Here is a 288,358-nt window from a genome sequence, read left to right on the forward strand (position 1 = left end):
TCTGATGACTTTCTTCTCATGCTGAATTCGGGTAACAGTAATAATAGTAATAAATTCTTAAATCTCTCGCTATGTTTTCCCCTAAATCCAACCAAGATGGCTGGTACACACTGTTGTTATTAAAAGGGGATTTAGATGGCAGAGCTTTGGAAACCAACTTAGAAAACTTGAACGGGTTGATGTTTCCATGTGGAACTTGTTCAAGACAAGCAAAAACAGAGTTCATGGGTAAGATATTTCAGGCAATGTGTGTGGACTGAGCTGTGAGGCTGCCACAGTCATGATTCATTGCAGGTTTTAGGGTTTCATTCATATAAGTAATCACTGATCCCAGAGTTTACAGCTGTACCCTCCAGATAAGCTCAGCTGGTCATCAGGAGTTCAATGTGTGGTAATATTAAGAGGAAAGAAATATAAGTATGTCTTCTTCTGGGAGATTATTCCTTGTATATTCATTGAATGGGAATGTGTGTGTTAACGTGCATCCCAGGCTAAAGTACCAAAACCCAATATTTTCCAAGTTTCACAAAAAGATATAATACGTGTATAAATATATAATATATGTAAAGACAAAGATATATAAATAAACAAGTCATACAGTGCACACCATAAACACACCATAAATACACCATATATTTTCTCTTTTTTTTTTGCTTACTGGTTTTATACAATTGACTGAGAACACATGTTCTGACTAAAGGAGAAAAAAACCTCAAGCCCTGTAAGAGGTGACAACTTTCACAAAGCTTCACTTGTCACTTTTAGTGACTAGTTCCCTTTTTGTTTTCTAAACTTAATTACTAGGTCATAACAGGAATACATTTTTTTTGCTTGTCTGAATTTACAATTCCTTTCCACATAGGCTCAAAGTTTAAGATAATCATTAGGTGATACGAAACTTTTCTCTTGTCTGTTGTCAAATACTTTCCAAAATATTTTCCCCCAGCTACTATTGGTGACTGTTCAGTTTCAACCTACCAGAAAAAGATGGTAAACTTAGCCACTGACAGAAACTATAGAAAGTTTTTTCTTCCTAGGGAGCTCTATGCGTTACATCAATCTGTTATCACTCTACTGTTAAAAGGCCACTAAAAGGCCATTGCTTCAGGACAAGACCCAATGAGCACAAACCAAAACACATTAAATTCCATCTGAACACAAGAAAACACACTTTTACTGTGAGGGTGACTGAACATTGGCACAGAGAAGTTGTGGAGTCTCCTTGGAGACATTCCAAATCCTACTGGAAATGGTCCTGAGCAGCCTGCTCTTGGTGACCCTGCCTGAGCTGGAGGATTGGACCAGATGATTTCCAGAGGTGCCTTCCAACCTCAGCTGTTCTCTGACTCTGTGAAAATCTTCAGAGATTCACTGTATCAATGTGTAGCTGGAAAAACTACTTCTTCTGGAGAAATAAAAACCTGATGCTCTCTTCCAATGCTCCTCAAGATATGTCTATCTACAAGTACCTTTTGGACAATCAGAGTCCCACTGTTTATGGCAAAGGCAATGCACAATATGCTTGATGGAATTACTTCAAGTAAAAGGAGTGACAGTACATGCACAGCCAGAAGCCACAGCTTTTCCAACAAAAGTTACTTGCTGAAACACAGCAATTCGATTGCTTAGTATCATGTCAACCTAGCTTTACAGTTTGACATTGGCTGTCGCATCTCAGTGATTTAGAAATGTAAGAATTTTTCTCTTCCCATTTCAAAGTAGTGAATCGAAATCTAAAAACTTTTAACAAACTGAATCCAACCACACCCAAAATTTCAGCTGAAGTACTTGAAAAATTTGATTTGGATAATTTCTAATTTCCCCTATTTTTTTAATCTTACATGAGGTTATATTTTGCAGAAGAAATTAAAAAAAATATCATTTTTCCTTCAGACTTAAAAAAACACATTGAAATGTCACAGTAGGATCATTGTCAACATTCTTTTTTCCCCAAATTGCTTTGAAACAGAGAATGTATTGAAATGTTTCCATGACTACTTCTAATGATTCTGCAATTCCTGAGAAAACCTCAGCCTAAGACATAGCTGCAACATAAATATTCCCAACAATTTCTCCAAACATTTTCTACCATCTGATGTCTTCATTTCATCTGGGGGGGGATGACTTTGTGCTACCAGGAGTATTTTGACTGTAGTAAGCAGAATCCCTATCACAGATTTTACTCTTAAGGGCAGACAATGGCCTTTTCCTCTGCTCCTGAGAAGCTGTTATGGATACCACTCCCTACAAAGTATCTCTATCCCTCGTGGGATGTAATGTTATCAGATTCTTAGGTGCCACCTCAAATATTTGTCAAGTTTGTAGTACAATCTCAGTAGCTCCCTCATCTGGACAATGTGGATGAGGGTGCTCAACTGTCTGTTCAAAGTGCTTCAAGAATTACGGATGAAAAGCACTTGAAAAAAGCAGATACCCTTCTTTCCAGAATTCAAACTACTAAGGCAAGCTTTTCATTCTTTATTTGCAAATTCAATTCTAAAACTTCCTGCATTTATATTACAGAAATCAAATCACACCTATCAGAAACTTCAAAGTTCCATATATTTCATTTTCACCATTAGCCTGGTAAGCAATATTCTGCAGAGTTAGCTCTGATTCCATTCCAAAATGCAAACCTCGTTAGCTACAATGTTTTGATGTGGTTTTATCCTTCATTTGTATTTTGTTTTTTTTTTTCTCTCTTCACTTTACCTCTTTATTGCAAAGCATCTCACTCTCTTCTAATTTATGTATAGTTGTGCCCAGCCTCAAAATGTCATTAAGTTGATAGGTCACACTTTAAATTAAGTTTGTCAAATAAAAGTGTAATTTAGATCCAATAAAACAGTTATTACCACTTTTAATTAGGAAAAGTGGGAGTCAGGTCTGTCTGAGAGACATTCCTAGACATAACCACATAGAGAGCCAGGCTACGTGTTTTTTCATTCAAGTAGAGTCACTGATTATTGCAGTAGTTCTATTCAAATTCAGATGAGGGTGCATTCATCTGTCAGCAGAACAAACCCCAATTAAAGAAAAGAAAGATATTTGGAAATTATAGTTTCAAGTGTTCAGCAGATCTCGAGTTTTAGTTGATTGTAATGGTGCTGTCTCACATTTAATAAATGTGTAGTGTCCCCTTTGAAAGTGGTTACAGATGCATTCTTGCAACATCCAAGATCACGCAGTTGGGATGAAAACTGTATTGATCAGTCTAAAAGCAATGGATTTTTTTTTTCCTCCGGTTGGTTAGTCACACCTGTCAGTCCCTGAGCAACAACATATTATCTGTTCATACCTGCCATTTTAAAAAGTAAAGGCAAACACAGGCACAATCTTTAGTCATTTTTTAAAAGGGAGATACAACCAGAAAAGCAAACTTAAATTCCATGTGGTATGGAACATATAGGATACAAATGGCTATATAAGGATATAACTGGGTATATAGGATATAACACAGGATATAACTGTGGAATTTGCAAAATGCCTGCACTTCCTAAGTCTCTTTCTGCTGAGTGTTACTGCTCCTCTCCATTGTATCAGCAGTAAACACATTGGCTGTTTACCGAGGACTCTAATAAAGATACCTCTGAAATTACAATAATTCATAAAGTGACGCAGTTTTTGTTTGAGAGACTAGTTCTGATCACAAGTGCACAGATTTTAGGTTAGTGCAGCTGTAACGAGTTTGAGAGGGTTACACCAGTGGCAGAGAGGAATCAGGCCTGTGGTATGGACTAATCTGCAGTTTCAGTTGCTCACTAAGATGTTTTTGTTACATTCAATATCTTTTTGACACAAAAATACACATGTGCTCATGGCGGCAAAACAAGGATACTTTCTTTCATCAGAAAACTAAATTGCTAAACAAAGAAGAGAACATCAGTATGAAAATAAACAGTACTCTATCTGAAAGCAAATACATATCTAACATGAAAAAATGTAACATTTACCTAAAACGTACAGAGTTTAACTGTTCCGTTTAAGAATGCTATCTGGAGTTGTCTTTGCGATTCTGAAGGATGCACAACATCCCATCCTTCCATCACACAATATTATATGACATCAAGTGGCTTTTTTGCTTTTGGCTGCACATTTTAGAGACAGAGGGACAGATAGGTGTCTATATACATACATATATACACATATATATATACACACACATCCATGTATGTGTGTGTATATAGACAGAGGGAGAGTGCACTTTCCAAAGTGGTTACATTTTCAAAGGACTGAGTGGTAAATGTCAGTATTTTGAAAATCTAGGGGTGGTTTTTTATATCTTTAGTCACCAGATATTCTTGTTATCTCATATTTTCCATACAGCTGCTTCTTAAAGTATTAGAGTGGCAGGGTTATGTGCTATAGCAGTTCATCTGTAATGGGAAGTGATCGGCTCACCTCTATAATTGCTTTTCTAGAGCTCCAGGCGTAGATTTGCCATGAACCTTTAATCCCCTCTCATACACCACCACTACCTCTTGTCCCCTGCTCTGTTCCTATGGCATAGGTACAATTCATTTTCCCAGCATTGTGTAGCAACATCTGCCCGGCTCCACAAACTTACGTGCTTCATGCAATGAATCAGCAACAAGCAGAATTTCTTCCCAGGAGTCTAGGATAGATTGCTTTTTTCAAAGTTAAACTCCATGCTGTCCTCTTACCTAACATATGCCCTGATATTGGGCAAGTCCCCTTTCATGGAATCACTTTCAGTCCAACGATTTTTTGCATCTGTCCCCGCATTTGTTGAACACAAAACCAAAGATTTGCCTTTTTAGTGCACCCTAATATTCTGTTCTTGGCAATAGCCAAGAATAGAGCCCCAGGGATAAATGTAAGAATAAAGTAAGCATTTAGTGATACTCTTCTAGCCCTCAGCTGTTTGTGGCTTAAAGAGGCTTCCTTCTTGGTTTCATGGATAATATGTACTCCTTACTTTGTATGCATCTTTGTATTCAATAGACCTTTTTTTATTATTTGTTGAACAATTTTTTTGAACTCTTTATGTTTTTAGCATCTGTAGTCTATGTCAGTGGTATGAAATTAAAAAGAGCCAGGAAATATTCCCAAAACTGCAACTAGATCATCTGTTAAGCTGTTATAACAGTCCCTAGCACAGTTTTGGCTTGTACCAATTAGAGCTCTTTCAAATAATTCCCAGGCACAATTTTGGAGTTAGGCACAAGCTAGGAGCATTCCCAATAGGCAGCTTGGATGCAGTTACTCTGTCTTGGAAGCTACAAGAGTTTAGTGCAAATACTAGCTGTTCCTTGCCAGTCAGCCTCAGCACCAGAAAATAACAGTCTATCTATATCTAGCATATCTAATATGAGCATCCTAACATAGCAAAGAGTTCTACAATTTAGTCTTGACTTGTACTAAATGCAACTTTTTCAGACTGTTTCAAATCTACTAACACATAATTGCTTCACTTCACATTCCCTAATTCTTGTTTATTTACCTTGTTCATGTAATTGCTAAGCTACATACCCAGAAGTATAAAATAGCTGCAGTATTAAGAAGTAATCTAATGACCAGATCTGAGGCTAATGTAGCAGAAACCTAAAGCCAGATGAGGTATCTTTACTTAAACGAGGTGATCTACTAAATTATTTTTGTTGGCAAAAATGTATTGAGAAAGTGTTCAGTTGTGTGCGTTTAAGTATATGTATAACATATGAGGATAAACAATGACATTTATTAAAGGACATTGTAATTGCCTGTAAAGCAGAGTGTATCTTTAAAAGCATGCTAGCACATTGCTAGATCTTGTAATTCAGTTAGGAAATATTTAGGACATTTTATTCAAAATACGCTTTCTGAAATTCAGCCTTCAGATATATTAATTTGGAGGACAGCCAGGCTCTCTGATCCTATTAACCACATTTGAAAACCCTCATATGGCTGGAAAAATATAAGATCCATACCACGTTTCAGAATAATAATAAGGGAACTCTGTGAGTAATTCACCATCAAAGAATTATAAAGTCTTCTATCACTGGAGCAGCACTTGTCAGGGACGGGTAGCCTAGTAACTTTGTCCTGATCAGCTCTGAGCATCCCACACTCTGCCACATCTGGGACTTTGATTCACTCAGAAGCTTTGAGCCAAGACCTCTCTGCGGACAGTTATGCGACGTACCCCTAGCATGGGAAATTTGCTCCAACTGCTGAGGAGTCACCAGTTGCCCACCATGCTCAAAATTCACATCTCCACATTGTACAAAATGACTACAAAAAGCCTATCCATAGTTTAGATGAAAATGTTAACAAACCCACACTCTTATCACAGGGCTACAGTCGTCACAGGGCTTTCTTTCTGCTATTCTGCTTTATATGAAAAGAAGGGATGGTATTTTTTAGTCGACATGGATCATAGAATGAAATAATGAGGAATGTTTCTAACTACAATCATCTTTACTTCCCATCACCTCTCAGTTCCACTAGAGTAAGGTCAAAGTTTATACTAGCCTATTCTAAGGCCAGAAAGGGCCAATAGATACTTATCTTCCCATACATTAAAAATAATCACATCACTTCTCTGTTGAGCCCAATAGCATGTATATGGCTGATATGTAGCCTGATTTAAAAGACTGAGATCCAAAAAACATCCAGCCTTTATATGGGGGCATACAGAGAAAGAAAGGATCCAGTAATTCTGTGAGGAATTTGTTACGGCAGCTCATCACCCTTATTGTTCAAACTTTTGAATTTTTTTTAATCTTATTTCTAGTTTGAATATGGCTGACTCTAGACAGGCTTCAGAGTTTAGCCAAGCATTTGTATGACTCCTTCCGTTTGAGTGTGCTGACTTTGCCTCTTGACTGATTGTATTGGATTTGTGTGGCAAGGCTTTGGTAGTGGGGGGGCTACAGGGGTGGCTTCTGTGAGAAGCTGCTAGAACCTTTCCCCATGTCCGACAGAGCCAATGCCAGCCGGCTCTGAGATGGATCCGCCACTGACTAAGGCCGAGCCCATCAGAGACAGTGGTAGTGCCTCTGCGATAACAGATTTAAGAAGAGGGGAAAAAATACTGCCCAACTGCAGGCGGAGAGAGGAGTGAGAATATGTGAGAGCACCAGCCCTGCAGACCCCCAGGTCAGTGCAGCAGGAGGGCAGGAGGTGCTCCAGGCGCCGGAGCAGAGATTCCCCTGCAGCCCATGGGGAAGACCATGGCGAGGCAGGCTGTGTCCCTGCAGCCCAGGGAGGTCCACGGGGGAGCAGATCTCCACCTGCAGCCGGGGGAGAGAGGAGCCCAAGCCGGAGCAGGTTTTCTGGCAGGACTTGTGACCCCGCGGGGGACCCACGCTGGAGCAGGCTGTGCCTGAAGGACTGCAGCCCGGGGAAGGACCCACGCTGGAGCAGTGCATGAAGGACTGCAGCCCGTGGAAGGACTCATGTTGGAGCAGGGGAAGAGTGCGGAGTCCTCCCCCTGAGGAGGAAGGAGCGGCAGTGACAACGTGTGATGAACTGACCCCAACCCCCATTCCCTGTCCCCCTGCGCTGCTGGAGAAGGAGGGAGAGAAAATCAGGAGTGGAGTTGAGCTGGGAAGAAGGGAAGAGTGGAGGGAAGGTGTTTTTAAGATTTGGTTTTATTTCTCATTACCCTACTCGGGTTGATTTGGCAATAAATTAAGTTAATTTTCCCTAAGTCGAGTCTGTTTTGCCCATGATGGTAATTGGTGAGTGATCTCTCCCTGTCCTTCTTTCGACTCACAAGCCTTTCGTTCTATTTTCTCTCCCCTGTCCAGCTGAGGAGGGGAGTGATCGAGTGGCTTTGGCGGGCACCTGGCCTCCAGCCAGGGTCAACGCACGACACCAACACTGGTAAACTGGAATATGAAAGAAAGATCCTGACCCTGTGATTTCAGCAGGATTGAGTGGAAGTAGAAACTGAGCTGTTTAAAATTAAAAAGAAAAAAAGGAGTTCACCCATTCAAGCACAAATATCTTCAATAATTAGCAATAACAGCAAGGGGAATACAATTACAGGCAGACCAAATTGCTTTTTATTTAAATGTTCTCTTTTTAAAATGTATCCCAGTGTGAAAGTCCCTCTTTAAATTAGTGAGAGCATGCATAATCTCAATGTCTCCACTGGGGGTTGTAGGAATATATGTTCTCTCCCTTGCTTAGTTGCGCATTTAGGGGATTAGAACAAAATTATACAGCCCTGGGTACTATATAATGACAGATATCAATAGTAATTTAGCTAATTGAGTGTATTCCAGCTTTATTTTAATTTACTGGTGTTTTTCACTTTATTCTTTGTTATTTAGTTCTGCCTGAGTATTCTATTACAACTATAAGCCTTGACCCTGCATACTCTTGCTCATAGAAATAGACTTGCCATATGAGGAAGGAGTTTTACAAGTAGATCTGTAACCATTAGAGAACACTTAAGAAACTAGGGCAAAGAAATGCCTATCTCAGTTTCTAAAACTTTTTTAATCTACCAAGAAAATAAATCCAAGAAATGTTTCTGTAAAAAAAAGAGAAAGTTTTTTAAAACATAGGCAGTTTCAGTTTTGTTCATCTCATTCAACTTTGTGCTCTGTTTTCCTGTATAATAGAAAATTAAACAACCTGACTGAGAATATCATTGAATTTCCAAATTTGTCAGCATTTGGAGAAACGTACTGCTTATTGAAATTTACTGGTTTTGCCAAGCTCTGATAAAAACAAAGAAATCACCTGCTTAGGGAAACTTTTTCATGGTTTACTGAATATTCTGAACATGCTACAAACTCACCTAAAGGTAACAATAATATCTAATCAAAGCTACCACAGGTTTGTAGGACAAGATGAAGGTTGAGAAAATGAATCATAATCTTTATAGAGAAGGATTAGCTCCTGTAATTCTCATGACTATGAGAAAGACTTTGTCTCTTGCTGTAGCTACCATTACTGTAATGCCCGAGTACTTCACAACTGTTAATGTATTTAACATAATAATATATTATTTTTGTTAGGATAGAGTTCATTTTCATCATAGAAGCTTATATCATGCTATTTTTTGGATTTGTGTTGAAGACAGTGTTGATAACATAGGGATGCTTTAACTATTGTTGAGCAGTGCTTACAGAGCATCAAGGCCTTTTTGGTTTCTCAACCTTCCCTGACAGTGAGCAGGCTGGGGGTGTGCAAGAATTTGGAAGGGGACACAGCCGGGACAGCTGATCCCAACTGACCAAAGGGGTAATAAAAACTGCAGGGAAGAAGGAGGAAACGGGGGATGTTCGGAGTGATGGTGTTTGTCTTCCCAAGTCACCATTACGTGTGATGGAGCCCTGCTCTCCTGGAGATGGATAAACACGTGCCTGCCAATGGGAAGTACCGAATGAATTCTTATTTTGCTTTGCTTGTACGCACAGCTTTGCTTTACTTATTAATCTGTCTTTATTTCAACCCACAAGTATTCATGCTTTTTTCCTTCTGATTCTCTCCCTCATCCTACTGGTGGGGAGTGAGCAAGTGGCTGTGTGGGGCTGAGCCGCACACCAGGGTTAAACCACAACAGAACCCTGTGAATTATCAGCTGTATTTCATAGGTGGGGAACTAGAGCAAACAGAGCAAGCAGGCCTGTTGAACATCACCAAGCAAGTCTATGAACCTGTAGGGAACTGAAGATCTCTCTTGCCACAGGCTAGAAAGCAACCATTCATCCATTCTTCCTGCAATTTCTACTACTTTCATTTGCAAAATACACCCAGAAAAATGGCCCACACTAAAATGAAAGAATTTTCCTTAAGAACTAAGAAGAAGACTGCTGGCGTGGAAGACACTGAACACATCCTTGATGTGATCACCACAGGTCATGTTGGTCTATCAAATGCAGGACCCTGTGGTAGGCCAAAAAAGAGGACAAGAACAGGATTTTTAATCCTGTTACCAGCACTGCAACATTTCTTTATTGGAACTGTATATTCTAAAGTCAAATATGTTGCATGCATAGTTCTGCTAAAAGCCAGACTGGGACTGAGATTTTATGTGTGCTTACAGTTCAAGTTAGACCACTGAAGGCCAAACTCAACATTGCTAATGGACAGAAAAATTAAAATAACTTTATAGGTATGTACTACCTATAAAAAACAATGACTGCAAACTACATTTTTACTACAACTTTTTAGTACAAAGATAAAAACAAATACCTGTCCTGGTTTCCACTGGGATAGAGTTAATTGTCTTCCTGGTAGCTGGTATAGTGCTATGTTTTTGAGTTCGGTATGAGAATAATATTGATAACACACTGATGTTTCCAGAGGTTGCTAAGTAGTGTTTAGACCAAGTCAAGGATTTTTCAGCTTCTCATGCCCAGCCAGCGAGAAAGCTGGAGGGGCACAAGAAATTGGGAGGGGACACAGCCAGGGCAGCTGACACAAACTGGCCAACGGGGTATTCCATACCATGTGATGTCATGCCCAGTATACAAACTGGAGGGAGTGGGGGTGAGGGGATCACTGCTCAGGGACTAGCTGGGCATCAGTTGGCAGGTGGTGAGCAATTGCATTGTGCATCATTTGTACATTCCAATCCTTTTATTAGTGTTATCATTACCATTATTAGTTTCTTCTTTTCTGTTCTATTAAACCGTTCTTTTCTCAAACTATGAGTTTTACTTCTTTTCCTGTTTTTCTCCCCCATCCCACTGGGTGGTGGGAGAAGTGAGTGATCAGCTGTGTGGTGCCTAGTTGATGGCTGGGGTTAAACCATGATGATACCACATGCTAACAACATGCAAAATGGAAATTGTCAGAATGACCACATAGAGTTGGCAATATTAGAAATATAGTTAATTTTGCCCTGGGAGATCCAAGACACAGCTTGGGACTTTATTAAAGTTCTATAAAAATCTTTTAATTACAGCTTTTCTTGGATCTTATCGAACTCCGGAAGATCAGTAGTTCATAACTGACATAGAACAGTTAACATGTCAACAACATGAATGGCCTGACAGCACACTAAATTTCACCCATTTGACGTTGTAGCCATCAAGGGGGAAAAAAAAAAAAAAAGCGGCAAATTTATCCAAAAAGGATAACATTTCTCCTGCCATGGACTATACAGAAGGGGAAAACAGCAGGTGGATGCATGTTGAGAGTCTTTTGTTGCAGAGTGAAAAGTTAGTGTAGTCTTCTAGACCATCGTCCTGTCATACACTGAACAGCCTGACCCTCAAATCCATGGGAACTCTGTGCAGTGCAGGCAGGTAGTTTATCCATCTATAAGCTGTAATAAGTCAGTACAGGATTGTTCCCTACAGTATATTCTCAAGTGCTTTTTCCAGTCTAGTATTAAATTATTCAAGTGATGGGCTCCCAATACTTCCTTGGGGAGATTACTACAGACTAATAGACCTCACAGAAAGTTTTTCTGATGTAAAGTCTGCATTTTTCTTAGCTCATTTTCATTTCGTTATTCCTAGTTATGCTCCCTTGGACGTCTCTAAACAAATTCTATGCCTCCTAGGTGTTTACACAATTAAAATGCTTGTAGACAGATATTGCATCCTCTAGTAGCCATTGTCTGGCCAGTGGTACACACTCTGTTATTTTTTACTATTTCTTCATAATTAATCTTTCCCATCTCTTCCTCAATGTATGTTTCTGTTGAGTCCCTTGACATGATAATTAGTTGTGAATTGGTGTGTTATCAGCAATCTTGAAATCACATTGGACTAAGGACTAACATAAAAAAAACTGGCCAGTATGTCTTCTCATACTCATTTTATCACCCAATAAGAAGGATGATTTGAAAAATTGATGTCCTTTGTGAAAACAGACCAATGGTTGAAAATTAAAGTCCCGGGTTGTCCCAGGGAGTACATGATCTAATGGGTCTCTCTCTTAACATCAGTCTTATGTCATTAAATTTCTGAGATGGACCATATTGACAAGCACGTCCACAAATTATTTAGCCATGACCTGCCACTAGATTTTAGTTGTTCATACTAAATGGGAGCATACAATGTGACTAGAAGGCACCTGAAATATTCCTGAAGGTTATTGTCTGAGGCAGATGCTTGTACTTGACTGGCTTACGTATTCTAGTCTTGTGCACTACTGAATTCCAGCGATTCTTTCCCACTTTTTGAGAGCTTTGTGAGATGAAAATTCAAGCTAAAATTCAAATTCATCATGACCAAAGCAAAACAACAAAAATCTTACAGCTCTGTCTACAGATTTCACAGGTGTACTGTCATTAATAGAAATATTTGGGAAAAATTACATGTGATTTTAATTTTCTTTCAGTGTAAGCTTTTATAAGATATTCAATTAACAACTCCCCAACAGTACCTTCCAGTTTAGTAACTTAGTTGAACATAAGAGGGAGAATTTTATTATTTATTTAAATAATTCAAAACATAAATTATTCCTTTTATTAGCAAGCAATATAGAATTTTTAACGAAATACTGCAATGGGTTTTCACCTATCTTTTTAGAGTTTTCAACATTTTTACTATATTTTAGTTTATACTATTTAGTTATATGCCTTAGTAATATATTGTCAGCACGATAAAGAAAGCACTGAAAATTAAGCATGTGGATGGTTAGGATCAGCCTAGATTTTCTGTATTTCTATTTTGGTTGTAAATTTCAATGAAAAACACGTTTCCAGTGAAAATGGAGGACATTCAAACCACTCAGCTTTAGACCTTCAGATCAGACACTTAAGTTAGTTTAAGTGTGCAGGTTGCCTGCAATAGTTATTGGAGACCTTCTGTTATCTAAGACCTCAGTCATTCTTTGGTGGTATGTGTTGATATGCAATGAATAAAACTTCTAATTTAGGTACTTCTGCTAAATCATTTACAAATAACTGTAACAAATCTGAGCTTCACATCTGGGATTATTTTTTCAGTGGAGAAGGAGTGTACATGGACTGTACGTGGTATACCCTGAAGTCAGTTTGACTCTAAGTATGCATTTAAGCACCTAAGTGCTAAAGCCAGGGGAAGTCAGAAGTCAAGAAAGTTTAGGACTCTGTGACCTTTGTTGGGCCACTCCTGAAGTACACCCTAACTTCTCAACATTTAGTGGGTCAACATCCATGGCAGTGTGTGCTACGTTTTTAATCTACTTCCTGCACTCCTTTGAAGGTAATGAGAGTAGAAAAGGTTGTGGGGCAGACTTAAGTGCTGAGCCACACAGAAAGAAAAAGTATGAGACAAGAAACATCTGATGACTGTCTCTACTGTGGCAGTACTTTTTGGTAGAAGCATTTGTTGCTATCCATTAATTTAAACTTTTCTCTTTCTTCCTTGAAGCATTCACTTCTCTTTCTTCAAGGAAGTCCACACTCTAATTATAGGAATGTGCCAGCTAAACTTTTTTTTTCTGACAAATATACTGGCCACGCTTCTAACTGCACATAGCCAAAATTAAAACACCAACTGCCACTTAAGTGTGCACAAGAAATAGATGATTTGTGTCTAACGTCAATAAAAAAATATTATTTATGCTGTACTTTGGAAATTATGTGGCGGCAGCATCGTAAAGACCTGTGTGCCCCCTCTTATTAAATCTCATCATTTAGCATGTTTTACTTCCTTTTTTTTTTTTTCCAACTTTTTTTCCCTACTCAGGCATGATTGAAAGAGGGGAAAAATGACAAGACGATGCAGCTTGTTATGAAACTTCAACAGTTTGCATTCCCTCCAATTAACTGAAAGGACTATAAGCACTACGCACTGCTTTGTGTACCCACATCCTTCTGTGAGCACCTGCTGGCTGATGGGGGCTTTTCCCACTCAGGTTTTACTGTCAAGGAGAAAACTAGCAATGTTAAAGGGTTGTCTGGGAACTACAGTCTTGTTTTACTTTATTTGTCATTTTTGTCACAACAGTTGAAAACTAAATAAAGTAGCTGTTCTTAAGTAGTTGTTCTTAAACACTTCCATAAAAGACCACGCTAACGGTTTATTTAAACCAGTAGATCATCTCCAATAGTCTCTAGCAGCAGCTGCTTCAGAGGGAAGTGCCAAAAACCTTCCAGTAGTTTATGGGACAGTTTTTCATGGAATTATTTATAACTCACAAAAATATCAGTGTTTTAAATGATTGAAATACAGATCATGTATGTCCCCCCACTTACATAACTTTTAAATAATCTGTACTAATATTCTTCTAAATGTCTTTTCTTTCTTTCTTTCTTTCTTTCTTTCTTTCTTTCTTTCTTTCTTTCTCTTTCTTTCTCTTTCTTTCCTCCTTCCTTCCTTCCTTCTTTCCTTCATTCTTCTGCAACTCTTTGATAATTTGTGCTATCATATGAGGCACGCAGGACCACTGTATGTAGTATCAAAAACTCAGCATATGGCAACAACTAGTGGTACTTAAGGACATTATTCTGTCAGGTGCTGATGACCACATGTCACTCTACTTACCTCAGCCCCACTTTGGAAGCCACATAATCATGTTATAAGTCATCCTTTGGAGACAAGATTTACTGATTCAGCCAGAAGACCACAGTTCAAGGTATTCTTGACTTGCAATTCAGAGCATGAACAAAGGTTCTTGCACTTACCTGCACCCAGAAATGTAGACATACCCTAATTTGATCGTGTATGTATAAGGAAGGTTCACGTCTGATGACTTTTGTAGTAAATAGCAGCAAAACATATAACTCTCTCTGCTCTTACCTACTAGAGCACTAATATTGCCTCCCATCAGGATGATTTGTTTGAATATTTTAACTCAGAGCCTGTATTCATTTTACAAAAAAAGAAAAAAAAGCAGAATTGAAAGAAGAGATGAAGGCATTTCTGGACACCTACTCAGGACACCTGCACTTTGCAGTGCAGATTGTTCTCAGGGAATATTAAAAAAAAAGAAATATCTCCTAACCAACATAACTTACATATTTGACTCTGTTTTTTAAATATTTTTTTTATTAAGAAATACCTTCCTGAACAGAAACCAATGAATAAAACTTGCCAAGTGGAAAGCCCTGTGATAGCCAGAATTCTGCTTGTCTATGTTACAGATTTGACGTAGATGATGAGTGTAGCTAATGTAGACTGGAGCTAGCTGTAGAAGATATGGAGAAGGCAAACCAACAAGAGGAAAGACCTGAGAGCTAAAAACACCAAAGGTCTTGAGAAAGTGCTGTGAGTGAGAATTGAACTGCATCTTTTGTTTTTCTTGTTATACAAATTGACTGCATGAGATGAAGCAGTTTTGCACTTGGAATTGGGAAATATCATGAGAAGGTATAAAAGGCTGTGGGAGTGGGGTAGGTTGACCTGGTCATTCATGGCTGGCCACTGTCAGATTAGGATGCATTACCTCCATTAGGACAACATGGCATGCTCCTCCTTGCAAGTCAACATGGTTAGCTGATGGGCAACGGACAGCCGTTCCCAACATCTGTAACTACACAGCAGCTGGGATGTTATAAGGAGCTGAGGATGAGCTCTCCTGGCCTATTAGCTACACAGATCTTGTCGTGTCCATGTAAGGTTGAAGCAGGCCCTTCGTCATAACCCTAATCTTGACTTCTATTATATAAAGAGAACAGGCCATGCTAGAGGGTCTGGACTGACTTCTGGAAGTGCCTGCCTCTGTCTGTTGTCCACAGACAGAGCATAAAGCAACACTCTTCTGATTTAGTTGCCTTGGTTACATACCTGAAGTACATAGGATGAATATGGGCTTTGTACTGTCCTCAGTCAAGTCCAAGAATGCAGCAACACGAAGTTTTTAAAATGCAATCAGGTATGAGGCTGCAGATAAGTGTTGAAGTGGGGATGTGATTTAACGGTAGTGTTCTGCTCTGTTCATTTAGGAGGAATTTTTCTGCCAAACATTCACCTAAGTTCATCTGGAATGTTGCTTTAATGCTGTGAATGCTATCACATACACCAGTAAATGAAACATTCTCATTAGCCACAAGTTCTGTAGATTCTCACACTCTCATTAATTAGCAAAGAGGTCAATTTGATGGATGAGAAGGAGAAATCCTATTAGGTCTCACCACCCACCATCAGAAAAAAATGAGAACTGAAGATTCAAAGGTACCTCTTTAGCTTAATTGCATTTCACATTTAAATAACATAAAACTGTTGATTAGCAACAGATCCTTTTAAATCACTTGACTCATAACTTTGTATGCTACAACCTCATTCTTGCACAGGTAAGGCCACTTCAGTCATGAATAAAGATTTATAGACTAGGCCAAAGGAAAAGCATAAAGGAGGAGAAAGCTTATGAAACCTCTCCCAGACAGAATCTGAACTCTTCAGCTGCACGTCATAGGCCATATACGTCTGATATTCTGATTTCTATTCATTTGCAGAATAACAGTACTCAGTAGCACCAAACAGTGACATTGTCCAAGGACAGGGGACGAGTCAGTCAAGGAGTCAGGATCTAATTTGTAAAATGATGCAAGCAATCGGAGAGCAAAGAGAGGGAAGGTGAGGGTCATAGGGCCAGGAGCATTAAGTCATAGACTAGCAGTATGTATAGATCCAATTGCAAAGTGACCTTGTGCTTAAGTATATATTGTCTTTGGTCATGATTAATCATAAACATCAAGCCTGTCATGAGGGATTTGAATGATTTTGCATCAGCCTCTGTGGATCAGTCCAGAAAGGCCAATCCTTGCTTCATTATTGTAGCTGTATCTGTATTACAAATAAAAGGGGGGGGAGGGAATATAAAAAATTCAAAAGTTTGAATCAAAAAAATGATCAAAACCCAGTCCTTAGGTATGACTCTAGGAGTTTACATACCCATCAACACGCCAATAAAAACTCCCTTGCCACAGCTGAGGCAGATGTTTGTTAACAGTACCAGTCAGGCACGTGCATATGCTACGATGCCAACTTTTGTGTTCCAATCTTATATATAACAAGCAAACTCAGTAAAAAGCGCAATTCTACTTTACTAGAAACAAAGCTGACAGTTTTGTCCAGACTATCACCTATTCCTCGCCACAGTAACATGTTCTGAATAAGACATGCACATCTTAAAGAAACAGATCTATTTCCACATGATTAATAAAAGCTATAAATCCCATATGCCCATTTATCTTGTGACAGTGAAAAGATAGAGCCCCAATTCAAGATAATATGTGGATCAATAACACACTTAATATCTTAAGTATCAAAGAATTAAAATAATGAAAGTGTTCTAAGTAGTATTGCACAAACCATGCTGTTATCTGTGAGACTTGCTCTAACATCACCACTTCAGGCACTTTGTAATTACCTGAATTGCGACAAAAATCAAATGTCCAAAGAGCACCGGTATATGATAACTTTATGGACTATTCCCCCATGGCAACTGAGATATTACACTTAATGTTAATAAATCCTATGGTGATTTTGCAGAATGACAGGATGGTTGAGGTTAGCAGGGACCTCTGCAGACCATGTAGTCCAACCCTCACCACCTTCAAAGAAGGGTCAGCCAAAGCAGGTTGCCCAGGACTGCGTCTAACAAGGGTTTGAACGTCTCCAAACAGACTATACAACCTCTCTGGGCAACATGTGTCAGTGCTTGAACACTGTCACAGTAAAAAAAGTGTTTTCTTGTGTTCAGAAGGAATTTCATGTGTTTTGATTTATGCTCATTGCTTTTTGTCCTGTCACTGCATACCACTGAGAAAAGCCTGGCTCTGCCTTCTTCATTTCCTCTCATCAGGTATTTATACACATGGATAAGATCCTCCTGAATCTTCTCATCTCCAGGCTGCTCAGTCCCAGCTCTCTCAGCCTTTCCTCAGATGGCAGATGCTTCTGTCCCTGAACCATCTCAGTAGCCTCTCCCTAGACTCTCCACGGTATGTCCTTATCTCTCTTGTACTGGGGAGCCCCAGATTGGACCCATCAATCCAGATGAGTCTCACCAGGGCTGAGTAGAGGGGAAGACTCACCACCCTTGGTCTGCTGGCAACGCTCCTCCTAATGCAGCTGTTGGCCTTCTGGCTACTGGCCACCTTTGCTGCAAGGGCACATCGTTGCCTCATGGTCAACTTGTCCACCAGGATGCCCAAGCCCTTTTCTGCAAAACTGCTCTCCAGACTTTGGGCCCACAGCATATGTTGGTGTATGGAGTTTCCCCCCCAGTTGCAGGACTTTCCACTTCCCTTTGTTGAACTCCATAAGGTTCCCAGTTGTCCATTTCTCCAGCCTGTGGAGATCCCTCTAAATAGCAGCACAACCATATTGTCTATCAACCATTCCTCCAGGCTTTTTGCTCTCTGCAAACTTGCTGGTGGCGTACTTGGGCCCATCATCCAGGTCATTAACGAAGATGTTAAACAGTATCAGAATCAGTATTGACCTCTGGGACACAATGCTGGTGACTGGCCTCCAGCTGGACTTCATGCCAGTGATCTTTGAACCAGGTAGTTCAGCCAGTTTTCAGTTCACATCCCTGGCCATGCCACTGTCCAGAACTGTCTATAATTTTAATAGGTCATGCTAATATTAATATGCATTATAACTTGCTCCAATTTATCAGTACTAAACAGCAAAACAATTTGCCTGATGGCAACCATATAGAATCTGCTCTGACAAAGCAGAGCTGCCCAGATGTCAAAGGTTCAGAGTAAGCCCAGGGGATGAAAGGTATTATTGACTGGCTGTGGCTTCCACCTACCTGAACTCACGCTGTCACCCACAGTCATGGCAACGCATAATTCTGGCTCAGTTACAATCAAGAAGCCAAAATGGGAGGGTGCATTGTAGAAAGAAATCTGACAGCAAGAAAGACCATCTCATGGTTACAGAAAGGGGAATGTTGTGCTGAGATGGGACAGTAACCATATTGCTAAACCAGCACAAATGTATTTGCCATTACTTGTAGCAAGGCAATCTCTGACTTAGCATAGCAGTAGACAAAGCTGGCCAGCAATTTATTGAGCAATAAATTCAACGGGATTAAGAGTCATATGCTCTAAATCTAGACATCTGAGATTTCCAAGACTGAACAGATCACCTAACTCTCCCTGTAAGTATTTGGAGAGGAATAGATACTATCTGGGGTTAATTCATCTCAACCTAAAATAGATGTTTAAGGTAGATGAGGTGAATCAATTTCTGCATATGCTTTTTTTCTCTCAGCGATTATAAAAAGATCTTAGAGTGACTAGGTCAGGCTTAGACGCCCAACTCTTGAATTCCTGAAGGTAGAAATAACGGAGTCCACATTCTGGAAATGCTATGAATGAGGAAGACAGAGGACTTGGAAGTAGTGTGCCTGTAAAAATCCACAGAGAACAAAGGGTTAAAGGGAATGAATGGGTTATTTATGGAGCTGAGTGATCAGGTGTGATGATGGAGTTGGCAGTCACAGAAGACAAAGAGGAGGGGTGAAAGCAGTGACAGGGCAGGACAGTAGATCACACATGGCCATGTAAAGCTGAAATGGGCAGCAGTCTAATGAGGAGATGTCAGAACTCCACGTCACCTCACTAAACCGAGCAGAGGGAGGCAAAGCCAGAGTGAGGAGTTAGGTCAAGATCAAGGAGTCACAGTCATTAAGCATGTGAGGGGGTAAAACCACTTTAAAAGGTACGTATAAAATGTGGTAATGAAATATGCATTAACTTAATCAGGATCATCAGAGACAAATCATTCCCTTTTCATGTATTTAACTGATCCCTGTGAATAAAAAATGATTGAAAAGAAAAATTAAAAAGGTAGACTAAGAACAGCAAAAAGGCATTCATGTTCTAGATAGATTTAAAATTACCCAGTCAGCCTTTGATAACAGTGTTTAAGAAACCTAAAAATGTAACAGTATGGAGGTTACAATGGGTAACACAAAGGTAGGAAGTATTTGTTTCTGGCAAAAATGCCCCAAAGGCATTTAACGGTGTTACAGAGACTTTCCAGGAATTACTATTTAGAAGTGAAAAGGTGAATCTGTTATTCAAGTTTTCTGTGATTCGTAAGAGATTTTATTTACTCAACACAGGCAGCATTCACTCCTTCCTCCACTCCCCAAATCAGCATCCCCATGATGCTGATATTCATGTCTTGTGGGCAGTGGGTTCTTTGTGAATTTGCTCAAACCTCCTTTCTCCTAAGGATTATGCCTATCCATGAAGGAATGTTCAACTCTGAATGGTCTCAGTCTGGCTGCTCCTGGATTTTTGACTGGTTTCTGTATTATTTTAGTCTGCCTTTGGGTCTTAATTTTTCCCTTTCTGCTTCTCTTTCACTCCAAATAAATCATGTGTCAGCTTGACGTTAAGCTTATTCTGGGGACGTTACCCTAGAGTCTTGAAAAGATTCTTGGTTTAGGCTGACTTTTTTTTTTTTTTACCATTTCTTTGGATTGGGATTCAGAGGAGCTGCTCTATCTGTGGGACCACTACTTTAAGGAGGGCAAGAGAATCAAATATAAGGAAGTTATGTGTAAACTGCTTTGCATGAATGTGGAAAAAGGCCAGAGGGGAAAGAGTACTGATACATTTTCCATCATATTATCTATTTTAAAAGTCAGTGGTAGTCTAAAAAGACTACTCACGTTTAAGGTAACACAGTATTTATCACTGTGTTAATCAAGACGTGCTTATTAAATCCAATATTCTGTATCCAACAACAGCCAATACTGTAGACTCCAGAGGAAATGACGAGTGCACTGATTCGTGCCGTACTGCACTTCAAGCAGAGATTTATGTTGTGGTTTTTGAGTGTAATTTTATTATAACTGAAAATTTAAAGTGTTGCATGCATATCCTACTTATTTGCTGAATTCACTACAAACTGTTTATTATTATTTGAGGATTTTTTTCATCATGGGAAGGAATATGCCCCGAAGGGTTGAAGAGAATGAGTATACATATGTAGAACCTAGAAACATTCGATCTCATTAAGCAATGAAAATTGTCAGTGTAGTGCAGGAATGAAAGAATATGACATTGCTAGTCTTATTTACACAGATGATTAGAAAGAGATAAAGTAGCTGACCCAGACAGCTAATAAATACAGCATTAAAAGCACAGCATTTTCTGCCTTATTTTTTTCTGACCTATTTTTCTTTCCCATAATTGTCTTACAGTTATATCCTGAGTTCATATATTGGTTGCATCCATTATTCTGGCTTCAGTATCTCCTAGTTATTTGTTAAATTTAGTAAGAATTTGTTTGATTAGATTTGATTTAGTTCCTCTTGGGAGCCCTGAAGGACTGAGAAACATAAGCAAATCCTACAAGTAGGACCTACACATGTTCTCTATCTCATTAAGGAATGAAAAGTGCTGGGTTAAGGGAAGAAAGGAGAAGAAGGGTTATTCTTATTTACACTGATCTTTCAAAAGCCAGGGCATGATTCTCTACATTGTTAAATTGGTTTCATTCTGGTTTAACTCTTTAAATGTAACTAAACTCAACAAACTTGGGAGTTCATACAAAGCAAAAGACCTGGATACTTCTCAGTATATGAGGTTTGCACCCTTAATGAAATTTAAATTAATGACTGTACAGGATCTCCTCACTTTTTTTCTATAATTTTATTTTTTCACATTAATTAGCCATAATAAGAGAGCCTCACTAATGTATATTTCAGATCTGGATCGTCAAAATATTAAGATCTGGCCTTAAAAAAGCCTGTACCCTAATTTAAGGAACAGAGAGATGAGAGAGATGATTTAGACAGTTAACAAAAAAGGTAGTATTTGGCCCTCTGTCCACTTACTATAGTTAGCCATGCTTCTTGCAAGCAGTAAAGCAGAAATAAATTAATCCAAAACATTAAGCCTTTATTTTTTGCTACCATTTGCAAACTGGAGTGTCTGATTTATTAAAATTTCTATGTACTCTATGTGCAAAGTTGACCACTTCCACATTGTGTGTCATGCCACCCCCTCCAAAGCTGGCAAAGTCTCCTTCTGCCACCTTATTCAAGTTTCTGTTGCATTTTTTAAATGGAGCTTTAATTATATTTGCAAGCCTAGTACTTGCCCTTGAGAAAGACAAATTAAGATGCATTCTTTTCACCATTACAATTATTTCCGTCTTTTTTTTTCCCCCTAACCTTCTTCTACTTACCCATACCCACATGATTAGCTAGATAAACACATTGAGATGTACAGCATGGACATACTCCCTTTAAGACTTTTTCCTCTTTAGAGTGCAAGTATTTCATCTTCCTTGGGGATTTAAAAAAAAAAATTCCTGTATTACATTCATTTTGAAATGTTTGTAAGTCACTTAGATGCATATTCAAATATCGAATTGGTTTCTAATAGGCCTCTACCTCAGTCAATATATTGAGGACCTTCCTTGAGCAAGGACTGTCAAAACTGCAACTCCAGGACATTGGAGATCATAGGGACTTTTCCTTCCATGCACAGGGAGAGAGGTACAGAAGACCATGCTCCATCTTCTGCACAACTGCTGCACCTCTGCTAAAACAGAAAGGCCAGAGATAGCACTTTTTAAAATTTATTTTTATTTCTGATGAAAACTAAGGTTCTCATGTAACCCCTTGATAAAAGCAGCTTTACCTATTGGGAAAGTAATCACCACTTGTTATGAAAGGGGATATAAAAACCCAAAAGTTGGTAATGCTGGGGTTTATATCCTACCCCATCCTTCCCCAGTGTGGGACTTACTGGTTATAATGTTATCAGCTTCTGAATGCATGACAGTCTAGTTTTATTCAATAATACACTGAAGGCTTACAGAAGCATCAAGTGAAATTTTCTTTAAAGGAAACCCAGTCCCTGCAGCCAAGTCTAAATATCACAACCGAATGATAAGGATTTTTGCAGAGGACCAGGGGACAATCACCGCTTAATGCCACCACTTTAGAGATAGGTCAGAGGAGATGAGACTGCAGAAGGTGCTAAGGCAAGCGTCTAATCAAACAAAAAGCCTAACTGTGGTCAATGGAATAATTAATGAACTTAAAATTAGACACCTGTCTCAGTTTGCAGTCAAAAAGATGACAGGACCTTGTCCTTTAGGAACAGCAAAGAGAATAGCTTCCACAATTTCAAAGTACTCCCTGGCGAGGTGTTGGAAAAGCCGTAAAGCCCCATCAGAGCCAGTGTTTGGAATCCTGACTCCTTTCCCACGCCTCAGACCCTCCAAGCCACCGTGGTGATGGTCTGCGCTGTGAGCCCATGGAGAGCTGGAACCCCACAGCAACGCTGCCCAGCAGCCAGGCGTCCCTCACAGCCTGGGGTCAGGGGCAGGATTTGTCCCATAGTTACAGGATGACACTCTTCCAAGGTGATGATGTTTTCTGCTGAGACATATTGAGATACATTGACTTGTGCCTTTTACAGATGCTATGAGGCAGCATGTTTGTTAAGAACAAACAAACAAAAGATAAATAGGGGCACGCTATTAAAAACTACCCGTGTGTCCATGCTGTATGATTATTACAATGTCTGAGATCTAATTTAATGAAGGTTATCTGTGCTTGACTAAGAAAGGAGATCATTAAATCGGTTTTGTTTTGAAAAATGCGCTGCCTCTTTTATTTTTTGATTTGTGTCTATAGGAATTTGCATTCCATTGTCCTTACTACTGTCTGACATGTACCATAATATGATCCTATCCCTTTAGCTTTGTTCCATTTCCTTTCATACTACCTCTTAATTACCCCTTTTGTACCTCTAGTCTGTGGTCTCTGAGCCTCTAATACATGGCTGTGCCAATTCCACCACCCCCAAGGCTTGTCAGGTTAAAGATTAATGAGCAGACTTTACCCAGAGGCTTTAAAAAGGTTAAACATAATTACAAATGGGTATTTTATGCAATGTTGAATATGTGAAAGCTGCTCAAAAAAAAAGAAAAAAGTAAGGGGAAAAAAAGTAATGAAACTTATGGGATTTAAGTCAACCATTGAGATCTTCTGAAAAAAAAAGCAAAATTAGCATAAAAACAAACAAGTTAGGAAGTTCTACCCTTTGTTCCAAAGATGGTGATAAAAACAAAAACACCATATGGTGGAAATTAGACTGCATCTCAAGCTTATAACATCACTGCCTCCTAATTCTCCTTTCGAGTTAACTAAAATGTGTTGCACTAAGATGGAAAGACAAAAAGGTCTAAAATTGTTGGTAAATCTTCAGTTTGCTAAATTCTCATATTTGGCCCTTTGTTAAGGAAAAATAATATTTTTCATGTAGGCAAAACCTTGCCTTTGAGGGCATTGTTACCTTAAAAGATTGTTTAACCTAGCTGCCTGATGAGAGAGCCATGTTGGTAAATTTTCTTAATTTTTTTTTTCTCAACTTACAGAAATACCTTAAAATGCAAACTTAATGTCTGGGACAAGATTTTCATAAGTACAAGCTTAAAGATAGGTTAATGAAACCAAGGTATTCTACTAAGGAAAAAGTCTAACTTTCAGAAGGGCTAAACTCCACCAAATCCCAATTGACTTTCAATTGAAGTTAATGGAAACTACTTTAGAGTCTACCTTCAGGCACTTTACTTGTTTGCTTCCTTGTTTCTAAATCTTTCAGTATAGCTTATAAATGGAGATGTAAAAAAAAACAAACAAAAAAAAAAACACCAAACCACACAATAAAACCCCTCTTTCTTTTATATTGTACTATCAGTATTCAAATAATGGTCTACAACTGTCATAAACGTCCAAGAAATTTGAGTACCTCAGGATTTCCTTCCAACTTCAGATTGTAAGACCACATTTTCAGAGGTGCTTTGTTTCTTTGTTTTCAATTAAGCTCAGTGCTGACTGCGGTTCTATAGAAACACTGAAAATGCTAGTATTATTACTTTTTTCAAATCCTTACTGGGAAAAGGAGAAATCGTGATTCCCCAAGAAGCATTTTGTGCAAAAAGTGGTACCATTTACTAGTGATACCACCCTTCAAGAGTAAGAGAATAACAAAGTGAACATATGAAACTATAGGAGTCCTAGAATTGTCTCTGAAAATGACCTAAGCCCATATGTTTTGACTGTTTATTTGGATTTCTCAGTTAAACATTTGCAATATAGGTGCTCTATTTTCTGCTATTTTCCTTCTTTGTCTGAAAACCTGAGAGCAATATCTGTCTAGCCTAGTCATACATTAGTTCAACTCTTTCAGCAAAAAGTATTTGAACTAACAAAATTTAAAATGTTGCATTTGACCATTAAGAAACTTGGGTTCCTATTTGAAACACAAGCTAAATTGGTGGATTTGATTGCAACCTTGATTATTAAATGTAAAACACACTTTAGCATTATATGGTCAGTGACCACTCCCTAAATGAGTATTAGATACACATTATAAAAACAGTAAAACAATCTTTGGATTAGTAAACAAATAATTATAATTTATAGTTAATTTGTGGCTTTTATGTGGTTTTACAGCTCTTTCTGGCAAATATATAGTTTATGAAATGAGAATGTCAGAATTTGGCATATAGCTCAGATGCTAATTTTTTCCACGAGTGAATTACTGTAATTCAAAACAAACATTACCACTTACAGTTTAAAATTCTCATTTCAGGAATTGTTCTTTCTATTCAGTAATAACACATTTTTATAGCTGATCACAAAACAAATGTAATGTCATTATATTTTTGAGAAGGAAGCAAAGACTGAGAACCAAAAGGCAAGTAAAACCACCCAGGCACTTCCACAGGAGAACAGTGTTCTTCACTACAAAATTTGCCCTAAAAGTGAGACAGGTTTATTTACGATTTTGATCTGAGAGTGTTGAAACCCTGCAGGGCGTGTATGTCCAGGGCTATAAGGTATTTTGCATAAATAACTAGTTTCTAGCTCTCTTGTAGACAAAGTTGAGCTACTATGAAAGCAAGGAATCAATGCTCCGAAGGCAAAAAAAGAGAGACGTTAAGAAAAACTCTGACCCCAGTCTTACAGCCAGACTGCTTAACTCTTAACTCTGAGGAGGATTAATTTTTAACTTTTTTATTTATTGTAGCTTTTTGGCAAAATTATTGCTTAGTGTAAAAGAAAATGTACTTTTGGGAGCCACACACACCACCCTATCTGTAAGAGAGAGTCAAGTTCCCTTGCAGCATAAGCAGAATATCTTGATTTTTTTTATATTGGACTTATAACTAACTTTTTTCAATAAAAATATTTCTTTCTTTTCATAACCATGCATAGGAACTCCTTACAGCATCTGTCTTGCCACTAGCAGGCAAGGACCTCTGTGTCCAGGTTAGAAACGTTCTTTCTTTTAGTGCACCAAATTAAGATTACTCCTACTGTTTTGGAGATGAGGGACAGATGGGCTAAAAAAAAAAGAAAGTGAAAAAGAAACATGGTGTTAGGTAGTGATCCATCCTGCTTTTCTTCCAAGGGCTATTTTGAGATTACAAAGATGTCTCTTGGTTCCCATCAATAAAAGATACAGCATAATTCTTTCTCCCTGGACCTGCAGAGCCGAACCTCAGCCACACAAGTAGATCCACGTTGGCTTCAGTGAAGCAGCTCATATATTTGATACACACATAGACATATATTCATATACAGTTACATAATTATCGATGTGTATAACAATTTGCAGGACAGCCACCTCATGTTTATGTCTGACCTGCTTTAATTTCATTAAGCAGTGCTAAAAATTCTTGTCCTCCTGCCAGGCTGCCACACTCTTAACTCTGTATGAGGCTTCTAGGAGGGAAGATAAACCTATATGCAATCTTTCATATTCATGGGCTCCTTCTATTGTTTAATTTGCTTCCATCCAAGCTAGAAGTAGACTGGTAGATCAGTTAACAATATGAGAACAGAGAGTTTTATATAGATTACAGTTTGCATGAGAGCAAAGCATGGCACAGCCTGGGCACTGGTGCAAGGGAGCAGAGCAGAGACATAAATCACATCCTCATATTGTGGAGAAATCACTCTGCTGCTGCCTTCAGCATGCATGACAGGCAGGTTTGAATGTCCAGCTGTGTTCTCCACTTCAGCTTTTGAATGCCAAGTGTAGAAAGTGGAAAAGTTTTGACTCTTAACCAGCATGCTCACAAATATTTTGAGAAAATGTGGAAAGAACGAGTATAACGCATTCCTTTCTCTAAGGGGACCAATCAAAATTGCTGACAAAGAAATTGCAATTCTTGGCTTCTGTCGCCGTCTTAGGGCATCTCCTTGCGTCACAGTCTACACCTGGGTAGCTACAGATCCATTGCAATGTTACACTCTTACCTCAGTGTGTCTGAGTACTAAAGGTACGATTGCAAGCCAGTAGTAGGGACTGCAAAGGACTCATGAGATACTGGCTGTGCTACGTTTCCTTTAGAGTGTCGTCTTTTGATTTGGTGGTTTATACTGCTAAGTGTGTTCATATCTTGATATCTTGGATATCTCCAATCAAGTGACATAGAAACCAGAAGACAGATTATTTATTTTATTCAATTATAAATCCATTTAACTTACACCAAATTTGCTCCAGTTTTCAGCTGGCTATAGCACAAGAACAGATGGGTCTACTGCTACTGCAAAAAAAGAAAACTGAAACCTCTCTTCATTTGAATCTTATCAAAATCTGTCATTTGGTGACTTGAATTTCATGAATATTGTCTCAATAGTCAACATGTAGAAGTGCCCTCCAGCCTTGGATCTAAGGGTATCACTGCACCTCTATATGCATCCATCGGCAAGTAATTTGGGCTAGACAAATTCATAGACTGAAGGACAGTAAAAGCAATATAATAAGTGCTACTCCTTTTTAACTCCATAGCATGTGTTTTATTCAAGTTGCACTCTAACAAGCCTGATGGTTAATGATACCCTTCATTATTACAAATTAATATCATCTACCACTTCCTTCTAGCTTTTATGTTCTCTTCTCCAAAAAAACCTTTGCTGTTCACTGGAAATATACATATGGAACAAATGATAACTATTCTCTGTGGCAGAAACATGAAGAGAATTTGAGTATATTTGAGGGTAGATTGATTTCCCAAACATAAAATATAAATGGAATACTCCTGTATTTAACAAATGCTGCATTTGTAGCACCAGAAAAAAAGGAAAATATGCATCATGCGACCATTTACTATAGTGATATAGCTGCTGTGTTTAGCCTGAATGATCAGGGTTTGAAAACCTAGACAGCAAAGCTGAAGAAAGTTAATATGCTGGTACCCCTAATAAATATATATGAATTATCCAAGAAATGGAGACCACAAGAACAACAAACCGGGTTAAAGCAAATACCCAACAGTTCATTTCCAACAATGGCCAGCAACAGATGCCAATAGAAAGGAGTAAAATAGGTCAAGCATACAATGATGCTTTCTCAGCCTCCAGCAATCTGTGGTTCTTGGATTTCCTGAGCCAGAAATGTCATTTTGAGGTGGTATTTGGGGCCAGACTATTAAGAGTGGGGGGGAAGCCAAAAGTCTTCAAAATGGAATGTTTGTACTGAGCCCACTAGAAAGCACCTGTACTAGATTTCTAAGATACTACTGTAATTCAGTTTTCTTGTAGATAATTTACTCAAAAAAAGCTATTGGAATCTGTAATATCTAGTGCTGATTGGGTTGCAGAGGTGTTAAAACAATGCAAAATCATTGAATGTTTTCACTAAATTCTGCACGGTAGCTATGAAACTGCCATGATATAGCTGAGAATAGCTCAAGAAAAAGCAAGAAAAAGATAATCCCCTAAAAGTTTGTTACTATTCACAGGTACTGATGTACCTATGTTTGTGGGCTATTAAGAATTAGAAAAAGCAATGAAAAAAATCCTGAAAAGTCATGGATGTCCCAGTTTTAGAATATTGAGAACCACAAAGCATTTAAGAGGGGGAAAAAAAACCCCTATCAAACCCACAACAAAAAAAACCCCAAACCCAAAACTCACGAAGGAGTCAAATAAACATAAAATCGCAAGACAGAGTGCTAGCTACACTGTCATGTAACCCTTTTTCCCAGTTCTTACTTCCCCTCACACTCTATGTCCCCCCCAAAGTTGTATTCTGTGTTACAACTCAGTTATTGCAAATTCACCCAAGGGGCGATGTGATCTCAACCTAGAATCAGCTTCTTGCAGCAGAGACATAATCCCCCACCAAGGGTACCTGGGAAGTTTAATAGAGGAGTGGAGTTTCAGGTTCACTGTACACGCAGGATGAAAAAGAAATCGCAATAACATTAATGCTAATCAGTAGGGCTTAACGGGAAACAGATCTCATTGATAGGAACTATGTCCTGTTGAGATTACAAATATGGCTGACAAAGTTATCTGTAAGTACATACTTTGACCTAGTAGTTAATCACATTCTGATTAATAAATTGGCTCTATTAAGAAAAAATAAATCAATGTGGTATATATTCAATGGATTAAAACTGGCTGATAGCAAAGCAAATTGTTAACTGGTAATCATCATGTAACAGGAATGTTTTTAGTCAGATCCCACCATCATCTATTCTTGGCTCCACGCTAGTCAATATTGTTATCACTGATCTGGAAGAAAATATCATTGCTGGTAAAGTCTGTAGATTACACAAAATCAGTGAAGTGGTAAATTAGGATAAGGACAGGTCAGTTCTACAGAGTAATCAAGTTCACTTAGCAAGATGAGACCATCTGAGCATCAAGCCTTTTAAAACATCCAAATTTAAGGACAAGCATCTGTGAAAATGGAATCTAGGTCAGAGTTGCAGGAAGGGGGAATGGTATTTGAAAAAGTGCCGTTTCTGAAGTGATAAATAGATGTTCCAAACATGAGTTCCCAGTATGATAGAATATGTAAAAAACAAAGCAGTAGTCATCTTCAGATATAAAAAATAATACTGAGGGTAAGCACGAACTGTTTATTCCACTGTATATACCCATTAATAATGTTAATAAAATAGTAACAAAATCTGTGGACTGCAAAAGAGGATGTTTACAAATTGGAAATGTTCAATGAAGACACAAAAGACCCACCTGAGACCTGGGAAATCTAACTTTTTCTAGGAGCTCAGCCCTGGTTCTGTATGTGGGAAAGGTTATGAGTTGGTTTGATCACTGTGTATGTCAGGGCAAGATTTCTGGCTAGCAAACAATGACAAAACATCTTCTGCTGGCTAGGGAAATGAAACTAGACAAATTTGGACTAGTAATAAGTGATTTTTACAATGAAAGCCATCAACTGGTAGAAGAATTTATTTTGTGACATGGTGAAGCCTCTGCTACTTGAAGACCTACATTTTGTAAGAGATATTCTTCAGTCCACCAAAGCCTGTAGATGCAGGAATGAGTACTTACATTCTTTGTTATATGTCATGAAGGACGTGAGGGATCTAAATGTTGTTATAGATGAAAAAAAGAGGAAAAAGATGCGTCAAATGAACCAAGAAAGCAAGCAAAAAGGCAAAAAGGAAAGTAACCTTTCCTGAAACAAGATAAAGATTGCCATGTTAACACTGACAAGGTACATCCAGGATAACCATTTAAACACTTCTAAACTTTTTAAACCTTAGTATTCATCTCTGCAGTGCTAGGCAAAGCGAACAGCAGAGGGATTTTTTTTTTTTGAGCGCATCCTGGCCACAGAAGGAGAGAAGGGGACACATTCGCTGGAAAACGCATTGCTGTAAAGCTTTGGACAAGCTTTGCTGCTATGGAAGGCACAGAGAAAATGAATGTTCAACAATCACCAGTGGCTGATGACCCTCAGCCAGCAGTGCAACTGAAAAGCAACAGTGGCACAGATCAGAGCACAAAGGGAATGAATCACGTGCAAGACTGATTCTGCACAGCACACTACGGTGGGGTTGGATAAACATTTTTTCCCCAGTAAGTACAGCATTTACTCTTTCGCGCACTTTATCCAAAACACGCCGACCTCAGCCAAGCAAGAAGACATGTGCGTGGGTGCTGAAGCGGCACCTTCAACAGGCGGAGGAATGCCCACCCTGTAAAAAAAAAATAAACCAGCTGTTTCTGATGATTGGGACTTCTCAACCGGTGGACAGTCATCGAGCAAACGCAGCACCAACACAAAGAGGCAAGTGAGAGGCTTGTGTAGCTGATGCTTTTCCCAACTTCTGTATTGTTGCGGTGTTTCTGGTTCCAACTTGTGAAAACATGTAAATACTTTCATATGCCACAGACAGATTATATCATTATTTTGCTCTGGGAATGTTATTTTGTTTCCTTTTGGTTTTTAAATCAGACTACCATGCCCAGATATAGGCAATCTAAAGAGCCCTACCGGGGGTTTTTTTTCCATTATTACCTTCAAGACAAGAAGACCATTTTCTGAAAGTTTACTAGTCTCAACTGAAAATGTGGAATTCCACATAACAGTCTACAAGATTATTCCAGTATGGATTATCTATGATGATATTTACTTAACGTACCCAATACAGGTCAAAACTCATAATGAGAAAGCGACCTGACTGCAAATCATATTCCGGGCAGCAGAACATTGCATACTTCAGGCTGCATTGTGGGTTTGCATAAACTTCCCCTGAAAGCCATGTATCGACCAATCAATGTTTTCAGCAGCCGCTAATTAGCACTGTTCCAGGCTGGACTGCATTATTAGTCAGTACTGCAGCACAATTCAGTACAGCTTGTTTGAGCGAAAGAAGTGTGTTCTAAATAGAAGTGCAGATGCTGCCTGGTGAAAATTTTCAAAATATTTGAACATCAGCGTACCCATGCCAAATAAAGCCAGGTGAAGATCTCTGCTGTTTATAGCTGCAATATATAAAGGTCGAGGAGGACCATGAGTCTTAGAGAAACCAGTTTGCTCATAACTGGACAAATACTTCTCAAGGCAGGTGTTTTAGTCAGACAATAAAACTCTCTGAGCGTGACCCCATCTCTCAATGCAATAATACGTTTGAGAACACTGCCCCAACTTCTGCCTCAGTATATCCCAAGGTGACTGGTACATCCTACCTTGCTAGCATACGTAAAGCTTTTTAAACCTCCTAATGACTATTAGTGTCATAATCTGGAGGGCAAGAACTTTCTGCCAGACACTCAGATAAATCTGTCTCTGTTTTCAGGACGGAGAAAAGCCTCTTTCATTAACAGCATCCTCCTGGAGGTTTTCAGCCCAGTAGGATTACGCGCTCAGCACCCAGAAAGGGAGTGACTGTAATCCTGCAGCTCAGCTCACAGGTCTCCCAGCAGAGCAATTGCCAATCCGTGGTTGTCCCTTGGTGCCTGAGTAAATGCACATTAACCCTTTCAAATGGTGAATTTACTCCGCTCTGCTGTGTTCAACTTTTCTTTCAGAGATACATAAAGGCCACCACTGGCAAGAGTCTTTATAGATGAAGATAAAATATCCCTGTTCCATCACATAATTTCTATATGTCACTACTGAGGCTTTCTATGTGGTCTCTCTTTTTAGCAAAAACCTGTCTTGAGTATCTCACTGGTATCTCTGGTAACACAACGTGAAAAACAGTGTTTGCCTCTGTAACGCAATAAAATTGACCTATAGCCCAGTCTGTTTCTGCTAGCTGAATGTTATTTTGCTTTGACATATCCTTGCAGTGTCCTCCTCTTTAATTAATAATGTTGCTGCCATGTATTACAAAAGTCACTCTTTTGCACATACTATTATCTTTCTAAATTAGACATTTTATAAGGCCCTAAAGTTTCAGCCTTAGGAAATACATAGAGTATTTTCAATCAAAAGTCCAATCTATTTACATGCACAAGAGCTGAAAGATTTTTCATGCAAGTGGTCGTACTCTTAGGCTTTTATTATTTCTGCTTGAGCAGAAAGCAATAAATATGTCTTGAGACAAGGGAGAAAGTTAATAAAAAACTGTCCTTTCCTCTTTGTGCTAGACCCTGTTTTAAAACCAACTTGTCTTTCATGAACAAATTAATTGGATTAGCTCTGCTTCAGCCACAAAGGACAACAGTCTGTGTCACAAGAATATTCGTATAATGAACCATCACTGTACTTGTATACTAGGGGACCGATCCTGAAATCTTATTCAAGCAAGTATTATTACTAGCATTAACATTACAATTCAGTTTGTGGGACACAAATAAGAAGAGAGACACATGTTCTAACTATATCTACACAAATTTTAAAAAGTCCCTGCACCAGTGAACTAATGCTTGAAATAAAAAAGACCTGTATGGTGAATGATGCTATAGAAGGGAGATTTACCCTCAACAACCCAGCTAGTCAGAGGGCAGGTCCTCACTGTCAAAAGATATTAAAATGGTGTCCCTGGAGATATTGTCAATGAAAATTTCACTGTCATTTGAGAAGGTGTCAACAAAAGGAATAAAGCTTTTTAAAAAGGAATGTGACTACTTTTCCTAGGTAGGAAGCAGACTGTATTTTTGAAAAATAAATACAAAATTGTATTCAAATACCCATCTATTTATTCTCCTCCCCTTCACCCTGTTTATAAAAACATTTTAAGCTGAGACTACTGCCCAGTCATTTCTTACCCAACATGTTCTTTTGTTGTATACGTAAATGGTTTTACCCATCTTATAATGGTATTTATTCCAAGCTCTATCTTTTTCAGCTTTCATTGATCCTCATTCATGTTTTGTAAAAATAATTTTTGTGTTTTTCTGAGTGTTTGTACAATAGCTCACTTCAGAATGGGTCTCTGGCTGCTACTGCAACAAATAAATGAATAAGAACAAGAACAGTCATATAGCAATCTAACCTATGGAATTGAAATGGCTGTAATTTCTAAAAAAAAAAAGTTGACCCCTTTTAAAATCACAGTGCTCTTTTGTTTCACTGTTGCTGGCTATACTAGGGCAAGTATTGATATTGAAAGGCCTATAAATGCTTACTTTCCAGGGTACTATTATGCTGTGTCCTATAAGGACCATTTGCCACAGAACCTTATTTGATGTTTTGCTTAAATGTTCAATAACCAGAATGCTTAATTAGAAACAATTGGAATTTTTCTTAATTGAAGTCCCAGTAAAGTGGTTAAAAGGGGAATGACTTGTCCCTTAGTGGTCAATGAAAAATGACCTGTGAATTAGACCATACGAAGAAATGTCCTCTTCTAAAGGCAGCCCTCTAGCCATGGCAAACTTTCTGTTGTCTGGGCGGTTGATTCCACGGTTATTATTACTATCAATTACTGCTATTTTACATTCTTCCTTTACAGCAAGGGCTGAAGCTTTTTTTTCTTCAAATAAAACCATAACTTCTCATTCTGGGCGTTGTGCAAACACCCACCAAGAGGTAATGAGGGTCCCAAGGAGCTTCCAGCTGCAGACTGAGGCGGAGTGTTTATCACTGCTCAGCGCATCCTGCAGTTATAGATTTGCAGCTGCTGCTGGATGGGAGGGAGGCTGTTACATTTACACCTGGCATGAATAACTATTCACTGAGGGCACCGTGCAATTCTAGACTTTTGTGTCCAAAGAAACAGCTCCAGAGACGTTTGGGGTTGGGCTTGGAATTTGGGGCATCCTTAAAGAATCTTTCCGTGTGGTAATAAACCGCGGTTTCACATACACTTGCTTGCACAGACTCTTTCGTCCTCCTTCTTTCTTCCTGTATTGTTTGTGAACAAAGTAACGGGCGATGAATTACTGGTATCTGTAATATAACCCTTCCCACTTGCTGAAACTAGATACACCTTTCAGTTATGAGAGGCATAAATCCTTATTAACTATTAACTACTGTTATAGGTAGCATAGTATTATTCAAGCAATAAAAGAGTTTATTTTTTCCCTCGGTTAGTTGTAAATGAGTCTAGAGGGAACCCAGGAGTTCTCAGTTAAGCTCATTTCATACCTGTAGCAATAGCTTTAAAACCTAATCCTGGATATGTTTATACATTTTTAATAGAACCCCAATTTTACATACAATATCCTCCAGTGGCTTCAGCTGCTGCAGCATCCTCCTGAACAGTTTTTCACATAATAGGCTCAGCAGGTTCAACGCTTGATTATCTTTCCTCCAGTTCAATATCTTCTCTTTTCCCTTCGTTATACACCGACAAGGGGACTATACACAGGTTCTCTGCGGAGGATACCTCGTACGTGAACGTGCAAGCAATGTGGAATCGATGTTCTGGCTGAATCCAGTATTCAAGGAATTTAATTGAATTATTGAAATTCAGGGTTGAACCCCGGGGACATTGATCCTGTATTGTCAGCTTCAAATCCGAGGTGCACTGGCTGCTTGATAATGTGTTCATAGGATTTGCAGTAGAAGGGGTGGTGAATCAAAGCCTGTGACAGTATAGCTAACTGACAGAAAACAGAGGAACTGATGCCGAATACATTTAAAAATAAATCAATATAGACTGGCCTGATTGAACAATTCTGGCAAAGCATTGTGCTGGCATGGCTGCTGACTTACCAATTTAAGAATAGGCTCAGGATTCATGGTAGCTGGAAAGCTGGAGAGGCCTGTCGCTGGGGCGATGCATTTAACTTCCAAGACAGAGAATATTTGCTCATCTGTTTTCCTTGCCAGAGGCTAGAAACTATTGTTGCGGCTGCCAAATGAAACAAAGGGGGATTAAAAGAGAAACGAAACAATAAAATAATACTTGCAAAAAGATTAAAAAAAAATAAATTCCAAAGAAATGGCTTTCATTTAGATTGACATGAGTGCAAATGCTTTGCTTATTTTCCTCATATATTAAAAGATTATTGAGAATTTGAGGCTGGGGTCAATAAAAAATATAGGGGGAAAAAAAAAGAGATAAAGGGGTTTAAAAACATTTCTGCAAAATAATGCTCAGCCTTTACCACCTCTCCTGAGTGCTAAGTCATGTCCTTCCTCAACGGGACTGCTGGAAAAAGAAGACAAAGCAGAGACAGCTGCAGGACCGCTCTGCCCCGTTGCGTGTTGTTCCTTCCGTTATTCTCTCTCCCCAGCCCACCTGCTTTGTTCAATTTATCATTGTCTGCTTCCCTGGAAATGGGACCTGAGAACACTTGGCTGAGCCGGATTGCATGGCTGTCACTTTAACTTCTGCGAGAGGAGGGCAGCTTTGTAGCCTTTTTGCAGCATTATTCCCTTTGCTGGGAATAGACGATAGACAGTTCTTTCTTCTAGACCCATGATGTGCTGAAGCCCTTAGCCCTCCTTCCTTCCCCAGCACGGCCAGCGTAAGTCAGCGTGAATATCAACAACGCAAAGCCTTCAGGGTCAAGTTCTCCAAGGGACCTGGTACTTTCTACCCCTGTGGAGTCAAGAGGCTCGATCCAACTAAACCCATAGTGCATGTACTTCTCTGTAATCAGACGACTCGTGGGCATTCATGCCTTGCTGTATGTACAGGACCCTTGACTCCAGCGGGAGCCAAGGTCATCCAGCAGTGCAGTGGATCGTTGCCTTACAAAACTGTGGACCATACATATCTACCTAAGGCCAAGGCTTTGAGGAATAAGGATGAAGCCAATGAGACCAAAGTGGGTGCTTGGCACCTCTCACCTTCTTAAGAGCTCTGTTGAACAGGAGCAGACTGCTGAAATGTGGACTTGGTGAGCATCATTCAGAAGTCCTACAAAATTTGCTACCTAGTTTGCTATGATACTACCGTACCCATTCCTTACAGCTTAATTCAAAAATACAGAATGTACAGCAGAGCAATGGGACACTGGAATTAGTCCCATTACCTCTGGGAGACCCTGGGAAATCTAGACTTTTTCTGCAACAACCTTAAGATAGAAGCAACAGTATTCATTATTTCTGCATTTGATAAATAAATCAAGTATTGCCTATCTGGTAGCCCACCCACTGCTCTTTTTCTTACATTCTTGCTCCACCTACAAACATATTGCCTTGGCATCTGCAGTCTAAATTAGGGGTAATGGCCAACCTCAGATCCGCGTGTACCCACATTCTCAGCATAGAACAGCTGCTGCCGTTCAGGGTTGCAGAAGCTCTTGCATGCTGAATTTCAACTTAACTCCCAAAGCTGTGTGATAATGCATGCTTTTTTCTGCCCTCCACTTGATTTCCACTTCTCACTTAATCAAAGGTGTGTGTGGATGCTGTATAACAAGACAGAGGGAAAATTACTGGAAAGCCAAAAGGAATCCTTAGCTCTGAGGTCTTCATTTGTAAGTCTCAAGCCAAAAGCCAAGTAGTTACCCTCTCTACATTAGAATGTATCATCATGAGAGGCATCTCAGATCAGAGTCCCTCTCTCCACACTCCTGAAACTCCACATCATGCAGATGCCCCTCTCCACCCATGGATCTAGAAGATATCAAAAGTCCACAGTCATTTTATAGCATGCATTGCCCCGTACCTGTTGAGATGCTAGTGTTGTCACTGCTTTTCAAGTAACATTACAAGCAAGAGGATATTTTAAAACCCATTGAGTTCAATATGTATTCCCAAGCAGTTTTCTACATTTTTCATCCTTCTTTGTTTGTTTGTCTGCTTCATTCTACCCCATTCATATTTTACTTCTGCGAATTCCAAATAACAAATTAATTTATTAGAAAAATGACATTCTGTAAGTGCTGACATAACAGAAGACAGAAGAAGCGATGTTGAAAATGTTTCAAAATAAATAATCGGTGCTATGTCAGGGGAGACTACTCTGAGCAGTCCTGGCAAAGCATTTGCTGTGTTGGCATCATTAGTGTTATCCCATTTTTAAAACAGGCAGGAGTTTTGATAGTAAGAATGCAGAAAAGTCGTCACAGGGGTAAAGCATTTCGTTTTCGGGACTCACAAGGCATGTCTGTACTAGTGTGTATGACTCAAAGCGTCCGTTCTCTGGCCATAAAGGGAAGCGGCAAGGCAAAGCTGGCATTCCTGATGCTAACTTCTCTTTCTCCAAATGCAATGCCTCATCCATGCAGCACGTTTGGGTCCACTCCAGATCATGCCTGGGCCCACGTTCACAACCAAGCAATGTGTCAGGGAACATGCTAACTACGAAATTAGGTGCATGAGGCAGAGAAAGGACTTTGTGTCCTTCCCGCAGTTCATGGGGGCCTCTCTTACTCTGACCCAGGCAAAGAAACTGAGAAACCCTCTCCAACACAGGCATTCCTGCAATTCCAAGGAAAAAGAGCTTCAGTTTCAAAGTTATTTGCATTTAAAAAAAAGAAAAAAAACCCCACCAAACTTCAAATAATTCCTCTTTTCTCTTTCCACATAGCTCTCTGGAAGGTGGGAGTTACACTTTTTTTGGTAATAATTTTCATTTAATAACAGCTGTTAATGAACCTCACTCTTTTTTTTCACTAAGGACAACAGCTATAGCTCAGTGAAATCACTGAAAACACTCCTGAGGACCTTAACAAGAAATGGATCCAACCCTCCTGGTCTTTTGCTCCCCCTGCAGCATTTTTCTTTTCATGTTGGTTCCTCTTTCCCTCTTTGGTTATCATCCAATTACCGTCTTCATTAACATAAATCAAATACTAACATATGATCAGTGCATTCAAGTAAAAACAGCAAAATACACACAGATGCTAACAACTGTGAATTCAGAAAAATGAAATAGGTTGAGCTGTAAAAGTTACTTTGCTGAGAACTCAGTCACTTTCGATTTAGAAGAAACTTTGCTTTTGGAGAATGCATTAAAATGTTTCCTGCATACTTAGAATATTCTATGGTCTACATGGAACTCATTAATGTAGTCCACATACAGGAATCCTGGGGGGGTGTCTAATACACCAGAACAGTGCTGTAGATCTTCAGGGGGGGAAAAAGGCAGTCTGAGAAAATGCTTGGGACTGGGGAAGTGTTATAGCAATACGCTGTTTATTTTCACAAATACAATTTCTTTTTTACACTCCAGGAGGGAAAAGAGAAAGAGAAGAAGAAAAAAAATATCTTTGTTTTAAGTTGGTTGGTCTCAAGTGTTGGTAACTGCAAAGGAAAATGAACTCCCTTTCCTTCCTCTGTGCAGCAGCGCAGAGGGAAATTACCCAGGACGGCGAATCATTTCTGTACCGCTTTGCTGAAATGAGAGTGCTGCTGTAGGGGAGTCCATACCAAATATGTGGAATATCCAAAACAAAATTTAAAACGCCCAGGACACGTGCCGTTGCAGCTCCTGGGACTGCAGAGGAATGGCAGTGCTCTCTGCTAACCCTCTGGTATCCACCAGCACCTCATCAGCTCTAGGACTGGGTCTCCAGCACCGTTGGGGGTCAGGGAGAGCTTTAGCGTATCGTGCTGGGAAGCGCTTGTGTCGTCAGCGTTCCTGACTGCTTCAGCTGCACGCTTGGAAGAAAACATCTGGATTTCATCCCACCCAGATCCAGACTCCTGCTGCTCCTCAACACTGTGGGCAAACCTGGACTTACAGCTCAGAAAGGAACAACCCCAAACTCTTCCCACATCCCCAGAGCCGAAAAAATCTTTCCTCTCGAAGAAGTAATAGCAGACCATGAAAGTAGTTTAGTGTCAGGGTTGCTAATGTCAGGGCTGCTCCCCAGGGAAGGGGATCCAGGCCGTTGGGGAATGGCGAGGCAGGAGCAATGTCTTCCCCGGCAAGGACGAAATCCCGCAGTGCCCCGGATGGGTCAGCAAAGCAGGGGCAGGGACAGACCGTCACACTGCCAGCTGGTCTTTGGCCCACGCAACCAGTCCCCAACGGGGCCCTGACAATTAACATTGGTAGCTAGATCAATGTAGACAGATATCTCTATATAGATATACATTCATACGTCTCGCTGAAACACATATGGCAAACTAGAGTGGCTATTTTCCATCGAATAATTTCTTTAGCTTTTTTTTTCCTTTTTATTGCTTAGTCTTTTGCTAGTTTCAGTTTCATTGTTGTACATTGTTTGCCATTTTGTTCAGTTAAACCTTACTTTGATTTCAACAGATTAGGTCTATATGTGTAAGGACAATGTAGGTCTTTTTAAAATCAGGGTCTTGGTCTTTTTTGGCTTCATTTTCCCAGCTCCAACATGAGGTCCCTTGCTTTGGGACACTGCCGCATCACTGACTCCAGCTCTCCTTCATCATAATCAATCACATTATCAAATCCCTTGCACTGAAAACATTATGCATTGAAACCAGTTCAGTTTCTTGCCACCACTACTTCTATTATAAGATTTTTCTAGAACATCTTTTTTTCCAATTTCTATGCCACATTTATATGTCCTATTCATGTCAACATTGTCCCTTAGCTTTAATGGGCCTTCTTTTTCTTTTCCTTCTACTTTTATCATATCTTTATACAAATAGACCAAAAATACTCTTGGGGGTTTTTTTATTTTATTTTGTTATGTTAAACAAATTGGTAAGCTTTGGCCACAAAACAGACTTTCTGTTCTATAGCAGTACTGTTAACTCTTCCTCTCTCCACCTTCCCCATTAGGAGTTTAACTTGTTGAGCTTTTATGACTGGAATTCTAAACTCTATACCAGATAATGTCTCACCAGTGCAACTTATAATTAATACTTAATGCTTTCGTTTTGTAAAAGCCTCACTGGATACATCTGAGAATTGTATTTCCATTTTTTACTGCTACATGCACCTAGGTGGTGCATAATAATTCTTTGACTGACTAATACCCCTAAGTCTTCCTGTTTCAACCAGTGGGCCTTAGGATGATTGCAGAAGTTCTGATTGAAGAAATTCTCATTGCTCCCTATGTTCATTACCTCGCATTTCAAACTAATTAAATCACATACGTTATCCCAGTTCTCAGGCCTATCCATTTCTTCCCATGTGATATTCTGATCATCTTCCATATTGTTAATATCTGCTACATTTGTATTTCTTGAAAAAATTTATTAACACATTCCTATTTTTTGTACTCAAGATATCACTGATATTTTCCACGGCATTGGGTCTGATACCGATTCTTGAGGAATTACAGCCAACAATTCATTTTTATTTTAGCACAAATTTTTGTAGTTCCCACACTGTGATCTTGTGCTAATCCACCTTTTATTTGAAGTATGTAATAATTTGCCATGTGCATTGAATCCAAGTAGATTAAGTGCTAAATTAATCTCTTCAGACAAGCTCAGTTACCAAAGTTCAGCCAGACACAATCCACTTGCTAATTCAAGGGCCGTTGTACCCCCTTTTTTATTCATCTCCATATATTCAAATATCATTCAAAAGTTGTGCTTAACCTTCATATACAACTAATGTAAGATTACCGGGTTTTATTGGGCCATTTTTAATCCTTTTCTTAGACACACCAAGTACAGTTTTGCTCTAGCTGTGCGCTGTAGCTCTACCAAAAGCTCGAGTCACCGCTTCCAGATGCTCCCAGACTTTCTGTGCCTTCCTCCCTTCTGAGGGCTCCTCTCCTCCAAGCCCATGAAGCTCCGTTGTCTCACCAGGCCACCTTGAGCAGCAAGATTTCCCCCAAAAGCAAGCCCAGCAGCTTTTTTTCTTCAAAGAGCGAGCTGTGTGTGAGCAGGTCTTGCTGGTTCAGCCAAGGACCAGGATTTCCAAGCAGGCTCAGCCACCCTTATTGCTCTCGACGGAATCTCCTAGGAAACAGCAAATGGAAGCTGCATTATCTTTTCCCTGGAGCCTCTCCTACCTCCAGTCCTGCAAGCAGGTGCAAACAGGCAGCCCCAAGAATATAGACCCTTGCGTGCACCGTGCTGCCTGAAGAGATGCTGGGAGCGTTTCGTCGGGTGACCCCAGCTAGAGATTTATCCTATAGATGCGGGATTTGCCCCTGGAGGGGGTGATCTAGCCCCGTGCTGGCCGTACACACAGGGGAGAGCAATGCAGAATAACTGACGAAAGAGCAGGTCCCGAGAGTGAAGCTCTGTAGGAGGTAACGCAGTTGTGTGGGAATAGTGTGCGCTGAGCGGAGACGGCGAACTCCAGGGGTTTCCTTCCCGTTTGCAGAGAAATGAAATTCTGCTGAAGCTTTTACTTCGCCGCTTGGGTAAAACTCATCTTTTCCTAAGCAGTTATTGAAAATATGGGACTATTTATTAATGAATATGGCTTTTCAATTCAGGGATGTCATCTTATCATGGATGATAGAATGAAATAAACAGAAAAAAGCATTTTAATCATATTTTGGTAGATTACATCAAATCCAAAACATAATTTACATATACCATAAAAAACTAGATAGAATTGATATGATATTATCAACAGGCAATGCCATTTTTTAATCTTCATTTTAAAAACACTTGCCTTGCTAATAAACATCAATGCAATCGTCACAGGCACAGATCTTTACTCTCTGCCCATGAATAACGACAGGGCCAAAAGGGAATTCTCCAACTCTTTCACTGTCCGTGTGTTCACCCACAATTTCTGAATTTGTTCTAATTGCACCTCTGCTCATTAGGTGGTCCATAATCCAAACACTCCTGATGCCAAACTCACTGGGCTCCTGAGTAAGGCATATCCAGCCCTGTCCCAGGTGAACCTTTATGGACTGGGGCAAGAAGGGTGTTCAGTAAAATGGAGAACATGTGCTAGGAGCTGTAAAAAACATCCATAATGCATAGTCCCTGCCAGAAAATCTTAAAGGCTAAAGCCTTCTTGCTGCAAACAGCTGGACACTTACGTAGCCTAACTGTCAGAGTGTGTCTCTACCCATCCAAGGATCCAGCCCAGTCCATAAAATTATCCATGTGCATAACTGCTGATGGATTTAGAACAGCAGAGGCAAACGACTTATAAATGGATCTCACAGATGGCAAAACTGTTCGAAGAAGATTCCTTTTCTCCACTGGTGTGAAGTTGACTCTGAGGTACATAACTGCTGAGGCCTGAGAGAGGGCCAGAGAGCAGTTAAAAAAAAAAAAAGAAAAGAAAAATGTGGTGGGCATTTGAGCCTGAGCGTGGAGGAGCTGAGCACCGTGGCACTTTGGGCAGCACACAGCACCCACCAGCCAGAGTTTATGCAGTAGGTATAGACTCCCAAGCTGAAAACAGAGAATTTGGAGGTGTTCAAAGTAAGAGTAGTGGCCTTTCTAGGATTGTGCTCCATCTTTTGCATTTAATTTCAGGAGCTGAATGAGTTCCAGAGTGAGTTCTGCTTAAGAAAGGCCATTATGGCATCTTTCAAACCAAGCAATGAATTTTGTTAAGAAATTGAGAACAGTATGTATATAGAGAGAGAGTATATATACATATATAGTATTACCTATTAGAGAATAAGCAATGACTGCTCTTAGTTTTGCAACAGCGTACCACAACCATTTTCCTGAAAATACAGTTACCACACGAAAAAATAACATGAAGATGCACAGAGATTTACAAATGCTTTTGTATCTGATTAGATTTACTATGAATTCCCCAAGGCTTCTCTTTGCTTTCTGGTCTCTTTAGTTTCAAAGATAAACCAATTGAATTGATAATTTAGCAATCCACATGATTTTCTTTTCAGAAGAAGTAACGTCACATGCAGCAAACTGAGGCTTCGTGACATTTTAAAATTATTAATAAATAAAATAAGATTTGGAAAACAGAGAAAGCAATGTCCATGAACTCCTCTTCATTACCATAAAACTTTATGTTAAAAAATAAAAAATAAATTGCAGTGCATAACGCTGGAAATATTTCTGCACTTTCAGTTCAAGTCACAAAATATATATTTCCTCATTTATCCTCACTATCTTAACAAACAAAATCTCAGTAATATGGGGAGAGCATTCATGCATGAGCTGTGCAAACATAGCACAAAATAGAAAGATTTGCAATGTTCCAGGCAAGTATTTTGTCAGCTTCTTCAGTTTGTATGTTGTTTAGAGTGTTAGGTGTTTAGCTTCTGTGATAATAGGCTCTACATTGAAAAAAAACACTAAGACGCTAGCTAGCTTGCTGGGAGATAGGTAGATAAGGCTTCTGTTTATTTAGGTTTTCAAATACTTTTTTACTTTTCAGACCTTTGCTGACTGTTCAGCTAAGAGCAGAATTTATCAGCCTTCCCTATTTCCAGTATGTGTTATGTTAGAGATTTCTTCTGTTGATAACTAGAAGATATTTTAAAGAGAGGTCATATCCTTACACCCTGACAGAAGGGTCAAGAGTTAAAGGACTGAGTATGACTTCTGGAATATTTTTGGCTTGCTATTGTAAGGAGAGAAACCGCATATTTTTAGTCTGGAAATTCTTTTTCTATGGATGTTGGCAATAGCCAAGTAGCCGTAGGACAAAGATTAAAAGTAACCAGAGAGCTCAATGGTATGGTTACTGATACATGTCTCAGTACGCGTAAATATGATTTTTGTTCCTAGACATTGATTATTAAGCAGTAACCTAACCTATAGTAAATATGCTATAAATACAAGACTTATTCATCTTGTAGAGATTATAGCAATGCAACAGGCTGTTATGAGTAGGTGTTGCTTCATGTCAGCACTTTCGGACTGTATCCTCATTGAAAAATGGTGGGTATTTCTGTCAGTAGGATATCTGCCAACCTCAGTAGCCACCCTACTCTCAAATCTAACAGGCAAGATGAGTCTTTCTTGTATCTTCACAGTATTCTTACCGTGAGATAGCTAAATGAGGCCACCCCTTGGCCGTGGATCACCTGATAAAAACTTCAGTGATTTTTGTGCTCAACTTAAATTTTACAGGAACATAACTAAGACATGGCAGGTTATGCCTTCGATCGGTTTGCTTAAGGCAGCTATTAGGGTGGCATACACAGTAACCATGATGTCCTAAGGGCACAAGAAAAGCAGGTTTTGTTTGGAGGCAATATCTTTTATTACCAACTGCTACACTGTAAAAAAAACCCAACCACCAAACAACAGATAGACTCACGAGCCTGAAGTGACCTGAAGAAAGACTATTGTGCCTGGAAAACTGTCTGTTTTGTTGGTCTGATAAAAGATACTCTGTCTTCCGAAAAGCTTTGCATTAGCTATAAATAGTCCGGTTGGTTCAGGAGTCTTTCCAATACAGGTATGGCCATAGAGTGGTGCTGAGTTTCACTTGTACCAAAGGTGCTGCCTTATCTTTTATTTAATGCTACACAGTGCATCTTGCTGCTAGTCTAGGCAAAATGTTTTTGTCTCTCTTCTGGAAATTATTCATATCCAAAACCACAGATCTAACATCCTTCTTCTGATATAAGCTTATGCTAAGCAATGTCTCCACACTTCCCAAAATTGCGTGTGCCTGTATCTTCATGTACCCTTTGATCATGTTGAAAAGATGAATCCATTGTACTTGTTTATTAGCCCCAACAACTGCGTTCAGTACATGGGTGGAAACATCCCCTTCAGCATGTTAATTACAAATTCACACTAGGGGTTCCTTTGTGTTCTGAGAGAATACAGTTCTTTGATTACACAAGACCTAAGTGGCATTTCAGAATATCAGCATTAATAACTCATTCCTACAGATCCACCAGGTAGAATTAAAATTAGGAAGAAGGGTTATAACTTGTCAAACTAGGTTTCTAATTAATGGAGTTACTCGTGTTACAACAACTACTTGCTCCTTCATAGACTGCGCCGGTTTCCTAAATACTGTGGTTCTGATGTCACATGATGAAGATCTCTGGTTTTGAAAATCTACCATTATGAATTTACAGGTGAACATAAGACAATCTATTAAAAATGTTCAAAACCTGTTACAATAAGCACAAAATGCTGGGTTTACTACACAAATACTTTAAATATTTTTCTGCACAATGTTCATAACCATGCATGATTTCAGGTTCTTCTGTAGGTATAATGCAGTAGAAGTAGTACTCGTCTTGTACAGAACGAATAATCATTTCCATAAAAGCACTTTTTTTTTCCTTTGTAATTCTGTCTTATGGGGACAGAAGAGTAAGCTGAAACTTTCAAAGCTCGAGAAGTATGATTGTGTTTTGCTTGGAAACTATTCAAAACAGCACTTCCTTTCATTGTCATTTACCCTATTTTATGAGTGAAGGTGGGAAATATAATCCCTCCGTGGGTGGGATTGATCTTGCCTAAATTAGGCATCTAAAATTTAGTTGTCTAAGTACAGTCTAACTCTCTCATGCTTCCCTTAGAGTTAATGGAGAGTAGTAGATGCCTCCCGGCTGGTACCGAACCTCAGACAGAAATCTAGCAAAGAGCAGATGAATTCCTCTTTGCAGATGTTTGTGCCTCTCTATTAACTATAAAAAGACCTTAGGGTGATGAGCTCAGGCTTTAACTCGCCACCTTCAATATGCATGGCAAACATTCTTTCACAAATCCACGTAATTACTGTCAAATCACTATTTACAACGTGCCTCCCCTGTGAGACCTACAGGGCTTACAGACAATGGACAAGCTGTTAGCGAGCTCAGACTTTTTGTGCGATAATTTGTTTATTTTGTTGTTATCTTATCCCCCCCTTTCTCCCTGGTGGATGCTTTATACACATATGTGTATCTTGCCAATCCAAAGGCAAAATCCTGGCTCTGCTGCAGATGGCAGGGCCAGGATTTCTTGTCCTCCCTTAAATATCATAAAATGTACAGAACAGTTAGGTCCCAGTCTTTAATATAATGCATTAATATCTACATATCATCTCTCATGTCATAGTCCTCTGTGAGAAGTTCAAAAACACAAACCTGGGAAGGACATATAAATAGACTGCTCAGATAAAATATCTGTGACAGTAAGATCAGCTTGTTCTGCTCCTGGGGGAAAAAAAAAACAACAAAACCAACAAAAAACCACAAACCAATGCAAAAACCATACAATGTAAAATGATCCTTTCAATGAAAATTGAGTTTTTATGGTTCCTTATTAGAGACTCCCCTTACAACTAATTATATTAAACTTCTATGTTCCCTGCTTTTTCTCATCAGTAATCTCACAATCTCCAAATCTGTGAAAGTAAATGCTTAGTCAGTGTGTAAATTGAGGACAATTATCATTATGACCACACAGTAATACGAAAATAATTAGACCATTGCTAGCAGCAAAAATATAAATCAAATCAGTTTGTAATAGGAACATTAATAATTTGTTAAAGATACAATCTATTGCACGTGAAGACTGGAAAGCAGCTAAGCCGAGCTGCTTTGTTGAAGACAGTGCTTGTTTTGAAATAAAGAGCACAAAGTTCAGGGTATGTGCATCAGTGATAATTTATGGGTGATTGTGTTCAAGAGAATGTACAACCTATTCCAAATGCGTGAACTCAGTGGAACTGGGAAATCGAATGGCTGAGTGGTATTTATTATGCTACCCTTATCTTTGCCAACATGGAGGGAAAGACTGGGACAGTTCACTTTGCCTCCAGGCATCCAGTAATGAGCCAACCAGTGGTGCATTAGGAAGTAGTGGGCAAGTGGCATTATCATCAGGTGCATTTTTAGTAGCAGAGTCAAGTAGCACTGGGAGCATTATAAGTAGTGCAGTCGAGTGCTAGAGCATTGGTTATTATAGCACAGAATGTACAATGGCAGGAAAGCTTTGGGAAATATAACAAGCAGAGTTAGGACTGAAACATCCACTTTAAATACTGCCAAACTTTGAAGAGCAGCAGCTCTAAACTCAGACTTTCCCTTTGGCACCTAGGGATAACTCTAACGGTCGAAACCTGATTCTCAAATTCGAACTCTCTCAAATCCTAGAAAATCCTGGATACGTTTCTGATGACAAGTAACACAGTCCAGATTGTTTCAGACCACAATAGATAGTGCAGCCGAATGCCACAGCGAACTTGTCAAAAAGGAGCCATTTGACATAATAAGCATAGTAGTCAGCGGGCCAAGGTAACACCAAATACGCAGTCTAGCAATTATGAAAGAATTGTAAGTGATGGGCAATATTACTGAAGTCTTTCCAGATAACGATACCTGAAAAGACTTTTGATGCTGTCAGGAATCACAGTAAGCCTTTAGGCAAAGGGGTCTGTAGGGTGTTGGAAGGCTCTGGATGGGGTGAGGGTCTACTGCCCCACAGTAAATCTGTATGGGTCGGGCAGTCAAGGCTTGTCCTGAAGGAAATGTATACTAGTGTGAAAGTTACAGCACAAGGACTCTCTCCCAGTCCATGCTTTTCTCCTACACTTGCCCAGATTCTTCCCTTCTCCACGTGCTCTCCTCCTGGGACCAACTGATCTAACACACACGGCAGGTCTGCTCCAGCATTTTGCTGGGGTGGGGTAAATTTGGAGATGCAGGAGGTGGGGGAATAACTGTGTCCAACGCTAATCTATCTCCTTCTTTAGAGGGGTGACAAAATGTACTGGGGCGAGGGGACAAACACAGGGTGAGGTGGAACAGAAAAGAGGGGGTCTGGTCTGGTACCCACATGATGGAGCAAAGCAGGGAATAAATCTGGTATCGTGGACTTTGTGACAATTTTGACACATTCAGAGCTGGTAGCTACCTCACATATTTGGACTCAGGATATTTCTGCACTGTCAGTGTATCATCAAGAGAAGCAACAAATGATTGATATGAAATCTGGACTCTGGTCTTCTTCCAGCTCTAGACGAGCAGTGAAATCACAGTGATGCTGGAAACCATTGACGTGTTTTGAATGGGAGGGGTGGCAAAGTCTAAAGGAGAGTTAGGTCTCTGGAAATACTACTAAAGCGCATGTGGGAAGTGTTTTTCTCCATGTCTTCTGACAATAGCAGGTGTCTTGGATGGTGCGTAGCTTATACATACATTAAGACCCTGCAAACAGGAATGAAGACTGAGTGTGCATACATATAGATCCAGAGCGAGTAATTGAGACCTTTGACTCCATTATTTATTAAGACTTTCCCTGTGGTTGGTGATAATAAAAGGCTTTGGTGCTGGTGTTAGTTATGATAGGCAATGAAAACTTGGCTGGCATCTTCAGTTAACCGCATGGGGAGATTTCTTTCATCTGATGCACAAAAGCATATGCCAGCCACACTATCTATGGTCATTGAGCATGGGAATATTTCTCTGCAGATGGCCAAGAGGTGACTCCCATATAAGAAAATCAAAGATGATGAGCAGCTTGGTACTGAAATCTTAGCCATTTAGGTGGGAATTAGAGACCGAAATCTGAAAATGCTACCAAATTGGTGCAATTATGTTGAATCAAATTGGAAAAGCAGCTCATAACACATTAATAGAATTTACTATAATTGCTGAAGGAATACAAGGAATCCAAAGGGTACTTCTTCCTAATACAATAATATTTGAAATCGTTGGAAAATAATTTGTCTTTTAAAGAAAAAGAAAATCTTCACTGGTTTGCAGCTACTGTATTTCCCACTGTTCTTAATGTTCAATTACTTTTAGCTAAGAAAAAGTGGAGGAAAACAAGTATGTCATTGGAGATTGTCTTGGTATTAATGAAAACTCATGTATTAGTATGTATTCTGTTTCAAGCAAACATCTCTCTTATTCTCTGTACTCTCTTTTAAAGAAAACTCATAAGAAGGGAATTCATAAGAAAGTTGTAGTTGAGTATGCTGCCCTTCTTCTGTTTTACTTTTGTGCTGGCTTACATAAACACATTTGCTCTGGAAAGAGGATTTCTGCAAGACTCTTTTAGGGAGGGACCAGTGCTTTTGCAGTGCCTAGACTGATACTAAAATCCAGGCTGTCTGGATCTGTAACCAGTAACAAATTGAGCTGGTCCGGCAACAAACGTAGAAATAAATGCCAAGATAACTTATGTTCTTTTCATATGGAACTATCATTTACGGAGTACGTGTTATTTCTTCTTCAGGTGTAGGTCAGAAGCGATAACGTACTGCAGCTCTTGTAAAAGTGGTACACAGCAGCAGTGTCTGTGTAGATTCATGTCTGAGCTGGGTGAGTGCATCTCCTCATACATCTTACATCAATTTTTATGACATATTGTCTCTCCTGGAATTCTGGACGTTGTTCCTATTATTCAGTTTTCCACATTTGTGCTGCCTGTCTACCTGTTTCTGCTGACACCAATCAATTATGACTACTCCTTTGCTATGCAAAATGGAGATCTTCCTCCTCTGAACATTAAAGGATGTCGCTCAGAACATCAAGTGGTTGCCATTAGAAACTCAGCATTTTCTAAGAAACCCATGTTCAGAATGAAGTATATAGAGAACTATTACCTTGGACACAGAAATAACTGGAGTTTATTGAGAGTTTTCTAAATGCCTGACAGAGAGTTTCTAGAGTGCTGAAGCTTTCCAATTTTCCATTAGGAAAATGAATGTCTGAGACATGAATCACTCCTTAGAAGGGTCTACAGCTTCCACTGATTAAAAAAGGAGTGCAGAGGGACGAGGCTGATAGCGAATTCTGCACGGTAGGTGTTTATACTTGGTCAGACAAGGCTCATCTACAGTGACATGTTTCAATTTGGGTCAATAAAAACATGGTTTGGGTTAATCTGATCCAAAAAAACAAATACATACGTACCTAGATTCAGATTTAAATACAGTGCTTTGGATATGACAAATAAGCGCAGTATTCAATGACAAGTGACTGAACAAACTATTGAAATGTATTTCCTCACATTCCCAGTCATCTTCATATCATATCCACATGTTCTTTTGACATCCCTAACTGCATCCCATACCCCCAGTGTTTTCCCATAGTAACCCTATATTTCTCTTTGAGTTTGTGCTGGTTTTGACTGGCATAGAGTTAATTTTCTTCATAGTAGCTGGTATGGGGCTTTGGATTTGTGCTGAAAACAGTGTTGATAACACAGGGATGTTTTCGTTCCTGCTGAGCAGTGCTTACCCAGAGCCAAGGGTTTTTCTGCTTCTCCCCCCACCCCACCAGCGAGGAGGCTGGGGGGGCACAAGGAGTCAGGAGGGGACACAGCCAGGACAGCTGACCCCAACCGACCCAAGGGATATCCCACACCATACAACATCATGCCTAGTATGTAAAGCTGGGGGAAGAAGAAGGAAAGGGGGACTTTTGGAGTGATGGCGTTTGTCTTCCCAAGTCAGCGTCAGGTGTGATGGAGCCCTGTTGTCCTGGAGATGCTGAACGTCGGCCTGCCCGTGGGAAGTGGGGAATGGATTCCTGGTTTTGCTTTGCTTGTGTGTGCAGGGCTTTTGCTTTACCTCTTAAACTGTCTTTATCTCAGCCCATGAGTTGTTTTCTCACTTTTACCCTTCCAATTCTCTCCCCCATCCCACCGAGGGGGGAGTGAGCGAGCAGCTGCGTGGTGCTTGGTTGCTGGCTGGGGTTAAACCACAACAGAGTTTTACCCACCTTCTCCTTTTCTTTTACCTTTAACTCTCTGCAGAGTTTTGTCCCTATTTGTGGTATGCTCTGACTGAGGAGTTTGGTGATGGGCACCCTCATGGTGAAACAGAGCAGATAACTCTTTGCCTTGCAGCAACATGCTCCCTCTGTGGGTCACTGACATAGGCCTCCTTTCTCTACATAGCTGCCTATGTTCAAGAAACATGTAGGGACTTAATTTTTTTTGTTTGGTTTTCATGCAAAGATCAACATTGCCAAAAAAGTTCAAAAGTTGTTGCTCTGGGGGAAATGACTGAAAGATGAATGGGTAGCCAGACACTGAGCACAGTCACAAAAGATGTGTTGTCTTGAGAAAGAAGGCTGAAAATACTTCAACTTATCCTTAAATGAGGTATTTATCTCTGAGTGATACATACAAAGCTGCATTTGTCTGGGCTCCTGCTGTCCCTCATGAGAGTTTTAGTGTCAATGTCCTATTTCTTTTATTGTCTGGGATCCTCCACTAAGCTGTATCCCCCCAGGAGCGGAGGGAGTGGAGAAGACACCACTCAAAGCACCAGCCAGAAGCCTGTCGGTGCATTGGGAAGTCTAGCCCAGGGGAGGGAATTACACTCTGAATATTAGGCATGCAAATTAACCCTTCTCAGGGGGAAGTCCAGGGACGCTAGCTTATAGTACTCTAGCAAGTGTTTTCTGGTACTCCCATCACTAAAAATAATGTTGAGTTTTCAACTTTGCAATGCACAGTTGCAGTGAAAGAGTTCCCCATGAGAGGAAAGCTCCATTTTTTGACCAGGGCTAGATAATGTGAGAACTTTATGCACACCTCAATGTGCTAGTGTAAGCAGCTGTCTCCTGGAATAGGACATATGTCCTCAGTGAAGATATGCACACTTCATTTGAGATTGTTCACACATTTTTAATATAAGTTTACCCAGGTTTTACTTTCTCTTTAGCAATGTTTTTGAGATTTGTGTCTTTTAATTCCAGAAGACAATCATCCAATTTTATTTTATTTCTTGCTATTACCTGTGTAGTAAAGAAAGATGCTGAAGAATGAATCTGGAGAAGGAGAGGAAAGAACAAGATATCTACTGTACTTATTAATGATAATGTGCAAATAGTAGAGAATGTCTAAGTGTCTGTGTGTATGGATTTTACTTACATGGACCACAGATAGGTGGTAAAAAATCACAGGTAGCCAAAACAAAAATGCCTCTACATTCTCAGAACATAAAACGATTCATAAACTTCAATTATACCCTTAAATTTCAACATCTTGAGGACTTGGTAGGTGTAACTGCTTAGAGAGAAATTTTACTTTAGCAAAATAGAAATATTTACACTTATTTTAATAAATGTCTCTCAAAACCCCATTATAATCCAAGTCAGAGTCTCTTCATTAACTTCAGTGAGATTTGGATCAGTCCATTTGAGCACAAGGGTGAATAAACAGACTTTGTCATTTCTCTTACCACGCAGGGTATGTGCGTTTTTGCTGGGTCTTCCACTGTAAATGCCCTTTTGTGAAACTCTGAGATGTAAATTCAGGGACTAGCACCTTCAGTGCTTTGTTTGATCTCCAATGCCATGACATGATTTAAGAAGAGGCAGTTTCTAAAGTGCACTTGCAGCTGACTCAGACAGGCCTTTATAGTATTGATTGCAGGGAATGTTTGCTTTATGTACTGTTCAGTAAGGTAATCCTAGATATATTGAAAGTGGGATCAGGGATCAGCATAAAATGATGTGACATTGTTTAGAAAAAGGATATACCCCTACCAGATCTTTGTAATTACAATGCAGGGAAGTTTGATGATGCCATTACTGCATTAATTCACTCTCTATAAAAGTTAAAGTTAAAAGCAGCAACAGGATCATCGTTTGTAACAGGAAAAAAACTTACATTCAGTTCGTAAGAGGTTTCTTTAGTGAAGATCACCAAGACTTTTCATTGATTTGTTTAGACAGATGTCTCGAATAGTTTAGAACTATTCCACTGTTCATGCATAATGAGGTCCATAGCATTAATTATGTATGTAATTTCATTAGAAGAAATGGTCTCTTACAGCCATATGCAGCATGTTACATTTACTCGCACTATGAATGATGCCACTTTTTAATCTATCAACACTTGTCACTACCATAGCTGAATACTGCACCATGAGAGCCTCAACTTCCAGCATAAATCTTCTCTCTTTCCATCAAAGTCAGGACTCTTTCATGCCGGCAATACTTCTGACGCACCTATTTGCACTCAAGTTGTTGTAGACAGTATAAATTAACAGCTGCCAATATATGGTGGCTTGCTTTGGTTTTACTCCAAAATTATGTTAAGGGCAAGGACTCTGGGTTAAAAACGAAAGAGCTCAGACAGTCAGAACAGGTGAATTGTCGGAGGCAGGGGATTAACCGTATGTTTATATAGAAGTGATGCCTGCTCTCCCCATTAGAGGTGGAATGGGAAATTCTGAGCGCCTTTATCCAACGTGTGCAGCTGGGTGCCTACGGAACCGAGTGGTACCCGGGCCAGGAGTGGGGTGGGATGGCTACAGCTTCCCAAATTGCACGTCCTCTTGTTGTGAGCCTGCCAGCAGAGACAGCAGTAATAGATAGCATTTCTCTGTTAGAGCTATTAAATAAGCTAATATGGTTGGAGAAGGTACAGTGGATGTGTATAACATTTACAGAGTTGGTTTTAGTATAAGATTATTCAACTCTTCTAGGATTTATAGCTGTTGAACTACAAATATTCCCCACTGTGGACAGAGTTGTGTCAATATACCAATTCATTTGGGAGATTTTAAAATCATTAGGGAAGGTTTGCAATTGATATACCCTCAGGAATCACTGTGTTTTACCACTGTGATTTACAGTTTGAGGTGCTTTTGCATGGGATAATCCAAATGCTGTTTAAAGCTCAATCACTTGAAATTAACTAACCTGTTAATTCCAGACTGATCTATGCCTAACTCCTTCACGCTGCCCAGGGTGGTTTGTCTTCACGATCAAGAAATACAGGTTGAAATCCTATACTCATGGGAACAAAATACTAGTGTGGCTGTTAAAAAACCCAAACAAAACAAAACAACAACAGAAAAGGCCCCCCCCCAAAAGCCTTAATTACAATGCAGTAAGTTGTACTGTGAAACCATGGAGCTATACACAGTAAAATGCAACTACTTTTTGGTGAATGTGGTATCCTTATAAACAAAATTCTAAAGTACAAGTGAAGGAATGTGCATTTTCTGAGTTCAGTTATATCAAAATGATTGATTGTGATACAGTCTGATGTTTGGGGTTTTTTCTGCTTTGTCTCAGTCATTTTTTAACCCCCAGTCTTCCTGTAAAAAAAATCTTTAAGTGATTTTGATTTTACTGTGCAAATTCCAAAAGTTCTTTAAAATCCAGGTTATGATTGCATGCATTTCGATTAAGTAGGTCTACAGGTTAAAGTTTCAGCTTTTGGGAGAGAGTGCAAACCAAGCACAATAGGCTACAACTGGTATTTTATAATGGGGATCTTTGTTCTGCCAGGAGCTCTAGGCTACAGTACTGGTTCCCATGGAAGGTTTGGGGTGGTTTTCAGCTTCTGATGTCATTCATTCCCCATCTGAACATTGCTATGCTGTTCCTGCCAGGGATGGCCTGATGAGCTCCTGGCACGTTGCCAGAAGTGTCCGTGATACAGTATGAAAAATTTAACACATACTCTACATGAAACAGCCGTTGCATTAAAAAAAAAAGCCACCAAAAACCTGAAGAAGATCTGCAACCCAAAACCAACCTCTCCCATGTGTGTACACTAACACCTGGGCCATAGCACTGTGATCTTTTTTTGTGTTTGCTGGCCCGTGGAATCTTGTCATCTTTGGCTTCCCCAGTAACACAGCTTGGTGAGTGAAGACTCAACTCACTTCAGAGCACCTCATACGCTGGAAATGGGAGGTTCGTGTAGGGTGTAGATGCACGTGTGCCAGGCTCAGTCCTCGTGCTCCAGTCACCCCAGTATTTGATAGCTGTGGGGACGTTGGGATTGTGCCAGCAGCTGCGCTTTAGATGCACACAAGCTCTGAGCTCAGCTTTTCCCACGAGTCTCTGAGGAAGAGGAGGAAAAGGCTTTGTTTCAGGATCCTGTCTTGCCGTCTGTACCTGAATGACCTAATCCACCTGCAATACACCCTTCAGAGCAGAAAATAGAGGATGAAATCCTGACAGGAACTAAGCAATGGTGCGAGTGTGATACCCTATTACTTGTTTTGGGAAAGACAGATATGTGTACCGCAGACTGTTCAATCTGGCAGTAAGCCCCAAACCCCCAGGGGAAGACAACCAGCTTATCCGTGCCTCGATCACCCTCTCAATTTGCTATGCAGAAACTCTCTCAGAACTGCCGCCCGACAGCCCCTTCACCGTGTTTCTGTTGCAAGATCCCACCAGGGACTCGGCAACTGTTACAGAAGACCAGAGGTTTGCCTGGATCCTTCCCTTCTCCCACACTACCCTGTGTACTGCCATGCAGTAGGGAGATGCAGAGGTGTCTAGAAATCCCCTGTATCCCAGGAGATAGAGGAGATTCCTTGCATCCAAGGGGTGCTCCACAGGGGACCTGTAGCCCCACTCACAAGGCAGCAATCCCCTTACACATTGGGGAATCTGGCCTTTCCCATCATCTCACTTGCCCAGTTCCTTTCCATGCTCTGAAAATACATTTTTTGTTTAAATGGATAAGCAAACAAGTGTATTTGCCAACCCCTCCTCTCTTCAAATGCATGTTGCTTTGGAAAATGGATTTTATTACAAAGTATAGGGTATAATATTGTGGGATCCTCCGTGTTAATCTATTGGCAGCATATCACTGAAGTGTCCTTAAAATTAAGCTATGCTATGAAATGCCACATGCTGTTTAAGCACTGCCAGCACACTTACCGCTGCCCCCAAAGTAAAGCCAATCTCTGCCCCAAAGCAATTACAGAAAGGGCATTCAAGAATCGATCACTACATGACCGGTATCACTTTGCTGCAATGCCGTAGCGCGCCAAAAGCGGTGCGCGTTGCGCGCAACAGCTCGGGGTTGTAGGGGTTGTGAGTCTCCCACTTTTCTTACTCACCCCTAATATATCTCTAAACCAACTGCAAAGGGAGCTGCAGCTTGAAACTGAGTACCGCATCGCCTCTGACACGCACGCAGAAGGTGTGAACCTTAGGACAGCGGCGCAAAATCACCCAGACCCCTTCTCCCTCCATCCCTTCACCCAACGCCGCCACGTCCAAGACCCATTTATTTCTCTTCTACACCAAGCTCTCCGCCTCTGTTTGCCGGCGGGATTCAAGAACCCAGCTCAAACCCTGAAGGCTCTTCTTGCCTCCATCATTAGTTTTTTCACGCTGGCCGTTTTTCCTGCTTTTTTTCCCCCCCCTCCCCGTATCTCCCGCTGCTGCCGGGGGCGAACCGTGAGCGGGCTGTGCCATCTAGTGGTTTCGGGGCCAAACCGGCGGCCGCTGGCGTTTTGGGGAGGGTGGTGAGTCGTGCGATAAATTTATCTCCTCTCTCATAAATATCAACTGGTTAAACTTTGGCTTCCGTTTTAACACGCAGAAAATTAAAATGTATACCTCCGTCTCGAAAAACGCGGTAATTAAATGTAACCCACAGGTGCTGTTTTAATGATGCCGGTTCTTCAGACTCACGGGCTAAGCAAATACGGTTTTGTTGTTAACTAATTACGTTGTCTTAATTTGCCGATTTAAAAAAACTCAAATGGCCTGAACAAATAAAATCATTATCTTGGGTTCCTTCGCCGTACCTCCTGCCTCGCGCCATCTGATGCCCAGCGCTGCGGGTTTTTGTTGCAGGGAGCAGCAGTCAGGGAGTTCAGCGAGGCTCCAGCAGCCCTCCTGCACCAGACCACGATCTGATTTACGAATCCCCTCCCCAGCAAACCAGGAACGCTCACACAATCCTCACCACCGATGTCTAACAGTGACTTTAAAAAAGGCTTGAACTCGTCTCCTTATGTTACCTTTTCGACGCGTATCTTAATTAACCAGGGAGAAAGCATCACTCGGATGGTGTCTCCTATTGAACGTAGCTGAGCTAATTTCCCCCCTCACTCTAAGCAGGCAGGCAAGGCATCTTCTCTTTCAAGGAAAACACTTCGCATCTGTCAGTGACACTGTGGCCCGTGCGAAACTTTCGTCTAACTTTCTCCTCTCAAAAATGTAAAGTAAGAAAACAAAATCTATGCATCATTTAAAGATGCCCCAGGACAGCTTTGAATTATGCAATCCACAGTTATGTGAGCTGCTGCTCTAAGGGATTCTTTGCCTCTTTCGTGACACTGATCAATCCCCTCTTGGTTTTATTTAAAAGACCCAGTCACTGAAGCATTCAAACCACATTATTCACATCATTCATTCACATGCCCGGAAAACAATGCAAATAAACACGTAAAGAAGAATGAAATATATGCTAACTAGCTAGACTTTTCACAGGTTGGCCCCTCTGATTAGAAATCATTCTGGGAGGAAATAATGGGAGGATTAAAACCAGCTTTCAGCCTATTTTAAGCCAAGTTCAGGTCATTGCCCTTGTCATTCAAAGGGTCGGTTCCTCAGGTGCAATCAAATTGCATAGGTTGAGGCTGTTGTGCAAAAGGTCTGTCGCTCCGTGAAAGCCATTCCCTTGGCCTGTGTTTGAGCAGTCCACGGGCTGTTTTAAATCACGCCAGCCTTTAATATCACACGGTGCCCAAAAAATAAAGAGATCAAGCACCCGTTTAACAGGGCACATCAGCCACCGCACCGTTTTCCTCAGTCGTATCTCTGTTTACCAGGGAGGCCAGCAGCAGGGCTCGGGAGCGGCGTGGAGTGCCTGTATCATTTCTGTGTGATAAAGGCACGCCCAGCCCTCCGGGGGCTAATTACCTGGGTGTGATTTCGAGCGATCGCCAGAGAATCTGCTCCCAACAATGCCTCGTGTCAAGGCCTGACAGGTCAGGCAATTTTCAAACGATCACAGCTGGGATATTTGTACAGGAAGATTTCAGAGCCATATTAAATTACCTGCCCTGAAAATCCTGGTGCTGAATACAGACGTAGGTTATTGATTTTGGAGGACTCCAAACTCAAACTCTACAGCCCACCCTCAGTTAGCCTCCTCCCCCGGGACCAGGCATGGAAAATGATGCTGTCAACCTGCTGCCCACCCCTCCCAGAAGCAGCTTTAGCCCTTCGCCTCCCTCCTCTCCCAGCTGCAATCTGACTTTTCCCTAGCACATCCTGCAAGGTTATTTACCGCTGGTGGAAGGACAGCAGGGAGCAAATCCCACGAGGGGGACTATGTCCTAAAATCCAGATCCCCAGCCAGCAAAATTTTGACCATCCTGAAAAGACAAATGCCCTCTCGCAAACATAACCGAGGGAAATACATGGCAACGTAGCCTAGAGGATGCTGTCCTGGACTGGTCCTCCGTAGACCTGGATTGAAGCCTTGTTCTGCCTCTGGCTTACTTTGTATGCATTTTCTCCACTCTGCACTCAATTTTACAGTAGCTTCTAGCTCAGGCACTTAGGCATCTGAACCGCCAAATGAGGTTTTGAAAGGTGTGTTCGCATTTGCATATATTTTCCAAGAACATGTCTTTATTTATGCCTCTCTCTAGTAGTAAATTTTAATCCTGCTAACAGCAGGAATAAATGTAGTGGGCAGAATAAAGCAGACTCTTGGAGCTTAACTTATTTTTCTTATTCTCTTCAAACAATGTATAGCTTTTCGAGCTTGCCTTTAAAGGACAAAAAAATCTCTACTTTGAAAAAAAGGCTTTTTTTGCTAAGCCATAGACAAACTTATGTGCCTCTGTAGAAAGGCAAAAGGAGATTGAAACAGCCTTAAGACAACCAAAGTATCTTTTATTTCCTATACTATTTAACGATGGTTGCTATTACTTTCAGAATCTAGTATTTTGCAGGTAATAAAAAGAGTGAAAATCAATCAAAACAACAGAGCACACCTCCCAGAGGACAAAAAATCCTCAATATATAACTGACTGCCAGAAAGCAAGTGTTAAAATAACCTGCATCAGGTAGAAGTGCTGCAATAAGAAATGGAGACAAAACACAGAACTATAAAAGAGACAGCTCACATTTTAATTGAAGAATTGAGCAGCGGCTGACAAGTCGGTGTGCTCTGTTTCCATAGGCGCTTCCGAAAGACCGAGCTGCAATGCATAACACCCAGTTCAGGCAGCAACGTTCCTGGGAGGGTTCAGGGACACAAACTGCTTTTATTATTGTTAGTTAGGCATCAGCAATCCACCAAAAGTGAAAATCAGGCTTCCCCCACTGGGCATGCTTGGGAAGCTGACACAGAAATCTTACTGGAAAAGGTGTAGAAAGGAAAAATAAGCAGGAGGTTTTACAGAGTCTTAGTGAGAAATTATTGTCGTCGCTCCTCAAAGAGAACCAGGCTGTAGTTAAGGCCTCAATACTAATGCCATTAAAGTCAGTGGAAGTTCGAGAAATACTGGAATAGCGGAGGGTTTTTTCCCCATTCGGTTTTCCTCCCAGATCCAATTAATACAAAAAGAAATTGACTGATTCACCTATTGTTCAAGTCTCGCTTGCCTTGTCATATCTAAAGCTTGCTCCTAAGGTCTGCAGAGCCATAGAGCATCTATCACACTTCTGAGCACTCCATAAATAAATAGTATGAAGTGTAATGAGAATACTAATGAAACGTGTAGCTTTGTGATTGAAAACTCTCCCTTCTCGAGCTGTATTTTTTAAGGAAAATTAAAAGGATGAATTGTAGCACCTGATGTCAGAAAGCCTCCTGAGTTAACATATTGGTTGCCATGCCACAATATTACAGGAACACTGATATTTTATATGTGGCACAGTCTTGTAATTTGAGAGGTATTCCACTGCCAATTAGAGATCCAACAGCTGCCACTGGCCAGGCAAAATTGCGCTCAGAAAAAGAAAAAAAAAAATATGTGAAAAGGAAAAATGTAGTAGACAGGCAGAGATGTTTTCAACATGTTTCGCAAGGGCACGGAGGGGATCCAGCAGGGCACACGCTGCTGACAGAGGAGGGAAGGCAAAGGGCTAAAAGACCTGCCGAGCCCAAACGCTCCCTTCAAACTGAAAACATGAATTGCCATGTGGCGTACCCAGTAAATGAGGCTCAGAGGATTCAAACATCACATCTAAGGCTCTGCGAAGAACGGTGATGGGTGGAAATAACACCCGTGCTTCGGATTCCTCTTGGTGCCCAGCTGCATGACTGCCTCGTAGCACAGAAAAGGGTTAAACGAAAACCATAGAAGCAAGCGACTTCAGCAGATGTCTGACCTACTGCAGAGATTGCTGTGGAGATCTGCCATGGGAAACTGCACCAGGGCTCAGATGAGGCTAATTGCTCCACGAGGGACAGAAACTAGGAAATACACACACATTTTTTAAAAAAAAAAAAAAAAAAGAATTTTATGGCTTTCTTATATTCTAAATTTGGACAGACCCAAGGGCCAGAGCTTCCCTGGGAAGGAGGAAAGGGAGTCTGCAGAAAGCCCTTTTGCCTTGCATTTGTTTGAACTCTGATTTCAAGAAGCTTTTTGCCTCTCTTTGAATTCAGGCTGCATTAATAAGCACTTTGACTAACATTTAGGCAGGTAGCCAGTAGGGATACTGACATATTTAATGTCCCTTGTTTCTTATGTATTTTTCACTTTTTAAACATAAGCCTATGAAACTAGTCATGTCAAGTATTTCGTGTGGTTACACCTGTAAGGTCTTGTATTATCCCTGCCTCTCCATTTTGTGACGATGCTGTGGGTTTGGGTTATATCAGAGTGGGAAAAAAAAAAATAAATCTCTGGGACAGGGACATCCTTGTTATATATTGCCAGGCTTTTCAGCACAGCGGATCTCTAATCCCAGTGTTACCAGTGTGTTGTTGGGACGCCTTTCGGCACACACGTATTGACAGGTGCTGCTCTTGCCTTCCACCCTGTTGAGTCATAACCACAAAATAGTTACTCAGCTCTAAAGCAGCTGGATGCTGATGGTAACCCATGTTTTCGCAAAGTCTTTTTGGAAGACAGGCTTAAATTATGAGTTTAATAACGTATTATGGCACAGAACTTCTGTTAGTTAAACAACACAGTAGAGGAATTAAATGTATCCTTTTCAATCAGCCCTACAGTGGCAAAAAGCATTTTATATTCAAGTTTTAAACAACCTGCAGAAATTATCAGGGGATTCTATTAGGCTTGGTCAGGAAAAGCTTTTGCACTTGATAAAAAGGTCAGCAAAACCAAACTAAATGGATTTTATTATTATTACAGTTCTTCTTCTAAAACGTTTGGTTTTAAACCCCTCTTGATGCCAAAATTGAAAACAAAAAAACTTTCATTTTCATGAGAACATGAAAAATTTCATTGCCACGCTTTTCTGTGGAAATTTTCACTTTGATAGAAAGGCAGCTTTTGTTTCAATAAATGTGAATGCCTCAACACTGTAGTTTTCTGATAAATTAATCTCTATAACTGAAAAACCCTTCTGTAAGGCTGTTGATGTAATAATTAAAATGTCTTTCCCTTAAATAGTTATGTTCCTCCTGTTATGAACTCTCCCCATATGGACATTCCTTTCTGTAGTGCAAGAGGGTGGCTGAGATAAAGCAGCTTTTTCTGTCATTGTTTTCCATTATTTCCCTTTAAGATTGAATAAGCGTGTTCCTTCCACGCCAGTGCAAAGATTTCCTGTCACCAGGCTCTTGATAGTCTCCATGGAGATCCATACTGTCAGTTTAGTGGTTTCAACCCTAATTTCATGGTTGCTTCATTGCTGAGAATCCCTCCATTCAGTAAAGCTTCTAGGACTGTGACTGCAAGAAGTGAAGAAATGGCAATAAAGTTATCAGTAAAATAATGAGAACTAAACTTGTACTTACTACAATAAGGATATTATCCTGTAAATACATCTGTAAACCATGGTTAAGAAAAGGACATTTCTCAAAAACATAATGCAAAGGAAAGTAAGTAAGAAACTATTTAAATGTCCAAGTGCTTTACTTAAACTATAGCTGTATGAGATTGTATCTCTGTAAAATTACTCACAGGTGTAAATTGTATTCAGGTTGAAGCTTCATATTATTCTTGATCATGTCTCATTCCTTCTTCCATTTAGAAATCTCTTTTTGAGACTCATTTCAATGATGAATCTTTTTATTATAAAAATTAAAGTATTTGCTGTAACATTAATTAATTTTTCCCTGCTGTAATTATTAGAACTGAGCAAATAATTCACAATGAATAATTCATCTGCTGAATGCAACCTCATTTTCTGCTTGCTGAATATCTGCTAGCAAATCCACTTTCTAGTTTATTTGTTAATCAAAATCATCTGGCCACTTTTGGCGAGTATTTGTAACTATGGATTGAGCCTGAACAGTTCCCTGTGAGCCTTTGATATACAGTGCTTGCTACATGATCTGCATTGGTACATTGTAATTGGTCTGGTAAAGCATGTGACTTTATTTAATTTTCCCACTTTAGTGAGTGTTTATATACTCCGGGCATGAGTACATCTGTATGTGAATTTCAGTATTGTTTTTGCAACTTCAGAATTTGTTTTCCTGCCAGTAGAACTCAATTATTCAAATGTCTTTGAGGGAAAAACCCACTAAAGGAAATGTGAATATTTGAATTTATCAAATGCTGAACCGGTATTTTCAACATTTTACTTACACTTGCACTCAGTTTTAAGCAACTATTACGTTATTGAAGGAGGAAAACATGAGTAACAACCTCTGCAGCCATATTTTCTGACCTCTCTAGTTAAAATGCAGTGTTTTCATGTCATGGTGGATATTAGAGAACGCTGAGTTGGGTGTCTGAGAAGTCCTTGTTTGTCACAATAAAAGACATTTTGCAGATGACGGATAGTACATCTGTGAAGATTTTCTGCATAAATTGGAGGAACTGGATACAATTTTGCCAGAAATAAGACCATAGGAAAAATTGTAAGAGGTGACTTCTACATAGAGCAACCTATGCCTGACTGAAAGCCAGTGGGACTGGAAGTCCTATATCTTTAGGTACTTTAAAATCTTCATTCTTATTTTTCAGTTACGGTTTCAAGGTGAAACTCCTTACCTAGACGATGAGGAGTCTCCGGATTAGTGGAAGCCCATCTCTCACATACCTGTAAGATATGCAAAAAATATCACCCCTCCAACAAATGCACCATCCTCAGCCATACCTGGCTGGCCAGAATAGCTGGCTGATAATTAAGGAGACAGAATAATTGCTTCTCCTCCCTACATCCTTTGCTCCTTTGACATGTTTTGGGGTTTTTTTTCTCTTTTTGAAAGACACATTGAAGGAATACTATCTGTGCCCACGGAATGCAGAGCCACCATGTGAAATACCCCAAAGGCCCTTTTTGTCACTGTTGCGCAAAAGGGACAGGATCAGATCCTTATGAAATTAAGTCACGAAAATATTATACCAAGCAAAGCTATAAGCTCTGCTCAAAAAAAGGTAGAAAACATTAGGCTATTGGACAATGTGCAGCAGAGTTCTGCCTCCTTGATTCCACAAGAAAAACTGTTGTTATGCTTGTTAACTGGATTAATGAGTTTTCCTTGATTGGCATAGGGTTCTGGGAAGGCAAGAATTAAAAAGGAAGCTGAAATGAACATTACAGTTGTTTTAATGCAATTGAAACAATTGCCTTCCCATTCTCCCAATAACCTCTGAATATTAGCTTTAATAAAGTAAGGTTCCAAAATTTTAAATAGTGTTGTGTTACATTCTCAGTTTAATAATATAGCTTGGCATATAACTCTACGGAAACAAGGGAGAGAATATAACACCAGCAGGGCTTCTTGTTCATTAAAGAATTGACTTTTTAAACTCTAGAGCAGATAAATTTGGGGTTTCTCAGCAATAAAGCAAAATGGTACATTTTGTGCTTCAAGATTATTATTTCTCTATAATCTTATATCACATAATAGGACATTTTACACAGCTGACTGTTTATTGCCCTTTCTATTTTCTTCTTTTTCTCTTAATTTTTTCTTTTTGCATTACCTTAGAGTTTCTCAGAATCAATGCCCTATAAAACAAACCCTTCCATTGCCTTGCTAGCCTGCTATGCCCTGACCTGGCAAAAATAAAGGTGGCAAAGTTAATGAAGAAAGGACACATGATACAAAGAAACTGTAAGAATGATGGCTCAGTTTTGCCAGGGTGGCAAGATCTTAGGTGGGTGTCCTGACATTCTTATGTAATAAACGAGGCTTAATTAAAATGGGTGGAGTACATCAGTCCAAACCTGGACACCTGTGGTACTGATGTCTACATTTGAGCCGAGAGCAAATGTTTCCTTTACAGTCACTTCCACTGCACAATCCATGTCAACCTATGTTAGATACTAAAACATAAGAAGTCTTCCAGAAATGCTTATTTTTGTACATTTTCTGTGACTAGATCAAATGTAGGCTTCTGCATGGTGGATGTCTAAAATAAGGTGTGATAAAACAAGGTCCAGGTAGGTAAGTGGTTTGTAGTGCCTTCTAGATCTGTAGTCCCGTTCACATTCTCAGGCATAAATTAACCATCACATTTCAGAGGGCTTTTTCTCCTCAGGTTAAGTTGATTGATAGAAACCACTGGTGTTTCTGCCTTCCTCTGAAGCATGGGCCATAATACCAAGATATAGCTGTCCTGATGTCCCTAAAAAGCAAAACACTGAGAAAGGCCTGTGGAATGTTCTACCTATAACCTGGGTCTTTTAATTAATATAAGGGTGCTGGGAGGCACTTTTGGATAACAGGTGTAAGGGTGTGTGAAGTGGGTGTTCTCTGGACCTGGCCTCAATAGCATAATTTCATTATTCGATATGACTGCTAGCGAATAAACTCAGTGACCCATATAGTTTTTCTCAGTCCTCTGGGTGTTGAACATGTGTTCTCCTAAAAATATTTTGCATTCAGTTATTTACTGCAAAATAATTGTTCAAGATGTTGTTATCTGTCATCTTTAAAATCCTTTCCTTATTTTAGATAAATTCACTGGTGTATATACTCAGCATGTGCTTGGTGTGCCTTTAAAAGAAAGTCTGGGATATCACTTGCAGAGGCACCCAGAATGGAAAATGCCTGTCAAACTGTCAAAATTTTGGAGACTTTTCCTTTGACATGAACTTAGAACTTCTATTTTTTCTTTGTTTTTTAGCACTTTACGTCTTCAGAGTTCTTATAAGCATTTTCTGATCACATTTATTATTTCTATTTATAAAATATGACTGCCTCGAAGACTAACAAGACTGAAAGTGGAATATTTTTAATTCACAGAGAGTTATTCATTTATACAGAAAACCTCCTCAAGCTGCACACACTGACAATTTCCTTATATAGCCTCTCCTTCACTCCACTGGCACCTCAAAACCAATCCTAACTCTCAACTTAAATCTGGGAAGGGCTCTGAATTAGCACTGGTCAACATTGCTTTGATGTCTCTTTTCACCAAGAGATGAATTCTGGAGTAGCTGAAGCTTTCTGTGGGTTCAGCTCAGCTTAAACAAACCCTGTTGGTCGGACAAAGCAACGTAACATTTTGTAAACTTTACAAAACCCCTCCAGCAGCCCCACAAGAACTACGTAGTGCGGAGTGGTACTGCCCCTCGTGAAGGCACTTGTAGCTGGAGGGCAGGAGGCTCTTTCCTACTTCTCTTCCACCCTGTGTGCAGCAGAACCTGAACTCAGAGTCTCCTTTATTAGCAAAAAGTACTCTTACCATTAGGCACTCCAATATTTCTAGGAAGGAGCTCTCTTTTCAAAGCTCCTGTAGCCAGCAGAAGCGGTTAAACTATCGCTGAAGCAAGGACTTCAACTGACTTTCATACCTCTAAGCTAAAAATGTCATAACCAGCAAGCTAAAGAACCAGGCTTTCACATTTATTTCCCTGTCTGTCAAAATGAATACTCAATTATTTACAAAAAGTGGAACAGCTTCAGCAAGCGAGACTGAAATGCACCAATAGGCATGCTACAGAGATAGAAAATCTATATTTAAAATCAGAGAGAGGGGGGATTTGAACCTGCATCTCCCACTTCCCCAAAAGCTGTTGCAAACATGGGGATTCAAGGGGCCAGAAAAAGGAGGTAAACAGAAGAACATAGCATGATACATTCACTTTTTTTGAATTAATTTCCCTTGTGAATTCAGTACTTTGCTCCCAAATTTCCTCTGCATTACTAAAGCGGCATAAAATTTATCCAATGTTATGTGGGGTCAAACAAGGTATTTCCTTCAATCCAAAACGATTTTCAGTCTTGATTCTCAGGAGCTGGGAGAGAAACAACCAAACAAATTTTCATTTCAGGTTGACCCAAAATGACTTTTTTTTGTTGTTCCAACCACTGAACCGAAAAAAAATCAGTGATACATACAGCTCTGTTCTGAAGGTCAACAAATGTATGGGCTGCTAGAAAATAAAAAAGAGTGCTTCTAGAAGTAAAGGATCTTTTTACAGATATTGCGTGCTTCAATCCCAGGAAAATATGTGTGGGAATTACAAACTTAAGCAAATCATTTATTCTCAAACTGCCAAGTGAAAGAAATGTAAAAAAGCTGACTTGTAGGATACTTTTAGTCTAAATGATTAAAGATATCACAGAGAACACTAGCACCATGAACTTCTTCCACAACTAAACTCAAAGACAGTGAAGAGTCTGGAGTTCTCATTAAATAATCTTCGTTAGGAAAAGCTATATGATGCTCATGTTCCTAGCCGGTCTCACTGTTAGCCCTAAAGTAAGTTCATCTCAGGGATTCTACCTGGAAGTGGAAGAAGCAAGGCAAGAATGGTAAGTGTATGGAGAATAGATCGCAGCTTCATAGCCAAAGATAAGGGGGGGAAATAAAGTCCCAGCCTCTAGTCTTCACTTCCAGAACATTTGCAGCCCAATAAGCTGATTCCAGAAATAAGTGGCTGAGATCCAACAAGGCATTCAACTTGTTAACTTTCGTAATTTTGCTGACAAAAGTGTCTGGTTTGGGACGATAAATATCCCCTTGCACTCCATTCTTGCAAGTTTTGTGCCCTGGCCCACTAATATTGCTTCCCACAGAAGCTAAATTTCCCTCATGTACTTCTCATTCAAGTCTTAATTTTTGCTGTACACAGCCAGGAGATGCAGCTGTCTCAGGAGGAGATGACTGTGAAGTCAATGGAGCAACAGTATTTACACCATATGGAAATCCAACATGCAGGCTGGAGTATCACACAGAAAGACAAGCTATCCTACCCTAGCAAAATTTACAGGCATAATACAGCCCTGAAGTACCCAAAGGGAAAATATTTAACATATGTCTCAGGAGACTCATCTAATTCCAAATTACTCAAGTTGCTGCTAAAGGCCCATACAGATAAGGAGGCCTGGCTGTCTCTGTTGCAGCCCCTGGCTTCATTAAAATTGTCCAGAAAATGGCAACGCTAATACGTTATCATGCTTGGGAGGCGAGGAGCAGATTAGGAGGATGGGCTGCGGTGGGAGCTCAGTGTAAGGAACCCCATGGTGGCCTCATTCAACATCCCTTATCCTTTTGTGTTGGGGGAGCCCCGTTCAGCGAAATGAAATTGGGAAGTCCCTGGAGAGACTCTGCTCTTCCACCAGCCATCTGCCTTTCAGCGCGAGGCGGTGGTTTTACGAAGCTCAGCAGCCAGGCGGTTAGTGAACTCGAGGTCTTTCGCACGCTTAGCGATCGGTTCCACCTGAGGTTCTCTGAAGTTAACGACAAGCCTGGCCCCTCCAGGTCGTTCTGGCTGTCAGATCAATGATGCTAGTATGCCTGCACCAGCAAAGAGAACTCCGGGACTGAGTCCTAGGGCTGGAGGGACACCACGCGGAGCAGTGTCCAAGTGTTACATGCCACGGATGGACCCACTGTGGAAAAGCTCTGATACGCCCAAACTTGAACAAACTCGGGATTATCTAGAAAGAACCACACTGGGAAGCAACTATAGTGTCTGCAGTGTGTGTGTCCTTCAAACGGAGCTGGGGAGCAGCAGCAGCCCTGGTCCGTGATGAGCAGCTGCAGTTTGGTTGGAAGGACTGACTTCCCTCTGCCCTCATCCACAAGCTGATAAAAATAGCCATTCCACAATTATGGAAGATAGGCTCGAAACGGGCCTGGGAGATAAGTTTCCCACTCTTTGGTTTCATTGCTATACTACACCTGTTTTTTCCGACAGGGATTTGGCCTCTTATTTTTTTTAATTCCCGCAATGGGGATTCCACAGCTGCCCTAGACAGTCTGGTCCAGTGTATCTCTACCCTTAGAGAAAAGATAAAGAGTCTCCTCTTGTGGAACTCACCTGTGTCACCAGCAAAGGGCGGTCCCGGACATGGATACTAGATTATTCCTTTCCTCTTTATAGCAGCTTTGTATAATTTCAGTTAAGATATCCCCTATGCAGAACACACCTTAATCTCACCGAGCCTTTTTGCATAACCTTCCCAGGATGCGGATGCTCTGCCGGTTACACAGGAACATAGAAATACCAAAACCATGATCTACTGGAAGCCCTTCTTTAAAATGCTCCTTTTCCTGGCAGAAAACAATTGATGGTGATTAAGCTGCACATAGGCCAACCCTGCTGCTAATAAGAAAGTGAAGTTTTGTCCTCACGTTCCCCATTTGATTGAAAGGTCTCGGGGGTAAAATCTGTACTTGCACTGTGCTCGTGCCACACGCAGCACACAATTACCTGCCTGCAGCTGGAGCAGCACAAACAACAGTAGTTTGAGGGGATGGTAGCTTAGGAGGCAAGACCAAAAAAAAAAAAATCACAGTTAAGGAGTGATGAGAAGAATTCTCTGTTAGCAACTGGTGGTATCCTATAGTGGTACCATAAGGACATTTATGCCAGAGTAAGGATTACTTTAATTATTTTGGATACATCTGTCCCTACCAGTTCAGTGCTCTACTTTTTCCAGGCAATGAAAAAGATAAGAAGTTATGCAGCAAAGCCATACATTTCCTAAAAAGATAAATTTGAAATATTCAGAATATACCTAGGTGAATGAGTGACTTGTGGCTTGTATTTTGTTAGAATGACTTGAAGTACAGCGTTTCTAAAATTTACTACACCAACTTATAATGAATCAAAGTAATCACATTATTTTTCCTCTTTATAATCTCTTCTCCCTTTTGTGATATATTGCAGAGGCAGAATGGGTGATTTTTATTTATTTATTTATTTATTTTTAATGAACTGACTGGTCTTACAACTAATTTCTTGACAGGTATTTTTTTGTTCCTCCTTCTATTAACTGAGTTAATTATAATAAAAACTAAAATCAAGCCATGTTTCAAAAGATAAAACTTTCCCCCGGTGGGAGTGAGAGCAATTCCCAGCATCCTTCAACAGAACAGTTAATTTTCTATTGCCTTAGTTTTGAAAAGCTTGCAGATCTGCAAATAAGAAAACGTAAACTGCATGCCAATATAGTGCTCTGTCCTGTTTTTTTATTCCTTGATTAGTTTCACTTTAGCCATAAAACAGGAAAGTAAACAAATGAAATCATGAATCTAAAGATCAGTGCGTTATAAAGGAAGCACAGTAATTCAATTCAGTAGACATTACCTGTTCAGCAAATGTCTCATGGATAAACTCATTACCAGAGCGGCTCAGGGACACTCCCAAAGAGCCATTTTCCATTAGAATATGCAGTACCATCAAAACCCTTGTAAAATCCGGTCAGTTTTCCTGGAATTTAATTTTGGAAGTAAAAAAAGGAAGGAAATTGTCGAGAAGGTTGAAGTTCCTTTGACAGTGTATGCCGATCAAAGTGTTTTTTTTTTTTAAATCTACTTTTTAAAAGTCTATCATAATTTGCATATTTTAATAGTGTATTACTATATTTTGTAGTGAAAAAAAGTCAACATCAAAATTAAATGCCTCCATTTTTCTGAAACCAAATTTTTCTAACAACCTGATACAACTTCAAAAAAAATTTCCATCAGAGAATTTTAAAACATTTTGCTTCAATTCTCATACACAATGTAGACAAGTTTTAAAATTTCAGAATCCATCACGTAGTGGAACTTCCATTCAACTTCCATTCATGGCCCTTATGGACATGGTTTCGTGGTGGACTTGGCAGTGTTAGGTTTACGGTTGGACTCGATGACCTTAAGGGTCTTTTTGAGCCTAAAAGTTTCTGTGATTCTATGATTCTAATTCTTCTACTCACTACAGGATATGAACCAAACCCCTCCTTGCACCACCTAACATTTATTTTTGTTCAGGGGAATGGTTTCTGACAGTGTGGGAGTTGTCACATCCACTTCAAGAGAGTGCAGGTCCAGTGAGCAGCTTTAGGAACTGATTTTTGAGGTGCTAAAACAGGCCTGGAAGTCCCAGATTCTGCCACTCTTCTACCATAATTTCGTGTCTTGTTTTATATAAAATTAGGATAACTTCTCATAAGGAATACAACCAGGCTAGGTAAAAACAAAAACACAACACTGCACTTTTAAATTATGTTTTGCGGGGTTTAGGTTGCTCCCAGAGTTGTTGATCTCCTAGGAGCCAACACTGTATAGCAGGTTTAGGACAGTGATTCAGACTTGAGATTTAAAATGATCCAGTGACCAGAATCAGACCATACAGTACAAAGACAAGCTTCTTAGGTTACTTGTGCCCTAATAATAGTTGCCATAAGAGTGTATTAAATAAATGCACATATTCTTTGTCCCATCTTTGCTACTGCCACTCCATTTTGAGGATAACCTAGTCTTTTATGGGTTCTCTCAACAGAGCCCAAGTTACTTTAAGTCTCAATCTTCATTGCTTCTGTCTTCCCAACAGATTTTTCACAACAAGGTCCCCACATTTCACATCTAATTCTTTGGGGAAAATCCACATTGAAAACTTTGAACAAGATTCATGTCTTTTAAAGGCTGTCATGGCACACCAAGCAACTATTATCTGATGTCATATGAAGACAGAATATAGAATAAACATACAAGATGCTGATTTCTGGAGAGAGCTGTTAGTAACCCCTGTAGACTGAGTGATGCAAAGATACTTAATGCTGAGATAAGGAAAGGAAAAATATTTCAAGGAAACAGAGAATTTACTTGAGAATACTTTGAAGACTACTCAGTCAGATGAAGCAATCTAAGTCCTGGAGTGAGGAAATACTTTGCTAATGCAAATGAAAGAAAAAGGCATGAACAGGAAAAGATTATTCTTATAAGACAATAATACAGGAACTTTTTTTTTTTTTTTTTTTGCCTTGAAAACATATGAAAGTCCCCTGCCATGAAGAGAAAGTTTGGACTTGTTTTTTTCCCCCCACATACACAAGAAAGGGTGATTCTGTTTTAAAAATAAATATTTGTTCCTCAGCTGTTCTTTTATATTTTAAAATATGGCAATGTGATTCTTCATCTATATTCATACTTAACAGGAGTGGCTCTGTTCTTTGTTGATGTATAGGGCTGATTATATTCTCCAGCAGATGGGACAGCTGAACACATACCACACAAACTTTGCCAAAGTCTGTAAAACTAATCACTTTAAATCATAGACAGTTTAGGCAATATGTGTATATATTTTTATTTCCAGACAAAGCAGTAAAATTCTTATTCCTCATTCTGTTCATCAGCTTCCTGACAAATCCTGAGTAAATTTCAGATTTGCATCAATATGTTTTCATGTTCAAAAGTTTCCTTTCCTGAATCTTTCTCGTCATAACTTCTCTGGAGTACAAATTGGTTCACATGCATTTCCCACCCTAGTCAGCTTCCCATTATATTGAATCTGACCTTCTCCCTGTATGATCAGATCTGTCTCCAGGTGTGAAGCCCTGAAACAAAGTCTGGATTTAACTGCTGAGGAAAAAAAAAAGTCTCAGATTTTATTTTAGTATAAATCATTGATATCATCCAGGTGGGGTTTTTTCCCTTGAATAAATGATACACCAGTGAGCTGCATCACATGTGTTGTAGGACATCCTCTGCAAGGTAGCTGGGAGTCTCTGTGCATTGAGTTTGAAGTGAGCTACCAAAAATCCTGTGATTTTTTTTCCTTTATCCTTTTAAACCCGCTTTTACACCTTTGGTTTTTGTTCTTGCATAGAGATTCAACGTATATTTCCCCATTCCCATTTCCTCAGGTAGCATTGTCAAACCAGATTTTTCTAACTCTTTTCCTTAGCACGTGCATTGTTTTACCATTTCTCAGTCCCTAATGCTAACAAACTTCCTGTGGAAGATCTGTGATATCTTTCAGACAGGACAGGCAATATGCTTCAGGAATCTTGCCAGCTCTAGGTGACTCATCACATATGGAGGCACCAAATGAAACAGTTTTTTATAAAATTAATCAGAATTTGTAAGCAGTACACAGCAGATTCCCCAAGTCACATTTCACATGCTCTAAACACTAATTACAATCTGCCATTTAAACCTGAAATGCAAAGAAGGTCTGTATTGCAACTTTTATTTTATTTGAAGAAGAGAGATTCTCAAAGGCACAAGGGCTGTGATATGATTGTCTCACTAACATGCAGGAGGTATTAGGTGCTGCCTGGCTGAAAATTGCCTCTGTAAGTGAGGAGTTTTACTGTGTTTCATATTGCACCACAAATTTTTCATGATGTCATTGCAAAGCCATAATTCTGTTCAAGTTCATTCAAAAGGCCCATGAACCTTAGCAAACCTTTTGATAAATATCTGAGTTTTAAGCCAAGTTTTATGTTTCACCATCAACATTACCAACAGTTTTAATACACCTCAGTATGGTGAGTCTGTATGTGGCAGTATATGTAATCCAGGCAACTGCACAAATCATTGCAGCCATTCATTCAGGTCTGTGAGCCATTGTTATTAATGCAATAATTTTGTACTCTTTATTGCAATAATTTGGTACTCTCATCACAAAAGTGTAAGTTTCTTCTGTTTTTCACTCTCATGCATTCATCAACTCTGTTCACACAAAACTTAGATTTTTTTCTTCCCTCTCCTCTTCTTCTCACACCTTCCCTGCCCTGAAAAACATTGGAGATCGTTCTTCCAGCAAAAAGTGATATGGACTGGCTCACCTCCATCTCTGGTCCTGATACGTTTATTAAAAACTCTATTCAGATATTGGTTTTACATCTAGTTTTGGATGCACAACACTGCATACAACCCTGATCTCTAGTCAGAATCGAAGTCATTCTTCCAGCCTCTAACATCCTTCATACCTACATACAGGACATCACTTGTTGCAAGTGTACCTAAGTCTCTAAATTCTCTGATTATTCCTGAGTGATATATATGGTATATATACAAATATAACTTATATACATATATGCTTGTTAAAATAAATAAACTAAAAGAGAAAGCAAAGAGGAAAACCCTGTTAACAGGTTTTAACACTGTTCCTTGTTACGTACACTAAGCTGTGTGAACAGGACTGATGACAAGAGAAAGGCAGGGCTCCCAGTTCCAGCAGATTCTAATTCAAGCCATCAGTGGGTTTCTAACATGCATCATGCCCCACAGCATTAGGCTGTCTGAGCAAAAGCAGAAAAATGCTGCCCCCCCCTCACAGAAGGAACAACCACATGTAAACAACAAAGTCAGTTTACCTTCAAAGTGGAGTTCATAGCCACTTCTGCTGTCAAAAACAGTTCTGAAATCCAATGAAAATCAACACCTATGGTTGAGAAGTTCATATGCTTCGTAAAGAGTACTCTCAGTCTCACTAATACGTCCATAAAACTCCTAAGACTGATAGTCTTCTACCAGCAGAGCTGGTAGTGGCTAAATAAAGACAATAATTTTAAGCCTAAGAAAATTAATATTTCTACTGACAGTATTTTATTTTTAGGAATACTTTCTGTACCACCTTAGACTTACCATGGTTACCAGGTTGCCTGTATCTTTGAAACCTTTTTCTGAATTTCTCAAGCACACCTCTACTGAGGATCAAGAATCTCACCCATGAGATTATACTAACATGGCTGTACAAAAGAGAAGCGGGGAATAAAATCAAGGACTACACCCGTAATCACCCACATTGCTTCACTGTTAGCTTCCTCACCCACTTTGCTTTGGGCTGTTCCAACTAGCTGTCTCCAAGATAAGGGAAGACTTGGGGTATCCCTCACCCCAGGGTGGCACCCCAGGAGACAGCATGGATGAGATTGGACCAGGCTTGGTTTCCTCCATCCGTGTTCCTCTGGAAATGACACACTCCCCACAGTTCTGGCAGAGAGCATGAGAGGTCCTGTATGGATAGTCATCGGCAAAAATGTGGAGGTTCCCGGTTTTCTAGCACTGATCTGATGGCCACTGAGGTACTGAGCCTTGAGATGTGGTCTGTAAATTAAGCGTAACTAAACAAAAAGCAGCAAAAACCAAAAAAGCTCAGCTTTTTTGTACTCAAAAGGTACAGCGTGCTGCGTAGTGAACTCCTAGGTGTGCAGCATGCACCTATTTTGTGCTATAAAACATCATCACTCTGCTGGGCTACACCACAGCCCTTAGATCATCTGAGTTCCTCTGAACTGAAAAAAAAACCCCCAAAAAAACCCACAAAAAAAAACAAACCCGAAAAAACTCACACAACACAGTTTTTATTTCCTAAGGGCAACACATGGGCTGCAGAGGAGACCAAACCCAAGTGCTATGCCATGTGGACAGTCTACTTAGAGGAGATTGAACTTCACCAACGAGGGGATGAGCCAGGCCATGCCTCACTACCTCTGATCCTCTTTTATTTAGCAGTAAGAAGGCAGCTAGGGGATTTCACTGCCTGCTACCACAGCCAATCGCAGCAGATAATCTGATTCGTAAATTCATCATCTTCTGGTTTTAAACCTTTGGACAAGAACAGGGGAGGGAAGGGAGTTTTGATGTCACTAGTCCACTTGGCAGCCATTTGGAAGGATGTTCTGAAAATCATTACTCTGATCAAAAAACACCCATCTAGTTTAGAGCTCAGTTATTCCTGGCCAACTTACATCCACTTGTATTTATGCCAAAACTGTTCCTTAGGTTAAGTAGCTCTTCTTTTTTCCCTGCTGCTTACTCCTCTCTGATCCATTTGTCTGAGCTAAACAAGCTAAATTTTTAAACTTCCTCTTACAGGAGACAGGCTCTTTGTCTCCTTGGTCATCTTAGTAGCCCTTCTCCAAGCCTATTCTACTTTCTATTTATCATCATTTTGAAATATGGTTGTTTAACACAAAATGTGTTCTAAAGCCTTCCATCTGCTGCAATTATATTAATGGCACAGCAGAACCTTGATTTCCAAATCTTACAGTGACTATGCTTCCTTTATTGGTTCATACAGTAAGAATTCAGACGTGACAGATGCCTTAAAAATCTGCATTTCCAGGCTTGCAATATTCTATATTAAAAATATTGTTTATTTTTAGAGATGGGAAGCCATATTCGGTACCATTCCTTTCATTTTATTCTGGGGATGCAATTTAGCAGCCTCAGCGTAGGTACCATTGTGGACCAGTATATACAGCTGTCATCACAGCCTCCCGTAATTCCTGTGCTGTATATGCCATTGCTTTGCTGTTTTATTGGGTTTGTGTGGCAAGGTTTTGGGGCAGGGGGCTACAGCAGTAGCTTCTGTGAGAAGCTACTATGTCCGACAGGTGACATTAGTAGTGCCTCTGGGATAACGTATTTAAGGATGGGAAAAGTTGCTGCAGAATAGAAACTGCAGCCAAGAAAGAAGAGTGAGAAGATGTGAGAGAACCAGCGCTGCAGACCCCCAGGTCAGTGCAGCAGGAGGGCAGGAGGTGTTCCAGGCGCCGGAGCAGAGATTCCCCTGCAGCCCCTGAGGAAGACCCTGGTGAGGCAGGCTGTGTCCCTGCAGCCCAGGGAGGTCCATGGGGGAGCAGATCTCCACCTGCAGCCCGGGGAGAGAGGAGCCCACACTGGAGCAGGTTTTCTGGGAGGACTTGTGACCCTGCGGGGGACCCACGCTGGAGCAGGCTGTGCCTGAAGGACTGCAGCCCGGGGAAGGGACCCACGCTGGAGCAGTTCGTGAAGGACTGCAGCCCGTGGGAAGGACCCACACTGGAGAAGTTCGTGAAGGACTGTCTCCCGTGGGAGGGACCCCACGCTGGAGCAGGGGAGGAGTGTGATGAGTCCTGCCCCTGAGGAGGATGAAGCGGCAGAGACAAGGTGTGATGAACAGACCCCAACCCACATTCCCCATCCCCTGCCCCACTGGTGGGGAGGAGGTGGAGAAAACTGGGAGCGGACTTGAGCCAGGAAGGAGGGAGGGGTTGGGGGAAGGTGTTTTTAAAATTTGGGTTTATTTCTCATTACACCACTCTGATTGGCAATAAAGTAATCTCCCCAAGTCGAGTCTGTTTTGCCCTTGACAGTGATTGTTGAGTGATCTCTCCCTGTCCTTATCTCTACCCACGAGCCTTTCGTTCTATTTTCTCTCCCCTGTCCAGCTGAGGAGGGGAGTGATCGAGTGGCTTTGGTGGGCACCTGGCCTCCAGGCTCAACCCACCCCAGCTGTTATCACAGGTACCCCACAGTATGTCACGTGGCACTGGAAGTTTATGTTTAGGCAGCTGAATCACATCCTAGATACCTCTGCTGTAGACATCCTCATCTGAACGAGTCACCCTAGGTTGCATGCAAACATCTACCTTTGGTGAGATGAATTCCATAATCCAGTATCCAAACAGATGTATCAAAAGTGCAGTTTTGACTTCTGGTGAACTTTTCCATGGATATTTCTTTAAAATATTTTTCTAAGTTTATTTTGAAATAAAATATAATTTAATGGCAATTCACTTTTTTTTTAATTTATTCATATATTTTATGATACAAACAGCAATATGAAATACAGGACATATTTCCAGTCATATTAGTTATGACATGGCAATCTACACTGCTGCTAATGTGTCTTAACATGAATAATATGATAATTAAAATTTTCTAATTTTAGAAATGTTATTATGAACCAATATTACCCAGTGCTGCTGGAAACATCTTCTTTTTCTAGATCAATCTGTGTTGTAATCAAACAACTTCATACTTTTGATCTAGAAGGTTAGATGACTGTTTTTAAATCTGAGGAACAGCTTTTTGCAGTATCCTAGAAAAATGATTCTTGGGCAACACCAAAATTTTGGAAAGACCTTCTTCACTGGTGAGTATATCAGCCCAGATTCATCCTGCTCCACCTTAGGCACCAAACCAAAAGTTTTAACTTGGTCTCTGTGGGGAATTTAATGCATAAATTCTTTCACAGTCCTTTTAGCTGGCTAGGGTGATAGGCAGGAAGGATTGCAGGGGGAAAATAGCTTTCTTTAAAGCTGTATTCTCTATGAAGACAACAAAAAAACCCCAATACCTCTGAAGATCTGCAGAGAAGGATCCCCTAATTATGACAGGCCTGTCTTCCTACAAATCTGGTGTCTCCACCAGATCAGCTTATGAGAGTTGTCAACACCTTTACCATGAATATAAGGAACCAATAGAAAATTTTAATTAATCACGTTCTCTGGTCCAATCTGCCTGTACATCTTTCACCTTAGTGCACTAGCACATCAGAGCAAGAGTCTCTCCTTGCAGCTCACTTTCTCTCACTCTTGCTTTACTGGCAGCACAGGGACTCTGTTTCAAAGGAAGTGTGTTTATCTACTTGTTGAGGCTACTTTCTAGGTGGTTATAAACCTTCCTACAATACAAATGATGTGGATTCAGTCTCCTGGCTAAGGAGATCCTACTTTCCAACTCTTATCTCCATGATGAATGGTCTAACTGCTCAGCAGTTAGGTGAAAATTGGTGGTAACCACTTCTAACTCTCCAGATTTCTCTAGCAAATTACTCTTGTGAGGTAGGTAGAGCTTAGATGCCTGAATATGACTTGAAGAAGAGCTTTGGTGGGAAATAAGTGCCTAACTCCCAAGTATGAACATGCATAGGTCCCTAGAGCTAGGTGCCCAGGGAGGTTCAAGCTAAGTACAGAGTTAACTAATAAATTTTGATGGCCTTAAGCTTAGACAGTCCTGAAAATTTGGATGATTAAATTCATGCCTGGGACTTCGATGAGTTTCAGGAAATTAGGTCCCAAAATGCAGGGATTTCAGCTGATGTTCCTTGTTATTCTGTTCTACCTTAAAGTCACTAGAAAAAGAGGTACCTCCAGAGGATTATTCAGCCAACTTAAGATGTGACTCTGGAGATGGCTGTCACCATTAATTACAGAGGCAATTAAGCTTTTAAGTTAATAATTAAGTTAAACTAGTTAGATACTTTAACTTAGATGAGATGAACACAAACCTGACTGCTTCTATTATTTTCATCCTCCAAGTGTCTGAAGAAGATGCTTGAAATAAGAAATTATGCTTGATGCATACCATGTATATCAAGTACCACCATATATATAAAGAAGCAACTACACTTCACATTTATACTGAAATACTTTGGTCATTATGTGATGTCATAGTAGGACACGTAAGGGGTAATTTATCTCACCTCACTCTGATACCTACAAAAGTTACAATACTTACATTTTATCTAGATTCCCTTTAGAGACAATGGAATGAAGTAGGTGCTTCGTGACACATCTGACTTACTGAAGTTGTCTAGCTTCACTTGAGAGATGTTGCACCCTAGAAGTGCCAATCTCCTCTGCCAGTCCCAAAGGGATTCTAAATGGCTAGCTCTGATTTGCACGTCTGCAACTCAAATGTAGGAGAAATTAATCTCTCCCCAATCCCATCTTGCATACTATAGCATAATATCATGGTTTTCTGTTTGTGTGTTGTGAAATAATAAAAGATACAAAAAGAAAAGCATACTTCTGAAGCTAATTTTAATTTTAAACTGAAATTTTGTAAAATATTGCAATTTGCTTTATAAATGGCTTTATGGAAAACTTTGATTTTAAACAAATCAAACTCAGGGAAATTTGAAAAGCTCAACATGTCATCTGAAGTAGAAATGCTCAGTTCTGAACAACTGGTTTCAGTTAACATGCAAGTGTTTGCATAGCTTGTACTAGGGAGCGATAGAAATACTTGTTCCAGTTTCTTAAAATCAATCAGCTGATGATGTCTAGGTACAAAACACAGTCTTTATGTGTGTTTTGGAATAAAATAGCCCATGTAATTTTATATTTTACACTTAAGGACACTCAGCTGAGAATGCCATGCACACATTACCGTCCATAATTTAATTTTGCATGTAATTTCATGCACACTATGAATCCATCTCAAGCCTACTGTGTGTCTACAGAAATCTCACATTTTTGTAAGCAAATCTCACTTACGCTACACACCTCAAGTCATTGTTAAGCTAACGAATTGAAAGAATGCAGCCCAACAATACAAGTGTTAAATTGATAAATGAATTCCACAGATCTATTTATCCCTTGACTAATGAAGACTTTAAATGCCTTGATAAGTGAAAGAAGGAGTTATGTTCCCAGAAGCATTTTCCTAAAGTAATTTGAGGTTATTCAGCAACCAGCACGATGCACAAAGTCACAGTAAATCCAAGTTTGCATGCTGCACTAGGTTCAGACTTTACAGAACTGGCAGGGAACTGAAAGAAGAAGTTCATCCCCTGCTTCGGTGATTTCTTATGAGGTAGTTTGCCATAAAGCCTGCTGGATTTTTTTTAAAAGGTTTTCAACTAGGAAAAAAGTTAACCTAGCAGGTGACATATATTGGGGAGGGAAATTAAACTGAAAAACATTGTGCTGCGTCCCCCTTTCTGTCCCATTTATTTTCTCTTACAGTGTTAACACAAGGCCCAGATCTTTAGCAGATTGGCTCTATAACGTATTACCTGCCTTGAGACTCCAATGTGAGGGTTACTCCGCTTCCAGCTCCCGCTTTCTGCTTAGCTGGAGTCTAGAGGTATTGTGGAAGGGCACTGCTGGTCACGCTGTCTAGACTGGTGTCCACCAGAATGACCTAGGAGATCCATCAAGGCCATGCTGGGTAGGACCAGCAACACACCTGCCCATACCCTCCCATATCATTTGCAGAATTTCACTATTACCGGTAAGCTTTGGACTTTAAAAGGAAGTCCACTGAGTTGCTACATTAATGTTCACTGCCCACTCCTAGCAAGCCTGATGTACCCAGGCTATATTTCATTTATTGCACATGCACGGTTGCCTTGCAGTCACCACGTGTTTGTCAAGGTGTGTGGAACCGCGTTGCAGACAAAACAAGTCATGAGAAGTCCTTGATGTGGGAGCTAGAGGCAGAAAAACCAACTCGCAGTTTCTGGAAGTTAACAAGTGAGGTGGTTCCACCTCAGAAATGGCCCCACTTCGCAGCCCAATTATCGACTTCCCTGTGGTTGGGAAAAGATTTGAAACGTTCAGAGAACTGGAACTAAATAAATACGATTTTTTTTTTTCATATCTTAATTAGGGAAACTACTTGGATAGGCTAATAATAAATTAAATACGACTTCACCAAGATGTGTTTTGTAATTATGGTGGAAGTTGTGATGCAGTCTGAAGTTATTACCAAACATAATTGCAACATTCAGAAGGCTACATGGTTATGAAGGTTTAAAGCTATAGTGTTGAGCCACTTGAGCAAAATACTGTTCTCTAACATCTTTGCATAGAGAATTGTTAATAGGACTGACCTTTAGCTGAGGGGAAGTGAAAAAGACCAGTAGATTATAAGACTAAAAGGCATGCATGAAAAAATCAGTAATAAAAAAAAAAATTGTAAGAAAAGAACCTTCTTGGAAACCTGTTCAGTGAATAAAAACTAAATCATGGAATTTATTCAAACAAAACATAATATAAATATTTTCTTTTTAAATAACACTAGTCTTGTGGCATGATGATTTGAGAATTGTTATCAGTGTGTGAATTTCCTGTGAAGCCAGTTTAAACTCTTCTCGCAGGTTTAAAAAGACGATGTGCTCAGAGAAGGCAACTACACACTTTCTTCAGCAGCCAAAAACCATTTCCAGGTTCACAGTTTTACAGGTCTGTTTTAAAAGGCTCACAGTCTAGTGTAAGAAAATGTGTGAAAACAGGTAATTGTCGTCTTTCCTTTTTTCCATATTTATATGAAGTCTGTTCTGTCAGGTGCAAAATTCAACTAAAAATTAGCTAAATACAATTGTAAATAAAATCAAAGCTGTAGGAACTTCAATAACACATTTTAAATACTCAAAAACTTAATAACGTGGGAAAAATGACAGTACGTTTCAGTTGGCAGATTCTGCCAATTCATATGCAACACAATGCTTCAATGAAACAAACTTGCCAAGCGTACCTAATCTCTTCTTTAAGATACCTAACAGTGATACTGTCAAGGAAGAAAGTATTTCTTCATCTTTTGGGACAGAAGCATCACCCTTAACGTTGGAAAACCAGGATGCACAAATCTGTGGATTGCACCTCAGGCTTTGATTGGCGGTGTAACCCAGAGCCTGCTCTGAACCCTGAAGTAGGCAAATTAACTCTGCAGCGTTCTAGCAAACACACAAAAAAAATGAACAAGTATTACTTTGGTAGAAACAGGAATCCATGGATGGAAGGAAGAAGGATATATAATTAAAAATCTGTCCATGGGCTAAGTCTTCTGCAGCATCTTGGTCTGACTGGAGGGTGGTGTCAGTCCTTCTTCGCTTGCCTTGGAATACTGAAATTCCAATTTCAATCCTGAAATACTTTCTGTACAAAGAGCAATGGTGTGATCGTACAGATACCTGACATAAAGCTAGTGAAGAAGGCCACGTGTCAGGGGTGAGGAGCAAGGACAGACTTCAATCTCTGCGACTAGCACCGACTCTCTCAGCGCCCCGAGAGCATCACCCCTGACGTCCCTCCTTCCTTCATCGGCACTGGAGAGAGGCAGGAGGCTTTGAAGGCAGAGGAAGGCAAAGCATCTAGCTTGGGATCTTCCTCTACAGGTTTTTCAAAGGCGCTTACTTCATGAGAAGTGCTTCTCTAGACGTCTAAAAATTTTGACTATAGCTCAAAGCCAATGTTAAATGAGCTGGTTTTCCCCCTGGCCTCCCACCCCCATCATTAGCAACCCACAGACATAAACATATGGATAATATCTGTTGTAGATGCTGTCTGCTAAAATCAAGAGAAGACCTTGAGAACTGAAGGAAATATATAGAAAAAAATATACATAAATAATGTATCAGAGAAAGTGGGGATTTAATAAGTAGAAAAAGTCTCAGATAATAAATTTGACTTTTAAACAGGAACAAAAAATGTCACTCTTGCCTGAGCTGGATTTTAATGCAATCTTCAAGGTGTAAGAAGTGTGGAAAATCAATAGCAAATCCCAGTGTCCTTATGCTGAGATATTCAAAATGTTAGCTCTAATGGGAGTCATATAAAAGCAGCCATAAACCAGTGCTGATCAGTTCACACATGTGCTGTAAAGAGATACAGTTCAGAATTTAAATACCTCATATATCTTTTGTAAAAAGCTTTCCCCCCTCCTATAATAATAAGTTTAAACAATATTGCAGCCTTTCTCAAAACTGAGACCACAGATGTGAAGATAGATAATTTTTGAGAAATTATTTTCTCTTCTTGGGTAATTATCATTAATGAAAGAAAAAAAAATTCTTAAATCCTAATAAATCAGAGACAGAATTGACTGACCATGCATCCAAATTGCTGCATTATTCACACTGGAATTACTCCAAAGATTAGCTGTAAATTGCCCTCTAAATTGAATTTATGGTTTCATTTTTCATAACTACTGTGTTGTGACAGATGAGAGGAATCTCTGAGAAAAATGACAGTGATGGACCCAATTTCTTAGTACTCTATCTTCAAGACAGAACTAAACTATCTCTATTTACCGTTAGGTTTTGTACAATCTATTTTGGCAAGCATAAAAACCTGTTATGAAATACAATATATCCTATTTTATACATCAGTCAGTAAAAATATCACAGGAAAACTCAACATTTCATTTGAAAAAGGAGGTCAATCAAATTAAAATAAAGTGAAGTTTCACAGACAGACACTGTACAGATAAAAATACCAATTTACACCTATTTAAAAGCTTGTACTCTATCACCATTGTGCATCTTCTCTCTGTTCCAAAGGATCCTCACTGTCTGTCCAACATGTAGAACAGGAAAGAAAATTAAGATACCACAGTATCCTGAAGTGACCTCACCACACTAGGGTTTGGGATCCTTGTTGGGGGGGTGTTTTGTGCTTTTCTTGTACAGTACTTAGCAGAAATGGAGCTCGACTGTCCAAGTTATTGTGGCAATACGAGCTATAAATAATAATTACAACAATAATCTCCAAGTTCAACAAAGCTTCTGGGCTAGTGCATAAAACCTGAAATACTAGACTGCCAGATATTAAGAGACAAATGTTTTGCCCTGAAATGGCTCTTATGTATAACTTGTATCAAGAAGGAAAAATAAAAACACGGGGTTTTTTTCAGGTTTTCAAACTAGGTTTGTATAGTCCAGGCCTCTTGGGCTAGAAATAATTGAAAGCAAGTTTGAGATTATGCTTAGGTCACAAACACAGTTGATGCCTGAAGCTTTTCAGAGACAAAAAATATGAGAATGTTTATAATGTAGGTTAGATAAAGTCAGTACAAGTGCTACAGATAAGTGCAGTTTAGGTATTTCTAGCACACTAACTGAGAACCTGCATTTTTTTTTCATGTTAGAAAAATATGGTTTAATAACTGCACTAACAACGCAGGGTCAGAATCTTTCACGCTCATTTACATTAGCACTGAACTTCCTTTCCAAGGAATATCACTGTCTCCGGTGCAATCTTCCAAGTTTGAATAGGAATTGGAGAATCTATCCTACATCTCTCAGTGTTTATGGGGCAGGCTATGGTTTCAATGCATTTTAATTATCTTTTGCAGTAGAGACCCATCTAATGGCTCCAGAATCAGCACATGCGTTCCAGCAGATCCACCAGCTCTGAGAATTTCTAGCTCTTTTCCCAGAATTCAACTAATAACAACAGCAATAACAGTAATGTTAATAATAATTGATAGAGCTTTTCATTACTCAGTTCGCCAAGTGCCTGGGTATTTGTCCATTTTACAGACGTCAAAACCTAAGAACAGCAAATGCGTTGCTCGGAGTACTTCAGCCAGCCAGAATCCAGTTCTCCGAAGTCTCAGCCCACCACTATCCACCGTGGTGCTCTACAAACAGGGATGAGTATTTCATCCAGAAACTCAACCTAAACCGTGGGGCTGATGCACTCCATGACGTGTTTCACAGTGTTGGCTCGCTGATTATTGAAATAAATGCATCTGCCAGAGTTTGCTGTGGTTGACTTTGTGCCATGTGGTCATAGTTCTTCATAGGATAGGACAGAAACCTGGTAGGGAGAAGACAGAGGACAGTGCCTGCTCGGGTCTTGTTCAGACGTGCGATCAGGCCATGGTGTGCACCCTGATCCCGGAGCAAGGTAGTGCTCCCACCGCCTGAACGCTCCAAAAGTTCCTCATCAACTCCATATACACAAAAAAGCTTCCATTTGCTTTCCTGATATCATGATAAAAACAATGGCATAAATATGCAGCAGAATAGATCAAGGAAGAAAAATTACCTGCCTTTGATGATAATTATATATAACTGTCAAAAAACTATGCAGTTTTCAAAGCGCTGCACAAAAAGATAAACTAATGAATCAACACAACACCATCCTAGTTATTACAAAGCAAATTAGGTGGAGTGATGTTAACCTTATTTTACATATGAAGAATAGAAAAGGAAGGACCTCATGTTTTAAACTCTGCACAATTAAAGCAGCAGCGCATTTATGATTGTACACACATACTTTCTCTATGAAAAAAAAGAGTCCTAAATTGTTTATTCAAGGTCACAGAGAAAGTTTAAGGCAAAACAAAGAATAGACCAGTGCTCCACCTAATTTTTAGGCCTGTATTTTAAATGAAAGGCTCTCCCACAATATGCACAGTAGAAATTGCTAGTCTCATTCTTTTAAGTTTTTCACGTTGGCAGATATACAATCTATATGCAAATGGATATACACTTATTTTTCTGCAAGCGCATAAGCAATGATTTGAACTGGCCGCAGTTGGTAGCAGCATGAAGTTGGCAATGGAAATTATAGCCGTGAGCATTTCCCATGTCCACTCTGCCCCAGCCTTAAGACCCTGGTTTAGCACAATTAAGCCAATGCGTGCTGAATCCCAGTCAAACACAGCGTACGTACGAGATGGGCTGTCTCCGACTTTTCAATTTGCTTTCATAATAGAGCATTTTTCATGGAAGAAACATGATCAATTTGAAGCAGAGATAAGATTAGGTACTTCTAACAAGCATCTTATTTGACCTGACTGCTGTTTTCTTTGAACTTGCAAACAACACGAGCTCTCCAGAAGAAATTGAAACATTTTTAGCAGTACTTTTTGAAAGGAAGATGTGGTTCTGTTTAAACTGAATTCTTTTATGGGAACATAGTTTACAAAGAAATGAACAGGAAAACTTACAGACCTTTTTCTGACTTTCTCAGTTCATTTCTACTGTATCTAAACAACTGATAGCTTCATTAACCATTTTATTTAGGCATTAACTTTGCATTCATTCCATTTCTTGTAATGTTATTTGAAATATTGGGTATTAAACTGTTGCTATGGCAAGTCATAAGTTTTATTAGTATATGACTGTACACTATATTGTCTGCTGTATTATGTTGCTCTGATTACTACTACCAGTACTACTTTCTAACATTATTTTAAGCTACCTATTTTCATATCTAACATAAAATGATTTAACATTCAAAAATTCAGAATACCTGTTTTTATCACAATTTTATGAGAAATTTACAAATTTAAGCTTTTTTTTTTTAGTTTAGAGCTGAAAACTAGATGAAAGTATCAAAACGTCTAGAAGAACGCAATTGCTTTCTACCATTTTCTAGCCAGCTCCCTTTTGAAGTGTTCCTAAGAGTGCTTTCTCACTTTACAAGTTCAACTGAGTAAGAACATCTGTGCTACATGATGCTGAGGATGATACGCTTTTGCAGATCTGCATCTCCTCATCTCTGAACATTATGCTAGTACACAATACCCTTAGTTAGAAAAAAAAATTATAAAAATAGAATTATATAAATGGAAAAGTAAGCATTGAATGGTAGTCCCATTACAAGTAGGAAAGGGAAAATAGACGTAACTTAACCACAGTATTCACAGCGTCTAGACACTACAGCATTTAAAATGTCTAATTTAGAATTATGCTCAGCTAGTGGCAGACTGCTCTCATGGCTTTCTATTTCTTGAGCTTTGTTCTAATCTTTTTTGTAGTTTCTAGCATTCGGCTTCTCTGTTTTGTTTGGGGGTTGATGCCTTTTTGCTGTATTTGTTCCTGTTCACAACAATACATAGCAAAATATCATGATAGTGGTTCCCAGGGAGACACCACTTGGAGCTATCAATTAAAAATGTAACAAAATCTTAGGAGAAAGCCCATTCTCATCCAATTTTTGAAACTCAGAGGATCTGCACAGTTCAGATGAACCACACAGACATCTCAAGTCATCTCTGGCTGGGTATGTCAAAAAATGAATGTGAATTGCAAAGCTTTTTCAAAAACTTACTCAACCAAGAGGTTCAAATGGTTTGGTGACTTGGCAGATTTCTCCAAAAAAAATGTGTTAACTGTATCTGGCCACTGAAACCAACTGGCTTCTGCAGGTTACATGTCTTCCTTAGAGCAGAGTAGTTTGCTGCAATCACTGCTACTGAGACTGGCTCATTCATATTTATCACCAGAGTTTTGGAGTTCTCCAATTAAACCACCATTATCAGTCAAGGTAGCAACTATTACAATAACAGGATTATTTCCACTGGTTTCAATTGCTAATTTTGAAGTGATTTATTCTTTCAGACCATTTTTCCTTTGCCTCTTCCTTTGGCTTCAAAGTTACATATTTAAAAAAAAAAAAAAATTCATCTCCATTCAGAAGCTTCTCAAAATTGTTTTGTACATCTCCGGATAAGTCCCTGGGTGGAACATAAACAATACATGAAGCCTTGAGTGAGCCATCTTCTCTGGAGGAAATTCACAGTGAGAACAATGTTCTGGGACAATTCTCACAAGAATAAAAGTTACTGACTTTTTATGTGGTTATCATTTTCGAATATCCTGTCTTGCTTCGATATATCACAGCATGGAACTCCACTGTGTAAAATATTATTCTAGTCAGTGTACACACAGTCATTCATTAATTAGGAGCTAGGGATCTTATTCGCCCCAGCAGAACACAATTTAAGAACATTGTTTTGTACTATGGAAATGTGCTAATGAGAACTATAAACCAGCAAATACTCTGATACTCACTGTGTTTTCAATTTTCTTGCATCTATTGTGAACCAAAAAGATATTTCAGTCCATAAGAGCCTGACTTTACTCTTATTAGGCCAAAGAGAGATTAGAGATCGACTTCAGTGAAATCAGATATATTGTCAAATGTGAAAAATACAAAGATCAGCAAACTGCACTTTATTGATGGGAATTCACCACCACAGAATTAAATATACAGCATTTTATGCATAAATATGCACTTTAACTGCATTAGAGTATGTATACTGTAATTAAGAGAGTACATATGTATAGATCACTTTCTTTTTGCCAGGATAACTGACCTCTTAGTCTCACCTTTTCAGTAGTATTTTTTTTCCTCCAAGATGAACTGGAAAAAATGAAGTCTTATTCTATTATGATCCAGCATGTTCTGTTATATTTGTCCTATAATTGAAACTAATGTTCAGTGAGGGTAGCACTCCTAGGTTTTGCTGCATAGTGCTATTCATGGATCAATTAAAGTTAGCAGCAGAATATTTGTCAAAAATGTATCCAGACCAGTAGAAATTATGTGTGGGGCAGAGAAAAAAAATTAATTTTCCATTTTTTGGTGAATTAGTAATCAATTTTTATATCTTCAGTTAAATTAGGAAACTGATTTTTTCCAATATGTGCAGAAGTCTTTTTGACATATAGAAGCATGGCAAAGTAAGACATATTGTAATAATTAGCTGAATTATTCCTGGCATGCCATGAACAATTACAGGATTAATAACTACCCAACCAAATAGTGTTATGTTGGAATAAATTGACCGACAAGGGTTTTCAGTTAGGAAATGAAGCTCAGATGGATCATCAATAAAAACTACTGCGGAGAACAGACTTTTGAGAACTTCAGTGTTTTACATTTACAAAATATGGATGTGATAACTGTGCTTAATGACTGGAAGAAGCTATTTAAAAATTCATTTAGAATATTTTGCCCCTTTTAATTGCCTGGCCAAAGCCACAGTCTTCGACAGACACACTAATGTACCATGCAACCTATATTTAATTTTGTGTTCTGATCAAAATAAAAAACCTGATGGGGCCCTTAATTAACCCCCTGCTTTCTGTACAGAAAGGTGGGGTTTTTTCCTCATTTGCAATTCTGCTCAGCTTACTGCACGTAATGCTGGGTTACTTATGGCATGTGACACCCTGACATACAATACAATGCTGTTTATTAGGAAGAGTGCAATATGCAAACTCAGGCTGAAATTCAGCAAGGTATTTAAGTACATTTCTAATTTAGTGCTTGCAAGAAATGCCATTTGCTACAACATAACTACTGCTTCCAATTAAGCACACAGTTTACTACCCAACTAAATCAGGATGTTAATTCACAATATTGGAGCTTTTCACATCCTCTTTGTAAAAGAGTTAAGAATGAGATCAACAGCACAGGAGGTCAAAACAAATATTAAGGCATGGATACAGGCACAGCATAAGAACTAGAGCAGTAGAGCTATAGTGGAATGCTTGCATAGACTTAAAGCTGGTTTTTAATTGTCTCGGTGAAGCTAGCAACAGGAGGGTTGTGTTGGATGAGTATTAGTCCAACCCTATAGTTTTATAGGCCCTCCCAAAAAAGGACCTTAATGAGTTTTTCTGACCATGGCTTTTTATTTTTTTAGCTTATAAAAGATAACTTTTCAGCTTTTATGTTGTTATTTTCAAAGTAGAGCCTTTCAGAAATGAACAACAGAAAGACTTCCAATAACTTCATTAGCAGGTAATGTTGACCCATCTTATTCTGCCAGTGAGGAGTCTCTGAACCAATTATATTTCTGTGGGCTCAGAGAGCTGACACTCAGGAGGCTCTTGCAATTCCTGGAGCTGGTTACTACAAGTCCTGATAAACACAAAACGCTTGGAGAGGAGAGCGCAACAGGGTCGCAAGACATGATGTTAGGGGGCTGGGCAGAGCCTAAGGACTTGCTGGTCCAGACTTCACGTGGAGGTGGGACCAGGCAGGCAGCAGCACGGACCAAGGACAAAGCAGGCAGTTTGACTGTGGAGTTGGCATGGGAAATATTCACTGATGGCTGATCTCTTAGGGATGATAAAACACCTAGAGAAGGTGGTAGTAGAGCCCCACTCACCTCATGACAGGAGGTCCCAACAAGTAGGGCAGAAAAGTCAATCCACAGGCAAAAGCTGTATTGTAAGGTCAGTATTGTCAATAACTACATGCAAGGACAGCTCACTTAAAAATAAAGAGATATAAAGATGTTGCAAGTGTATTAGATTGTTTGCAAAGGAAAGCTGTGCTGTCATATATTCATTTTTCCTTGAATGTGTCCCATGTCCCTCTCTTCTCTTCTTTTCTTAGGGTTCTGCCTAAAGTTCAGGCAAAAGTTAAGCATCCTCATTAGGCAGATCAGACTGAACATTAAGTGCCTAATCACATGTGTTACTTATGCCTATAAGAGCAAACTGTCAAGCTATGCCATACAGATGAATTTGGATACTTTTCAACTTCATCAAATAAGACTTCATAGACAGCTGCATTGCTTGTTTATTTTTCTTAGCCCACCTGCTATCCCAGCACTATACAAATTTAAAATCTTTATGAGTTTGATTCCTCATGTTTTCTGTGTTCTTTGGAACTATGTGTTGCCAAGATAAATACGCCTTCAAATCTACAATGTGATTTTGCTGCAGTTTAAAGTTTCCTCTCCCCTGTGAGGCTTCTGTACACTCTAGCGTATAATGGGCAACAAATAAGAATCTAGCATCAGGGGAAAAAAAAAAACCAATGTCAATTACCTTACACCTAAAATTTTGCGTGGAGAAGAGGCTAGAAGATCATATGCTTTTTTGGAAGAGATTTTCATGTCTTCCCCATATTGCATCTGCACACTGCTATCAGCGTGCAAATAATAATGAAATACTACGCCATTCTGCTAAGAACCCGTTTACTCCAACAAAGGTCAAGTTCACAATACCCTGCAGACCATATATAAAACTGCTATCAGATTTATTTCCCTTCCAGATCAGTCCAGTGAATTTACATACTTAAACAAACTAGCATCTAAAATTTGCCTCCTCGTCATTGCTTCTTTTATAGTCCTCAAAGGAAATCATTTTAGTTTCACATCTTTATCCTGCATATCCAAGCATATCCTCACCTTGTTGCTGTAGATTTAAAGACCATTATCATGCATGGTTATATACCTGCTAAATTGACTTTAGTCTTTCAATGTGATCTAAATTGTGTTTAATCTGCTCCCTTAATACTAATGGTGCTCTGAGAGGTGAGCACTTCACAAGCTGAGGAACTTTAATTTGATGTCTTTTGTACAGCCCAACTCTTCAAACACATCTTTAAATGGATAAAGGCTCTGTACTTTCTGCATCAATATTGTCAATGCATGTGTAACCTTTAAAGCAATCTCACTGCAAAATTATTATTTCCCCCATAGGAAAGACAGATCACTCATTTAATTAGACATTTCCCCCCTCAGAAGTTTCTTAAGCTGTGACTATATGACACAGCAGTTTTGCAAGATCTACTATAGTCACTGGTGGGTTTTTTAGGGAGGAAGTACTTATGATAGCTCAACTTTTTTTTCCTTTGGGGTGTATTCCTACTCTGACAGATTTGAGAATGCTGTTCCCAGTTGTAATCTGCTTTTCCTGTGAACTCGAAGTGGGTTAATTTTCTTTTTTTCATTATTACTTCTGTCCTCTTCTGTCATTTGTAGTATTTGATGAAGATGAAACATCAAAAGGTCCATGTGTAACGCCTAAAAAATACTTATTTACTTAATGCAAACTACAGACACACTCATGCAAACCATAAAAACTAGAGAATACTGTGATACAAGCTAACTGTGAATCAAGTTATCTTTTGCTCTGTAACTCAACAAGACTATACTAATTTTTTCATATCACCAACTTGTGTCTATTTAATTACTTGTATGACAATAGTACAAGGAGCTCTTAACCAACAAGAGTCTACTGCATACATGTGTACCAGGAGGGACTCTTCTCTTTGAGTCATTTCCAACAGAAGACAAAAAGAAAAGGGGGAAAAAAAACCAAAAACCCACGCACGGAAAAAAATGAAGTGGCTTCCCTAAATGAACACTCTGGGAAAAAGTCAGCATCTGCTATCTTCATCCTTTTACACTCTAAAACCTTTTTTTTTTACGTCTCATGTACTCATTGGTGAGCTTTGTGGTGTCAGAGCAGTCCAATTTGCTTTGCCTAGAAAGAAGAGACTAATCACCACTGAGGTGGTGGTGACTTGGAGATGACTTTGGAGATGTTGGGAAGTTTCAGCGGAAATCTGTATCACTGATAGTGTGGCACCCAGTGAAGCTGAAATCCAGATCTTAAGACTGGAACTCCATCGCCTTAAGCCAGCAAGCCACGGTGCTTTGTGCATCCTGAAACTTGAAGGAAAAACATACTGGGTCCATCCACAGAAAATCTCTGGAAGTAATTTGATTCCTTGTACTATTAGTACAGCTTTTGCCATAAAATATAGCAACCCTTAAATAGCTACTTAAGCTCTTCAAAAGCTCAGTGCCATGATTTTGCTCTGAACTATACGCCAGGCTTTGCCTAAACAAAAGGGAGCTTCCATTGGTCTTTTTTTGCACTCTGAGACTGGAAACTGTCACACAGTGAGAAATAAAGAGTGAACTTAAATTCTCGATACTTTCTGCTGTTGACATATCTGATGAGTATCACCTGCCTTAGCATTCACCACGCTGTCAACAGTTGTTAACCCCAATGGGCAGATTTGTGTTTGTTAACTTATCTTGTCATTGCCAGCCTTGAGGTTATGCACACACAGATGGCTTATAGGCCTCATTTTTCCTTTGTGGTTATTGTAATTGGAGCTAAACAAGAAACTTGTAACATGCAATTTATTTTATGAATTTAATTTTTTTTTCCATTCCTTTTCGTTGACTGTCCAGGAACTGATCTTGAATTTAGCCATCATTTGAATTTAAATGAATAAATTCAGGAAAACATTTTGGCCAGCGATTGGATTGTAAACAAGTCACTGACATCCTTTGCTTTGCCAAATTTGAGCTGTTTGATCAGCAGATGGTTCAGAAATTCCACTCCTACTTGTTTCTTAGGTTAACTTTAGGACTGAGTGCATGGGATTGGGTGCAAATGTTAGAACTGGTAGATGTGAAAATTCACTTTTGTCATAATTTTTCTACATGTCCTTAAACTCTCTCTGCTTTGATCCTTTCCCTACAAAAAACTTTCTATTTCCACTAGTATCATACTGATTTTCTCACCAGTAGGATTATGCTAGGAGCTCTGCAATGTACCTTTATAAGTACAAAAAATAAACAAAAGAACAGCACACAATGACTTTTAAAAAATGGCCAATATGCACAGTATGTATTTGCTTGACTCAATATATAATTCTGAATGGGCTCCGTGGCTTTCAAAAAAAGCGTAAAGTAAACACAGCCTCATTGGGAAACTATCACTATTGCCCACGTCTACTTTGCCTTTCCAACAAAACAATTCCTTTTCTGGCACCAAGAATAGCTTAAATCTAACCCCAGTTTTAGGGTGGGCATGACTAGAGGGAATTCATGCACAACAAATGCTACTTGCAGAACAGTGACAGCTGAGCCTACTATTCCCTTCTTTATTATTGGCAAATTATTTTAGAAGACTGACCCACTTCTGTGTAGAGGAGAGATAGTCAGAAGCCAGACACAAAAAAAAAAAAAAAAAAAAAAAAAAAAAAAAAAACCAAAAAAACCCCACCAAACCCTCCCCCCCCCAAAAAACCCCACACATGGCTTCTAAGGATGTTTACTCCGTGCAATCTCTCCTCCAATACTGAAATGGTTGTCAGAGGGCTTCCAGAGTGGAAAGAGCATAAATTTATCAAATAGGAATCCATTTCAGAAATAGAAAAAAAAGTAACTACCTTCTTGAGCCTTGAAGATCCCAGCTCGGTGCCCTGTGGGAGGGGAGGAAGTCACTGTAAGGAGCTGTCATCCTCTTCACAGAAGGCCTACTTTCAGAGGAAAAAAAAGCAAGCTTCTCTTATCCAAGTGCAGCTAGCAGTAATGGCTCTTGTTATGTGTTAGAACAGCACTCCTTCAGAGTTACAAAATGCTGTTGGCTTTTTTTTTTTTCCTCCTAGATCTTCTGCTAATGTATGATTGCATATGTAGCATAATTGGTAAACTTGACCCAATAAGCTCATAGCTTAGTAAACTTTTTATGATTTGGCATATATATATATATGTGTGTGAGTATGCTTTGGTTTATTTTAGAAAAGCTTTTTTCTTCTCTTGCCACTTTTATTCAGAGTGTTTTATATACCCTGGACTCCCTACCTGCGTGCACATGTCCCTCAGAGTACTACAGAACTATGCAAAGGTTTCTGACATAAAAGTAAACTTTTCCTCCTTCTTCCTAAAGCCACTGCCCCTACAGTTTGGAAGTCTTTCCTTCCTAGAAGTCTCTCCCTTTCACTTTTGTGCATTTTTTCACTGAAGCTCTTTTGTGTGTGTGTTCTCATGCTAGAGGCTGCTGGTGGCAAGCAGCCAGGCTAGACGTAGGTCTCTAGGCTATCACGGGTCATCCTGAGATCAGCGGGCATGCTAACGACCCTTTGTTTAAGACAGACGTCAAAAGAAATTAATTTGTTTTGTGGCTTAAACAACAGAAAACACAAAAAAATACAGCCAGCCCTCTGGGACTACAGGGAAGGGAGCAAACAAGAGGCTGAATGGTTATTTTACTCCTACTGCATTTTAGCTGTGTTCTCCTCCAGTGCTCCAGTCCTTTCCGTTTCATTAAATCACCTGCTAACTAATACCCACTCCCACAACATTCTGTGGGACTAATATAACATTTTGTGTCTCTTGTCATAATGACGGAAAGAGGCATATGCATTTCACCATGGGCAGAGTCCACAGGCTGTACATTCTGTACAGTTTTACTATATATACCAGACTGACCCCAATATACTAGAATCTGGCCCCAATTTTAACATAAAGATAAACAGAATTTATCACTGAAGCCTCAAAGCCCATGACTTTATTTTGTATCCATCTAATAAGCCCAGAGATGTCTAGGACTGATTTTTATATCTGACTATAAATTCCAATTGCTGAACTGTTTCTAATTAGTGGGGGGTTTGCATTAATAAAGTCACATGTATTCTCAGAAAAAAAGAAAAAATATCTTAAACATTTTTAGGCTATAGGATATCAATGCATGTTTAGAACCATGTTTCTCACACGTGCAAGGAGGCATCTCATGGGAATCTTCTCTGTAGCCTTGCTCTGATGGCCCCAATAGCAAGTAGCTCTGCATAAAGTAATTTGAGTTCTAACTAATCGTTAAATTAATTATCTTATATTCACCCAGCTGACATCAGCCTTCAAAACAAAGTTCTGCTTGCAGCTCCAACCAAAGTCTGAGCATAGTAGCAGATGTCGATGCATATTAATACATGAACAGGTGATGCGGCCACTAATTCTAGAAGCCATTTCCAGACACATGAAGGACAAGAAGGGAATCAGGAGCAGGTGATCACCCACTGCAGGAGAAGATCAGGTTCCAGACCATCTAAAGAACCCAAAGGTGCACGAGTCCGTGGGACCTGATGAGATGCATCCATGGGTCCTGAGGGAACTGGCGGATGAAGCAGCTAAGCCACTATCCATCATAGTTGAGAAGTCGTGGCAGGCCAGGGAAGTTCCCACTGACCGGAAAAGGGGAAACATAACCCCCAGTTTTAAAAAGGGGAAAAAAGGAAGACCCAGGGGACTACGGACCAGTCAGTCTCACTTCTGCGCCTAACAAGATCATGCAGCAGATCTTCCTGGAAACTCTGCAAGGGCACATGGAAAATGAGGACGTGATTGGTGACAGACAACATGGTTTCACTAAGGGCAAATCATGCCTGACGAATTTGGTGGCCTTCTACGACGGGGTTACAGCGTTGGTGGATAAGGGAAGAGAAACTGACATCATCTACCTGGTCTTGTGCAAAGCATTTGACACTGTCCCGCATGACATTCTTGTCTCTAAATTGACAGATAGACTACTCACTGGATAAGGAATTGGCTGGATGGTCGCACTCAAAGAGTTGCGGTCAACGGCTCAGTGTTAAAGTGGAGACCAGTGACAAGTGGTGTTCCTCAGAGGTTGGTTTGGGACCAGCGCTGCTTAACACCTTTGTCGGCGACATGGACAGTGGGATTGAGGGCACCCTCAGCAAGTTTGCCAACGACATCAGCTGTGTGGTGCGGTCAACATGCTGGAAGGAAGGGATGTCATCCAGAGGGACCTTGACAGTCTTGAGAGGTGGGTCCGTGCGAACCTCATGAAGTTCAACAAGGCCAAATGCAAGGTCCTGCATGTGGGTCAGGGCAATCCCGAGCACAAATACAGGCTGGGTGATGAGTGGATTGAGAGAAGCCCTGCGAAAAAGGACTTGGGGGTGTTGGTTGACAAGAAGCTCAACATGACCTGGCAATGTGTGTTCGCAGCCCAGAAATCCAACCATATCCTGGACTGTGTCAAAAGAAGTGTGACCAGCAGGTCAAGGAAGGTAATTCTGCCCCTCAACTCTACTCTCATGAGACCCCACCTGCAGTACTGCGTTCAGCTCTGGGGCCCCCAACATAAGAAGGACATGGACCTGTTGGAGCAGGTCCAGAGGAGGGCCACAAAGATGAACAGGGGGCTGGAGCACCTCTTCTATGAAGACAGGCCGAGAGAGTTGGGGTTACTCAGCCTGGAGAAGAGAAGGCTCTGGGGAGACCTTATAAGCAGTCTTCCAGCACCTAAATGGAACCTACAAGAAAGCTGGAGAGGAACTTTTTACAAGGGCATGTAGTGATAGGACAAGGGGTAGTGGCTTTAAACTGAAAGAGGGTAGATTTAGATTAGATGTAAGGAAGAAGTTGGTCACTGTGAGGGTGGTGAGACACTGGCACAGGTTGCCTGGAGCGGTTGTGGCTGCCCCATCCCTGGCAGTGTTCAAGGCCAGGCTGGATGGGGCTTGGAGCAACCTGGTCTAGTGGAAGGTGTCCCTGCCCATGGCAGCGGGGGTTGGAACTAGACGATCTTTAAGGTCCCTTCCAACCCAAATCATTCTATGATTCTATGCTTTATGAACAGGTGTGACCTGATAGCCTTGTACAATGAGGTGACAACCCTTGGTGGGTTGGAGAAGAGCAATGGAAGTTATTTATGTTGACTTCAGTAAGGCTTTTGATTCTGTCTCCCATAACATCCTTGTAGACAAGCTCATGAAATACAGATTAGGTAAGTAGACAGTGAGGTGGACTGAAAATTGACTGAATAGCCAGGTTCAGCAGGTTGTGAGCAGTGGCACAAAGTCCAGTTGGAGGTTAGTCACTAATGGTGTACCCCACAGGTCAGTTGTGGGTCCAATAGTGTTTAACCTCTTCATTAATGATGTCAACAATGGCATCAAGTGTGCACTCAGTAAGTCTGCAGACAACATAAAAGTGGGAGGAGTGGCTGATATATCAGACTTGGTTGTACTGCCATTTAAAAGGACTTCCCCAGGATGGAGAAATGGAACCTCATAGAGTTCAACGAAGGAAAATGCCAAACCCTGGAGGAATAAACCCAGACACCAGTATATGCTGGTGGCCAACCAGCTGGAAAGCAGTTCTGCAGAGAAGGACTGGGCATCCTGGTGGATAAGTTGAACATGAGCCAGCAATGCCTGCTTGCGGCAAAGGCAGACAATAGCATACCGAGCTGCATGAGGAAGAGCATCGTCAACAGGTTGAGGGATGTGATCCTCCCCCTCTACTCAGTTCTATTGAGGCCACACTTGAAATGCTGGGTCTGTTTCTGGGGTCCCCAGTAGAAGAGACATGGACATACTGGAAGGAGTTCAACAAAGGGCCAGAAGGTGACTAAGGGACCAGAGCACCTCTGATAAAAGGAGAGGCTGAGAGAGCTGGGACTGTTCAGCGTAGAGAAGAAAAGACTCTGAGGGTCTCGTCAACGTGTATCAATACCTGTTGGGTGACCAAAGAGGACAAAGCCAGGCTTTTCTCAGTGGTGCCCAGTGACAAGGCAAGAGGAAATGGGGACAAACTGGAGCACAGGAGGCTCCATCTGAACATCAGGAACCACTTTTCTACTGTAAGCATGACCAAGCACTGGAACAGATTGCCCAGGGAGGTTGTGGAGTCTCTATCTGCGGAGACAGGCAAAACCTGACCAGTCCTGGGCAACCTGCTGTAGCTCACGCTGCTCAAGCAGGAGGGTTGGACTAGGTAATCTCTAGAGGTACCTGCCAGCCTCACCTGTTGTGTGATTCCATGATTCAGTAATGCTGGTTATCAAAGGAAAAAGACATTACAGAAAAGTTGCAGCTCTTTGTGCACATTTTCTTAATGTTCCACACAGCTTTGTGAAACCTGCGAGTGCTTTTGATAACACAGTATTAAGGCATTAATAAAAGAAACCCCAGAGCTACATTTTAACTTCAGATATCAGTCTTGACCCAGTCAGTCCCTAAGCTGATGAGTAGCCCAAGGAATCCCACTGGATGACAGACAAGCCTTGCACTGAAGTTTCCTCTCCTCCCTGTCAGCCCCTGAATTCAGAGACTGAAGACGATCGTATCAGCAAAACACTCACTCTGCCAAGCACTACCTTGGCTACACCAGACCTCCACACTGGGTGCTAATATCTGCTCTGATTTCCCACCTCTCCCTTCAGCAACCGGGGGGGAAAAACAGTCGATGCTTTTCGTTGGAGGTGTGTATCTCCAACCTGTGGTAATCCAGCAGAAGGAAATAAAAGCATCTCCTGACACTTAGGGCATGGGCTGAGCTGTAGATAGAGCCACAGTCTGTCCTCAGAGCGCTAACGTTATTTTGTTGGCCAAACCAGATGCATACTGTACTCTGCCTAGCAATTTTGGAAGGCCTATTATCAGCAAACACTTGCCAGACTATTCTATGCAGCATCCTTGCCCAAGTCCTTATTTATCTTGCGTATTTTAATTAAATCATTTCACTTTCATGTCAGGACTAATTCTGAAAGAGGACTCAACCAGTATTTGTTTATAAAAAGCTTGTTGTAAGCAAGGCATTCATTAAGCTTTGCCTGATAATCTACACTGTTCATTATCACAGGGCAATTGCTACTGCTATATCATTAAGCTTTAAATACTTTGCTCTCTTTATCTTCGTTAGTGATACACGCTTTAAATTATCAGAAACGTGCTGCATTTTTTCCCCTTAGCTGACACAAATGCCATTTCAGAGGCTTCTGCCGTAATAGTAAGTATCCCAGAAAAAAGCCTCTCTGAAGATCATTCCTTTCTTTTGAAAGCCTTTTTCTCCACTTACTCGTTAGCTGAGTGAACTCAAACATAAACCACAGCTATTCTCCAACGGGAAGCCACAAATCTCTGTTGTCAATGAGAATCATATACTTTCTTAACAAACCATTTACATTTATTGATTTAAGGAATTCTTATTTTGAAAACAGTCTCCAAAACATACGTCAGGAATCATTTTGGAAAAGAAACAGAACATATTGATTCTTTCCTTCTCCACACAGTATATCCATATTTCAAAAAAGACAGGCTTCATAACACTGTTTTCAAGTGGGAAGTCCTCAACAAAATGAAAAATAAATGTGCTTTAAAGATACTATTGAACTGTGATTTTCCTTGGAAAGCTTCTATGTTTCTTTTACTCTGCTAGAACAGGAGTGAGTTTATCTGAATGACACAGGTGTAAAAATTGTTTAGGAGGCTGCTCTGGCACGAAAGTTCAAACAAGCAATGAGTGGTTCAGACTGGCTGCCATCTGTGGCTGCCAGACCTTGGATTCTGACACAGCTGGTGCACAAAGAGTCAGGATACCTGAACATTATGCTTCTGCCCAAATATAGCCCCTATTTCTCTCCTTGGTCATACAAAACCACTCCAGGTACAGTTCCCTACACAGAGTAACTGCATCGCATAGTCTCCATATCAACACTGCGTACATATTTAACTTAGCAGAGAGCATTATAGCAATTTCCATAAAAACACATGGGTGAAAAGGAAGGGCAAGTAATATAATTCAAAGTTTGGCTTCTTAGACTGTTCATATTTTACATTCAACAATCTTTAGGTAAAACCAGGAATGCCCATTAGCATATATACCTAGGAACGCCCTATCAAGCCTTAACTGTCCTCATCATACTTTATTTCACCTTATCATACCTTGGCATGCCCCTTTCCTACTCAAAAGGCTATCCACTGTAGCCTTCTCTTTGCTGCATTGCTTTTCTTCAGGCACCTTCTACTATGAGTAGAGACTTGGAAGCAGAAATATACACAGATTAAGGAGTGCACAATTATTGGCTAATAGGATCCATCTAGGACAGATCAGTAATATATTGCCATCCCTGCCACGTGTACTACGTGAGTCTGCAAACCAGCCAGTAAGCATGGGGAAGCATCAGCCCCCATTGCCCTGTAGAAGAGGCAGATCCTCAACCCTTCTGCTGTCATCTTCCACCTCTCTACTTTTCCTCTCAGGGTCTTAGGCCTTTTCATGTCAGTATTCTTCTGCTGAGTCCTTGAGTTACCATTACCAGCACAACAATTTCACTTCTCTCTGTTTTTATTTTTCCTATCTTAAGTGGCTTCAGCTTATATACTTTTTTCACAGTTCAGCAACAATTTTTTTTCTCAGTAAAGCTGAACCAAGGTCACACAGCTGTGCTTCACAAACCCGAGCCCTGGAGCACAAACAGCTGAACCTGTGGGCTGTGGGCTACACCACGGGGCTACAGGCTTATACTTTTGCTTGGTGCTTACTGAACCAAATGCATAGCTAGAGCGAGCTGGAGATGATTTGTTCCATACAGACATCAACACAGCCTCCACACAGACCAAGAGCTGATTATCCAAGAAAAAAAACCAAGCAAATCAACAAAACAAAACAAGGAAAGAAGGGCACCGTTCAGTAAATTTAGCCTAATAGGCATCACAGAGACTGGAAGGCTCATAAAAATAGAGACAGATACATAATCAATGGTATGACTCAGTAATTGCTTTATGCATGTGAACAATGTTTTCAGAAGTCCAAAACAATGTCTGCAACAGAGATGTTAAGCAAGACGCGATGCTAAATTCCTCATATTCATTAAAGAATGTCATAGTGCTGGGTAATGAATTATTCTTGACACTGCTAAAGTCTTCTGTTGTCTGAAACCTTTTATCTTTGGCAGTCTAAAGTAAATGCCAGGTTGGAAACGTGTGCCTCAAATATATTCTGGCATCATCTCACAGGACAGAAATCGGCAGCTTGTTGACAGTTTTCTTAGAGCATTTCATACCGGACTAACTGTCAATACTCAATCTAGTCAAATATCCTGCATCCAACAGTGACCTAAAGCTGAAAGAATGTTAACAAACAAACATAATGCATCTTGCTGATTTTGTTCCCAGGTGACACGATCCCTACCCTAAAGAGCTTACCCTTGATTTTGTAGTAAAGGATAGGGTAAATAGGTGCAGCAGCCTGGCATTTACAATATCAGAGGTTCTCAAACTGCGATCTGTGTACAATTGGCCACGTGGCTTTGTCCCTTCTGTCTTATTTTCCCAGCCGCTCAAGTGCTTTAAGGGACAGCTAAAAATAAACCTTCTAGCACTCAATGAAAAGCATGTTTTCCTAAAGTTGCTTTTTCACTTGTAAAACAAGTACTCGCAAGCTGAACTTGCGACAAAGTTCTAAGATTCAAAGTGGGAAAGGAGCGGTCTCTGGCTCTATGAATGAAACATATGGCTCAGAAGACAATCTTTGCATGATTTCATTTACCTCTAATAGCTGCTCTGAGTACATTTCTTACCAACTTCCTGCGAATAAAGCTACAAATAATTCTATGCTTTACCACGTTGTCTCATATGGGTACCTATACTCTGCCACAGTGCACGCTACTCCAGCCAGTTTTACTATCCATCTGCATAGCCTTTTAATGGCAAGATCACAAAAAATGGATGCAACATTTGTGATGAGGTGCCAGATGCACATTCTCTTATTGTTTGCTGCTGCTTCATGTGACAAGCTCATGTATATGAAATACTAGTCTACCTCCCTTACTCCCAGTGAGTAGAGGGATAGTTTTTCCATTGACTCCATGGGACTAATGAATGCAAACATTTGTCTGAGAATATGTACAACTCAGTGTGAGTTAGTGGCAGGATCTGGCATGAGGAAGAAGTCAGCTGTGACAAGGGAAGGCTAGAAAACATAGTGCCAATAACATATACAGAAGGGAAAAAGCAGACTTAATGGCAGAATCCTGAGGGAAGCATTTCCTCTTCCTATATCCATCCACAAGTAAAGGATGCTAATTAATTTCATGGGTCTAATGTGGTAAGGGAAGTCACTTGGAACAGTTTTCACTTAAACAGTTTCAGCTGGGATAGGTGGACATTTGTTTCACTGCTTGATTTTTAGTTAGGATTTATTTTGGTTTAGTCACCAAAAGCATGTTCATGCCATTGTTAACTGGTTGTTTTACAGATTTCTGCATGAGTATATGTAGCATTCAGTGAAAAAGTGGTTTGAACACATTGCTATAGCTGACTCTTCATTCCTCAGCAAGATAATTATGTAAAAATACTTCAGCATTCAGGAAATTAGATATGAGTTAACTCTTCCTCTTAAAGAAAACGCTGAATTCTCATGTGGATTCTTCTCTAAGATTTTCTTTTGTTATTTATTTAATTCTTTTGCTGGCTCTGTCTCTATTCCTGTGCATGCAAAGTGTTAACAACATAAATACATCTAAATGCATATATACCTATCTAGGTACACATTAGGGAACTGTTAATATTTTTGCTTCATTTGTTTTTATAAAGATTTCATGGGAAATGCTATGATAACTTTCTTGCTTGCAATTTTTCAATCAGGAGTGAAATCCTTATTGTGTTTTTCTCAGCTCAGTATGAAAAGGGATTTAATGGTGTCTAAAGGTGATGTATGCACACCACTGTCCTATGGCCCAATCAATGATGCCAGTGGGAAAACTTCTTTCTATTGATTTCAGTGGGCTTTGAATTAGGTCTCTACAAAAAAAAAACAAAATTGAGCAACTGTGACTTATGAATATTTTTAGTAGGAGGGTGGTCTTTGCAATTCAAGGCCTTACACTGCATACGTTATGTTCAACTGTAGGTGCCAGAAGTTAGTCAGTTAAATATATACCTAAACAGCCTTATGGTCCCAGTTGCCTCCATTAAGTTCAATATAAGATGCAGCTAGTGAGCACTTTGATAGAGGAGATGTTTTCATAGAGATACTTACTTTGCATGTAAAACAAATGGGTGCTGTGTCCCCTACATCTTTTCAACCAATGCAGATTAAGATGAAGTTGAAAGTAGATGTCGTGACCAATGATGTAAGTCATGATCACGTCTGTATTAAATTTTGGTGCCCTGGAGCCCAATGTAGAACTGTGATGGCTGCAAATTAACTGCCTATTGAATCTCACTTCATCCTGACACGTGCAAATACAAAATGTTCTCCTACACTGCTGTCTGCTTCATGATAAGGGTGACAAGCTCATGCTGCCCAGACTTGGATATCATGGACATCCTTGTGACAATCTTATCACTGGGCAGAAACCTTAGGAAATTTGGGGAGCGAGAATAATAAGATTTCTTTCTCTCTCAAAAATATTTTATGATTAATTTTTAATAAATAACTTTAAAGCTATATGAACCTGAAACCAGAATACACATAAACACTAGGCCTGTAGCAACACAGAAGAAAGGCCACTGTGTGAGCAGAAAGAAGAGTAAACAGGTACAGCTGACAAATAAGTACAACAGTTTCTGTATCACTTTCTATTTTCAAGGGGTTTATAATTTTTACTGAACTATCCTTCTTGGTGCTGCAAGGTGTTAATGGCTGCTAACAGTGTCTGCAGTCTTCGAACTCCAGAAAATTGCAGACGTCATTAAAGTTGTGGAGGGTGCTAGCCATTTAGGCTAAGTGGAATAAACCACTGAACTCCTTCTTATACTAAAAATGCTGAAACAGTAGAAGTGACTTTCCAGGGCCAGACAGAAACCTGGAAGTGAACTAATGCAGGGAAAATGAGATGGCTTCTTTTTTCCCTTGATTGTAAATCCAAAGGCTGGTCAGTTGTTTCCCTCAAGCTTTGGGCAGTAGAGCCAGGAAGACAATATCAGGAGACACTGAGATAAATGTCTCAAAGCACAGCGACGAAAGGAGGCAGAACATGAAATTCTGGGAGAACAGGACTCTCCGTGAAATGTGTGGGCAAAAAAAACCCCATCAAAAATCACCTTGAAAAGAGTTGGAGGTTGAACTTGAAAAATAGGCATTAAGTCTTCCAATAAATCCCCTTTCTAACACATCAGAACAGGAAGATTGCTGGAAAGTCTGTTTTCTATTTTGATAAATGAAAGAGAGCAGGGAACAAGCTCAAACACTAGACTGCTGTGGTCACTACTGTTTAATTCCTGGCCCATTCTTTGACTCTGTTTTGATTTGCCGCAAACTCCCATCTCTGGGACCAGTTTGCCCTAAGGCGCTGAGCAAGGTGGTTGTAAGGCAGTGGGTACCACTTGGAAAAGAAGGTAGAGGCTGGAGCGTCAACAGAGTCAAGGAGTGCACAACAAAGAAAGGCCCAAAGAAGAAACCAGTTAAGGAATTTTCTGTATCTGCATTGCACTGTGAAGGATTTTGAGGAAGTTCCCGTTTCATAATTCTTGTTTATCAGAAGATCTGTCTCAGATTGAGCAATTTGCCAATTGTATTAGCAAAAGACATTATGAAGCAAATGGATCAATTGATTAGTCACATATCATCAGTTCTAAGGGAATTCAAGGTTGAAATAGTTGAATAACTCACCACCATGTGTCAATTCTCACTTAAAGCTGTCTTTTTATCAGAAGCCTTGGAAGGTGGCTAATGTGGCATCAGTCTTAAGAAGTTACAGGGAAAACTGGGAAACTACAGACCAATAATAGATCTAGCATACTCACTGAGTGAATGAATAACTACAAGAAAGATGGCTTATGGATAAATATGACATGCTGAAAACCAGAAGAGTCTCTTTTATAAAGACAAATCACTTGTCATGACCATGAAAGCTACAGGAATTCTCTGAGCGGAGTCTTAAAGCAAGTAAACAGCCTACTGCAATTCTCGAAAGACATTTAACAGGGTCCTTTGCCAAAGGTTGTTAAGGAGCCCAGGCTGCCATAGCATAGCAGGGAAGGTCCTCGTGTGTATAAACAACTGGTAAAAAGGTAGTAAACAGTGTGGGAGTAAATAGTTAGCTTTCCCAGTAAGGAAAAGCTGTGAGTTGTGTCTCACAGGAATTTGCACGGGTGCTTGGACTGTTTAAAACATTCATAAGCAATGTGGAAAAAGGGTTGAAAGTACCATGATCACTCACAATGTTAGGCATTCTAGATTGACTGGAGAAGAGCAGAAAGGCCATATGGGCATATACATACTACTAAATAAGACAGAATCAGGCACTGTTTTCCAGTCCTGGCCCAAGTGGTACAGACTGGTAGTATCCACATTATTCAGTACTTTGCATTGGATCTTATCTGATCTTCATATAGTTGCCCTAAAAAATATGAACTGGTTTTGGTTTTGTTTTGTTTTTTTTAAAATTTATGTTCAAAGTGAACACAAAAACGCAAGGGCAGTGTTACTCTCTGTCAAAGTGGCATTTCTCTAGCAAGAAACCAGATACTTGCTGTACGCCCTGCATCTGGCTTGAAGCTGGATAGGGATGTTGCAGAGCAAAAAGTCTGCATTACATACTGCTGGAAAACCATGTGAGATGGAGGGAGCCAAAACTAGATCATTCTCATCCAGCACATGCTGTCTCCAAACCATGAATGGGCATTGGTTTAGAGAGTACTAGTTGTACTAGTTGGCAGGGACCATAAGCATATCAGAAGGCACGTTAGCAGTCAAGCAATGGCTTAATTCAGGACTTTCATGGTCTCAGGCTCTGCACATGACTGCCCATTTTGTCATTTGTCGGCGCGGTATTCCCTGACGCTCTCCCAGGCAATGCCTGGGTACAGTTTGGGAGGGAAATAAACCAAGGATGCTTTCTAGCATAATCAGCAAACATATGCTCTGAAGACAGTACAGAGAAGAACAGCCTCTTAGTCCGATTTTCACAAGCAATGCCACCTGCCTTCAGGGACAAGCAATCATATTTGATCTCTTGTTTTCCAGCATAGACGCTAATCCCAGTGGCAAAGTGCTTGAAAGCGTTTTGTGGCCCTGATTCATTCACTAGGATAAGTCCTGAAGGACTAACTGACTAGGCAAGCAAATGGTGAAATTCAATATAGGCAAATTTAAAGGGAGGATCATGGGAGTGGGGAAAGGTCCTAACTTTATGTACTGAAGAATGAGCTCTGAGCTGACTAATAATTACAGAGGTATGAGATCCTGGTCTTATGGACCCAGGACAAAATCACCTTAGTGTTCAGTAGTACTTGGGGGGGAACTAACAAAAAAAAGTGAAAATTAGGAATAATTAGAAAGGCTCATAGCAGCATGAAAAGACATTGAAGGTATGGAACAGCTTCTGTACAGGGCTGGAAAAGAGAGTGTGATATGACATAAGTCTGTAAAACCGCAAGTGGTCCAGGAGGATGTATAGGATAGGTACAGCTAGCTCTTCTAGTACCAAACCTACAGGTCATCAGATGAAACTAGTGGTTGGTAACTTCAAAACAAATGAAAAAAAGTGATTCTGCACACACACTGAGGTTTCAAACTGCCAAAACCCTTGCTCTACAGCCCTCACTGTAGATGGGTTCAGGGAGCAGCTGGGCGACTTCACAGAAGAGAAATCTCTAAAGTAAATCTTGGTTCCAAGCCACAAATTACCGATTGGTAAGAAAGTACACAGGGAAGCATAAAATACACTTGTTCTGTTCTTAATCTCTTTTGCAGGCCTCCGGTTTTGGCCTCCACCAGAGACTGTGGCAGATGGACCTCTGGTCCAGCTTGGAACATCCATCACTACGTTCTTTGTGCTCTGACTGGTTTTTCCTACTGTGTTCAGAGGTACAGGATTTTCCCCAGACTCTTTTCAAATAAAAAGGATTGTGTTTGTATAAATACCGAAGACTGATGTTTACAACTGATTTCAGAGCATCCTGACGAAGCTTAAAATATTGACTAACTCCTTGGAACCAAGCAATTGTACACACTTGTCTTACATATACACACAGATATACATACTCATGCACAAATGAACATGCTGTAAGCCACGTATCTTTGCTACTATGCAGGTCAGCTAATAGAAAACTCAAATACTTGCATAGACTTCACATCAATAGGTTTCAAAAGACTTTACCAGTTTAAGTATCCCATGAACCTTTTTACAAATATCAAAGCAGGGGTGTTAGCTAAAAGGACTGCGTTTTTATCAGAGGTAGGGCTTGAAGCCAGAGAGTCTGCCAGCATGGCAATCTGATGGTTGGACAATTTTTGTCAACTGAATATGTGTGAAGTGAATTTGAAACGTACAAATTCAGACCCTGGCAACAGTTTGAAGTCACGTAACTGTCACCACTTCCAGTAAAATCTGAGCTGCTCACATTCGGCTGCCAGACCCTTTGAAGCAGCCGCTGCCAGACAACCAGCTATCTGAGACACCTTTCCATGCAAACACTGGATCAGAGATTTCTAAAACAACAGGATTATTCCTGAGTCTCAGCAACTTCAAGGTAAGAAACACGGAACAAAACATCTATCACGTTAGAAATAAAGCGGCTCCAGATAACAAGTATGGCAAAAGAAGCTAACACCTTGCATTAGATTCAGCTCTGATTTAATGCCTCTTATGTGTGCTGTAATGGTGTCTGTCTGGGGGCAAAGAGTTCGCTTGCTTGTTTACTTAGGATACCTTTCAGTTCAAAGCTTGTTTTCTACGTCTCATGCATTGTAGATATGAGAAGAACTCACTGAGAAAAAAAAGGGAGTTCAGACAGTGCTGGTAACAGCCAGTAGCTGGAAGGTATCACAGCTCAGCATTATAGGCGTATCATCAAAAGACCTCCATGCTTAAGTAAGTGGAAGAAAGAATTTCAGGAATACTGAATACTTCATATTTTACCACAATATCATGATGACAAAAAGACCTGTGACAAATAACTTTGTGCTCTTCTAATGTAGAGTCACTGGGATTAATAGCCTCTAAAACCTTCCATTTCTCTTACATTTGATAGGGGTGCCCTAAGGGGTTGGTATTAGGTTAAACCATAGAGTGACACCGACTCATTCGAGGTCTCTTAATGCCTGTCTAGGAACTGCTAGTTCTGGAGCACCTACTGCTAATGCTTAATGTGCTTTGCATTAGCACATCATGTCAGGAGAACCTGACACTGGCAGATAAATGGATGTTTTACAGTGCAATGTTCCCTTCTGCTTCTTAACTAATCAGCAATAGCAGGGAAGGCAAGAGAGGGGATTTGACAAGGTTTAACCACAATTCTATTTTGAAACAAATAAGTATAACTTGAAACCTCACTGGCATCTTTTTTACAATAACTTCTAAGCCTCCTAGCCCATGGAAAACAAAACAAGGCAATTCATAATAAACAAACTGTAATGATGATAGAACAGCTGGCATGTGAAGATTACAGAACACTTCACAACTTCACAAACATTACTGACATTATTTTGTTGAAGCAAGAGTCATCCCTGGTTTAGACATAAGGAAACTGAGGCATCATGAAACTGGAATCATGTTTTGAAAGGAGCCTTTCAGCGCTAAAGTGCATAGTCACACACAATTATGGTGGCTAAATTGCTTTCTAAAGGTAAAATTGTCACTTGTCCACTTTCCTTGTTCTCAACTGAGTAAAAAAATAGCAGGTTTCCCTCCAGCTTTTCTTTTCTCTACTGCCTACGTGCATTGCTGATTACAGTCTAGAGAGATTGATTTCCTAAAAATGCATAAAGGGAAAGGATACAAAATGGTGCAAATGTCACCTTCAGGGCACTGCAGCATCACTGCCAAGCTGAGCAGCCCAGGTACTGGCTATGATTTGTTCAGAAGGCCATTTCTGGGTTGGATAGGGCTTTCAGGCTGTATCCATTTTGGGGAAGTTGCAGTGTTAAAACCCAGCACTGAGACTTGCATGAGGTAACACAGTTTTGTGGTACAGAGTTCAAATTTTCTGGGTGTCGCTTCTCCACTTTATCCTGTACAATGACTTCCCATCCTTTGCCCTAGTCTAACAGAGGAAACAACTAGCCTCAACAGAACGTGTAGCTTTAACAAGTGATTTTACTACTAGGGGCACCATAGCTTTATCTACGTTCAAAGACATACCAACATCATACAAAAACTGTGACAAAGAAGGTTACAGAGGTGGTATTACATAAAAGGAAATGATGCTCTCACGGAGCTTTAATGTGATTCCTTTCTGCGTTGTAATTAGGATACAACATTTACAAATGTAGCACACAACCCCTTTGCTAGTATTTTGTAGCAGGAGTTCTTGAGTGTACTTACACGGGCAACCTGAGACTGTTTTCTAACTTTCAAGTATTTAACATTGCATTAATATCTTATGCAAAATCCACATTAAAATATCAACTAATCAATGAATACACTTTTCTGGCCTTCTGTAAAGACAAAGGTAAAGAGTAAACTCGATAATGCACAACTTCAACAGCCCACATGTATCTACAGAGCGGTTTTACCTCTGGGCTTGCAGCACAACAGCACAGACCTTTTTCATGTTAACCTACTAGATGGCAGCTACAGAACTCTGTTATCCCAAAGGGGTGATGGAGAGATGGTTCACACACTGAATGAAAGAAGTAGTGATGGGGAAGAAGTCAGTCCAGCTCTTTCTCTCTCCTTTTGTATTCCACAGACCTAGAGAGCTTGGCTGTTACGGGAACAGTGTGCTTTACCTTGCCTCAGCAACAGAAGTACTCTTCTAAGTTCATGTGCTTGGACCAAAGGGTACTTGCAAGGAGCAAAAGCTGAAAGGAATTTCATGCAACAGATAAAAGATATTTCTGTTGCCCTAAAGCATTTGAGCTGCAAAATATCAAAAGTTGGTTACAAACAAGGAAAACTTCTCAAAGAATTTTTCAATAACCTTATATAATAGAAAGTATTGGACAGGCTAATTACAGTCAAAACTATCAGCTTTCCCTATGGGATAAAGCTTTTAGGATATTCCTTCTCACAGAGTCTCAATTCTTCTTCAATGAAATTAAAAAAAAAAACAAAACAAAACACACACACACAAAAAAAACCCAAACCTTACCCAACTGAGTGGGGGAGATTTAATTTAGTAGTGGTATGTACTGGTACTACTGATGCTTCATGCATCTCTTCACCAGTTATGAATCATTTCAGAGAGTTCAGAAAGCTGATGAAGTATGAAAATACCCAAATCAGCTTTTTGGAGATTGCTCCTGTCCTAGAAATGAACACATGAATCTGGAGGTTTTAAGAATAAACTGCCAATAAGAAGAGAGGTGTAAGGGGAGGAGAGATTTTAGTTTGGTGGACTGTATAGCCATTTTCTAACTGAGGAGTTATGTGGTTTGCACTGCCTCCAGCTCATTAAAGGGAAAATCAATTTTACAGGGGACAAGCTGACTAGACTAGTAATAATGGCATTAAACTTACAACAAAAGGGGAGATTAAAAAGGGGCAGCAAATAAACACTCATTTAGCACAGTCAAGTTGTCAAGAACAAAATTAATCAAGACACTGAATGACACAAAGAAAATAAATTCTTTAATTGCCTATTCATGAATGGCAGGAGCTTTTGTGGTAAACAGGAAGAGTAGGAACTACTCGTACTATGAGAATGAATTTGACCTGCTTGATATTACTAGAACTTGAAGGAAGATTTCTGTGATAGGAATGTTAAATTCACTCGCTACAAGCAATTTAGGAAAAACACAGTGGCAAGAAAAGAGAAGAGGCAGTATGTGGCAATAACCGATTTCAACCCACTGACAACTATGTAGTAAATGCTTTCAGTGTTTACAGATCAATCTCCCAACACAGAATGTGACAAGGGCAATTAGATGCACGTACCATCAAACTGCCCTATGGAGCAGGATGACCGGTCCCTTAAACCCCTCCTTACTATGTCTGTGGAGAGGAAGAAGAGAAAAGAGTTTCTTTACTGTATGAGCTTTACTAAAAAAAACTTTTTCACTGCTGAATATCAGGTTGAAAGACATAGTTCTACAGGTTTGACATTTCCAGTAATAAAATACTTTTGAAATTCTGAACAACGATTGATAAAAATTTCCTAAATCGTAAAGTTTTGTGTCTCTCCTTAGAGAATTTTGTACTAGATGTCACCCTGACAGCTAAATCAAAATTGATTCCAGGACTAAAAGTTAGTGGTTCTTTAAATGAAAGGAGAACTTAATTGCATTCCTTACATGCAAACAGAATGTAACACAACCAGTAATTCTTACACCTGCTACTTCAAAATGGCCACTTTCAAACAGATAAATACAAGTTTGTGCCTAATCAATAAAAGGAAGAACTTAAAAGGGGAAAAATAGGTAAACAATAATAAAGATATTTAAAAGCATTTTAGGAGATCCAAGAACTGCAATCAAAACAAAGTCTATTCTACACCAGTCTAGCTTAAAAGAAATACAAAAACAATGTGAAATTTTAGATATAAACAGGTTGGGTAGGGAGACAAGGGAGAATTAAATAGATTAGATCACTTGAATTTAGGATACAAATGGAAATAACAGAAAATTGCTACTGAAGACAGGATATAGGAGGAATTCTATGGCTATCTGAGTTTAGTACACTGAAAACAACACTAAATAAATCTGGAGCAAAAGCAACCTCACAGTAGTGTTTGTCCACTGTTAAATGGAAAGTATACAGTTGACAAAAATAATGCAGAAGAGACTGAAACGTTGAATAAATATGGGACTGGGAAAAAGCCAGATGTAGTCATATGATATGAAGATGGTGATGAAATGTTACACTTAAAAGAAAAAAGACAGTATATACCAAATAGCAGCTATTAAGGCTATCTTTTATTTAAAAAAGAATGCACCTAGGAATGTTAGAAGAAAAGCCTAATAAGCTTTATTAGACCATTTATTATTCTTTGTAATAAATCTTGGATTGCCGAGATAGATCCTGAACATTGGATGGAAGTAAAAGTCGCATCAGTATTTTGCTTTCAAATGGTTCACATTGTCTACCTGGATTTCTCCAAGGCTTTTGTAACGGTTTCCCACAGCCTCCTCCTGGAGGAACTGATGCATTATGGTCTAGACAAGTGGTCCACGCGGCGGGTGGGGAACTGGCTGATGGGCTCACCCAGAGGGTGGTGGTAAATAGCTCCTTTTCAAACCGGCAACGTGTCACAAGCAGGGTCCCTCAGGGATTGATATTGGGCCCAACGCTGTTTAATATCTTCATAAGTGATCTGGATGATGGGATCAAGTGTACCCTGATGAAGGTTGCCCATGACATCAAACTGAGTGGGGAAGTGGACACTCTGGAAGGGAGAGCCACCCTGCAGGAAGACCTGGATAGGCTGGAAAGGTGGGCTAACAAGAACCTTATGAAGTTCAACAAAGACAAATGTAAAACATAATCCAAGACTGTGGCACAGGCTGGGATCTACCCAGCTGGGAAGCAGTTCTGTGGAAAGGGACCTGGGGATCCTGGTGGACAAGCTCAGTGTGAGTGAACAGTGTTCTGCTACTGCGGCAAGGAAAGCCAACGGGATGCTGGGTCGCATCAACAAGGGCATCACCAGCAGAGATAAAGAAGTCATTATCCCACTCTACTCAGTGCTTTTCAGGCCACACCTGGAATACTGTGTTCAGTTTTGGTCCCCACTCTGCACAAAAGATGTGGACCAGCTGGAGAGGGTCCAGAGAAGAGTTACAAAGATGATCAAAGGACTGGGAAGCACTGCCACATGAGGAAAGGTTGAGAGGACTGGATTTGTTCAGCCTTGAGAAAAGAAGGCTTAGGGGAGACCTTATCACCATGTTCCAGTATTTAAAGGGTGGCTACAAAGAAGATGAAGACTCCTTTCTTACAAGGAGTCACATGGAAAAGATGAGGGGTGATGGGTGCAAGTTACTCCCAGGGAGATTCCGACTGGACACAAGAGAAATTTTTCACAATGAGGACAATCAGCCATTGGGATAATCTCCCCAGGGAAGTGGTGGATTCCTCAACATTGGACACTTTTAAGATTCAGCTAGACAGGGTGCTGGGCCATCATATCTAGACCGTGCTTTTGCCAAGAAAGGTTGGACCAGATGATCCTTCCAGTCCCTTCCAACCTGATATTCTACTATTCTATGATAAATGGGGTAGTCTAGGTAAATATAAGCCTGTCCACCTGACATCAATCTTGGGAAAAATAATGGAACATCAGATAGGGAAATTGATTAATAAAGAATAGACTGTAGCATATTTAATGTCATCTAACATGGTTTATGGACAAAAGAATTTGTCAAATTAACGAGATATCCATTTTTTATAAGAGGTATGCAGTTAGTCATAAATTGCTAGCTTTTGGGAGAGAATTTGATTTGGTTCTACATACTATTGGGATTAAGAAATTACACAACACAAAATCAGGATGCCAGACACTAAATGAATTAAAAATTAGCTAATAGACAAGTCCCAGATGTAATTTTGAACTGGGGACCACTAAGAGTATGTGTATTTTATTTGATGTTTTTCCAAGGTTAAGTTCCAGATCCCATGCTAAATAATATTTTTTTTTTTACAATGACCAAGAAAAAAGTTAAATCAAAACTGATCAATTCTGCACATGAAAAATGCTGAGAAACTAATAAATAATAAAGGGAAAGATCACTCAAGCAAATCCATTCTGAACTGCTTGGTAAACTTGGCAAGGCTATTTTTAACTGGCAATGAACAAGGCAGGCTCTACTGAAGGCATATGAGACTATTCCTGAAAGCAGTTGCTGTGCACAGGACGTTTGTAGTCAAACTTTGGACTTTGGAATATCTGTAACGCAATGGCTAAAAGCGTATTTACTGCTTGTATGAAAAGGAAGCTGCTGGAGGTGGACTGAATTTAAGATATAAAGAAGCTGAAATTCCAGTTCACAAAACAGTTAAATTTAAATCCTGGTTCTGCTGCTGCTGCACATGTAGCCCAGACCTCCCAGTATAATTCTTGGGGAAGAAAAGGTGGGGGAGGAAGAGAGAAAAATGTTACATCTACAATTAAATGGTCAATTTCTTTCAATTCTTGGCCCGCCATCATCCAAACTGGGCACAAGTTAGAACACACACTGGCTTCCCTCCGGATTTTTTGCATATAAATATCCTCCCTATGGAAACTCAACAAAGATCAGGGACAGAAAGGATGCAGGGAGAAGGAGAGAGACAGGGGAAGGGGAGGCTGACGTGCAGCTGTGCAGCAACCCAACCTTTCCAGCACAGCCAGGGATACAGTGGTTAAGACTTTCATCTCTAGTGAAGTGAATTTGTCCCGAATTTATTTCAAGGTTGCCTAATTGGATTATTTATTTATTCACTGCCTAATTTTTACAAATATTTAAATCTTGATTTTCCGTACCTCCAGTGATTCTGTGTCCATACCGCTTTATTGCTATTTATCTTTGAATTTTGATTGGCTCAAGAGAGTTGCATGAGGAAGAACTGACCCAGAGAAAGGAAATACATGATATTACACTGTCAGGTTGATTAGCAAAAGGTAAATTTATCATCTGGGGGTTTGCACTTCTCTAGCATGTGTAAAATTGGAGGTTCAGCATATCAGAATGCTCCTTCTATCATCAAGCTAACTTCAGTGTAGGTGTGGGTGTATTTACATTTTTTTAATCCTCCCAAGAGACATATTTCCTTAACAGAATTATGTCACCGTGCACAAGAAATGCAGGTAATTGGTGGATCATTAATGGAACAGTCCTCAGAACCACCTCAGTGTATAGCGCTATGAATCCTTTTATTATTCCCCATTAACCATGCATTAGTGATGCACTAGATCATGTTCAACTACAGAGAACTCAGTCAACTTTTTTCAAGATTATCTCACCCACAAAAAACAAAAAAAAAAGCAGTGTATTACCTCTCTTCGTAGTTCTTATGTGCCTCCCCTTCTCTGTGGTAAAATGCTCTTTATATGTTTTCTGACCTTAGGCATAGATAGCCACCACACAGGACTGAGAAGGACTTGCTGGGTCTGTATGTCCAATTTTCTACCACTAAAAACAAGACATTACATCATGTGCTTATACTATTATCAAATTTCAAATTAAAATACTTCTGTTTTCTTTGTTTTGTCCCTATAACTGCTATTGAAAACCTGTTCTCGAATATCATGTGCTAACTTCCTCTAACTTTTCTCTATCTGCCAGGCTAAATGTATTCATGGTTAGTTTATATCCATCTGTTCTTCAGCTGACACCATCTCTTGAGTTAAATAATGCTTATAGTCTGGAGTTTTATCTTGTGATATATTTACGGACAGCAACATGTCTTTCCTTCTCTTTCAGTTCAGTACAGTCAGCCAGCTAAATAAACCTTGCTCTATCCATCTCCTCCCTTAAAATGAAACCTCCACTTCTTTTAATATATTTCTAGGACTTCTATGCACCCGTGCCACTCTAAACGCACCTTTCTTGGAGACAGGTGGCCAGAACTGAACATTGCTGTCCAAAGAAGGTCCCATAAGTGCACAACATCACAGCATTAGGTCTCTCTGGTCTCTGTTTCCCTTATGTATCCCAGCACCAATTTAACTTTTTTAACAAATACATCAAACCAGCAGCTCATATTTATGCTGTTCAGCTAGTATACAAAGATTTTTCTCTTCTACTTCTAACTTATGACACACACACACACATTATTATTCCCTAAAATCAGGAGTTCACACTTTGTTCTATTAAATTTAAACTCATTTCTATTGTTCCTGTTCTCTAGACATTGCAATTTTTCATTGCATAAAATCCCAGTCCTCTGCTGTACTGAAAATGCCTCCCAACTTTGAGTTATCATGAAATTTTGTTAGCAAACCATAACTTTATGTGACACCCACTCTTCCACAATAATTAAAGTGTTCTACTTTCTTTACAACTAGTGTTGTTGTGTACTGAACTACAGCACACATGCCTTTCTGTAAGAAAAAGCACACCAACCAAAAAATATCCGGGTCCTTAATGACTCATATCTGGGTGAAATTCCAAGTTTCAGTGCATGAGCACAACTTAACCTTGCACTAGCATATTACTACAAGTGTAAAACACACAATATTTTCTTGTTGCATTTCAGTTTCAGCACAAATAGTAGATTTGCAATGCTGTAAAAGTTGAACCTATCAATGTTTTCATCCTACCATGCATTGAAGCAAAAAATAGCCTTTTCAATAACTTTTCTCACTAAAGAATACTGACTGCTCCAGGGAATTAACCTACCTAATGCATTCAGGAGCTGTACTTGCAAATTCTGTGTCATACAGTTTTCTTATATTTTGGACAATGCAAGAAAAGAAAGGGGGGGGGGGGTAGAGGGGGAAGATATTTCCACCTGGGTGTCACATGTAAGTTGCCTCTTTCTTTTCTTGCTATGAGTTCAAATATCCCCCTCTTGAGGATTAATACTCATTATGAAATTTGTTGTGAATTTCCAAATGCATGTGACATTTGGTTTAAGTTTGTTCTTTCTGCTGATAAAGAAAGCACTTACCCTTGAAGTTAAGGATGAATAGGATTTGAAGTCCTTGTGCTATAGAACAAAACCCAAATAAAGGGATAGTTGTGGTGCAGCTTGACAGTATGATACTGGGATCTAATTCTTATTCATCATAAGACAAAACATCTTTAGTTATTCTTGTCTTTGACTCTACCTCTTGGACTTCCTTATAAAAGATGAAACATATCCTCCTCTTTATACCCAGCTATACAATAGGTGTCCTAGTTTAAAAGGGAACAGACAATGAACTAAGGGAACTGGGAGGCTGACAGCAGGAAAGTCCATCACCCTGAAGGCAAAACACATTGCTTTTTTATTAAAGTATGTCATGGACATGCTAAAAGGTATTTACAGCCCTTAGTCACAGTGTTTTAAAAACACCTGCTGTGTCAAAATGTTTCTGAAGAGAGATGGACTACACTAACGTGGAAAATCGATCTTCTGTTCCTCTTCCCTTTGTCTATTCCTGTCAACCATACATTTCAGAAAGCAATTATGCTTATGATAGTAGAATACACTTAGCATTGCGTTCTTTGTGGGCATATGTTGTGACTGACAGCCACTGATGTGGGACTTCGTATGCACAGATTTAAATATCTGAGTCATGTAGTACAATCCTTGGCTGCTGTTGCCACACTTCTCAATTGTCATAGCATAACCAAGTACAAAACTTTTTTTTTTTTTTTTTTTTGAGAAGACGTTCATTTTCTGGAAAGGATCTATTCAAAGACTTCATCCCTGGAAACTGTGAGGACACTGTACCACAGAGACTAGCTATGCCCCAGGCTCAAACTATCACACTTGTGATATATCACAGGAAACATTCAAACTAGCAGCACTGCCTATGAATGAGCTATTGTCAAGGTATTGTCTATGAATCCCATGAGATTTAAATATTTGCTTTCCCCTAAAAGTACTGAGGGCTATTTTTTGAAAGATTAACAATATATTTTAATGGGGTTTCTTCTTTCTTTCCTTTACTAATTATGTGTTCTAATGTTTTGTATACCTTTTAATTGTTGTTAGAGGATTCACAGCATGGAACAGCTGTCCGTATCTAGGGGCAAGCTGACAGATAATATATTGCGCCAAAAGGAATACAAATACCTTTCACTGTTAAAAAATTCATTTTTTTTGGTGTTGATGGCAGGGCTTTCTTGGCTGACTCATGAACTATGAAAAGGACACTGCATGGCTGATATACAGCTGCCAAGTTATCCATAAGTGTTCAGCAGTTATACAAACAACAACAACAAACTTTTCCACAAAGATGCACAGCATTATATATGTGAAGAAGATGACGCTGGCCATATTTGATATAATGCTTTTGTGAATATTGGTTTATTGCTGACTAAGAGGATCAGCACAGGGAGCAAAGAACAAACACTCCTGGAATACATCTACTCAGGCATTTTGAAATAGTGCATCAAAAAGCTGATTATTCCTTTCTTGCATGAGAACCTCTCCAACAGCAGCCTTTGCCACCCAGCATGGACATCTACATGTTATTTTTCCCATTTCCAAGGATCACAAGTCCTTTTCACTGATACAAATGTGAATAGAATATTTTGGTGTGGCTTGACATGCTGTACTAATCCACAAGTAAATAAGCAGTCACAACAAATTTTCTCCTGCGTCACATAACATTTGATGTGGCACAAATATAGCAATATGCCTGAAGAAACTTCGTGCTTAAAGAGAATACATGTTTCAAATAAAAAGCAAAGTCTCGTTTATATTTTAGTGGGAAAGGATATAAGCACAGGTAAAATAAACAATCAAAAAGCAGAGATGAACAAATTCATAGAACAGAAATAGAACTATGGATTTTTTTCCACTATCAAAATTTTAATCCATAACATATTTAACAGTTTAGCTATTCCACTGTTTCTTGAATAAACTTGCCATTAGATAGCTTGGACTTTATACAGCTGTCTAAACCGAGGTGCCTAACGCCATCCTAGAGTATCCCATTTCCATCTGTCCCTCCAGAAGCACGTGAATATCTTGTAAATCCTGTGCCACATCTTACTGCCCCAACCTGACACGTCAGATACTCTAGCACGTACACAGTGACCCAAAGTATCCACGTTAGGCAACAAAATCCCATTCTGCACCTCTGCCCCACAGCTGGACATCTAAAATTAGGTACCCACAATCTAAACATGAATCCTACCTGTAGGAGTTCAATTCAGTTGCACACACGTGCCATTATGTGCCATTTGGGATTTTTTTAGAATACCAGAGGCACGGTGCTGGCTGACATAACACGGGACTTGAGGGAGATCTGTGCCCTCCTGGAACAAGCCCTAAATGCCCTCTGGGACACTTAGGCATCTCCAATAGTACTCAACACCTGTTTGTTGCCAAGTGTGAATCAAGCCCATTAGTGCCTCCAGGCTTTTCCAATGTATCTAAGTGGCTTTCAGCAGGACTGCACTTTGCAGATATTTATAAACAACAGCAAATGAGTAAAGCTTGCAATAATACAGAAAAAGGATCATATTAGTTCAGCAACAGGCTGGCCCTTTCTTGCTTATGTTATTTACAGAGGATTTAGCTGTTTCTGTCATTTTCTGCTGGGCTACAGACCATACAAACAAAGCCTTTAAAGTTCAAATGCAGAAACTTGGCCACAGCTACAAATAACAAATCGACTCGTCTTAGCAATGAAATGTTAATTGGTGTTTGAGACATTCAGTTCACAATGGAAGAGCCCACAACACTTAATCCTTGCCAAATTAGGAATTTTTAGCAGATACGAGTATCCAAAGATTGAGTGTATGGGGACATTTCATACATGACATGTAATCAAAGAGTCACCAAGAGGCTCACTGGCAGAGAGGGGTCTGTGTACCCAGAGCTGCCACACTTAGCTGTTGTGGGTTTCTTTTCTCTGCAGCAGGGACCTAACAGCTGTATTTGCTAAAAAACCTAATCCTTCTTCTTCAGCTTCAGTTCTCCATATCATTTACTCATTTCTCAAATGCCCAATCTAGAAGGGTTTACCATTGCACGCTACCGTGAGCAGTAGCCTGGTAAGAATAGCCCTCTTGCAATTTATATCTGATCTTCCATAGTGATTAAATATAAAAAGCAAACCGCTGAGATTAAAATGTCAAACTGACCTGAAGTGTCCACTCCTTCCTGTGAGCTGAAGTTATGTAGAGAAAAAAAGGAGTAGCTAGACCAGAGTTGCTCAGCCTTTGTAAGGACGGAGGATGCAAGGAAGGGAAAGCCCATGCAGTCTGCGCCTTTTGTGAACTCTGCCTTAAGCTGGATTCAAGTTCTGCAGAAAGCACTTGACTTGGACAGGAGCAAGTTGCAACTATTTCAACTAAGTTAGAAAATGGAAACGAGAAGTAAAATCACCGTAACGCTTTTGCTGTTGTTCATCTGAGGCTTTATACCAACCGTCCACCTCAAACCCCTAATGCAAGTCATCTAAAGTTTCAAAGAAGGTCCCTATGCCCAGCAGAGTTCCCACAGACACGTACGTGTCTTGGACGTAGTTTTTGTGTGCGTACAGATCTGCACCCTTGTTGCCAGTCCGTGGGCTCAGATTTTGCATGAGACAAACCCTCCACACACCCAACAGAAAGTCTCCCCGCCAGCCCGCAGTAAGGGCAGGCACACTTCGGTCTCAAGACGTGGAAAGATTTGTGTTTGGGATCTGGTGGACAAGAACGCAAGTCAGCAGCCCGGGACACGGAGCCCCTCCACAGCTGGGGCTGGACCCCTGGGAAAAGGTAACGTGCTACAGAACTGAGCAATTCTGTGGGTTTAATGCCTGCTCCTGTGCTCCTGCACAGGTAACGGAGGTTTATCACTCCCCACTGACTCTGCGTTGTCTCTGCAGAATAATTACTCCCCGGTACCAAGTGCAGGGACTGACCTAGAGACAACCAGCAGAAAACACTAAGCATCAGGTTCCATCCATCATCCTGTGTTCACCGGATTCGTAAAGCTGAGCCTTCTCTGAACCGGGCTGCATTGCACAAAGTGAAACTGTCTCCGGCTACGCAGAAGCTTGAACGCTTGTGAAGCGAGTGGATTGTGTGGCTGCTTCAGTCTAAACACCCTGACCATCCCTCTGCATAATAACCGTGCTGGAAAACAATTTCCATCACAAATGCTTAAGTTGATACATTGCCGCTGACTCTGATGCCACAAGCAAATAATTTTATTACGTTATGGATGGCTTTTAGTTTTGCTAGCATGTGGGCAAGATTTGGGGTTGGCCATATCAAAAATGGTTAAAATCTGAGGGATAAGCAGATGTTTCAGATAATTGGCAATTAAATAATTCATAATGTTGACATGTTGCCATTAGATTTCCAAATTAAAAGGAGTCCTTTTTTCTACTCAAGCAATATTAGCTACTCTGGCAACTCGTGTTTTGGAACATCTAATACAAAAGGATGCACCCTTCTGCTCTTCACACATGAAAAAAATAAATAAAGAAACTCTTCATGTCCCAGATGACCATGATTACAAGACAAGCATAAATATGCTTCCCCTTGCTACAGCCATACTGCTCACTGCACTGGTTTTCAAGTGACATCTGCTCTAGTGGATGCAACATGCTGCTAAAGAGCAAGCAAGCTAGTGAACTATTACCCAGTACCCGTTTACTACCAGTGAAAATACAAGGTATCCAAACTTCCATTTTATGGTCTATATTGTGTGAATAAATCAGAAAACAGTGAAACTCAAAGATACTTACATTGCCTACATAACAGCTCATTAAGATTCTTTTCCACCTCAGTGGCAGAGCTGTGACACTTGCACCAGAGCTCTATCAGATCCTCCAGACTGATATCATTTCAATCAGAACGTGAATTTCATGACTGCAGAAGGTCATCAAGTCAAATACTGTGTCTGATTTTTAAAAGGGTTGGATAATTTTATGACCATTAATAACATTTCCAGTTCTGCATGCTAAGACAAGGTAATCAAATGTCATGCTTCAGACTGTAGGCTGATTGCCACATAGGTCAGGAAGAATATTTTCACCAATGTACATCATTGCATAAAATAAACTTGCAAATGAAGTTCAACAAGTGAAAACCTTGTTTATATTTGGGTACTACACAAAACAAAGGAGGTGTGTAGGACCGAGGAGCCTCAAAAAAAGCACTCAAGAGGATCCAGTAGCTCTATAAAGAATCAGGTGTGAATCTGCTTCATAGTGTTTTCAGGTGTTTTGCAGGGTTCAGAGATTAAATTTCTAGCCCCCTTCTGAAATGTTTCTTAGCATAGAATCACAGAAAATTAAGGTTGAATAGGATCTCGGGAGGTCATCCAGTTCATCTCTGTTACCCAAGGCTGGATCAATTAAGTCTGTATCAGGCAGATATTTATCTAATCTCTCTTTAGACTTCCAGCAATGGACCTTCCACACACAATTTTTTCCCAGAATTAGAATTTCTAAGTTATTCTTAACACCTAACTTAAATCTTCCTTACTTTTCTTTGAAACAAACTTAACTAATTGAGAGGCAGCGATTATTACAGTAGAGGAAATATTTTAGACAAAAAAAAAAAGATAAATTACATGATAAATAATACAACATATATATGATAAAATGTAACTACAGAATGCTGCTAAAACTAAATATTGTGTCTGCTCTTTGTATTGACTGCAAAGGTTTTATCCTCTCTGGTCCTTGCAAGGTCACCAGGGACCTTATCGCACCTGAGGTATCGCACACTACCTGAAACTAGCAGTTTGTGGCTAAAGGAGTTCATTCACAGAAGCTCTATTTACTAGGGTACATCTCCAGATATTATCATAATAACAATAATTTATTTTATTTAGACAATCTCCACACACTTTCTGTTTCTTAACTTTGTCACAGGCATCTTCCCAAATCTACAAACTTTATCTTTAAAAATCTACAAATCTGCCCCAAAAAAGGCATGTTTTTTATAATGCATCATACAGGAACCGTATTCATATATTTTTTAATTAATAATAGTAGTATATAAAAGATTCAGCATTAAACTAACTGGTATGGAAATTAGATTTCCACACCAAGGAAGTCTGAGGGTGTTTGCAGAGCAGCACTAGGGAGACATGTTTTGTGCATGATGATAAAACCTTGTCCCTGTTTAATCTGCCAACAAGTTTAAAGAACCTTCAGAAACGAAGGAAGGTAGAAAGGTGCACCAAAAAAGCTGGTTTAGAGCTGGAGGGAAGAGTTATGCCTACCTTTTAAGGGCCCTGTATCTGACAGTGACTTAGACTCTGATAGGCTGTCTATCCAAAAATATGGCTTATTGATATATGCTTTTGTTTACCTTTTCGGTTTAGTCCACAGGTTCCTGAAGGTTGCTTTAACAAAGGCACTGAAAATAAATTAATATTATTATTCAAATTTGAAAACCACAGAAAGATAGTTTCTTTGTTTCTAATTGGTTCTCACTTAAAATTATCAGAAAAAAACCCTAATTTTTGAGAATTGAAAACTCGTTGATTAGTTACTTTGCTGTACGTCTTGTAAGGATTTTAAATTAGATGTGTCATATATGTTTTATTTTTATAAATAGAAAAGTTCTTCTTTTAAAACATTAATTTTATTTAGATTTTCTTGTAGAGGTAAATGAAGAGAATGAAAAGCAAAGCAAAACTGTTGGCCAGAATGTTTTATTATTATTATTCCTAAGTTATATATTTGGTCTCCTTGCAGTGTCAAAAATGGGAAAATAAGTTTTGGAAAGTTTTTTTAAAAGGTTTTAAAATTTATGAAACTATAAAACACAGACTATTGTTTTAAGGTGAGGAATAGACAGGCAAGACACTCAAGCATCAATAATTTTAACGTGCAACGACTCTAGCCTACAATTCTTTGTTTTACCTTGCTCTACTCCATAGAATTAATCTATTATCCCCAGTTTATGCAGAAGAATGGGGGGGGCTGTTATCCTGCTCTAAACCTGCCTGACAAAAACCGAAAAACTCGAGTAAATATTGAAAGGCCTGTTAAAAGAGCATCGCACAGTACAGGATGGGGAGGGCAGAACGATGTAGTCCTGCAAGTTAGAAGAGGTAATCACAGTAAATTTAAGGCAGGGGGTTTAGCTCGGGTCTAGAAATGTGTCAGCATGCTTGCACGGGTTTCGCTGTCTGGGCACCCAGCTTCACCTCATTTGATGCAGCAGGCAAGTACTGCTGCTGTCTACTTTTATTAACAAGATAATCCTCAAATTTTGAATGTACGGAACCACATTCTTCACTGTTCTTTGAGAAGAAGAGACTAGCAAACAATTTATGCTCAGTCATTTCAAAGTTAAAAGAATAAAGAACGCTCTTCTATGTTTTCTTCTAAATTGAAGACGGTACATTTACATAAAAGGGTTGAAACCTGCCTGAAAAGTATCTTAATCCTTATCATTTGGTTGCCTTTATTTTCTCCCTTTGGAGGTTAAACCAAGATTATTTGTGAATTATTTCATTTGGAAGCATCTGTGAAGTTTAGGATATATATAATGGAACATATTGACTGTGAAATGTTCCTGGCTATCAAGCTGAGGACATTCAAAAACACTTTTTGTGTGTGAGTGTTGTCAGTTAGCTGTGGTACTAGAGGATCAGAGAGGCAAATTAGAGCAACTGGTTGATTTTCTTGTGAAGATCAATGAATATGACAGAATAATAGATGACATGCAGTTAGTATCAAATGCAAAGGGAGTGATGACATCAGGAAAGTTGCACAAGCTGTGAATGTGCAGCAAAAAGATTACTTCTGAGGCACTGCACACAAAAAAAAAAGTAAGGCAGCAGAAAAGGCACTAAGGAAATGCCTGGAAAAGAAACAAGGGTAAGTGGAGTACTCAGAAGAAGAGAGTGGAATAATAGTCTCTGAGAACTGAGGCACTGAATATCAGTAAGCCAGAGGAAAGCTGGGGGCGGGGGGGGGCTTAGTATGTGGGGAAGCTATTGAACATAAAAATAGAGATGTATTGATAATAGAAGGGTCAATGGGGCACTTTATAGAGAGCCATTTCTGTCAGACGAGCTGAGATAAAGGAGACAAGTCAGTCTACAAAAGCTGAAGGTATTACTAAAAAATGTATAATCGGTTAGAAAATTGGGAATGATCTGATATGTCTATTCTGCATGTTCTGCTGGTGATATAAGGCAAAAAGGTGCCACAACCAAGAGACATTAGAAATGTTTCCTAGAAATAGAAATGTCGGTGTGGCTTTTGCTTTATGGGATGTGACCAAAGAACACCATAATGTTTGCAACTGTGGTTAGAGCACTGAAATGATTTGGTGGCTGGACTCCAGGTGTCATTTGTTATTCACTGTGGTTACCAGGATGCAGAAAGAGATTTAGATGAGCAAGCAGACGAAAAGAGTAAGACCAGGACCTCAAAGACAGTTTGACAGCATGTCATCCAGCCGAGTCTGTGAGGCTGCAGCGTGTCCGTGAGTGGGATCCATCTCACATCGTTGAGTGCTGTCAACATCGGGTATTTCCAGAGGATGAAGCATCTGACCTTCTCACGTCCAGCTTTGAGGTCGAGGTCAGTAGCTCTCTGGAAGTGGGTATCTCCCTGCATTGACTAGAAAAGGAGCTTCACGTGTCTGGCTCACTCTTTTGTGTCTAACTTTTAGATTCTCAGGTGAAGTCAGATGAGCTCCATGCAGGGCTTTTACCCAAGTACACAACTTGGTAAAGACACTCAAATCAAGCCAGGATTACTCAGGTTTTATAGTGGCTGAAAAAGTGTGCTTTATGTCCCAGCAGAACTCACAGCATGCAACAAGCCAAATGCTTGCTGGTAGGGATGGTAAGTACAGAGCGGATAGTTAAAAACACATGCAAAAAGTAAAAGTCTCCCTGAGGTCAGAGAAAGGATATTAGATTCAGGATAATAAAAGTACCTGATAAAAAGTTAAAATATTCTTGCAGTGAAAAAACCATGCAGTTTGTAGAAAAATGAAGTTACATCGCGATTATATGTAGCATGAAAGGAAAAACTGTACAATTTTATCTGACAGTAGAGGCAGTTTAAGTGTAATTTATAGCCAAATAGGGAGTCAAATGATTTTTGGCAAGGAACCTTTAGTGAGGTTAGAAAAAGTAGATCATGGCAACCTTTTAGAGATAAGAGACACCTCCTGAACAAGGCAGAAACATTGATCATGAGGCATTTTAATTACTCTGATATTGATTAGGATAACAGGAATGCAATTATAAAGAAGAACACATTCTTAAAAGTTTCATATTCTTAGTGCAGCCTTGTTTTGTTTCCAGTAGTTCCTTGAACAGGTTTTCTGGTCCAAGGCTATTCTATTCCACGCCTGATCCTAAGAAATGAGCTAAATATAAGAAATCCCATTTAAGATACAGAGCATCCTGGATCTACTTATCAGCTTATCATTGAGTTTGAAATACTCATGAGAGAATGCTGTGTACTAAAAGTGTTTTGACTTTGAGAAAGAGGACGGTGAAAGAAAGCTGGATGCTCTGAGGAATGCTGATTGGAATTCTATAATGTATGAGAAATCTCCTGAAGAAGAGGAGGAAATATAATTTTTAAGAAACAACTGATGAGAAGGCAATTTAAATTCATCTCAAGCAAATAGCTGTTCTGCTGAATACAGAGTAGAATGTCAAGCAAATTAAATGAAAATACAACAGAATAATAAGTCTAACTCAAAACTGAAAATTGGAGTATGTTTCTTCTCAAACTTTCCAGTTCAATTACACCCCTAAAAGTGACTGCATTTTTCTACCATCTATAGAGAAAGCCTAAGATAAACAGGTAGAAGAACACACTTGCCAACAACCAAAACCAGATGAAATCAATCATCACACGTCTTGTACATCATTGAATTGGGAAAATGTCATCAGTAAATTGTCTAATATTCCATGCTGTTTATGTTACTGTTGAAATTCTTGATCTTCAATAAAAGCAAATCAAGCAAACAATTCAGCCATGAAATCCTACAAGCTTTACAATTTATGGTTGGTTCTCTGCTCTTCTCAGACCATGCAACCAATCTGTTCACAATAGCAACCAAGCAGTTCACAATAGGTCACCTCCCTACTGTCTAATCAGAGACAAAAACCTTGGCTGAATACAACAAGGGCTTCTGTGTATGAGCATATTAGGACTCCTAGTGTTAAAGACATCACAGATCCCATAAAATCTGTGCTGTCTCTGGACTCCTGAAAGCTCCAACTCTGCTTATAGTTACACTTAATTCTATGGAGCCCTTACATCTGAGAAAGCCTGCAGCTGTCTAATTCAACTGATATAGATCATTCTAGAATAAATTTCTAAGAAATAAAATAATTGAGGACAGTTTCCTTCTAACAGCTATTGCAGCCACTGAGATTTCAATTATATGAGCCCTTGCTTCATAATTAAAATACCGTCTCAGTCAGTTGGTGTACATACATCTTGGTCAACATCTCACCTGGGTGTGGACCTCTGCAAGGAAATCTCTCTGTCAGCAAAGAATGAAGAATCTGTAAAATTTTCTCACCTGCTCCTACTAGATCTGCAATACTGTCAGAACAGATGTGAGAGGTAAGGTCAGCTGAAAGCACTTTTATATTCCCACTGTCTTCACACTTTTGAAATGATGGAGTGGTGGCTGGCTATATGGCATCAGTTGGTCCTGTTTGGCAAGTCATCTGGCTTGTCCTTTTGCAAACAGATGCAAAAAGTTAACTCATAAAGTTAAGTTCATTATTTTGGTAGCCTTCTTTATAGATGATCTTGTTCAGAATAATCTTCCCACTGTTTGGAAACAGGTTTTTTACTATTATATTGTATAATTAATATTTCTCTGCTTTCTCCATCATCTTTAACATTCTACTATCATATTTACCCTTTTCACAACTACATCTCATTCATGGCTCTGAGGCATCCTTATAGTAATAAATCAACTAGTTTACCATTTCCAGGTGGTGAATTTGCACCTGATAGTATCTACGTGCATGACCTTGCATGATATGCAATTAAATTTCATCCCACTTTATAATTCTATCCCCAAAGACATCTAGTTCTTCCTATGTTAATAGACCAGCCTTTTGAATTACAGTGGCTCCCACATTTTTTAAGAAAAAAAAAAGTAACATTTACATCAGTTCTTAAATCCCATTGAGGATCTCTACTGACAATTTCCTTTCAAACCAGGAGTTTCACTGCCTAGCATAATCCCATGTTGTTCAACTTTTGGCCAATTTGTTAATTTTCATGTAATTACAGACATCTTCTCCGTATGAATTAATAGTTTCCCATGTGGCATATCTGTTTCTTTTAGAAGATCAAAGAGACTCCTTTGGTTTTTTCCCCTACTGGGAACATATACTACCTTATCAAAAAGTGGTTTAGGTTTGCTTGGCATTCTCATTTGCTCAATTTTTCTTATCCTTCACAACTTGTTTTGGCATATTGTAGAGAACAGTACCATTCCTCACTGAATAGACTCATTATCTGAATCCTCATTATCTAATTTTATGTGCTAGTTTTCACAGTTAATCTGTTACTAAGATCATCCAACTGATTGTATTAATTTATTTGAATTAAATGTTGCCATTTCTATTTCCATACCTCATTCTCACAGGTCATCCTGAGTTGACCCTAATTTTTTATCATCTGTGTTAATACTCAGGAAATTAGGTCACAGGTGGTTTTAATGTTAGCTATATGTTGTCTGCCTAATATAAATATTGCACTTCTTGCTCCCCGCCCCTTTAAACAAGTAGTCAATATTTCTTGTAATTTCCTTCACAAGTGCTAAATAAACTTAAATTTTGGCAAATCTTACATTTCAGGATTTCTAAGCTGTAGCTTTCTTTACTGATTATATTCTTTTTCCATTCTTTCTTAGCTCTTAGCTAATCACCAAAGTCCTGTCCGTAGTGCTTGTTTATCTACCTATGTCTGGAAATCATCTCCAAAATCTATATGAAAAGAATAGATGAAGAGCCGTTACAATTTCGAATCAATTTTGGACCATCAGTATTTAAAAAAAAGTCAAGCTTTTTCTAAGGTCAGGTGTGCTTCCACCTAGCTGACTTCACTAAATATTTTCCTCAATTTGCCAAAGTTGGTTCTTTGGAACAGAAACAGTCCAATTTTGCTTTCTGTCCATCTGATGTGAACTGAATTTGCCCTAGATCAAAATTTATTTTCTATAGCTGTCTCCAAAGGTGTTTATGATTGAAGCTCAAATTTATAACATTATATGAATTTTAGTTTATTAGTCTACTTGTCCAATCTGAGCATAGCCATCCATATTTTGTTTGTAACACTACCTCAATAGAACTTGTTTTGATATTCATCCAGGTCGCATTTTGATAACTAACTTAGCAGTTTATGTTTTCTCAACTCTTTCCACTTTCCTGTCTTTACATATCATCAATAAACAATATTATTGTATGATTTCCCTCCTTACCTCTGTTTTTTTCCCCTAAAACACATGCCTTCATTTTACTCGGGATAATTATTGCACTCTATTTCTAACAACTGTTATTGCTTATTATCTACCCAGCACGCCAGTAATTCTGTCTGCTCCATTTTGTTGCCTTGGCTCTTTGCATTATAGTTCAAACGTTTGAATTGTTTCTTGTTTCTACCTTCATTTTCACTCCTTTGGAGAAAAATTATTTTTTTTTGTGAGTAAATACCTTGAAGCTGCTAATGGAGAGGTAACATTTGAGGAAATCTTGGAGCCCTCCAGGCACCAGAACTGTTCCCAAGTTCTAATTGGAAAAAGATTAATGTGGGCCTGTGCCACCCTCCTGCAATACCACATCCTCTTGGAACGCTTTGGTCCTGTGAGTAATTTTCTTCAGGAAAAAAATCACATTAAACAGTGGGTGTCCAAACTAATGACAATATTTCAGTTCAGATTTTGTGTTAGGTTTTGCATCATGTTCCATCACACAGCACACGTAGTAAGACTCATCATATTCCATCAACTAATTTTGCTAAATGTCAGGCATTTAATAAAGGGAAAGGGCAAAAAGTTGTAAAGGGTTTGCCTTGCCTTGTTAATCAGTGCTTGAAAAAGTTTTGAACAACTCAGTGACTCGTTAATTTATGAGCTGGTTTCTGGAAGCTATAACATATGCTGCCTGAAATCCGAATTTTCTTTTAACAATCAAGGGACCTCATCCGCTAGATTTCAAATATTGAAATGCATACGTATACGTGCTGCAAATCTGGTTTGCCTAGCAAATATATGCAGGCAGCACAGACATTTGTCAGTACTGACTAGAAGAAGCTATCACAAAAACAGACCCTGAGAAGTGTCAGTGCCTCTCATAAAAACACCTCTCCACCTGCTCTACAGGACAGGCAAAGCTCAGTAGCAGCTATTACTGGCTATTAAAAAGTACCTCATTACTATTAAAGAGAGGAGCCAGGCTGACAGTTCAGCATCACTAGGCAAGTACAGCTCCTGCTTGCCAACCATTACATGACAGACACAAGAAGTCTAAGAAAACTAACAGGTGAAAACTTCCACTGTTGTTCTTTGACATTAAAAATAACCTCACTTATCACTTCTGTTTACTGTAATTCAAAATTCTTTGCGAGTTCTCTCCCAGCATCTAGCATACAGAATTGAACTCTCCAGTGCCTGTACACAGTGGGTAACATTTTTTCATCTGAATAGTTCAATTATCCTCCGTCAGGGTACTCGCTTCAGTAAGAGCTGTTCAATGGAAGTATGGGTGGCAGAATCAGACCCTTAGCTTATGTGGAGTTCAGCATCCCTTTACTGTTTACTTTGATTAACTACATCACTACACGTTTTCAAGAGGAAATGCAATTTTTGCTAGCAATAACTCAGCAACTTACAGTAAAGGGGTAAAAGCTTTGAGCAGACAATTCTAGGTGCTGGAGATAGTGCAAGTGATAAAATGATGTATAAAATGACATGATAACAAACACTGACCATATCTCTGATTTTTTTTAGTAGCAGACAATATCATCATTCACACAGCTGTGAGCCATTCAAGAAGGTATTATCCTGTGAGTTCTGACATCAAAAAACTTATCACTTCCAGCCTTACAGTAAAGCAGTTTAGTAGGTAATAAAAATGAGCAGGAAATTTCCAGAGTGGTCTGAGTAGACAGCAGAGACCAAATTTCCACAAAGTGGTACAGTTAAATATAATTTATATCTCTCTGCACCATCTAATCTTCCTGAGAAGATTAATTCTGGCAGAAGGCATGCCATGGAAAGACCAAATACCTTGCCTCAGGGTCTCCAGTAGACATAGACAGTTTTTATTTCTTCCAGAGGTTCCTCAGGAATCCTGTTCACAAAGGCCAAAAAATGATATTTTTTTTTTGTCATTTCACAGGTCTGCTGGAAAGCCATCACTATTCCTAATTAAGGTAAAACCTTTGGTTTTGTTCTGTCCTTATTTTCCAGTAAACTTTAAGCTAGAGGACCTGATTGTCATTTCAGGACAGGCTAATAGCTAATATAGAAAAATAACTCAACAGTAGCGAGTAGTGTAGTGAAAAGCATAGCCCATGTACTATGACCAGGTGTCCTGGTTTCAGCTGGGATAGAGTCAATTTTCTTCCTAGTAGCTGGTATTGTGCTGTGTTTTGGATTTAGGATGAGAAGAATGTTGATAACGCAGGGATGTTTTTGTTCCTGCTGAGCAGTGCTTACCCAGAGCCAAGGGCTTTGCTGCTTCTCCCCCCACCCCACCAGCGAGCAGGCTGGGGGGCACAAGGAGTTGGAGGGGACACAGCTGGGACAGCTGATCCCAACTGACCCAAAGGATATCCCAGACCATAAATAAGTCATGCTCAGTATATAAACTAGGAGGAAAGCTGGCCAGGGGCTGCTGCTCAGGAACTATCTGGGCATCAGTCAGTGGGTGGTGAGCAATTGCATTGTGCATCACCTGTTTTGTATATTCTAATTCTTTTATCATCATCATTATTATTATTATTATTATTATTATTATTCCCTTACTGTTCTGTCCTATTAAGCTGTCTTTATCTCAACCCACAATTTTACTTTTTTCTCCCATTTCTCTCCCCCATCCCACTGTGGGGGGGTAGTGGGGGGCTGTGTGGGTTTAGCTGCCTGCCAAGTTAAACCATGACACCAGGGTTCAATTCTACCTGTTCATGCTGCTGTTATCTCAACATTGCAAGAAGTCAATTAATTAAAAGCTAGCTATGAGCAGAAAAATCAATACTCAATACTCAAATAAACAATATTCTTGAGTGCTGTGTAAATAGCATCCTTGTGCAAACTGCTGTGCCAGAGGTATCCTTTGTGAACTCAGGCCCCAAATCCCCATCTTTTAAAATGCTCTTTTTTTCATTTCACATCGACGAGGGAAATAACTTATGGAAGATATGGTCTGTTTTGGAAGCAGAGCCAAAAAAAACACCCAAAACACAAGGGCAGGATTCAGCTCTGGACTGTAGACACCTACCTATAGGTATGGACACATCTGCTAGGTTTCTAAGCTCCTATTTTAATCAGAAGAGCTCCAGGTGTCTGTATGGTCACTTTAGCATAAACATCTAGTAGTATTTGAAGCACTTGTGTCAATCAAGTCTGACCTCCAGCTCCCCTCCCCGTTCCTGTAAGGCTGTATTGTATGTGGATATTCTGGATATTTTATGGCACCTGAAAGTGGCACAAGACACTTGCGTTCAAGAAACTGAATTGAAATCTCAGCTGACAGGGTTAGCAGCATCTGCTGAACCAAACCTCCAGGCTCCGCTGACCTTATTGACTAAATCTCCCTTATCTATAATGAAGTTTTAGTCACCCAGGGTAGGCAGCACTTGCATATGTACACATCTGCCTTTGAGATGCTCTGTGTGCATCTGGACTGGCAGATGGAGGACAGGGCACGGCATGAGATGCTTATGTTTATAGGCACTTGTATCAAGCCTCCTCAATATGTTGATATCTGCATGTAGATGTCTTAATGTAAGGGTTAAGTCCTACCTCAGGTAACTAGCTTCCTGAGGCACTGCGGGCGCATACCTAAGCTAATAAATTATTGACTTGATTAAAATCTGCTTTTTCAAGGGTCCATCTTCTTTTCAGTCACCTTTGAGGGGGCAGGTTCTCTAGAAAATCTGGGGTTTCATTCTAAAACAGTTTCAACTTTAAGTTCATCATCCCTTTATTGTCCCTCACTGTACAATGAATATGTTTTTATAGTCCTTTGTGCCACCACAGTCTTATTTATCTTTCAAATCTTGAGCTCTTTCAAGACATCAATATATCACTGGCTCTCAATTCAAACTGGACAAATAATGGAAAAATATTTGGTATTATATATAGTTTGGAAACAAATTGCTGAAAAAAACTCTGCAAATATTAGATGACTGATTCACTCTGTCATCCCTTCTTTTTTTTATCCATTTAAATTTTTCTTTCTCTCACACACAAGTAGACACACATAACAGCACAGCACAAAAATTTCCGCTCTAAAACACAGCCACACGGACAACGGAAATACAGCTTTCAACATGGTCTTCATACAGTTGGAGTGTTCCCAGCTACCACTTCTTTTAATGAGATCTCTTTGGTCTGGCTTATAATTGCTGAAATACGATCTCTGTCACGGGTACATAGCTAGCCCTCTTCACTCATCTATCTTATCCCTCGCTCCATGATTATTTAATATCGTGATTCTCTGAGGAAAGCCTACAGAGGATTTTCAGACCTCAGTTCAGGGTGGGGTTTTTTTCATGACACAGGCTGTATTTCCTGACTTTCACAAAAAGAAGGAAACAATCTTTGTAGTAAAACATCTTTTCACACAAATAAGAGTGGAGGGCAAACTGCAGAAAAATTACTGTGCTGGTTTATTTCTGATACATATGGATGCTTTGACTCTCCTTACTACTGATTTTTTTTCTGTACTTTGAAACTGCTTACAACTGTGAGTGCTAGCAGACATTCTTGGCTTTTCTTTACTCCAAAACCAAAATTCACTCTTATCCACCACCTGCCCAACAACTCTGGGAACATCAGAGTCCCATCCTTTGGATGACTCTAGAAAGTACTACTGTTATACTAACCACTTAGGGTGCTTCCCTGCCTTAATCTTTTCCTGCCTTTCCTGAGAAATAAATCCAATAAAAAGTCAGTTTCTGTTTTCCTCACTGTTTTTTTTAATTTATTTATTTATTTTATAAGCATCAGCCCTACTGGGAGCTGGGAGATGGTGGGTTTCTCACAGGGAGATGGTGGGTGGGACTGGGAAATGAAGTATTTTAATTGTAACACTACACCTGCTTTTCTGTAAATGACACTGCCAACCTGTTTCACTGTGAGTAATTCAGGACTTGAGTCACACTCACCCACAGAGATATCTTTTTTTCTTGCTGAATTTGGCATTTCAAATGTTCCGGCAAGTTCATCTTTTTTCAAGAGAAAGCCACTTGCAGACAGATTTTCTACTTCAGCTGTTATCCGAAGCCAAAGCTGGTCAGGACCGATCTGTACGAATTTTGCATACAGGAATTTTCAGCGGCCGTGGGAACAGGCACAGACATAAAGGTGACTCAGGGGAACAAGAATTTACCAGGCTGGGCCCAAAGTACATCATGACCCGGCAGCTGCTACCTGCAACAGCACAGAAGAAACTGGAAAACATTTGGACAGCTTAGTTAGCATGCCTGGAATCAGCGTGCGTGGGGAAGATTGCATTTTAAACGTCACCCTCCCTATATATAAAACATTTGCCCTTATAATGGAGAAAATCCTGATTTTTTTTGATTTTTTTTTAAATAGCTTTAGGTAATACTTCTGGTCTGTGTGAATAGGCAGGAAGGCTGTAGTTTTGTTAAAAACATTATGTAATAACATATCCTTGAGAAATTTGATAAGGCCTGTCTATGCCACCATAAACGTACTAAGTAAAGGCTTTGAATTAACTTCATTTGAAAGAGCTTGCTAAGAGCTAAGGCACATAACGGGATGGAATTGAATTACAGTGGCCTAATAAATTATCAGCCATTAGCTGAATTTCCTTAATTGCCTGTGGGCATGCTTTTAGTCCACCCCAATTGTGAGGTAATAAACGTCAGTGAAGGAAGTTTCAGGAGAACATTCGAAGCCTAAATAACAGTCAGGAGTCTAAATACTTTGTTGGATAGGTGCCCATGCCCTTGAATGATACTAGATAGATCAACAAGTGATTTTTCAATTCATGTTTATAATGCTATTTGTGATATGTTACTTGAACCACAGGCAACAAGGCAAAGGTAGAAAAGCTGAGGGACGTGAAGGGGAAGGAAAACATACTTTAGATAGCCCTGAAAATCCTTCTCAAAACAGGTTTGAAATTGCCAAAACATATTAAAGTAAAGGAAGAGAAGGGGAAAAAGAAGAAAAAAAAAAAAAAGAAAAAGAACTTGCAAAGATGGAAGGCAGAGTGTTTTTAAAATGACAAAATCTAGAAATCTAGAGTAAATGCCTTTATTGAAGAACTTCTGTGGTGTTTAAGTCCCACTTTGTGTTTACTTGCTGGTATTTTTCAGCTGGTTAGCAATGGGAATATGATTCTGTTCATTTAAATAAGTTGATCTATTTCAAAATCTATATGGATATTTGTATTGGTCCAGCACATTTCACAATTACAAAGTTAACATAAATTAAAATTCTATTGTGAACATTTAATTAGCAATTAAGTCTCCAGAGTATTTGTGACTAGATAAAATTCTGATTGAATTAGTTCTTATGGATCTATAAAGACAACTTGATTATCATTTGGATTTTCATTCACAACTTTTAAACACTGAACATTCCTTATCACTCATGTCATGCCTAAAAATACATTTAGCAGTACTTGGTAACAACACAACATCTTTGATCTTTACAAACAGTGTTATGATGAGGTATGACTTTGCAGTAATTTTTTGATATGAAGAAAAGGATTTTGATTCAACCTTATTTTTAACAGGTCCATTTATCACATCTTAAGAAATAATTACTTTTTAAGAATCAAAGTGGGTTCTGATTAAGTGTTATTGTTTCTGAAGCTGGGCAAATATTGTAAAATTAAAAATTAACTTCTTACTGTCTTACTACTTATCTGGATTCTTTCAGACTTTCCAATTCCTACGTCTGCTTTCCGTAAGAAACTGTACTGGAAAATTATTAGTTCACATGCTCGGATACTCATGGAAATGTGAATGATAAACATGGACATGCAAATATTCACATAAGAATATGGTATTTATATGTGAAGGGGAATACCATTTGACACAGGTAAAAGAGCTGGTTCATAGAAGCTGTTTAATGAGCCATAAAAGAATTTCAATCATACTCTTTGCAGCTAGAGTGAACCGTACACATATTACTGCGTCCCAATCACAGCATCACTGCATATGCTACATCAAATATACCTTTTTAAGGAATAAATACTCTTTGGCATAGCAGGACAAGATCTTGAGCTCCTCAGCCAGAGCTTTGCTAAATGAAAATTTGGCTAGTTGTTAGTTACTAACTGACATTCCATTTCTGACCCTTCATTCACTTGTCTTTTCAATTCCTCTTTCACATCCATTTCATTTTTCACTACCTGAAGCCCTTGATAATAAAAATATGGAACTTTCCAAATAAGCATGGCTTAGCACATCCATGTATATGCATGCACTTATACACACACAAATTATACATACACAAATTATACATACATTTGTACATAGGTACATAGCACCTATATATAGGTATCACTGCTAGAATAGCATACACAAAACAGAAATTGATACTCAGTAGACACAGAAGTAAAATACAAATAAATTATTAGAAATGTTCTGTTAGATTTGGGCCTGTTAAAGGCGAGAACAGTATTAAAAAGTCTCAGTCTAGAAATTTAATACAGATTAGAATTTACTGCAAGGAGAAGAGACCTTTCTATTAAGGAACTTCATTTTTGTTTGATCTCCCAAACTCTCTAAAAACTATATTCTCCTTCCATCAGTCACCCCAATGTGACAGGCCAATAAGGTGCTATTAAAAATACCTCTGCTATGTTTCCCTTTCTTCTGTTCCTCGGCCCATTTCTTTTGCAAAATAAAGGCATTTTAAAATTGAAATTCATTATTTAAATTTCATGTCTTGAAATTTAAGATTTCAAACTGAAGAAGTGTTGAGACTTAAACTTTAGTACTTATATTATATGTAATTTAATTGCTGAGGAATAATGTCCTACAAAGTGTGAAAGAATTATCTTTCATGCATACAAATTTCTGTAATCACTATTTGCAATACTTGGAATGCAAAGATCCATGAAGCAGCTGTTCAGCACTCACATTCTCCTCACTTGAATTCCCTTTGCACAAAATTTTCATTGCAAGGTAAATTTTTTACTGCTATTTTTCATATTGATGTTGATGTTAGATATGGACAGGCAAATGAAGGCCTAACAAAGGAGAACAAGGAGAACAAGGCAGGCAGGCAGGAGGGAAGGAAGGAAGGAAGGAAGGAAGGAAGGAAGGAAGGAAGGAAGGAAGGAAGGAAGGAAGGAAGGAAGGAAAGAAGGAAGGAAGGAAGGAAGGAAGGAAGGAAGGAAGGAAGGAAGGAAGGAAGGAAGGAAGGAAGGAAGGAAGGAAGGAAGGAAGGAAGGGATAGCAGGAGGGAGGGAAGAGGGATCTGGGGAAGGCAGGATGGAGAAGAGAAGGGTGAGAGGGTGGGAGGGATGACTAAGAGATGGATAAAATCTAACACTGTAAAAGGAAAATTATATATTCTGCGTCCAACAGCGAGAATTTCTATAGTGTAATGAAAGCAAACACTTAGAAACTACCTAAAAGAAGGTATGGGATCTAATATTCAATCACACAATATCCAATATGTCTCCAATTTGATGCAAATGTGAAAAGACAGCTGTGATGCAAACAGGTATCAGCTAAAACACATTCCCTGTTGATGAAGTAGCCATGTGTTTGAATGGGCTCACTCCCATTGAATGTTGTTCACCCACGTTCAATGCAGATAAATGTAAGAGGCGCAGAGAACTACTACTAGGATCCTGAGAAGAAAACGGACACAATCTCAAAAGGGAAGAATAAAAGAGCTTTGCTCGTTCAGTATAGCAAAAGAAGACTGAGAGGGGATATGACAATAAACATACCATGAAGGGACGGATGCCAATGGGTGAAAGAACTGCAGAAGCTCAAAACTGATGTCAGCATAAAAATAAACAAGTGTGAACTGAGTATGGTATATACTTAAGCTGTAAATTACAAGGTTGTGTGATGTGGAGTTTGCAATAGCAAGACAGTGGATGCATGGCCCCAAGGGGTCTGGTGTGAATGCTAGGTTCCTAACTGAGTTTTATTTTTAGGATTTTGCCCACAGCTACTGAAAGTTTTACTCCTGGGACAGGCAGTCACCACATCACAGTTAAACGAAGCTGTCACGGTGAGTTACAGAGAAAAAGGTAGCGTGTCAATTAAGCATAATGATGTGGCAATTAGCTTCTGATTTCAACTTTCTAAATATGTGCCACAGAATAACTAAAAGGATGCAAGAAATTTAATCTCTTCATCCTCTATTAAAAAATGGGGTACGTGAAGAAATGAAAAATATTTGACTACTCGGAAAATCTATTTGTCTTCTTTGTTCAGCATCTCCTTCTATTGATCACTATCAGTGCTGACAAATAGCTTGAAGCTGTGATCCTGAATTGATATTTAATTAAAATTAAGATCTATTCTAATTGTATGGTAAACACATCAGAGTTCTGTATGTAAATAATGTCAACAGATGAAGGATAAAAGAAGAATTTTAAATAAGTGTTAGAAAGTTTGCAAAGGGGCTAGGGAGCAAATCATGCAGAGAAAAGCAATAATTAAATTCTGTCTCCAATTTATTTTTACACTGGATGCCACTCTTATTACACTGAAGTTTAAAGACTGTTTTCTTATTCGCCTTGCCAGAATGAATAAATTACATGAACGATATGGGGTTTGGGGGGGGTTAAATCACAAAAGTAATGTTTTCTTCGTCAAAGTGTGAAACCTATTTGTAGTATGAGTAGAGCATGTGTCTTAATGACATTGAAACTTACAAAATGAAATTAGCGGATTGCCTTACAGAGAACAGCTTTTTTCAGAGAACATTTCATCTCTCGCTCCTGGTCAGCAACTTTCTGTCACTGTGCCCTTTCTCCAAACTCATATATATCATTAATGAGGAGCACCGAACTGTTCTGCTGACTACCCGGAGAACTCAGTCACTTTTACTATATAAGGTCCTCTACAGACAGATAGGAAGAGCCTCACCCTGGTCCTCAGGGCCTCAACCACCCCAATATCTGCTGGAGGGACAACACAGCTGGACATAAGCAATCCAGGAAGTTCCTGGAGTGCACTGATGATAAATTCCTCCTCCAAGTGACAGAGGAGTCAATGAGAAGAGGTGCTCTGCTGGACCTCATGCTCACAAACAACGAGGGGCTCATTGAGGATGTGAAGGTCAAAGGCAGCCTTGGCTGCAGTGACCGTGCGATGGTGAAGTTCAGGATCCTGAGGGCAGGGAGGAGGGTGAAAAGCAAGCTCACAGCTCTGGACTTCAGGAGAGTGGACTTTGGCCTCTTCAAAAGCAAAAAGGAAGCATACAGAGGGTGGAAGCAAGGATGAGTAACCTGGGAGGAATACAGAAACATTGTCTGAGCTTCCAGGACAAAGCTGAAGTCCAGGTAGAATGGAATCTAGCCAGGGATGTCAAAGGCAACAAGAAGGGCTTCTCTAAGCACATAGGTGACCAAAGGAAGACTAAGGGAAGTGTGCGCCCTTTCTCCAACAAGATGGGCAACCTGGTTACACAGGACACAGAAAAGGCTGAGGTAATGAATGCTGCCCTTCCCTCAGTCTTTACTAGCAAGAACAGCCGTCAGGAATCCCAGAGACCAGGGGGAAAGGCTGGAACAAGGAAGAGGTACCCTTGCTGGAAGAAGATCAAGTCAAGGAATACTTAAGCAAACTAAACATATACAAGTCCATGTGCCCTGACTGGATGCACCCCCAAGTGCTGTGGGAGCTGGCTGATGTCATTGCAAGGCCACTCTCGATAATCTTTGATCTATCATGGAGACTGGGAGAAGTGCCCAAAGACTGGAGGAAAGCAAATGTCACCTTAATCTTAAGAAGGGCAAGGAGGAGGACTCAGGGAACTACAGGCCAGTCACCCTCACCTGGATCCCTGGGAAGGTGATGCAGCAGCTAATCCTGGAAACCATTTCCAGGCACATTAAGGACAAGAAAATCATCAGGAGTAGTCAGCATGGATCTGTCAAAGGGAAGCCATGCTTGACCAACCTGATAAGCTTCTATGATGAAATGACTGGCCTGGTAGATGAAGGGAGAGCAGTAGATATTGTCTATCTGGACTTCACCAGTCCAGTGTCTTCACTGTCAACCAGGCCTTTGACACTGTCTCCCATAAGGTCCTCATTAGAGAAGCTGATGAAGTATGGGCTGGATAAGCAGACAGTGAGGTGGGTTGAAAACTGGCTGAATGGCCAGGCCCAGAGGGCGGTCATCAGTGGTACAAAGTCTAGTCAGTCTAGCCATTAACTAGCTGTGTACCCCAGGGGCCAATACTGGCTCTGATCCTGGTCAACATCTTCATTAATGATCTGGATAATGGGGCAGAGTGCACCCTCAGCAAGGGTACAGACGGGGAGGAGTGGCTGATAAGCCAGAGGGCCGTGCTGCCATCCAGAGGAACCTCAACAGCCTGGAGAAATGGGCTGACAGGAATCTTATGCCATTCAGCAAGGAGATGTGCCAAGTCCTGCACCTGGGGAGGAACAACCCCAGGCACCGGTAAGTGCTGGGGGCCACCCAGCTGGAAAACGGCATGGCAGAAAAGAACCTGGGGGTCTTGGTGGACAACAAATGGAACATGAGCCAGCAATGTGCCCTTGCTGCAAAGGCAGAAAATGGTATTCTGGGCTGCATTAAGACAAAATATTGCCATCAGGTGGAAGAAGGTGATCCTTGCCCTCTGCTCAGCACTGGTGAGGCCGCACCGGGAGTGCTGTGTCCAGCTCTGGGCTCCTCGGTACAAGAGACACGTGGACATACTTGTGAGGAGAGTCCAACAGAGGGTCACAAAGATGATGAAGGGATTGGAGGATCTCTCCTGTGAGGAAAGGCTGACAGAGCCGGGACTGTTTAGCCTGGAGATGAGAAGGCTCAGAGGAGATCTTCTCCATGAGTACAAATAACTGATGGGAGGGAACGAAGAAGGCAGACCCAGACTTTTCTCCGTGGTGCCCAGTGACAGGACCAGAGGCAATGGGCACAAAGTGAAAGATGGGAGGTTCCTTCTGAACATCAGGAATCACTTTTTCACTGTGAGGGTGACTGAGCACTGGCGCAGGTTGCCCAGGGAGGCTGTGGAGTCTCCCTCTGTGGAGATACTCAAAAACCATCTGGACATGGTCCTGGGCAACCGGCTGTAGGTGGTCCTGCTTGAGCAGGGGGGTTGGACCAGATGACCTACTGACCTATTTTTTTCCCTACAAGCAATACCTGTAATGTCTTCAAAGATTTTGGCTTTGACAGTACTGGTTTGAACAAATAGTTTATGAACAATTCCAATACACAAGTGAAGAAAAAAAATGCTCAGGAGTAGAGCGTATGCACACACTCACCACAGCTTTTACTTGTGTCATTATTTGGGGAGGAGGTCGAGGAGAAAAAAATCGGTTTGAAGAGTATGACCTCTTTAATTATACGGTCTGTGTGTCAGAAAGAAAATTTTCCTCTCCTCAGCTGGGATTCTAGGATTCAAATTATATTCAGTAGGAAGCCTTCACTGTTTTTACTGTGCATCTGAGAGTTTTAAAAACATTTGAGAAAAATATGTGTTCATTAAATCCCAGTTCTTAAATTTTATTCATTTTCCTGAGTGGTTTTAAGTGAGTTTTTAATTTTTGTTTTAAGACTTTATATTTACATACTACTTTCTGATGTAAATTTTACTTAAAAAATGACAACTCTTTGAAATGCAGTCATCCTTAAATAGAATTTTCTTTTATTTTTCTTTCTTATCATAATTGTTCTTAACTATATTGTAATTACATTAACTAGTCTGTTGTCTTTATCTTTGCAAGGACAAAACCATCAAAGGTAATCATGTCCATAGCAGAATGCAATGCCAGCATGTTACTAACCTGTGAATTATTTCTCCTACTGTGGGATATTCAAATAGATCTGACTTCAGCCCAGTAACCTCAGTTAATGTCTGTGGGAGTTACTTTTCCACTGTGTCTGGAAGCGGAGAAATGAGATTGCATGGGCTAAACAGTAAGGTGTGAAAGCTCCGCTGACTTCAATGGTAGTTTAAACAAGAGGAAGGTATCAGTCTAAATTCCGGGATGAAAATGTTTTAGCACCAGAAGCCTTGGTAAGGTAGCACAGATGTGGTTAAATTACCATGGAATACCACAGTGAGCTAAACCATGGGAAGTAAATGGACGCTCTAGTGAAAGAAGCTTATTTTTGGTGTTTTACCCTAGTCAGAGACATGCAAAGAGTAAGAAAAGAGTCAGGTACTGTGCCTTAGGTGAAACACATTCAGCTGAATAGCTGGCTAATATCTCAGCCTTAGAGAATAGTTCCTGTGTATAAAAATTAGGTTTGAGGGTGCACCTTCAGGGCTGTGTATGTGTGTGCATGCATGTGCGCTCACCCACATCCCTGCATGGTCAGACTCTCATCAGCAATCTGCTTGATGATTTACTAATCACAAGTATAACAACACCAGCAGAAGTTAAGCTCTTTTTTTTTCATTTTTTTCCTTTTTTTTAAATGTCAAACTAGGCTTGTCCTCAGCTGTGCAGTAAAAGCTTGGCTGGGTTCCTATTTTCATATGCATTCATTTACCTTCTTTCCTAATGATAAATATACAGCCCAGCCAATTTGACTCATATACTTTTTTACCTTTCTTTCTTTACCCAAAATATATTTCATCTCATCTATTGAAGAGTGTAATTATATTTCACTCACTTATAGGAAATTCCTTGGTAATTCACTGTTGCCTGAGGCTTTCTGAGTTATGCCTCTTTCACTTTCATGACAAAAACATAATAACAGTGCTTCGAGGGTAATATTTTCAGTGGCAAGATGTACCTGGAAAATTATACAGTCCTAAAAAAATAGAAGGATCCTCTTGTATCTTGGCTTTCCTTCCTGAAATTTTGATCATTCCCATGATATCCCACACCAACAATGCTGTTTCTCCAGGTTAAATTTTGTTTGGTTGTGAAACATGGTGTGGTACAGGTGAAGTTTGACTTTTCTATTTGAAGGAATAGCAACACAATAGCTAATACCATCTTATTTTCAAGTCAGTAGGAATGAGATGGAAGTTTATCTGGGGATTTGTACTCCTTTCCTCACTCCGTCAACCTCTACACATGTGAAAGCTGCAGGAAAAAGATTTCTGGCAATCTACTGGTAAAACTGTTTTTCATCAGAAAATGCCTGTTGGAAAAAGGCAAAATGTTTTGTGAAAACACAGAAATTTTGGTTACCTTTTCCTATAAATTGACAGGTGGAAAGCCTTTGAATAAAAGCAAAAGGGAAATTTTTTACCATTTCAAGCATAATACTTATTTCTGTTTCAAAAGTGGCTCTCATACAATGTTAATTTTAGATGCTATGCAAAACTTCAAAACTAAACTGGGCTGCAAAGCAAAATACATTTCAAGTTGTATTATATGTGACTTTAAAAAAAAGTTAATTTCACTTCCTCTGCAGTTCTTGTGCATGTTTAGATGGGCAGAAACCCCCAGCTTTCTACCAGTTTGTGCTTTTTAGATGTAAAAATGAATAATCGGTTTCTTCTACAATTTCGGTCATATTATAGCTTATTTTCATTCTCTGATGTTATAGACTATTTTTTAAGATTGTACACTATTTTTTAAGAGTTGTACGTATCATGAGGTGTCAGGCATTATTTGGAAAGAATAAAGACAGTCCCTGGTTCAAGGAATTTGCAATCTATGTAAAATATTGTAACAGCTATGATAATAATTATTTTCCCTGTGTACTGTCTCATTAATAATCTATTCTGTAGTCTATCAAGACCAGTGTGTTGTGTTTACTACAAGAGCTGTGGAAAATCACTGTAAAGTTTCATTATAATTTTAATTCTGTTCCTTCTTTTTTGCTTTCTTAATACATTGTAGTATCTCTTAATTCTTAATTTGTATTTTTTTTAATTTTTTGTAATAAGAAATAGTACAATAACATAGCATAGCTGCTGATTGTTCTTCAGCTGTAGAAGACAGAATAAAGTGTACTGGATAATGTGGAAAAGAGGAAACAAATGAGGCTGGTAGAATTAGATTAGTTGGTAGTAGTTAATTCCAGTAGCAATACATTTTGATTTCTGAACCAAACAGATCTGTTAAAGAAATCCAATATGTTTTGAAGGAGGTAGACACAGATATAGGCCTAGACACTAGCAACTCTTACTTATATTTGAGGAGCTATGTTGAGCCGTTATCCAGATCAATGGAAGTTCTATAAAAATAAAGAGGCTGGCCATCTTAAGTTCCATTCTTTCAACCAAATCCATGAGGATACTAGAAACCATCAACACAGACCCAACCATTACATGACAGCCATAATATATATACATGGATCAAAAAGAGATTTTAAAAAAATGGGCTACAAATAGTATTATAGTGTAAATTAATTTGGTCCTTAATTACTCCTTTTGCAATTGTTTTCTGCATACCTTCAGCTAGTAGCTAATGCACAAATAGGAAATACGAAGGAGTATTCAGAGGAATTATTTGTGAAGTATCTATGGAGAATATATTTTTGGTTTGCATTGGAGATCTGGGATTAACAGCTGCATTTGGATTTAAGGAACAAAAACATACATGGTGATGCATGGACCAGTCAAGAGGTTCTGTTTCGATTACCACATATTCACAACAAACTCTTCACCAGTCACTAAATACTCAAAAAATGACAGAATAGTGAATACACGTGGTGGGGGTGGGGTGGGGGAGAAAGACAAAAAAAGCCATAGCCTTTTTAAAGATTATTTTCAAACAGAAAGCAAGCCGAAGTTTCCCAAGAAAGATACTAATCACAAGTTGTTTGTCCAGCTCCAGGAATCCCAGTAGTAATAAGCTTGGCTTTCAGCTTCAGAGGATCATTTCCCAGCATTTGAAGGACAGGTATAAGAAGAAGTATTCTTTCCATCACCTTGTGTTTTCCGAGTATGAGGGGCACAAGTTCTTATATAGTAGCTGAATATTTCCCAATGGCGTCAACAAATCAATAGTTCTGAAAGATGTGTGTCTCGTCTGAAATTATTATCATGGATACAAAAAGCCAGAGACCAAAAAGATTTTGGTTTGAATGAAAGTACACAAGGAAAACTAAAATGAATAAAAAATGCCGTCAATTTATGGACTCTCCAGTCCCAGACATTCACTACCAGATGCTGCTTCTTTTCTTACTTTCCTCCTTCCCCTTCCTACCTGCTACTAGGTACAAACTCCTCCTTCATCCTACTGCTTTCCAGCTTTATGTTCATCCCCGGATCCCCTGGGGAGATGGACTTTTCCCGACCGCAGAAGGCTGCAATCCCGGCACGAGCTCGAACACCCGCAGGCAGTTAATGGACAGAGGATATACCATCCCGGGGCTCTCGAGCTCACCGTGGAGCGGCAGAAGGACAGCTCAACAGCAGGAAAAGAACATCTCCTTGTACTTATTTAAGCTCTGCAAGAGGAACGAGGAATAAATCTGAGACCAGTAGGCAGTTGCACCTTCTGCTGCCCTGTAAATTATTTTCTTGCCAGGCCATTGTGTAAACTCTTTCAGTTTCCTGAGAGATTTCCTGATGGGTCACAGTACTGGAAGTGACAGCTACAGCTATTGGAAATAATGGCCCATAGCTGCAGCAAAAGAGAATTAACGACAGCGCTTTTTATTCAGGATAACAGCCTGGTAATCCGTATCATCACTTCAGAGCGAGTTCATACAACAAAACCAAACAAGCAGATAGACAGTTTGGGCTGTGAATAAAATAAAAATATCTTTTTTTTTTTTTCCACATTCTATCATCATTATTTTCCATTTTTTCTCTCCTTTTGAGAAAGGCAAATGGTACAGATAAAGCTAAGTGGATCTGAATAAGAATCACCGTGTTGTACTACTGTAGGCATAGCTCAGAGAAAACCCCTTTTAGTCACCAGTGAATAGTTGTGGGATACATTCCTGAAGACATAAGCGTTTTTCCACAGAAGCAGTAATATCAATATGTGTTTTTTACAGAGTCCTACCAGTGATTTCAGTCTTGATCTAAAAATAAGAAAATAACTCTCTGTGACACTTTTTCAATACTGTTTTTGATCTCCTTTGGTATCTCTCCTACAGGACGTATCAGCTAATGCAGTAACATGTTATCACTTGTGTAATGCTCTGATTCTGATGCACCTGACTAAACTATGTTCCCACAGACACTTCAGGTGAAGGAAAAGTCTGGTTTAAATGCAGACAAGAGGAGCCAGCATATTGTCTCTATCAGGAAATTGCAAAGGTATAGATCATATCTCCCTTGTTGTCTTGTGTCATGCCTACAAATCTATGGAATATATAGCATGAATGGGCTTTGGCTTGAAATTAAGGTGTCTTCAGCTGGGTGTCATCTGTCACCCATATCTTTAAGCTCCCATTATGCTGAGCAGAGATCAAGGGCTCCAGTTCATACAGGTATCCAATTCCTTTTAAAACGGTTTAGGGTACCTGCGATAGCTTCAAAGACTTGGCAGATATGTCAGAACCTACGGAGGAGAGAAATGCTTTGCTAGACCAGCAGCTGGAGGATGAGACACCCAAAGGCTTCTCAAACAGCTCTGGCCATGTTCAAGCAGCTAAATTGCAAAGCGGGTTGACAGTCAGCTGAACCATTTTCTAGGCTCCGTTAACTGTATGGATTAAATTTCTACTGACTGCAACACGAGCCAAGACACAAAGCTCACATTTAGAGGTTCAAATCTCCAAGCGAATCCTCCTCGGTTTCTCTAACGTAGTGAAGAAGAGTCCTGTGGAGACAGCTGAACTAGCTCTGGGTAGGAAACAGTTTTGATAGGAAAAGATGAAGCTCAGGTCCTGGGTCTAGCCCTGCAGCATGGCCATGGATCCATGGATCTCTGTAGAGAGCTGTAAGGAGCAGGACACGCTCTCTGGGCATAGGAAGCGTTTTGCTAATGTACCTACCTGGTGCTACCGATTTTTTCTCTCTCGTTCCCAGCCACACACGTCTCATTATGCTTTGACATTGTTGTTGCTATCTGAATTTCAAAAGTTTTTATTTCATGGGTGTGAGAGACTGAAAGAGTTAATGTCTCAAACATTGCGGTGGGGCGAGTTCTGCTTAAAGAACTTAAACAAGTTCTGCTTAAAGAACTTGTTGACCAAGTCTGAGACTAAGAGTAGGTCCAGCCACCCCTAGACCCTTCTCTGAGGAGGAGTCTGGAAAGGAAGGAGGTCTGCTCAGAACCTCCTGACTCAACGGGAGGGATCTCCTTATTCCCTGAATTGATGTATATGGTTACATGGTCTACAGAAGTAGTCTTATGCCAATTCCTATTGTAAGAAACCCTGCCACCTACTACCACGTCTCCCCAGTTCAGTTTGCTTCTGTCATGAATAAAATCTTTAACTGATCGTTTGGTGTTGTTTCACCTTAATTTAGCCCAAGGGAATTTCTAATTAAACATGACTCCCTGGTCTGTCCAGTCTGGGTCATGACAATGGTAATTTGCAACATTTAACTTAAATAACTTGGAAACCGTAACAACTAGCGAGTAAGGCAAGAGAATATCTGCATAACTTGTTTGTTCCTCATTAAACAGCCAAATCCTTGAGGATTTATTATTATTAAAGCTAAAATGATCCAAGTATACCAACTGTATTGGGGTTGTAATCTGTTTGTCAAGTTTCAGTCAAATACTAATGGAAATGTCCCAGACTAGAAATCAGATAAAAGAAAGTTAATAAAGGAATTTCTCTGAGACCCTTTGTAAAATGGAGACCTTCTAATGAAGGAAGCAAATTATTCAAGATAGATGTAAAAATTAATGATAACTATCTGATGCTATTTAAACAGACAATAACCGTCAATAAAAAGGAATGTTTAACAAATGTGTTTCATTGCAAAAAATATATTAACCACTTTTCACAGTCTGGAACCTTCATCAATCAATAATAGATAATATTTACTCTCTCCTGCTGGGGAACCTTTTTTATATTTTTAATGGAATACATTGAATGTAGGTTACCATAGTTACAGGAGAATTTCAGAATGAATTTTGTTTTATCATAATTGCTGCATATTAGTATATAAACAGCTGAACTCCATCTTCCACTGGTAGCACTAATTTGTGCCTAGAGACAATTCTCTCCCCTCAGAAAATCGAACAACAGCTTCAAATATGCTGTGAGTTTGTGGTCCTCCCCAGAGGGAGTGGAAAGTTTCTGCAAGTCAAGCTGTTTGTTGTTTAGAGCCTGGGACTGCTGGGATCAGTAGCACAGAAAGGTGAAGCTGCAAAAATCCATCACCGGCAGTAAAGGGAAATTAAAAGTGTTCCCTACCCCACCCCAGACATGTTGAATTATAACCATATTACTTCCCATCACTATTGTTTCTGAGCGGACCTGAACACTAATGAATTTGGCTGGGATTTTTACAGAACCCTAAGAGAGTTTGGAAACTAACAAGGAATGCAACACGGGCTCTAAAAACATCCCAGCTTTAATTGTTATAGTGTTTTCTAACATAGGAAACTATTGTTCCCAGGTTACAGAGGCTAGGAAAGAAGAGCTGCTTCATCATGGATCCCTTATTCATCCCCATAAAGACTAATACTCATCAGACAACTGCTTTATTCTTTAGAGAGAGGAGTTGTGAGAGTAATTTTTTCCAGTGTGAATTATAGGATTTTTAATCTCTCCCAGAAATATTGAAAGGCAGGAGATGATAGCATCACAGAAAAAAGTGTGTACGAGGTAGAAGTTGGACCCAGAAATTAAAAAGCCTGACATCTTAACTACTAGCTCAACTGCTCCCTGCAAGGAGTTACACATACAGGACTTCCATTGCACTCCCATATTGCTCCATGTTGAGAAGTCAAACGAAACTTCTTATAATACTCATGCTGAAGTGCTTGAAAAGCCAATATGCCTGAAATGGTGGCTGCTATGGTTCCCTGAACAGTAGAAAAATCTTCCAAGACTGGTCAATGACTGACAGCCCAACAAGATTTTTTCTGTTTCTTTAAAATGCCATGATCCTGCAAGTAAAATGCAAAGGGAAAGACAGTATGTCATATACAATATGGAAGGACAAGAAACTAATGTCAAGTCAAAGATTGCCTTCTCCAGTGTGACAGCAATTGCACGGATCAGTGGATTCCAAGAGATAGTAGTCTTAAACATGCTACATTTAATGACTACAGTTTTGTAACTGAAGATGACTCAAGTGGCACATTGCATAACCGAAGCACTGAAAAAAAGCACAGTAACTTAGTAATACCTATTGTTTCCCTCATAGTCACAAAAGGAAATCTTTTCCTTAACATTATAAATGACAAATTACTTTATGAAATCAGAGTAATTCTGTCTGGTAGCTTTTCACAGAAACTTAGAGAAAACATAGTCTTTTCATATCTTGTTCTTTACTGCTTATGTTTTGGGGATCGTTGTTATCAAGAGAATGAATTAAGGCTTCACGCTTCTTGGCTTTATCCCTGCTCCAGTCTAGGAGGGACATATCTTCATAATCTTCACCCTTGAGCTTTTGTGGACAGGAATGTCCAAGAAAATACCTATTTTCCTTTTGAACATGAACTTAGTAGATGTTTACACATCAGTATTCTCACCTGATCTGCTCCCTCCTCCTTAAAAGAACAAGGCAAGGTGATTTACCCAACCTTCACACCCTGGTAGGTTCACAGGGTCTCTCACACAAAAAACTTTCCTCACACAATTAGAAATGCTGAGTACTTTAACTGGAATCCAGACCTGTCCATAGACCATCTGGGAAGAGAAAAAAAGGTGACATCTGTTGGATAAACTGCTATTTCTACCTCATCCAGCTCCAGTTTGGGGCCCATTTACTTTATGCTTAGAGTTACAGCTGGCAGAATAAGTGATTTTTGTCATGCACTGGAGAAGAAGCAGGTGCTTGTGCCCACCAAGGGTGCCTGTTTATTGCTTTTAATGCATCTTTTGATGTTTGGTTCATTTTTCTCCCATTATCCATTCTCATGCCTTTCATCTAGTAATATAAGGTACTAACTGCAAAAGTGCATCATGAGACCAAGTAAGATTTATGTGTGATAGTGTACAAACACACAGAAAAAGTCAGTCTTTATCCCCAAATCTTTTAGCACAAATAGACAAGCTCAAGACAAAGGATGGGAAGAAAAAAAACCAGAGCGTCTTGTCCAAGATAACATGAGAACAGAGAACAATCTCCTTCATCCCATATACTCTTTATAGACAGTTTTATAGTGACCTTTTTTCCTAGTGCCTTTGATTAATGTATTTGTTACCAGTTTTCTCTTTTTACCCCATACCAAAAAAAAAGATGAAGTCAACCCTTAATTTAATTCTCTAGACATGAGCCAGAGTACTTCAGTGCAAGAGCTGAATTTGAAACATATGAGAGAGAGAGTGAAATCTTCAGTGTCACTCAGCAATTAGCAACCTGCTCTCTAAAATCTTGGCCCTCTGTTTTGAGACCCGAATGAGACGTGGAGCACCACAGAATATATCTAGAATCTAGGGTTTGATCTTGGCCATTAATGTGCAGGGCGTTAGTGTCTCCCACCAACTCCATACAGAATCAGGGCTTTCGCCCACATCACGGGACTGCTCCAAGTTTGTCAGGACTGAGCACCTATTTCATAGTACGTCTTTTTTTCACAATTAGCTTTGTACATTTGTTCTCGCCTCTAAATTCTCCTTCCTTCCTTATAGCACCTGTGTACTCCAATGTAGACTATACCAGTAACTAATTTGCCACTTATTTCCTTTCTTCCTCAACTCTGCGCAGCAAAAAAAAAAAAAGAGATGAAGAACTAGACACTGGTAAGCAAAGAATCACAAGTGTGTCAAGATGGCACTATTAGTAAGAAATGGGGGAAGGGAGGGTGGGGTGTCTTTTAGGAGGTATTGAACCATTGACCTTAAGAGTTTTCTATTATGGTCCAGAGAGAAGTTGCTAAAGCACCTCACCACAGGAAAGAAATGAGAAATTTTGAGGGCTATTGAGCACCGAATTCTCGTGGTGGCTCAGCAAAATGTTACTTAGAACAGGTGTTGCTGTAACTGTGATACACTGGGGAAGTTTACAGTGTTCAATAGCCCCCCAAGACATCCTAATACCTCTCTAATGTCTCTAGAAATAGTATGCTGGACTGTCAAAGAGTAGGGAATAAAACCTCTCTCAAGCCTGGTTGAAGATATTTGCAATACAGCACATGTTTCTTGTATAGCTGGCTTTTTACAGAAATAAGAAGCGGTTTCTGGATCAGGCCCTGAAAGATTCCCTCTTACTGCAAGAGACTTATTTCAAAATGCTTGAGGCTACTGCCTTGGAACCTTGACTTTGTCTTCTCGAACAGAAAGGGAGAGCTTTTATTTTTCGAGCAAAACCTCAGCTATTTAAGAGATCAACCCGAAGGGCAGGAAATCCCCCATAGGACAGGTGTAATTTTAAGGCTCTAGGCCCATACATAGTGAGAACAGTTGGGAAGCAATCTTTCCCACAGTTTTAAATCCAGATGCTATTATTATAGCATAAACATAATATGGCCAATTTGCAATTTCAATTAACAATAAACTATAACTATTTAATAAAAATGGAAAACAGATGGTAAAAATAAAATAAAATGCCCATGGCTATCAAATTTGCTCAAATTAAATGGAGGATCAGGAAAGAAAAGCACATTCAATAAAAAAAGAAAAGACTTACCAACCCTGAGGAGATTTGGGAGGACTAGAAGAGAGAAATGACCAGAATGCATTCTCCCAAAGTAACTTAAGCATTTTTATACACTTAGATTCAGTACTTCTGTACTGGAACTCTGACAAATTCTGCAAATAGGAACAAATACACAGAAAATGAGAAAAGTTTGGTGAAACAATGCAGCAAGTGACACAGTTAGGTATCGTTAAGAGTTCAGCACCGTAGGAGGTGCATGAATCATTAAATGGGCTAGGATCTTTTCATATGTTAAGAAGACAATTTGACTAAATGAGGAGGAAAAGGAGATGGTTGGGGTTTTCACAGTGTCAACTATGGAGGCTTCTTTTTTTGTACTTCTAGTGAAGCAGGTACTTGAAGCCCTGACAACCTGCAGTGGGAGCAAACTGTAAATAGGCATGTAACACAACAAGGTCACAGCTTCTGACCTCTGTGATTATCCAGGGATATTTTACTAGCTGCAAACCATTTTCTTTCAAAGGTATGATTCAGCATGGAATTGAATCCAATATGTCATTTCACGCTAGACCTGGGCAAACCATTCTCGGGAAACATTTTAGCTAATAAATTAGACCCCTTTTTTCGGTTGGCAGATTATTAGTAAAAATATTATGATCCCCATAAATGTGTTCATTTTCTTCAAGTCATTGAAGTGCTTTGTACAAACATTTTTCAATCAGCTTGCCTGTTGCAAACTTTTCATTTAATTATGCCCTTGACTATTCAGCATCCATTATTTGTTATTCAAAGGGTGTGATTGTCTATCTCAGTTTCATGACAGTTTCCCTCACTATTTGCCTGAAGCTCTAAATGTCCATAAATGGAGTCAGGGAATAGCTGGGGCAAATAGCAGATATCTGCATTCATAAGCAGGTGGATTTGGGTTTGTGAGTTTATTGGTAGATGAGTGCAGAAGAGCCATTCCCAAATTATCCTGCAAAAGGAACACAGGTTAAATGTTCAATGTAGGTTTAACATGTGTCCTTTCAGCAGGTTTAACATTGTGTTGGGTTTGCATGGCCAGGTTTTGGTAGCTGAGGGGCTACAGGGGTGGTTTCAGTGAGAAGCTGCTAGAAGCTTCCCCCATGTCCAACAGACCCAACGCCAGCCGGATCCAAGACGGACCCACCGCTGGCCAAGGCTGAGCCCATCAGTGACAGTGGTAGTGCCTCTGGGAGAACATGTTTAAGAAGGGGGAAAAAAATGTGCACTTGAAGACAGAGAGAGGAGTCAGAACATGTGAGAGCACCAGCCCCACAGACCCCCAGGTCAGTGCAGCAGGAGGGCAGGAGGTGCTCCAGGCGCCGGAGCAGAGATTCCCCTGCAGCCCCTGAGGAAGACCATGGTGAGGCAGGCTGTGTCCCTGCAGCCCAGGGAGGTCCATGGGGGAGCAGATCTCCACCTGCAGCCCGGGGACAGAGGAGCCCACGCCGGAGCAGGTTTTCTGGCAGGACTTGTGACCCCACGGGGGACCCACGCTGGAGCAGGCTGTGCCTGAAGGACTGCAGCCCTGGGGAAGGACCCACGCTGGAGCAGTGCATGAAGAACTGCAGGGGTGAGGGAAGGACCCACACTGGAGAAGTTCGTGGAGGACTGTCTCCTGTGGGAGGGACCCCACAGTGGAGCAGGGGAGGAGTGCAGACTTGTCCCCCTGAGGAGGAAGGAGCGGCAGAGACGTGTGATGAACTGACCCCAACCCCCATTCCCCATCCCCCTGCGCCGCTCGGGGGAGGAGGTAGAGAATTCAGGAATGAAGCTGTACCTGGGAAGAAGGGGAGAGTGGGGGGGAAGGTGTTTTTAAGATTTGATTTTATTTCTCATTACCCTACTTGGGTTGATTGGCAATAAATTAAGTTAATTTTCCCTAAGTCGAGTCTGTTTTGCCTGTGACAGTAATTGGTGAGTGATCTCTCCCTGTCCTTCTCTTGACCCACGAGCCTTTCATTCTATTTTCTCTCCCCTGTCCAGCTGAGGAGGGGAGTGATCGAGTGGCTTTGGTGGGCACCTGGCGTCCAGCCAGGGTCAACCCACCACAAACATGTGTCCCTTTAGCCCAGTGAGGCACTGAATCTCACATTGTCGTGGACCTACAGCCCTTCTTCCTATGTTTAAGACAAGCCAGGATATTTTGCTGCTAATCATATCTCCCCCCAAGGACTACTCCCTTTGGCAGTGAACACAGCTGAATTGAAAAGCAATTCAGGACTTGCCAGAATGCCTGTCAGTTTCTTCCCTATTTTCCAAGCTCAATTTCAGACAAACAGTACCATGATGATATAGCAAGTACTCAATACCAACACTTCAAGCCTCAGCAGAGAGAAACAGAACTGACGGTAAGACCCTTAATCAGGATGCATGAACAAGCAACAATTCAGTTTACTCTTGTAGAGCTGTGCTGAGACAAATAAATCTTTCCATAAAGCTACAGAAGCTGAGTTAAAAAAAAAAAGCTGACCCATTTTGAGCCCATAAGTTCAGATAAACCAAACCTGAAAGCTTTCCTGTAAAACTCAAAATCTCACATTCTCACATTTTCCAAGTAATACATTGCTCCTTCTGAGCCTTTTTTTCATTGTGGTGGTTATGACTTTAGTTGCTGTTTCAGATAATCCTTAAACATCACACCTAAACCAGTGACAAAAAGACAGACGCAATTCTAGCCAGTCCTATCACAAGGGATTACATGACCAGCCGTGATTTTACCCTTCGGCTCCATATGCAAGTATTACAGAGCCCAGAGAGGAGCTCTGCTCTCCTATGTACCTCTGAAAAACCACAGATCCTTCAAAGTTGTTCGCTGTTCAGTATCCCAGACTTCTTTTGGTGGACCCTGTCCTGAAGTGTCCCCTCCCCTGATTGGGTCACCCGTCAGGAGAGGAGATGTAGCCTGAGCCTGTAGATGGGGAGAGACATGCCTGGACCTTAATTCTAGGCATGGTCTTTGTGTGAGCTGGGTAGTCTTGCTTCCTTAAATGCAGTCTGCAAGCCAAAGAGACACTGTGCCAGCTGACACGTGACTCATGTTCAAAACACGAGTCTTAAGAGTTGGAAAAATATGCTACATCACTCCCTGCAGCCTCCATTTTAAGCACCTATTGGACTAGGTACCAGAAATTAATTTAGGGATCCAAGTTTTCCCTCATTCTATCCATCAATTTCAACCTCAGCTACAGCCAGTGGACAGTTTTACACATAGGCAAAGCCAGATGCTGCCCAGGGCAACAGGGTGCAGAATGTTGAAAAAAAACAATTGCCATGAATACTCACCGAACTGTCCACTACCTTATTCCTAGGTGAGACTTTTAAAAAAAAAAAAAGTACTAACTCTGGGTGTCTGGACTAGGAGAGCTTCTCTTCTTGTTCTGCACTCTCTGTGCAGGATACTCGACTAGATGGGAGCAAGGCAAACACATTTCAATGATGGTAATTTAAGCTGAGAAAAGTTGAATTATAAAGTAATGTTATAATACCATAATTACCCTAGAACTGTGCCCCATGTTTAACAATAGCTGTCTGCAGTGCCATTAAAATAATGACTTTCAGATTTGCCAAGTCTTTTATTATGAGAAATCCTGGCCACAAAAATCTTTAAGACCATTTTTTCAATTGGTGTAAATTGGTGTACCTCCACTGAAGGCACTGCGTGAAGATGTGACCTTTATACTCAAAGGACCTAAAATGTTCAGCAATTAGGTAAGCAGAAGTGCTCCAGTAACATCAGATGTTATGACACATGGCTCAAATTTGTTCAGAGAAGCTGAAGTTATTTAAGCTGATATACTTAAAAGTACGGAAAAGTATGAACTAAATGTATATCATGTATGGGGTACCTTTCCTACCTATTTAGACCTGTTGCAGAAGTGCAAGTCAACAATATGCTGTCACATGTCTGAACATATGTAATTCAAAAACTGTTGACTCAGAGGACAAATCTAGCCTTCTTTTCTACAGCCACCTTAGCAGCCTCCCATATAGTGACAGCCTGATGACCATAGCATGTTGTTACACCTTTCTTCTTTTGAAAATATGCCTAAATAAGTAAAAAAATACTAATTTGGTCATCAGAACTTGTCATGTTTTATTGATACAGTATCAGCAGTACGTATGTCTGATTCCATCAGGTTGCTACTAAAGAGCAAATGCTACTAATTCACTCCTCCCTCTCCTAGAGGCTGTCCTAACTTTGATATAGTCCCATATCTAATATCAGAGGCAGAGTAGTGATGTGGTGGTGAATGCTGACTTTTCACTAAGTTCTACCATAGCTCAGATAACAACTTTTTGTCTTCATGGCTTTCTCCTAAGGCCAGAAGAGAACTACCCAATCCAGCCTCCTGGCTATTGTGCTGTCTTTGAATTGCTGCCTTATCCCCAACTGACTTTTTAAATTAATTGTATTATGGACGCAGCCTGACTTCACCCACTAATAGGCATCAGAATATCCACAAGAACAGCTTGGAGAAGGCAAATGAAAGGAAAGAAAAAAGAGAGACAATGAGAAAAAGAGAGGCTGAGAAACAGTTCAGGAATGCCATGGGGAAAGCTTCACTTTCAGTCTGCACATTGACAGCTGCAAAGAATCTGCACAAGAAAAACACCTCTGTCTAAGGTGTGCTGGTATCCAGCCAAGCTCCCAGTTTGTTCACAAAACTTTTGATTCCATTAATACTGCTTTCTCGCATGCGCAGCGGGGGAAGGCTATAAGGACTTCCACAATGCAGACTTTCCTTCTGCAAAAGTAGTGTTAGGAGTTTCCTCCTCTGCTCAGTCCCCTGTTAACATGAAAACAGCTGGTGCCACTTGGGGTGAAACCATGGATCTGCCTGGTTCCTCTTTTATTTAGCATTAGTCTTTAGACCTCCTCACCTCTTGCTTGAAACTAGCTAATGGATTTAACAGATATTGAAGAGCAGAGAGGCTGACAAACTAGTGCAAACACAAAGCCTTCATTCTCTTCAGAAGTTAGACTGAAAAGCATTTCCTTGCTTCCACTCTTTTTTCCTCTACTTACAGAGGCATTGATCTCAAGTGTATTGGGTAGTTACTCTACTGTTGGGTTCTCGCTGCAAGAATTTAAGTTAGACTTCTACAAGCTTAGACATCAGATTCTATATTTTCATTTTAAATCTTCCTACTTGGGCAAAACTTGTTCTGCACCTAATTTTAGTATAAGAGTGGCCAGACAGAGTGATAGCTAAAGTCTATCCAGCGAAATACCTTCAATGCAAGCTGCAAAACTTTGCATCTCTTTCATTTATTCAGTCTTCTATTTGTAAATAGAGGCCATTTGTTATACCAGCATACATTTTTGTAAGGTTTAAACATCACACCAGCAATGTAGTTCACAGTTGGTTTGTATGTACCATCTGGGCTTTGTGTATAAAAAGAGGCACCTAGTCTTAATTTTGGAAGCATTTGTGGGAGGATCTATTATATGCTGTGCTGGTTTAGTCTGCTCCATGTTTGGAAGGTAATAATTCAGTAGTATTTCTAGGACTTGGCAGTTGGTGTGACATCTGGGGTGGTAAAGAGTGTGCATATGGGAGATGGTATGGTCCCAAATATTTTATCTCTCTACCACCCTTCCCACTAAAGGAAACTTTCACTTAAAGAAGCAAAATTCATTGCAAGTAGTATGCTGCCACGAAGGTGAAAGGCAAAGAAATACATGTAGTGTATGTCTACTCATGAAGTATTTCTCCCTCACAATACAATTCTAATACGGTAAATAAAGGTTCATTCTAATCACCTTAACAGTATTTTTCTCAACTTCCTCCCATTGTTCTTGTTTATACTTTTCTGCATCACACAAAACTCCTCTCCGTCCTTGGGATTTATATTCCTTTGATATTTGAAGACTACCAGGTACCCTTCTATTTTTAGTTAAGCATACATGGAGAGCTATATTATCAGGTAGTCTATGCTTCTTCATATTGATTACTAAATTCATGGCAGAAAGGTATTTCAATACATGTACAAATTCAGTGGTTTTAATCTAGCCCATTATAGTTTATCCATTTTAATCTTTATTCACTGCATCTGACCATTTGGCTATCACTTCAGTTTCTGACAGTTCCTTTCATTAATCATTCCAAGAACCCAATTTTTTGCTTTGAGAGCTAGAGCTGTATAGACTAGGTCTGTTTCTGTTCTCAAAATTAAACTACTGTTCTGAGATATTACTGTATCACCTTATTCCACGAGGCAATAATACATATGCACCTTCACTTGCCCTTTTTGTTGCCCTTTCAAGTTGTGCCCATTATCTGCCACAATTATATTTTATTCTCTCATCTTTTCCAGATTGTTAAATGCTCGTTCAATATTTCCCTCAAATTATACCAGCGGTGGTGCCTTGCACTTTTATCATTTATTTATTACTTTATCACATCAATCTCTGACAGATGGTATTATTCTTTCCCCATAAGGGCATTCAAAGCTCCTCCCAATTTATGTCATGGGTAAATTTTGTTAATGAGCTGACTCATTCTCCTTTCTAAATCAGGAATGAAGATGTTAAACAAGTCTTGATTTAGTACCAGCATTGCAGCAAATGACTATGTATCTCCCTTCAACTTCATCCATCAATATTCTTTGTTTATGGCCTTTGAGCTAATCTTCAATCCATGCAACAGTCCACATATTTGTCAATTTGAATTAATTGTATGAGATTTCATGGATGCTATATCAAATGCTTTACTGAAGTCAAACTATATTAGGTCTGCCATTTTCCTTTCATTTGCTTATTTGGTAATGCTATCAGAAGAAGCAATCAAATTTGTCTGATAATATTTATTCTCATAAATCATGCTCCTTATTACTTATGGTTCTCTTATCCTCTGAGGGCCATGCTATGCCTGTAAGGGACAGTTCTTCCACATGCTGACTCTGATTTGACTATGTGCCCCCCCAAAAGAAAAGTCATTGAGGAGTCTGTTATTCTTGGGGCCCACTACTAAGTTAGGGATCTGTTTCAGCACTAATCAGCAAGAGTCTTTTCTACTTATTTCAATGAACTTTAGATTAAATCATTGTACCAAAGGTTGGGTTATTTCTCCCATGTATTATGTATCACACTGTTTTTTATTGTGGGTTAAAGAAAACCAATAAAAAAAAGAATCAAGAGGCAAATCACAATGTGACTCTTTTGTGAATTACAGAAAAACATCAGCCATTTCCAGCTAACAGACTCCTAGCATTTTGAAAGGTTCATTGCACAGGAAATAAAATTGTAACCATTGCATATGCTGAAGGTTGTTCGTGACCACTGCTGTTGCAGTTGCCTCCCTTTTACCTGACATAGCAGTGATTAAACAAGAGACCTCCAACATAGAAATAGATTAAACAAGATATTTTATAAAGCCAAACTCCATAGCTAGAACTGTTAACATGATCACAACTTCTGCATTTTGATTTTCAATAGACAGCATCCTTACAGGGAGACATTTTCACTGTCTGTTACTTCAGCAGTGCTGCTACTATCCTATTTCTAAGACAACAAAGGAATAGCAAATCACAACTAACCTCCCAGTAAAATTGAAAGTCCTCTGTAAAAAAGTAGTATGGCCACTAGTCTGACCAAATGAGGCATGTGGGTATTTTGGGTTACTTCTGCTGAATTTCATCCTCCGCTTTGGGTCAGAACAGCAGCCACCCAAAACGGTCCTCCAGCTAAATCGTCAGCTCCACAGTTTCCTAAAACATATTTCTCCCCAGTGTCACACTTCTGCCCCTACCACGCACCTTCCAGCCATTGTCCTTCACAGATACATATTTCTTTCTACAGTGAGTTTCCAGTTCTCGTTGTTTTTCAGTTCTCCTGTTAGGTGAGATAGATGAGGAGAGGCAGAGATCCTGGGAACTGTCTCATCCAGCTTCAGGCATCTAAAGGTTGGGTGACGAAGGGCAAATTTCCACTCTAGGCTCCCCTTATTGCCAGAAACCCTTCTAGCTTCTACAGACAATCTGATCTGTCCCAGAGGCCTATTTTACAATGAAATAATCTCTGTCTGGAGTTCCACATCTCCAAAAGATGATATCCATCTATTCCACTACTGTGATGCAAATGAACTAAATTTTAGATGCCAAAGTTATGGTACATGAATCCTACACAGTGTCTCATAAAGGCACATAAAAATAACGTCATAAGACAAACTGATAAAGGTCTTTGTGTCCCAGAAGAGCAACTCCTAGTAAGTGATCTCAGCTGAGTGTAAGTCTCAAATGACAATAGTTGCCAGATGCACAAATTCTGTGGATATGTCATTAAGGGGTGATGTTATTAGACCATCTACCTCATCGTATAAATAGTCATACCTCTATCAACTCCACTAGAACCCTATTGATTAATACTTGCTGAGAAGTGATTTGAATGTTTCAAACGTTGTAATGGTCTTCTATTAATAACATTATTTCTGGTGTAGGAGCACAGCTGTTCCTCTCCTCTTTTTGTTGATACAGCTGTAGACAAGAAATCAATTTCATGATTTACCCTAAAAATCCCATTAAATGACCACTTGCTTAAAGATTTTTTTAAAAGAATTTATAAATCTGTGGGTTTTTTTCCTCTCTAGAGCTTAAACCTACACATTGGAACAGTTTGTTTTTCCACAATTTATCCTGAAAGTGGGTGTGTGGAACTATAAAATTTCTCCCCCTCCCTTTCTCTGTCGCTTTCCCTGCTTTTTTCTATCAAAAAGGGACTTATTGTACCTGTCTAGCTTTAGCTCTGAAAATGTATGGGCCAATCTAAAATATATTGCCCTTTCCCCCGAAACAACAATTGACACAATGTAGTCCAGTTCTACTTACATAAAACTGAGAGGTTCGTAGTGATCCATGACCTTGTAAGGCTCATTATTAGATAGATACCAATTTGTCATGCTGTGCCTAGCTATCAGCTTTTCTAGTCACTCACTTCATGCTTCTAGTGGCAAATTATATTTGACTTTCAATTTAAAATCCAGGGTACTTTAATGTAAAACCTCAGTATAATAATGGTGATGAAGCAGCAGGGCATGCAATTTGACAGAATGGATTTTTCTAGTTTATTGTGGCAGATTCCCCTCCTCCAACCTCCAAAAGGAAGAAAAGAAGGAAAGAAAGAAAGAAAGAGAAAAAGAAAGCCAGCATCACTGTCTTGAAACCTTGGTGGAAGCTGGGATAGACGGCAGACACAGCATCAGGTTGTCATTTAAAAATGGAGGCTCTACTACCCTAATCCAAAGGTGTTACAAATCTTTTCAAGTTGCTCACTGAGCACAAGTTAAGATACATTAGATGCCTCATGACAAGCTATAATTCATGAATGAAGATTTAATTCCTTTTTAATGAAAAAAAAAAGTTCATACTTCTTTTGCTGAGGTGCTGAACTTAATATATGTTACACAGTTCCTGTCAGACATAAGTAATGCTGATCTCCTTTATCTTGATGCCAAGCACCTACTATTAACGGTGTCATAGGCATGTAAACCCTGATACAATGGATGTATTATTTCAGTGTTTTTTAATGAGGATTTTTTTTCTGAACAATGACTTGTACTGGATACAGGTCTAAGGAAACTTCCCACTTCAAGCAAAATGTACATTGATTGTATTATTATGTTTTGGGGATCTATTTTTTTATTATAGAAACTATTCAAGACTGAGGCAAAGAAGGCATGAAGTACCTCTTCCTCTGTCACTATGTTTCCCCCCACATCCAATAAAGGATGGTGATTCTCCTTAGCCCTCTTTTTGCTGCTAATGTATTTATAGTAACATTTTTTATTGTCTTTTACGGCAGTAACCAGATTAAGTTCTCGTTGGGCTTTGGCCCTTCTAATTTTCTCCCTGCATAACCTCATGACATCCTTGTAGTCCCCCTGAGTTGCCTGCCCTTTCTTCCAAAGGTCATAAACTCTTCTTTTTTTTCCTGAGTTCTAGTCAAAGCTCTCTGTTCAGCCAGGCTGGTCTTCTTCCCCACCAGCTCATCCTTTGGCACAATGGAACGGAGTGCTCATGCACCTGTAAGATTTCCTTCTTGAAGAATGTCCATTCTCCCTGGACTCTTTTGCCCTTCAGGACTGCCTCCCAAAGGACTCTACTGACCAGGCCCCTAAACAGGCCAAAGTCTGCCCTCTGGACATCCAAGGTAGCAGTTCTGCTACCCCCTCCTTCTTCTCCAGGAACTGAAAACTCTACCTTCATGAGCCTTGTGCCCAAGACAGCCTCCAACCATCACATCATCCCCAAGTCCTTCTCTGTTCACAAACAACAGGTCCAGCAGGACACCTTCCCTGGTTGGCTCAGTCACCAGCTGTGTTAGGAATTTATCTGCCACACACTCCAGGAATCTCCTAGACTGTTTCCTCTCTGCTGTATTGTATTTCCAGCAGACCTCTGGTAAGTTGAAGTCCCCCACAAGAACAAGGGCTAGCGATTGTGAGACTTCTCCCAGCTGCTTATAGAATATGTCATCTGCCTCTTCATCCTGCTTGGGTGGTCTCTAACAGACTCCCACCATGATATCTGCCTTGTTGGCCCCCCTCCTGATTCTTACCCATAAACACTCAACCCTATCATCACAATTATTAAGCTCTGGACAATCAAAACACTCCCTAACATACAAGGCTACCACACCACCTCTCCTTCCTTGCCTATCCCTTCTGAAGAGTTTATAGGCATCCATTGCAGCACTCCAGTTGTGAGAGTCATCCCACCATGTTTCCATGGTGGCAACTATATCATCGTTTTCCCACTGCACAATGGCTTCCAGCTCCTCCTGTTTGTTGCTCACGCTGAGTGCATTGGTGCAGATACACTTCAGCTGGGCTATTGATCCTGCCACCTTTTTGGGGGGGAGAAGCCCTAATTCCTATGTGACCTTTCTCGGTGCTTCGATGATTTATAACACACTAGTAACCTAAATGAAACAAAAAGTTGGATTCTAGGTAGTAAAAGCAGTTCTTCTGTAGGAAATAGTAGCATTGACACTTCATAAGAACAGACACAATAGCTTTTTTTTTTGGCCAGGCAGCTGCAGTGAAAAGGAAAGGAGAGAGTAAACGCAAAGTTCAGAAGGAGCACGCTAAGTGTACAATTTCATCATCTGAAGAGACTCATTTTGTGTTGCTTTAAGTTCCAAAAAATATCCTTTCTGTCCTTCAGCTTCCATCAAAAAGATATGGATCTGCCATCTGCGACAAATTTACAGCCTCTGTGGATGTTCTGGGTAATAAAAACTGTCAGTGGTACTAGGAGCCTACATATGAGGAACTGAATCCTACCCTGTACATCTACATCTCAGCTAGTCATCCTATGTTTCCTTTAGTTATGAGACACTCATAGAGGATAATTCATCTGAGCAGTTTCGGGTGTCTAGTGTAGAATGAGATGAGCTGCTCCATACAGTGAGCAACTATGTGTTGCTAGTTTTCCTCACTGACTATAAAAGAAGTCCAGGGTTTCTCTTTTTGATGCCATTTAGTCATTTAGTCAGGCAACTCTCACCCTCAATCTAACATATCAAGATCTTCTGACTTTTCAGAAGGTAGAAACACAGGTTGGCAAACAACACAGCTTCAGCCTGGTTTCATAACATAATCCACAAAACACCCCAAAGCACCACAGCTAGGGACTTTGAGTACAAGGGATTGAACGCCTTGAATCTAGAGTATGCTACAAGGAGAAAAACAAACGTCACACTTGCCACGAATATCATAGGACCTTCCTGTAACAGAGAATGTGATAGATGACGATATCCAGATGATGCTAGGAGGTGGACCACAGTCCAACCTACAGAGGAGAGCAATACCCTCCTAAGCTCTGCCTGGAACTAGGATAAATTTTCTTCTTGACTTCAAATTTGGCAAAATATTTGATGTGAAGCTGGTGATCAAAACTTTTAAACTAGAAAGTGATCAACCAGGGCCTGAAAGATGCCTCCTTCTTGGTGGAAATAGAGATGACCACCATCTGTCTGTAGAAAAGTCTAGTTTCTAGTGTTCCTGAGAAAGAGAGATAAGTTATTCCTCACAAGAAGATAATAAAACTTCCCGACCCTTGCAGACAGACAGCTGAAGTCCTGATATATTTGGGTTATTCCACTACCATACAAATCAGGTACAACATATTTCTAGTATTGAAACTCATTTTTCCTTCACATGGGTGTACAGCTCCTTTTGCATGAGGATGCTAGCTTTTCTTTATTTTCAGTCTGTCCCTTGTCGCTCTGACACAGATTTGGATGGCTACATATATTGTGGATAATTCTCTAAACTGAAAGACACTTGCATCGTAATAGAGAAAAAAAAAAAAAGATGGAACCATGGAACCTGCAGCCAACAACAAACAACCTTTAATTATAAAAAAAGATTTTATAAATAACTTGGTTTTCCAGGGCTAAGACAGTGTAGACTGGGACCCTAACTGAGGTAAAGCAAAAAACCTTAAAGATATAAAAATACAGAGACCTACTAGTCAGGTATAAGCCCAGATGCCATATCCAATGCCTAGAAAGCTGGGACACAGCTTATTGCATATGACAAATGCATGGAGTCACAACTTACTTTGACGTGTCTACCAGTGTGTAGAGGTTTTCTGACTGAGAATTTTTGTATGTGCCATTCTTACTATTTTCTATGTTGTTTAGAGGTGAAGACATTCCTGTCTAGTAACTCAGAGTTAGGTGGATCCAAGTTATTGTAAATCAATGCCAAAGGAGCCAGGGATGCCAATGGATTATGACACTATAAGCGATCTGAGACCTCTTCTTCAACAACAAAAAAAGGTAACTAGAAAAGGTTTCTTTTTTTTTTTTTTTTGTGTGTGTGTGTGTGTGTTAGGCAACAACTCGCAAACTTGTGTGACGTAGCCTTTATGTAAAGGGTCTTTGAACCAGCTAGTTGTGATTCCAAATTAGGCTGTAACGTTTATACATGCAGTTGCAATGTAAATGGAAATGCTATTGCAGAAACAAGGCAAGCAACAGATAGCAAGGCTTGAAAAGTTAGATGTGGGTTTCTTTCTGGAAGAAAACTTTGGAAGTACCGTTTTAAATAAAATAGGCTGTCTGATGATTTCCAACTAGTAAGTCCACCCTACATGTCTGGATAGTGTTGCCGCACCTCTGAACTCACACTTGGATCTAAGCAGCAAGACTATACAAAATATTTGTCTGAAATCTGTTAGCTATAAATTGCTGATGGATCAAATGCCTTTTATGACATAGGGGATACATTCATAAAATTTCCTGTCCATTCCAGTTCCACATGCACACTTCTTCATGTTCCTTCCTATATGCTATGGGGTAATACTGCTAAAGATTACAGACCTAGACATGAATTGATTTTTCTTTCTTGTTTATTTTTTGATTAATATGCAATACATTTTCTCTGTTACATGCACTCTCCTGGTAGCTCAAAATTTTTCACAATACCACCTGGTGAGTTGCATGGTTACATTTTGTCCCTGTTGTGTTTTTTTCCAAGCATTAGCTGAGCAATTAATGAACAAATCAAATAAATTGGAGCTGCTGTATTTTCCTCTAGATGCAAATGCGAAGGATAATTTTTAAAACACTTTTATATTTCTCCCTCATTCTCTAGAGAGGAAGTACAGGCTTCAAGTTCTAAATTACTCATTCCTGCTGGCATCAGATGTATGCCCCAAGGAGTTCATTTTCAGCTCAACAGACAAGGCTTTAACTACGTAAATTCATTTCTAAATAGAAAATAATATAATATAGCACTTTCCAGACAATCTCTCACAGGTGCTTTAGCGTTCATAAAGGAAAGAGCTAAAAAGGGTCTAAGAATTGATACCTTCTTTTCCACACGGAGCATCTATGGGGCTGAAATTTCCCCCACTGGGTTAAGATTTCTACTAGTGAAGGATGCCTAATACTAAACTAGATCAAACAAGTTTTGGCATGAATCAAGGCATTCATATAGAGTCCTTCTCAAACTAACTTCAAGTCTTCCCAATCTCAGTGTTGCAGTATTGCTTCAAATTCTAGTTATTCTCATGGCACTAGGTTTCATCATAAGATCTAGGGGTCCTAGTTTCTGGAATCAAATAGGAGAATTTCAGAATTTTTAAACATATTGCTACCCTATTTATAGAGAACAATCTAGAAGTATAATCCAACAATGTTATAAAATCAAGTAATTAAAAATAACTCAGATGTGTTTTCATAAACACTCTCCACCCCCACCTCCCCCAAGTCATGCTCTTAAGATCAGATTTCCTTTTCTTCCAGAAACTGAACTTGTAAGAACAGCCCCAGGAGGACAGCTGGTCCAGGTTGTCTCAGGATTTCTGCTTACTTCTTATGCTGTTAGCACCAAATTAGGTGACTATATTTTAAGGCACATCGGGGGAAAAAAAAAAAAAAAATCTGTGAGCTGCTTCTGCAGGTTCGTAAAGAGAATGGAGGAGAAAAGGAAAAAGAGAAAGAAAGGTCAGATCCACCCTGTACTCCCATGCTCCAGGGACTGCTGCTAAAGAAATTAATAGATGCATCCAATGAGATTAACTCTGTTGCTTTGCATAAAGCAGATGTTTAACTATTTTCTTGGTGTTAGAACATGTGCACCCACCTGACTGCAATGATGATAAAAATCATCCTCAGTTATTCTGTCATAGGAGGACAATTGCATCTTATGATTAGTTTCTAGCTCCTTTTAGTGCAGTGAGAGGCTTGTAAACTCACGTGCTGGGGCCCAGCCTTGTAATAACCCAACCATGAAGATAACTGGTTGCAGGTAACCAAGAGTGTTAGCTTAAGTGTGAATTCAGTCCATGTCTATATCATTTCCCTCAGCATGGTTCAGTTGCAAGCAGGGAAGTGTTGACGCTGTGGTTAGGATTCTGCAAACTACAAAATATTATTTGCTTTGGTTTTGTCACAGGAACACTCAATTTTGCCAACATCAACGTAATTCTTAAGTAGTTTCAGTACATATTTCATTCGGCACATTACATTATCATTTCTTCCACAGGGAGTTAAATAAAATCTTCCTGAACCGGCCTAGCTGAGAAAAAAAAAATCTTAATAGCAATAATCTTGCACTTGGACTTTGTCAGAGTGTGATGGTTTTGGCTGGGATAGAGTTAACTTTCTTCATAGTAGCTGGTATGGGGCTTTGGATTTGTGCTGAAAGCAGTGTTGATAATGTCAAGATGTTTTCGTTCCTGCTGAGCAGCGCTTACCCAGAGCCAAGGGCTTTTCTGCTTCTCCCCCCACCCCACCAGCGAGCAGGCTGGGGGGGCACAAGGAGTTGGGAGGGGACACAGCCAGGACAGCTGATCCCAACTGACCCAAGGGATATCCCAGACCATAAATAAGTCATGCTCAGCATGTAAAGCTGGGGAAGAAGAAGGAAGGGGGGACGTTGGGAGTGATGGCGTTTGTCTTCCCAAGTCACCGTCAGGCGTGATGGAGCCCTGCTGGCCTGGAGATGCTGAATGTCTGCCTGCCTGTGGGAAGTGGGGAATGAATTCCTGGTTTGGTTTTGCTTGTGCACACAGATTTTGCTTTACCTCTTAAGCTGTCTTTATCTCAGCCCATGAGTTTTCTCACTTTTACCCTTCTGATTCTCTCCCCCATCCCACTGAGCGGGGAGTGAGTGAGTGGCCGTGTGGGGCTTAGTTGCCGGATGGGGTTCAACCACAACACAGAGGTAAACAGAATTAAATATTTCAAAGGCTTTGGAATGCTCTGGATCTAGAACCAACAATGTTTTCCACCTATAATTCCTAGGAAGGAAAAATGTCAGGGTCAGACCCAAGCATGCAAGTGAGGAGAGTTTTTGGTCTTGGGAGAAGCTGTGAAGTTCTGCTAGCGGTGTACATCTTATGCTGACTGGAGTGGGAGTTTAAACAACTCACTGACATATAGATACAAAATGGGCAACTGAGTTTAGGTGTCCCGCTCTGGAGTGAATCACACCCTCAAAGGTAGACAAGATTCCCACTTCAAATATTAAGTTGAACTACAATTTATTTTCTCCTTTTTTTCTTTATTTAAAGCCAAGCTAGCTAATATAAGACTAGTTAATATAAAGCAACTCCTGGGACAATCTAGTCAGAAACTTTCCAGCATTTAAGACTTTTTACTGCACCTCATTCAAACTGCAGACTAGCCCACCTTCTTCCATTTCATTTTCCTGGAAAAGGAGCTGCAATTCTAGCACCCCTCCAGATTCTCCTACTGAGAATACTGACAGGGGCTTTCAGTCCCTCTGTCTGACTGCAGTAGCGGTTCTAAGACAGGCTCCCACAGAGGAAGAATTCAACAAAGATCATCTCTACTCATTTCATATAATCCATTGAGTGGCTATGTGAAAGCAACAGGTTTTATCATTACTACTACCATTATATTGGGAGTTAACTCAAAGGGCTAGAAAGATGTTCTTTACTTGTAGTATAAGCCTTTTCCCAAAGACCAGTCCTGTATCCAGAATATTTTTTTGAACAGTGACACAACATGTCATTTAAACCCACCATTAGATCCTCAGAAGGAATCTTGCTACTGGCATTGCTTTTCTACATATGGGGCATTGCTACCATCGTGTTATTTCAAATCACTGGAATAAACAAGTACCCAGAATGACCAGTGTTCAGTCATCTCTCAGAGAATATATTAAATACCAAAGGAAACTATTAAATGGAATGTGCATTCTGGCAGCAGGGAAGGAGAACAACTAAAAACTTGCAGCCAAACCTGTCATTCCTGAAACTTTTATTTTCTTATTCCCAAATAAGATATGCAGGCTGGTTTAGTTCTAGCTAACTTTTATCAAAAGCTTTGCCTCATGGCTCTTTATATGGATTCACACACTGTTAAATGATTCAGTGCAAAGCAAATGGAAAGATTAATTTTGTGATGTGGCTCCAAAAGAAACAATTTAGTGCAGGGATTAGGGATTGGACCAGCTCAGTGAAACTTGTGGAACAAGTCCATTATAACTACAGAACATTTCACAATAACCGTATCAGTGATCGCAGAAGAGACAGCCTTTTTAGCGAAATTGAGAAAATTCATACAAACAGACTTTCTCCCCCCTCCCCCTTATTTTTCCAAAAGAAGTAAGAAGGAGAAAGGTTTTACAGAACTGAAAAAATTATTGTTGGAAATAGAATAACTGGAAATTCTGAGTCAGATACTACTAATGAGACATCAGGCTGGTAGATTGGTATTTATCTTTATATGTGAGATACACAGCACAGCTAACTACCCAGTGGTCACAGTATAGCGACTGGGGCAGGATATTTTGGCAGCATGTGTATCATTCTATGTACTTTTAAATCTGGTTCATTTTCTTTGTTCTTGGAAGCCATTGTATCAATAAGAAATCCCTGTCTCTCCTTTCTTCCAGCTTGACATTATAAAGGATACTGTTATTCAGGCAGAAGGGAGCTGAAAAAATAAACCAGTGGAAAACAGTAATAATTCCTAGCTGAATTCTTTCTCTCTCACATAGCCATTCACAGAGGGACTTACTCGACTAATGGCTACTTATGTCCTGCACCCTCCTATACAAGCAGCTGATAAAAAAACATGTTACCAGTTACATCATAACTCCACTGCAGCCTTTTTCCTCCCTTCCCTTACTTACTCCCTTCCTTTCTGCCTTCCCATACCAATCAGCTCAGATTTGCTCGTTCGGATTCAGTGGTGTGGTGCGAGCCAGGAAACCTCTGTGCAAACAACCATGATGCAACCAGGTTATGAACCTGGACATCCAGCTCTAAAGGCAGTGTTTTAAATTAAAGAAAAACCCACATAGCTGGTCCCTTTTTCTTTCTGACATGTGAGCACTCTGCAAGGCAGCCCTGATCTTTACAATAAAAAACCCATGCAAATAATTTCATTATCTCATTAGCTGCTGGAGGAATTGGTCTCAGTTTCCTTGGTATTCACTATATAGTGTCTAGTCACCGTTATTTTAGTGTGCCACTGGACGATGTCATCCAAAATCATGGTTCGTCCTCTCCTCTGTACATGAAGTCAGATTTATCCCATCTAACCGCATCACATCTGCCTAGAACAGGAGCAGAGATGCCCTAAGGTCCTGAGGTGACAGGAGAAGACATAGGCAGTTCTATAGTATCATTACAGTACAGGTCCAAGAGACTAAGGTCACCTCAACTTCTTTAAGAGAAGATATGAAAGCCCTCCAGATGTTAGACTATTTTAGCAAGTGTAGTAGGGAAATGCCTGAGAGTGATTGCTTCATATTCAGTTTTATTCTATCATTAAAATAAAACAAAAGGATAATAATAAAAAAACCCTTTGTAAATTAATGCTATGAATTAAAAGTCCCCCTGGTTTTTCACAGCATGCCTTCATATTTTTTGATGACTAAATTTCCGTGCCTTCATGCTGATTGCTCCTGAAACACCTGGTAAACAGGATGTAGCATATTCCGTTCCCTTTTACAAGGACTTAAAGTCTGAGTAATTCAATCTTAGAGCAGAAGAATCACCCCAGTACTGCTCATTGCTGTTGAAGATTAATTTTTACTAGCCACTTAGAGGGCTAAGGAGTGCATTACAGCGAACGCTATTATTCAAGTTCAGCAGAATAAAATCCATCATTTCTGAGCAGGGGGAAAATGGTTTTTATTAGAGCCATTCACACAGCTCTATAATACACCATCTCTACTTACTCATTTTCCATTGTAAATTTTATCTTGTGCAAGAAGCAAAAAGTTCATTAGTTTGCTCAAAACACTTCTTAATGAGTGTGCTAATTGAGAGCATATTAATGTATTTCACTAGGCTCCCATGTTTATTTCTTGAGAAGGGACAAGAATTTGTCTTCTTTTGTGTGTTTAATGCTAGCAAGACTTTGTTTAAAGGAGAACAACCGTGGTACCCATTGTGCTCAGAAAGGTTAAAATGGTAAGAAACACATCACATAAACGCTTTGTGAAGTGTACTGGAAAATTAGACTGCAGCATAATAACTTTTCTTCTGTTTTCAATGGGTGAATGAGGGGGAGAAGGGGGTTCAATCTTATTAGGAAACATTCTCAGTGGTGCCACAGACTCTGCAGACACTTAATGCAACACGTGGCAACCCACTTGCTATTTCTTATCCTGATTCAGCAGCTCCTCGAGTACCGACCTCATTCTAAAAGTCTGCCACAGAAGACATAATAAATTATTAGAAGACATATTAAATTATCTTCCTAAAGTGGGAGCCTTCATTCAGACATAGAACGGCCAATCAAATTTGACTAAGTTTGGATTTTTAAAAAGCTGTTTGCTTCTAAAGCCTCCATATTGTTATTCTAACAGTTAAGTCTATCTTCATGGACTTATGCTGCAGTTTGTCCATTATTAAAAATGAAAAGCTTTGCTTTTCAGTCAGGCAGAACATACCCTCGCCTTATTAGCAAGTCTTTTTAACAAAGCAGGTTTTGAAATACCAACTCCTCTCTGAAAATCTGCTTTGAAAATACAGTCAGAGATGCATGATGAAATGTGTGTTTCTTTTCACAGAGCCTGCTTGGGAAAGCAATATTTCTTAGATCTGCAGTAGGAATGGAAGGAGCTTGAGTCCGTAAGTGAATTACTCAAAATCCTTATGAAAATGAGTCAAAGGGACAAAGCTTCCCTTCACATAATGGGAAATGTTTTAGTAGGCATAGAAACAGTGCCTCATGCCCCCATGATTCCAGCACAGACTTCTCCCCTACCCCAGCAGAAATAACTGATACCAAATTAGTTCTGACCTCAGAGACATCAGACTGATTCATTAGAAACATCTAAGTTTTAAACAGAACTCTGAGCACCAAAAAAATGTGACAAATTTGTACCTCTGGACATAAATATAGCAGCAGAAAGCAAGCTCCTAATTTCTGTCCACTCGGGGTGGCCGCTATGTCCAGCAGGTGAAAGGGAATCTGGTTTATGCTCATCTCCACCAAGAAATTCTCACTGTTCAGCATCCAGCTTCACTCATGGCAGCTGATAGGGAAAGTCCCTGAGGACAAACCTTGGAATAATGAAAGAGCTGCTGAGACAAAATGGCCTGGGGCTGTAGATTTTTATGTTGTACCCATTTATTTTTTTAAAACAGTTTGGTTAACCTCCACTCTGTCACGTTGTTTTTAAGTCAATTTCCATTTACACGTCACGCTCTGAATGTAAAGAATATATATATTCTTTATACACAGGCCAGTGCAAGCTCTCAAGGAAAACAGGAGCCAAGGAAACACGACCGGTTTCTAGGACAGATTCATCTGAATAACTGTATGCAGAAAATACAGAAGTAAAGAAAAAGGAGCATGAAGAAACACTTTCCCACCCACTGATACTATATCAACATTAGTGATTAACAGGCAATTTTCAGAGTTTCAATCAAACACTCAGTGCTAAAGGCTCGTCTCTATCTTGTGAATGAATCAGGTCTCTTAAGTTTTGCAAATTTGTTCTTGAAATATCACAAAGACCTTCTGACACCACTTAGATTAGAAATACTTTCAATAGGCCAAATTCTGATAATCTGGCTCACTACTAGCAATGCTCAGCGATTAATCTGGCCGAAATTTGCATTCTAATACAAGGAAAACAAAGGTAGCAAAATGCAGCCTATGTTCTTTGACCCTTCTAATTTATTTTACAGCCAGCACTAGAAACATGAAAATGCAGGTATTTAAGTTTTATCGCAAATATAATAGTTTTAATCTATGACAGATTTTTTTTTTTTTTTGTCTGGTTGGTTTTTTCACTTAGAGCTGAGTCTCAAGTTGGGACATGTCTCCATTCCTCTCTGAGCTGATCTGGGAAATAGATTCCTAAATATTTTCTATTCCCTCCTGCACTCTACCACATCACACTTTCTATATTTAGAAGTGATTAGATTTATTTACCTCGCACAGCAACTCAACTCAAATGAGTACAGAGCTGAACCTACTCTTGCAAATGTCTGTTTACATACCCTGATTTCCATTTAAGTAGTGGCCAATTAAACCTTTGTAAGTAGAAGTAAGCACCCATAGCCTTTGAAATTTGCAAGTAGATATGCAACACATATAAGCATTTCAGGTTATTGCTCTCCAATTAGAACTCAGCTCACAACGTCATTGTCCTTTTGACAATGAAACCTGCCTGTCACATTTGGGAGCACATACATGAATTAAACATAGCACCTAAGCATAATGTTCTCGCATCTTAGAGTTGTGTCATAGAGCTGTTCAGCCTAACGCATTATAATCACGATAAAGGGGAGCTAACGCGTTGCTTCAGATCCTGGCCGTGCTGCAGCCATCACGCAGAAGAATCACCCAAGCTGACGGGGAGCCTCCAGTGGCGTACAACTGGGAGAGAACTTCTTGTTGGGCGGCATCCAAGGTCTCCTCGCGTACTGGCAATGTCCAGCTGCCCTCGCCGCCGTCGGCATCTGCTGCAAGCTAGTTAAGGCTGTTTGCCTGCAGACCTCGCTCATATACCCAAGGGTACCAGCCAGGCGCTCCAAAAAAACCCGCAGATGAAGGGAGCACGAGACTAGCTCGATTCGTCCTTTTCGGTCCAAATCCTCAGATGCACTTTGCGCTTTTTCGACCACGGCAGAAGCTCTGAGCCAGAAGCTGAAACTCCAGGGCAACATCAGCGCTGCTGGAAGGCTGCGCGGGGGTGTAAGCGACTGGGGGCTCCCTGGGAGACACAGGGATGGGAAAAGGGAAAGGGAACAGAAAAAATTACTCAAAGGACTGCGCGTAATGCGATGTTTCGGGGCAAACGCCTGCTGCTCCCTCTCCAAAGGTGCGGAGGAAGCAGCTGCGGCTTTGCTGCCGGAGACGGGGGGACACAAAGCGTCCTCAGAGCCCCACGTCAGGCTGCTCGCTGGAGTTCGGCAGCATCTGTGCTTGGTTTGAATGACAGCACATCGCCTCCAGGAGCTCCTGCTGGGCTGCATACCTCAGCACTACTTCTAAGCCAAAGCGGTGACGTTATGCACTATCTAGCCTGGAGATGTTTTTAATTTGGTTTGATTTCTCTCAGAGGCAGGATTAGAAAACTGGAGTTCAAGGCCCCCTGCCTCACGCTGACACCACTGTACCTCACCTCCTTCATACTGCTGTGTCGCAGAGGTTGAAGGAGACCTCTTTAACGACGGGACAAAGGGACAGCAAAACAGAAAGCCCAGATACTTTTCTTTCAGAGCTGTCACTCGCAGAAAAATATGATTCAGACTTGGCCTGCTGAGTTCCAAAGACGGGAAACTTAGTTCATATATGCAAGTTGTTCAGCCTGGCTTTATAAAAAGTTCCCCCAGCAGAACGAACACACTTAAAATCAACTCCTCTTTTGAAAAGCTAATGCTTTTTATCTGGGATGAAATGAGCGTAGGCTACTTATAGTCAAAAAACTGATATAATGCAACATGTAGAGCGTGCGCTGCCGTACTCTGCAAAGTTTTATTTCTGAACAATTACAAAGGAGACGTGTAAAACCAAATGTGGAAACCCATCCAACAGCTGTATTGATTGAATATTTCCCTCGTTCTTTGGCTTAACCTCTTACTGCTATTACTGGGATGCCCGCTGGGTATAGGGTACCTCCATGGAAAATGGCATCTGTTGGAATTAATCAGCAATGCTTTAGGTGCTCTCTGCTTCCTTCTCAAAAAAACCTTAGGAATCAACATTGCTGCCTATTTCTGAATGTCTCCCATGGCCTTATTAAATGTGGCTGTGGCAGCAGAAAGAATGTCTCTCTTTAACAGCATATTGCAGCATTTAAAAGAGCACAGATGTGCTGAGATTGTCAGTCATGCAATTCAACTTGAACAAAGCAAGTCTTCAGAAGGAGAAGCAAGGGAACTATCTGGTGGATTCACTGGCAGCTTTGTTATGGCAGGGAAAGATTTCTAGTAGCAGTCCCTAAATAAGAGAAAATCTGTGTTTTCAAATAATTTTGTAAAATCTTCCTTCGTAAAACTCATTAGAAAAATAATCCCTCGGGAATAGGGTAAAGAAAATCCTAAAGGAGGGACCCTTTAGCAGTACGAGGGCAGGCAAGGAGTTAAGACCTTGCATTTAAACAACAGGAGCACAAAGCATTCTTTGCTACCTGAGATAACCAATCATTTTGATTAAAATTTTACCTCACAAAACAGGCAGAATTCTACCAGCCCTGTTTCCTCAGGTCCAAAGGTTATTTTTTCACATTTACAGTGCTCTCAAAAACAAAAGCTATGTGAAGGCTGATGCTTGGAGCAGAGGCTGCTACAGTGTCCTATGGTAGTAGTTCTTTCCTGGAGGGGAAGGAACATTTCTGCAGCAAGATATAAGCCACTTCGAACACTGGTACTATCGACAGTGGTCTGCCAGCTCCTTTCGTAGGTCAGCTGAGCCCCAGAAAGCCTGCTGACTGGCTAGGTAGTTCACCACCTGAACCCCAGGACCAGTGCTGACTTGACCTGTGTGTAAGACTCACCCCAAAAACCCCAGCGTGGCATTGCCCTAGCAGGGCTGTGCATGACCAACACCATGTGTGAGCGTAACCATCCTCCAGCAGATGATACAGCAGGGCACCTTCTCCTCCAGAGCTCTCACAGCTTCTGAGATTCTCGGTGAAGTCCCTTTTTTTTTTTCTTCTGCTAAAATCACTGCATCTGTCTGCTGCTGTTCTCCTCTTACAGGCTGTGTCCATAGTCTCTCCTGAGAGCACATCCCAGTAGTCAGGACATGGCCCAGGATCTCCTGGGGTTCACAGCCATGCTACCACGTCTGTCCTTCCTCTGTCCGCCCAGGCAGGCATGTATCCTGGATGGGGATGCCTATGTACTTTAAAGGCTTTCTGGATGATCAGGAGACCAGGACCTTAGAGCTAACACAGCACACATCGAGAGGAAGGATGAGTAGAAACCGCTAAGAATGTAAACCAAATCCAAAGCAATATACAACCAGAAGTTACAAGATTGATGCAGCCACCAGTTCTTCAGCATCTCAGTAGAACCATTAGGGACACATCCACATATCAGTGGAGGAATTGCAAGAACTTTTTAAAGAAGTTGGGTGTAAAGGAATCTAAACTGCTTTACCTTATATGCATATTTTAGCCCTCGCTTTTTTTGTATAACTATCGGTTCTTAACAAACAGCCTTGTCCCCTCCAAGGCTTTCATGCAGGCCTTCCTCCATTTCTTTGTTGAAGGCATGTCTCCAAGGAGATCCAAAATGTAGCCTGAATCTATCTTTAATTTATGATGTTGGACCTTATTTCCCCAAAGGTACGAGTTCAAGCATACTGTCAACCTCATCTTTACATTTCAGCTCTTGTGCAATGTATTCAGCCTTTAATACAGCTCTGATAGCTGTGTATTTGGGATATGGAAATATCTCAGATGAAACCAAATGTTTACAGAAGTTCACTTTGCTACTGCATAAAATCACTCTCATTTCTCTCTGCCAAATAATCTGTGAGGTGAGAACAGGGTTGTTTACCTTACAAATGCAAAACCAAGGAGGACAAGAGGAAACAATAGCGGAAGAAAATTCAGACCTGAGCACTGGCAGAAGTCACATGGCAGTAGGTAAGCTTGTTAATAAAATTTGTGATCTAAAGGAAAGGAAACTCTTTTTAGTGACTTGTAAATGTAGAAAATAAAACAGCTTATGCTTATTCCAGAACACTTTTCCTGTGTATCTGTGCACTGTGGCAACAGCTCTGCTGAAGCTTTTATTTGAGACATTGGCAGATTAGTCAAACCGTAGAGTGCTTTAGCTCTGCAGATCCCTGGCACCATCTGAAATTATTTCCAGTTCACATACACAATATGTCATGCTGTGCTGCACATAAATGGAGGGAATTGGGCATATTCTGGGGTCTTCACTTCCTTCAATCTCCACTCTTGAGCACATGCAGATAAGTTGTCCTGTTATGAAAGAATTACATCCTTAGTTACCTTTTTGTAGTTTGCTAAGGTGTCTTGGGGATTTGTAATTAATGCTCATTCAAATAACTCTAATTCTAAAGCAATTCTAAGCAATATTTAAGTCATTCTTTGCAGACAGACTCTGTGTGGATGGCAGATGTGAGATCATTCATCTGCTTAAGTCCAGATCTCAGCAGGTCAAAAGTGGAGGGAAATCAAAAAATGTCACATTAGTTATTATGCTCAGTACAGTTTTATCCTGTTTTCAAGTGCAAAAATCATTCACACACATAGCAGGAGCTTGAACTATTAAGGATCTACAAAGTGCTGATGGTCTAATGAAATTACACACTTTCTTATTACCTCCGTAGAGTTCATGTTCTTCACTCATCCCTTGGCCTTCAATAGATTTACTAAGGTCCAGAAGAAGGATGTCTCCTCTGGAGGGTTCCAGATGGTGAAGGTATTGAGTCAAGCACACAGTGGAAAAGAACAGCTAATATTTTATCATCATGCAAGAGAATCCAGCAAAAACATTGACATGTCACTGTTGAACTGTCAAAAGCAAAAAACAAAGCCTATCAGAAGACTGATGTAACTGTAGTAAACACTGCATCTTAATCAGAAGCAGCTCGCTTTTCTTCCTACTTCAAAGTGAAGACAAGCAACTGGTTTTATTGTATCAGCTTTAAGAATACATAAGTAAATAATTTTGAAATTTAGTAGAAAAAATCCCAAGTGAGCTTCATTTTCAGACAGGTAGGCCTTTGTTTACAAAATTGAACGGAAGCTCCAAATCAGATTTACAATGGAAGTCACATTTCAATTTTGACTATGGAATGACTATTGTTCTCCATATTTTATTTCCCCTACCAATCCATAAAACGTGTCAACAATCTGCTCATAAGATGGTGCCAATTATATAAATATATCATGCAGTATGTAAGGGAAAACTTCACCGGATCACTTTGTGAAATCCATGAAGGATATCTGTATGCTGATATCAGTGGCCGGTTTATGTTATGGTACTTGGTGATCTTCACTTCAGACTGAAGTTTCACTGCAAAAAGAAGTCACAGAAGATAAATTGTGTACCAAGTTCTTTGCATGCACATGAACTACTAAACAGTCTATTCTTACTAGGGCTCATCACTTTTGTAATCCATCCTGTAGGGGGTCAGTGCTAAAATTAAATTATACCTGCCTACCATTCTCAATCTAATCAGGCTGTGAACTGAAAAATAAAACAATTAAAATTAGAGACAGGCCAGCCTCCCACTGTTTATGATCTCATTCTATTTGTGAAGAGTAGGTGGAAATTCACCCGTGGTGAGCATTTGGTTTATGTCAATTTTTCTTGTTATTACAGCTGGGGCTTATTTTGTGAACTGTTTGCAGCTATTTCTGCTAAAAATAGGTGGATACCAATTTAAACTTCCTGGCGATATTTCAAGTCAAAGTACCATTAGTAGATAGTTATTATGCTGCATTTTATTGTAAGAGATCCTGCCATGAAGCCAATCTATACAAATATAAATAAAGACAGTTAGAATTACCTTCCAAACGACTCTATTGGAGGTTATTCACATTTGGTTTAGCAAAACAAGCTAAGCTATTTGCAAGAAAAGTTATTAGTCGGAGGAGCACTGAGTTAATGAGACTTCCTAAAACTCCTTATCAGGTTAGACTGTGACACTTAGAGAGAGATTGGGGATCAATTTTGCCTTTGTGCCTCAGTCCTAAATAAGAGAAACTCATAGTTCTCTCTTGGTTTCAAAGGAATATAATTTCTTTTTATCACTCCTCCTTCCTCTGCTCTGCAGTCTCATAACAAAATCATCTTCCCCAAACACATTCCCTCACAAAAAAGAAAAGGTGACAATTAGATACAAAATTCCCTATCTTCTAATGACAGCGAGAGCTGAGATGTGAGAAGACCATGTAATGGTGTTTTGGTCACACTGCTGCACGTATTTTCAGAGTTAGCCATCACAGGGTTTACATCTTGGCTTGTGAAGATTAAGTCAGACCCACTTGCCATCAAAGTTTTTGATAGGAACCTCAGAGTCTCAGGAAAATTACTTACACCATTTCCAGGATCTTCATCTTAAACCTATGAGCTGCTAGTGTTGTTGCAGTTGTTGAAGAGTCAATATTTCATTCCCGTCAGTAATCATCTGCTGTTATGGTATGTGAATTTTGAGATCAGTGCAGGAACACCAAGATCTTATTTTGGCTCTGGCTCCCCAGGGTAAAGGGATCTGTCTATTGTTAAAGACACTAACGTGTTCAGGAGTGTCCAGTGGTGAAATTTTACAAGGTCTACCAAATGTTGCGCTCTGAAGGGCTAGCTAGGCTAGCAGAGGAGTCTGAGGTATATCACTAAAGAAATTGGATCCAGCCCCACTCTGTGGTCCTGAAGACAAGGTGCAGCACTGCCTGTTAGGAACAGACCCGCTTTGGGCGTTCTCTAGGAAGTGCTAACTGGCCCAAGCCAAAATGCTACCCGTTAAACAGTATAGAGAATCATCTACCAGTGCTTGTGTCTTGTCCATTGGTCCAGTCTAGTCTACTGGCAGAGTCATAGTCAGAAAGTCAGTATATGGATGGCACAAGGCATGGCAGAGTTACCCCTAAGCTCATTAGCCCCATGGAGAAACAAAGCACGTTAGGAAAGCTGGAACCGTTACCGTAGTACCATTACCATAGTAATGGAGTTACATTTTTTCTTGGTTTTGGATGAATTCCTTTAGATAATATCCTGTTGAAGTAATTTTAATGCCTCAGAGTGATGTTCATCTAACTCATCTGACTTCAGCTGTCTAGAAGATAGGGGTCTAGTCTAAACTAATTGTCGAGTTTACTTTGTCTCTCTATCGATTCTTCCTTCCTAACTTAACTACCCCTTTTTAGCCCAGAAAGCATCTCTGGATGTCTGTGCCCATCTCTGGCCATTGTCTAGAAGCCCACTTTCAGACAATTAAAAGTAGCTGAAATGGGAAGAGACATGGGAAAAGAAATGGTTCTGAAAAAAAGAGGGAGAATGAAATCAGTCTAGTAGCACAACTCCAAAAGCTAGGCTGTTAGGCTGGTTATCAAGAAAGGGCTTTAGGTGTTTAAATGTTTATTTCTAAAGATCTTAAGGTTAAGAATGCAGATCTAGTGTGATTAACTTAAACATTTAAGCAGAATGGTTTAGACATCTTGTTCTAGCAGTGTAACACATAAAGCCAAATTAGATGCCCGGGGATCGAACACATAAAACGGGGGAAATTTACTTATCCAGTTGGGAATTACAACAGCTAGCAACCTGTTGTTTACACTAGATTTACTCCTTTAGTGAGCTATCTGAATTGAAAAATAACACCTCTCCACAAATAATATTCAAAGTGTATCTTACGCTCTCAGCACTCGCTTTTTTTCCATCAGGTGCTTACACCACCCGTCCTTCATCTGCGAGACCTGGGTGCTAGGATCTCAGCTACACATAGCAAGAGAGCAGGAGGGTCTAAAATGACCTCCACAGTTACAAAAGATGTCAACGAGTTTTGTTAGTGGCACTGGCAGGGAATTGGCAGCTGACAGGGTTTCAGAAGAAGGGAAAGGAATTTGCTTTTATTTCCACTACGCTTCAAGGGAGGCGGAACATACAGGAAGTCTTAAGGGAGGCAAGGCAGGCAAGTTTGATGAAGGGAGAGATGACAATGAAGATGTTGATATGAGAGTGACTGATGTAAAAATAGGAAATGAAAATTTGTCGTCAGTTCATCTCTTAAAGAGATATTAGTCTCTAACAAAATCCTGCATCTAGCAAAGGAAAGGAGAAGGTGGGTTGTTTTTCTTTTCACTAAGGTAGTGGAAGAGCAGCCAGAGAAGTAACTGGAAAACCAACAATCAAAATACCCTAAAATAGGAGAGAATACCAAAAAGGAAAATGTGATCAGAAATGTAATAAAGCCTTAGGAAGAGTGTGAGGAATGGGGAGAAAAGAAGGAGGTCAAGGCAGTCATATTTAATCTTCTTTTTGAAAGAGTAATTAAGATATTGCATGGAGAAGGTGAAACACTAGAAATAAAGAGTGTTTTAAGAAGGTGTCAAAGGCTGCAATTAAGCTAAGGACAAAGGCAGGCATGCAACTCAATTTCATGATATGCTGGTTACAGGAAGTGGCAAGGCAATCGATTTTTTTTTATTACTATAGTACCACCACAAATTTACATTTTAAATTTAAGAAGTGGCTCCATTAAATTTATTCTGCTCTTTCCAGTGCAGAGCACATCATATCTACATAAATATATTCAAATGATTTAGCCAAATCTGTCATGCACATGGTATGTTAATACTCCTGTCTTTTAAAATTTTGTATCATTGTTATGCTATAGCTCACATGCCTACAGTTGATTGATCATTTAATACCTGATAAAATGGAGTATAAAAACTACCAAACTGGAATTTTTACTCTTTTTACTTCACTAAGTGACCATGTACAACTGAAAGTTACTGTACAATGTGAAAAACAGAAGGGACTCATGCCATTTGTACCAAAATGAGATTCCAAAAGACAGATGAGCTATGTTTCTTAAGAGGATGGAAAAGGCCTGAAGAATAATGTAAATGTATTTTCATTCTGCAGGTGACTGACATAAGCAAAAAAAAAATTGTTTCATAAGTTAGGGATGATCCTAGATGTCCTATTATGAGCAATTCAGACTTGTGCAACGGATTGCGAGAGGAACACAGTTGTTCAGCTCCATCCTGATTCTTCCAGACTTCAGTTACTGGATACAGATTCCAACTGTCAGACACCAAGATGTGACAGCTTTGCCTTGGTTATTCTTTACCCATCACCTGCCCAAACTCTTGGAAATCTGGTATGAAGAGACCCAGTTCTGCAGAAGACTAAAGCAAAACAAAACAAGCCCACCCCCCAACTTAAAATGCCACCCCGCTAATTTCAGACTGATGTTACACCTTAACAACTCCCACATACTTCTTGTCTTAGAGTTTCAGCAGCCGGATGATCATCCCTCCAGGAATACCGTTTCCTATCACTCAGTTTTGTCAAAATGAAGTCTCCTAGGTTAATGCCTTTTTATCCTTTTTCCTTTTCTTTCTGCAAGCGCCTGTCGCTAATGACTTTTTAACTCTTGACAAAGCTGATAAGTAAGTTACTTTTAAGGAACTGCAAATCTGCATGTAGCTATTTGGCAACAGTAAGTTGTGTTTATTTGTTAGAGCAAAATAATGGACAATGAATTCCACTGCCACTGGCAGTTGAAACTTCCCTAATACGCCTCTATTTCTGCATTAGTTTAGGGTGAAACATGACCAAATCTCTTCCAGACAAAAGGCGCTTCTGTCAGTGGACTGTTTCACTGAGATAAGAATAAAGGAAAAATAAGTCTTTATGCTTTTAGCACAGATTGTTTACCTTGTGATAGATGTAGGCAAGTCTATCATTGAGGAAAGTTGCATTTCAGTTGACATGATTGAAAAGTATATTAAATCTCTTTTTTTTTTTTTTTAAGCAAACTATGACCAGAATTAACTCTTTCTGTTAAATCCTGTTTTAATGCATTAGCCTGCCTTTTTCTGTTGTTTTGTTTCTTGTTTGTTTTTTTTTAAAAAAATCCAAACATTTCTGTAACCGTGAAATGTGGTCTCTTTGCTACCAGCTCAGTATCAGATTTTAGCAATTACACAGTCGTTTCTCTTCACTGACAGTTAAAGTCACAGGGCATAGCTGCCATTTACTTTATTGAGACCAGGATTTGAACTACTTTGTCTGGGCTGATCCTGCCTGGAGAGTCTCCTTTGTTGTCTCTGTTATTCACCTTTTGCAACCAAGGTAATACCACACTTCCATCCAAAGGAGGCCAGCACTCCCCTAGAGAGCCTCTGTTATTCCTAAGCACAAGCAGTATGTTCAGCACCATTTCCGTAGAAAATAAGGATAATCCGTGCTTGAAAGGTCATGAAGCTCTTAGACTTCCAAATTCAGAGATCTCAGACTTAAAGTTTAATACTAAATCCTTCAAATATACTTAAAATTTTACATACATGAGTTCTGTTGGCTTCAGTGGTATTACTGTTCTTAAGTTAAGCATATGAATATGGCTTTGTGCAATCAGGGTTTAAAGAGATAAAGCGGAGAAGTTGAAAAATTTGGGAGGCTGAAAGGAAGCATGGGTTCTGACTAAAAGGTGTATGTACATAGGTGTCCATTCAGATATTTTATTGACTGAGCACACACAAGTGTGTGAGTGATGACTGAAATATGTCACTACATTATCCAGCTCCTGTGACCAGCCTGCCGCTTCTAACAGCTAGGAAGAGCAGTTTCAGGAAAAATCCAACTCTCCCTCTATATATCTTGATCGGTAACGCTCCCAAGGTGTGGACGCTCCAGAGAACGTAGCTCTCTATAGCTACCAAGTCTCTCTTGAGTTTTCTTATGGATGTAGAACTAAGGAGATGGCACGTTCCCAACATCTAGGTTAATCCCACTGCTTAATTTCAAATCTTTGCTTGAACATAGTACTGAAATTCACCTGATAAATTCTAGGAGAATTTAAAAACAACAGGGCAACATATTTTCCTAGTCTTTTGCAGAAGTTTTACTATTGCTGCTGCTGTTTCCTCAAAAACATCAGCCTGACATACACACTAGTCATGGAAACATTGGGATCAAGCAGTAAGAGTTTGGTGAAGTGACAAGGAAAAAATTACCTGGTGTTCTAAAAAGTATACCAGGTAATCATGATTATAGGCCATACCACCTGCATCATATATAAATATTACATTTCTCTTTGGTTTCATTGAAGAAACAAATGTCAGACTGGAACACCTTTAAGGAAATTCCTGCCTTTTATAGGTCATTTGACAAAGCTTGGATTAATGGAGCTAGGAACCCATCCAGTGATTTACAACTACAGCTATAACACAGATAAACAGAAGAAAGACGAATGTTTACATCAAAACCTTTATTATCAGACTAATAGCAAGACTGGAAGTTTTAGTAATACAAGGATTTTTCTCTCTGTCTGTAGGCAAAGTCACTATTACAATTTGGAGAGCACTTTGCTAAGTCAACACACAAAGTCAATTCAGCTTTCTATTCTCAAGTTTTATCCAAAGTACATATTCAATAAGGCAAAACTTCCACTGATTTTGCAGATAGTTTTGCTTGACTAAGGCACTAGAAACTGTGCTATGATAATTACTTGGAGCCTAAATTATCATACCACTAAGCACTAGCCAGAGCTACTATATCGCTAGACTAGTTCTGTGGCTCTATGACACTGCTGTATTACAGACTGATTCATTTTCATATGGATTTGATATGGTGCCATATTTAATACAATTTAGTGCATTGTAGTTCACTTAAAATATGTTTACCATCATTCAAAATGAAAGGGGGGCAGTTTGTCACAGAGGTTTCTCATATGTCTGTGGACTGCAGCAGAATAAATGAACGAGACACTTCTTCCAGTATCTTGCAGTTGCCCATATTGTGGCGTGTATGTCGTACAGTATATATATTTCTTCAACAGAACATGGGCCAGAGAGAATCCTGTCTCTAATAAAATATCTGGTCCCTCTGCAAAATGTTTCCTAATGATGGAAGAGTAAGCTTCTGTGTATAGAGAAAATATTGGCTTACCAATCAACCATCTGGTGTATAGTGGGAATGGTCTGAGTAGCTTTCTCAGTTGGAACATTTGGAAAATGAATATACTGTTGCTACAGCTCAGACTGTTGGCCATGATGTTTGTGATAATGTTGTTGATTTACCAGATGTCCTGCAAATTCCTGGTGTGGTAGTGTTTCCTGCTCCTACTGAAGTCTTCATTATGTGGTAGGTTTATGATTGCAGTCATTTCTCACAGAGTAGGAGGGAGCTGGGAACTGTGTCCAAGCACAGCATGGAATCCATCATCCAGTCGCCATTCAGTTTGCAAATCAAAATCTCTACCAACATGTTGCTTCTAGATCTCTAAAAATTACATGGGAAAACATGTAAAGACTTGACTAATACCCCTGGCATCATTTGCCATTTTTCTAAATCACACAATGCCCAATGCAGATGCTTACACATCTGTCTTCATGTAAGCATGCCCAGCCCTTTTTCCTACTTTCCAGCTAGCAGGCAGGAATACAAATGGGAGCACTAAATGCTGTGTTCACTCATTATGCTCAAGGAGTGTATCTGAGGTTTGAATAAGTATGCTTCACCACTCTGCTCCTTCTCTGTTACAGTAGATTAATGAAGATAATATATGATGTACAGCTGAGCACCTAGGCTTTGACTTCAGAAATTAACTCATCTCTTTTACTTTCAAAATGAATAAGCACATGTGCTGCTTTCTCTTTTTTTCTTCATGTTGTCAATTCATAGTTGAGCTATATGAGTGCCCTTAGAGCAGAAGTGCAATGGAGACCAAGGCACATATACACAGAAATAAGTGTATTTCACAAGACTAGCAAATGCATCCGTCTATTTTTATCTAGATCCTGACATGCTCACCATTCCTGTCTTCACAGTGTGAATATTGCTCAGTCAGCACACATCAGACACAATGGCACCTTACAGGCCTGAAGTAAAAATGGTCGTCACTGGCTGAGAAAATGTCAGAAAACGCAGAGAGACTTATAAATACCAGGTTGGCTCTGGAACAAAAAAATTAAACAAGAAATATAAACAAGTACAAAAAAATATATATGCACCATTTACAAATTTAAGAGATAGACAACATTTTGTTCATCCTTCACTTTATTTTGATTCCAGTAGGAATGTTTGCAGGTTAAATTACTAATTTTAATTCAAGGAATTTATTTTGCCTGAGATCCTGCACTACCTAATGGATGTTTAAAAGATGATCTTACCTTTGTCACAGGTATCTCAAGGTATAAAATACTCAGCTTGGCTGGGTATCAGAATAAGTATTAATTTTTGGTGGCACTATGTAAGGAGCCAGGGAGCTGCCATAGCGAAATGTGGTTCAGACAGCATAGTCTGCACACCACAGAATTGCGTTCTGTGACAAGTGCAGACAAGTCTGGTTTTAGCAGATATTTGTGGAAAGTCATAGAGAAAATACCAACATATCTGTGATTAGGTAGGTCCAACGTCCACAAAATCTGATATTGGAGGCTTGGTATTCCACACTAACTCTGGCACAGCATCAATAACAAATCTACCTCACAGCTCAATTATTTTTTTTACAGCTAGGGAAGAGAATTCTATGCCACTGGGCAAAAAAAAAAAATCTCAAGAAGCAAGATTATTCATGCCTCATGCTTCATGCAAGAGGGCGTCTTTTTCTGTGAGCGAAAATAGATCCTAGGCTATATGTTGACTATGGGCTATTAATCTCAGAACAGAAAATAGCATAGTATATATTACTTGTGTCATTTCCACATTCAGAAGCAGGCAGTCTTTCTGAGATATATCCAAATTTCTTATGAAGGAGCATAGGTTTTCTCATGAAAGTTTCACCAGTGCTTTATTCGGATAGATTGGAAAACCTCCTTTCTTTCCTATAATTTCTATCTCCAGGCTATCCAGGTCCAGCTACAGTGGGAAACTATAAACCAAGTTCTGTCAGGGAGAGCAAATTTTACAAAGCCTCTCCTGTAAAGGAAAATGAAGACAGAAAATATTTAATTTGTACTGAAGAAACGGTGATTCCACATGGCTGATCCCACTGACTTTGCCCTGTGTGAGATCTCTCATTCCTCATCTCATCGCCAAGAGCTGTCTTTCAGCACATGTGATTTCCACCAATATTCTGGATTCCTCCCAGGTGAGCTTCACACAAAAATATGAGAGGCATGGTGCAGCTGGTACTGTTCAGAGTCCCTCATTAGGTAACTAGGAACACCCAGGTAGGAAACGTGCAAACAATTATGTTTCTAATTGGGGCTCACTGTATGTATCATTCTTGAAAGGTGTTGCTTCAGCTCAGAGAATCCGTGGTAGAGTGATGAAATGGTCACTTGAAGACCTGTCCCGGGCGATTCGGACAAGCAACTCACATCCCAGACCTCTCAAAAGTAATGTTTACAAGACTGTTATGATCAGCAATTTCCAAGCTGTTTCCAATTGTGACTACACTTCCAGTTGAGATACACTTGCAGAAACAATTTAATTTCTTTCAGATGAATGCTCCTTCTCACAACGATTATCTATGGAATTGCTGCCTCTGCTGTGTCCCACTCCATAATATTGTCAGTAGGCAAGACTAAAGCAAAAACAAAAACAAAAAAAGCTTGGGGTTTTTATATGCTAGCTTTTATACATCTGGCTGTGTTTAAAATGTTGTTGACTCAAATAACTCCAACCCCTACCTCTCTTCTGGCAGATATCACCTCAGTAATAAAGTCTGCAAAAAAAGAAGGCACAGCTTAAGTAGCTTAGCCTGACTGGTTTTAGCTCACACTGCTGATGAAGGTGGATTTAACTAAAATGCCAGAATGTAAAGCAGAGCAGGTGGAGCTGGCAGCTCCTTTATACCAACTTTCATGAGGGCAGTGGCATCCTCTGCCAGAGAGGGAGGACAGACAACTGAGGACATAACATCTTAAGTTATCCCATCAAGACTTGCCAGAGTTTTTATGTCACTGTTCATACACAAGAGCAGTTTCCATTCAACACCGCCACCATCGAGAAGTTAAACATCCAGATTTCTCAGTGGCAAATCCATTAACCCTTAACCTGTCTCTTAAACAGGAAAGAAAGATAAAGAGGAAGTGAAAATTTCAGTAGGCGCTGAAATTGGGTTCAACCCAGTTTTATGAACCCAAGTTGTTCCCTTAATCATTTCCTTTTTGGAGAAAATTTGCATCTCACCTTACATCATCCCTAGTTTAGGGTCAGGTTCTTTTCTTTCTGAATTGGCATTCTCATTCCCAATGCTTTCTTCAAAAGTAGTGGATTTCATGCTTATTTCCCAAAGGATTTTTTTTCCCCAGAAGCTGTATGTACAGCAAATGGACCATAATACATTTATGAATTGTGTCCTTACTAGTTCTTGAGTTGGTAAAGCATTTAAAAGCATTAAGTCTAATCATTCTGGGTAATTGTAGGTTGTACATTGCCTGTTGGGACTCTGGACTTCCAGTTATATCATAAATCTTTCTCTAGATATTGCAGTTGGTTGCCTTTTTCTCTTCATCATTAAGTGATGGGGCTGATGGAGATCAGCTGCTTCACTTTGTAAATGGTTAGCATTCTCTCACCTGCTCTGCATGACTACTGAACTGAGGTATGTTGTGACAGTCTACCCGCTCTTCCCTGTTCAGATTAATGAATACAGCTCTAACTGTTAATTCAAAGGCAGTCAAGCTTATATCCAACAATTAGAGTACAACTTCCCTATTCAGATAGTGTATGTGTAATTTGGCATGGTCTTTTATACGAGTTTGGGGTTAAAGTGTGTTTCTGCTCTAAAACTGACTTTGTAAAAACAGCTTCAGGATTCAGGGGGCTCCGTGTTTATTTTCCCCTGGAGACATCCAAGGGAAATTCACTAATTTTGCACGCAAAGATGTTTTTTATTCCAACTGCCAGACTGCAGAGTCAGCCTGAGCTGGGAAAAAAACCTTCTTTCCACAACACTCATCATTTCCAGTAATACTGCAGCCCAAATTTTGCCCTTAGGTACATCTGAGCAACCCAAATGAAAACAGAACAACAAAAAAATTGTGCTGTTATGGTTGCACAGAACAGTCCCAAGGGATAGTGAGTGCTCATCCCTGCAGCATTGGCTGGAATGAAGCTCTCGCAAACCTCTTCTTGCCCCATCCTGAGCGCGCGTAGGAAACTATTCATTTCATCATATGCTGTGATAGGAATAGGCTTCCCAACATTTGCCTAAATCGTAAACATTCATTCATTCATGACAGTATTTGAGTCAGAGGCAGACTCCACAAATGTCAGAGGTGAACTCTTCCAGTTAATATCACATGGTTTGTTCTCGTTCTCTTCCCCTCCTTATCGCACATTCACTCTGAAATGTGGAATCAGACTTTGAAATACCAGCTTGTTTAACGTTCTCAGGGAATTTATACATCGAGTGGAAATGGTCTATTTATATATCTGAACAGGATTAATATTTTTGCAAAGCATGACTCAGAAGATCTGGATTCAGTGCCTGGTTCTGACTTCCATGGGCTTAGTATTTTGCTATAAAATGACAACAGTAACACTTCATTTTCATCAAAAATGTTTAAAACTTGTCTCTTGCAACAGATAAGTAGATGAGCTGTCACTGCAGGTCCTCACCTCAGCTGTTGTCTTTAGGGGGTAATATAAATGTTAAAGGTAACAAGTGAATACTTTGTTATAGACCTGTCTCCAAAGCTTCATTGAATTACTCCAAAATGTACAATTTCTCTCCATTGGAACCATGATCCTCATAAAACGTGATTAAATCCTGGCAAATGAGAGACAACTTTAAAATTCCAGAGAACCTATATAAAACAGCAAGTGATATTTAAGCAAGAAAGAAAAGCCAATGCCAGCGTAAATATCTGAAAAGCCAGCAACTTTGCTACGTGATTGTGACCCTCTGCCATATCTTACTTGGTGGACCTTGGATTAAGAGGAGGGCTTGGGTCAGAGACTTATTAAAACATTGCTATGACAGGATAATGAATCACATTTTTTTTCTTTTCTTCAAACTTTTCTACTCTTTCAAATAGCATTTAGAAGAATTTGATTCAGACTACCTGCTTCAGATGCTAGGAAACTTTGTGTTTCAAAATGCGTGTCCCAAATGAGCTGAGTTGACTTCAGGGTTCGGCATGTGGTTGAAGGTTGCTGTTCTGAAGTGCCACCAGAGACAGGTGCTTAAAGTCTGATGAAGTTTGCACTTGTTGGAATTAGGTGGTCTGAAACAAATCCAGTGTTTTTAGGATGGCTTTTCTTTGGTCATTAAACGCTTCCTCCATCTCCCTCCTGAGAGACATTAAAGCTTGAATCAGTACTGTGAAACATCTAAGAAATGGAAAAGAGACCATTTGAGGAACAAATCCTATTAATTCTTCAAGTTTTTGTCAAACTTCAGAAGTTGTTACCTAAGTAAAATACAAAGCCACAAACATTAAAATGCAGCCAGTGACAGGCACATATTAGGAGAACAAGGAGCTCCAGATCAAGATTCAAGCAGCCCCAGATCGAGCGCGCTAAATTTATACAGTCCAAGTCCTCGCAGCACTGATGCTGCCTAATTAGCCAGACGCCATCGTCCTAAATGGCCAAAAGGAAAACATTTGATGCCAAAAATCTCAGCACCGTCACCTGGATTTATTTCAGAAACCTTCTTTTGTCTCTTTTGCCACTTGCTAGCACGCAGGGCTAGGCTTTCAAGGGGGTACGTGTGTTTCTGAGGGAGACGAGCCCCTGTAGCATTAACATTAAAAGGTGGAGAAGGACGGAGGACACCCATCGGCGGCTCCAGAGGGAAGGCTTGCACTCATGGCACAACACCCTGACCTGAGACCTCACCGATCCGCCCCTGCTTGCTCTCGCTTTCTTTGGCAGTCACAGGTTTAATGCCATGTCTCTGTAGCTTCCCAGAAGAAAAAGAAAAAAAAAAAAAAAAAAGAAAAGGGCTGTATTAGAAGTTAATGGTCCACTTTCGCAGCTACACTGCAACTAAATGTAATCTTTCTCCTCCTGTGTGACAGCCTTTTTGTGCATTAGATTGGAATAGACTGCTCCTGCCACCGTCCAACATCACGCTGACTTCAAGGACTTGGTAAACACAGCCCAAGACATTAACAGCACTCACACGCACACTTGTGAACGGGGCAGCACTTAGGGAGGGCATATTGTCGGTAGCAGGGCGCTGTCGAGGTTTAATCGGGTCAGGTCACTCTCTATTTCATCCCTGAACTGCTGCAATAGATCTGAGTTAGGCAGCTGGGCATTCGCGATGGGGATATCTCCCCAACAATTTTCATTACGTGCCCTCGGAGGAGTCTCTGAAAAGTCCTGTCTTTTTCACCTGAAATTGCCGTAACGCTGCCAGTCTATTTGCTCCAACTTTGTCTTTAATAAGGTTTTAAAAACTCACGTCTTTGAGGATCTACGGGAAGAGCTCCCTTTGAAACCCATGCTTTGCTTCATTCTAAGGGCAGGGAGGAGGGAGAGAAGGAAGAGATACACACATTTTTAATATGATAATATGTTTCCAATCAAGCTTTACAAGATCCTACACAGCATGGTTTGCAGCGGAGTGCTGAGTGCTGCTGCCTGAAAAGAAACATGCTTTTTGATTATTATTTATTCTTCCCTTTCTTTCTCCTTTTCCTTTCAGAGAATAACAAGGCTTGTGCAGAGAGGAAGAGAAGACAGAGTCTGCAAAATATTCCTCCAAGCACACCAGCTAGTTAAAGCGTATGAATGTGTAGACAATAGAGTTCACACTAGACAGTTAATGAAGCTGGGGAAAAAAATGTGAATTGGAACACAATGAAAAATTCATACTTTCAGTGCATGAAAAATAAGTGAGTGCCCTTTAATTGTTCAGTTTACTTGCAGAGAGGACAGCTTGAATAAATTGAAAAATTATTCCAAGTTGCTCAAAGGAATAATGCTCGGTCCTCTGCCCCTTGTGCTAAATTCTTCGACCCTGCTGGACATGTGAATACGTGAGGACGTGAACTACCGTAGTCCACTCGGTAGCCCACGGACCCAGGGAGCAAACAGGGAGCAACTGCACGAGCATCAGGCTGGACTCATCCTCTTCCAGCCGCTCATGGGTGCAACAGAAAGTGAGATGGGTGCTGGAGAGCCGGGGAGCAAAAAATTGGGATCTGCAGCTGGAAGGAGGGAGAGTAAGTGGTCCTCACTGCTGAAGGGACTAGAGAGGATGGGTCGTCGTTGAGGAGAGGCCTCTTGGTCCATTTTCCAGCTGCGTAGCACCTCTCTCCCTGTCCTCCGCGCTCTTTTGCCAAGAGCCTAAATCTTTTTCAGGCTGCTTTTCCAACCAGGCTGGGACAGGAGGCTGGCCGCGTCCTGAGAAAGTCTGCGGTTGTATGGGTCAGTGGGACGCCGGGGAACCGGGAGGACGAGGTGTGAGGAAAGGGGTGGAAGGTGGGGAGGGCTGGTGAGATGCTGAGAGCAAAGGGGGACCTGGGGGCGGCTGCAGAAAGGGTCTGCCCTTGCTTTCTCCGTGTACGGATGCCTCCCATGTGGCTCCTTGCACTTCTGAGCAGATTTTAGCACCTATGCTCCTGTCCCTGTCTTACATCGGTATCCTTGAAGACTGTTTGCTTGTTAAATGTTTACTTCTGTGGATCTGCATATGCTTCGGATAGCATTTATATTGTGTCTTTCATCAATAAAGCGCTCGACGAATGCTTGACTAAGCTCCAAAATAGCATCACTTTCATGGAAAAGAGAAAATTTAAAAGTGTGATTTAATTAAAAGAAAAAAAAAAGGGGGAAAGGGGGGCAGGAGAAATGACCTACAAAAGCTCCCAGATGAAATTCATGTCAGAGTCAGGACCTGCAGCTCCTTTCTCTACTACTCCCTACAGCTCCCCAAGCACACTTTCACAACGACAAGACACCCCAGCGCTATTCACTGTTCCTATTGCATCGGCTGACTTTCTCACCGCAAGAACCGACAATTCATGATTTTTTAAAGAAATACGATGGGGGCCACTAAGAGTTCAAGTATAACCCCACTGAACAAGAAGACTTCCACTGATGTTAAGGTTAAAGATTTTGCCTGATATCTTCAAAAACAACTAATCATGGAGTGGCTGAAATGAATTTACCTCGGTTTTGTACTCCAAGTACAATGATTTGTCGCAAGAGGGTTTTATGTCCTCTTCACTGTGAACAGTGCAGCAAAGCAACTCTTTTAAGCAGCTTGTAGTGACATAAATGGGCAAGAAATGTCTCCATTCTGGCATTCTTGGGCATTTTTTTTAATGACAGTCTAAAATGCCAAGTGAATTGTTTCAATTTCACAGCCATTAGCAGAAGAAAAGACCAAGTAGGTCAAGACTGTCACGTTAGAAGCACTTAAATAAATAATAGTAATAGTCTGACACCCGACCAAAGTAGGATTTTTTCCCTTTAGCACATCTACTAGTTCTTTGTTGAGTCTGGGTTGAACATGCTATAATTAAAACACAGCGCAGCCTGAAGTCAGTGAAGTTACAGCAAGGGAAATTTGCCCATTATTTTCCAAGCAGATAATCATCAGTTATCATTAGTCAACCTATTCAGGCAGTAGGCAATATAGATGGATTACTTTTAAATCATGTACATGCGTTTGCTCTTTTTATTTCTACAGAAGCAAAAAAGAAACTAAATTCTATGAAATGCTAGAGTCAAATTTCAGACATCTATAGGACAGCAAAGGCAGAGCTTCGTAAAAGCTGATATGTTGGCATGAGGGGACTTTCTTTTAGAAAAATCTAAACTTTTTGCTGATAACAACATGACAGCACCTCCTTAATTTCATTCAAGCCTCTACAGAAACTAAGACTACAGAGGCTCATCAAGAGAATATACAAGATACACTGAACTAGCAATAAAAAGAAAAATGTGACTCTACATACAAGCTTTTTCACACACCGTTATATCTTTCAGCTGTCATCATTAACTGCAATTCTAGAAATGTCTTGTTGTTCTGTTGCCTTTGAAAAATGGAAAGTGATTAGGATAGATTTTACTTGGATATACCGAAAAAATTTCCCTGGCAGGTATATGCTGCTTTCAGTATGTTTCTTCAACACATGTTCATCATTATAATGATTGAATTTGAAAATTTACACATCTCTAGAGGAAAAAAAAGCTAAAATCTGTAAATTGTTTTCCCAGGGCAATTAGAATGAAAGTCAAAACTGGAAGACTTGTGGCAACAGAGCTTTACATATTTGTATAAAAGATGAAACTTCTGCCTGTTCACTGTTTATCAGAAAAGGAAATAGAGAGAGATACAGCACTGCAACCTAAGAAAGCTGATAATGAATTTTGCTTCGTGATATCTGGTGGCTCTTGTAAAAATAACAACAGCAACAACAAAACCAAGGTAGGACGGCATGGTAACAGCAAGCTATGCAGGAGAAATTAAGATGGTATTGTTGGTACTAAAGGATAACTGTCCTTTGCAAACTGACTGATGTAACTGTGTCAAGCGACAGTCAACTTTGTACTGATTTCCTTGACATATTAAAGGCAATGACTCAGTGACTGTCACCTAATGTGCATCTGTTTTGAATGAACAGTAACATTCATCCACTTCATAATAGGGATCCTGTTGTGAATAATATAATAAACATGTGCAAGATAAAACCCATCAGAAGTGAACATGTCAGAGTGATAAATACGCTGATTAGCTGATTCCTCCCCCCTCCACCCAACACAAGATAAATCACATATAAAAAAATGAAAATGTTCCCACACCAGGTAACGAATTTTAAGATCACAATAAAATGCACAAAGAACAGTTTCCAGCTGAGACAAAATAAGTGCTTCTCCTGTATTAATCTACAGTGTGGTATCAGCATGGATTGGCTGGCCTTTGGGGTGGGGTGCCATAAGAAGTCATGACGCCTGCAAAGTGCTTGACAAAGCCCAAATGGGATGAACCTAGTCATTGGTACGGAATTCCACCTGAAAAAAATGCATTGGAGCAATTTTATTTTCTTCTAGTTAAAATCTAACTTTTTTAATGTAATCTGTTAGTAACAGTTGTGGTACGGGGTTGATGTGTGCTGCATGCAGGAGTTGCAGAAGAAGAGAGATTAACGGCATTGGAATTGAATAGAAGCTTAGACACTCATCACTCTTTCTGATGCCAAATGGTGGCACTTGACTGAATGGATGGGATTCGGTTGTATAAACAGAGGCAGCCAAAGCCATTTGAAACATCCTAATATCTCCTAACATCCATGCAGGGCTGGCAGGCAGGACTGGCAGATCAACGCTCTCCTGAGCTTCAGCTGCTGCTCTGGAAGGGCACGTGGCCCTCACAGGGCTTGCACCATATCTGCTAGCCCAGGCTCAGATACAGCATTTCAAATGGCACGAGATTGCTGTGTTTAGGCAACTGACTCCAGCCTTGCTGCCTAAAATTGGCTCCTAACGACTGTAAACGATCAGAAAGCTACTGGGTCCCAAGCCCACAAATTTCTTTTAACAGCCAGTTCATTCCTCTCATCTGAGCTTTTTGCACACCCATGTGTAAGATATTGTGTTATTTTACTGTGGTATTACAGGACTAATGCTACTGGCCCAGCTGAAGTCCTAAAGTAGCTTTGCGATATATGACCTTTCATTGTAAAATAACTCTGACGAGATGTGCTCCTGACTAAGCAAGATGATATAATGTAGCCTATCCATTACTCAGTACTATCCATAACCGACAGGCATGAATCTCTTTAACTTCATTCACATGAACTTAATGAATCCATTTTCTTCCTGTTGTAACAGTTGGCAGAATATGGGCCTAAACTCCTAGGTCTTATGCTCCCCTGTGGTACCTTCCTTCCTCCTTCCCAGCGTTGCATGGTGAAGTCACCATGAAAAATAATCCATCATCTTTAAGGCGAGCTAGAGAATTGGATAGCAGCAGGCCCCTGATTCTTCATCACTGGATGGTAGCAAAAGCCAGGTTCTTTTTCAATGGCTGACACTGTTTTTTTGCTCCCAACAGCAATTCTGGGGCGTTATATTTGCTCCTGCCCTTTACAGGAGTAATTACCTTCAAGCACTGCTGCTTGTATGTTGTAATTCCTGCCTGCTGCCCCACGGTTTCACCCATGAAAGCCTTAATTTGGCGCTTTAAGCATTCATATATCGCTTTACATCTTCAAAGCAGTGTACATGAGTTAATTAAATTACATGCCTAGGAGATAACAAAGAACAAGATACAAAGGCATTTAAGCACACAGACAGACTATCAAGTTCTAGCACAACAGGAATAAATTAATAATGGCCTTTTATAATGACTGACTTGCATAGCTTTGTTTTTTCTTGCAAGCAGTAAGCCAAATGAAATTATTATGAATGGAAAAATAACATCTTTCATGTCCAAAGTCTGGTGGACCTGCAGACCTAGAAACCAAGGTATATGCCACTGGAAAAAAAAAGGGGGTCCCAAGCTTCAAAATGAAAAAGCATTTAATTCAAGTTCTGGGTTCCAAAGAAAAGACCTTTTTTATCTATGGAAAAGAGCTTTTTGGCACAGGTGCCTACATTTACCCCACATGAAAATACAGATGGAAAGAGCAACATTTTCATATATGCAGACATCTTTCTATGGAGTCTTGGGCTCACTTTTGACCAGACAATAGCTCCACAAAGAGATTTAGAAAAGGTATAAACATCTCATGGCTAATGGCACACCTCCTGTCCAAATGCAAGTCCTCCAGCATTCCACTTAGCAGCTAACTAGACAGGGAAGTACACATAGCCCTTAGGCTTTTGAACCATCCATGGTTGCACACACAAAGTTCCTTTGGCACCCGAACATCTGCTTTTGAGCATATCCAGCACAACTTAGCCTTGACCATGCTGAAGAGTTTTCTGCCAACCTCCCTTCCCAGGTTTATAAGGATCTACCAGCTCTTACCAAGAGCAGTCCTTCAGACCTGGGAGATTTTAATTCAATTTCTGCCCCTGCCTAAGAAAACCTGAACCTATTCCAAAAATCAATTAGGACAGTGACTTCATACTAAGCTTTGGCAACATAAAACTGTGATGACATCTCTTTCTGCTCCTGCACTGTAGTTGTAAAGGCCCCAACTACTTTTAGTCCTTCAAAGATATTCTCTCAAACTCCCAGGGAGGATAAAGACCTGAGCATCCTCCACAGTAAAGAAGCAGCTCTGGGAGGCCCAGAGCAGCTTGTTAAATGAAAGCAAGGCTTAAACCATCTTTTTTTACTGGATGTAGCCAACATAATTGTACTAACTAGCTGTGTTTTCTAGTAACTACCTTTGACAGTAAGCAGTCAGTGTGATGGCTTCGGTGCGACCCCTGCTTAATTGATTGTTCCTCTGCGTTATCTAAGGGACCTAATGTGGGATGATGTAAATTCCACTGGGGAGATGAATGCATACAGGTTAGTTGAGTCAACATTCAGCCATTCTAATAACAAGGCAACAGCCTCATTGGATATTTTTTACAAACTGGTTATAAGCTATAATTCCTCTTTCTGATTTCTGCAAATGGGACTTTTGGTAGCTAAGACATCTGGTTTTGCTGAGGCTGACCTATATAATTCATTCACTGCCACTTGTGAGTAATACAACCACCCAAATCTAGGTCATTAAAAATTTTCCAATACTCCACAATATTCACTTTATAGAACTCCTTCATTCATATCAGAAAATTAGTTTTGACTCGCGGGAAAACAGTCTGTTGTTAGTCTTTTTAAATTGATTTCATTATCCCCACAAAAATGGAAAACAAGGAGCTGAGAGATTATTCACAATGATGTCCATATTCATTTCAGTTTGCAAAACTAGTGTGTGTGTGCGCGTGCGTGCATGCATATATGTGTGTATGAGAGAAAGAGAAAAGGAAAGAAAAAAATATTTCCAATTCTTCTCTTTCTTGTCTCCTCTTCATTTAGAAATACTTGTTTGTTGTGTGAAGTCTAAAATGCATAAAGCAAAAATAAACCTCTCCAGAATACCTGTGATTTCTCAGCATCTTTTCCAGATTTTGAGTAGGAAGTCTAATCTCTTTAAGATGAACTAATTGCAACTTTTTTTTACCTCGAAAAGAAGTAGGGGCAGGAGATAAAAGGTAGAGAAAGGACAATGGCATGGGCTGAGCTCTGCCATTCTTCCCTTGTACTGTTCAATATGTGAAGCTCATTGTAGTACACTTCCAGCTTTGCCTTTGAAACAGATCAAGCTGGGTCAATGAGACAATCCTTTTGTATTAAACCTTCTTTCTTCTGTAGTCTACGGACAACTTGTGAACCGAGTCTTCTGCTGGATAACTACAACAGCACCTGCTTTCAAATGAGGCTTGCTCATAAGCAGTTCTTTGTGTCTTTCTTTTTTTTTTTTTTGTGCTACTCCCTGACTGCCATCAACGACTTAACAAGAGCAGAATATTTTAAAGCCTTTGATCCTAAGAGCTCTTACTCATGCAAGTTGTCCTTAGTCACACCAGAAGTCTCACTGAAGTACTGGATAAGAAAAATTAAATAAGCATTATGTGTATAAATGTATGAAGCGCAAGAGAATAGAACATCCCACAATCAGAACTTCTTTTTTTCAAGGAGAACTGTGTTTGGGGAAGAGAATAAAATAGTTTAGAAACACAAAAACTTAATTCAGCAATATTTCATGGGCAAACACTTCATATTCAGTTTCAGAGCCAGGGGTTTAGAGGACCACCTTTGCCAAGAGAAGGGATGTATTCTATAGTAAAGCCTCTGAAAAAAGTCACGAATTCTATGACGCCCTTATTACAACTGGCCTGCACTTGTATCCTATATCCAATATAATCAGGCAATGCAGGTTTCACAGCTCAGCTGTGCCTACAAGATACTCAAAGCTGAGCTTCACACCAGTGACAAGTCTCCTTCCAGTGCCATTACCTACACTCAGTTAGCTGGGTTTGTCTGACTGAGAGCATGAAGCTTTGTTCTGTCTGTCTCCATCGGTAGAAGTGAGTCAGGTTCAATCTCATTCAGGGAAACAGATTTACAGTTGAGGAAAATGACAGCATGGGAGATCATAATACCCAAATTGTTACAAAAGGTTCCTGAAAAAATGGGAATTATATTTACATTTTCTCCCATTTTTATATTAAGTAATTTCAGTCCTCTCCCTCCCCTAAAAATCTACACAACCAATAGTGTATCCAAACAGCTGACTTCTGAGAATGAACCTGTTTATGGGGTTCAAAGATACATCATTCACTAGCACCCTAAAATAGCCCCATACAGGTAAATCTTGTCTGGATAGACATCTTGGCAAGTGTTACTGTCAGGGCTGTTATGGTGACATTGATTACGCATTTTCATCCAATATCTGTGTCTACCAGAGGGTAAGAAACAGCTCTTCTCTCACAGTGAATATCATAGCCCCTTAAAAACCTACTGAAGTAAGTGTAGTAAGATGAACTATAAAGACATCATTTCAAAACAAATTGGTTTTCTGTTTACTGGTGTAGCTTAAGGTCTGGGAACCTATATTTTTGAATGTATTTTATAATACTGAAATTCTGTTGAAGAAATTCAAAGTACAAAATTTTTTCTCAGTGATAAAAAGCACTACTCCAAAGGCACGAATTTAAAACTCTTTTTCAGAAGTAAGCCCTCTCTAAGCCCTATAAAGAGTAGGTGACCTAAGGAAAGATCCAAGCTTCACTGGGCCAGAAATTGAGGGCCACCTCTGTACCCCTTCATAAAGGGCATTATTTGGAGGATGGGTAGATGGAGTCCACTCCAAGAGATGCCTACGCCTCCTATCAAATACCTGCTTAATATAAAATGCAGAAATTCAGAATCTTGCTATGTGAGAATATGGTCTGAGAACTGCAATAGGCAGGCACCTTTCTGGAACTCTCCAAGAGCACCCTGATGAAGTGGGAAACAAATATAAGCAAACGATCATTATGAAAGATTGAGCTGGCAGAGTCCTAAATTTATGTGAGAAATTAATTTGTCTGCTGGGTTAAAATTTGTGAGTGTTAGTGTGGGACCCACATAAGGTTCACAAGTTTTCTCAAATATGTCTTAAATGAATTAATTTTAGCCCACAGCTGCTGTCAGTAACTGTGGGCTTTCATGCCTTTAGAAAATAATTAAAAGCTTTCTATGCTACAAGCAGATTATTATTTCAGGTACTAACATAATTACTTAATGTTTCAGCATCCTCATGCTAAGGAACATCGAAACCAAAAAATATAACCTCTGTTTTAAAAGGGATTTCTGTATGTGTACCCTCAGCTCCACTTCTGCAATAGAGTTTTCAGTTTGGCACATGCTACATCTGCAAACATAAGGATATAATTTACCAATATTAACAATGGCCACAAAACTCATTAGCCTTCCTAAAAACTCTAATAGCACCAAAAGAGTCACTCCTCTATCTAGGACACACACACGTCCCAAAAATGACAAGTCATAGCCCTGCTCTGAGATGTGAAAATTTATTGTGACAGTAAACTATTTCTTCATTGAAGTGACATGTAAAAAGCTTCGGGACCTACCAGAGGTCCATGTCCAGGGGAGTGCAGCAAGTGGCCAGGAAGGATCTAAAGTGGCACTAGGTGTCTGTGTTTAGGCATTCAAATTGAGTTTGCATGCCTAACTATCAAAGAAAAAACATGCCGCCGAAAAAATTCTAATTTTTTTTTTTCCCTTTTTCTTTCAAAGGTGCAGCAATCTGACTCTGAAGTAAATGCATTCGGATTGAATTCTGTATTGCTACCAAGAATAAGCATGGCTCCCATCGTATCCTCCCTTCTCTGCGTGACTTGGCGCTGCTGTCTCTGCTTTGCTTCTCCTCTGGGTGCTGGGTTATTAATTTAGTGGCCTTGCAACACAATAGAATGCAACAAAAGCAGTGTAAAACACATCCTAAACTAAAATTTAATGCAATATCCATAACCGTAATCTGTTCTTTCCAATATATATGGCATTCCCTTGTTCTCCCTTTCTTTTTTCTTCTCATAATTGTGCTCGTTAACTTCATGGTATAAGAATGCCAATTCTTCTAAAAATTCAGGCAACAGAGACTTCATTCACACATGTGTTTGTAAACAAAGATGCAGAAATCCCCTAAGGTTTTAGTCAGTCTTGGCAATAAATATATATAATTTTTTTGCTACATAGCAGAGGAACTGTTGTGCAGTTTCCCTGTTTTGTGTTTTATTGGCTAGCATTATGAAAATTGATGAGCTGAAGAAACAAAGCTATTCTAAAGGCAGATTAACCAGGAATACTGGTGAAAGCATTGTCTCCTAAGATTCAAAGTGAAGTAAAGAAAAATGCTGTAATTACAAGTAACACAGTCCTTTGAGATTCCAGCAACGTTAAAAATCAAGTGATTACCATTTAACTGCTTTCAATCAACTTTGATGTAATAACTTAACATGAGGGACTCAGAAAAACAGCAGTTAAGAAAAGCAGAGAATTATGTGGATAATAACCCCTTCGTTACAAAAGTGATTTTTACGCTCAAAAGATGATTGATTGACAGCCTCAAATGAAGTCCTCTGTGTAGCAGCAGAGAAAGTTCATTGTGGCCAGCACTGAAACAAATACTCTCCCTGCGTCACTCGTGCCTTAGATTAGGTTGCAAGGTTATCTGTAGGCAGGCTGGATGCACAGGTTTACAGGGGAACGTTCAATGGCACGTGAAAGTAGTCAAATTCTAACAAGAGAGAGAAGGTAGTGGTGGTAGGGATATTAGCTTATTTGGGGTTTAAATGAAACAAGTTTAAAATTACCCTATAGAACTAGCTCTGTCCTTAAGTAACCTTCACATCATTATTTTGCAGGACACTTGGAGTTCTGGTCCCTCAGATATATTGCTTTCAGGCTGTGGAGACTCTGGAAATTTCCCCAAGTTGCCAAATATCTGAAGAGAGCCCAGAGCTTGTGTAGGGCACTTAGCTTGTATGAGTGCAGGTACATGTCCTATATGTAACTTGATCTATACGCACGTAGTTAGCAAATGGAAAGAAAGATTTGATCATCACAGCAGCGAGAAAAAACAGAATGTGATATTATTATTTTCCTGCTATTATTTATTATTAATGACTTGATTCCTCTGAGAGGGGTTGACATCAATGTCAGTTGCCAGTTCTCGACACTTCTAAGGAACAGGCCCATTATTAATTAATTATTATTATTGTATTACTGCACCAGCTGTGTGATAGGTGATTTACAGACATATTCAGGCAGGGTCCCTTACATGAAATGTTTAAAATCTGAAACATGAAAATTACAAAAAGCATTACAGACAAACGAGTGTGGGAGAGAGACAAAATGACAGCAGTGATTATGCTAGTTGCAGGGTCACTGAGCAAAACCCCGGGCTCAGGGGAGTCCACGGGAACTTTGCTGTTGAGCCCACAGGCTCAGGAGTTTGCTGCTTAGTTTTGCTTCACAAAGAGCTCAGTTCTTGCTGATTCGGGGGGGAGGGATGGGGCGTTCAAGTCGATCTTCAGATGCCGTTGCAGCATCAGCTCAGTTACAGGTCGGTGAAATGAGATGTAACGTCAAGGCACCTGGGTCCCAGGCATAAAGTTTTGGCAGAAATGAACTTTTGGAAGGATGTGAAGATGAGCAAGAAGGAGTTGGCAGTTAATTAGTCGAATACCCAAATTATTATGTCCAGTGAATGTGCTGGTTTTCCCCTCTGTCCAGCCCCCAGTAGCTACAAGGAACAACTTATTCATGGTTACGTCCACTTCCTAAAATAGATGGAGCTGGTTTTCTCTCACTTATATGTATTTTAACTCAGTGTAAATTCAATTACGTCATTGAAGTTACTTATTTCCCTACATGAGAAAAATGCTGTCTCTGGATGAATCCAACCTAACTGAGGCTCCTAAGTGAAAAGCAGCTTTGCCCAAGGCTCTCGCTGCAGTAAATACAGGGGGACAATGACCTCCAGAGCATAATTCTGCCCACTGAAGAGCTGAATCACCCTCTGGAGGTCTCTGTCTTTCTCCATTGACTATGGAGTTCAGGGTGACCAGACTCCTAACTCCAGCATCTCAGCAAGGTGCCTAAAGTGAGTGGAATGGATCCACGCCTCTATGCCTATGCATAATTTAAATCTAAACCTCCCTGTGGCTCTCGTGCAGACCAAGTAATTGCTGAGACCTAAGTGACAGCAGAAGATAGTCAATAGATAGGAAGACCATTAAGGACTGCTTGGATTACTTGCGCTTTTCAGAGCTCTTCAAGAGTGCTTTCTGCCTGTTAACATTTCACTTATACTGTTCTTAAATGTCAGAACCTGACTGGACTTGTCTCTTCATAAGAGGCATATAGCCAAGGTTTGTATCCTGCACCATGCTTATTTATTTACAGCCTATTTTGAAAAGATTAGTTCAGTCAATCAAGGATTTTAATACATTTATATGGTGCAACAGTGTATAAGTTTATTGACTATGATTTCATGATGTGGAATAGGGAGAAAGCTATCTTGGAAAAATGTATTGTTATTTTATATGAAATTCATGATGCTATTAAGTTTTTGGTCTCGTATACTGTGGAGTGTAGTATTTCAGAGATAAACTATCTTGATGTTTTCATTTCAAAGACAGGTAATAAGTGGAATACAACAATTTCCTGGAAACCCCAGACAGGAATAATCTGCTTTATGCAACCAGTCACCATCCTGAGGCTCTTAAAAGAGTTTTACTTTATAGCCATTTTGAGAACCTGTAGGATTTGCAATCATGGCACTGGCTGCATGGTAAAGATGGATTATCTGGTTAATAAATACAGGGAGTGGGACTAAAAAGAGGAATATATCATGGAAGCAAATGGCACTTGCATTAAGGGAGAACAGTAGGGAATTGCTGTAGATGGAATCAGATAAAAATAAGGAATTTTGCTTTTCAATGTTACTTTATGAATCATTCTGTCTGAGGCAGTCCATAATGACACCACTCAGTCTTCCTCCTCTGCCAGCACGATCCTTTTCTCCCATAATCTCACAGAGGCGGAGAGCATCTCTTGGCTTCCATGCTGGGTGCCTCACTGTGCATGTCTCTTATTGATGGGTGCATAGATCCAGTGTCTTTTGTCCCTGCTCCAAACTGGCAGGATACCATAAGAGATATAGGCATGTTAGGACAGCACTGTGTCCAAAGGACTATGCTCCATCAATACATCCGCACGCACACCGTCATTTTAGCATTGTTATATATTTCTGGACTGAGACAGTGTTATATTAAACCAGTTCAAACCATGAAAAGAGATATTCATGTCTACCTATGACTAACATCTACAGACATAGAGATTGTACCAATTTTTTGTCTTAAGCCATGCATTTTTCACAGCAGCAGATCTATTCTGTGCTTGTAGAGTGTCTAGCACTGGGCACACCGGTCTATAAAGCAAGCTTCTGGGAAATAATCCAATGCTAGTAACAATAAAGAAGAAATTAGTCAGTAAAGAATGGTTTAAGTAAAGGGAAATGTGATATCTAAGTCTAATTACATGGTCATTCAATCCCCAACATGGGTATGAATTTGAGATATACTTCTTCATCCTTCTTTATTTAAAATACACATACAACACCAGTTTCTTGATACAGGCTCAAATTAGTCTCAACCAAACCATTAGAAATCCATTAGTAATGCCACCAAAATCACTATCAAAAAACCTCCTGATTTGCCCTGGCATAACAGGAATCAGAATTAGATTTTAATTTCATTTGGAAACACTGTGTTAATTATCACCATTTCACTTTTTGGTTTCAATAACGTAAATCTGAAATAATTTCACTGTAAATGACCTCAGGATTTGGCTTTTTGGCAAGTTTTTGTGCCATGGGGCTACATACATGGTAAAGGGAGAGAGAAGGATACCTCTGGAGAAGAATTTAACTCCAAGTTGGACTAAATTAACCTTAAGAGGTATTGACATACCTTCATAGGCTACGCAGTTGTGTGGGGGTAACTTCGTTTCCATCTTGCAGACCTTTAGGTTCTTCACGAAAAGTTCTTCCTCTTTTCATACCCTATGACCCCATGGTAGAGCTCATCAATCAGCAGAACTCTTCAGTGAATCTCCCCAGCTATAAGTCTGAACAAGTTTTTGAGACGTGTAGACAGGCAGTTCAGAGATGATTTTCCATGTGTAGAAAATAGAATCTCAGGGCTACTAATAAGATCTGCAGATGCACAGATCCTAAGGGATAGCTAGAAAGGGACTTCAGACGCACTAGAAGAGAAATTATAAAGGTAAAAACAAACATACAAAGAGAAACCAAAAAGACTGTATTTCAAAAGACTGCACATTGGATTTTGCTAAGCATCTTCTCCCTTTCTCCTGGCTTCGCAGGGACCAGGCATGTCTCAGCATTCACTACAGCAGCAATTCTAGAACAGTTGCTTATTTCTTCCAAAACTGAACATCTCCATCTCACCAAGTGATACAGTAGGCAGAGGTGGCTTTTGCTGTTCAAAAATTAATACAAACTTCAGTGATCAAAACTTCCCACCTGTATTTTCCACACAGACAACATACAGGTTAGAATTTTTTACTCCCCCTAGAAACTGTTCCAACAACCTTTCTGAAGGAAGATGCACTTATGATTCTTGGTATGGAAAACATGTTTCTTACCATCTGTTCCATATTTATAATTCTTTAGTTTATATTAAAGGAAACGGTAAACTACAGGGACATTATGCATGCAATTGAGGGTTTTATAAGGTTCAATAAATTCCCTCTTAACAATCAGTTTTAAGCCTACATAAATTCCTATCTTTCACCTGCTCTACATTTTACTTTCTCAGTTCCTCAATCAGTTTTGTTGCTCTGTTCTCTACTTTAGGATCACACATCAATTTTATGACAAGGTAACAGGCTAAACTCCCTTTTCTAAGAGAGTCTCTGTGGAAGAATTGTAACACCTAATCAAAACTAAAGCCATAGAAATCACTGATTTTTATATTTTTCTGGCAAAATGAGGAATTGGAAAGAATATTCCAGAAGAAGCAGACTTAAAATATTTTGGTTTTTTCTTGCCAAATCGTCATTTCATTGACACCAAGCAGCTCATTCCCAGAGCTTGTAAGAAGCAAAGGTGATAATGACCTACATTTAGAAAATGATCAGAAAAGATTATCAGTCGTCTCCATTTTACCCAAAACTTAAGTTCTGTGAGCATAGGTCAAGAGTGTGGTTGAGTCAGCTCTCTTCTGAGTGGAATGGAAACACCATAATCTACCATCCATGAGACTGGAAAAATATTGGGCTGCCTTGTTGTCCTTGTAGAGCCAAGTAAGCATACACTGGAGTAGGGACTGTCGCCTCAGGTGAGTGTCTTCCTCTCCTGGCTAGACACTTATACCAAATAACTGGTGATGTATTTTATAGAGGGCTGGGTTACATCTTCAGTACCCAGCCATGAAGATCCCTCCTTGATTCAGAACCTTTTCCTGAAGGGAGAAGATCTGAATCCCGCTTTTCCACAGGGAAGTCCTCAACTGCTTGGATGAAGCATTCATGGAAATGAGGTGTCCTCTTTCCCTCTTATTGGTGCTCTTCTACCTCATATATCATGTATAAACAATTACCTAGAGAAACAGCAAAGCAGTGAGTCTGGATCTCCAGCCAGAGGGCAGCTCACCAGCACAGGAGACGGATTCCAATCCCTTGTTCAGCCTGTATTTAATTATTTTTACAGGATGAAACAGCATCAGGAAATCCCTAGTAGAGTGGCATTTAGGAACTCCTAATAAGGGTTCAAACCTTTTGGGTAGAAGAAGGAACTGATAACACTTTCTTCCACATTTCAACCAACTACTCCGACTCCTACACTACTGGTGAATGAGAATAACTCTTTTGTAATTTTGCCACATTTTCTTGAGCCAAAACAGTTTCACAAGTTGGCTGTGTCATTAGGACAATGAGAACCACATCCCTTAGTGAATTTTCTATCTGCTGGAAAAGTGGTGACCTAGTCAAAACTACCTGAGAATTAGTATTACTCATGACAGTGATGTTCTGTTGATTAAGGTTCTCGTATAAATGTGGTTCTGTGTCTCATCAGGTCATACGCCATTTTCATCACGTTTCTGTGTACTTTGTAAATCTACAAAAAGTTTCTGCTCTTGATCTCCATTTGAAGAATCCCTCTGACTTCACTTGACGTTCCTCAGATTTATGACAGATTATGACTCACTGCTCTTCCTGTCATGTAGGAAGACAAGAGAAAAGAGTTAGTTTCAAATTAGCATTTGGAGTCTTTCAGCTTCATTCTTTTTCTAGTGACACATTCCTTGGCCTCTGGAAATTATACTGAGATTCCCCATGAAAAAGCCTTGGTATCCAAGAAGAGCCTCACTGACACTAATAATGATGTCCTTTGGCACAGTCTTCAGCTTGCACTGATTTTGGTGCAAAGTTATGGCCTAAGTGAGTAGTCTCTGCTCACTGTAGCAAATAGAGAAGCTCGGTATTCACATCATCACAAACGAGAGCAGGAGCGGTTCTTACACATTTTTTTATGTTTTCATTTCCCTGTAGCTGTGCTGTCACTATTGTCTTTTTCATTTGAGCACACAATAAAAAGCAAAAAAGAATAATGTTTATATTGTGCAAGAAAATTTCAGTAGAAAGGATGTAGGCAAAGAACAGGGAAGAGATGCACATCTGGTTTTTTGCAGGTTACCAAAGAACCTAGGGACCTTCAACATATGTCTCCAGAAAACAAAGATTTTACAGAAAGTTTGACAATTTCTAAGAAGAGCTAGTTGTTGATTCCAACTAGTGTATATTCTCAAAAATATTAAACAGTAATGAAAATACTGTTCCTTAATAAAGCAAAGGTACTGCAACAATTGCAGATCAAAACTAGCTCACAACTGACAAGTATTTTAAATATAAGGGGGTTTCTGATTGCAGAAAAGGTTCTGTCAGTGGCTGAAAGCACAGCATGGACCAGGAATGGTTCTGAGTCTTTTGTTTTCTTGGAAATTTCTAGAAATAAAATCTATGAGGAGATTAACATAAGTTCTCCTAAGATCATTTTACTAAATAAAAGTACTTCTCTCTTAATTTTTCTTAAAAAACAGGGGATTTGAATATATTAATTTTTTTTGAAACATTCATTAACTATTTAGGTTAACTCTCCTCCTGTAAGCACACAGGACATAATTCTGGAATGGCAAAATGAGCCTTTTGGCAGGGCCTTTGGAGAAAATGAGGGAACGAGGGAAAGCAAAGTGCTAGTATCCCCTTAGTAAGCTTTCCCCAAACCAGGCCAATGACCTAAGGGGTTCATTTGTGTTTCACTGCCCTCTTTGACCTCACCTGGGACACTCATGTGCTGGGTGTCACATCGTGCTGTGGTGACCAGCAGCACCAGTGCAACTCCACGGACCCCAGGAGGAAAGTCATTGGATTTCTCCTTTCATAGGAGGACACTTTCCCCTGAGTTACAACACAGGCAGGGGCCAACCAATTTTCAGATTTTCTTTACGTGGATACCTGTAGTTCCTAAATATGTTCAAATCCCAAGTCTTTTTTGTGGCGTTGGCAACCTAAACTACGAGTGCCTCCCATGAGCTAATACAGGGACATGTGCATGCACCTCCTTGATAAAAACAAAGACAGATTTCTGTCCTCTGCTTGCCTTGGGTAAACAGCACCCTCAGAAATTTTCCATTGGTGTTGTGAGAGCTCCCTCTCCTGTTATAAAGGGCTCTATCAGCTGCTTTAAAGTCTCAGTTTTGGTTTACAGGGCTTAGTCGCAGCTGAGCTGGCAGGCAGGGAGAGAAGGAGACAGCGCTAGGATCAGCTACAGAAATGGTGGCCTGGAAAAGTGTCGTGCAAAGGAATTTCCCTGATGGTGGTGGCTGAAGGATGACTTTAGCCCCCTGTCTTTCCTTGACTCATCTTTTATTTCTTTGGTCAAATTCTCTCCTGAGGTTCACCACTGGCTTTGGTCAGGTAGGTAGCAAGTGCAAAGCAAAATTTCAGTAAAAGCCTTGGAAGCAAGAATGAAGAGCTCCTGTTGTTGGAGACTCGATCCATGGTAAGGTGTAGCTGGTGACAGGGCCAGATGTAAAGAGGTAGAGTAGGGTTTAGGCCGTTTACTGTCAGATTTTTATTCAATAACCTGGTATTGCTCATTTTATTTAATTACTCGATACCAATAAGCAAGCTAAAATAGACACTGTTGCATAGTAGGTGACCTTCACAACGATTCAAAAAACACAAATCATGCACACAGACAAGAGGAAACACAGCTTCCACCTTGTCCAGCTGTTATCATTAGCTCTCACGAAAAAAAAGGGAGCAGGGAGCCCATTATCCCCTAAAAGCCCTTTCCCCCCCAAAACCCATGCCCATACTTGTCCGCCCCAAAGTGGTTTTATGTTCTGAATATCAGCTTTTCCAATGCGTGCAGATGGAGCCATGAGCCCATGACTGAAACATCCACTCCAGAAAGTCTCCTTTAGCTTGGCAGAGAGAACTTGGAATCAAAAGCACTTGCAATAAGATGGCACTGCAAGAGGAACGATCTTCCGTACAGGCAGTCCTTCAGCCGTTTTAAATGGTCTGTCAAAATCAATTAGGCACCAAAATGCAAGTAAACAGCCCATGTGATTATCAAGCATCCCTCTACCTGTATTTATCACTGATTTCAACTTTCAGCCCTACACTCAGAATGAGAATTTTGTATCTTAAATGGTCTTTTGGCCATATCTGAGTGCTAGAGGTAAGATGATACTGAGAACTTCTGTCATTCTTTCAGGGGTGGGGGGCAGAAGGTGGGCTTGAACTGCTTCAGCAGTTTCTAAGAGTGCCTGATCAGGCAGACCCCCTTGGTGGGGGAGATCGTCTGTGGGGACTTAGGTGAGAACTAAGCACTTCTCATCCCTCCTCACCAGACTGAGCACTTCTGGACAGGCACAGAAGTAGAACATTAAGTTCTCAGGGAGTTAAAAGGTTAAAAACTGAGGCACCTCTAGAGGCAGCTTGTGAAGGTTTTTAAGGTTTGGATGAGACCTGAGCAGGGATTTTCAGGTTGCACATTTTGATGTCTGAGTTCTTCCCAGTTCTCCTTGGAGGTACCAGTGTCTTTTTGATTTGCAGGATGTAAAAGCAGGGAGCTTCACTGCCCATGGTGGGACTTCACACCTAAGTACCTGTCTAAATACTTTAGAAAATGTGATTCATAGGTCATGACCAACACTATTCCACCCATTCCTTCTCTCCTACGCAAAGCTTGCAATTAACTGGCAGGTAATGAGGATTATAAAACCTGTTTCTGCTGTTTTTGAAGGGGTTTTTTTAGATGCAGTCCCTCGGTAGAGAGCACTTCGGTAATCTAATCCATATGTTTGTGGAGACAAAATAAACAGGCACATTTGGAAGATGTAGGCTACCTTTGCCTTATGTTTGCTTTTGTGGGGAAAAAATAATAAGATGACGGCTTTTTTGCCACCTGATCATTTTCATGGGTAATTGTCAGGTTAAAATGAGGCTGTTCTGTCTTTTCCAGATAGTTGAAATAACAGCACAGTTCCTTACCCACAGCACTTAATTATCAAACACAACCAGTTCCAAAGCTATTAAATAATTATAACACATTTTACAACTGCTAAAAAATGTATATGAATTTTATATGGTGATATTATCATATCCCTTGTTAATATTCCTCAACAGTTTAATAGAATGACTTATGACACTTAAGTACAGTAAACAGCTTTTATTACAGTTTTAACATAATTTTGCACTATATTTTCTACACGCTAAATCACAGCTTCAGAGGAATCGGGGTGAAACATTAAAATGCCAATCATCTTGGGAACCTGAAGGGGCAATGGTGGGGAGTGTACTTAGCGCTAGTAAAGCTGGACTGATTGATCTCAGGGGATGGTGCTTCCTTCACTCGAGATGCTCTGTGGGCCTTGAGAACAACCCTTAAGGAGCTGAGGATAAATTCTTGGCGCAAGCAAATTGAGCGGGGTATGGAAAATACTGACATAGATCAAATTCATTGCTTTAAAGTCACTCCACACAACAGTATGGAATCTGATCTCTCCGTTTTGTACCACAGCACCAATTCCCCCAGTATCATGGGATCCCCAGAGCATGCAGGTGGATTTTAGCCTTTTGAACCTTTCTCTCTATGTGTGCTGTACTTTCTCAACTGCAGACCATCAATCCCAAGTTCCAGTTTTCTATCGCCTATTTATCCTGTGGCACCAGGCAAGCTGTGCAACTTGCTCAGCAACTTAGTGGCAACAGCAAGTCTTGTTCTGAGGAGTTGCAGCAGTTAGAATGAGTTGGGGCTAGGTAGCAGAGCTGTTCACGTAAGCCCATGAACTTTAACCGACTTTCTGTTTCAGAAGTAGATGAACCCCTTGCTCCAAAAAAAAACCTTGAATGGTTTCTTTATGCTCAAGGAAAATGAAAAGCCAAGCTGCACAAACAACCTCTTGAAAATCAAGAAGGTTCAAACTTGTCCAGAAGTGTCCGGAATAGTACCAACAACAGCAAATCAGAAAAAGACAGTGGGATTTGTAGGGATGAGTCACAAGGGAGCTACTTTCTGCCCAGTCCTGTAACTAGGAAAAATAAAGAATTTATGGAGAGACTCCAGGGGCACAGACCCCCGAGGGAACGCAAGAAAAAGAAGAACGTGAGACACTTCTGGGGAACCCTGGGGATGCCACAGCCCAGCCCCAGGACCACGCACCACACAGCTGGGTACATTGCACTGACCCACGTGGCATTTGTCCCAGCCCAATTCATCGCTCCCCTGAAGCAGGGAAGTCATGCGATTCATAAAAATGCATATATCTGTGATTAAAAATCTGTCTCCACACTATCATTTGGTCTTTAATTGCGACAGGGCTCATTGGAAAAATGTGTGTAGCAGTGCAGAAGGGCTACATACTGCTGGTTAAAACCACACTTCTATAAAATCACACTTCAGAAGCATCCAGGAACTCAGGAGAAAGGGTAGATATATTAAGAAATTTATATAACATCAGCAACTGGGATTTAGTCATATTCTGCAAATTGATAAGTACCAATAAGTGAAAAAAGGAGAATTCCACTGTGGTGTTAAATCATGAACAAACAAAGTATTATTCAGGTCTCAAATACAGGAGTCTAAGATCCTTGACCACAGTGGCCACCATTAGTTAACAAATTTAACAGTGATGGGAAAAAAAGAAAAGGAACAGCAATTAAAATAATAGGATTCTCTAGAAATGTAATAAGATTCTATAGAAGTTGTTCTGGAAAAAAATCTATCATTTAATAATGACAATCAATCATTAAATGAATTATTCCTTATTTTGAACTGGCCATTTCAGGAATTTAATTGTCTGTTAAATGCCACTGTATGATTAAAAACAATGTTAAATTCAGATTTTTCCTACAGGAACAGCTGGGTGATTTTCCACTCATCTTACAAAGACAAATCAGAAAGGCTGTTGTAGGAGCCCCTGTGAACTACAGCTGTATGCTACTAAAGATTAGATATCCATTGGTACATAGAAAAACACTTAATTAGATGATTCTGCATTTGGTCATTCCAGATATATGCCACTACCATAGAAACAGATGTATGTATGATGCAGTATTGAAACAAATCAGTGTGGACCAAAGCTGTGATTTCTATAGAGAACAAATTTCTCTCAAAGGTTCAAGTCATCCACCAGCTTGTAACATTGTTCTCAACTTCCAGGGAAATACTTGGGCTTGCTAGAAAGAGATGGGGTTAGTCAGTAGGGTCCAGCTGAAAGTGTTACAGACGAGAGCACTGGGATGGTGATGGAGACTGAGCACAGGCTCTGTGGTCTCCCCCAAGTTGTTAGCCTGTCCCTTTGCTCCGTTTTCTAGCCCTCCAACTAGGACTTTCCAAGGAGCCTATGAAGGGGGTTAATGCTAAGCAGTGTGACTGGGAAGCAGTAGGTGTCAGTTGACCTTGGGGGTCTCCATTTCTTTAGCTAGTAACGTTGCCATAGCCCAAAAGTCCTTACGTGTTGGTGAATTTTCTAGATAACTCGCATAGGCTGGAGATGTTTACCTTCTTGTCACATCCTCCCCAGTACCCACAAGAAACAGTGTATTTTGAGCTCACTTTCACTAGCCGTACCTGCAAAACTGTACTGATCTCTCTAGATGCTCTAATTAGACACTCAAATGACATTTTCCACGCACAAGATGCTCACCCAGTTACTCCAAGGCTGATGGGTACCACGCCGTGGACACCTCCACAGTGCCCTAACGCAGGCACTTACAACGTCGGCGTGCTGGCTGCCCAGCTTCCCAGAGGGGATTCCTTCCAGCTTTTCCTGAGAAAACAGCAAGAAAAGCTGTTCAGACAGGCAGCGAGGCTTGGCAGAAGGGCATCCATCGTACCCTTGGGTGGCCTGGTGATTATGCTCACAGTCTACCCCCACCGTGTGCAGGAGGCCTGCAAAGAGACATCCCCAAACTGACAGCCAGTTCCCCACAGTGAGGAAGTTGGACCAATCTGTCAAATGACTGATACGCATCTATTAAACTGTCTTTTGTAACTCCCAGTAAGATAGACTAACAAGATAACACTTTGAATAATGCATCTCAGGATAGGAAAATTATGAAACACAGATGCCTCACTGTCTTACAATCATATGTCATTCTTCTGTCCTACTCCATCTGCCTTTGACAAGCTGACTGGTAGTGAGTGGTAGGATAGTTACATGGGTTCTTTGTTCCCTCATCTGCGTCTTCTCAGCCTGAGACTGAACATTAACATGGGTTTCAATCAATTTCGCGAGTTATTGAATCTGTTTACAGCAGGCGCATGGCAGAGAAGTGGTGGATTGACCGAACCCAGCTCTTCTACTGAGACTTGGTACACCTATGGTATGTACTAAGATCCTTTTCAAGGATAATCTTGACATCCGATCTCTGATGCAATTAGCACAATTGCAAATTTTCACAAGGGATTCTCTGTTCTTGTCAAAATCTTTACCATAACAACCTTTGAATTACAATACAGCAGTAAGTGTACTACAGTGTTCAGCAGAGGAAAAGATACAGTAGGAACATCTCTAAATGAAATTAATTAGACTGGTTAATGTTCGTGAAGCACTTTGAAGATGGAAAGAGCTATAGTAGTGTTAAATTATAATCATTAGCATGCCAGATCCTGAAGGTCTTATTCATTTATTACCCATTTGTTACACAGGCTAAACTTCCATTCACTTCAGTTGAAGATTTATCTGAATGAGATGCAACTACAGATTTCAAAATTCATAAAATAATAATAGTAAATATGGATTAATACACCAATCAGTATCTAAAAAGTCTGTGCTCATAGCCCCCAGTACTAAAGTCTGCTTAGGAAAGACTCACTTGGAAAATTCCTTGGACCAAATAGCTCCATTGTTCATTTAATTTGCAAAAATGAATAATATAAGCAAAACAACAAAACAGTGTTCTACGTTGGATTAAATAGAGCAGCTCTGCGGAAGGGAAGGGAAGGGAAGGGAAGGGAAGGGAAGGGAAGGGAAGGGAAGGGAAGGGAAGGGAAGGGAAGGGAAGGGAAGGGAAGGGAAGGGAAGGGAAGGGAAGGGAAGGGAAGGGAAGGGAAGGGAAGGGAAGGGAAGGGAAGGGAAGGGAAGGGAAGGGAAGGGAAGGGAAGGGAAGGGAAGGGAAGGGAAGGGAAGGGAAGGGAAGGGAAGGGAAGGGAAGGGAAGGGAAGGGAAGGGAAGGGAAGGGAAGGGAAGGGAAGGGAAGGGAAGGGAAGGGAAGGGAAGGGAAGGGAAGGGAAGGGAAGGGAAGGGAAGGGAAGGGAAGGGAAGGGAAGGGAAGGGAAGGGAAGGGAAGGGAAGGGAAGGGAAGGGAAGGGAAGGGAAGGGAAGGGGCCAAGATGGGGAAAAGCTCTGCTGGACCTGATATTACAAACAAGGAAGGACTGGTTGGTGATGTAAAGTCCAGGAGCAGCTTTGTCTACAGTAACTGTGAGACAAGGATCCTGAGAGGACAGAGCAAGACAAATAGTATCACAATCCTGGAATTCAAGAAGGAACACTTTGGCCTTTGGTGAAGCTCAGCAAAGACACATCTAGAACCCTGGGTCCAGCCCTGGTCTCCCCAGTACAAGACAGACATGCACATACTGGAGAAAGTCCAACAAAATGTCACAAAGATGACTAAGGGACTGGAGCACCTCTGATACAAGGAGAGGTTGAGAGAGCTGGGACTGTTCACCCTGGAGAAGAGAAGTCTCTGGGGGGATCTTATCAATGGATATAAATACCTGAAGGGAAGAAGGTGTAAGAGGACAGAGCCAGGCTCTTGACAGTGGTGCCCAGTGACAGGACAAGAGGCAATGAGCACAAAGTGAAATACAGGAAAGTCCATCTGAAACCAAGAAAACACATTTTTGTTATGAGGAAGGTCAAATACCGACACAAGGTGCCCAGAGATGTTGTGGAGTCTCCATCCTCAGAAAAGGAAAAGGCACAGCTGGGAACAGGCTGCCCCTTGTGGTTAGCTGCGATACTGTATAACAATTCACACATTTAGTTTTAGAAAAGTAAAATGCTTTGGAAAGATTACCAAAGTGACACCACAGGTGTGATTCTACCTACACCTTACTCTCCAAGAGTAGTCATTTACTAACTCTCCCTCTATTCCCTTATGCCTCCTTATTCTCATCAGTGCTTCAGATTATTCCGGCAAGGAATGGCGATGCACTCCAAGACTAGCAATAATGTACATCACATATTGCCCCTCCAGCACCCTAATGAAGAAAGTTCATTTATAGGTGAGATGGGTTCACCTATGTTGCTTCAGTATTTCTCTCCACTGCAAAGGTAGCACCCATAACACCCATAATGGTAGTCATTTGAAAATGATTTACTTAAGAAAAAAAAGACCGGCTCCTGCTCACTTCAGTCATGCAATTAATTGCCAGCGAAGCTAGCAAAACACCTTTGTAAAGGCAGGCAGAGAGATTTTTAACTCACACCTTGTAAAATTCCTTTTTTCCCTGATGATATGGTTTCTGCAAATAGTACACATCCCACCTAAAATTTCTTTGGTGAGCAGCCACCCACAGGGAGCACACATCAAATTGTGAGTTACAGTAATGCCCAGCTTTTCCAGCTCTTGCTGATAGCTCAGCAGCTCCTCCAGTACTCCAAGGGTTTGTCAAGCAGTAAACAGAAGCTGCAGCTGGCCAGGATGCTAGGAGAAGAAAACGTAAATTTAAAACAAGTTCTTTTTTGTTCTTGTTTAGAGCCATGTTAACAGTGAAGGTCCGTGTGACAGGGATGGGAGTGCCGGTGAGAAGAAGCTACATGCAGACTTCCTACAGAGACTTTAAAATATTGGTTAGCAGTATCAACATATTTTGGCTGCATGCAAGTCCTTGCATATTATCAGTGCCAGGAAAGTACACGGCACCTCTGAGTCAAATAAAAGTTCTAGTTCCTGCACATAATCTGCATTTAGGCAGAAGATAATAACTCATAGAGTGGGGAAGAGCAGATAATAGTTCCCCCAATAGTATCGCATGACAATTTGAGTTGATTTTAACTCTGTTGTGGCTCTGTACATATATATAGCAAACCTGTCTTGTAAGCACGTTGCAAACCCAAATTCCAGGAGAACTGGATAACTTCAGTGCAGCGTGCCATTGTAAGCTTCTTTGTGAGTCCTGGTAGAGCACGTAAGTGCTTTGATCACAAAGGTATCCCACTCTGGGCATTTAAATTACACCATCTCGTGTAGATGCTCAAGTGAGGCTTGTGAAGTCTCCGCACAGCTGACGGAGGGACACCGACTCCTAACTCAGGCTCTTGTCTCCTGCCTCTTCATTGACGGTGCAGCAAGGCTGAGCTCCTGCAGTGGGATTTATCTCACCTAATTTTAGCAATCCAAATGTTTAGCTCTTGGCTGAGCTAGTCTCTGAGCTGCTTCTACATTCAATGGAGAGAGATGGGTATTTCCAGGTAAATGTTAGTGTTGTTAACTTAGACACTTCTCCTGAGGTGGGCTGACTTGCTTTCTCTCAAGGGGTCCCTGATAATACATTATAGCAGTGGCCCATGTGAATAGCTCAGAACAGATGCCTGTGATCTACATATTTTATTACATAACGTGATCCATAAGAACTGAAAAACATGGTACTCATTAAGCAATGTAAAAATTGATTTGTAACCCCCAAAGCTCCAGCACATTTCTAACTACCTTCAGCAACAGGAAAGCATCATCAGTACGGGAATTAGTTGTCTATTTTATTCTGGTATACAATTAAAGCTCTTGGAGGCATAAACCTTCTGAAATTCATGGTACTATTGAAATCAGTGGTATAATACAGATGAGGGTTCAAAGATATTTCAAAGACAATTAGTAACTTCTCTTATCTGTATCCCACTGTCAGTACTCTATCAAATTAAGAAGGAAGTTTCATTTGAGAGAGGAAGAGTAGCCTGTCAGAGGCTACAGCCAATAATAATTTACTGAGGGGAAAACTTGGCAAATTGTAACATTTGTGAAATATTATGAAGATATTTTGTTGGGAAATGTTAAACTTTTCCAATAAGCTAAACTGGCAAAAAGGGACTGAAAATACACACATTGATATATCTCTCTTCAATAATTTAATATAAAAAGAGAATACAATGAAATGAACTGTCAAGTATAAAAATCCTTTTAGTATTCTCTTTTCATGTTCAAGATCTTTGTTGTGTTTGAGCATCCATAATTGCTTTGCGTCAAGTTCCCTAAGACATTTCCGTCTGTCTTCAGAAAACTTGAAAATGTTCTTTTGTACTTTTGGCTTTAGGAGAAATCAGACGTTTCTTTCAGCCAGCAAGGTTACTTCTGGTGATTGTTTATCCTCTGCCTCTCTGTTATGATCACTGGGACCATCTTTCACTTCGGCATGATACATGTATATTACTGTTTGCACCATCACTCACAGTTCATAACTTGGGGTAATCCAGAAGGGCATTGCATGCATCGTTCCTTCTGTTTAGCCATTAAAATAACTTTACTCAGAATGAAAAACTTGAATGAAACAGCTGAGCCCAGCAAACAGAGCAGCTAACATGGGAGTTTCTGAAGGGTTAGCTGCAGACCCTGTACTCAGAGGTAGAGCAGTTGCAGGAGGTGAGTTGGGAGAGCATTTGCATGCATGTGCATGTGTGTATTATCTATTCAAGTTTTACCCTTTGGGAAGGCTGTGGGGACAGTATCTCGATCTCCTATCAATCAGGCCTACTGATCGGCTTGTTGGTGCTTCTGTGAGACCCATCTGGCCGTGACTAGCAGGTCTTTGATCAGAATCAGTGCTTGAAATCATCAAGTAGCTAATCCCTCCCAGATTACTGAGGGAATGAGACTCTGCAGCAAGAATTTATATATAAATCATTTGCCTGGTGCGCTTTGGAACCAGGCAGATGAAGGAAGAACGGAAAGAAAGACAGTGATTTCACATAACATACAGGAGGGATATTTGGAAAAAACACATCTGGAAAACATCACCGTTGCAGATTCAATGCAGCGGGGACCCATCACTAAGGAACAAGCTATATGACAGATCAGGGTATGTAGCACAAGGGACGAGGGTACCATTTTATATAACTGCTCAAATTCCACAAAATACTCATGTCTGAGCCACTGACAAAGCCCTGTGCAAGTAGTCTTGAAGGTTTATGGATCAATTTTCTAGCCAATATAGTGCAAGGTGGGGCACAAGCCACCAGCAGCTCCCGTCATCGTATCACACTTCAGAACAGCATCAACAGCTCCTCAAAACCCTGCCTGTCCTATATAAGGGGAAAAAAGCTGAGAAGTTGACATCTCAACATGAGTGATATATATCAGAGATCTGTCAGTACAAAAACTACCTTGGAATTTCTAAAAAAAATACTGACAATTTCCTAACTCAAAAAATAGTGTCATCGAAAGATAAATTTGATTTCCTCTTGGCAGATAAAAGGGCACTGATCTAAGAACTAAAAACAAAGATTTTTTAGGAGCAAGTTATCATGACTTAATTACATTCATTATGTGCAGGCAGAAAAAAAGCTCAAATCAGTAATAAATATGGTTGGTGATTTAAAAGAGACAGGTTCATAAAGCTGAAAACAACTATAGGCTGATAGAACTGGAGAAAGGTATGAATAATTTGGGAGAACTTATTAAATATTTTATTTGATGGCCAAAAAGCTACCATCCCACAGCTGAAAAATTAGGTGATGTTAGTTATAAAACAACTTGACTTTAGCAGAGAGAATAAAAGCACCTACAAAAGCTAAAATATATTTGTGATCTGTGTGCGTACGCACCGGTGGCGGGGGGGGGGAATGAAAAAAAAGGGCAACATGACAGAAATGGATATAAATTTAGAAGCTAGAAAGTTTGGGAAACTGATTAAGGAAACAAAAAAAGAATCGAGTAAAAAGCAAGGGATGTTACAGTTATAGGTAATAAAAAATCCAAATGTAAGGAATCCTGCCAGAGGTGCTGGTTTTTTCCTAAATGAATAAGGTAGGGCTGTCAATAATAACTCAGAAAAGACAAAAGTGTGCAAAAAAATTTTCTCGTTTTTATTTGGAAAAAGGATGATATATTCAGATTACATTAAAATGATGAGTACATTCACTTTAATAAGGGATTTTTCAGAGGCTTTCTTTACATACAAAGAACTATAACACAGAACAATAAGATCTTTATTATTTTTGCTTAGAAATAAAGTGGGGTTTGAATGAGATTTAATCTGAGTTACCTGGACCTATATTTAGAAATGTTATAAACAAGTCATTTGTTAGCCAGAGGGGTCCAGAGGAAACATTAGGCTGGGAGTCTACATTTTTTAAAAAAGTCACTTTAAACTCCTAAAGTTGCTTCAAACTCCTAAAGCACTGAACAGATTTACTTCTTCATCTTGAAATGCCGATGCTTTCTTCAGTAGAATGCCTGCTATTTGTTAGGCACTTCACAAAGTCTCGTATAAATTCTTTCTGAGCCTCTGATGAGATGTTGTGTTTTTGGCAAGACAGGATGTCAGCGCCTGCTGCTTTTGAAGGCAGACTTTTTGTGGAAGGTTGTATATAAATACATATTAAGGAAGAATGTTTTAACATAACATTTGAGACATAAATATTCATTTCCTGCTGCAAACTATAGATGAACAAGGTATTCTAATTCCTTCTGATTCTTGAGCACTTATTTTTGGAATGTTTGCTCCTTCTGCCTTCTGTTGCTCCTTGATCCCATGTTTTCTGTATAAAGCAAAATACCTCCTTCACTGTACGCTGCCTGGATTTCAGGAAGAAAAAACACGTAATGGTGAAGCTGACCACTGTTCTCCTGTGCCCCATATATGAAGGCTGCTGAGAATGTGACATTTTAATGGTTCCTCTCCCTGCCAACCTGAAATCCTTCCTGAATTCTTGTAGTTTATAAAAGCCAACAAACAAACAAAAAACTGTCATCGGACAAGGACCAGCTCCTTTAAGTGTTTCTTTCTGCAAGGTGGGCAGGGTGGTGTGACTGGCCGGCTGCCAAACATCTCACCTGAAGTGTCGCACACCACGCTGCAGTACTGATGCTCAATAGCGTACACAGCAGAGGGCAATGAGGTTGATGTACTCAAAGGCAAGCCTGAGCAGAGGCCGTACAACCAGACATAAGGCTAAGCTCTAAGCACAAGCCACTGCATCAAGCTGAGGTAAATATCAAGGTCCCTGCAGCTGGCAGGAAAATGGTATTTTCTGTGGGAGCATTTTATGTCTCCTATCAAACCCACATGGAGGGTTTTGCTCTTTATCTAATTAAAAAATCAAAATTGAAACCTTGTCCTCCTATTTTTAATATTTGAAACACAGACAAAAAACATGTTTTCTTACACATAAGCAAAGGAAGCAAATAGTTGCTCCAAATTTTTCATCTAAAAGAAAAAATGCAAAACCATTTCCATGTTAATAAAAGCAACTCCTTCTACTGGTTATTATCCTCCTTTCTGACTCATGCATATTACTGTGATCCAAACAGAGAATAAGCAGGCTTTCAGACCTTCCTTAGCATGCAAATGAAGCATTGGCTTATGCATCACCCCTTGCATCTGAAAGCAAGTGTCGCAGCATAACCTTATTCAGAAAAATGGGGGTCTTCCCCTATTCCTTCTGCACAGCCAGGCAACATTTTCCATCCCTGATGTGTAGGGCTAAACCTAATCCAAACAGCAGTAAAACTGAGACAGAAGAGCAGGTGAAGGTAAGGAAGCAAATGAAAATAGATGGGGTTTTTATCGATACGTGTTTCCAAAAGGAGGAATTACAACATTTCCCTCCAGCTGTACACTCAAAATCAGATATGAAGGACTATCTGATTACTTCCTAAAGTGTCGCCTGGGAGAATCAGGCACAGGCCATGGAGCAGATCCTCTGCATAGGCAAATCGCTGTATGCTTTTACACCTGCTGAAAGACTGGTCCTTCTGCATCCCATCTGTCGAATATGCATAGATGCAAAACAGGTGCCTGCAGTCCTCTGGAGCAGGTACATCCCCTTTCTCCCAGTGTTTTTTTATGCACCCAGTGAGTTTCGGTACTCAATTTAGCTCTTTTCCAACTTCATTTCATAGCGAACAGAAGATGGTTTTGGCAGTGACACTTAGCTGAACTCTGCTTTGTGTGTAGTTAGATTTACTTCTAACACTTCTGAATGTCGTTGCCCACACTTTTGTCCCAAACGCTCTTTTTGTTGGTCGGTTTTGTATTGAAATCAGAGTTAAGCCATTCAGCGTGATATTTTATCTACAGAGTGAAAAGTGTGTGAAAGCAGTTGAAGGTCACACGTATTATAACAAAACAAAAGAGAGAAATAATAGCGCATCCATTCTGAAGTCCTCAGACATCCAACATATTATTGCCTCGGTGATTTCAGTGCAGATAAGAAGAGTTGCAGAGGGAAGGAGGCATCTTAATCCAGCTGCTCCTTTCAGCATGCACAATGAGAGGGATGCGGGGGTCCTGTTCCCCAGCCCCTTCCTGCCATTCCGTGTCACACGCCCAGAGCGGTCTTTAGAGAATATACCTCTCTGCCGGGGTACCACGGAGGTAAATGTTCAGTTTGTGGGTATCTGCAGTGGCACCCCTGGTAAGGGTCTCGCTTAGAGGGACTGAACTCAGCTTATCTACTCCCAAGCCAGGCTTTGGGCACAGCAGCCCCAAGTCCCATTTTACCTGTACAAATTTCTTACCTGGTGCCCGTGACTAGAGCCAAATTAAATGGTTGAACAATCAGATTCCTCCAGTAAAGACACAGCTTTTTCCTCCACCCCAACAAACAAAGTGCCTGGGTAGAGGGCATAAAACAGAAGAGAAAGAGAGTAGGGGTGTATCTCATTATAGTTCCATTAATATATTTCTCTGGGGGTCCTCCCAGCCTGTCAGTGCACCCAAATCCTTTTCTTTTTTCTTAGCAGTTCTCAGGTTTCAGCCCTTCTTTACTGTTGTATTTATCCTTCAGTAGGATAGGACAAGGGGTAATGGTTTTAAACTAAAAGAGGGTAGATTTAGACTGGATATAAGGAAGAAATTTTTTATGATGAGGGTGGTGAAAAGCTGGAATAGGTTGCCCAGAGAGGTGGTAGATGCCCCATCCCTGGAAACATTCAAGGTCGGGCTGGACGGGGCTCTGAGCAACCTGATCGAGTTGCAGATGTCCCTGCTCATTGCAGGGGGAGTTGGACTAGATGACCTTTAAAGGTCCCTTCCAACCCAAACCATTCTGTGATTCTATGATTTGGAAGAAGACATATAACACCTCTGAAGCTGTGAGCAACACAGCTTTTTAAACATTGTCTTGACATCTCCCTGTAACCATAGTGGTTTCTGTACTGCACGTAGTCACTGGTGCTGGTACAGGAACGTATAGGATGGATGGAGAAGGTGGAGAAGATCTTGCTGAGGTCTGGTTGGTTGGGGCGGTAGGTAGTCTATCCAAAGCAGCTGTGCAAAACCCCATGGCATCTCTAAAGACGTTGGGATCTTACAGCTGTAAGAGATAAGAAGTGCTCACACAGCTCAGAAACCCTCCTGCAGCCTAACCCTACAGTCCGAAAGAGAAGGGGGCCGGAGGGTTGAGCCCACCTTTGCTCCACCTGGCACGGGGAGGGGGTACAGCACTTGTCAGTCACTACGGCTCGTTCAGTAGTGACGGGTTCCCAAACAGCTCTTGCTTTCTGAGTCCTTGTCTAAGTTTGCATCCCTCGTGGGCACCGTTTTGCTCCTTTGCCTGAAAGTCTGAACATTGGCAACAAAGCCGTAACTAAACATCCAAACAGTTGAGCACAGTCATTAGCCCCAGATTTCCCCCTCCCGCCCCCAGGCCAGACGTTCCCTCAGATGAGGAATATCATTCCCTCGGAGTATAAAACACCATGCAGAGCCATGAGCTAGCTTGCAGACCAGAAGAATTAAAGCCACTTTACTTCCCTATCTATAGAGTATCATATATATTACATTAGCACAGTGCTCTACCCAGGCTAATAAACCCGGCTCTGCGTTGGAGGTAATAAACCCGCTGGCTGGACTGCAGCCAGTCGCATATTGCAGCTAACCTAAAAGAGGTACCAAAGCTAGCTAGTGACAGAACAGACTGAGTAAATATTTGGGTGCTTAGCCTCTATTGAACTCAATGCTGCTGGAGCTCCATTGCTCTCAACACCTGAGCTAGCAAGTGTAAAGCTTACTCAGGTATGTATTACCAGCTACTGGGGGGGAATATTAATTGTGACCTGGTGCAAAGCAGGAGAGAATAAGATTCTGCTCCTTTTTACCTCCCAGAAGTGGAGTTATATATGAGACCATTTGTCTGAGTATATATGGTCTTGCTGTCAGGGCTGGCTGGCAGAGTGGCTTTGTTCTTCCACGCAGAGCCCTAAATCATCAATCCTGGGTCCACAGAAAGAGGGTATTTCAAACAGGGAGTGTCAATATTAATATCTCATTTCATTGTTTCTAATCAGCTAAAATTATTCGGTCAGGGCAAATTCTGCTCTCTGTTATCCTGGTGCAATTCATTGATTTCACAATGGCCAAGTGTAATTGTGTGCAGAATTTAGCTATTAACGTAATTTTAATAAAAGTTTCTTCATGTATATTTCATAAATCCATTATTTTGCAGCGAGAGTTTTCTAATCAGAGAGAAGATATCTCTAGAGATTGTTGCTCATTTGGTAAGGTAGGCAATAGGTAATAAATACCACTGCATTAGAAATGTAAGTGAAAGTGAAAATTGGAAGTTGCTTTAAGATGAGAGTAGATTAAATATGGTACATTTGCTTAAGTATCTTTATAATGTAACTTGGCTTTTCATCTTGGTCTTTGGTTAAAATCTCTTTCTCTGGATTTAACTCTTCGTGCATGCTAGAACACCTCTGCACAACTGGAATAAACAAGACTCTTAAATTCAATGTATATTGTGCCAAAACATTTCCTCAGCAATATCTATGCATAGGAATTCATAACAGGATTTAAAGTCAGAGCTGAAGGTCACCTCTTTCCTATCACAGGCCATTACATTTCTCCCCGTAAGTAAATCCAGTAACTTCACTCAAATTAAAACATTTCAGCCCCCTTGAGACCTGACTGTTAAGTGCTTCAGAGAGAGATCAGCTGAAGCAGAGCTGCCACAAATACCCAAGGCCTTTGCAATGCTAGATAACAAAGAAGTGCAGTACTCTTGTACAGCAGTGAAAACCCAGAGTCCCTGATGCTCTGAACTGGGGAGAAACCACCTTTTCCTCTAAGCGTGTGAACCTGGCACAGCGGGCAAGGACAAAACCGTGAGGGTTGCCTGTACCACATAGGAGCAGTGTCCAGTTCTGCCCTGGGGGAAAGTGTTCCTGACCTTGAAGACAAAAATCCGTTTGCTTGTCATCTCTGTCTTAACACAGGGCTGCAAGTGTTAGTGGCAATGCCCAGCTTCTTCTCCCTATGGCCTCAGCAGAGATGGAGTGACTGGGGAATTTGTTCATGCTTCATGGTGTTTGTCTAGCTTGATGTTCTCCCCAAGTGCTGGCAACCTGTGGAACTAGTCCAGTAGCCTTGATTTCCTGTGCATAGTTAGAAACTGCCCAAATCTTACTTAAAACTTGTTGCTATAAAGTTACATTTTGTTATTTATGGATGAGCCCTTCTAACTCTGGCATTCGGATGCAATGCTTCATTTGGTGTGGGTCAACAAGACTGAGCCCTTCTTTATCACTCCCACCCAGCTAGTAGAACTCCTTTCTGTAGAGAAGTCACTAAATCCAGTGAAAAGTAAATAAATCCAATGATTGCCTCTCAACCATTTTTCCAGTAAATAGAAGAGGGTAAGTTCTGCTGTTATCCCTGTTAGATTTTCCACATTCTTCTTGAGCTGAGGACATGTTTTCATAGTACCCCAAACAATGTTGTGTATAGAGGAAAGATCACTCCACTAGTTCTATTCAGTTATCCCTTTTTACATATAGAAACCCAACTTTTTTTCCTCCACAGCATTGCATAGTATTCTGTAATTATTCAGAGTAACCACTCACAACCACCTCTGATGAGTTAGGCTCATGTACCCCCAATGTAATTTATTTTTCAGGAGCCAGTGTTTCATCTGATAGGTTTTGCCTGTTTTCTGAAAGGCAGGAGTCTAAATCCAGATGTGAAAGGAGCAAGGAAAATGGCTTTGAGGATTCCTTTTTGACTGAAAGATTGCAATTACTTTCTCAGAGTTGCTGAGAACCGCAGGAATGACCTTACTTAGTGTAATTTGGGATTTGGGAGAGGTTCCTCAGCTCAGAAGAGTTTGCTTTCTCTTCAGCTGTTTAGTGTTGCCAAAGGGTTACAAATAAGAGCTAAGGGAAAAAAATACTGTTTGAATATTCACAGTTGCAATGCTGAGACATTTAGGGTACTTACTTACAGCCTAGGCACTTTACATCATCCATGTGATAGACACTCAAGACTATTCTCAGATACCATTCAGAAAAGCCTGTATTTTTGTGTCCTAGGAAAATGGCAACAGAGTTTACATTATCAAATTGTCATACAAATAGATCAATTAGGAAAACAGAACTTTCATGCTTAGGAAGTGAAGGATATGTAAGCATAAGAGAAACCTTGAAAAAGGGACATTTGTGCTGGATCTAGCAGCATGACTTATCACAATTAGCTTAGCAGAGTAGCATATATCATACAAAATGCCATGCTGATAGGAAAAAATACTCAAATGTGTCATGTACCACACAGAAAGGGTGGAACCAAACTGTGAAGTGCTGTGAGATATAATGTTCAAGGTGCAATACACGATGAGCCAGAATAGAAAGAGATGACAGCAACCAGACAGCAGACCAAAATAAAATAAAATAAAAAAAAATGACATGCTGTCTTTGATCCTGTTTACAAGAAGAAAGCAACTGCACAGTAAAGCTTTCATAGTATCACAGAATCTGCAAGTGTAGGAGAGATTGCTTGTGAGAAAGGGCTTGAACCGGGAAGTTTGCATGCAGCTCTCCCATTAACTTCAGCTAGAGTTCAGTGTGCAGAGCGCCAGAAAGATTAGGGTAGAGATAACTCAGTAAGCGGCTTGAGGACAAGACAGACATGTTGTCATGGTTTAACCCCATCCAGCAACCAAACACTACCCAGGCACTTCATCACTCCCCCCAAAGCAGGATGGGGGAGAGAATCGGAAGGGTAAAAGTGAGAAAACTCGTGGGCTGAGATACAGACAGTTTAAGAGGTAAAGCAAAAACCACGCGCACAAGCAAAGCAAAACCAGGAATCGATTCCCCACTTCCCACGGGCAGGCAGACGTTCAGCATCTCCAGGACAGCAGGGCTCCATCACGCCTGACGGTGACTTGGGAAGACAAACGCCATCACTCCCAACGTCCCCCCTTCCTTCTTCTTCCCCAGCTTTTATTGCTGGTCATGACGTCGTATGGTCTGGGATATCCCTTGGGTCAGTCGGGGTCAGCTGTCCCGGCTGTGTCCCCTCCAACTCCTTGTGCCCCCCCAGCCTGCTCGCTGGTGGGGTGGGGGGAGAAGCAGCAAAGCCCTTGGCTCTGGGTAAGCACTGCTCAGCAGGAACGAAAACATCCCTGTGTTATCAACACTGTTTTCAGCACAAATCCAAAACATAGCCCTACACCAGCTATTATGGAGAAAGTTAACTCTATCCCAGCCAAAACCAGCACATGTATGCAAAGAAAAATACTGTTGTTCAATATCACTCTGCACTGCCCTTGTAATAATTCTGTCCAACAAATTGTAAGAAAAAAGCAAGCATGGTACTGGAACCTATGAGTAGCTGAGTTATAGGTAAAGACTATGAGGTAAATCTCATACTTTGCTTAGCACCTGGTAAAGAAAGTCTCAGTGTAATGTCATGTCAGTCACTGGACATTCATAGTTCAAGACAACAGTGAACTAACATTAGAGACTCCAGAGGAAAATAAAAATGACCAGAGGTCTAAAAAACACAGTCCAGCAGGAAAGATGGAAAGAATTGCATTCGTTTACTCAGTAAGACTAAAGGGCCACCATTTTCAAACATGTAAAAGTTTGCTGCAAAAAAGGAAAAGGATAAATTGATCTCGATGTTCATTATACGTAGGACAAGAGGTTGTAAGTTTAAACTGTTTCAAGTAAGATCTAGACCAGACATTAGGAAAATCTTCCTAATGTTAAGGATTGGATGAGGTATACAGGGAAGTCTCACCACCAGGCTTTTTAAAAGGGATACATGAAAGAGAGAAATGTTTACTCATAGCTGATTCTGCCTTGAGGCTGAGGATGGCTGAAATGGCCTGCCTCGGTCATTTGAGCCTAGATTTATGAGCCAAGCTGCTGCCTCTGAAGTGAAATATGATGTGTTTATTTTAAAACCATACTGCAAAGTTTAAGGAGAAAAACTTCACTTCTCTAATTAAAACTGCAGGAGCAGCATGAATAGGAAACATATTTGGAGATTTGGCTCATGTTAAAACAACTTCTCTGGTGCGACCTTCAAGGGGCGTTTTAATGACTATCAACAATAAATATTTTGGGCACCGTCTCTCTTCGGAATGTGGAAGATGCAGAAAACCTCATTCTCCTTGAGGCATTTATGGGGCACTGTTTCATCCCTGTTTACTGGACAGAGGGCCATGTGCTGACTCTCTAGACGGAGTAGTTTATTTTGGTGTGTTGGCTGATTAGCTTTAAAAACAGTTCTTTGGAGAGGGGGAAAAAAATGCGCTAAAGCATTTTCTCTTTTTAGAGGGACTACTGTTCCAAATTGCTTGCAGCTTTTCTCTCCATATAATGATTATGGAGTTAAATATTAGTGAGTCTATATAAGTAGAATAATGACAATAACTAGAGCAAGGAATGAAAATGTTAAACTAACAAATAAAGAGGTCAATTACTGAAACAGATGAGAAGACAGAGGGCAAATTCTAATAGCAAGACATAGCTGGCACAATGATTAGACCACAGGCAAAGCTTACTGAGTTTGGATTCAGAATGCTAAAGCAGCAACAGTGGAAAACAGAGGACTCGCAACACAGAAAGAGCACAAAAAATATCTGGAGGATATATACAAAGGCAGAAGGGAAAATGGTGCAAGTGAAAAATGTTACGAGACAAAAAGTCCAGGAAGGACAAGTTTACCTGAGGATGAGGAATTGAAGTGAGTAGCTGCACAGCCGCCGCACCGTGCGGTTCCTGCTCAGGCAGGATCCGACCCAGCCCTCCCAACCAGCCTCTGCCGACCCCAGCCCCCCAGGCAGAAGCACGGCAGCGGTTCCTCGAATCGCCCAGCAAAATGAATCTCTGCGCCTCCACGTTTTCTCCGTGACAATTTGCCTGACGCGTGTCACTGATGGGGCTTCCAGGCCACCCTCTGGTCTCCCGTATCTGAGGAACCTGGGGGTACGACCCCTTTCCTAGGCACGGTCTCATGGCAGGCAGAGAAAACCGACTGCTGTTGATAATAACGTGGTGAGGCTCGTGCTCTGCGGGGTGGATTGATCCGAATTCAGGTGGTGATGGAGGGGAGCTTCTGGGACAGAATCATTCCATGGCTACCAGTGATCACTAGCTGTGGTAGCAGGAATAAAGTGAAGTCCTTTGGTTTTATTTAGGTTACAACAAGCAAGGCAGGGAATGACTGAAGGGCTTGAGTAGGAAGGCAAACCTTGTTAGAGTCTGTTTATTTTTACCATCTAATATCTAATGCTTCATAGCTCTTGTGACATTTCAGACACATGGGACGTTTGCACTAAAATCTAACTCCATTGAAGTAGGCCAATTTACAGCAGCTGAGGAGCTCATTCTTCTAAGGACTACTACTGAGACAAATCATTTTGATTTTTAGGCTTTCCTTCAGCAATCAATATTTTTATTGCTTTACTTGAGATAGAAAACAATCATATAACACCAAAAGTTGTTGGGGTTTGTTTCAGATTGTTTGTTTTACTTTTTACTGTTTTGTTTTGAGCACAGTGGGGTAGCCTCTTCTCACAGAGAACATGAAAAAGGGTGAAAGAAAATTTGTACTCTGCTTCAAAGGGAAAGAAAGGAAAAGACGTCAGTGCACTGCAGATAGGCTGAGGCTCATACTGACTGTTTATTCAGCCTTCAGAGGCTGCGTTCTCATCCGTGCTGCTGTTTACATGTAAGGACTTGTATTCCTGCACAGTCGTACGCTACTGCTGATGACTCTCATTTTGCTTTCTGTTCCTGCTCTTGATTCATCCTGTAGAAGAATTTGTGTTCCAAATCAATTGCGTAGATATATCTATAGCTGTTACAGACTAAGCTGCTTCCCATCACAAAGTTAATATAAGCCATCCAGCAGGAATGGAAAGCACAGCAGCGTGTTCACTGGAGTCAGCTACCCAAATTGCCCTATCCACAAATTCCTGGCTTTTCACTTTACATGTCACAAGCAGGTGAGGGATGGGAGTAAGAGGAAAATGTATAATCATGGTGCTCTGGCCTGGCAGCCACAGCCCAATCTTAAAAATTTTTGTTGTGGTTTTTATCACCAATCTAAAATTATGTCAAACCTGTTCTTTGAGGAGATTTTCAACATATCCTCAGGGTGGGTGTGCTGCTTTTGGCTGGGATAGAGTTAACTTTCTTCATAATAGCTGGTGTGGGGCTGTGTTTTGGATTTGTGCTGAAAACAGTGCTGATGGAGGGAAGCTTCTGGGACAAAATCATTCCATGGCTACACACGATCACTAGCTGTGGTAGCAGGAATAAAGTGAAGTCCTTTGGTTTTATGGGGAGGAGTGAGCAAGCGGCTGCGTAGTGTTTGGTTGCCGGATGGGGTTAAACCATAACAGTGGGCAAGGCTTCTTTTTCTGAATATTACTCATCTTGCTAGAATCACAGGCATCAATACCTGTTTCTCAGCATTTGAAGGAAGATTTAATTCATTTATCAATTCCACTATTGAATTCTTTGAAAGGGGACAGATCTTTGTGTTCAGAAGCGTAGAAAAATCTTCCCAAGTATTGCTCCATTACTTTTGTAATTTGTGGCAAGAAAAGATTAGCACAAAAGAACAGATTAGTTGCTAGTTGGCAGCTTCTCCGACATTTATAATGGTTAGCTAAACTAGCTTTACCTACATAGCCTCATGTCCAGTAAAATTGGTTTAAAATTTTGTGCCGTTAAATAATTGTAAACACAATGAGTTTGATCTGTTCCTGGTGTTCTTCCTTATTACTTCAATTTACTAGTTCAATTAAAAAAAAAAGGTGAAAGCCGCAGATGGTTCTGTAAATTTTGGAACAACTTTTCAAAGCCTGGGATATGCCAGTGACCGACTCTCAGAGTAAAGCTCCCAAGCAGAAACATATATACAGAATTACCAGAAGGACAGTAAGGTAGCACAAGACAAGTCACAATCAAAGAAAGCCCAGAACATCCCTGTGCTGTCAATCAAATACAGGGTTTGCTAATCTCTGCTCTGGTATGAACTCTTTGTTTTACCCTGAGCATCTCTCTCCTTCATTTTCCTAACTATAAAATTATAAGCTGTCAGGATTAGTTATTGTCTACGGAAGGCCAGTAGCTTGCTAAGTGTTTACACACTTTTCTGTTGAAAAAAAGGAATTAAATTATATTTGTGAAGGACTGAAAAACATCAAGCGTTACGAACATTCTATTGTTTTATACTTATTTCTTATGAAACATTTCATCTGCTAATATATTACTCTGACAGCCTTAGCCATTCTCCAGTTTGATGTCCCTTTGTAAGGACGGTTCTATTGACACAGAATCATCATTTCCCCCTTCATAACCATATTTTCATGCCTCATGTCATTCCCACCTGTGGCTTTTTAGTAATTAATGATGTTACAATGCAAATTCTAATCAAGCCGCATATGTATTTTGTTCATTTGTTTCCTTATGGGAAACATTTTAATTTCCCCTGGCCTTTACGCAGCAGCTGCATGTCCTTCTGATTATTTCTTCTGTTGAAAAGTGGTCAAAGTGTTGTTTGGGCCAGAAATCAGTCCAGCTGTAAGCATGTGAAACTCTTTTGGCCCAGAGTATCCTAATCCATGTGCCATCTAGTTTTATTAAAAGCTAGGCAAATCGTAGGACCCATGAGATGTGCAGTAGCAGCAAGACAGACAGAAAGAAATGAGAATTTGGGGGCTACCAAAGCAGACTGCTGTAGTGGGTGTTTTGAATATTATAGCAAATCTAACACACAGTTGCACAATGTTGTCTGTTAAGAACATGCCTCTAAATATCATCCCCTTGTCGGTTATGTCTATGAACTACATGAAAGCATTCAAAGTAGAATTTTCTCATTAACATACAATTAAATGCATTTTGAAAATAATTTTAATACATATACAGCAACTTGTCTTAAACCTCTCTTTTGCTGCAGGCAAACACAGACAGCCATGCCACTGAAGCATGGGCCTGGGCATGGGGTGGTATACTAATATCTGTCATGGGCTTCCCATTTATTTTACCGCAGTCCTATGAATCTTTCCAGGACTCATTTTAATCTTCTGTAAAATGGAAACAACAGCTCGTACACACATTGCAGGGAGTCTGGGAGGTCTATTTTTCCAAAGCTCTTTGACGATCTCTGATACAAAGCACTAAAACACTCTAACTATTGCTTTTACCCATATCTTCTCTTATACTTCAAAGAGATCTGAAGATGTATCTCCATTATAGCTTAATGGCCTGTATCTTTTTTTTTTTTTTTTTTTCTCTTCTAGCTGGGAGCAGTGTTTTAAACTAAGTTCAAAACACTGAGAAAAAAAACATCCTCCTTGGCCTTCCTGAGTTGTCCACACTGCCTTTATCTGCTTTCTCACCTTCACACAGTTTCCATATGTGAGGTTTCAGCTCAAGGGAAAAAATACACCTGAACAGTTCTTGCAAACTAGTGACCTATCCTGGGCTCTCATCTGTTCTGCAGACGTTTTGCATCCAGAAGATGGTAATGAAATGAAATCCCTATAGCTGGGAAATCTCAGGTATTAAATTTAACTGAATAGGGAGAGAGGACTTGTGCAATTCATTCAAGTGGGCTTTTATTAGTGAATAAACAAATATCTTGCAATGTTGGTAACATAGCATTTGATTCTATCATTTTCTCCTGGAATAAATTTTTACTGTCTTCAGATCTTGACTGTCTATTCAGTTTTAACTGTCATGCTCACCTCTCCTCTTAACTATGGTACTACACTGTGATCGCTCCTGGGCACTGAAATAGAAATACCGTAGTTTCCTGTCTGTAAGAGCTGCTCCCGACGCACAACATCAAATTTGCCTTGCAGAGCTTAAAGGCTCCTCACAGAGAAGGCATCAATATTCAGACTTCTTCAGTGTTCATAGCCATCTAACAGAGGAGGCTCAGCTGAGGAGGTCCTTGTCCCATCCTCCTAAAAGCAGTATAGGAACCTGGCCACATTAGAAATTGAACAGGCACATCCAAGAATATGCTGCTTCATAAACTGGTAAATGCTTTGTTGCTTCTGCAGCCTAGATTTACTGTAGGCACTTGCAGTCTTTGATTCCTTCACCTCTCCAGAAAGCTTCTCTGTGCTATTTTCCCCATATGCTTTAAGGACTTGTTGCAGTCCTCCTTCCTGTATACCAAGGATCTGCAATTCTCTCTTTCTAGTGAGTAATGGCTTCTTTATGCTTCCATATCCACTCTTCTGCACCAAGATTCCCCATTCTCCTCCCGTGCCCTCATTCACCTCCTCCATCTTCCCCAATTCCAGTGCCTCTATGGATCTCTTCGTTATTCTGCTTCCAGTACATCAGAGACCATTTTGTCTTCTGCATTCCCTGCGGGGTTCATGTGCCTCTAATTTCCACCTATGTCTCCATCTCTCATGATCGTTTTCCTGCCTATGAGGACAGCAGAGTTTTGAAATTTGGTTGGGACTGACCTTTCTTTTATGTAAGAAGATACCTCTCCACAGACTTGCTTCGTAATCTGGAAAGAACTTCAAGTTTGATAATACTGGGTGGATTTATGCAGCAGATGCCAGGTGGCTGGTGTGCCCCTCATCCTGTCTTCCAGTTGTCTGTCATCAAAATCAATTGAATTCTGCTCCAGCTGCTCCAAACAGCTTGTTCCTAAGCTTTTGCAGTCAGTGGGATACAGATTCTAAAAAGTGTCCTGTTACTTCCAAAAAAAAAAAACCATCAAGCTGAGGCAGGTGCTCACAATCTCAGCCAGCTCTCCCACCTCTGTAAGTGCGTGACTAGTTGTGCTGCTCTACAAGCAGGCGATGGTTTGGAGTATCAAGCAGTTTGATAAGTAGAGCTTGTAAAGAGCTCTGTGCGTAGCTAAGCTCTCCGGAGCAATATTAGTGAACAATGACCTTGTTTTGAAAATATACAGTGTGGGTTTCTTCACTGCTTCTCTATGATCTCTGCTGATTTCTACTGTGTTCAGCGTTCTTGGAATCTTCTGCCCTGCTGGGAGATCTAAAGGATCTAAACTTCAGTTTAGTAGCCCTAAACTCCAAAACATGCACTCAAACAGGCACACACATCCATGCAGACTCAAGGGCTCGCATTATAAAAGAGCTTTTATTCATTTTCCAGCAGAGCTCTGTCATCATAAGTGATCACAAGCACTTAAGAACACCACTCACACTGTGTATGGATACACAGAAAAAGTCTTTGGGACAGCAAGATCAATTAACTTAAAATAATACAATGAACTTTTTTGGAGTTGTAACCTCTTTTTTAACTGAAAATAGGACTTTAAGAAAAGCACTTAATTTCTGTGTCATCATTTCTCCCAGCTGTACAATGGGATAATAACATTGCTTTATCTCACTGGGATTCTGTGAAGAAAATTCATTATTCTTGTAAGAGCTTCTACTACCAGAGATAACGGTTGTGGAAAAGCCTCTCAAGAACTAGTTGCGTTTGGGCTTATCATTGGTCACATGACTAAAGTTAAATACATTCAGAAGTGCTTGCTGGCTTTGGACCTAGGTCAAGACAGGTGCAATTAAGGCAAAAATTCAAAGCTTGAAATTCTTAAAATGAAAAGGTGGTGTTCCAATTCAAGGACTCAATAACTCTGAGGTTAAGAAACGTTGCCTACATTTTCAGAATCCGCCTCTCTCTGTGCATCACAGCAGCATTTGCTGGCACAAAGGGAGAAAGTACATTCAGAAAACTCAGTCTATGGCATTTCCATGGTGCTGCGAAGACTTATTAGCTTATTGGGAGGAATTTTGTTAACACTAGAGTGAGGAATTCTGTTCAGTGCTCTACTGCATGGTTTTGATACATACTGGCAAGGATACGTCCTGCCCCAGGCTGCTTCAGAGATACAGAGCCCTTCACTTGATGTTGCAGTTAAAGGATCAGTCTGACCCTCTGGGAAGTATATGGTTACTTCTTTTTTTTTTTACATAAGGAGGGACGGTATCAATGTTCTCCAGCAATCTTCATCACACGGCTTTTCACAGCAAGAAGAACAAAAGGTAGAACAAAAAGTACAGGTTGTCAAAGATGCTGTCACTTGGAACATATTCCTCCTGAGCTGTATCTGAAAGGGGAGATAAAAGAAAAGATACTAAAATATTTTATGTGTGTTTGAGATGAGCTCAACGCGATTCCTGTTGTTTCTCTGCTAAAACACATCACTGACTAAAGCAACATAAAGCTCAAAATGCTGTCTTTGAAAATAGTTAGACAAACACTACTTAGAGGCTTGGTTGGTTGGTTGTTTTTTAACTTTGCTTTAGCCTGTCAAGACGGTAAGACAGTAAGAACTCTCTCTCTCTCTCTGCCATTGGCAGCCCCTGCCTCTGCCTTCTTGCAATTACAAGGGTGCTGAACTTGGAGTTGTGATACTCACAGCACCCGAGAGGAGTGTGGTGACCATACCAAGACACACTGCTGGTTACAAGCTGGTGCATCTCTCATTTATGTCTGCAGTCTACTTTAATTTGTGTCCTACCCCACGCCAAGCCTGCCATTACCGCTGCACAGTTAAGGACAGTATTTTGCAAACAGTAAGGGGCAAATTTACTTCCAAACATTGATTCCCTCCTTAATCACAAGGAGGAAGAGAGCAGAGGTCCTCCAGGAGTTTGTATTCACACTCCACAGGTACAGAAACGTCTGGTCTGAGCTAGTTGTCTGGCATCCAGCTATAGTCAGCGAAGAAAGAAAAACACTGAAGAAACTGATTGATCCAGTGCTAAAGCAGGTGTCTCAGAAAAGCAGCATGAATTGCCCTCTGGAGCTTATTTCCTCCTGTTAATTATCAGGGTAACCTGGAAAACTGGTTTAGACTAGATACTGGACTTCCAGGCAGCTTAAGTTAGATGAGCTGACTTCCAGCCCTGGTTGAAAGGAGGCTACATCAGAATCCTCTCCTCTCTGCCTATAGCAACTTCAGGCAAAGCCCCGGCTTAACTTAAGTCCATGGCAACACTCAAACTGGACTAGGATTTCCCCTGTCATACCTGCTTCTGATTGCTGCACTATCAGCCTCACAAAACTACCGAGTGGGAATCACTGTGGTAAAAGCCTTGTCCAAATATTTTAAGGTACAAGAAAAGGAATCGCACATTTTGGAGAGGTATGAAAATTCTGTTTCAAAGCTTTTAGCAACTTTGTCTTTATTTTGTAAAATGTTATTTTGCTTACCATAAAATAATGCTCTAATAGTTAAAGTGGCTCTTTTTTCACCAGATGCCATAAAAAATGGAGTAAGTATTCACCAAAAACCCAGACTATTTATTACACTGAAACAGGCTGTGGCAGAAAAGGAGCAGCTCTCGGTTAATTCCCAAATACCAAGTTCTGACCCAGTTACTCCATGGCTTACTGGAAAAAGCTGTTGTGTAAAATCAACACGGAAATTGGGAAACCACGAGGAAAGCCGAGAAACAACCTCAGACAAGATACCTCTCAACAAACACGTGGGGGATTTACAAATGCAGGAAGGGGAGACGACAAAAGATTTCTGTGATAAAATACGACTCTTCCTGCAGAAGAGGGTAAGCTTTTCACAGGCAGGTAAGGGAGACAGACAGACGGAGGTTATCGCTCTAACCACAGCCATTAGGGCTGACAGCGAACAGGAAGCCTATTTAGTAGCTCTGCCAGCGCTTGGTAGTAATCCAAGTAAGATAGACATGCAAATTGGCCTTTGTTGCTTTAAAATCCTCTTTCTTTTATGTTACCTTCTGTCTTCCCTGACTTACCTATTCCAGCAGCCAGGGACTAGGTTAGCCATCGGTCCTCACCCCGGCTATGGCCCTGCTGCCCGTCACGCACCTTTGCAGCATCGTGGGAGCGCCAGAACTGCAGGTGGGATGCACACCTCCAGGTGGGATGTACATCTCCAGGTGGGATGCATACCTCCAGGTGGGATGCATGGACCACCAGCGCATCCTCATCACTGGTACGCTGCAGCTCAGTCCTCCAGTCACCCGGATTTTGGTCACCTCGGGGCGTGAACAGAGTTTGCATTGACCCTCAATACACTGTGCCAGGCATGCCTCGGAGGAAAAGGGGTGATTCAGCTAACTACAAAGAATTTTTTTTTGTAAATATATATAGAGAGGTATATATAAACACATAAAATATACATACTGTATGAACATATTCCGATGTAGCTGGAAGTATCAAAAAAAAAAGATAATTTTACCCACAATTTTACAACGGGTAAGTAACAATATTTCATTCTGCCTCAGCACATACTTTGCCCACGAATTTCAACCGGCCTCTACTTGCCCCCCCCAATTAACAGTAACTGAACACGCTTCGAACATTAATGAGTCAACGCTCAAAACAGCCTTGCAAAGGGAAAAATAATATCAGCCCTATATTGTTGTGACAGAGATGAAGTCACACATGGGTTGCCCGTAGTTACCGAGACAACCTGGAGGATATCTGTGATTTGAACCTCGGTCCATCGTTTGCCCATGCCTGGATGGCCAAAATACCCTCTCTGTAGAAAAGCTGCGGTTCAGAATATATAACTGGGGTTCACTGAGCTCTGAGCACCAACCAGTCATGTTTTACTGCAAAGGGAGGGAAATTATTCTTTCCTATTAATGACTCTGCACTGCTAACCGCATGTATTCAGAAGTCACAAATTATCTCTGCTACGGTTTCCAAGGAATAATACTGGCCAAAAAAACCCTGAAATTTTTAACAGTCTCATGAATGCTTGTTTCTTTTATTTAACTCTGAGTTTCTGAGACCGTAGGGTGCACTCAGGTCAAGTTATCCAGGGTTTCTGAGGTACCACGAGAACTATAAACTTGTGCTTTTAAAAATGAAATATGAGATATGCCCCCAGAACCTGGGACTCCAAGAAAAAACACAACAAATATCATGAGACTCCATTAAAAGCAGGAGCTGACAACACTGTGACCCAGAAGTGACATGGAAGAGTCAGCACTATTTCCAGGTACGGTGAGATTCACATTGTTAACTTTTGAAATGCCTTCTAGAACAATATGGGACCAAATTAATTGCTGACATAAGTAATTTAACCTGAATAAGGTGAAAATTCACCTGGATAAGGAATTTCACCAGGCTCATCTATGAAAAACTTTGGCCCTGGGTGTTTCTTCTCTGTCCATTTGAGTGGAGGACAGGCAACTTTCATATCAGCAGGGCATCTTTTCTGAAAAAAAAGAGAAGGAGCTGACAGAGTTTGGAAACAAAATTATTACTTGCAACTGTGACAAATACCATGGTGACGCTTACAAGAATTTTTCCTATTAAGCTTTAGCAAGTGCTGGTGCCACAATAAATAACCTTTCATATATGGAGGCTTCAGAAGGAGCAAATAAGGAATAATACAAGCAATTCTAGAAGAAGTTTAAGAAAGGATTATATCACTTCAAACTTAAACGAATAATGTAATAGAAAAAAAGTAGCTGAACTATATGGAATTACTTACCAGGGTATCCTCATTCCTAATCTATAATTTATATGCACATTTATTTTACATTTCTGTAAAAATAATTAGACGTACTTGGATTCCAAATGAAAATTATCAGATTATATGTAAGGCAGCAGAGAAGGATCTGAGGTTAAATAGCACTCCCAGTGAGATGCCTATGAATCTTTTTGATACCCAGTAGTCAATAGGGGATTTTCCTCCCAATTTCATATTCTACTGAGGCTTCAATCCCTCTTCCCCTGAGAAATTTAACTTCGCATGGACAGGAACAAAGAATTCTGAAGGTGGAAAAAAAATGTAAAGTCAACCTAAGTGTTTTCTGTACAGATGAAATGTGTGTGCAGCTGAGTTTACAGAAGGATTTCATAATATCAAGACCTACAGAGATCAAAAGTAATAATAAGGAGTCTCTCAGAGTCTGTGGTGGCATGAAAGGATCGTGCATTCGGGAGAAAATTTACATTCTGTTTGTTGACATCTTGTAGATTGAGCTATGCCAAAGGGATATAAATCAATGAAGATGCTGCTGTAGTATTTGAGCCCATTATTAATACAGTCCAGTATATTTTTATAAGAGTAAGGGAAAAAAAAGTGAAAAACATATTAAATTTTTTAAATTCCTTGAGACAAGTTCCATTCCCTGCTGTACACATATGTGTAGTTTATACGATCTGAATGTTCTCCATTTTCAGCTGGTCCTACTCAGGCATAGATATGTAAATAAACGTGATAAATTTTCACTAGTGAATATGAAGAAATCCTGTTAGGATGGCAACTGTATAAGCAGAATCTGTAACTATAGCTAGAATTTCCCTATATAAGAACACAGATTCCCTGTCCCTGGGTATCTCCCTGGCAGTCCTTTAATCCCCCTTCCAAGCAGTCATCATTTCCATCTAAGCACTGCATTCCAAGGCTGAGACAGAAAAACAAGGACAAGCTATGTGGTGTTATGGGCCAGGAAAATATTCTGTATCCCAGCAAGCTGTAGTTCTACAGTGAAGATACAAGTTGGGGTTCAAAGACAAAAAAGGAAAGCATACTCAAAACATGTAAAAGGAAAAGTTTAAAATATTCCTGGGGTAACGTGCTAGGTTGCTCTATTTCTGGGGAAATTTCCACTGATATATGTACAGAAACAAATATCTAAACCCTTTTGAAGTTAACTTTAGGATTCATGAAGCAACTACGAAAGTCAGCAGCTAAGATATCCTCACTCTACAATGTTTACAGATTGAAAAGACAAAAAATTAAAAAAAAAAGAAAAACCTGAAAATAGTGACTACTGGATGCTTGTATCCAACAGAGTGAAGAATGAGTTCATGTAATAAAGCAGTGTAAAGGTTTTCAGTTCTGGTAAGGCACACTTGGAGGATTAAAGTAAACAAGAATTCAGTCCTAAAGGCAGAACTTTAATGGAAATCAAGGAGGATCTGGCATGTAGAAAGCTTACAAAAACAAGAAGCTACCAGGAAAAAATGGAAGAGAGCATTAAAATCCACCACATTTTTCCAGCTCCACTGTGATTAAGATACTCTAGACTTACATGAAAAAAAGGAAGGCAAATGGAGAATAAACTGTCAGATGGACCAAACTATTATAGGAGGTTAAAAAATCTATTATATAAGAGATAAGAAAGCAAACCAACAAAAATGTAGTCATTTAGTTGGATAATTGTGTAGAACGAACAAACCAGAGACGTAAAATAGCAGAATTGATCAGAAAAATGAAAAAAGACCTTTACAAATACATTGGGTGAGGGGGAAGATATACTGCAGAGAAAGAGGCCCAAAAATACAGAAGGCCAAACAATAAACGTGTAGAAACACCCAAGAAGATATTTCTTTAGAAATTAAAATTAAAAGCTATTTTAACTATTAAAATAGATGCAAAGCTTTCTGAAGCACCCTTTGGGCACCACTGCATTATATGAAAGAGAAGTGGGGGTGCAGCAGGTCTCAGACAATATTCGGAAGGTTTCAGACAGGCTAGTAGGGAAAAATAGGATGATCTTCTACTCGTATGCAGAAGCACGGGAGTAGACATGTGGAACAAAAAACACTATATTTCCTGAGTCATCGGTTGTTATTAAAAAAAGCACGGCTCTATTAAAGTCAATGGAGCTGCAGCAGTTTAAAACAACAGAGTTTTTCTCCCTGTGTAGCTGTATGGTTGAAGGGTTCCCTTATGTTGAAGGAAAACACATTTCTCCCTCATAGTCCCTTGAAGAAACATTTCCAGCAAAACCCATCTTTATAAAAAGACCTCCATGGAAAGTGGAGAAACTTAGTCATAACTGATGAAAAGAGGTTCTTCCTTCAGGGGAATACCATGAGAATGTACGTGAATGCATGTTTCTCCTCCTCGCTTTTATTTCTGAGACATCTTTTTCTAAGGTTTATAGGGTGAGACATAAGTGCATCACAGGTAAGCCACATCCCCGAGCCCTGGGCAGTAGCTTAACTAACTCCAGAAGACCCCATGAAGCACAAACTGTGCCAGATACATCAAGCGAGGCTCAGTTACAAAAAGATAGGGGACTACAGCTCTGATGAATATTTCTTCCTTGGATCTTGCTTGGCAGAGACAAACTGGGAATCCTGCTGGGCAAATAAAAGAAAAAATGTCCCATGAAAGTGGCATGAGACTTCCACAAAAATAATTCACTGAGTGAAAGTATTCCAAAATCGAATCTAATAACACTGCATAGAAAAATCTATTCTACCAGTCTGGAATTCAAAGTATCATAAAGCTAGGGAACTGTGCAAGCAACATTAAACAAGACAAGCAAAATGTAATCCAGAGCACTTGTAACAAAAGCATAGAATAAGGAATGGGAGAATAAAAGTGTGAAGGCAGCCTAATGCTTCCACAATTAATAGATCTACTTAAAAAAAAAAAATCAATTCAGTGCAAAGTTAGAAAGATGTCAGGAAGGAGCAATTATTCATGGCTAATTACTTTTTAGAGGATGATGACAATGGGTTAGTTTTCTCTGGTATTGATGAAGAAAAACCTCTGGGGAAATCATTTGCAAAGGTTACCAAGGATATGAATTATTCTCTGGTATGTATGAAGTACAAGAATATGAAAGAATGAGTAAAATACTAGTGTAGTGAAGGTCATCAAGACAACTCAGCTAATAGCATAAATTACCACTTTAGAGATTCAAACATGCCATCAATATGTCTAATAATGAATGATGTCCTGGAAGGGATGATTTGTTTTGAACTGTTCAGATACTCACCAGAAAGGAGACTTTAAAATAATTTGCTTCAAGACAATATAGCAAAAGACAAAATTACAGAATCCAGCCTGTAGTTGTCCCTGTGAGTGAATTAGGGAAAGAAAAAAAAAAAGAAACAAAAAAGAAAAAAACTTTACACAGGACTGTACTGAGGTCTGTTCTCTTCCTGTGATGTGGGGTTATGTAGCGCATCCTCTTGCCTTCCATTCACTTGCCCATCCCTCTCCAGAAACCATAGTCTTCTCCATTTTAGCTTGTCTCTCTTTTGCGCTCTCTCTTACCCATACTTGTGGCTTCATTAGCAGCTTCCTCTTCAATATATCCATTCACAACCATCTTGCCTATACTAGTCTCTAAGATAGCTAGCAATAGCTTTCTCTCCTGGGAAATTAGCCTGTCTCACAACCCCCCTATCCCAGTGGACTCTCCATCCTAATTTGCTCACAGCCCTTATTAGTTGTTCACATCCCTGCTCCAAGTGCTCTATAAGATTTGAAAATCTGATTATAGTCCATAGCACTCATTATAAATTCTCCTTCTCATCCCTTTCTCCTGCCTTTAAGCTGCTGCATCACCACCTCTGCCATTTAGGCTGTCCATTATAGTGCTCTCTACCCATTCCTGTGAAGCTCTCCCTTCACGTTTTCATTTCTTCCCATCCTGACTTTAGTAGGTAGGATAGCCACACACACCGCTGTCACATTTATATGCAACCTTCATACGTAGCTGAGGGGCCAGATATTAGCTATATTAGCTACCAGTTCCTCTATAACTTCTGGTCTGATTATGCAATTAGGCAGCAGTTCCTAGACTCTAGGTAATGAACGTACACGAAGCCCGCATACGTCGCGAGATGTTAGCAAATTGTCGGCTCTTCTATTAGAAGACAAAAGAAAGTTGGGGGTTTTCAGCTTCAGCATGGATTTATTTAAAAAACACCAGGCTTCTTAACAACTGCATAGACTTCTGTTATAAGACGGTATGTAAAAATACCCTCCCTGTATTTATAAAAATGAGTGAGCATGTGATACTGTTCTAAATGACGGGATTAATATTCAAATTATAAAGTACGAAGAAAAACAAAAGGCCTAGCCTGCCATTTTCATACATTTTGATCTTCAGAGCTATTTATCTTGCAGTAAGCAACTCACCTCCAGACATGACTTGAATATGTCATCTATTCTTTCCAAATCTTCTTTGCTGCAAGGGTGGCTTCATCCCTCCCATGGTAACAAAAAAAAAAAGGGAAGAAGAGCTTGTGAGGAAGAAACAGGCCAGCAATAAAGCCAGGAAAAGGAGCCTGACCCATCTTTGAAAGCCATCACGGTGGAGAAGTCTGAGGGCAAGGAGACTGCGACTGCCTGGCAGGCAGCGCGGGGAAAGCAAAGTGTTTCATGAACAGCTCACCTACCTTGGCAGCTAATAAAATCAGTAGAGTTAAACTGGCATAAAAATAGCATGGGGAGAACCAGACCTTTGTAGTAGAAATAAAATTGTGTTCAACCTGGTGAAAGCTGATACGTTTCTTGTAATCTAAAATCATGGTCTCCTTAGGGCTAGGCTGGGTGCAAAGGGCAGGGAAGTTTTAATGTAAACATTTCCTCTACAAACAATCAGAATCAAACACCAATGAGTGAAAGGGTTGATGTTCGAGCATAATTTCAAAGGTGAGACCTGCTTTTCTGGCAACAGGGATCCGAGATTGCATTTTTCTGCTTCTTGAATCTGGTCTGATCACTGATTGCAGAGCAGTCATCATTTCAATGCTTCTGAAGACATCTAGCATATAATATTGTAAACACACAAAGAAGTAGTAGGAAGATCAATAATAAATCAGGCGGTAAGTACAGAAGTGATCCTTTTTTATGCAATTACAGATTTTAAATAATCCCATTTGTATTAATTTTTTTTTATTTCCTCTGAGCCACTGAACTGTTAGTCTCTAAGACTATTGTTCTCATTTGATTGGCAGTCATTTAAAGGGAAGGAAAGAAGAAAAAAGAGAGAGAGAAAGAAAGGGAGTGACAGGCAGAGAAAGAAGGAAGAAAGAAAACCCTCCTCGTGTGTGTACGTGCACATGCTGGCAGAGCCATTTGGACTTCATTAGGTACGTTCATTAGGTTCATTAGGTGAAAGTGTCATGCTCCTAAAAAGAAAAAGAATAGATTTTAGCATATCTAGACCATCTATTAAAATGGCATCAGAAGTTATAAATTCCAAAGTATAATGTTTGACAGTAAGCTGTCATAGAAGCAATAGATTCATTACAAAAATGCTAGAAGTGCATACATCTCATTGACTGTTTATCATTAACTGCATGGGATGCTGATAGGAAATGTCTAGCTATAATTTATATTTCTGATGACTCTCAAATCTATTACTCACCTTTCTCCAGTTTTATAGCTCCTCTGGACAGAATAGAAATTGAACAGGCAGAGTAGGTTCTGGAGGGGAATTTTCTGTTGTTGCTGTTCTCTATTATCTCATCCCTCCAGCCTGAGCTGTCCCTCACATGTGATCAAACCTGCAGTGCCCAAGTGTTTCTCAGAAAATAAGGTTTAAAAATAAAAAATTAAAGGGGGAGGGAGACATTTAACTACATCTCCATTTCAAGTCTTGCAGCAATTTGACTCTGACAATTAAACACATTGCGGGTATAATCTCAAAGGTGCGGTCAGTTGTGGCACTGGAAAAATCTCTATTAAGGGTAACAGGAGATTTAAGAGTATAAAGACCTGAAAATGAGTCTCTGGGAAAATAACAAAAATAAATTTGTGAAATATTCAGTAAACCAAACACTCACTTGTGCCCAGGTACGGGTACAAGAAATCTGATCTTGTAAAAAAATCCTTATGTCTGCAGAAACACCATAACAGAATCAAGGCTAAAACTTGCATATGAATCCATTCCAATTAACAATTAGCGTTTAAAACTCATATGATTGTGTACAGAACATTATCTTTTCCTTTTTTTGAAGTCTTGTAGATGTTAGATCAGTTACCTACCTGGTAATTGCAAAAGACTCCAGTGAAGTTACAAAAGGAAGGGTTTATCCTGTTCCCTTTAAAACCAGTATACAGGTTTGTACAGATAAGCTTTTAGAAAGCTACTAGAGCAATGGAGCTTGTTAGCCTTCCTCCATGCAGCAACACCTAAGCCCAAGCTCTGGAAGCGCGGGCTTGCTGTGCAATTTCTCATGGCAGACTTTATTTCTCTTTTTATTGACTACACCTATTGCATTTCTTCCTTTTACAACACTTCCACAAATGTTAGAAAGAGGACAGGCAGTAATAGCAGAGCTTAGAGGAATATTTTTCAAGTGAATACTGGGTCCTGATGTAGCACAACTTAGCAAGAGAAATCTGCATTCTCTGTTTTTCCCAGAGGGAGAAAGGGAAACAATTCTCTTTTCAGACCCCCATGCAATCTGATCCGACAATTAATCCCTGAAAGAAAACCTGGAATGTTCATTGCATGATCAACATTCAATAATGCATTTTTATACAAGAAGAGGTACGTAACAGTTCATGTAAAAACAATGTATGATGAAATCTTAGAGGGTATCTATTGTAAAGCGTGCCCTTGTTCTGTAAAGGACTGGGTTAGTGCAGTTCTACCTCTATAGAAGATTCAAACTGCGTCTTGAATATTTTGTTTTAAAAATTGTCATCTATATAAATATCTCCTGGCAGATCTAATCCAGAGTACTGGATTTTCCCTTGGAGAAAGTCAAGCAAGTCTAGATCACACACACATACACTCATTTCTAGAAAAAAGGTATCTATGCAAAAGATTGTGTCTTCTCCCTGCAATAATATGATATTATCAAATCTAACAAAAGATCTGATGTAACCGAGGAAATTTTTGTTATGGAGTCTCTCAGATCAGTCACTTTCTTATATCTAATACTGTCATTAAAAGAGATTTTTTGTAAGACAGCATGTTATCCTGAAAATCTTCTCTCTTTCCATAACTAGAATAATAAGTGAAACTTTCACTCATACCAATAGCTTTACTGTGATCTGATGGATGGGAAGGAGGGATCAGGTGGATAAGCAAGACGTGTTATACAACTGAAATGCCCAAGTAATGAAGACACAAATGTTAAATTACACTATAACTGCCGAAATCAAGGCTATTTTCTTTACAATGTAAGAAAGGTTTAAGTGAATGTCAAATGTGAAAATAACTAGGCAAGAAAATTATTATTCAAAAATTGTGCCATGGCAGATTAAATTACATACCGTAGTTAAGAAGAAATTCATCCTCAGGAGGTTGTGTCCAGGTTGCCACCACTGACATTAAAGGTCTGAAAGCTGTGTTACATCTGGAGCTGAGACGTATAAAGGTGATACGAGTACTTTCCTGTCTCCTGCAACTTACGGACATTTGAAAAACAGCCCTATTATTTGTACTTCCAGAACACGGTGATTATATCATTTTTGCTGTTGTTTGCATCAGACCCTACCTGAAGGCCAATAAAGCCCACGGGACTTCAGTCCAAGGCGCCCACGCAAACGAAGATTGTGCGTGGGCTTGCAGCAGGACTTCATGCAGCACACAACACCATGCCTGATACACACAAACCTGAAAAGGAAAATAAACGACTTTTATGGAGAAATTGAAAAGGGGACACTGGCCACGCAACGAGAGAGTGCTTCAGATTAGAAAAAAAGACGTAAAACAAATTGGAGTGAGGAAGGATGAAAAGGGAAAAGGTGCAGGGGAAACCGAAGAAAGACCCAGCCAGGGGCATGAGGGGACTGTAATACCTGATAGGAAAAAGTAATTATGTTGTGTCATTAGCCTGGACTGAAATAGGTGGAAGCACAAAAATGCAAAGAAAGATGAAAATATTGTGACGAGGGGCTTTGGTGCAGACTGGAGCAGCGGCTACAGAGCTGAGGGAATGGAAAGAGAGAACAGTGCTTTGCCCTGGCAGGGCTGGTTCTCCAAGAACCGCTCCAGCTGTGGGTAGGATTGGGCAGAAATTTTTTTTTAGTGAGGCACCTTTACCTTTCTGGTTATTGTATCAGCCTGTCAAAACCATCTCTTAACCTCCAAGGGGAGTCCTGGTCAGGTGAGACCCTACCAGAAGCATTAAGCTCCTGTTCAGCACTCTCACTTGCAAAAAAAAACACAGCTCAGGTTTACTTTTGCTTCTCTCTGCCTTGCATATATGTCTCTTACCTATTTATTTCATACCACCAGAAAGGATAAGGGGTTGGTCTTTTTTTTTCTCATAAAATATTCTGAAAAGTCCAGTTTTCATTCTGATACAAAAAGAAAACAGTTTTCAAAACTCTGCATTTTTCACAAAATAGTATGCAGGGAATTTTTGTCAGCCTGTAGCCTCTGTGCTGGAAAGAAAAGTGGTGTTTATCAGTGTTGCTGGGAAAAAGAAGATGGCTTCAGGTGCAAGACAGAATTAGGTATCATTCCTGAAGGCTTGGCTTGAGTTTCATCTTGGGTAATTGGACATTTTCTGAGGAGGTTTTTTTTTTCTTTTCATCAGAGTAGATCCTATTACAATGACACTTGGGGAAAAAAAAAAATCTGTCCAGGTCACTGCGTTTTGCAGGACTAATCATTACAAATCACCACCACTCCTATATCCAATAGACTATCCAGTCCGCTTCTGAATACCTGCCACAGAGCCCAGTGCAATGCCATTGTAAATTCACCTCCTCCACAAAACATAGTTTTCCTCTCTAACCTGCAGGGAAATAGCAGAATTGCCAGACAATCAAAATACAGGTTTTTGAAAAGGTCAAAGGATTCCAGCAAAATATTATATTTCATGTAGTGTACAAACCATGAAAATGTTGATATTTCATTACTGAGGAAAAAAATTGTAACAAAAACAGAATCAGACAACATTTTTTTTTCAGATTTGGGACAAAGACTGTAGCAAAAATGGAAACAGGCAGCCAGCTAACATCATCTGAATATTGGTTTTTTGTTTTATAGTCATTCTGTCTTATGTAAAAGCCTTTAAACAACCTGAATCTTTAGTTATCCAGCAGAACTTACTCTTTGTTCCTCATAGAACCAATACCCAGGAAAAAATTGCAACTTGCTGTCCCAGACCCCATTCAAGCACAAATGAACCCAATTAACTAACTTTTTTTTTTTTTTTTTTTTTTTTAAAAATCCCCTTCATATTGCTGGGGCACCAAGGCTACCAGGCTTGCTTATTCCCATATAGCTCTTGCCACAGCGGTAATACACTCTAGAAGGCATCGAGCCTGTTAATCAGAAGAGCTTTCAGAGCCTACTTAGTTCCAACAGGTTTATTGCAGGTAAGTAAGCAGCTGAAACTGCGTAAGTCCAGGAGCTGCAGTAACTCAAATAGCCAATCTGGAGTAGGAGAAAATCGAATGCACAATTCTCAGCAGCTTTGTCTCGATGAGGAGAATGGAATTACTCTTCAGGTATTACCATGTGCCAGAAGAAAGCATTACTTAGGACTGACTATCGAATGTCTAATTGCAGCACTGAACTGAATAATTTGAAATGATAGCTATCTAAAGCCAAATTGTAAAGTGAATAGTGAACAAAGCAATAAATAATAAAATTACACATACTATATGTGATTGCTCATTGAATCAGATTGCCAGTCATAATAAAAGCCAAAAGTAACAATCAGCCTCATTACTTTACAAAAGAGGAAAGGCCATTAACTGTTTCTAACCCCTGTTATCAACATATATTATGAAAACAACATGGTAAATCTGCTTTTGATTAAACTGGACCTAACCTTAACCTTATTCCTTTCTTATTCCTAAGGGTGGGGTTTTTTCATACTTTAAAGATGGCTTCATCACTATATTGATTGTGCATGTAAATCTTTGGTCTCTCATAATACTGGTTGCTTGCACTCAGAAAACAAGCTGCAAAGTGCACCCAAAAAAAAGGAGTAAAGGCACTGGGAAAGAGGAGGGTCACTTGGGGTCGGGGAAGGTGCTCTCTGCTTTGTTCTGGTAGATGAGACTGCATGTCCCCAGTGAGATTCGCCCCGGGGTCTTGGACGAGCTACAGATATTTGGCTGCTATTTGCAATATATATATATGTCTTTCTCTGTATATAAATATATGTGTGTGTGTGTGTATACACACAAGGAACCCAAATTCTGTCTCAGTTTGAAGATCATCCTTCATTTGCATTAGGTTTGAAAATGCCCAATTCCAATGCCACACAAAATAAATAGACTAGAGACACAGTTCTCACTTTGCAGCATGTGCAAATGGAATGCAAGTTTATTTAAGTCTTTCCAGTACAGCAGCAGGGTAACTTGTAAGAGGATAATTTTGCATTTTGCTGTCTGAGGGGTTTTTCTGTATAATTGTTAGTATGTGTGGCAACTGACATTCCAGGCGCTGCGAGTCTATTCCTTTCCACTGTTACAAGCAATGTCAGAGGAGGTTCATATGTACCTTTTCCTGTTCTCACTGCATTATTTATCAAATGAATATGAAATCAAAATGTTGATGCACAGAACAATATGTTAAACACTCTAATGTGCAATGCCAGCTTAACCTCGTCAACCTTCCGATATGGGTCAAAGTTCAATTTCCTACTGTTTTAACCAGTATTTACCAGTATTTCTTGCCCTATTCTATTCTTTTTATTTTTTTTTAGGCTTTCCCATCTTTTTTTTTTAGCTTTCCCATCTTTTTTTTTTCCCTACCCTTCATGTTCAGCTGAAAAAACTATCCACATAAGCCCTTGGTCGTACATTTTATTTTATAGCTGATGACAACCATACCCAAGAGATTTCAGCACACAGGTCCTTGCTCCCAACAAACCTAGAGGCAGGTTGAATCTATAATTTACTTCTAACCTTGCCTGAATACTGTGGTTTTAATGAACTGCTTTCTCTAACTCCCTAATATTTATCTACCTATTTCTTGACATCTCATATCTACTACTGACTTGGCTTCACATTCAGATTACTTTCTGAGCAGGTCAGCACCAATTACCTGTCAGGACTAGGATAACAAGGTTACAAGGACTTAATGGACACCTTAACTGAACAAATCACATTCTCACTACACTAAGCATACCCTACAGCCAGGCTTTTCAAAGTAGTCTAAGGGCATTAGGTTCTCGTATCATACAGGTTTAAAAACCTATCCCAATCTTGAAGCATGAGTTCAGCGACCTGGATTTCTCTAGTGGTTGTTGTGCAATTCCTCTTTCTCATCTGACTTTGCTTTACTGATTGCTTGTACCATCAAAGTGAAAATTCAGGAGGACCAGGGCCTCACTTTTACAGGTCTTGGGAGGAAACAGAAAAAGGAAAGACTATGTTGCAGATGGCAGCTGCATTCAAATCCCACAAGAGGGCAAGGAAAACACATGAGAGAGTTGATCATCAATATAGGCAATGATTTCAGACTATTTGCTTAACAAAAAGTCATGCGTTTTGGGGGCTTCAAGGAAAATTAAGAATAAAGAGGAGAAAAAAATGCCCACTATATATTTCCCTGCAAAGCAAGCACCCACTCCCCACTGTACCTGTTAGTTTTAGCCTAAAGTTACTTCCTCCAAATAAAAGGTCATAAAAGCTCCTCTGTGTAGATTTTTCCAAATTGCAGATTTTTTTTTTCCCATTCTATCCAAATGTAGAATGAGTGAATTACCACTACCATGTAATTTTTTACATTTAGCTTACAGAGCTAAATTTGCTTTGTCTGGTTTTGGCCCTTTCTGTGCTGATGCAAACAAGCTTTCATTTTCTCCATACTGCTTGGACAACTGCACACCAAAGACTACCTGATACCATGTCGTTGGCAATCAGACAGTACTGAGAAGTTCTGATAATACTGCTGTTATCTTCACTAGGTGAACCTATTCCTCTTTAGGTCCTAGGCGTCAGTGAGATCTAATTAATATTGCCATAAATTTTGCCTGTGAAATCAAACATGCATGTCATTTAAAATTGCCAGTGCCACAAAAAGGCACTGACAAAAAGGTAATTAGGATAAACCAATTAGAACTGGTGAATGTTAGATTGAGAATTATTTGGGAGAAGAAACAAAGAAAGCTTTGATCATGTATTGCTTTGATAGGGACCTAAGGACAGCTATAGGCTCAGCTTGGGCACATTAGCACTATGCCAGTGGCTTTTATGGAGTAATGTTCATTGACACCAGTTAAGGAGCTGCTACTACATACTTCCTAACCCAAATTTTAGATATATTTGCATTTTAGATGCTTTTAAATGTGCTGCTCCCTGTGCATGCTAAAGGCAGTCCTTTCATCATCCAACCACACATAAAAGCAAACAAATACAGAAAAAAAATAGCTACACACAAATGGCCTTAGAAAACATGGATAGAAAAATCCGAGGGCAATTCATTGCACTAGCCAGGTTTCAAAATAATTCATTAAACAGCTACCACTTGTCCTGTCACTGACTATCAGTCTGGAAATGGATAATGTTCTAAATGTGTCTGCTTTCATCGCATATTCTCCCGCTATCGCAGTGGGTAACATTAGCTATGCACAGGAAGCATTTTGCAGTCTCTCATAGATATCTTATCAATACCACCACAAAACTAAGGAAATAGATGGGAAAAAAATAATCACAACAGTCTACGGTTATAGTTGAAAGCATAATGCTTCTGTCTAGCAGACAAAAATGCTTGCCCTATAATCCTACATGACTGCGGAAAACAGAACTTTAATAATCAGGTTGAGGCTTGCCATTTAAGTTTACAGCAGAAAGTCTGTCATCTTTGTTGTTAACATTCTGAATAATCCTTAAAAACAGTAATCTGTTTATCATTTATCTTTTAATATAGCATTATTATTTCAGGAAAGCATGCAACAAGGCTGAAATGGCCTTATTCCAACGACAACAACAAAATCAATCCCTTTCTACAAATTTGATATAGGCAGGCTGTGTACTGTTTGAAAAAGTTCACTGAACCATGAAGACTGGCATTTGCACCATAAAATTCAAGCTTTATTTGATGAAGTTATTGAACATTGCATTTACCTCAACTAAGGTTTAAAGCAATCATACCTATTTTTACTGTCCTCTCAGGAAGGAAGCTTTGAATATGAAGCAAATCAGATTGCTACTTCCAGGAATTTCAAAGGGATCTGAGGAGGGACACAGAAAAGATGCACGGCGTTTAATGAAAAATATCTGTTCGGTTCAATTATGATACTAGAGGCTCAGCACAGTGCGAAAAAAAGGAGGATTAAAAAAAAGACTAAAAAGACATAGTGCAATAATAACATGAAAGAATTTTGTTGTCTAGCTTTCTGATTAAAAGTGTATTTTCATGTCAACTTTAGGAGAAATTATGTACAAAGCCTGTTTGTAACAGAGTCTGTTTTAATTTGTCAAAGGTTTACATTGTGTAACTTGATCACATTAATTGGAAAGATTGCCTCCTCTATTGTTTCACTCCACTCTTGAAAGGCAAACAAGGAGAATCCAGCTCCTGTAGTACCACCAGGCGTGACAAGTTGTTCTCTTTAGACCAACACCTGGCCATCATAACTGAGAGGTAACTAGTCTAAATGGGATCTTGCTAGAGTCCAGTGTTTTTGTTATAGTTAGTGTCAGTCGAAACATCGGAGGCATCAGTTTAGGGATCAAATTCAGAAGCTCGGGAGACATGTCTTCCTCATGTGGCCACTTGACATTGACACCAACCTGACTGAGAGAGCAGGTAAGTGGTTTAGAGATGATATTCCCCTGCATCAAGCAGAGTGTCATATAAAAGACTCGTCTCTCAGATGGTTACAAATAAGCTTATATTAATTGAGTCTTGCACAGGTTTGAATTCAACACAGTACATCAGGGCACAACAAGGTCAATGTGCCTTCTAACACCCTGCTCAATAGCAAATTAAGCATATTTAGAGAGAACATGCCTAACGCTCTCTGACAGCATTGAACAAACACCACCAGTTCTGTGGCAACCTTTTATTCAATAATCTGGTCACTTTAGCAATTGCACAGGAGCCTAGTTTTAATTCGCTGTTCTGCCAGAGGAGATTCTCAGTCACCTCTTCCTTCTACCTTCTAGAAGAGCATCCTAACCAAGTGACACAGCAGGCTGAGAAGGGCTAGGACCACTTGCTTTTCCCCTTGCCTGCAGCAATCCCCTATATAGCTAAGAAAAAGGATTACAGAGATCTAAATGGAGTAAAACATAGGAGAGTGAAACTCTAGTATAGAGGCTAGAGACATGCAATAGATAGGAACTCTTTGTGTCCACTTCCTCTAACGTGCCTTACTAAATAAAATGTTGGATTTTTCAGCAGAGCCTAGCACTCAGGACTCCCCCACTGTATTCAAAACTTTAAGTAGGCATCTGAGTGCTACCAAGATCCCAGCACCCCAGTTAATAACTGGGCCTCTGGGAATAATGACAATATCACAGCAATAATAATTCATTACACAGCAATGCATTTTAGTTCTAAAGGTGACAGAAGATCTTTTGAAGTGATTTTTAAGAACAGAAAAGGTAAGGATTTTGGTAATTTAGTAGTCCTCAAAGTTGAACAGTTCACTAGAAGCCATTGTAGTCCTAAAAAGCTTTCACAGGCAATTTGCTTCCATAGTAGAGACTCAAGCAGGCCGACAGAAACATCACTGCTGTGGTTTAACCCCAGCCAGCAACCAAGCCCCACGCAGCCTCTTGCTCACTCCCACTCCCCCCACAGCGGGGTGGGGGACAGAATCGGAAGAGTAAAAGTGATAAAACTTGTGGGTTGAGATAAAGACAGTCTAACAGGTAAAGCAAAAGCCGCGCACGCAAGCAAAGCAAAGCATGGAATTCATTCCCCAATTCCCAGGGGCAGGCAGACGTTCAGCATCTCCAGGACAGCAGGGCTCCATCACGCCTGATGGTGACTTGGGAAGAGAAACGCCATCACTCCAAAAGTCCCCCCTTCCTTCTTCTTCCCCAGTTTTACATACTGGGTATGACGTCGTATGGTGTGGGGTATCCCTTGGGTCGGTTGGGGTCAGCTGTCCCGGCTGTGTCCCCTCCAACTCCTTGTGCCCCCCCAGCCTGCTCTCTGGTGGGGTGTGGGGAGAAGCAGAAAAGCCCTTGGCTCTGTGCAAGCACTGCTCAGCAGGAACAAAAACATCACTGCAAAACACTGTTTTCAGCACAAATCCAAAGCCCCATACCAGCTACTATGAAGAAAGTTAACTCTATCCCAGCCAAAACCAGCACAATCACTCTTACTCAGAGGCTTTGTCCATTCTGCTGAGAAAAAAAGGACTGAGCCTGAGTGTCCACCTGATTGTCCACACTTCTTAGCTGTTAGTCACTCCTTGGCGCTGCACCATGACCACTAATTCCAAGGCAAATTGTCTCCTAAGAGGGTTAGTCCTAAGTAGTGTTGACAGGAACTGGTCATTTGACTGGAACATTTGATTTCTGGGCCAGAAGTCGGTCCCTGACCCTCTTTTGTGCCCGTTGATATACCCAAGAAGCACCCATCAGTGACAGTGAGGAGCAGGGTCCTGTGTCCCCAGCGTAGTGTAGCAGTGAGAACTTTCCAAGTGAGTGAAGGATTGTGGATAAGCAGACTCCAGTGAACTAACAAGAATGAATTAGGTGGCAGAAGGAGGTTCAATACAAAAATCAGTAAGTAAATAAATGGAGCTGCCTGGAAACAAAGCTGTACATCTGATGGCCTACATTGTAAAGCATCAAACCTGTATCACATCCTCCCCCAGATCCAATACACTGAATAAAGTGTTCCTTCTAGCTCTGATCACTGAGTTATCAGCTGACAGAAGCAACCAAATGCAGAAACAGTTCATGACCACGTGTACTTTGGGACTCTGGGCTAATTTTCTATCCCGAAAGCTTGCAGAATATGATGATATTCCTAAAAAAAGAAAAAAAGTTTGTTTTCTGACTGCAGCCAGTTGGAGAAACAGTGCTTTGATGTTGCTGTCCCACCATGAATTTAAAGGATATGGCTAATTTACAACCTTGATTAACAATCTCAGAGCTGCAATAGCTCATCCTCTTCACATCCCATCCTTTTTATTGAATGTGCTTAAGTATTCATGAACACATGATGGTAATCTTGTTAACACTATGAAAAGCAATGACATCCTCATTATAAACTGCTTGAAAATGCTCATGATCCTTTCACCAGAATGAGCTTTGTACAATTAGAAGCCTGAAAAAGTCACAAGTGCGCCACACATAAGGTGATAAAATTGTAACTGTAAGATACAATGGCATTGTAACTTCCAGGATGGTAGATTTTGCAGCTACAGACAGAGGGCAGGACACACCAGTCCTCCTTGTAATACTAATTTCTCTTTGGTGCCATGCAACTGCATCTTGCTCATATCCTGCACATATTCAGGCTGAAAAGAATCACAGATTCAGGGCCAGGTAGGTACTTCCATCCAAATCTGATAGATGGGAGCTATTTAAGGCTTCTTGCCTTCCTCATTATGGTGATAAAAGGTTTGTTTTCTGGGATCCAAAAGGACCTTGTGATGTTTGACCATGATCTGTCTTGGTTTCTCCGCAGACATATTATACCATTTACAATATTTTTATCTTTTCTTATAGGTTAACGGTTTGCTATGGAAATAGGTGCAGTGGGCATTTTTGTTACAGAAATGGCTTTTTGGCTAAGGTCAGCAGGAGGTTCAAGCGGAGCTGACGTCCTGTCAGCCCTTCTGCATATCTCTTGTATAGTTAGTTCTGGAGTTTCAAAATATTTTTCTTTCCTTTTCCTTCCTTTCATTTTCTTACCTTCACGCATCAGATCTTTGTATTGCTGGATATTGAGGAGGAGGAGAGGCTGAAGATGTATATTAAAATCTGCCACATTCTTTGTGGCTACAACTCAAGACAACCCAAGGCTGGACCTTAAATACACACACGTCACATGCTGTCATATGCATGTACGCAAATGCATAGGAAGATAGACACAGCAGGCAGGGAGTAGATTTTAAGAAACACTGAACCCAGACAAAGGTTGGTTTGACATTTTGTGATGCAAGTGAGGCTCTGAGATCTGAATCCCATTTATCATTTTGGCCTTTCAAGAACTGATAGGGAAGGAGAGAATTTCAGCTACAGTTCAGCATTTCCACTTAGCCAGCTAATCAAGCCACTGTTAAGTGGGATAAGTGGCAATGAAGGAAGAAAAGGTACAGCAGATGTGTCACACTCAGCCTGGAAGAGTCATATTTGACTTAAATACCTTCACTGCCCTGATGTGAAAAGGGACAGTTAGCAAAAGATTTCATTTACCTCGCTGGAGACTTTCTGTTTAACAATCTCTGCAGGCAAACCAAATGAGACAGAGCGATATAAAAAATGTGGTCTTTTAGAAAACTAGACCTGTTTCTCTGCTGTCAGAGAAACCCGCATAAGCATAAACACTTCTGGAAAAAGGTGGGGATGTGGCAAACAATTCTGCAAGCATGTTGCATATTACATTTTTTTCTGGCACTTAGCCTGCCCGGACATACATGAACACATAAAGCTGTGCAGAATTCGGTCCAGCACTTCCAGTAACGAGAGTATACTTTGCATTCAGAAAAGCTCTTAACTGCACGTTTAAGGTTAAGTGTGGGATTCGTCACCCTTCCTCAGCCTGGAAGTCATTTCTAGCAACATTTGGGTGCATCTCTGCCAATATAATCCGCTGGAGCTGGGCACATTTTTCTTCCTGTGAATGAACTATTCATATCCCCAAAAAGCAATTTCATCCATTCCAAAAGAATTTATGAATTCAACATTAATTTGACAAATAGTTTCAGCTGGGAAGGCTTTCTCAAACTTAGACTGGCATAAAAAAATACCTGAAAGAGCCACTTCTTTCCTCCAGTTGTCACCAACCCAGGTACAGAAAATGTGGAGTTCTTCTTAAAAGGGACTCAAACCACCAACTTCTACCTCTAAAGAAAGGTTCCTAAACAGCACAGGGTAAATTATCTAAAATTATGGGCTCAATATCTCTTCTTGATGCTGTTCAGCTTTGCATAAACTGCTTATGAAATTCCCTGGAACGGGGGCTGGAAGCCAGGTGTCAGATCTTTTGCTGGCTCAAAGATGCTGCCGAGTGGTCTGCGGCAAACCAACATCCAAAGAAGGAAATTAAAAAAGAAGAATGAATGCTTCAGTGTACCACTACCCTCGTTCCTAAAATTGGCCTTCCTAGATATGTAGATGTTTCACGCCTTCTGTCAGGACCATCTCCAAATAGCGTAATTGAATTCTGTTATCTCCTTTGTCTCTCACATCTGTCGTCTTCTTTAGTTATTTATTTATATTCTTTTTATCCAAGCTGGTAAGCTTGGATCCTAAAGCAAACTCTGCAGTCACTGACCCTTGAAAGGGGGGGGGTCCATTTAATCAAACAGAACTAAACAAAAAGTACAGATCTGGAGGAAGATCAGTAGTTTGCCAAGGTAGTAACAGACCCATAGATAATTGCATGATGTTGTTATTAGCCATTAAATGGCTGTCTACTTCACTCCTGAGGTACCTGCCTTAATGGTCACTAATTCATTTACATATCTACAGTCTTTCTGGAAGGATCATCTGGATTTACTGTCCTCTGTTGTTAAATACTGATATTGAGTGATTCCACTAGGAAACCAACAAATATTTTGAGTGAGGAGCTGGAATGCAATGCATAATAGTTATAGCAAGTCACAGGGGAGAGAATTTGCATTTAACATGTCTACCAAAACAGCAGATATTTATGTATTTGGGTAACTATTTTAAAAGAAAGCCTTTCTAGTGGACTGCTTTGTTGGTTGGTTTTGGAGTTTGGGTGGGGGGGGGTTCGCCACTTTTAACTTAACCTGGAAGAACTGAGGCTCCCAGAGAAAAGCAGTTGAAGACCTAAAAACGTCTCTCTGACAGATAGTAGAGAGGGAAGTATTTCCTCTGAGCTAATTCAGGGTCACTTTATGCTGTGGAGAAAAAACCCTATTAACAGGAGGTGCCGTGGCCAGAGCAGAACCTCTCCTAATCACCAGTTAGCGTTGGCCCTAAGATCTTTTGCAGCAGCCACACCTCATCCCAGGCTTAAAGTCAGATTGCACAGGATGATTCATTTGCTCTAAGTCTGTTAAAAAGAAAGCGTGGGTTTATAAATATGTCTATCCACTGACTTTTGTCTCTTCCTCTTTAAATCAAGCATCTTTTTCTATGCAAATTCGGAGTCGAAGGCAGGATGCATTTCAAATGTAATAAAGCCAGAAGGCCCAGGCTCAAGAAGTTTTTCAGGTGAAGAAACCAAATCTGCTTATACAAAGAAAAAAAGTCTTATCCTGCAGTGTCAGAGTAATATGTTCTTCAAGTCCTGACCATTATGCATTCCATTTATACCACTTCTTTAATCAAAGCTGAACCTGGTGAATTGCAAATAAGAACGAAAACATTAAATGTGAAAGGCCAACTCGCTCATCTATATTTTTTGTCAAAATGACAGTTTTAAAATTACATAGGTAAAATACTTCACTAAATAGGGTTATAAATGTGTGATTCATCATGGGAGAACATTTTTATGCGTTTTAAAACTACTCTTTTATTTTAAGAGGTGAGGACGCAAAATGGTAGGCTCATTCTTCATCTTTTCATTTTGCAGTTTATTTTTGACATAGCAAAGATGCAGTACGGTTGGAAAAGCTCTTGGAACGGTATTTGTACCCTTCTTTTTCTAAGTTCTTGCTTACCGGAGAGCATATTTCAAAGGTGAAGGTAAGTTCCCACCCTGGTGAGTGTATGTACGGACATACCACAAGCCTTTTACCAGATAAAATCCTTGTGGCTTCCCAAAGGTCATATATTGTTAGAATAGGGGGACTCTGTTCCTCCCCCCACCCCTCCCACCCCAGCCCCAATCCTCTAGTAAGGTACTGTGTAGCTGAAGCAGGAGAATCAGACTTCTTATCCCACTATTTATGGGAATTCATGAGTAATCGGTTTGCAGCATACTGTCGGGTGTACGGTTCCCCAGTGGCCATGGATTTGTTACCCCATTAAACACGAATCACTGGGAAAACTTAGAGGAAAAGGTAAGCATTAAAGCTGAAGAAATAAGGCAAATGCTTTACTAGAAACTCCCATTGCTTCACTGTAATTTGCCTGAAATCCTTGTTCTTCATTGCAAGTGTGAATTCACATACTGAGATTGCAACAAAGGATTAAGATAAAACTCCTGGCACGGAGTCGGGGAAGAATAACATCGTTGCAAGGTCATATAGAGAAGAAGATCACTGCATCCAGGTAGTCTGCTGCATATGATGTTTTTGAGAGGCTGGCAAGAACAGAGCTTGAGGCAGGATGAGGAACTGTCACAGAGAGAAAGCAAGAAGAAAGGAAAATGTGATCTGACTCCTGTTACATCCTGGGGAGATCGTCTCCAAATTCCACACCGGGACTGGGTCAACCACAAAGACACTGACCCAGAATAATGTACCTCAGGTCTAACATTAACCCCAATGCCTCGTGGGTCGTAGTTCGGAGCATTTCACCCGTGTGATTGTGAACATCTGTCAAGGAAGCAATTTCTTCCTCCCATTAAGTTCCCTGGGTGTGAGATTAAGGCCACCATGGAGACCTAAGCAATAAAGTTAACTAACTGCTGCATTTTTTATTTCAAGAGTTTTCAGTTGCATGTTCAGTCCCCAGATGGCCCCACTCCCAGAGGGCACTCACCAAGAAAATCCCAGGTACAAGAGGACTGTGAATCCTCATGCCCCTTGCCACACAGTTAGAGGAAGATGATTCTTCTTTGAACCCTCTGTGGGAAGGCATGATGGCCAGGTCTTTGAGAAACCTACTGCCATTCCTGAGTCACCCAGTAGTTTGCTGGTGACCGTGTTCCTTGCCTCAGTTTCCCCTTAGCGAGGATTTGATCACAGGAGTAGTTTCCATTTCCTGGTGGAAACAACCTTAGGCTGGAAAGGCAATCTCAGGTGGACAGGATTTTCACCGTAGGCAGCAAGAGTTTTCAAAGTAAATGGGTTGACATCACATGTTTTATTATGAAAGGAAAACAAAAATATTTTTTGTGTGTTTTCTGATGCTTTTTTACTTACCTCTGGTAAAAAAGCAAAACAAGCTGCGATGAGGGACTTGCATAAACCCATAATTTGGCAGCCAATTAGTCTTTGATTTAGACAGTTGCTTTTTGAATATTTTTTTTTTAATGTGATTCCTTGCAGCTGAGAAATTTACATTTTAAAAAGTGCTTAATGCCAAGCCAGTAGTGGAATCCCACATTTGACAAAGAAGTAAACTGAGAAGAAATCCAGCCCTTGTTAACATCCTAGGCTGGGACTGCTTTAACAGCAAATGAAGGAGAGGAGGGAAAGAATTTTTTCTCTGCTGATAAGGGGCTTGTGGAGACAAGCAGGCAAGCTGGATATCTTGTTGCTGCTTTGCCCAGACTAGGATGGGACATACACAGGTGTGCACAGCATATAGCCTAGACCAAGTGTGGGAATTCATTACCAAAAGTGGAGATAGGACATTCCAGAGCGGAACAGGAAGGAGGAGAGTGCGACTGTGACCTTCTCCGAGTGACTCTGTCCAGAGAGGCTGCAGATGCAGGTGTAACACTTGAGCTGTCTTTACCATCCCCAGAAAAATCAAGGTAGCCTCTAAACTGAAACAATACCGGTGCAGGCATCTTGTTTGCAGTCTGGCTACAGTCAGCTCTTTGGGCTGTGTATAGCTCTAGTGGCAAGAACAAACTGCGGCTTCTTTCATAAATGCAGATGCTGGAGCTTGCTTCATTTTAAACACAGTCATGTCAGAACCACGCTGCTTTGTACCGAATACAAAAGGAGAGAAAAAAATCCTCCCGTTCACTGTAATGAGACCAGTTGCTGGAAGAAACATCAGCCTTGCTGAAACACGGGAGTAACATCATATGTGTTGAACCCTGCTGGAAATAACCATTTCTGAGCATGTGAGGCTATTCAGAGTCAACAAAAGCATATGGCAGCTTGTATATGGGTGTACAGTTTGGTGAAGAATGGAGTTAGGGGTCAGCTGAGTTATAGTGGGCATGGATTAAGCATTGATATCCCTTGAAAGGCTCACAAGGTACATTTCCACCTTATTTTTTAGTTTTTTAACTGGTTTAGAGGCATGACACTAAAACAGTCCCAAAGCTTGGTCTTCCTCAAGGCCAAAGTCATGGTTCCTCACAGCTGGGGCACAGGGAGAGCACCAGGCCTTGTTTTCCATGCCTGAAAATTTTGGGAAGGAACAACAGAACTCTTACAGCCATGGAGACACGTACCTTAATAATTAGTCTGTCAGCTCCAGTTCTTGCACGGCTCCTGGGTGAGACCAAGGGGGAGATCTGTGGTCCTCCCAGCAGCCTGGATGGGGTTACTGGGAGTCCAGGTTGAGGCAGTTCCTGTTGGGGTGTGTAAGTGGTATCTTGCATGGAAACCACTACTCAACTCCTGCTCTGGGACAGCAAGTTCAGCAAAGACCTCCACGATGCTTGGGGCTGGAGCCCTTGCCCGGTGAGGAGAGGCCAAGAAAGAGGGGCTTGTTCAGCCTGGAGAAGAGACGGCGTCAGAGGGACCATAGAGCAGACCCCAGCACCGCCGAGGAGGTCATCGAGAAGACAGAGACAGGCTATTCACAGCAGTGCGTGGCAGGAGGGCAAGAATTTCTGAGTGGGTATGAGGAAAGCATTTTTCACTCTCAGGCAAATTAAGCAGCGCAACAGGTTGCCCACTGCAGGTTTTCAAGACCCAGCTGGATAAAGCCCTAGTGCAACCTAGTCTGACCCCAGAGCTTGCTTTGAGCAGTGTGTTAGACTAGAGACCTTCTGAGTCCATCCCAATCTGAACGGTTTTACAACCTAGCCACGAAATTCCAGAAGGATTTGCTCTTTTGCTGATTTAGGAAGCAGAGGGCAGCACCACAGAAGCGCTAATAGCCCTGGAGTAGAGCTATCAGCTAGGGGTTGGGGTTTTTTCAGACTCCTTCACAGAAACAGCATGGGATTCACCTTGACTAACAGTGAGACCCTCAAAGTTAGAGTTCCAGTCTCAGCCAGCTTTCTGAACCCCCTCATTAGTCAAGGGGGAGAATGGGAAATTTGTCTTGTCATAAGACAGGGTCTGAAATAGGGGCATGGATAAGGCCCATCACATTGGAGGTGACAATATCTCTTGGTCTGAGAGAGGATGCTCAGGTGAATAGCTTGAGCATGTCCCTTTTACACAGCTAAAGCTGAAAGAAATGAGCCCTATCCTAAATCCGAGGGAGGTGCTGGCTAATCTCATACTTGCATTTAATCAGGGTACTGAACTGGCTTTGACAGGAACCGCAGGAGCTCAGAGCCACTCTGAGACAGGGACGGCGTTTGCTAGAAATTTGAAAAGCACAACACGTGAGGGCATGACTCCTGCCATGATCCCCTCCAGCAACTGCGTGCAGAGCAGTGCCCTGGTTAAGCTCCCAGAATTAGGCACGGGAACGTCTACACGGCAAGCGAAGGGAGAGCTAGAGAATGCAATTTCAGTGAATTGGCTGGGATGGGATTTGCTGGATTAGCACAGCAGGTATAACTAATTGCGTTTATCCTGCCCAAGCAGCAGGCATCAGTGTAATGTGCCTGGAGTTGTTGTGCACTGGATGTTTCTCATCCAGGTTTCCCCAATCCATCCTACACACACATCCCTTAGGGAATCAGTCTGTTCTAGGTGTAATATGCTGGTCTAATCTCTGCTATCCTTCTGCCAGACCGTGCCACTCAGGCCCCGCTGGAGTCTCCTGTAGCTTCAGGAGCTTCCAGAGGTATTGGAGGGAAAGAATTATATCTGCTCAGTTTGGTTTAAGCATATAAATCAACTTCTTCTGAGTTCTTATGCTGATCATTTAGGACCGATCCAAAAGAGAGCTGTTGGGCATCTGTGAGAAGCAGAACATGGGCTGTAGGGTGAAAAGACAAAACCTTTGCTCAGATTCTCCTGGTCCCAAAAGTACCCACATATACTTTTTTACATCAAACCTCCCTCAGTGCCTAAAGATCTTCTGGGTGCGCACAGATAAACCTTCAGTTCTGACAGCACCGATGAGCTCCATCGCACGCCCAAGCCCAATTAGCATTCAGAAACCCACTCCAACTCCCCTTCAGTTTCATATTTTTCACCTAACACACCTACACAATCAGGGCCTTTACCAAACACCGTGGTTTTCCCAGCTTGCTTTGAAAAGGCAGCTAGAAGAGGAGGTTTCTGTCCCTGCCTTTGTGCAGCACTTACAGCAGGCCTGGATCACAGGGGGGACCCACATTCAATCCCCACCATTGCCGGAGGGGATTCAAGGCTACAACCGCTTCCCAAAGGAGGGTCTGAAAAAATAGGCTTTTATACTCGGGTGGTTGGCTGCTTACAGTCCTCAATCTCTTACCGAAGGTTTTCCACTGCATAGGAAATCGTTAACTTCATAGGTGTTGGGAGCAGAAAGAAAGAGAGGGCAAGAAGCAGCCTGGCATGCACCCACTTAGAAGAGCACCAGAGCCCACATCCCTCAGGGGATGCACTCGTGTTTCTGCTCTGACCCCCGTGACGTCTTTTCTGGGCACCATCCACAGAAGAGGTGAAAAGAGAGCTCCCACACTCAAGCACCCCGCAGTCAGGAGTTTGCTGTACCTCTGAGGAGCAGCGAGATGTGGATTGCAGTCTCCCCAGGGAAAGGTGGGAGGTGAGCGTGGGCTGTTGCTTCTTGGGTGGCTGCACCGGGCTGTTCTATAAGAGGGTGACATGGTTTCAACCGTATATCTTGCTTTAAAAAAAATAAATTTAAAAAAAAAAAAAGAGTGAGACCTCTATACCACTTTGGGAGAGAAAGGTAAAAACACTCTGAGAGTAAAATATCGAGTTCTGGGTTCCACGTGGATGGAGGCACCTGATGCCATAGTAGCATATTAGAAGGGAGACGATTGATTCCTGTCCCCAGATTGTCTCTGGTGGCTGGTTCACAGTGCACTTCTTGCAGAGATAATAGCTCAGGTCCTGGGAGCAACATCACCACCCAAGCCTTTGAAAGCTAATTTACCCAGACAAAGCATCCCATGACCTGTAGCCACTCTGCTGCTGCTTTGGAGCGAGCCCAGGTCTCTCTAGCTGGAACTGTACCTGCACCGTGTAGACATACTCCTTCCTCGCAAATAACTTTTGGGTGTGATTGTTAAGTTCTTCAACATAGCTGGGCTGAAAACTATTGCTCCATGAGAACAATTCTCATTGCATTCAGGGGAGCCAAGCCTGCTTTCCTTATTTCTTGCACTAGAGAGAGCACAAGCAGCCAAAAATGAAATCAGTGTTACGAGGTGACCGTTTTCTTTGCACCCCCTTTTACTCATCTCTGTAAATGTATTTAAAAGGGCTCACAGAGACCAAAAAGTTGATAGTTTTTGCAATCTTAAACTGAAAGCATCACAGAAGTGAAAAGTATCCCTGTCATATATTTTTAAATCAAGAGACATTTCTCTATTTTCTCCTTTTAAGTATTCTTACATGTTAGAATATTTTTTTTATTACCATTGAAACTCTGACTGGAAATTGTATTTAGAACTGTGTTCTTCCATTTATGTGTTGATTCCCTTTTTATTAATGGCTTTAATAGGCTCTCACTTTCTAGTATATTTCTGCTTGTAATTTGAAAAGATGAAACAAAGATTTTAAATAAAAGTCCTTTTTTATTCAGCTAATAATTTTTATTTTTGTATTATATTTTACATATAGAAAGCTTAAGAAAAAAATAAATGAAAATAGTTTTGCAAGAAGCAACACAGAACATTAAAGCCTTTGTTTTTTCCATAAATAGCCCAAATCTGCCACCTACTGATATAAAGTAGAATTTAATGGAACCAGCCATTTCGCTTTTTCCTCTGGAAAAACCTTGCTTACTTTCCAGCTATGCAAAACCACTGCCATCTAGTGGCTATTTCCAAGACTACGCAGGCAAAAAAAAAAGTCACATTTATCAAAATATCTATTGCTGCTGGCTGCACAACAAGCTACTTAGCCATTTTGGAATAGATTCAATAGGCTTAGTGTCCTGCGACTCCATACAAATCTTTGCAGCTATCCTCTGAGGTGACATATAAACCTGTACATTCATTTGTAGTTTATTTTAAGAGCAACAACAAAAAAAGACACCGTGCAAATTGTTTTACAGGTTAAATGCACCCTTCATTCTTGCTTATTTTATACTTTTTGTTTGTTTCTGCTTTTATGTGTCCCTTATTGGATCATCTAAACTTTCAGGGATTTCGAAAGGCTAAAAAAATATTGATTGTTCTAAGTTTGCTTTAAAAGGAGACTTAGCTCCTTTTTACAAAAGCAAATATAATTTGTGAAGTCAAATGATCTGTGCTTTGTAGTATGCCACAATAACAAACAAAAGACATAAAAGGTATCTACAGTTTTGCTCAAGTTCATATTTCTTCCACCATTTGATGAGTACTGCTTCCAAATCACAAATTCATCCTGTCGAGCCCAGTAAACATGAAGAGTAATTTTTATTTACACAGAAGTAAGTCCCACGCTTTCAGATGCATTGTTAAAACCAGGGAAAAGAGGCATCGCCGTAGACAAGGACTGCCCCTGGGACACAATGCCTAAGTACCTGAAGAATCAGCTAGTCAATCACGGGGATTTTCAGATACTCACCTTCAAAATTGCTTTTAACATTTAGGCCGTCTTGCTTAAGGGCAAACAAATTCAGATTCAGGTCTGATGATAGAGGTCTTTTAAATGTACTTTGGTAATGCTTCCTCGTGGAATCAGATTTGAAGACAGCCTTCTATACATGCATTGATTTAGAGGCATATGAAGAATTCACATTACTCGGTAGTGTGCCTCTGATCAGAAAGAGAGGCTCGCTGCTCACAGAAGGACGGTGTGAGCTCCATTCTACATTTGAGACAAGAGAGGATCCTTCTTCAATGGGTTCATCTTCCGTAGCTTTAGGCTTGCAAAGAGCCAGATGCTTATGTGTGAGCCGACCACCTGAGGGTTCATCTCATTGTAAAGACGATAAACTGGTGGTTTTGAGGCATTTTTCTGTTAGAATTTACATACCTTCTTCTCCTTCAAGGTGAATTGAGCCACAAAGGTGCTTACTGCCTCCCATCTACTACAAGAGAGTGTAGAGGCAGTAGCTCAGAGGTAAACACCTCTAGACAGTCACAACCGATCAGGTGAAACTCTGTTTCTGGGTAGAGCTGGGCATAGACCTAACTGTTGTCAGGAGATAATGATATTAATTTTGCTCTTCACAAGTTCTCAGCATTAGTCAGGGCTAGTTCCACTGCTTTCCAAAATCTTTCAGTGTTGTACATGGGGGACTGATGTTCCTGGGGATGACGCCTTTGAGACAAACATTCCAGTTAGATGCTAGACAGAAAATATGGAGCCTCTATTTTGGGAATCATTTTCTCTGGATATAGAAGGTATAAAACATGATAGGTCCCTCAGTAGGAATCACCCAACATGTTGAATGTCCCTCGGAGCTCATTGGGAAAGTCAGAGGCCTACAAAAAAAGGCATTTTTATCTTACCATTAAAAATAACTTTCATGCAACATAAAGCAAAAGTGCATCTTTAATTCCATCATCAAAAAGAAAGACATTGCAAACTCACAGGACCTGACAAAATTGTACGTCATTTAAACAAGTGCGACATCTCAGTAACACAGATGGGAATATGTGGGACAAGAGATTATGTGGCCATGTGCCTTCGCTGCCATGGAAAGCCCATCAGCATTTGCAGAATCCAAGCTGTGTATGCAAAGGAATTAGTTCGCTCTGCCTCAAGGCAGCAAAGGAAACTTTCCAAAGATGACCTTGGTAGAAAACAATTCTGCACTGAGCTCGCACCAGGCAGGCAGACTAACACAGCTGCAGTATGGGGGGTAAGGCCTCTTTTCATCCATCTCACAAGTCCCATCCTAGGAAATACTTTTGCTCTGAGCGATAGACACTCACTTGAAATTTGTCATGCATTTGTTGACACCAGTGACTACAGTGTCAGAGCCATTAAAAATGTGGTCTCACAAAGGCACAGCCCATGGGCAAAACTATTCAGAATGAATGGGTAGAACATACTGGTCAAGAAACAGGCGAGGTGAACTGCATCAGCAGTTCATAGTTTGAGGAGGAGGAGGGATGTTTGTACGTGTAATAGTAAGTAGCACCAAAACTGCGAAGAAAAAAGCATTCATGGTCTGCATGCTTCAAGTGCTCACACAACGTTCCATCAGAAAGTTGTGGTCCAGAACACTTGCCACTAAATTAGACACTTGGGTGAGTTATGGTTGTGTCCCCTATCAGGTGCTTAGCCCTGGCATATAAAGATCTGACCGGACCTCCAGCCCTTCCAAAATGCTTGCCGACTGCAAGTGAACAGGGCAACAAGACTCTCTTCTGATAGACCCTTTCAGGTAGCCAAGGCAATGCAGCTAGCTTCCAGCCCCTCTTCAGTGACCCTCTAGGACTGGCATTTTTTTAAAACCAATGTGCCAACAGAAGCAGGTCTCTGCACAATTTTGGAGCCTGGGGCGATCTTAAACCCTACATCCTTGGAGGGCATCCCAGGCACTGCGGACTGCCCAGCGGTGAGAGCCGAGCACAAGAGATTGGCCTCCCTGGTTGTTGAAGTTGCACCACTGGATGGGTAAGAACGCAAGTCTTCGGAGCAGAAGGAGAACAAGCAATGAAGAGTCCTCTCCCATGTCTGTGGAATGATCCCCATAAACTTTAGCAAGACCTCTTTGCAGTTCACCTTCAGGTTGCCTGCAAGCTTATCTCATTGCCCCTTTGTACTTCCCCCTGGACTTCATCCACCTCTTTTCTCCTTTTTAGATAAAGAAGTGTTTGGGGGAGGGCTGTCTTTCTGGTCTGTGCTTGTATTGCAGGCAGTTTGTGTGAATCCAAGTTCCTGGGCAGAGCTCCCAGGAGGGAAGCATTTGATGAATCAGTAGATATAAAATTGTCATTCTGGATATTATGGAAACATGAAGTTCATCCATATCTGTTGACTCCTCTGAAATAAAAAGAAGGTTGGCACACAACCAAAGATGCAGATAGTCTTCTTTCAAAAATTGATGTTATCATCTCTCTTGTCTTGAGAGTAGTTTTGCATGAAGTGGGGAGGATCAACAATGGACTTCACACAATTTTGCCTGGGGCCAGCTTACAAAATAAAAAGGTGAAGCATTACAAAGCCAAGCGAGTCAGAGTAAAGACAAATCATTCCTGTGGTGAGTAGCTCCTTGCAGAATCCAAATTCGTTTGGAAGCATCTTAGCATTGAGTTTTCAGGGCCCCGTATTGACAAATGAGACTAACACCAGCAGACCCAGGGCAGGAGTTTTATAAATGTTCGCTGTTGCTGCTGTTTATTGAAGCTTTGCTCATGCATCTAAATGACAGAACTAGAACTTCCTTGCCATTTTAGGACATTGCTGCCTGCATTTCAAAAAATACTTCTACGGTGACCTTGATCAATCAGTTTGCCACTATTCAGTGCTTTTATCTAATGATAAGTATCACAGAGAAAATGTAATGGTACTGAATCAGTGACAAAATTACCACTGCCTTGCAGTGACTTAGGATTTTTTCACAGGCCTCTGCTAAAATCACCAGGGAAAGTACTACTGGCAAACAAAAGGGACTATGACTAATTTGGTGTGACTCAATCTTTTGTTTTTCTGTGTCAACATGTTGCACTTGCTACTTTGCCTGTGTCAATAGTTACTGGAAAACCCTCCTTTTCCAGCTTTCTTACCTGAAAAACATATTAGCACATAAGGGAATACTTCAATGACGCATGTACAAAACGTACTAAATGGATAATAAATGCAGTTGGGTGTTTTGAAAGAAATTTGGCATGTCAAATATTTTTAACTGATTATTTTTTCCCCTTGGTGTAATGAGTTAGATGTTGTACAATTCATCACTTTCCATGATTCACTGAGCTTATATAATATCGATTTGCATAGTACTGCTTATTTGAATACCAGTTCTACCTCTGCAACAAAACCTGCAAATTTCAAAAATATTTGTTGTCACACTCATTTTTTATCAAACTCTTCTGATGTAAGTGGGGCTGTATGAGGACCATGGCAGCCTAATAGAAATATTTATGAGAACTAGTGATCACAAAATAATAGTTTAAGGTGTGTTGAATTCTAATTTTGCCAAATCTTATAGTAGGCGAAGATATACAGCTGAGCCTAATTCAAAATTTTTGATTCCAGCCACTTTCTTCACCAAGAGAAAAGTATGACATTTATTTCTTCTGCTTTCCCTGCCAAAAATACCTGAAAGTCTTTTTCAAACATTTCTTAATTAAAATACTGTCTTTTACACTCTCAGTTAAATCATAGCATAGTCAAAGTGTCCTTCCTTTAAATTTAGATTATAATATACAGTTCATAAACAAAAAATATAGAATTCCTGTCATATTTTTAAATCTCAGTGCAAAATTAATAGTGAAGCCACTGAAGGATCTCTGTTATACCAGAAGTTGAGATGATGGACTTGGACGTGTTTTTATTAGACATCTTCAGCCAGCTCCTCTGCCATCTTCAGAAGATGTAAGGAACAACGGCAATTACCTTCTCACACCTCTGTAGTGCAGGTATGGTCCAGCGAGCGGATGATGGAGGTCCCAAACAGAAAACCAGTGCCTTCAGCTGCCACTGATTGAATTCTGCTAGTCTATATGGTACATGCAACCGAAAGCCCAGCCAGACTATCACCCTGAGAGAGACGTATAGTTTCTGAGTCTTGAGCTTCTATCTCTGTCCAGCAGTGATTCCCAGCCTTCAGGCACACCAGCCCACTTGAAGGTATCCTGGAGATCTCTATCTACTTCTAAGCATCTTTTGCATCTTCCTAATCCAGTGCTAAATTGTGGAGAGAACTGGAAAAGCCCCCCCGCCCCTGCAGAATTTGGACAATTCTGTCTAAATCAGGACATTGCTAGGGATGTCCTGTAGGACCTCAGGCAGCTCAGACTCTGCTCCTTGGCAGGGAGCCCCTGCGCACCCTGTGAGAATACTTGCTCCGGCAGAATTTGCTAAGAACTCTAAATTATGTCTGTAATACCGAACTCAAAAGGAACAGGAAGCACTCCTGGCCCCAAGGTCAAGGATGAAGTTCACACTGCTTTGGATTAGCCTCTTACAGATCAGTCCTGCAGAGAACCCGCTGGAGCAAGGCAGCCAGGGAGTATGCTGCTAAATGTGGATAACTGAGGTTCGCTCCCTTAATTTGTCCTCAGGCACTCTTTTTTATACCAATTTAGACCCACCCCTAAAAGTTGTTCCTGTGCTTTTATCAAGCAAACATGGAGAAAGGACAAGCATCTGACCCAAATTAATTTCAGGGTCAAGTTGTATTCCCACTCATTCAATTTGAATACGCATGCCAGAAGTACCTGTGCTTTTTCATACGTAGGGCCACATTCAGAAGTGTTTTGAGGCACTCACAGGATCAGGTCTAGACCTCAAGTGTGAGATTAGCAGAATCTGCCTCCGTGCAGGTCCTGCTGGGGTCACGGCATGTAATAGGTGCTGAGACATCCAGAGCTGTCAAGGCTTGAGCAACTCCACAGGTGCTCACCAGCAAAAATTTACACTATAGCAGATTTAGGCAGAGGAAGAAAAGATCTAAATTGTAGATTTGAGTGCGTGCATCCCCTCTGTGAATCCGTCCCTACGCTTTCACATTGCAAGTACTGTAACCTTCTTCCCGGTCTGCCTGTTAAGATCCCTAATTATATTAAAGCCTATCATTACTTATTCATGAAAGCATCTCTTTAGCACATCCAAAGTGACTGATCCCCAAGGTTAGAGTTGCAATGATAGAGAGGGATGTGTATGTTTTCACAGAAGCACTCTTTTAAATTAGTTTTCTTTTGTAACTTTTTCAGCGAGCAAGGTCAGTTCTATTGGTTTTGTTCAGCTGGAACTCCTTAGCACTAGAAAATTAGATTGTGTAATCTATATACTTTGCCACCTGATCTCCAACCTGAGTATGCTACCTAGCTCCAGTGATTTTCTTTAATGAGGTGGAAACGTATATAACAGTTTTAAATATGCAGACTAACATTTTCCTCCATCTATAATTATGCAAATCGTTATATAGTTGTCTCTGCATGACAGAAGTAATAACATCTTATAGAGACCCTGTTAAAACTCACTGAAATCATCTACACAGATGGATATGATTTTATAGAAAATACAACACAGACACATTAATTAGTTACAAACCCCCACTACCATCTCCTAACAAGCTATGTGACACAGGCTAAGGCGTTTACTGTATAATGATATAATTTTGTTTTGTTTGCAGTAGATAACTGAAACACTCTCAAACAGTTAATAAGATCAAATGTAACATGAAAAGGCACAAGCTGTTATTATTTTTCAAGATGTAGGAGAAGTACTGTATATATTTCACATATACTCTTGATTTTAAGACAAGCAGTACCATATCCATCCTTTAGCGTTTTCTGGGATGTTTCCTTTTCTCCCCTCCTTTCCCCACTTCCTTTCATTCATCAAAAGTGGTGGAGCTTGTCAATTCATTCCTGTTTTGCACCCATCCATAACTCCTCAACTGATGGCTATTTATCTAGGATTTAGGCACAGTCTCCTATTCAGGCACCATGTGTATGGTTGGGGCTACTTATATTTTCCAAGAGAAACACACTACCAGAGGATGCATTTTTGATACCTCTGTTTCTGTCTGAATGTTTTGAGGGTTCTTTAAGATACGCAGGAAGCATCCCAAGCTCCCACACACATAGTATATTCATTAAAAAAAAAAAGTCACAACTCTCTTTTAAAAAATCAACTTCATTTTAATTTAATGGTAACATTTTAGAAGGAGTTTCATTGATGCAAACACTTCTATAAACACTGGCATTAAAAAAAAAAATTCAGAATTTTTAAATAGGTGCCATCAGCCCTATTTAGAGCTCACATGAGGTGTGAGTTGGTACCTCACACCTCTTCTTCTAATTCTTGCTTCATTTTTCCTATGAGACAGCTCATGGCCCTTCACAGCCTTTAGAAAAGTCTTAAAGCAAAGTCCCCTGATGCCAGTGTGAAGGAAGAAGAGACCTGCAATGGCCCCTTCCCGGCAAGGGAAGAAACAGCATCTCGCAAGAAGCAGGGACTCTTGCTGAAGGCAGAGAAACTAGCCACAGGAGAACCTGCCCCTTTGCACCATACCCTCAGTAATTATATTTCCCGCTTTACCCTTTGCAGACTAGTTGGCCACCTTTTCCCATTAGGGGAGAGTACGCTCACAAAGGTTTCTGGAAAAAAAGAGCAGCTGGCCTATGGTTCAGACCTTCCTGTGGCTCCATGTCCTACTTGTGCAATCTCTCACCTGGGGAGGCCATAGAGAGGAGGTGTAGCTTCTTCTTCATTAGGGCCTTCAACTCATTTCTATTACAAGAAGTTAAATCCACAGATTCTCTCACCCTACCCCTTGGCCTCTTGGCCCCCTGGCTCCTCTACTCATCATAAAGTTGCACAAGCTTTATTCCTTACCATACAACCCTAAGCATTTTAAAGACCTGCTTATTCCTCTACTTTTCCCCTTCTTTCCCATTTCAGGTTGCCTTTTCCCGCACATACCTCCTCTAACCCATCCCTAGCCAGCCTGGTGAACTCTAAGGGCACTTAATTTCACAGCTGCCTCCAAAAGAAGAGCTATTTAAATGAATATGACATGCTTATTCATGCGACAAACATTCGCACAAGCACAAATACACATCAAGCATGTAAATGCCCTCAAAATGCATGCAAATAATTTCCACATTGACTAAATTTTACCTGCACAGTTTTCACAGCCATTCAGCAAGCTCCAGGCTGTGAGGGAATCTGCACGCTTGGAAGGAGGGACGTGCTCCTTGTACGCCCATCAATTCAACGGGAAACGTGAGCAGAGGATAGAGGTAGGACACTAATGTCTGGGGGCAGGCTGTTTCTGAGGAAGAGATGCAAGAAATCTCTGGAAAAGGAGAGAGTCTGCACAGCGGGTGCTTGTCTTGTTCTCTGTACCACATAACAGAGACTGAATATTCAATAGATGAGAGTCTTGAACCTGAATTCCCTTGATCCTTAAATTAACCTGGCAACTGAATCAGCTTCTCTGGTCTACTAAAAAAAAGCTAACTATTTTTCCAATTTTTAGGAGCGCTTTCCTTTGGGAAAAAAAGAAAGAGAAATGCATATGTCACACACCCATACAAAAAAAAAAAGTGCAGATATTTTCCTCCAAATTACCTAATAGCCTCATTGTCCAGTCACACAGCTAGGATGTGAAAAACACACCTAAAAAAAAAATCATTGTGGAAAGAAAAGAGAGTTCTGTTTAGTTTTTAAGGCACAAAATTTCATGGGACAGGAAAATAGCTTCTCACAAAGATGTATTAAAGCTGCCCTGTGTGGAGTAAAGAAAAATCTCAGAGGTCAAGTAGAAGAGAATATGCCTCCAGCTTCAAGAAAAAACCCACAAACTTAATGGAGATCTTTTGGAGGACACCGGAGCCTGCTTCAGAGAGACAAAGGGTATAAAGAAACAGCAGTTTTTATAATGAGAAACTTCTGTTCATCTTCCAGGTGTCGGGGACTTTGCCGTTGACGTGCTATTCCTCTTCCTTCTTCTGCTCATTCAGGCCAGCTCCATTGTGCTGCTGTTCACAACTTTAATAGCTATCTGCTTTGGACATCATTAAAAGTGCTGTGGCTTGAGGCAGTAATAAGTCTCTGATCTGTTTATTAATGACAGCAATCCATAAACAAATAAGTTCCATTTTGCCTGGAGCCTTGCTGTGGCTTAAAAACACATCTGAGGACCATTTCTGCTTTAAGTTTCTAATTGTGCTGAGTCCCATTAAGTCACAGGAAAATATAACTTGCACATCGCAGTGGCTATTGAGTGGTTAATGGGTCCCCCACTGTTCATTGAAAGTCTTTCTATAAGTGCCCTCTTCACTGTAAAACTTACATAGCTCCAAAGTCACTGATGCAGCCAGCTGGAGTAACAGGCTCCTGAAAAGTGACAGATTTAAAGGAAGAAATAGTGTGCAGTTTGCTAGAGGCAAGTTATTTTAATATAATGCAGCAATGGCAGCTCTCTACGTTTAATCATCAGGCTCTTGATTTTCTCCTCAGCACTCGAATTTCACACAATTTAGGGATTTGGGTAGATGCTATTTTACGTTCCCCCTCCCAGCTGTTGAGAGTACCTGCCACGTTCATGTTGGGAGCCATGTTTGTAGGTTTCCCAGCTATTTTAAACAAAAACCTAAATAATTGCATGCATGAGAGACAGACCTCAAAGAGCAGCTGATACAGGTTTTCCAGGACATTTGACTGCTCTGGTATTTTCAGCATGATTGAGACACATCAGCTGCACAATCTCATCCTTGCCTGTCCAATAAATCATTTTAATTCTTTTAAATATTTCTGTGATGCCTCTCAAATATAAGCATATCTATTTATCTAAATAACAGCTGCTGTGAGCAAAGGGACACAAGGGCTTCTGTTCTTGAGTTTCCCAAGATTTATACTACTAATCACTGGATTTCATCATGATCTGTTGTGCCAGGTATTATATGAGAGTACCATGGCTTGAGTATCAGTGTATGTATGTTTGCGGATTCTGGATGTAGGGCACATGTAGGGTCACAAAAAAGTAAAATTCTCTTACATTCAGGTGGCTAATCAGAAAGAAAACAAAGTGTGTAAAAAAAAAAAAAAAATCTGTGTAGCTTCCTCCTCCTGCAGCCCTTAGAACTAATTTTTGGTAAGTGAGAGTATCTCACTTCACTCTTTTCTGTTGTTTTGTCTCAGGCTCCAGCTAGACTGGCTGAATAGACCAAAAGCCCTAATTAACATAGGATAAAACACTATGATACTTTAAAATCTCACATGAATACATCTTAAAACCCCCAATTTATGACTTCATGTCTTTGAGGCGGATCAGTAAGCAATCTGCTAAAACCAGAACAGTGGCAGTCTGCTTCTCATCTGCAAGTGCCTGGTGTCCATGGACCAGTTCTCAGCAGGGACCAGTTCTCAGCAGGGACCAATCATCCAGTATGACATGACCACTTATCTTCTTGATCGATCATGCTCCAACACAGGGACATTTCTTATTTCCTTTAGGGTGATCCTATCAATTCTTTGAAATGTAGGGCTTCCAGACAAGTCATGAAGCTCTCTGTTCTCAGCAAGCCCAGCCTCCAGACTCCTATGTGTATTTTCTACTTGCCTCTCTGGTTTCAAGGGAGCCAGTCCTTTATTCCCCTATCAATTGAGAACTCTCTTTAACCAATTCTTACACTTTTCCTCAGAAGCATCCTCACAAAATCTTTATTGATTCTTCCTCTCACCTCCCTCGTAAAAAATGAATTAGCCTGATCATTCCTGGTGTCTTCCCTCTACATCCAACACCAAAAGAGAAAAATAATGATCAAGAAACCCTGCAGGTTACAAAGGTGAGGTGCGTATCACCTATCGTTAGAATTCTGCGGTACGGACCTGTTCATCTGAGCCTGTCACTCTGGGCTTTCTTAGTAGACAATTACAAGAAAACTTTGTTTACAGGACAAGACCCATTTTTGCTATCAACTTTAAGATAGGATGCAGTTTGTACTTCTCTCCGTTGTTTTTAAAGGCCACAAGGGCTGACTAGCTCCAGTACCAACATGAACATTATAGAAGTCCACAGTTGCTTAGACAAATCCCAAACTGCATGATCAGAACATCCAGGGTCAAATGTGGGGCTTGAAATGGAAGTACAATCCTGGGAGCACAATTAATTCACTGGCAGGGGGACAGGCGAGAACAGAGGGGTTGAACAAAGTGGATATCTGGGCATGTGATTCCCAGTCAGGGTGTAGGGCAGAGGATGTAAGGACAGAAACAGCATGGCTGGGAGAAGTGAATGTGAGTGTGAGAGAGTAAGTAAACTCAAATTTGAAGCTGGAAATTCACCTTTCTGCAGAAATTTAGAAGACTGGATGACATTCTTTTTCTGAGAATAAAAAAAATCAAATGTCAATACAAAAATATAACAGAATGCAACAAAATACAATAAAAATACAATAGAAGACTTTTATCTTAATGAATTCTTGTGGGTTTTGAAGTCTGACTTGTGAATTACTCTTTTTAATTTCTGAGGCTGGTAATACTGACATCTCTAATAACAAACTCTCATTCAGTTTAAATAAAGCAATATGTTATTGGCAATTGTTGAGAGACAGGAAGGAAAAATAAAACTACAGGCAAAGAAACAAAAAAAAAGAAAATCCAGATGCTGAGAAGGAAGCTATGCAAAACATTGTTTGGGTGTCATTGAGCCCAGACTGCAAAATATCATTGAGAAAGGCCTAAACTCTCTCTGCTCCTGGCCCTCTGCATTCCATCATATAACAGAAAGCTGTCCACATCTCAGCATGGGACTCAGCAAATTTGACACATGATCATGTAAGCTTGTAAGCTTATATCTTCAGTTCCAGCTCAGATGAAATATTCCCTTGCACTGGTGCCCTAAAAATGGAGAAAGTACACAGATTACCATTTCCAGTCATCACAGTCTTTTTTTAGCACACTCCAGGTTTGTACATCTGGTGCCAAATCCATTCTAAGGAACAGAATAGGAGGGAGACTGTAGACCACAATTGTGAGACTTATTGATTTGTCTCTCATCTCCTCTTGCTGTTCTAAAACCTGACAACAAGGAAAATAATATTTTTCCATTCAGCCCTGCATTCTGTCCTCTTAAATCTAAGCTGCCTGACTACTCTTTGCCCTGCTCCTGCATGAAAATAACAGCAATTAAATCTGAATACCATGAGTTAATATCTAGTCATCATGTGAATGTAATTTTCAAATTAATACCCGGTAGAACAGTAGCCTCCAAAAAGCTTTCATACGGCAAACAAGAAAAAGTTGTTTAGTTATTGGACCCTAAATAGTCAAACACCATTTACCTTAATGTCAATAATTCTTTTTTATTTATTACTTAATCTGATTCCTTCCCGGTCAAATTGGCTGACACAGAAAGTGTCCGTTCACTTATGCTACTGAAGGTTAATATCACACATGGGACTCACTTCACCTGACTTTGGCTATCGAAAGGTTAAGCAACCAGTCTCAGATAGCTACCTACGTTTCATCAGCTGAGGATCTGGAAGATTCATCTAATCCGTCTTCAATATTTATGTACTCTTCTCTTGAAGAATCTCTACTCTCTCGAGAGGGAACATGAGTGACTAGCTAAAATTAAGCTAATCATAAGGTGGCTAATGTCACCTGAGATTAATCCCTCTATACTTAAGGCAATTTGCCCAATACCTATCAAATTCTCTCATACCCAGTTTCTCCCTTCAAACATAGTGCAGCACTGGGCATTTTTAAAGCAAGTCAAGGTTATGCCTTTGCTAGTAAATAAGAAATTAGATAACCCGGACTTCATCACAAGTCTCTAGCCATAGGTATGCATGATCTTTCATTCATATCCTTTAAACATCTTATTCATGGTAGTTACAGCAAGGATAGTGTCTGGTCTCAGTTCTAGAGACACACACTGGTTGGAGCTGCGGTGGAAGTGGCAGCTGGTGAGTGTGGGACACCTCTTACTACTGATAAAGCACAAAATAGGTTCCAAACCAAAGCTGATACTTCTTCAGAATGTTTCCTGGTACTTGCCACACAGCTGGAAAAATTACCCTGGTAGTTTTCTGTACTCACACCACACACACACGATTGCTAGCCAGTTGGTTTGTTTGTAGCCATCAAGATCTTGATTCGGTTGCCTGAATACAGGAACTGGTGTCATCTGAGATGCCTTAGCATATGCACAGCATCCAGATGGAGCTGGCAGGTATGACACAGGCCTTGTAGGAGACTTTCTGTCATCATTACAGGAAGCTAGATGACACACAGGACATGCAATAACATATTAAATGGCACTAGGCACCCGCATTTCAGCACCCGAATTGATCATCAGAAGTTGGATTTCGTTCAAGGTCATCACACTTAAAAGTATGCAGGTAAATGTGAAAGGTGTCTAAGCTTCCATGACAGGCAATGGAAAATACTCAGTATTCAGTGAAGCCCAGAAAACTGGCATGTGACCCTGATGTAGAAGGTGGAATTCAGTCACCCCTACCCTCAAAAGGTGTTCATCCCTTTCTGAAGTCACATTTACTATGAGGATGTATGTTAGGGTGCCTTTGTGCAGGTAAAAATTTTCTCTCAGCCTTGGGAAAGCCTGAAATGTTTAGGAGGTCCAAAACCCTGCAGCTTGTACAGACAACAGCAGTACAGCTGCAGCAGTGAAAGTGAGTAGAGCGTGAAAAGGGGATTTTCTAGTATGAATGTTTTAATTGAGTACAACCAGGAGTGGCTCTTAGTTTAAAGATAGTGCAGTCTAGCCTCACCAACCACAGAATGTTGAACTAGAGATGTCCTGAGGTCCCTCCCAAGCTGAATTATCCTGTGAACCTGTGCTTTTGTGACATTAGAAATTCTGAGCTCTTGGCCTAAGACCAAAGTCAGCACCACAATTTGGAAGATCCTGGGTCTTTGACACATCTCCCTTTTTGGGTCTATGTCTATCAGTGGAATGAATGCTTTAAAATTCATCTACTTGTCAATACAGAGAGAGACATTAAGAATTACTAAACCTTCCAAAAGTCAGGCTATGTATTTAAAACTCCCTTTCAAGTCCATGACCAACTGCATTCATGTTCACTGTACTGCAGCTCAATATGCAACCAGTAGACTACCTCACCAAATGAACAATTGTGAGAGGTAATAACACATCTGAAGCTTCCACACGCTTCCAGGAGAAAGTTATTTAGCACAGTTGTCACTGTAATTTTGATGCATTAGGAAAAGTCATTGTTCAGTGGAGCTCAGACTGTTGCCTTCACCTATGGAGAAAGATGGCCTGCTGCCAGTTTCTGTCTGCTGCCTGTTGAATGATACAGAAAGACTGGCTGACTCACAATCTTTTTTTTTTTTACCTTGCCTTTTCTTCTTTATTTAGCTAAATGCTTTCTTTAATTGTTCCTTTCATTTGAAAATAAAGATAAAAAGGAAGCTAACAAAGGTTCTCTACATGGCTAACTTTGTAAGAAAGCACTGGGGCACATTCGTGGATTGCTTTAAATTCATATATTCTGGCTGTGCTTTCAACTCAACTAGGCATGGATTAATGCTATTTTATTCATACACTGTAGTGTCTCCCTGGAATTCTGAAACATTATTTAAATGTATATTGCTAAGTAGATGAGGTTTGTAAGTTTGCAGCTAAAGCTGTGTAATACACATTAATTATGCAATTACTGTCTTGGGTCTGAATTTATATAGGCAATCAATTTACTTAGTTCTTTCTGCACTATTATTGACCAATACACCACAGATGTACATTACACATGCATGTAAAATACTGTTATAGATAGATTAAAGGCAGAGCTTGCAGCATTTTCTATTCTGCTTGCACAACACTTTCCAATATTAAAACTTACTTTATTCAACTTAAAAAATTTGTTTAAAATTTTCTCTACTGTCTTTGCATCAAATATTCCAGAAAATCTGACCAAAAAAATAGACTTAGAATAAAAATAAGGGGAAATGGGTGGGTTTCGTAGTCCCAGCACAGACCTAGTCTTCTAACAAGAGTCACTAGGATGCTATTTTAATCCTAGTTTATATCTAAGATACGGAGATTTCTCTAGCTTTCCTTCTCAAGTCATAATCCTTTAAATGTGCACAATCTCAATGCTGCGACAGAAGTGCGTAAAGACCTCAGTAACAGCCAGTATTCCTCAATACATTACAAAACCTAACTCTGTGCCCTGTCATCTGACACAGTGGCATTTCTTACTCCTGCTTTGGGCTGCAGGAACATGCTGGGACATGTTGTCCCTCAAGTAACCTTACACACAAATCATGTCCCATATGTGCCTTTTATTCCAAAAAAACCCACCTCTGATCGGCCTACTCCCAAGACCCCTAATTCTGTGGCTACGACATTTCTTCTCCTCTTTTATCAAACAATAAATGTTTATCTTTTAATCATTATTAAATGCTTATTTTTCATTTCAATTAGAATCATCTTACTGGATGCTGGGATATGTGGATTCAATTTCTTCCTAGCAGAGTTGCCGCTGAACTCACTGGCATCCAATGCTCATCCTATGCTTTCAGCTCAGATGACCAAGAACACCACGAGGATTAAGCTCTGGCCAGAAGCAAAAGGAAAGGACACCTTGACACAACCAAAATCTTACTGCAGGCACAAAGGTACATTTTGAATTCAGGTCTAGCTCCATGTTTGGACTAAACTCAGAAATCTACAATGTCTGGGCCTTATGTATCTACAGATCTTTGGCATTTCTGTACCTGTTTGAGTAAACATCTGAAAGGTGAAAAGACAGAGACATCAGGATGAGGATGAGCTACTGTGCAGGGAATGAATTGCAGATAAAGGACATTTTGTTTTGTTTCAGACTATTCTGGGTAGTATGTGGTGAGGAAACAGCAAACAGGTTTTGCGAGACTGAAAAAGCTTCTTTGCTTCATATTATTTACCTGTCAAACATAGGGTGAAAATTACCAGTGTTACAGAAACCGTTTCTGAGATTCTGTAGCAACATCTAAAAATGAGAGCTAAATGCACATGTCCTGGTCTTACACACCCACACGAAAGCTATGTCTAAGTGGACATGCTTTTGAGAAATTGAAGCTGAGCTCTGTCTTGGTGTAGGATCAAGCATCACTAATTTGTGTCCTATCACACAATAAGACTGTCCAAATTGCAAGAAACATTCTGGGATCTGCAATTTACTTTGGTTCTCCTTCTGCTTTTCTTTAAAATAAAAGGATCCAAATGCATACGAGGTAGGCTCTGGGGAGGAGTGGGAACATGGAAGGAGAACCTGCAGCACTGCTGTGGGCCCTGGATCCTTTTGCCAAGACATTTGCTTTTTTCAAACCCTTCCACTCTTCTCAAAAGAAACAACAGATTGTGAGCCATGCGAGTACTCTGTCTCTGTTTGCCCTCGTCTCTAAAGGTGGCTATGCAAAAAAAAAAAAAAAAAAAAAAAGGAGAGAGAAAAAGAGGTAATAGCTATTTGCAGGCTGGATTCCCCTGACTGAATGTAGCTGTGTGCTATGTAAGCCCTCTGTATTAAAGCCAGTCATTTGGGCTCCCTAAATAATCAGTGGTGGAAAACAGGCACTGCTGGAGCGTGACTTATCTTTTCCAAATTTTGTCTCATCTCAAGTACGCATCTAAAATTGGCCAGATGACCCTCTCATGTGACTAGAAAGGGAGCCTATGGTCACTAGCTCAAAACACCTCAACACAGCAGACAGCTGGGTAGGGTTCAGGTCACCCCAACTCTAGGAACTTGATTCAGTTCCCCCCACATTCGCATCCGAAGCCAGTTTAGAGGCCCTAGGGTATCACAGGTTCCTGCACAGGGCTGACAGACGTGATGTGGAAAGTACAAGAGACCCACGCCTTGCTGAAGTGGCAGCTAGAAACGAAAGAGGGTACCTAACCTACCTGAAGTAGCAATACGCACCTGCGTGCAGGCAAGTGACTCGACCCATGAGTCCTCCACCTAGGTATCTACAAGCGTGACAGGTGTGTAAGCTTCTGTTAAATATCTAGTTAATAGACTTATAGCCATAAAGTCAAATGTCTGTGATCAATACAGTCAAGAGGACCCATTATCCTAGAGAAGACCATTTTTCACTGATGCTGCTTGGGATGGAAATGGCCTGAGAGCGCTGCATGCCTACAGCCCTACAATCTACAGTCCTGCTTCCTCCCCACTTTGGTACCTTCTCCTTTTCAGAGACATGGGCATATCAACAGGAACCAGGAGAGTTCTGAAAAACCTGGTATAGAAACGTGGGAGGACAGCTCATTCAAAAGGGTGGAGAAAGGGCATGGTGGTACTGGTAGAATAGCATTTTTACACAGACATAGCTACTGGGATTGAATTTCATGTGAATAAAACATGATCTACAGATGAGCTGGTTTAGGACTGAACTCCTGGATGCCTTTGCATCCACAGAAAAACTCTGGCAGGGGCCTGGATTCCAGGCTTGACAACAACCCAAGTGTTCCCAGAGGGCCAGAGTCCTAGAATCACAGAACTATAGAATAACTCACGTTGGAAGAGACCCATAAGGATCATCGAGTCCAACTCCCTGCTCCTCACAGGACTACCTAAAATTAAACCATACGACTAAGAGCATCATCCAGTTGCTTCTTGAACTCTGACAGGCTTGGTGCCATGAGTCCTAGCTCTGGCTTTAAACTTTAACTGAGCAAAGGACCCTGGGGGTAGGGGTTGAGGCATGGCGGCATGGACTAAGTCTTTTAAAGGAACTTTTTAGAGTTCAATAATGAGTTAAGCTGCCTACACAAATGTAGCCCTGAGAGAAGGGAAGAGAAACAGAGAAAAAGAGAAGGAAAACATATGCAGCTAAAATTCACATTTTAGCCATTCTATTGTGGCCAGATTTCTTCTCTTTCTTATTAGAAGTAGAAAGGCAGAGGACAAGTAAGGATATCCGAGAACTAACGACTTCCAGTGTGAATTGAAATGCTAGTATAGTTTGCTTCATATTTGGATAACAATCAGGGTCTGAATACCTAAGAATCATTAAAAACAAAGAAATTCTCTGCTAGAGAAGGTCTTTGCCTCCTATTCAGCACATGCCATAATGAGGCCCTTGCTCACAGAGCAACACTTCCTAAAACTAGATTACTTATAAAATGCATTGCTCCCTCAGGTAAGGAAAATTTTAAAGCTTTTCAAGTGGCAGAATTAGCAAAGCTATTTGGTAGTGTTTCTCCTCCTAGGAGATTTCTCTTCTCAGCTGTTGCTTCAGCCTGGCAGCCCAGATGAAAGAACAGCCTAGGACAGAACAGATGAGGGACTCTGCAGGCGGGGGTAAAAAGATCATTCTCACACCATTCACAAGAATTGGATCCCTCCGCTGCACAGGGAGCTAAAATTAGCCTTCTCTACAGGCCTTCGACTTTTCAAGCATTTCTAACAGCTCACAGACTAGAATCGTGCTTTACAGAGCTGCAAGAACCACCCTTAGTGAAATTTTACTTGCATTGCTGAAGAAAGAAGTAGAAGGGTGTTAGGATGCTAGCTTTTCATCTACTTTTTTTTTTTTCCACTAGCATCTTGAAGAAGTTCCCTCACAGCATGGTAAAGCTTTGATTTGTCCCTCCCCCCCTGCTTCTCATTGTCATGACTCACTGCCTCTCTGTACAAGTGAGATATCAAAAAATCATGAAGATTTGTTGGAGTAAGTTGCGATCAAACAACCGCATTTCAGATCTTGGCAAAGATGAACTGAATATCCCATTCAAAAAGACATTTGCCCAGTCTTAAAAGAGCCTTAATGAGAAGTTCTATTAATCAACAGTTAACGAACATTACCATAAATATTTTTGACAAAATGGCATGCATGAAATTTCATCTGTTCTAGCAGCAGAAGCAAAATCAGATTAAAATCTTAATTAAAATATGAAGAAGAGGCTTGTCATGATCTTCAACACAGTGGAAGGTTCCTTTTTTGAAAATCAAGTTCTCTCTTGCTGTCACATTACACTATGTTGTTAATGAGCCCTTTCATTCCTGCGTGCATAGCAATACAGTTAATCTTAGCTGCATATTTTAAATGATTGATGTTCCCCTAATTACATTTTATGATATATTGTGCTGTGCCACCTCTAATGAGTAGCAAACATGGCATTACCTCACTAGTATTCAACCACAGAAATCAATAACTGACATTTATTCAATGAACTGCAAATTGTGATTCACTAGCTTCTCTTTGAGTTGAGTAAATTCAAACTGTAATTAATTTTCATGCATATCACAAATTGCAAATGAGTGTATGGGCTAACTTTAAAAGTGATTTGCTCCTTCCCTGGCTAATTACAACGCAGCAAAAAGTCTCAAGCCATCATTCAAAGGGCTGAGAAAAATCAATGGCTTGACAGAAGCCATCTCCTTAGATGGGTAGAGCACAGTCATCGTTTACACTTTTGAGAATACTTCAGAGCCTTTTCCTAAGACATGAGGTTGCTCCTGTCTTAGTGAATGAAGGTCGTATCATTCACAAACAAACTCACCTACATATATTTACTTGTGCACAAGAATGAGAAAGAAACTCCCTGTTAGCTTTCCTACCAGGAAACAAATATCCTACTGTAAGAAATATATAACTGCCTTTTTCGAAAGACAAACATTGTCAGGTGTCATCCAGAACTTGTTACAAGGGAGCCGTCTCGCTGCTATCCACAAGCAATTGTTTTGCTTGTAAGCAACATCAAAGTTGGAAAAACTACTACTTGTTGTCCCTTTCAAAACTCCTACCTGTGGCTTTAGTTAGCTTGTGATTTCTTTACTGAAAATGTCCACTGAAATCAGAGGACAGTACCGGGGGACTTCACAGCTAATGCTCTGTTGGCATATCAGTGCAGGAGCAGAGGTGTACAAATCAACCAAGCGTTAAAGCTGAAGGCTCTGAGATTGATAGCAAAAGATTGTGGGTCACTTTAGGATCAGTGCAGTCCTTTGCACTAAAGCAGAGCATCATTTCAGGGGTATCTGTACCGTTCAGGATCTAAACCTGCAGTCACCAAGAGCCTGTGTCCACCTCAGTAAGCTAAAAATACCTGGGACTGATCTCAGGCACCGAGGCCAGCTGGTGCGAAAGGGCCTGTGTCCACGCAGGGTTCAGCTCTCTTGCTCTCCAGAACAGGCTGGTCACATCCAATGTGCCTCTTGGAAATACCCCTGGCCTACGCTAATTCCCAAACAGTGCCCAGGAATTATGTGAGAAGCTGCTAGCAGGTCTGGGCCCAAACTCTACCAGTGACCACTCTGACAATAGAGATGCTCAAGTGCCAAGCCCAGGAAAACACTCTGACACCACCTAATTCACCAGTAAAGATGTAGCCAAGGTTTTCCTCCTATAACCCAGCACAGATTTCAGCTTTTTTTCTAAACAGCTCCCTTTCAGCTTTAAGGCATCCTCCTTAAACCTCTGAGGTCAGCTTTCTGCAGCAGATACCGTTTGCTGTTACGTCCTTGCCAGGGTTCTGTGTGTATAACTTATGCTGGATTTATTGAGACGATTAACACAGAGTGAAAAAGCGCAATAGAACATGCTACATTAGAATACATAAATTTAGTTGTAAATTGCAACGCAACTATGGTCTTCAGTAATTACTGCCAGTGTTATTCTGGTGTCCCAAAAGATGACTGCAGGCAGATGATGTCTGATGAGAACTAATCTGATCAACTCTAACATCTTAATCCCACCTAAGCTCCAGGTGCTTAGAGAAGGAGTGCTCCTAAAGCACATGCCTAATTCCCCACATAGTCACCAGGGACTGGCAGGTACCTTTGGAGGTCTCCAAATAGGGAGCCTGCCTGGCTGATTGAGGTGTCCAAAATTAAGCAGGCAAGATCTTTCTCTAACGCCTCTGAAAGACAGCTGCCTCCTTCCATGAGGTAAAGAACTTAGGACACCTGATTTTTGAAGCAATCAAAGTGTACGTGTGAATTCAATATCTCAGGCAGAGATTCCACTCTGCCCAAAAGAGACACTGAATTTGAACCTGCACTGGTTGTCGAGCTTGACTCTTCACCACCCAGTTCTGTTCAAAGTAAGAATAAAGATAATAAAAATCACACTGAGTCAGAGAGTTCTTTCTAAATACTGAAGAGAAAAAATATATTACTTTATACAAGTTTTATTTTAATCTTTATTTTAATGGTCACTTGCAACAAGTAATAGAATCTGTTGGTTTATTTTCTAATTAAACAAACAAACCACATTTATGTAACGAGTTGATCACTGCTCACTTCTCAGACTTGCATCAAGTTCAGTGATTTAAAGGAGGCTTCAGCCTCAGGCCTATGTCTCCAAATAAACCAGAATTTTCTTTCTCAGCCCATACAGCACAGAGTTATCCTTACCTCCAAGAAAGATACTTTTGGTTCCTCTTGGCATCCCTTGGGAGGAAAGGAATCAAGAAAGACTAGTGGAAAGGTCAAATTAATGGTGAAGTAGAGTTATCACCATGATTTTAAACTAATTGATTTGAGTTTCTTTTCAACCTTGCCTCCATTTTTAGCTTCTTTTATAAGTGTCTTAAAGACAAGGTTGCCTCAGGGTTGGCTCTAGAGTAATTGCCAGAACCCAACTCTAGATCTGAGAAATGGCAGAAGAGCAATCATCTTAGACATGTTTCCAGACTGTCATTGGATTTTCCACCAATATTTAAGGCAGATGGACAAAAGAGCAAACTACCAAAACACAACTGGCATCCCTGATTTTTTTTTAGAGAAAAATTCACCTTGATGCCAGTTTTGACACACTAATTAAGCCACAGTAAAACCCCTTCCTGCCCTCCTAAAACCTGGTTGAGCTGTGAGAGAAGAAAACTACAGAAATGTATTTCCAAAGATCCTTCATCTTCTCTAAAATATAAAACTAATGTGAAGGTATGGAGTTAATTTAACCTACCCTGGGCAAATGCAGGTCTCTATCAGCTTTGAATGGTTAATCCATAGACAAGCCTCCTAATGAGTCTGCTATTGTATTGAGGTTAACGAGCCCTTGAGCATCTGGTGAAGGCACAGACACTTGGCAATTAGTGTCTTTTATTCAAACCAGCTGACAGGCTAGGCAGCAGTTGATCCCCTACTTTTATTATATTGTTGCCATAGTACCTAGCATGCCAACTCTGAGCCTGCATGCGCTGGTTGTGTTGTTTAAGAATGGATTCCTTCACCTCTATGCTGAGCCCAATGATATGGGCTTTATGGAGTGGATTTGAACCACCAAGTCTCCTTTCAGGTCTTTATGGCTTGTGTGCATGGTCAAAAAATCTCAGAAATGAACTCTTCCTTGAGAGAGACCAATTCAATTCCGTTCAACCATCAAAGGTCAAACAGGATAGCTAGTGTATCAATACAACAGGCAGCAGAAAACTATTTTCTTTTCCCTGTTAGCGATACTAAGATATACAAAGACAAGCTTACTAGAGCAGTATTCCTTCCCAGCGTTCACTGCTCACAGGATGTGTTGGCTCCTAGGACACAAAGTCCATATGGGAAGTGCAGGATTTTAAATTGCCTTTGTGCCGCTGGAGGAAGCTGTACCTGAAAAACAATTCATTTGTAAAGAAAGAGTGGGGGAAGAGGAGAAAAGAGAAGTAAAGAAATACTATTATTTCCCCTTAATGGATAAAGAAAATGAGGTACAGAAGGAGGTAACCACATCATCCATTTTCAGCTACTTTAACATCTAACTTGCATGCTCTGAATTGCCCCCTGGAGGACCCTACTTCTTGTCATTGGCTGTACATAGAAATTGCCAGCCTTACTTATTACCTTTGGTCTCTAAATTGTAGCTAAGATAAATCACCCCAGCAGCCTAAAGCAAATGTTATATATACGCTTCAAACAGGCCAAGGGTTCTGTTCCAGAGTGATGGCTGCTTCCCCTGGGATGACTCTAGTGGCTCTTAATCCTAGTTATTCATCCCACCATTCTCTCAACATATGAATGTCTCAGCTGGGACATTGCAACTGCAAATGAGGCAGCTACTAAACCATCATACTTCACAGGCTTGTTCAGGTAAACTGGCTTCCCTTAATAAACTAGGCTGACACCTGTGACAATCAAATTTTATTTAATATTGATATTGTGGTAGAACACACATATCAACCAAGCCACATTATCCTTGCCCTGCTCTCTGTTGTGCCATACAGGTTGCTAACTCTCACATAACCTATCAAAGAGGGTTCATAGACACACACTTGGAAGAGGACTGAAAACACTAAAAAAAACCAGCCCATTTAATATCAATCTAATTTTCACAGTGACTTGGAAAACTGTGTTTAGTGGGGGACATGGACCAAACTTTTGACTCTAGACTAAGATTCAGGTATGTATATGTTTTCCCTGAGAAGCAGACTTTAAACTGCCTTGGTGTTTGTTTGGGGAAGTTTTGCTTAGGAGCTGAATCTCAGAATTTCTGAAACTGTGTATCACCCTACTAAGCACATCTGAAGTTAAAAGCCAGCATTTAACTCCATGGTTTTAATTCAAGAATCATCTCAATTTTCAAAATAGCAAATCTAAAGTGCCTCTTTTAAGTAAGTAGACATAATGTAACTAAAAGCTAAGAAAGAATATCATTTAGAAGAATATGCAGCCAAAATGTAGCTACCTCCTGGAGTGCTTTAAGCTATCCAAGTAGTGCATAAAGAGCATCCTAATTCATCCACTAAAATAACTTACAGGTCTCGGATCATTGATCATTTATATTATAGTTTGGATATTTTTCTCTTTTTTGGTGTTGTGAAGTGCTTGAATTATGTCTTTCTGCTGTGAAAAGCAATTCCTTATAATATGATCCAGGAAACTACCAGGAGAAAGTGTGCATTTTCAAATAGAGAATCTTTGCTCTATTCCTTCTTTATTTAGCTTGACTGTAGAGATCCCCAAGCCTGTCCTCAAATTATCTTCATCTGGGTCAGTTGGCCTAATAACAGCAGTTTGTTGCCCTGTACCCAATTTTAATTAATCTTCTTTAACTAAAATCTCTATTAAACAGCTCTCAAATTGTGCTTTTCATTGGAAATTGAGTTAACCTTATCTGAAATGACCATAAACGGGTCCTAAATTAGTCCTTCAGCATTTTCTGAGAGCAAGCATTTTGAGGTAGGACTGATGTTATATGGTATAGAATATACCTTTGGGGATTCTCTTTGGGGAGTTCAAGTCAGCTGTCCTGGCTGTGTCCCCTCCCAACTTCTTGCTCACCGCCATCTTAATCACTTTGGGGGCAGAGTGACAAAAAAGAAGAAGCTTTGAGGCTGTGCAAGTACTGTTCAGTAACAGGCAAAACATGGCTGCATTATCAGCACTGTTTTATCCACCAATCCAAAACACAGCACCATAAGGGCTGCTGTGAAGAATGTTAACTCCATCCCAGCCAGATCCTGTACAATCAATAAAAGAAATACTGAAAAGTTTTATCTATACATATACAGAGAGACATGTATATAAATACTTCTGTGTACAATAGTTTCCTCAATAACCTACATTCCTCATCCCTCCAGAACAACTATTTGTATGATTTTCTTAGAGTCCTAATGCAGGAGCCTTTACTCATACAGTAGCACAGAACTCACCTAGCCCTGTGGGCATAAAAGTCTACCTGCACTGTTTCAGATGCAGACCTGAGGCCAATGTGATGCTATTTTTAAAAAGAAAAAAAATATAGATAGGCCATCTGATATATCAAACAATAAGTACTTCAAGACATATTTGACTGCAGATGTACACATAGATCTTTTTATTTACTTATGTAATCATTTCAGTATACGGACATGGCTTGGGTTCGTTCACTTTTTAATTCCTAGCAGCACTAATTACATGCTTTCACGTGGTTTTCACTTAGCTTCACTGACAAAGTATAGAGGATGATTTTAAAAAAGATGACTTGTCTAGACACAGATTGGTTTTGCCATAATTTAAAGTAACATTTGATCTTGCTGGGATTTTATTTACAGATCTCGGTTGGCAACACTTTCTCATAAACACGGACAAAAGCACCAAGTACATTTTTATGATACTCTGTGATATCTTTTCACTGCTCTTTCAGAATGATGTTCCTATTTCAGAGGCACTTAGGGGTAAAGTGTTCTGTGAAGGGTGATTTAATCCTCTGTGCTGTCTTGACAGGCCAGTTCCTGGGTTGGTCTGCCCACAATTTAGAAATCTTTCACATACATTCTGCAGTCTTTCACATTTAGGAATATTCACTTGAAAATAATATTCTTTCAGCTTGGGCTGCCAGGAATGAAAATCAGACCTTCCAAATTGAGGTATGTGCTGATAAATTGGCATTGTAGAATATG

Source organism: Buteo buteo, chromosome 14 (assembly GCF_964188355.1).
Source record: "Buteo buteo chromosome 14, bButBut1.hap1.1, whole genome shotgun sequence".
Lineage (NCBI taxonomy): Eukaryota > Metazoa > Chordata > Aves > Accipitriformes > Accipitridae > Buteo > Buteo buteo.